We start from the raw sequence: 280,258 nt of genomic DNA, 5'->3' as shown, positions 1-280,258 counted from the left end.
GCCCACTCAGTGCGGGTCCCACGGCTTCCCTCCCAGAGGCTCTCGTGGGCTTCCTGCTGGGTCTCGAGCCCTGCCTGGCCCTTTCCCCCCGAGTCCCCATTCGCCCGGACCATGCTCCCCCACGGGGTCCCAGCCCGAACGTCCTTCCCTTCCCTGTGTCTCTGATGCCTTCAGAGTCCAGGTCAAGCCCTGTCTTTGCGATGCTGAGTTCCCTCAGTGCTACCCCCTTCCTGTCGGCCTGACCAGATTTCCTAGGGGGCAGGCGGGCCCTCCTCCTGGCTTCCTAGGAGCCTGGCGCCAGGACCCTGAGAATCTCAGAAGAAGATCTCTGCAGAGATCCAAGGTATGACTCCAGCCTGAAAGGGAGAGTAGGGACCTTACTTCCAATTTCGGGACCCTGCTTCTACAAGCCCTGCCTCCCACGAGAGGGTCCACAGCAGAACCTTACTGAGAGAGGAGACTCTGAAGTCACAGGATTGTTCACTGCTGTGACGGGAGGACCCTCCCTGACCCCGTGGAGGAGGGTGGGACCTGGACAGGTGCTCAGGCCTGGATCTCGGGGGCACCTGCTTCTGCTTCTCTGTGACCTGGTTGCACAGTGGGGGTTGCAACCTGTGGTGAAGCCGGGGCCTGAGGTTCTATTGCTGCAGGTCGAGATACACAGACAACCGAACAGAAACCTCAGGATGGACAGACGGAGGGACATGCGTGGGCTCATGGGGCCTCCTCACAAGGGACTGAAGCGCCCACCCACTGAGACCTGTGTGTGATTTTCAGGGTTTCAAGGATAAGCTTTCTTTCCCGAGCATTATCCAGTTAGCTAACAGAAAAACGAGCACACTTGTCACACTCACTCATACACACTCATCAACTGGGTGTTTTAATTTGAGACACAAAGGAAACAAATAAGGACTTTGCTGATGGACCCTGAACTTGATTTTCAAAAGGAAGAAATTTTGAAGGAATTGGGAAATTTCATTGAACTTTTTTTTAGTAAACTTTTAAAAAGGATTTTTAATTTATAAACATGGAGGTAGAGAAGAATCGGTTAGAGGATTTTGTTATAGATGCTACAAAAAGAAGTCAAGAAATAACAAAAATTTATCTCCCAGAGGGATGACATATTAATTTATAAAATAAAAATTGGTATAAATCACAAACTGGCAAAATGCAAAACGTTAAGCCTCCCAAAGATTCTATGCGGGTTGCCCAGGACAAACACCTCGGAGAGCACCTGTAAGAATCCATTCACCACCTGTGACCATCAGGGGCGCTGGTGACACTTTGTTCAAGATACAAGCAAGTGCATGAGCCAAAGAAGTGTGATTAGGGTGTGCACAGCATTGCTCCTCTGAGGCCTTACTTCTGTATAAGCTGGTTCCTTATACAGCTGGTTCCAGGCAATATCAACCAAAAACAGAACAGAATTCAGTGAGCAGAAAGGAACACTCAAGTTCATGGGTTTATTCAAAGTGCACTGTTTACTGGCTTTGAATGATGATTTTGCAAAGAGTTGAAGAAGTACAACATTTAGAAGAGAAAGGGATTTTCTGAAGGGAGTTTCAAAACAAATTTCAGTTTAAACAGGATGAAGGACACAGGCTACTTCAGTAACCCGTGAGAGCCTCCTGGACATGGGGTACCTAGGAGGAGCTGCTGGGGTCAGACTTCCCAGGGCACTGGGGGACCTCACACAGCAGAGGGGACAGAAAGCGAGGACAGCCGGATACTGACAGGGCAGCAGGGGGAGAGCAAGCGCCCACTGGGGGCCTCGGCCATTCCCGCAGAGCCGTCCCGGCGCTGACGTCGGGGCTGTGGCAGGGCAAGCCTTATGAAGACCACCCACCACAAGCTCTCGGGAAAGCTGGACTGTTGTCAGTGTCCGGCCCACCCCTGTCACTCCCCAGGGGCCATGAGCACCCTGGTTGCCTTGTCTCCCTGGCCACACGGACCTTTCAGACCTTTGAAGGCTGGAAGTCCAGCACCCGGACGGGACTCCACAGAGGGTACCTCCAGCCACCCCTTTGCTCCCGCCGTGGTCTCTGGACAAAGGTGAACTGGGCAGCAAGTGCTCTAATGTGGGAGGCGAGTGAAGGCAGGAGTGCAGCCAGGGCGGCGGGCAACTTTGTCCCTCAGGACCAGCAGAGCTGGGGAATCGGCACGTGGGGGCTAGGTCCCAAGGTCCTCGCAGAAAGCCGGTGACAGATCAGAGGCCAGGGGCTGCAGCAAGCCGGTGACAGATCAGAGGCTCAGGGACCAGCAGGTCCTGTTGACATCAGTGCCCCCACCCCCACTCACGAGTATCCACCTCTCAGATGGAGCCCTAACACCTGTCTAACTTCCCCACTGGCACGTGGACGGGGAACGTCGCTGCCCTGCCACCCACCGAGCTCAGAAGGGGCAGGACAGTGTGGTCTGTGGGTCCTGCCATGCATCTGCCAAGGGAAGACCCAGGCCTGGCTCCCCTCAGAGCCGAGAATCCACACCACACTTCCCAGGGCATCTGCTCCCGCAGCTCTGGGGCATGGCGGGCTCAGGGGGCGACCTGTGTCTCAGACAGGGTCGGACGTGGCCCACTCACACTTCAGAAACGGGGTGAAACATCCTCGTTCATAAATGAAGACCTTAGAGCATTAAAAAGAAAATACGTTCAGATTTTTTAAGCTAAACATATGTGGAGAGTAGTTGAAAGAAAGTTTTTTAGTATCCAAACTAAGATTAGCAACTCAAGCTAAACTCAGTTAATGCATACAAAGCCTCTAAACAGCTGAGTGTCAAGGGTGTCTAACACAAAAAGCACAGAGCAAACAAGGAACCAACGATTCCCAGGTGACCCGGACGAGACTGCTTCCTGGCCATGGATGCCCCCTCCAGACCCCGGCCCCACTGCCAGACTCCCTGAGTTCCCGCACCGTCGCCCTTGGTTCCCCTGCTAGAACCTCCGGAGAGGTGCTGGCCCTCCACCAGACCCAGGGGAGCTGGCCAGGCGCAGCCCATGGTGGGCACAGGTGAGGATGAGGGGCATGCAGGGTCCCTGAGAGGAGCCCAACCACAGCCTGTCCTGGAAGCTGTGAGCAGGCAGGAGCGCCTCTTCCTCCCGAGGCTGCTGCTCCCCTATCCGGAATCTATGCAGACAACACGCAGCCCTCAGACTCAGTCCCGCTGCTCCTCCAGGCTGGCCACGGGGGTCGGGGTCCTAGACAGCCTGGCCAGGGGTGAGGAGGACCCCAGCCCTGCCCAGGGGAGGCACTGGTAGGATACAGGCCAGTGCTCCTGGATGGGCTCTGAAGGCACCAGGCGTCCAGTGCAGGGACCTTCAGACCTTCAACTAAGACAGACGGGTCTGAACCCCCAGTGAGGCCCCAGGAGACGCTGGCCACATGCAGGAAGGAGGCGAGAGCAACAGCCCCACCCAGGGGGCAGCAGTGGGGGCAGGGCGGGACCTGCAGGTCACAGCCTTCAGTACTGACTGCCCAGGTGGCTCAGGGGGCCAGGGTGGGGGCAATTAGGGGGAGCGGGGTCATCACTCCCAGAGACCATGTTGGGGAAGTGTACCCCCAGCATCCTCTCTACCCCCGAAACCTGCTGCCCCCACCCCCAATCTCTGTGCCTGGAAATGCCTCATTTCAGCTCCAGCTCTCTGCACCCAGGCCCCCTGCTGCCCTCCTCTGACCGCCCTCCACGCACCCTGGACCAAGAGCCCCTGCTCTACCTGGGCTCCTGCCTCACCCAGGCCCTCCTGCTTTCCATGGAGAGTCCTCCCCTCCCACCCAGGGTGCAGGGGTCGTGGTGAGACGATGCTCAGAGAACCAGCAGCATCTCTATGTGGTGTGACCAGGAGCGTTCGTGGTGCAGGCAGCCTGCTTGGCCTGAACTCTCAGAGTGGTCGTGACCACGTGTGAACAAGAGGCAGCCTGCATGGTTCCCAGCCCCTGAGACTGGGGGTACTGGGTGCCGGGGCAGAGCCAGTTGTCACATCCTGCCCCCGACAGGACCTGCAAGGCTCAGGAGTGACCCTTCTTATGTGTCCAGTGACAGCGTGCCCCACAGTGTCCAGGTGGAAGAAGGGGTGAGCTTGAGAATAACCCAGCTGCAAACGCGAGGAATTGGCTTTTCACCTATTGCTTCAACTTTCAGAAAATTGCCCAAAGTTTTTGCAAACCATTTGCCCTTTTGTTGGCTTGGTGAAGGGAGCTGGCAGAATCACACGGTCCCTTGTTCAAGCCGCGTCACTGCTGATGTAGAGTCAGGGAGACACGTCACAGGAGGCGGCTCAGAACACTGGCAAGAAGAGGAGACAGAGGGAGCAGCTGTTTACACAGTGTCTTTGACTCCGTGACTTTCTGTCACATAATTGATTAAAATCACAAACGCAGTTTCCTACATGCCTGGCAGGGGGTTGTTCTCCGTGCCTGCGGGCAATAGGATCCCCAGCCAGGCCTGGGCTCTGAGAACGCTCCAGGCTGCTCCGTTTCATTGAAGAAGCTCAGGCCACTAAATTAAGTGGAAAAGTGTATACAGTCCCACATGAAAAAAAATCAGCTTTAGGGGTACTGTTGATATTGCCAAGGGATTCATCACGTTGGAAAGTCCAGCTCAGTTCCTTTAGACTGGGTGTGTGGTGGTGACAGCGTTTAAGGTTCATATCTTTTTCATCCAGAGCGTTCCACCGCAACTCCTGTCCTGTGGAAGTCTTTGATAAGGTCAGACTTCCCAGAGGATGAAATATTCACTATCAGGATGCTCTGAGTGTGGAGCAGAGCTGTACGGAGAAGAATGAAGTGGAGACCAGAGGTTAGGTCAGTGGCTTGAAGAAAAGGCATTTTTTCTTACTCTGAGCTCACTGTAACCTGAAAGGCCGCTGGTTCTAAAAGCAGAGGAAGAAACAGTTGTTTAGGGTTGGAAGAAGTTTCCCTGGTCCCTGCAGCCAGCCTCTGCAGTGGGAAGGCTGCCTCTCCTCTCTCACCAGAGGGGGGGCCCGGCTGCCCTGGGAGTGCTGCCCCCGGTAGACAGACCCGCCTGGGAGCCGTCTCGACAGCAGCCAAGGCCCTGCAGGCGGACGGAGGACAGAACGTGGCCGAGGGGAGCCAAGGGGGTCTTGGAGGGCCGTCTCTCTCTCTCCTTACCTGGGCACGGCCTGGGTGCTGCCCGCCCTGCCCCCGGGGCAGCTTCAGCTGGAGATCAAGCAAGGAAAAGTCTGTGAGGTTTCTATGGATGTTGACGCGTAAGTGGCAAGAGTCTCGACGGGTTGAACACGGGGTGTGCCAGGTCTGGGTTTCCACAAGACGCTGGGAGACAGGAAAGCCACGAGTGCCACTGAGCTCGGAAGGGAAAACCTCAGTCAGTTCAGGCCTCGGGAGTCTGAGCCAGGGCCGCTGCCTCCACGCCCGAGCGTTGAGCCGTTAATGACACCACACAGTAACATTACTGTCTACAGAATCCAGCCCCATGCCATCGCAGAGCCCCATGATGCCTTAGTGTGTCACTAAGTATCAGCGCAGACGGCCTACTACCCGAGTGCTGTAACACACGCGCACAGCCTCACCGGAGGCCAGAACACGCGCACAGCCTCACCGGAGGCCAGAACACGCGCACAGCCTCACCGGAGGCCAGAACACGCGCACAGCCTCACCGGAGGTCAGAACACGCGCACAGCCTCACCAGAGGCGTTACTGCACTACGACCTCCGAGGACGCCGCACGCTCCTGTCCTCCCACTCAGTTCAGTCCAGTTGCGCAGGCGTGTCCGACTCTCCGCGACCCCATGAGTCACAGCACGCCAGGCCTCCCTGTCCATCACCAACTCCCGGAGTTCACTCAACAGCCAAAGAGTGTTAGAGGAGATATTTATCTTGAACTACGTCATAACAACCAAACATTTTTAGTATTTTCCTGGATTTTTTTAAGTACCTAAAACCACTGCCGTATAAACATTTTCAATGATATACATAGTTGCACTGTTTGTAATACATTGTCGTTCCCTCCGTGCTCTTCCCAGATGGCTCAGTGGTAAAGAATCCACCTGCAATGCAGGAGATGCAGGTTCGATCCCTGGGTTGGGAAGATCCCTTGGAGAAGGAAATGGCAACTCATTCCAGTATTCTTGCCTGGAGAATCCCATGGACAGAGGAGCCTGGCAGGCTATAGTCCATGGGGTCACAAAGAGTCAAACATGACTGAACAACTAAACAACAGTTCCTCCCTTCTTGAAAAATAAATTAGTGAGAAAATAGTTTTATCCAAAACAAGCGTTGTTGGGTTTTTTTTTTTGTATCTAGTATGGGTTTTTCTGAAATACTTTTCTTGCATGTGAATGTATAATTTTAAAAGATTGATTTCTAAATTACTGAATTTAGGTAAATTCAACTTTTCTTATGGTTTCTTTATGATAAATGTGAAGTGAAAATTGAGCTCCTGCGTCCAGACTGGGCTCCGTCTAGCACAGCACTTGGATATCCGGACACGTGGCTGAAGTAAATAACCTCCTCACAGACACGCTGATGGGCTCTGTTCCGGATACACGTTCAACTAACTGATTTCCTACTTGCTTTCACCTTTTTACAGGTGGCGCCATTGGAAGGTAGGGTCCAGTCTTCTCTGAGGGGCACTCTGATCTCAGGTGTGTGGGGGAGGGTCAGACTAAACCTTCCGCCCCTTCTGTTTCAACCATGACTCAGACAGAAAAGTCTGCAGTGAGCAGCGAGCTGCTGAGGCCAAGCCCTCCCTCCCCACCCCCTGGGGCAGTGAGGACTTCGAGAGTTCAGTGATTAAAACACACGATTCTCTGTATCCACCTCATAACAACCGAGAAAATGCCACTTCTGGTAGATCAACATGACAAATGAGTAAGCCAGAAGATGGCGTTGAAGGTTTGCGATCACATTTTAAAACAAGGCCGGCGTGGTTCAACGTCTGAAAGTGCACGAGTGAGGGGAACGGTGAGACAGACATCTACCACCTGGCAGAGGACACGTGTGCGAAAGCTCTAGTCGGCCGTTTTTGTTCTTGGCAATCTCCATTCTGTTGCTGGTGAGCACGCTGGGGAAAGCAATCCACTGGTTAAAGCGCAAGGCAGCTGGGAGGCAGCCACGTCCACTTCGTTGGCTGGGGTAGCCGAGTGCTGAGCTCAGTTCCCGACAGGTAGAGGGGCCCAAAAATATCTGTTGGATGAACGAATCCATGAAAGAGGAAAGGAAGGAAAACCGCCGAGACCAGAGTTTTCTCTGAAAATGCCCTGTTGTTTACGCGCAGACTCTGATAGTGGAAAACTTGCTTGAGTGAATAAAAACATAGCATCCTGTTAATTTCTGAGAAAGTCGTTAGTTTGAGGAAAAGCTCACCCACTCTGTACCTCATGGCTGTTCTGCTCCAGGCTGAGCTTGGTTGTTCTTTCAGTGGGAGACAGTGGCCCAATGTTTAAAAGAAAAACTGAGAAATAAGTGAAATCAAAAGGTTTTCAAAAGTTGTGAGTTGACCTAGGGTGGTGGTGGTCTAAAATCATATAGAAACCAGTGATCTGACGGTTTACCTGAAATTGGTAACTACACAACATGCTGAAGCATTCAAGATGCTGTGGGGGGGGCGGGGGTTAGATCTTGGAACATTAAGTAAAATCCCTCTGTTTAAACATTGGTCTTATTCTGGCCATTTAAACCCCACACTTGTAAACTGTTTCTCCCACGTTGTGGTTAAAACTATGTCACCGAAAGGTGGGCCTGGACACTTCTAGCTCTTTCCTGCGGCCACAACTAAAGCTCTGGGGGTGCTGTCTCCGTTACCGAGGCTCTCCAGTTGAGCCGACCAGCAGGATGCGAGCATTTCAAGCGCAGACAGCGTGTGAGCGAAGTTTATAGCTCAAGGTATCTGGGCCATTTCCTTTTTTCTTTTCAATGAGTGTGATGTTCTCTAAACACGGCGGAGGGGCGGGGCTCTCGGTGACAGCCAAGGGTGCCCCCCACCCACCCACGGTCGGTCGACACGGACAGTCCTGCCTTTGGTTAGAGCTCTGCAAGCGCAGTCCCCTTCACACCAGATTCCCGCTCCTGCACGCCCCCACTTCCCGCCCTGACAGCGCCGCCGTGGCTGAGCTGCTGCTCAGCGGTCCCGGCGCGGAGGCGAGGTCCCCTCGCGCCTTGCCCTCGGCAGGAAACCGCCCGAGTGACGTTCCCCTGGCCCGTGCGCCCGACTCGAGGTGCGTCCCCAGCGCCGCCGGGTCCCGCGCCCGCGGCTCTCCGTCCGCAGCCCGCTACCCCATCCCGCGCACCCGGCTCTCTGCCCAGAGCCCCCAGACCAGCCCCGCGCGCCCAGCTGGGAGCCGACGCTCCGCCAGCCCGGTTCCGACCCGGCCCCGCGCGCCCCGCTCTGCGTCCGCAGCCCCTAGCCCAGCTCCGGCCCTGCGCCCCCGGGTCTCCGTCCACAGACCCCGCCGCACCCCGCGCGCCCGGCCCTGTGCCCGGAACCCCCAGACCAGCCCCGCTCGCCCAGCTCTGCGCCCGCAGCCCCCACCCGGCCAGGAGGCGCCCCGCGTAGGCCCCGCCCCGCGTAGGCCCCGCCCCAAGCGCGGCTTTTAAGCTTTATAAAGTTCCTCTTTCCTACCGCGGAGGCTTAGTTTCACTGCTTGGACTTGGGACTCACCGCTGCCCTCAGCTCGAGTCGGGGCGAGGTAAGACTTGGGTCGGGAAGGACCAGGGCTGCGAGGCGGGTACCCAGGAACCCGGAGAGAGGCCAGCCGTGCGGGGTCCACCTCGGGGCAGCGCAGGGCACCCCAGCGTCGGCTCCAGGAGGGAGCACGCCCCTCGAGGGAGCCCCGACGCCCACCCCATTTGCTCTTGGCTGGGGAGTCCCGCGGCCCCAGCGTCCGTGGGTTGCCCGAGCCCGGGCCCCGGGAGGCCACGCGCGGGACCGGGTGTGATAACGAGGTCGCCGGGCCATCAGCGGCCGAGGGGGTCGTCGAAGGGACCCACAGCGGGCGGCAGGCTTCACCGCGGGGGACAGACCCTTCCTCCCGAGGCTTTTCTGATGCTCCTCTCTCTTGAGGTGCTCAAACTCACCTCGGCCCTGAGCTCGCGGCTTCCCGACCGGTGGTGGAAGAGGAGGCGCTCCAAATTCAGGCCACTAGGGGCCCCGTGCTCCACGACCCCCGCCTTCCCGGCACCTTCCCGCCCCCGCTCCCCCCGCCTGCCTCCCCGCCCGGCTGATGCTCTGCGCGCGGGGATCCCCCACAACGAGGCTGCACTCGCCGCCTGAGGCCAGGTCCCTCTGTCGCATGTGGCTCCTGGGCCACCTGGTCGTGGCTACCTGTCTGGGGCTCCGGGGCATTCTTGGGGCAAAAGAGTGCGGGTTTCAGAGAGAGCCGCGGGGGAGCTGCTGCCGCCGCGCACCTGGAACGCCAGGCCGCAGCGGAGCCCGCATGCGGAACACGCGGGGCCACCGGGGAGTGGGAGCTCGAGAGAGGGCGCGGGCGGAAACTGTCCGAGGCAGGGGAAATGGACTGTCCACGGCTCGGGTCTGGGCAGGGGAGCGGAGTACGAGTGAGCAAACGGAGGGCCACGCGTGGTGGCGGCCGGATTTCGGGGGTGCGCGAAGATCGGAGCCCTGAGTCTGGGCAGCGCGCGGGCCGCGAGGGGAAACGCGAGTGGAGCGTCCAGAAGGTGTGGTCGCGGACGGGCTCAGGGAGGCGGCAGGACGGCGCGCCAAGGGCACGCACGAGCCGGGGCGGCGGCGAAGGGCCTTCTCTCGGTTCTTCGGCATCACAGACTCAGCGGCGCGCGCCTCGCAGCCTCCGAGACTCCGCGGCCTCGTGGTCATTGCCGGAGGGCCGCCTCCTCTCCCCGCAGCGCAGAGCGAGTGCCGGAGAGGAGCCTGGGTTGCGAAGAGACAGCGTCGGCGCGCGGGGCATGAACCTGGAGGGCGGCAGCCGAGGCGGCGAGTTCGGCATGAGCTCCGTGAGCTGCGGCAACGGGAAGCTCCGCCAGTGGCTCATCGACCAGATCGACAGCGGCAAGTACCCGGGGCTGGTGTGGGAGAACGAGGAGAAGAGCATCTTCCGCATCCCCTGGAAGCACGCGGGCAAGCAAGACTACAACCGCGAGGAGGACGCCGCGCTCTTCAAGGTGCCCGGGGCGGGGCTGGGAGGGGCCCGGGCCCGCGCACCGCCCGACCCGGCGACGGGAGCCGGTCCGCGCCGCGCGCTGGGCCTCGTGCGGGAGCGCGGGTGTCCCGCGGCTCCTCTGGCAGCTTCGCAGAGGGCGGACCCGGTGCCACGCCTGAGCGCGTGGGGCGCACGGTCCCCCGGAGTCAGGTGCCCGCCCGCGCTCCCGCCGGGAAGAGGGGTGGGCCACGGCTGCGCCTCTCTTACCCTGGGGCCCTCTGTCTGGCGCTTTGGACACCGCCTCGCCTCCGCGGGTCCACTATGTCTCCTCCTCGCGCGCGGGCAGCGTGTGCGCCGCGCCTCTCAGGGCTGGTCTCTGCGCCGCTCCCCGCGCTGTCCGCCCTCGGGCCCCGTTGTGGCCAGCGCTCTCCTTCGGGCTCTCTCTAGTCCCTCTGTCGCACTGCCTCTGTGTGACCCCCTCTTCCGAAACTCTCCCTGGAAAGTCCTCTCCGTCCCTCTCCCTCCCTCTTTCTCCTCTCTCTCCCTCTCAGGGTCTTCTTTGGGCCTCTCTCTGGGGGTTTCTCTTTGCCCCGTGTGTGTGTCCCTGTCCTGACCGTTTTCCCCTTGGGCAGTTTACCCAGCGGCCGGTGCTTTAGGGCCCAGCCCCACCACCTGTGGGCAGAGCGAGGACGGGGACTTCCTCAGGGAACTTGCCCGAAGAGTACCTCAGGCTCTCTGACGTCCAGAGGTGCCCTGTGGTGGCCCCTCAGCCCACAGCTCTGTCCTTGCTTCCAGCCTAACTGCTTCACTGGGTGGGTGGGCGGGCCTTTGCCGGGTCCTCCAATCTCTCCCTCTTTTATCAACACCTGGTGTCTCTCTGTCTCACAGTCCTGTGAATCTGAAGCCCCTGCCACCATTCTTTCCTTTAGAAATACAATTTCCAGATTCTTTTTTGAAAGACCTGCATTTTAACTTTTCCCCGCTTCTTTCCCACCAGGCTTGGGCACTGTTTAAAGGGAAGTTTCGAGAAGGCATAGACAAGCCAGACCCTCCCACCTGGAAGACACGCCTGCGGTGTGCTCTGAACAAGAGCAATGACTTCGAGGAACTGGTGGAGCGGAGCCAGCTGGACATTTCGGACCCCTACAAAGTGTACCGGATTGTCCCCGAGGGAGCCAAGAAAGGTGGGCTTCCCAGGTTGGGGCCGCCTGAACTCATGACTCCCGACGTTCACTGTCAGAGCCCCGTTTTTCCTTTGCTGCTTTTGTAGCCTCCCTGCCTTGGCCTCCCATTCAAGCCTAGCAGGCGGTCTTCCCAGCTTCTCTGGGTCACAAATTGAAGTTCTCGTGTGTTAGTGCAGGATAATTTCTCAGACTCCTGGTCTCTTCCTGTGTATGTGCATATGTGTGTGTTTTCTAGTTAGTTCTCCTAAGATATGGGCCAGATTTCCAAGCCAAAAATGGAAACGCTGTTTGAAGCTTTACTTATTCATCTGTCTCTCGTTATTAGCCATTTTGCGGAAGGGAAGGTTCATGGTCTACATATTGTTACCATTTGCAGTAAGAGAAGTGTCAACATTTAGACTTTGCCAAGGTCAACTGGACTGCCTGTTAAAACTAAGGTTCCCACTTTTCAAGATTCTGACCCAGAGCAGAGCCCAGTTTAACAAACCACAGGTGACCTCACTAGATGGACATCTGCTGGGGGAGCTCATGCCACGAGGCCCATCACCCTCGGGCTTCTCTGCTTGTGCCCCCTTTGTGGGACCTTGTAGGAACCAGTTTAATGGCCTGGACAAATAATTGCCCAAGGGAATTGCAGAAAAATGCCTTATTTGTCAACACTGTGCTATGCATTCTAGGAATTAGACTCTCAGGTATTTTTCTAAGATTTGGCATTTCATTCTGTCGGTTCCTTTTTCACACTGTGCATTTCCCTTTTCCCCAAACCCTCAGGAGCAAAGCAGCTGACCCTGGATGACCCGCAGATGCCCATGAGCCACCCATACAGCATGCCGGCTCCATACTCCTCACTGCCTGCTCAGGTATGGGAGGCGCAGGGCTTCGAGCAGGGGAGACTGGGCCTGTGAGAGGCACTTGGGCCAGACCCTACGTGGCGGGAGAGACCTGCAAACAGAAGCAAGCAGAACTCCGTTTTTGCTGTTTGTCAAACTGCCAAGCCACATCCCAGGTCACTGGATGAATGTTTCAGTTTCTACCTGGTGTTGCTGTTTGAAGAGAGGCAGAGGCGGGTGGGTGTATCTGCTTGCTGCCTAGATTTTCCACTGACTCTGAAATCTTCTGGGAAACAGACCTTTTGTGGAAGCCAAAGATTTTGGAAGCAGGGCTTTATCATGTGAAACCACAGGGCAGCTGACCCCATCGGACTTTTCCCGATGTGAATTCCAGCTCTGTTTTATTCACTTTGCTGGAAGGGAGGTAGAGCCCCCAGCAGGGCTCTTGGTTTAGCCATATGATGAGGCGTCACATAAAGCCTCACATAAAGTGTCGCTTTACAGCACTGTCTTGTTTGTGTTTTCGATTCTTTGTGGCGAGTTTCCGCCATGACTTTTCCAATGATAAGAGGATTTGGCTGCCCACCACACTAGTGGTCCCCGAGAAGTCTGGGGGGCTACCCCAGGCTGACCCCGAGCTGGCCACTCTCCACCCCAGCCCCCGTCTGATTCCTCCAGCAGGTTCACAACTACATGATCCCGCCCCACGACCGGGGCTGGAGGGAGTTCGTCCCAGACCAGCCGCACGCAGAGATCCCGTATCAGTGTCCCGTGACCTTCGGACCCCGTGGGCACCACTGGCAAGGCCCAGCCTGTGAAAATGGTAAGGGCAGTGTCTGTGGCCAGAGGGCCTGGCCCCTCCTGGCCTGGCCTCCGGGCAGTCCCATGGCTCTCTCCCTGCTCAGAGCTGCCAAGGAGGGCCCCACGTGCAGTAAAGGAGGGCATGGATCCCAGAGGAGGACTCGAGGTCCACGGTGCCCAGCCCGCTGTGTGCTTGGACAGACTCGGGGCTGCGTCATGGAACCAGGGGTCACGCCAGGCCCCAGGAAGCTGCCCTGCTTTTAACAGAATGTAAGCAGTGTGCCCACAGCTGCCCAGTGAGACTGAGGGCTGGGGCCTACCTCCAGGTCCCCTGACCCCAGAGCTCAGCCACACAGGACAGTGAACATCAGAATTCAGACTGGTCGACTTTATGTTTAGTCAGCTAACATGTTTCTCCCTCCTTGAATAATCTTAAATTTTACTTTTAATCTTGGGCAAGAAGTAGTTGATTTTGTTAGCATTCCCAGAGAAGGCTGGACTGGCCCTTAATCCTGACTGTCTCTGTCTATACATCTGTAAAGCTGGCATCCCACAGCTGTGGCCCAGCCCCCCTGCACCCACCTCAGCCCACAGGGACGCCAGGGGATTTTTGTGCTGGTAGATTTCTCTTAAGCAGTGGTGTGTCCAGGCAGTCGTTCCTGGGATTAGAGGTGATAGTAAGATGTGTAAATCCTGTGAAGAAAACACAGAAGGTCTCCACAGAAGAAGGCCTGGTAGGTGCTGCTCTTGGATGGACCCCGTGCTCCCAGAGGCCTTCCCCTGCCCTCAGAACGAGACCTCTCTCGGAAGCACTAGTTTGCTAAGTGCAGAGAGGATTTCACGCAGTGTGTTCAGTGCATCAAAGCAGAAGCTGTCAGGACCTGTGAGTTAGTTGTTTACATGGAAATCCTGAGACCCGTCAACACCTAGATCTTTTGAATGTTCCAGCATTATCGGCTCCTTTTCCCAGTCATGTCCAGCGGCTTGTGGAATTGAAGAAGTAGTCTATTATTTAAGATTGGTTTTGAGTGACATATTTTTTTTAATCGCAAAATTTGGTTTTATTAGCTTTTTAAGAGTTGGAAAAAGAAATGGCAACCCACTCCAGTGTTCTTGCCTGGAGAATCCGAGGGACGGGGGAGCCTGGTGGGCTTCCATCTATGGGGTCACACAGAGTCGGACACGACTGAAGTGACTTAGCAGCAGCAGCAAGAGTGATTTGCAGCAAAAGTTGGTTTTCCATATTGTGGTGGGAGAGTCAGCTGACGCTGGACAGGTTCCTGCAGTTCAGACTTGGGTCTGGTGCATCAGCTCCACTGAACTAGTGACCCTGGTGCAGAGGGTAGGCTGGTGGACAGATCTTGACACATAAGTGACATTACGTGATGCACCAGCCAACTGAGGTTCTGGCACACACTCTCTGTTAATATCTCACGAAACACAGCTGCTGTGCCGGCTGGAGATGTGGTTTCCTCTCCTCCTGAACCCAGGAGGAGCAACTAATGAACTGGGCCTGTCAACATGTAGGGTTTTGGTCTGGCTCTTGGAGGCTGGAACTCGTGTAGAGACCTGGGCTCAGCTCTGCTGCGAGCTCGCTGTGTGCCTGGGGTGAGTCACACAGCCTCTGGACTCAGTCACCCTGCCCATCAGCCGTGCAGCCTTCCAGTTATGAGACGAGTGACGCCTGGGGGTTGAGCCTGGAAAGTGACTAGGACAGTAGGTCTCAAACGTTCTCAGCAGACACACACACACACCGGTGACTGTGAAGAGCTGGAGGGGTTAATGACAAAAAAGAAGGGAGGGAAGGAAGGCAGAGAGGGAGAAAGAAGATTGCAGAGGCGACGCCAAGGTTCCTTCCAGCTGTGGAAGGCTCCGTCCTTCTTCAGCCTTGGTTTTTAAGTAGGACCTCAACTTCCTTGCCTCTCGGGAGCGGGTGTGTGCGGGGTGGGCAGTGTTGCTCTAGAGAGCCCAGGCTCTTCCCTCCCAGCCTGGTGCACCCCCGGGGCTGACTGGCCACCCTCAGGCAGAGGCAGCTTCCCTCTGCATCCGCGGGACTCTGTTAGATGGTATCTGATTTTTATTTGCAAATGCAGGTTGCCAGGTCACAGGAACCTTTTATGCTTGTGCCCCGCCTGAGTCCCAGGCCCCCGGGATCCCCATAGAGCCAAGCATAAGGTCTGCTGAAGCCTTGGCCCTCTCAGGTGAGTGGGGCCCTCTGGAGGCGGCATCTGCAAGGGTCCCCTCACTTTGGGTGGATTTGAGGGGTCCATGAGCACAGCTGGGGTCTGGAGTGGGTAGACGAGTTAGCATCCGGGACCGGCTTCCCAGCCAGACCCACTTCTCCAGGTGGATCTGAGCCATGTCAGCTCTGCAGGAATGTGCAGATGCCCCAGTTCCATTCGCCAAGGGCCCCCTTCAGCCAGCTTCTCACACCACACTGCAGGGGCTCCTCATCATCCTTGCAGGCTTAGCTGCAAACAAGTGGCCCGTTGGCTTCCCAGGACGCTAGTTCTGGGTTCTTTCTCCTCATCACGTACAGTGCCTTCGCAACCAGCATCTTGCTCTTCCGTTGAGCATTGTGTGTCTCACAAACAAATCCAGATCAGATCTGGTCTTTAGAGTTTCATCTCTAAAAGAGGTCTGGATCTCAGCCGTTTTAAGGAAAACACCTTGAGATGTACAAACCATGTGTGATATATGTATATTTATCTTTCAGATAATGTTTTGATTGTTTTAAAATGCGACTTGCATATGTTAAAAATGAATAGCTTATGCTTTGGAATTCTCACCCTGCTCTCTGCCCTTTTTGAAAATTAGCGACATGAAACATAAGCTGGATTCTCCAGGTTTCAGGAGAGCACAGCTGGGGCCCTTCCTTGCTCCCGGGAGAGCTGGGCTGGCTGAGGGCTCTTTCTGGTTCTGAGGTTCTGATGGAGGCTTGCTGCCTTTCTCAGATGCTCCTGGATGGTAGAGGGAACAGAGGTGTCTGAGTAGAAAGGCCTGTGTTGATTTTAGAAACTTTCAAACCCTTTTCTTAAGCACCTAAGACTTGAGTGTGTGCCTAAAGAGTAGGAAATAAACAGCTGTTTATATCCCTGTGACTTCGTGATTTCTGATGATGTTCATCGAAATGAAACCCTGAGTGGCCGACACCCACTCCTCGGGGTTCACAGCTGCAGGAGTGGCAGAGGCAGCTGGAGGCAGTAATGTGGGTTGTCTGAGTCTCAAAACCTACCCTTGAGGAATGAGAGGCTTTCGTGGGTTTCTTTGTGTGTGCTCAGTACAGATTACCCTCCTGGCTGTTTATCCAAGGTCGGCCACCCGCTCAGGCTTGAGCCCCACGCAGTTGCCCCTTGTATTTCAAGTCCGGGGCCCTCAGCAAACCAGGTTGGTCCTTTCAGTCCATTGGTCAGATTTTAGAGAGGGTTCCAAAATCAGCAAAATTTCAGAAATGAGCTCATACTGTTTAGTTTTGGAGAAAGCGAGACTCTAGAGCCATCCTCAGACTCAAACACAAACCGAGGTGCGTCTCAGCTGACTTTGCGCTTGGGCTGTTTCCTTCATGAAGTAATTTTATAATAAGAGTAGAACACGCACAGTGGGAAAAAAAGTTAAAAATCAGTAAAGCAAAAATGTGAAATAAAAACACCATAGTCCCACTCAGAGCTCACCAGTGTCAAGGCTTGTCCTTCCCCAAACTTCAGTGTGCTTCTATGTGTGTGAGTTTCTTTTCCTAAGTGACATCATACTGATGTTTTTAGTGTAGTTTTGGATGTGTGGACATATTTACCTTTTTTTTGAAAGACCATTGTACTTTTTTGCTAGTAAGAATTATTTAAGGTAGGGTTTACTTCTTCCAAAGTCAAAACTGATGGCCAAGCTTAAAATGAACTTGTTTGATGGCACGTGACTTGGTGCGTTAGACATAAATGCTGTCATCACCACTACTGAGCTCTCCCCCAGATTCCGTGTCCCACACAAGTGGAAAAATGCTAGCTTAGAGAGCATCACAGACTGACGCAGAAGTCCTCCACCATCGGGCGGGCTCAGGCTCAAAGAGGGTCACAGGCCTTGCAGTGTCTGCCCCCAGACCCCTTGGTACAGGCGTCCCACCAAGGATGCTCTTCTCAGGCAGTCGCCTGGCCCCCTGCTGAGTGCCAGCACTGGGCTCCCGGCACGGAGCCTGCACTGACCGCCAGCGCTGTGCTTGCAGACTGCCGGCTCCACATCTGCCTCTACTACCGGGAAGTCCTGGTCAAGGAGCTGACCACGTCCAGCCCCGAGGGCTGCCGGATCTCCCACGGCCACACCTATGACGCGAGCAGCCTGGACCAGGTCCTCTTTCCCTACCCGGAGGACAACAGCCAGAGGAAGAACATCGAAAAGCTGCTGAGCCACCTGGAGAGGGGCGTGGTCCTCTGGATGGCCCCCGACGGGCTTTATGCCAAGAGACTGTGCCAGAGCAGGATCTACTGGGACGGACCCCTGGCGATGTGCAGTGACCGGCCCAACAAGCTGGAGAGAGACCAGACCTGCAAGCTGTTTGACACGCAGCAGTTCCTATCAGGTGAGGTGGAGAGGCTCGGCCGGAATGGGGTGCCTGTGCGAGCCAGACCTGGGAGCGTGGAGCTGGTGATGGTTGGTGTGCCCCCCGCGAGGGTCATGGCAGCAAGTCGCTCAGCAGGGCTTCCTTCTCTGCGGCCCTGCGCCCACCAGGCCCGACCCCAGAGTAGGTCTCCCGTTGGTTCGCCTGTCACCCCATCTGCGGGGGCCTGTGAAGTGCGGGAGATTGTCTCGGGGCTGTGGTTCAGGCTGAGGTCTTAAAATTTTAGGATGTACCTACTCCTCACCAGCCAATAAGCTCCTGTTTTACTGTCACAAGTGGTCTCAGCAAGCATATCTGCTGATGTTTCAGCTCTTCTACAGTTCCTAGAAAAACTGTAAGGTTAGAGGTATGTTGTTAACGTTCGTGGTTGTGAGATGTGTCACCCTCAGCAGATGTCTCCCAGCAGGTGGGACCCCAGTGAGTGTGCTGAACTGATTTTGCAGAGGGGAAATTATGAGTTGTTTCTAGATTTCAAATCACATTTTCCAGAGTCACCAGGTTTTGTTTTCCCAGTATTGATTTCGTGGCAATTAAATCAGGCCTGGGCTGGCTTTTGTGAGTCCCGCAGCCGCCTTGTGGGGGAGTCCATCCCCAGTGTCTGTTCAGCTGTCCCCATCATCAGGCCTCTTCTGGACAGAGAGCTGGTTCTCCCTCATCCTCAGTTCTTTTTGTATAAGCGCCTCCTTCAGAAACAGCCAGTGTCTGGGCTTTTCTGGGCTTCCCTTTCCCCGAAGCTGCTTTTTGATTCAGTTCACCTGGAGCACAGAGCCCCTGCAGTCCACCAGCAGAGACCATGCTCAGCTCCGGAGTCCGTGGCTCACATTTGCTGAGGCTCTAGATTCTCTTTCGTTGCCCAAGCAAACATGTCCCTGGTGACTCACCCTCCCCCAGAGGCAAACCAGGAGGAGGAGGGAGAGCTAGCCTCTGGTCCCTGGCAGCAACCCCTGCCTGATCCAGGCCTCGAGACACATGGGGCTGTCCATCCTGGGCCCAGCGTGTGGACCGCCTGCCGCGGGGCTCAAGGAGGAGCTGGGAGTCTGAGGACTGTGGCCAAGTCCAAAAGAGCCTGGCTCTGGGTGTCCTCGAGGTGACAGGTCTTGGATTCAGAAGGTTCACTGTGGGTGGGAGGGGCTTCATCCTGCAGAAGGGGCCTTCGCTTCTTGGGGTGTCTCTGGCCCCGGAGCTGTAGGAAGGGAGCTCTGTTGGACATGGCTGTCAGTCTCTGGAACTGCGGGCCCCGTCATGGAGGGCTGTGTGCTTCTTCATGGGGGGCTATACGCCCCCTCATGTGGGGCTGTGTGTTCCCTCATGTGGGGCCACGTGTACCCCCATGTGGGGCTGTGTGTCCCTCACGCGGGACCGTGTGTCCCTCATGTCCTCATGTGGGGCCGTGTGTCCCTCATGTGGGGCCGTGTGTCCCTCATGTGGGGCCATGTGTCCCTCATGTGGGGCCATGTGTACCCCCATGCGGGGCCGTGTGTTCCCTCATGCGGGGCCGTGTGTCCCTCATGTGGGGCCGTGTGTCCCTCATGTGGGGCCGTGTGTCCCCTCATGTCCTCATGTGGGGCCGTGTGTCCCCTCATGTCCTCATGCGGGGCCGTGTGTCCCTCATGTGGGGCCGTGTGTCCCCTCATGTCCTCATGTGGGGCCGTGTGTCCCTCATGTGGGGCCGTGTGTCCCTCATGCGGGGCCGTGTGTCCCTCATGTGGGGCCGTGTGTCCCTCACGCGGGACTGTGTGTACCCTCATGTCCTCATGTGAGGCTGTGTGTCTCTCATGCGAGGCCGTGTGTCCCTCATGTGGGGCCGTGTGTACCCCCATGCGGGGCCGTGTGTCCCTCATGCGGGGCCGTGTGTCCCTCATGTGGGGCCGTGTGTCCCTCACGCGGGACCGTGTGTACCCTCATGTCCTCATGTGAGGCTGTGTGTCTCTCATGCGGGGCTGTGTGTCCCTCACGCGGGACTGTGTGTACCCTCATGTCCTCATGTGAGACTGTGTGTCTCTCATGCGAGGCCGTGTGTCCCTCATGCGGGACCGTGTGTACCCTCATGTCCTCATGTGAGGCTGTGTGTCTCTCATGCGGGGCCGTGTGTCCCTCATGAGGGGCCGTGTGTCCCCTCATGTCCTCATGCGGGGCCGTGTGTCCCTCATGTGGGGCCGTGTGTCCCTCATGTGGGGCCGTGTGTCCCCTCATGTCCTCATGCAGGGCCGTGTGTCCCTCATGTAGGGCCGTGTGTCCCCTCATGTCCTCATGGGGGGCTGTGTGTCCCCTCATGTGAGGCAGTGTGTCCCTCATGCGAGGCCGTGTGTCCCCACATAGGGGGCCGTGTGTCCCCACATAGGGGGCCGTGTGTCCCTCATGCGAGGCCGTGTGTCCCCTCATGTCCTCATGTGGGGCCGTGTGTCCCTCATGCGAGGCCGTGTGTCCCCTCATGTCCTCATGTGGGGCCATGTGTCCCTCATGCGGGGCTGTGTGTCCCCTCATGTCCTCATGGGGGGCCGTGTGTCCCTCATGTGGGGCCGTGTGTCCCTCATGTCCTCATGCGGGGCCGTGTGTCCCTCATGTGGGGCCGTGTGTCCCTCATGTCCTCATGCGGGGCCGTGTGTCCCCGCATAGGGGGCCGTGTGTCCCCTCATGTCCTCATGGGGGGCCGTGTGTCCCTCATGCGAGGCCGTGTGTCCCCTCATGTCCTCATGTGGGGCCGTGTGTCCCTCATGTTGTCTCCGACCAAGAGCTGCTTTGGTTTTGCTCTTTCCCTGTGACCCAGGGCTGTGCTCTGTGCTCCTGCAACCTCTTGTCTTGAAGTGTTTTCTGAGGTTCGAGGAGGAAACTGAACTAAAAGCGGCAGCTGTGCAGGCGGGCCCCTCCAGTCAGGGATTCCCGCGAACCTTCTGGAGCCGCGAGGCCTCTCAGCCAACTGTTTCAGAGAACTGAGCCAACGCAGAGGCGTGGGTGTCACCCCCGCCCCCTCGCAGTGTGGAAGCCTGGCACATGTTCTGCTGAAGTCAGTTAGGTTTGATTTGAATTCTGGAAGAAAAAAAAAGCAGGAAGTCAATGGTCCAGTGAGTTAGCTAGAAACTTTTCTTCGGTTGAAGAGAACAGTGGAAATCTTTGATATCTACCCATTCAGGATCTGCAACCTCCTGGGGACAGCCCCGCAGCCCGCGCGCACATCTGATAAGGCCGCCGCGGCTGTGCACACGCGGCCGCGCCCATGCGAGCCTCTCCTCTGAGGACTGACAGGCGCTCTGGGGGCGGGGCCGGGGCGCCGGGGACCGTGGGCGGGGCCGGGGCACGTGGCGGGGCGGGGCCAGGGCGCTGGCGGACGTGGGCGGGGCCGGGGAACGGGGGCGGGGCGGGGCCGGGGCGCCTGCGAGCGAGGGGCGGGGCCGGGGTACGTGGGCGGGGCCGGGGCGGGGCCGGGGGTACGTGGGCGGGGCCGGGGCCCATCCCACCCTCCCTTCTGCGGGAAGCAGCTGGATGGTTTCCAAGATAACGTTCTGTACTCTGCGGTGTTGGAGGTTGTGGGCAACACAGACCGTGGCTTAGAGGTCCTGGGTCAAATTAGAAAATTCTGATTTTTTTGGAAAAAGCAGATTCTCCTCTGTGTAAACGATTCTTTTGGCTCAACATAGCTCCATTTCCTTTTTGTCCTCCCCTACTCCTTTCTGAGACCTTTGCCTCCTTGTGGGTCCAAAGCTCCAAAACGAGCCCCCCTCTTGGGGTGCAGCCCCCTTGAGGTGAAGGCGATGCCCCGGGGAGACCCGTGGGAACACTGGTGTGCAACCCCGCGTCTGGTCCCGCCCTCACCGCTGTCGGGCCTCCACATCCGCGTGGGCGCCCGTCCGGGCCAGCGTCCAGCCTGCGGGTCTCTGAACTGCTTCCGTTGGTCTGCAGAGCTGCAGGCGTTCGCACACCACGGCCGGCCACTGCCGAGGTTCCAGGTGACTCTGTGCTTCGGGGAGGAGTTCCCAGACCCTCAGAGGCAGCGCAAGCTCATCACTGCCCACGTGAGTGTCTGGTCACCTTCGGGTGACTCAGAGCAGGGCCCCACTTAGAGGAGTTCAGATGGGGAATCAGTGCCCCGGGACCTGGGAGGAGCGGGAGGGAGGGCGTCCTGTGAGCAGTGCCTCCCTGCCCTGGACACCTGCCCATCACCACCTGGGGTGACCTCGGGTCTGCACTGCACCCGTCCCATCTGTTTTGTTTTCCAAGGAAATAGTCATATTCCCATTTCATAGGGATTTAAAAAGATGGGCCTAAAAGTTGTCCTTTAAAATTCTTGACATTTAATGTTACTTTAAAAATGCCTTCTAGCTGATCTTCCCTTAAGGGGAAGCTTTCCCCTTGACTTGAGCATTGTGTAAGCCCCCTCCAAAAGGCCCCCATCCTCTTTTATTTCTGGGTTATAATTTATTTAAATGTCAGGAGATGAGGGCCGTGTGTATTTGGTGGAGCAGAATCTCTTATGGCCTTTGGGCAGCTCAGGCCATGGTCACGCTTTCCAGCAGAGTACTAGCATGGGCTTACCTGCACCTAGTAAGCATCTTTCACAGGAAAGGAAGGAGGAAGGTTTAGAGAGATAACGTGTAGCATTTATTTGCCACAGAAAGCAGAGTTTTGAATACTTGGGATTTTCAAATTTGAAATTGAAGCCTCTGTGTGGCTGTGACCTGTGAAAGTTAATTAATAGGCCCAGGTGACAAATAGCAATAGGGAAAGTCACGCCAAACAATAATAGAATTCAGGTCACATCTTTTAAAAAAGATTTTAATTAAAATTAAAAAAAAAAAGGGCTCCCCTTGTGGCTCAGCTGGTAAAGAATCTGCCTAAAATTAAAAAAAACTTTTAATTTTATTTTAGAGTATAGCCAACTGACAATGTCGTGATAGTCTCAGGTGGACAGCAAAGGGACTTGGCCATATATATATATGTATCCACACAACCCCTGCTTCTTGATAAAATCAAAAAACAACTGACCAACCAACAGAAATATAGTCCCCATAAATCTTTAGAGTTTTCTTGTGAATTCTCTAACTGACTGACAGTTACTGATACAATAATGGATTCTCGTTAACAACTGTCCGAGGACTGAGTGGCCTTGGCGCCAGCACACAACACTTTGGAAGACGGTGCTGGGCCCTGCGTCTGAGTCTTGGGGCTGGCCCACACTGGCCTGGGTCAGCCGGGACCCTGGGTGCACCCAGGAGTCTTGCTCCTCTTATTATGGATTGGATTTGCTTCAGTGGCTCCAAGATGAGTTACACTTAAGCCATTATATGTTGCCTCCCATAAAGGATCAGTTGAGGAGCCCTGCCAGGATGAATGTGCTCTGCTTCTTACTGTGAGTTCAGAAAAAGCTGAGCGTCGAATGCCCCTTGGTGAATGCAATCCACCCTCAGACTGAAACTGCAGGGATCTGGGGTCACTCAGCTTCTCTTTTCCCATCGTCCCTGTTAGACGGCAGACGTGGAAAAATAAGTCCTTTGGTCCAACTTACCGGATTACCTTACACTTTAATGAGACTCAGGTTTGATCCCTGGGTCAGGAAGATCCCCTGGAGGAGGGCTTGGCAACCCACTCTGGTATTCTTGCCCGGAGAATCCCATGGACAGAAGAGCCCGGCTAGCTACAGAACATAGGGTCGCAAAGAGCTGGGCGCAGCGGCAGTGGCTGAGCACGCGCGCACCTTGAACTCACCTTTAATCTGGTCATCTTACCAGCGTGGTTCAGTTAGTTCTCGTTTAGTGTGAATTTCAAGCGGCAGTTGGTTCACACACAGCATTATTGCCTTTCTGTTCAACCGAAGCGTAGAATTCACTAGATCCTGTTTGCAGGTTGGTGTGTTCTCCAGCATGCTCCTCGCGTGACACATCTTCACGGCCACGGCGCCTAGCCGTGCGTGTGACCGTGTCCTCAGCTGTGGAGGGTTATTGCCAGATGGCGATGATGTCTTGTTCCAATCTTCACTGCAGGTTGAGCCTCTGCTAGCCAGACAGCTGTATTACTTTGCTCAGCAAAACAGCGGACACTTCCTGAGGGGCTACGACCTGCCCGAGCACGTCGGCGGCCCGGAGGACTTCCACAGGCCCCCGCGCCACTCCTCCATCCAGGAGTGAGAGCCCCGGGGCCCGAGATGGCGCGTGTGAACGCACGCGAGAAGAGCGGCTGAGCCCCTGCTCTTTCTCCGCGAAATGTGGCAACAGGGGCTTCAGTCCCACTCCTGAGGAGAACATTGGTAGAAAATCAACTTGACAGATGAGATTTTTCCAGAAGAAAGAATGCTTTTCGGGGTCTTCTGTGGACCCTGATGATAATGTGAAAACTCATCACCGTGTGGTTTACATTTACTGACTTGCTATCTCCAGTCTGATGTGGACTCTTTCTTGCATGAAGACTGAGAAACCTGTGCTTCATCGCTGACCGCTAGGATGGCATGAAGGTGCCCGAGTGCCAGTCTGTTTCTCAGGAAAGTAGAACCTACGTGTGAGGCCGTTCTGCCCAGAGGAGGAGTGCGCTGGCCGCTGTGGATGACGTGCCTCAGGACGCTGCCGGGGGGACAGACTCGGCTCCGGGGGTCCCCACCTTCTCGGGGTCCTTCCCTGGGTGGTCCGCCACCTCCTGTCTGCAATCCCTGTACCCCCAGGCCCAGAACCCAGCTGGTGTGACCCTGTGGTGTTTCTCTAGCCAAAAGCATTAGGGCCACCCTGAGTACCATGTTTTGTCACTTCGTACTGACTAGTTAAGATATTTTTTGTTTCTCTTTTTATCTCTCATGCTATAGAAATTATTGCTATAGCAAAAAGAGAAAGATTGACAGATCAACAACCCAGGATGTATTTTTGAAGCTTGGTGGACGTTTCCCCTCTTGTGCTGTTTGTTAGGAGACTGGCTACCATGGCAACACTAGAAGGAGGAGCCCTGCCTGTCCCGGGGGAGAGCCCTGCACGAGGGCAGGACGGGGCTCCGCGGATTGAGCAACTGCAGGCCCAGGGAGCTGTTTTTGCTGATTTTGTGTATTACACGCTTCCTCACGCCAGTGACAGTTTGACAGGGCCTTTTCCAAGCACAGCTTTTTATAGAATCACTAAGATATCTACTTACTTAAGTGAACCTGACCACGTATTTGTTGTTCCCTTTGGAAAAGGACAGATGTTGGGACCGTGGTGTAGCAGCTTATTTTTGTCCCACTAGGAAGTAATTGCCGTGACTTTTAGGCTCAGTGTGCTGAGAACTGATTATTCTCTTATTCTGTCTGTGTCTTTAAGTCATTCAGCAAACTTGCATTAGACAGATTGTAGCTTTTATCCTGTTCAGTAAGCAATGAAGCCTGGAAATGTCACTTCTTCTTCTTCTTTTTTTTTTTTGGAAGACGTTTTTAGGGATAAAATAATATATATTAACTACAGAAATGTTAGATAGTATAAAAAGGCAAAACCCAAAGCCAATCTTCCTTTTTTCCAATCCAAATTCTCCTCCTTAGAGGTGCCCACAGGAAGAATTTGATTCTTCCAACAGATTTTACTTTTCTGCAGATACACACAAACTTAAAAAAGTCTCAGGGGTCCTTCGTGCCCCAACACGTGCGGATTCACCTGCTCCTGGGGCACTCCTGCCAAGCCCATCTTGAGGCCCTCAGCGCAGTTTAAGCGGTTCATTAGCCATGCGGGGTGAACCCCTTCCTACAATAGATTGCACGCCGTGGGCTACAGTGACTTATGCATCTTATAGATGTGAGCATCTGGGGTACATTACCCCCAGGGGGCAGGAGACTGCGATGCCGCTGCGTGGCTGTGCCGCGTGTGGCCGGCACCCCGCCCTCCGAGCAGACGCGCAGCTCCCTTGTCTCCTTTTCCAGAATGAAGCTGCTCTGACTTGAGCTCCGTGTCTGGCAGATGCTGTTGGCTGGGGCCACACCCCGTCCACGTGCACAGCGCGTGTGAGCAGTGGCTTTCTGTGGTCTGGGGGACCCACAGCGGGGCGGCCGATGAACCATGAAGCAGTCCGGGTGAGGGACCCCAACGTGGGCTCAGCAGTTCATTCTAGTGTGTTGTTAGTGGAGGATGCTGTCAAGTTTAGGTCCTTGTTATTTGGAAGAGTTTTAGGTCCGTGGGGAAGTCTCGGGGGTGCCCCTGGCTTGTTTCTTGTCCCTGAGGTTTGGTCACACCACGGCTTCAGAAGATCCTCAGTCACCACGCAGAGACCCAGCCAGGCGCTCAGTTTGTGATGGAGAAACTGCTCCACATGGCCCAACAAGCCCACGACCGTGGGACCGCCTGAGTCCAGCTGTGCCCAGCGTGAGCAGAGAGGCATCCATGGGCTCAGCTGCGAACAGGCTCTCCTCCCAGGTCACTGTGAGCAAGCCCGGGTGCAGGTCTGACATGGGCTGCGTCCCCAGGGAAGGCTGCACCAGTGAAGGTCTTTTATTTCTGTGAATCACTTTATTAGTGAAAATCCAGACCCAGCATAAGCCCTTCCATTCTCCTGCGGTCACATCACCCTGGCAGATGCTGTTGGCCGGGGCCACACCCCGTCCACGTGCACAGCGCGTGTGAGCGGTGGCTTTCTGTGGTCTGGGGGACCCACAGCGGGGCGGCAGATGAACCGTGAAGCAGTCCGGGTGAGGGACCCCAACATGGGCTCAGCAGTTCATTCTAGTGTGTTGTTAGTGGAGGATGCTGTCAAGTTTAGGTCCTTGTTATTTGGAAGAGTCTTAGGTCCGTGGGGAAGGTCTTGGTGGTGCCTTCTGAACTGCTGAGCCCACGTTGGGGTCCCTCACCCGGACTGCTGCATGGTTCATCACATCACAGGCGAACCTCCTCTGAAGGTGCTGAGCTTCCATAAATTCAGCATCTTTGTTACCTGTCTCCCTAAACAGCTGTAGCTCACTGGTGTAGCTCATGTGGGCTGTCCTGCCGTGTGCATCATCTTGCAGCTCGCCTTTTGGGCCCCGACGGGGAGCAGGACACATGTCAATGTGCGGGGGTGGTCCGTCTAGCCCTGTTTACCGATGTGGAAGAGTGTGAGGGCCGATTCCTGGTTCCTCTGTTCACGGCTTTTAGGAAGGCAAGTGTGTGGAGCACGGCTGAAGTACAGGAGAGACGGCCAGCCTCCTCCAGGGCAAACTCGCCGTTAGCCTCTTGGGGAAAGGGCTTTGCAGGTGCGGAGGGCCTCCCACCACCCAACCTCCCTCCCGGGACTGTTCCAGGCTGAACAGTCCTTGGATAATTGTACATAATCTTGCCATCAATTTTGCTGTAAATTGCTTTTCAAAGCAGATTTCTTTTTCTGATATTTTAGAATCTTAATAAAGATTTTTTTAAAAAGCAGTCTTTTACGGGCTGTGTGTGTTACTAAACCCCCATCTTGACAGCTTTTTAAATACTTCCTCCTTCTGTTGCCTTTGGCAGCCTGTTTCCTTCCTGGTTGCTGTGAGCCTCCCAAAAATCAGATCTCACATGTTCAGCTTGTTTAAAAAAAAAAAAAAGCACACCCTGCCGCGCGCCCAGTGTAGAGCAGCGCCCCTGCCGCTCGCCCAGTGTAGAGCAGAGCCCAGTGTAGAGCAGCGCCCAGTGTAGAGCAGCGCCCCCGCCGCGCGCCCAGTGTAGAGCAGCGCCCAGTGTAGAGCAGCGCTCCCGCTGCGCGCCCGGTGTAGAGCAGCGCCCAGTGTAGAGCAGCGCCCCCGCCGCGCCCCCAGTGTAGAGCAGCGCCCAGTGTAGAGCAGCGCTCCCGCTGCGCGCCCGGTGTAGAGCAGCGCCCAGTGTAGAGCAGCGCCCAGTGTAGAGCAGCGCTCCTGCCGCGCGCCCGGTGTAGAGCAGCGCCCCCGCCGCGCGCCCGGTGTAGAGCAGCGCCCGGTGTAGAGCAGCGCCCCCGCCGCGCCCCCGGTGTAGAGCAGCGCCCCGCTTCGCTCCAGCCGTGAGGGTCTCAGGGCTGAGACCTTGTCGACGCCTCCTTCTGTCCCGTCGCTGTTGCTAACGGGAAGGGGATGTCTGTTCACCAGCATCCAGACTGTGGACAGTGACAAGTCGCATGCGGGGGGCGCAGATGAGACAGAACCCAACCCCAGGGCCGGCGCCCCTTCAGCCCCCAGCTCCTGCCCCCGGCTTGTGCTATTAAAACCCTTGCAGCTGAAGACTGTGTGACGCTCTCAGAAGTACGTGTCCTTTGTATCTGGGAATCCTAGAATGCTAGATCTGAATAATTTCGGATTTGCAAAGTGGTAACCAAATCAAAATAATGGGGAAATAAACTCTGCGGACTCTGTCTGCTCAGAAAGTGTGGGTGGACTTAGTCTCACAGCAAGTTTTATTCAAACCATCTGTCCGCGTGTTACATCTGAAAGAGGCTTTCAAGGGATTCTGTGCCCTTGAGCCTGGGCTCAGGTGATTCTCCGCATCTGTCAGGTACCACAAGTGTAAGCCTTTCTCCACCCACAGGGCAGATCTGGCTGTCCTGGGCTCAGTCTCCTCGACAAGCATTTTCTTTCACATGAAGCGTGCCTCTGCTGGGAGAATCATCGTCTTCCACCTCATCTCTCTGGAAAGAAGCTCCAGGGGTCTAGTGAGGTCACCTTTTTCCAGGAGATGCTGTCCCTGAGCTGACCCGGGCAACTGGGTCAGTGTTTTCTGAATTAGTTATGAGTCCTGGGCTGTTACAGGTACCTGGCGAGCCAGGAGCTCTTCAGTGACCCCATCCGCCAGGGGACAGCATGTGGCCCACGGCTGTCCGGGCAGACTTGCTCGAGGGTGGGGACCCTGGAGCTGTCAGCGGGCGTCTGGTCCAAAATATTATAAAGTTCATTTTATCCCAGTCCTTGAGCGAATGGTCAGAAGTTCGGAATCTGTGGACATCTTATGATCTTTGAAATAGATCATAAGATCTATTGTTGCTTCGCTTCTTTAGAAATTACCGTTCTCCACACCCACCCCCATCTGCCCCTGCCTTCCCATCAGGGGGCATGACGGTGGCTTCGCAGAGAATCGTCCCAGCAGATAAGGAATCTTTGCCTCCTGTGACCTCTCCTCCTGGTCAGGCTCCCACAGCGGCCCGGCGACTTGTCTCCTAGAAAGCCTCTCTGGGCCGCCCGGCGGCCGCCGCCGCCACCCAGGGCCCAGCTCCGACTGTGGCCCTTCTGGAGGTGTTTCTTGCCCCACTGTGTACACCCCCACACCACGCCTGGCTCACTCCTGGGCAGAGAGACAACACTGGTCCTTGGTGGGAAAAGGGAGGGCTCAAGGGAGCTGGGAGTTTAAGAAAGATCAACCGCCCCTTCAGCCCTCTGGACACTCACCTGGACCAGATAAAGATGCTCAGAGCCGAGGAAAGGGGCTGCGTGAGAAGAAATGTGTGTCCAGGCGTCAGCTTCTCCCGGGTGAAGGCCAGCTGTCCTCCTGGAAAGACACACCGCGGAGTAAACCTGAGAAGAGCGTGCTGGAGGAGCAGTCCGTGTTCCACGCCAGGGTGGGCTGAGCTGTGGGTGTGGGGGGTGTCTGAGCGGAGGCCACACTGAGGGCCAGCACCAAATTTAGTGCCAGCTCAAGTGAAGGGGTGCAATCCGAAGGGAACAGAGATCGAGCTCCCCTGGTGGAGTAAGAGCTAAAATGAAAACTGCACTGCTAAATGAAACACGACGTGGTTCTTAAAGACATTGGCCACGGCTTAGATTTGCGCCTGCTGTGTGTAGCACAACCCTGGTCACACTGGTTTCTGTGATGTAGGCACTGTTCATTAATTTTATTTCATAAAATGAAGTCCTTGAAGACAGGCGCTGGGCCTCGCCTACTGGTGCGTGCGGGGCCTGCCCTCAAGACTCAGAAGGCAGTGTCGGGCGCGTGGGTTAAGCGAAGGCCACGGCAGAAGGCGGCACCGAGGGCCCCCGCAGCACGTGTGGGGCAGAGATGCCCATCAGGGTCACGTGGTGGCCCTGGCTCCCAGGGCTCGGAGCACGGGCCCTTCTGGGGGGAAGTGGGAGGCCGCGGGGTCCCCACCCTCCTGCCGGGGTCCCTGCCCCGCCTCGGGCCTGCCTTCCTGCTGTTTCCCCTGGGAGACTGTCCTCTCAAAGCCATCTCCTCACCAGGGATGCTGTGTCCTGTGCTGAGCCCCACTCTGGCCCCTCTGTGTCTGAGTGACCGCTCCATGGGGACCTCCCTCCACCCCGCCCCCACCCTCTTGCTCCTGCAGGATCACTCTGCCTTTGGTTCTCCTATTTAGCTCACGTGAATGGCAAAAGGTAAGGCTGCTTAAAAACAGGAAGGAAAAGAACATTGATGTAGAATTTTAATTGCGGTACAACACACAAGTGAAATGTATGATTTTTAAGTGCACAGCTCAGGGGCACCAAGTCCATTCACCTAATGCTGTGCAGACATCCTCGTCATCCCCGAGCTCTTCATCTCTCAGACTGAAACGGTGCCAAGAATACTCACTCCCCTACCCCTCCCTCGGGCCCTGGAAACCACCATCCACTTTCAGTCTATGAATCAGAGGCTTCTAGGGACCTCATGAAAGTCAAATTATTCAGGACTTGTCCTTTGTGACGGGTTGATTTCATGAACGTAATGTCCTCAAGGTCCATCCATGCTGTGGCCTGTGTCGGGACTGCCCTTTTGAGGCTGTGTGATGTTCCTTTGGGGGAAGCACCACATGCTCGCCCAGCATCCTTGCACAGATGGGCATTTGGGTTGCCTTCACCTTTGGGCTGTAGTGAATAATGCTGCTCTCAATATGGGGACACAGTGCCTGTTTGCGGCCCTTCTTCTAACTCTCTGGGGCGCATGCGGACTTGTCAGGCCTCCTGGTCATTCACGTAGTGAGGACCCTCCGTGTGGTTTTCCACGGAGCTGCACTGCTTCTCAGTCCCACCACCACTGCACAAGTGCTCCAGTTCCTCCACATCCTCACCAACACTGGCTGGAACATTAAAAAAAAAATTCTATTCACTATGAAGCACTTCCTGAAGACCCACTGTGCTCCCGGCCTCTGCCTGGTCGGGGGACGCGAAGCCTCGAGAGTGCTGTCTGCGGTGGAGCAGGGTGTGGGCAGGCTCTCCCTGGCCGGCGGCAGGGTGGCCTTCAGGAAAGGAAGTGAAGAAACTGAGGCTCAGGAACCCGAAAGTTACCGTTGGGCTGGCCAAGAAGGTCCCTGGGGTCTCTGACAAATATTCAATTCGTATTATCATTTAAAATGTGACTTTTCAAAATACATTTAAAAGTACTTAAAAAAAGCAAACATTTAGGTTGACTCACTTTTCAAGTTTAAATGTCTGCTTTCAGTTCAGTTCAGTTCAGTTCAGTCGCTCAGTCGTGTCCGACTCTCCGCGACCCCATGAATCACAGCACGCCAGGCCTCCCTGTCCATCACCAACTCCCGGAGTACACTCAAACTCATGTCCACAGAGTCGGTGATGCCATCCAGCCATCTCATTCTCGGTCGTCCCCTTCTCCTCCCGCCCCCAACCTTTCCCAGCATCAGAGTCTTTTCCAGTGAGTCAACTCGTCGCATGAGGTGGCCAAAGTATTGCAGTTTCAGCTTTAGCATCAGTCCCTCCAATGAACATCCAGGATTGATCTCCTTTAGAATGGACTGGTTGGATCTCCTTGCAGTATAAGGGACTCTCAAGAGTCTTCTCCAACACCACAGTTCAAAAGCATCGATTCTTCGGCGATCAGCTTTCTTCACAGTCCAGCTCTCACATCCATACATGACCACAGGAAAAACCATTGCCTTGACTAGACGGACCTTGGTTGGCAAAGTAATGTCTCTGCTTTTTAATATACTATCAAGGTTGGTCATAACTTTCCTTCCAAGGAGCAAGCGTCTTTTAATTTCATGGCTGCAATCAGCATCTGCAGTGATTTTGGAGCCCAAAAAAACAAAGTCTGAAACTGTTTCCACTGTTTTTCCATCTATTTCCCATGAAGTGATGGGACCAGATGCCATGATCTTTGTTTTCTGAATGTTGAGCTTCAAGCCAACCTTTTCACTCTCCTCTTTCAGTTTCATCAAGAGGCTTTTGAGTTCCTCTTCACTTTCTGCCATAAGGGTAGTGTCATCTGCATATCTGAGGTTATTGATATTTCTCCCAGCAATCTTGATTCCAGCTTGTGCTTCTTCCAGCCCAGCGTTCCTCATGATGTACTCTGCATATAAGTTAAATAAGCAAGGTGACAATATACAACCTTGACGTACACCTTTTCCTATTTGGAACCAGTCTGTTGTTCCATGTCCAGTTCTAACTGTTGCTTCCTGACCTGCATACAGGTTTCTCAAGAGGCAGGTCAGGTGGTCTGGGATTCCCATCTCTTTCAGAATGTTCCAGAGTTTATTGTGATCCACACAGTCAAAGGCTTTGGCATAGTCAATGAAGCAGAAATAGATGTTTTTCTGAAACTCTCTTGCTTTCTCCATGATCCAGCGGATGTTGGCAATTTGATCTCTGGTGCCTCTGCCTTTTCTAAAACCTGCTTGAACATCTGGGAGTTCACGGTTTACATACTGCTGAAGCCTGGCTTGGAGAATTTTGAGCATGACTTTACTAGCGTGTGAGATGAGTGCAATTGTCCGGTAGTTTGAGCTTTAGCATCACTGTAAGCAATGACAGTTTGTAAAGTGGGTGTGATTGTTTTATTTCCATTTCCCAGTTTCCCCTGACACAACAATGGCTGCAAAGACGCCCTCCCCTGAAGCATCTGAAACGTGCCTCCAGGGAAGACACCAGGCTCCTCGGTCCTCAGCTTCCCAGGAACACGGCGTGGTTTTTGTCTCAGTGTTTGGCAAATCAGTGGATTATTTAATCAGTTAAATTAATTACATAAGTTAATTAAAAACAATTAATTTATTAATTGACTATTGGCTTCACGGGAAATATCAATATGCCCCATCTCAAACCCGGTACCTTTCGTTGGCAGTGAAATCTCCTCTTAATGAAAACGCTGTAATACGTCTCGGTTTCTTTTTCTGAAAAAGCTTCAAGGGTTCAGTTTGTAGAAATGGGTCTCGGCGGCTCCTAACAAAGCCTGCGTTCCCGGGGACCATGCACCTTGCACCCTGCACCCATAGGGGGTTCCGGGCCTGGGGGATCTCCAGCGCTCAGGTGGGGCAGGCCTGGAGGCTGGGGCCTCCCTGACTGCTGCCTCCCACTTGCCTGCATCCTGTGGGTTCCCCACACGGCTCCTCTCTCTAGATTGGGACTCGCCAGCGACTTCTCCCGGCCAGAGGACCAAGAAGGGAAGCCACAGGGCTCCCAGGTCCAGCAGCCCCGGCTGGGGCGGCCCCCGCCCCGGGGATTCACTCTGAGACCCCGCTGCCTGCGACCCCACTGCGAGGGCTGCTTTCCTCTTGGGAAACCAGCTGCAGCAGCAAAGTCAAGGTCCACGGACACTCGGGGCCCCGGTCAGCTTGTGCAGCGCCACACTTTTGGGGAAAAAGGCTCAGGTTTAGATGTGTCTTTTCTCCTGAAGGTGTGGGATGTGGGCAAAGGGCCAGACGCGGGCCCTTCTCGTCACCCCTACTCCTCCCTGCCTGTGACCGCTGTGGCCCTCGGGGCTCCGCGCTCCTTCCAGCTGGAGCCAGGACTCCGCCACCCCGCGGACCAAAGATTCTGCCAAGGGAGCTTCCCCACATGAGGGTCTAGGAGGGGTTGGGGAGGGCAGGGGTCTGCACTCTTCCACTAACACCGATGTCTTCTTGGGAAAGGGCCCTCAGGAGCCCCCCCTGGAAAGGCATCCAACCATTTCACATGGACGTTTAGAGACTAACAAGGCCTGTGGGGCAGAGAACGTAGTGGGCGCAAGGTGGGCCCCATGCACCCCGGTCCAGGCGCCTGCGGACGTGCCGGGCTGGGGGGGGGCGGGCAACAAATGCGGTCTCCCAGGGCGGCAAGGCCAGTGCTGTCTTTGAGGGATCCCCAGCGTCTTCCCCTGGCCGGGCGTCGGGGGGCGCTGGACCTGCGGGGCTCCGTGCAGTCCTGCTCCCGGACCCCACCCCCGGACCTCCAACCCCGGCCCCCTGGGCGCCCCCAGCCCCGCCGCCAGGCGAGAAGCACCCGCCTGTTCCTGGAAGTCCAGCAAAAGCCCCTGCTCCGCGATTAGAAAGCACCGCCGGGCAGCAGGCAAACCTCAGGTGGGGAAACACAGACCTTCCTCCTCTGACAGCCAGGCCCGGGGTCCCACCACCCCCCACCCCACCCTGTGGGGCTGCAAGGCCTGTGGGGAGGGCCCCGAGGGACTGGAGTGCTGGCCAGAGAGGGGGGTCTGAGGCAGGAAAGAGGGTGCTGCTGGGCCGCCCACTGGGCAGCGCTGGACACAGGGAGCCAGACGGGAACTGGAAACTCCAAGCTGCTCTCCCAGGTGTGTCTCCGCATGTCTCCCGGGGTCCCGCTGCGTCCTCGCAGGGGGAAGCTGATGGCCACGCAAGGTTTCCTGTGAGTCAGAAGCCCATGTGCCCTCTGCCCAGACAGCCCGGCTCTGCTGGCACCGCTGTGAGGGCCCAGGAGCAGGGCGGCCGGGGTACACGCGTGGCTGAGCACGAGCCGGCATCACTGGTCCAGCCTCCACCTCCTCCCATCTTGGGGCCAGGGCTCGGTCTGCTGTCTCCAGGGTCATTAAACAGAGCCATTATTGAAAATTTAATATCATAAATTATAATAAAAGAAAAATAGTAAATTCTCATTCTTTTCAAATTACCTGGCTACAGCTTGCAGCCATCTCTGCTCTGGAATTTAAGGGCCGTGTGTCTGTGCCGCGGGACACGGTGCAGCCCCAAGTCATTCTCCGCGTCTGTGAGCCCCGGGGGCACCCCCTCCAGCCCGGCTCAGAGAGAGGAAGGTGGAAGACGGGAACAGCCGTGGTGTCTCCCGAGGGCCCCGCGAGGGCGATGGGTCGAGCGGGGGTGCTCCAGGCCACAGACTGGCCTTGGCACGCCCGAGAGTGGCCACCCCGCCCTGGGCATCGCCGGCCTTTCTCCAGGGCCTTCTCCTGGCCGCAGAAATGCACAAGTCTCTCCCAGGGCAGGCTCACCAGCCCCCCAGGTGTTTCCTGGAGCCCCTCCCCAGGCACAGAAGAGACACCCCCCCCCGGCCTGTCACCCCAACTCTAGGAAGCAGGAGAGGGTGTGCCCCGGGCAGGGTGACTGCAGGGCCAGCAGTGGGCTCTGCCCAGAGTGCGTGCCACCTTCTCTCCTTGATGGCGTCTGCTTGGCCCTGGCCCCTGGCCACCTCACCACCTGGCGCCCACAGAGAGGAGGTGAGCCCCAGAGAGAAGGGGGGTGGGTGTGGATGGACACTGAGCCTCGTCCTCCGTCGGGGGCAGGCGGCGCTCCGGGGGGCTCCCCTGGAGGCTGGGTGGAGGGCTCACCCGGAGGGCAAGCGTGGACCAGGGCTCCGCCCTCGCGGGGTGGACCGCGCCTGGGTGACCTGTCTGGTGTTCCTCCACTTCCTGCTCCCGAGACGCTGACGGTCAAGGCCAGTTCTCCAGGTGCAGACAGAGCCCCTCGGAACAAGGAGGGACTATGGCAGCCCTGTTTCTAGAGGCCAAGGTTTTACTAAGTGTCTGAACTAATGTGTAGAGCCCCGTGTAGACAGAGGGGTTGGTTTCAGAGGGTGTGCATCTGGGGTCACAGGGGGTGTAATTTGTTTTCTACATCTTTATTCCAATGATGCTTTTCTAATGTGGACACCTTAAGTTCAGCTGCCTACCCACACCACCGGTATGTCATTATTAGTAATCCCAATTCTTGCTTAATTTCCATGCAAGATAGGGCTTGCCTGTAAAATGCCTTGACAGAGGCATCTTCTATATTTAGTGAAAGAGATGTTATCTCCAGATTACAGGGAAATGATTACATCAAGGTCCTCTGTTGATGAAATAAATAAACCACAAGAAAGAAACTGAGTCGCTGAGAACCAAAGTAAGTTGGCTCTCTTGCATATAAAGGTCCCTTTGCCCACAAGTGTCGTCCAAGTGAACGGGCCATGTGCCCTTCGTCATTCAGGAAACAGCGGCTGACAATCCTCTAGGTCCAGAGGAAGCCTGGACCACAAGCCGCTGGGGCCACGGGCCGTGTTTAGGGGGGAGGAGAAGCAGGTGTCCTTTGCCTTTAAGACCCGAGGTGGACATCCTTCCACTTTTCTGGGCATGGAGACGGCGATGCAGGGCGGGAAGCCTGGGTTCTACTTCTGAGGGATCTCCCAGACAGCCTCATGACCGCTTCAGGCTCAGTGCTCCCCGGGTGCGGAGCGAGGCGTGGGGGCCCTTAGGGGGTGACCTCCCCAGGTTCTGAGAAGGGTGCCACTTCCTCAGACGATCAGTCACTTCAAGTTGTTAAAAACATGTTGTCAGAAACCTCCCGTATGCCTTTTCTCTGATAATTAGTGATGTCGAGCATCTTTGCATGTGTTTTTGGCCACCTGTATGTCTTCTTGGGAGAAACGTCTATTTAGATCTGTTCATTTTTTGATTGGACTGTTTGTGTTTTTGACACAGAGCCATGTGAGCTGTTTGTGTATTTTGGAGATGAATCGTTGTCCACTTTGTTTGCGGATACTTTCCCCCATTCTGAGGGTTGTCTTTTCCTTGTGTTTGCTTTGGCACGTCCAGACGAGCTTGGGTACATGGCAGAGGATAAGGAGACGACACACCTGGGAAGACAAATAAATGTCAGAGGCAGGACGTGGGGAGCAGGCGAACGGAGTGACTTGCCCACGGCCTGCGGCCGCTGTTTGAACGAGCTGAGGCTCAGCGGACAGGCTCTGGCCTGTGTCCAAGGGTGGAGGCTCAACCCACAAGGGCACGTGAGCACAAGACCTTGCGCCTCTCCTGGCCGACACTAGGAGACCCCTCCTTTCCATTCTGAGTGTCGCCCCCTGCCCTCAAGCAGCCTTGAACCATGCTCTGCCCACAGGGCTTGCGTGCAGCTACCTCCTGGTGGCTGGGCCTCCTCCCGCCCGCCCTCTGTTCAGATGTGAGTGGACACACACCCGGCCCCAGAGAACTGATGGGTGGCGGGGGCTGAGACCAGAGAGGAGGGGCGGCGGCAGGGCCGGGGCTCGCCGGTCACCAGCTCTCGCGGCGCTTTCCCAGCCCGTGGCGTTTCTCTGGCTGCACAGAGTGCAGAAGGCAAGGACCCCGGCAATCAGCAGCAGCTCCAGTCGGGTTCCTGGAGCACAGAGGAGCCCCTCCTCTGCTGGCCAGCACACCGCTCGCTCCCTGAGCCCCTGGCGGGCCGCGCTGTGCAGATGGGGGTCCCTGGGTGCAGGCGTCCTCTGTCCACCGCGTCTTGGGGCTCCTAGCGCTGCGGGCTGCGTCTGACTGGACCCACGTCCTCAGGGACCGACGCGTGCTTCCACGCGACGGCCTGGCCTCCTGTCCCGGTTCTGCCTCTCCCGGGAAGGGGGAAACTCCAGAGGGGGAAGGTGACCAACCTCAAATGAGTTCCTTGCACAGCACCTCTGACACACACGCTCAGAATGGATATTTCATAACTGACATGAGAATTACCTTAATCACAGAACCAGCCAAGTGACAGTAAAGGGGGTGCGTTCAGTTCCCCCCGGGCCAGGCAGGAGCACCCAGGGACTCCCTCTCTGCCGGGTGTCTGTTCTCTGTGCCAGGGCGGGGCCTGCCTGCGAGGCCCCCGGCCTGCGGGGCAGCGAGGAGGAGCCGCAGCCAGAACGAGTGGTCAGAGCCGTGACTCATCTCACTCTGCAGCCGCGATCAGCGTTCACTTTCAGGGGAAAACGCCCAGGTCAAACGCAGGTCTTCAGTTATTGGAAACGCTGTGTGGTTCCCCGTCCCTGGCCTGAGTCACTGGCACGAGCCAAGTGTGTGAAGAGAGCCGCCCGCTCACTGGCCTCACTTGCTTTTGATTAAGATGAACTTTGTGTTAGAAACGGGACACAGCAGGTCTTTCTGAGGTTCTAGGGCCGCGTCTGGCTCAGGACCTGCAGAGGCAGTTTTGACCCAGAGGCTCCGGCGCGGGGGTCTGCCAGCTGCAGACGAGCCGCCTTGACCGGAGGGACGGGCACCGACCCGCCCTGCCTCCCGGCCTCGGGGCCTGCGGGCTGGCTCGGGCGCCCGGGCTCGAGACGCTGAGATGGAGCCAAACCCTACGCCGCTTGGACCCTGAGTGATACTTGGCTGCCTCCCCAGCTCAACCTCACTGGTGACCGTTGAGAATTCTCAGAAGAACCTGCAACACTGTGCCCTGGAGAGACTTCCAGAGGGGAGACGCGGCTCTGACACCAGCGCTTTATACACAGAATGTCAGCCCGACCGTCCTGACCGCTCTGACGTGACGGACCGGTGACCAAACACACAGCCACCCTGTGTGGCCATCACCACACAGCGCTCTCTTCCGAAACTCAGAGCGACGGCCCGCCGGCCTGCAGCCCTGGGCCCCACCCTCCGCCCTCTGCCCGCCTGGACCTGACCCCTCCAGGGACCTCCTGTGAGCAGAGCCACACGGCGTTTGTCTCACTGTGACTGCTTTATTGCACTGGGCGCCACGTTCTGAGTCCGTCCACGGTGTGGCCTGGGTCGGGATTTCCCTACTTTTGAAGGCTGACTGATACCGCGCTCTGCGGATGGACCACGTCGTCTGCTCTTCTGCGGACGGACGCGGGGCCTGCTCCCACCGCCGAGCTGCTGGGAACATGTGGGTGTGAATGGCTCCTGAGGCCTCGCACTCCTGTCCTTTGGGTGCATGCCCGCCGTGGAGTTGCTGGACCACGTGGTTTTCCTTGTTCAGGGTCTCGAGCAGCCGTCACGCTGCTGTCGACGGCGGCTGCATCGTGTTGCCCCCGGTCGTCCCAGTCCATGGGCTGCTGCAGAGCTGCCGCCTGTTTAGAAACGAGAAGCGTCTGCTCCACATGGTTCTGGGGGCTGAAGGCCAGGACAGTGGTGTGGGCAGGCGCTGTGCCCGGGAGGACCTTTCTGGCGCAGAGGTCTCGCGCTCCCGTGGGGGCGCGGGAGCTCTCAGGGTCCCTCTGACCAGGCCACCAGGCCCGAGCAATGAGCCTTGAGACCCAGCCCTCTCCCAGAGGCCCCTTGTCCTGCGGGGTTCATTCAGTTCAGTCACTCAGTCGTGTCCGACTCTCTGCGACCCCACGGACTGCAGCACACCAGGCCTCCCTGTCCATCAGCAACTCCTGGAGTTCACCCAAACCCATGTCCATTGAGTCGGTGATGCCATCTAGCCATCTCATCCTCTGTCATCCCCTTCTCCTGCCTTCAATCTTGCCCAGCATCAGGGTCTTTATTGGAAAACACCCTGAGGGGTAGGATTTCAGCAGATGAACTTGGGGACACAGGCATCCAGACAGTTCCCTGGGACCGAATCTTCTCTAAGTTAGACAGGCAGGGGCAGTGGAGCTGCAAATGGAGCTGGAAGGTAATTGTGGCGGAGCAGGAGCCCCAGGAGAGCCCGCCAGCTGATCAGCGTTTCTGGGGCCTCTTCAGATGTGTCCTTCTGAAGGATTGCACTCTGGCGGGAAGTAGGGAGGGTCACCCGCGTGCTGGGCGGCGTCCTCAATGGGGATGGGGGAAGCCCGGGAAGTGAAGTGCAGCTGCTTGAACCTGGCGAGACTGGGCAGGGGGACCACGCGCCTGGGGAACATGTGGGGGTTTCGGATTTTGGGGGCCTTTTTGGCCCAGAGGTAGATCTAGGGGAGTCAACTCAAGGGACCTGCTGATGGGAGTTCAGACCCTTCGTGGGTAATAATCACAGTAAACCTGCAGACCTGTGATTTGCGGGTGTCAGCGTACTGACTGCCTTCACAGCTCCATGAGGGAAGAACTGTAAGCCCCCACTTTACACAAGCGGAGACTCACCCGGCTCAGGCCGCTCGTCTGGCTCTGCACTGGGCTCTGTCTTCTGCGCTCGACACCCAGACGCTTGCCCCCAAGGGGAGCAGACACACAGTCCGGGGCGGGGTGGGGCGGGGCTGGAGGGAAAGCCCGGAATGTTCTGTCCATCTCTGCAGCGGCTTCTTGAGGGCCCGCTGGGTAGGGACCACGTCAGACAACACTGCCGAGGGCCCTGTGACCGCGGCTCCAGTCAGACTCTGTTTGTGGAAACTGACATTTCAAGTCTGATGACCATGGGCCCCCAGGATGGGGTGGGGGGTCTTGTGCCCTAATTTTTGTCTTAGATGTGTCTCTACCAGATACTGCAGCAGGGTCTGCATAGCACGGCCTGCGGGGCCAGGCCATTTGACTGGGTTTGAAGTTTTCACCAGCCTTTAAAAAAAATGTGAAACACTTCTTAGACCTCAGTGAATGGTATTTGACCTCATCAAACAATTTCCATTATCGACAGCAGCACCAGGAATTGCTCTGATGCCTTAAATGACCTTGTCTGCCGAAAGTGTAAATAAAACAACTGTTTCACTATCGACCATTCCCAGCACACAGCCAAGGGCTCCATGCCCGCAGCTTCTCCGGCGGTTCCCTGTGTTTGGCGGGGGGTGGGGGTCTTGCTCCATCTGTGATCCCGCCACTACTCTCACTCCCAGGATTAGTGTGAAATGACTCCCAGGCGTCACACCAAGAAATAAATGAGTTTTAAAAGTGCAAATGCCTTAGAAAACTTTTTATTTAACATATCAAGCAAATCAATTAAGGATTATATCGAAAGTCCATGATTTTGTATTGTTCAGATTCATCTGGGCTTACCTCAACATTTCCTGACAAAAATGTGGCAAAGATGTCTCTCTAATCTAGTTGACCTGAAATCAGATTCCAGTGCACATTTTCCTAAAAAAGAAAAAATGGTCAAAGAGAACATCATGCAACATTAGAAACACAGTGAAGTGTAATTTCCCTGGAGAGCCCTGCAGACGTGAAGGCCACTCTCTGCCAAGCTGCGTGGGGTCGGAAGGAAGCCCCAACATGGATGGCTGCCGCCTGCCCCCCAGAAGGTCGTGCCTACAGGTGATGCAGCTCAGACCAGAGTCGTCAGCGCTTTGTGCCCGGAGTCCAGGGCATGAGGCCCGTGTGACGCCCACAAGTGGGCTGGCAGGCGCCCCTGGCCCCGGGAGTCTGTTGCCTCCCGACTGCATTCCTGGAAAACTGGAAGACGGTGCCTACATCACATGACCAGAGAGCCTGCTGCATCAGCCCTGTTCGGGGGCTTCCTTGTGGGTGAAGGAAGGTCGCTCAGTCCTGTTTTGAGGAGGGAACATTCCAAAGCCCCCAGTTCCACCTTCATGCCGGCTGGGGTCTCCCACCCAGCGTCTGCACTGTGTCCACACCAGACACAGCACGGATATGGAGGGCGACCAGCCCCCCTCCGCCCAAGCATGAGCGTCCCAGGATGCAGGCTGGCCCCACGTCCAGGCTCAGGGAGAGCAGCCTCCTCGCTGTGGCATCCCGTCTCCACAGCAGGACTGGCCACCCTTCCATCCCGTCTGGATGTTTGGGATACAGGCAGGTTCAGAGCATCAGGAGGAGCCGGGGGTGGGGGGAGCTCCCCTGCTGCCTCACTGGGGGCAGTGCCATCCTCAAAGGGGCAACAGGGGGGCGTCAAGCCTGGCAGGCCTGGGGGGAGCTTGGGGGGAGCCTGGAGGGGAGCCTGGGGGGTCTGGTGGGGAGTCAGGGGGGTCTGGGGGGTAGGCTGGGCGTCCTGGGGGCACAGAACAGGTATGAGGGGAGTCCATGTGACAATGTTGTGCTGAGTGTTGAATGAACTTGAAATCAAAGATGAAACCACACAGCCCAGGAGAGGAAGCGGAGAGGCTTTAGAGAGAGTGAGGCTGCAGGGATGGAAAAGCAGCCTGCGGGGGGCGGAGCCACAGAAACCCATACACGCGGCTCTGCTTTTTCCTTCCCTGATGACAGCGGTGATTGTTTTGTTGTTTTTCTCGTTTTTTCAGACTTTGAAGTGATCCGTTAGGGGATTCATAAAAATCAGGGTAAATAAGCAGCCCAGCACATCCTCACCACCTGCCACTGGCCTCTGTGGTTTCAGAGCGGGTGTTATGACAGAGTCTGGAGCAAACACAGGTGAGGCGTGGAGCTTCGCCCGGAGCCCAGGCTTGGCCTTCCTGGAAGCTGTCGTGGGAACCGATCAGAGAAACTTCAGGAAAATGGTAGCAAGTGGCTCAGCCACGACGAGCACACCTGCCCTCGGCGAGTGCAGCCAGAATGAGTCGCAGAAGCAGACATGGGTGGGGAGGCGGCGCCCCTCGGGGACCCTGAGGCGGAGACCCCCGAGGCTGCAAGCACACAGCCCTCGTGGGCCCTGGGGTCGGGAGGCCCGGGCGCTGGACTCCAGCAGATCCAGCCCTCGAGGAGGCGACGGCAGGGGCCTCGCTCACCGCACACGCAGGGGCATCGGACCTCTGCAGTCTCAGCGCCAAGTCACGGTTTTAAAGGATGTATTTGAGGCCTGTCTCTGAACGCCTCCCCGATTCCGATCCTGTGTCCCCTCTGGGCTGGGGCTCCCCGTCCCTCCCTGGCCCATTCCCAGGACGCGGAGCCCGCCGGCCCCCTCCCCTGGCCCACCTGGAAGGATGCAGGGCAGGACGCCACCCATGGGGCAGGGGCACAGGGGGAGGGAAAGTTCTAGAGCAGCATGATGAGAGGGCTGCAGACTGAGTGCCAGGAGGGGCCCCGCTATCGTGCGGGCCGCAGCCGCCCGCCGGGGGTCCCGGGCTTCCGAGGCTCCTGCTGCCGCTGGGCAGGCATCCCCCCGGCCTGTCCGGAGCCGGGGCCGGGGGGCGCTCTGCTGTGTTGGGAAGATGGACGGCCGGTGAGGGGGGCAGTGACCCCTCAGAACCCACCTGGTGACTTTAGCACGGCACAGGACAGACACAAACAACGCCCCTCTCCTGAAGGTCCCGGGAGAGCGGGTGCCTCGGCGGAAACAGTGATGGAGCCGTGAGGTGCCTGGGCAGCGGAGCCGCGGCCCCGGCCTGACTCAGGGAGGAAGTCGTGTTTCCACTCAGCTCAAAACAAGTGGTTTCAGGACGGCTCGTGTGTCACCGGCATTTCCCTGTTGTGTTTATGAGACGAGGTGGGAATAGGCCCCGTGGTTACTCTAATCTTGTCTTTTACAAGAAACAAGAAGCCCCCAGTGGAACACTGGGAGGGGGCTGAGAAGCAGGAGGCGCTGGGGAAACCCGAGGAAGCCCGCGGGGAGGGGGCCCGCTCCGGGCTGGGACTGGGCTGAGCCCCCTGTCCAGCGGCACCTTCTTGAGACGGGCCGTGCCAACAGCCGACACAGGTCCACCCCAGGGCCAGGTTGGGCTGGGGGCCATGGGCTGGGGGCCGGGGGCGGGGGCCGGGGTCCTGGCCTCCTGCCCTCTGAAGCAAGGTTCACAGGAGGCTCCAGGATGAGCAGCCCGGGTGAGCTGCCTTTGAAGTGCCACGCCGGGTTCGTGTCTATATTTAAACCAGAGTGAACGACAATAAACCAGATGAAAGAGTTCACTGAAATCAGCCTCCTCGGCGGCGGTGACGCTGGGCAGCCAGGCCGTCTGGGCGAAGCACGCATTCCGCTCACCTGTTTGGGTGGTGATCGGGCAACAAAACAACGGGAGAAAAAAATCCCCACTTTTCACAAGGAGGCTTTACTGGAAAATCTTCTAATAAACAGAGTCGGAAGCATAGCAATCTCGAAACCGCCTCCTCTTTGCTCAGTGTTGTTTTCACGATCCGCTCTCTCCGTGGCCAGCGCCCTGAGGCCTGGGCACTGGGTCCCCTCCGGCGGACGGCGGTCACGCCCTGTACCCCAGGCTGCATCCCTGTCATCCGTCAGGGGCTGAACTGGTCCCCTCAAAATTCATGCGCTGCAGCCCTAACCCTGAACCTCGGGTCTGGAGATGGGCCTGTAAAGAAGTGCGGTGGGGTCCCTCGGGTGGGTCCTGACCCCACAGGGCTGGTGTCTCAGGCCTAGAGGCGGTGAGGACACAGGCAACACAGCACACACAGGGCGACGACCACCTGGGGGCATGGGCACGGGCGGCACGCCCAGGCCCAGGAGCGTGGCCTCAGGAGGGACACCCTGGGCCCGGCCGGCCGGCCTCCGGGACTGAGTGCGGACGACGTTCCTGGCTTCAGCCACCCCGTCTGTGGTACTGCTATTTGTGGCGGCCTTGGCAGACCCACACCATCTTTCTAGACACTTCTTTTTCTAAGAAAAAGGAAGCTTGGAAGTCAGCAAGTCCCCCTCACTTTACAGACGAGAAAAATGAGCCCCCAAACCTGTGATGCATCTGAGCTCAACCCACAACTACTGAGCAAGTTGACGGGCTCCCCCTACCAGGAGGCACGCCAGGGCAGCATGAGAACTGAGGCTGCCAGGGGCAAGTTCCAGACACACTTTAAAGGGAGACAACAGGATCTGCCAGTAGATCTGCTGTGGGCCAAGTCCCGAGACCTGGCTGCAGAGAGCCAAGGTCCTGGGCTCAGACAAGGTACCCAAGGTCCCGGCTGGGCCAGGGGTTCTGGGCGAAGCCAAGAGGGAGCGTGGGACTGGCGAGAGGCTCGCGGGTGGGGCGAGGTTCTGGGCCCAGACTTGGGCCCCGCAGATAGCATGCCCAGCCTGGTGCGGGAAGAGCTACAGGCCATTCCTCCGCCCCTGGGCTCCGTCATGAATCTTATGTCTGCAGGTTACAGACCCCATGACACGTTTTCCTACTTTTGGATTAGACAGGCTTTTAAATCAATTAAAAATAAGAAAAAACATCTTTGATATATATTCTTTCTCATTTTTAAAACATTCAGTGTTCCTCAATGTGTGTGTAGGTGATAATTTCCACCTAGCATCTTCCCCTTTGATTGAAAATCTTCCTTGAACATTTCTTATAACATAGGTCTTTGTTTGCTGGAAACGAATTGCCTCAGCTTTGCTTCATCTGAAAACACCTATACTTCACCCCCTCATTTTGAAGAGCTACGCTGACTTGGTAAAGAGTTTCAGACGGGCAACTTGTCTCAGCTCTAAAGATGTTTATCCACTGTCTTTGGCAAGGCGAGCCCTCCTATAGTTTCCACTCATTAAATCCACCTGTTTAGGCTGAAAATACATCTTCCGTGAGACAGCCATTCGTATACGTGAAGTATTACTCAACAGCATAGTAATGTAAAGACTCAGTGCCAAGGTGCCAGGTACTGTCACATGAAATCGGCATAATTCTCGCTTTCCAAGATGGTGTGGCAGGGGAACCCCCATGGAGCCAGCGAGGCCTGGCTGGTGAGGCTGAGCCAGGGGCTGTGGCCACCCTATCCATGGGGAACCACCATCCCAGCCTCTCTCAGCACCACGTGTCTTGCTGAGAAGTGGCCAGAGGCCAGCCAGGCCTTACCCAACTGGCTTGAAGCTGGAGAGGCTTAGAATGCGGGGAATTTATACTGGAAGCCTGAAAGTGAAAGTGAAGTCGCTCAGTCGTGTCCGACTCTTTGTGACCTTACGGACTGTAGTCTACCAGGCTCCTCCGTCCATGGAATTTTCCAGGCAAGAGTACTGGTGGGTTGCCATTTCCTTCTCCAGGGGATCTTCCCGACCCAGGGATTGAACCCAGGTCTCCCGCATTGCAGGCAGACCCTTCACCATGTGCGCCACCTGCGAAGAGCCACTGGAAGCCTGGCGAGTGCCTTTTGGGTTCACGGCCCTGGATTTAATGGAACGAGATCCCAGCAGGGAGAGGCATGAGGGAGGGGGAGCACTGGGGACAGGTGTTTGTAAACAGCACAAGTGCTCACGGCAGGGGCCCCGGACACCCCAGGACGTGGGTCAGCTAAGGCACCAGGTCTGAACACTTCTTCTAAAAAGTGGACTTCAGTGTGACCTCCTCCAGAGCCTCTGTGTCCACCGGGACCCCTGGTGCCTCCTGCACCCGCCCTGACCCCTGACCCAGGAGTTCTGCCCTGGACCCGCCCATCTTCCTGGCCAGTGGTATCCATCCTGCCGTGCCTTCTCGTGCTCACAGCCCTGGGGGTCCTGAGTGGTACATCCAGCCTCTTCAAACCCAAACAGAAACGTTGGGCTGCTGGGCGCGATGAGGGTGAATGCCGGTAAGTCAGACGAGCCTGACGGAGGAAGGCCCCCTGATCACGGGCCTGGCCGGGGTGCAGGGTCTGGGGGGCGGCGCGCAGGCCTTGCGGCCTGGGGTTTCTGCGTCTGGAGGTGGGCGAGGGTGGGGCTGGAGGAGAAGGGGCCGGTGCGGGACGCACACCTCTCTCGCGTCTCCAGCAGGCGAAGACGGCCCCGTCCTCCAACTCGCAGCTCCTCCGAGAGGAGCCCGCAGGCGCCGTCTCCGCAGGGCGGGCGGTCTCCCGCGTGGGCTCCGGCTCTGAGCTGAGCCCCGGGGCCGGGCTCGGGGCCGCCGCCTCACAGCCTCTCTGACGGCGGAGGTCCCGTCGGAGGGGCCCCGGTCGCGCACAGAACCACCTTGCTTTTGAAACGCAGCTCGCGCGTCCCTCCCCTCCACTTGGCTGCGCCGCCGCCGCGGCTCGCGCTGCCCACGCTCGGGTCTGCCTCTGTCCAGCCTACGACCGACCGCCGCTTCTGATCTGTTCCCGTTGGGACCGTTTTCCTCTTTCCGTTCAGCATCCCTTCCTCTTGGCGTCTTTCTGGAGCCGCGTCTCACGTTTCGGTGTGAATTTTTATTATTCAGCTGTTGATTGTTTCTAACTTCTGGCGATGGTTTCTTCTCTCTGACCAACGTCTTCAGAAACCGCCTCTAAAATTCACACGTGGAGGTGTTTTTTTTTTAACGTTACCTTCTCATCACTAATATCTAATACAGTTGTACTGTGGTTAGAGAATGTGACTTTGTTATTTCTCAACACTTGCTTTGTGGCTACTACATGGTTAATTCTCTATCCAATGATAGTAGGCGTCTAAAAATTTCTGCCACATTGCTTTCTAATTGTGCTTTTCAAGTTTTCTTTAAATTTTATAATTATTTTGCCTTCTTAATCCATGAATACTGAGAAGAATGTGTTTTAAAAAAAAAAACCTACCAATCTGACTGTGGATTTCAGCAGTTTTTCAATTATATTTCTTGAGATTATATCATTAAATGTACCCTAAGTTTAGAACTTAGGAACCTGGAATGTTAGGTCCATGAATCAAGGCAAATTGGAAGTGGTCAAACAGGAGATGGCAAGAGTGAATGTCGACATTCTAGGAATCAGTGAACTAAAATGGACTGGAATGGGTGAATTTAACTCAGATGACCATGATATCTACTACTGTGGGCAGGAATCCCTTAGAAGAAATGGAGTAGCCATCATGGTCAACAAAAGAGTCCGAAATGCAGTACTTGGATGCAGTCTCAAAAACAACAGAATGATCTCTGTTCGTTTCCAAGGCAAACCATTCAATATCACAGTAATCCAAGTCTATGCCCCAACTAGTAATGCTGAAGAAACTGAAGTTGAACGATTCTATGAAGACCTACAAGACCTTCTAGAACTAACACCCAAAAAAGATGTCCTTTTCCTTATAGGGAACTGGAATGCAAAAGTAGGAAGTCAAGAAAGACCTGGAGTAACAGGCAAATTTGGCCTTGGAGCACGGAATGAAGCAGGGCAAAGGCTAATAAAGTTTTGCCAAGAGAACTCAATGGTCATAGCAAACAGCCTCTTCCAACAACACAAGAGAAGACTCTACACATGGACATCAGCAGATGGTCAACACCGAAATCAGATTGATTATATTCTTTGCAGCCAAAGATGGAAAAGCTCTATACAGTTAGCAAAAACAAGACTGGGAGCTGACTGTGGCTCAGATCATGAACTCCTTATTGCCAAATTCAGACTTAAATTGAAGAAAGTAGGGAAAACCACTAGACCATTCAGATATGACCTAAATCAAATCCCTTATGATTATAGAGTGGAAGTGAGAAATAGATTTAAGGGACTAGATCTGATAGATAGAGTGCCTGATGAACTCTGGACGGAGGTTCGTGACATTGTACAGGAGACAGGGACCAAGACCATCCCCATGGAAAAGAAATGCAAAAAAGCAAAATGGCTGTCTGAGGAGGCCTTACAAATAGCTGTGAAAAGAAGAGAAGCCAAAAGCAAAGGAGAAAAGGAAAGATATAAGCATCTGAATGCAGAGTTCCAAAGAATAGCAAGGAGAGACAAGAAAGCCTTCCTCAGCGATCAATGCAAAGAAGTAGAGGAAAACAACAGAAGGGGAAAGACTAGAGATCTCTTTAAGAGAATTAGAGATACCAAGGGAACATTTCATGCAAAGATGAGCTCGATAAAGGACAGAAATGCTATGGACCTAACAGAAGCAGAAGATATTAAGAAGAGGTGGCAAGAATACACAGAAGAACTGTGCAAAAAAGATCTTCACGACCAAGATAATCACGATGGTGTAATCACTGACCTAGAGCCAGACATCTTGGAATGTGAAGTCAAGTGGGCCTTAGAAAGCATCACTACAAATAAAGCTAGTGGAGGTGATGGAATTCCAGTTGAGCTATTTCAAATCCTGAAAGATGATGCTGTGAAAGTGCTGCACTCAATGTGCCAGCAAATTTGGAAAACTTAGCAGTGGCCACAGGACTGGAAAAGGTCGGTTTTCATTCCAATCCCAAAGGAAGGCAATGCCAAAGATTGCTCAAACTACCACACAATTGCACTCATCTCACATGCTAGCAAAGTAATGTTCAAAATTCTCCAGGCCAGGCTTCAGCAATACGTGAACCGTGAACTTCCAGATGTTCAAGCTGGTTTTGAACCAGAGATCAAATTGCCAACGTTTGCTGGATCATGGAAAAAGCAAGAGAGTTCCAGAAAAACATCTATTTCTGCTTCATTGACTATGCCAAAGCCTTTGACTGTGTGGATCACAATAAACTCTGGAAAATTCTGAAAGAGATGGCAATACCAGACCACCTGACCTGCCTCTTGAGAAACCTGTATGCAGGTCAGGAAGCAACAGTCAGAACTGGACATGGAACAACAGACTGGTTCCAAATAGGAAAAGGAGTACGTCAAGGTTGTATATTGTCACCCTGCTTATTTAACTTCTATGCAGAGTACATCATGAGAAACGCTGGGCTGGAAGAAGCACAAGCTGGAATCAAGATTGCCGGGAGAAATATCAATAACCTCAGATATGCAGATGACACCACCCTTATGGCAGAAAGTAAAGAGGAACTAAAGAGCCTCTTGATGAAAGAGGGGAGTGAAAAAGTTGGCTTGAAGCTCAACATTCAGAAAACGAAGATCATGGGATCCAGTCCCATCACTTCATGGGAAATAGATGGAGAAACAGTGGAAACAGTGTCAGACTTTATTTTTTGGGGCTCCAAAATCACTGCAGATGCTGATTGCAGCCATGAAATTAAAAGACGCTTACTCCTTGGAAGGAAAGTTATGACCAGCCTAGATAGCATATTAAAAAGCAGAGAAATTACTTTGCCAACCAAGGTCCATCTAGCGAAGGCTATGGTTTTTCCAGTGGTCATGTATGGATGTGAGAGTTGGACTGTGAAGAAGGCTGGTCATCAAAGAATTGATGCTTTTGAACTGTGGTGCTGGAGAAGACTCTTGAGAGTCCCTTGGACTGCAAGGAGATCCAACCAGTCCATTCTAAAGGAGATCAGTCTTGGGTGTGCATTGGAAGGACTGATGCTAAAGCTGAAACTCCAATACTTTGGCCACCTCATGCGACGAGTTGACTCACTGGAAAAGACTCTGATGCTGGGAGGGATTGGGGGCAGGAGGAGAAGGGGACGACAGAGAATGAGATGGCTGGATGGCATCACCGACTCGATGGACATGAGTTTGAGTGAACTCCGGGAGTTGGTGATGGACAGGGAGGCCTGGTGTGCTGTGATTCATGGGGTTGCAAAGAGTCGGACATGACTGAGCTACTGAAATGAAGTTTCGAACTATTTTATCTTCCTTGAGAATTATTACTTTACCATTACATAGTACCTATTTTTATTCCTGAGCACATTGTGCTTTAGTCTCCTTTATTTGGTGTCAAATTATCATACTGCCTTCATCACATTTCCTGGCATACTGTTTCATTCTTCCCTTGGCCTGGCGTTCTTTTGCTCTCAATCTTTATCTTTTAGGACCCCTGCGTGTCTAGGCGCTCAGTCGTGTCTGACTCTCTGAAGTCCTGTGGACGGCAGCCGCCAGGCTCCTCTGTCCATGCGATTCTCCAGGCAAGAACACTGGAGTGGGTTGCCATGCCCTTCTTCAGGGGATCTTCCTGAGCCCAGAATTGACCCCGCGTTTCCTGTCTCCTGCACTGCAGGCAAATTCTTTACCTGGTGGGCCATCAGGGAAGCCCGCTTAGGATCCAGATATAACATGTTTAAAAATACCCTGTACATGGAATTCGCTATTGTTCCCCTCTGAGTCTCCAGTCTCTCCGACAGCACTGTGACGCTGTTTTAATTCGTTTAAGCATCTTTCCTGTCGTGCTCAGCTTCTGTCCGTCACTCTCCCTCAGATCGAGGCCGCTGTTTAATTCCTCACCAACGCACACTGACTTGAAAGTTCTCTATGTTTTTCTTTTAAAAAAGGGCAATTTTTCATTTTTAAATAATTTAAGACATGTTTGAAAAAATAGTATGAAGGATTCACATATTCCTTCTCTTCCCCCAACTTCTCCAAATATTAGTCACTGCACAATGATGCAAACCAGGAAATCCACAATGGAAAGATTGTTTTTAACGCATCTGCAGATCTTATTCCAGCATCACCAAGTGTCCATGGAGGTCCTTTTCCCGGCTCAGGACCATCCAGGACCACCCGTCTCAGGGCAGGGTCGTGCCTCCAGCCTGGGACAGTGCCTGGCCATCTTCCGTGACTCTGCACTCTGGACACGATTAGTGCGATACTTTGTGGACCGTCCCTTAGTCGTGCTTTTTCGTGTTTCTTTTTGATTAAATTTAAGTTATGAGTATTGCTTCTCTAACATTTTTGCCAGAAAGTATGTTAATGCTGCCAGTTGGCAAACTGGAGGTGTTTTGTTCCAAATACTGTGTTTATCACATACCGTTCTGGCCATACCTCCCAATTCAGTGGGACGAGGTCAGCCCCAGGCAGCCCACTGCCTCCCACAGCCCAGAGAAGCTGCTGGGGTGGCCTCTTGGGAGCTGGTCTGGAGAATTTAACTTGAGATGGTTTGGTACTACTCAGAAGGGCGGTTTATTCAAGTGTAAGATCCAGTGAGGTGTGCTTCCTTCTGGACATTAAACCATATTCTAAGTTGTTATTGCAGGAATCCAGTAACTTTGAGGAAGAATCTCCTTTAATGAGACCCGGGGACAAATCAGAGATGCTCCTTATACCTGTCTTACCAGAATTCATTTTGAGGCAGAAAATTTTGACGTTGTTCAGTATCTGATTAAATCTTAAAAATCATGCAGGCAACTTATAAGGGGAATTAGACCCAAAGAACAAAGACAGTGATTTTCCAAGGGTCTCAGGAGCAAGTCAAACAGAAATCAGCTTGGACCTCCTGCCTCTGGTTTGCACCGACTGTGAGAACAAGGCCACTGGCAGGGAAGTCAAACGTCTGGTGCTTAAGGCAGAACTGTTTGAGCCGCGTCTGTGCCCCCGGAGAACATCCGAGTACTAAGAGAGCAGGCCAGCTGATCTTGTAGCCTGCAGATGCGATTGTACTTTGAGGCTTCATTTATTTGGCATCTTTACTGAGCAACGACCAGCACTTGCCCACGGTTACAACCCCCTTCTGTTGCTTCCCTGCCTCGGAAGCACCTAGCAACCTCGAGAACTGCGTGTGCTGTCTGAGCCCGACCACTTGTTACGGATGAGCCAACGGATGCATCGAGAAGTGAAGCGCTTCCGGCTGCTGCAGAGCTGCAGTGGGGGCTGGACAGAGGGGCCACCCAGAGCCCGCACTGTCCTTCGCCCACCGGCTGCTGCAGAGCTGCAGTGGGGGCTGGACAGAGGGGCCACCTGGAGCCGCCTGCACCATCCTTCGCCCACCGGCTGCTGCAGAGCTGAAGTGGAGGCTGGACAGAGCGGCCACCCGGAGCCGCCCACACCGTCCTTCGCCCACCGGCTGCTGCAGAGCTGCAGTGGGGGCTGGACAGAGGGGCCACCTGGAGCCGCCTGCACCGTCCTTCGCCCACCGGCTGCTGCAGAGCTGAAGTGGAGGCTGGACAGAGGGGCCACCCGGAGCCGCCCACACCGTCCTTCGCCCACCGGCTGCTGCAGAGCTGCAGTGGGGGCTGGGCAGAGGGGCCACCCGCACCGTCCTTCGCCCACCGGCTGCTGCAGAGCTGAAGTGGAGGCTGGACAGAGGGGCCACCCAGAGCCCGCACTGTCCTTCACCCACCGGCTGCTGCAGAGCTGCAGTGGGGGCTGGGCAGAGGGGCCACCCGGAGCCCATACCTTCCTTCGCCCACCCACGCGGGCTTCCTCTGCTCTCCCCGATCACGGGCGCAGGGAGCATCCATCCACGGCTACCGCTCACCTAAAGCGAGCCTTCAAAGCCCGCAACCCTCCTCGAAGCACTCCCCTAGCTGTATCCTCCCAACTTTCTGTTTTCAGTTCATTTCCTTTCCATTCCGTTTCAAAGTATTTTCTAAATTCTCTGGTGATTTCCTCCTTGGGTTATTTAGAAGTGTGTTAACTTCCAAATATTTAGCTCTATTTTATTGACTTCTAATAAAAGTTAACACAGTTTATTGACTTCTTAATTCTCCATATGATGCACATATGTCTTTTGTTAGATCTGTCTGCAGCCCCGTGTAAGGTCAGTCTATCCTGGCGAATGTTCTATGGGCCTTAACAGCGTGTATCCTACAGGTGCTGAATGTAGAGTTTCATGAATGCATTCAGGTTAAGACAGGTGGTGGTATTACTCAGAACCTACATCTTTCCTGATTTTTTTTTTTGGTCCAGTTGTATCAATTGCTAAGGAGTTTAAAACTCTCCAAATGTGGTAGTATCAGAATTGCCCATTTCTCCCTTTCTCATTTTTTCTTCATAGTATTTCAATGTTCTATTTGTTCTATTACTGTCAGACACATGTAGAATCATCTTTTTGAATGTTTTATAATTATGAGAAGTCCTTCCTTGTCTCTTGTGACGTTTTTGTCTTAAAATCTACTTAATCTCATATTATCAGAGCCACCTCAGCCTTCTTTATGCTTAACTGTTTGCAAGGTGTACTGTTTCCATCCAGTTACTTTCAATCTAGGCTTCCCTGGTGGCTCAGCTGGTAAAGAATCCACCCACAATGCAGGAGACCTGGGTTCGATCTCTGGGTTGGGAAGATCCCCTGGAGAAGGGAAAGGCTCCCCACTCCAGTATTCTGGACTAGAGAATTCCATGGACTGTATAGGCCATGGGATCACAAAGAGTCGGACACGACTGAGCAACTTTCACTTCACTTTCAAGCTATCTGTGGTTTTAATTATGAAGTACGTCTTTTTTTCTGTCTTTAAATATAAAGTGAATCTTCTGTATATAGCATAATTTGGGTTTATATTGCTTAATATCCATTTTGACATCCTTTTTGCCCTTTTAATTGATGTTTAGCCTATTAATGTTTAATGCAACAATTGCTATGGTTTTGTTTGGGTAAACCACTCCATTGTTTTCTATTGTTTCAAACATTTAAAATATTATTTGAATATAAAATGTTATTTCAAATGTAACTGAATTTTTCAGTTTTCCTATTGCTTTTCAGCTGTACTTCTCTATATAATTGTCTCAGTGATTGCTGTGGGATCACAGTGCATCCCCTTTACACAGTCCGTCTGCAATTAATCGTGTAACTCGCAGAAGCCTCGCAACTGTATGTCCAACCTTGTTCTCTCAAGTTACATCTACAAATTCTATAAACCCACACGACAAAAATTGTTAGTTTTTACTCTAAACAATCAGATGTTATGTGCATGTCATATGTATTATAAGTCTTAACAGAAAAGCAAAAAAAAAAAAAAAAATCTTTGCATTTCCTAAGATGTAGTTATACGACGCACGCAGGTGTCTGTACAAATACAGAGGTGTATCCACCATCCCAGATGGCTGAGGAACTGAGGCCTCGTCAGAGGTCACCGCCTCTCAGTTTGAAGAACTTCCTTTAGCATTCCTTATGGTCCAGTTCTGCTGGCAACATGTCCTCTGAGTTTTACCTGGACATGCATTTTGCTTTCATTCTGGAAGAGCATTTTCACTTGATGTGGAATTCCGGTTGACTTCAGACACGGCCATCTCACTCTCCTGGGTCTGTGGGTTCTGACGTGAGGCCAGAGTGAGTCCAGAAGTTGCTTGCCTGGGACAGCTTGTTTCTCTGCTGCTGCTGCTGGATTTGTTCTGTATCTTGCTGCCTCTGCTCTCCTTCGAGAAGTCCAGTTACGCATGTCACACTATCTGACAACAGCTAACACTTTATCCCAAGTATTCTCCTCTTTACTCTACCTTTTAGATTAAACCCAGGGACCTGCAGACGTTGGGCTCGGTTGATTTTTCTCTTCTCTTGAAAATGTCCTGCATTCTCCTTGTTCATGTCTTAGGTGATTTGGGGGTTTTAATTCTCGATCAGTCCAGTCGCTCAGTCGTATCCGACTCTTTGCGACCCATGGACTGCAGCATACCAGCTTCCCTGTCCTTCACCAACTCCTGGAGATAAATTGCTAATAATCTGATCAGCAACCAACTGCAGCTGGTTGGTTAGACTTACATGCAAAGAATCTGTGCGAGTTTCTTGCCTGTAGCTTTAATCTCAGGCTGCATCTTCGTCTTTAGCTCAATCGGTCTACTTCACTCAGGCGTTCAGGGGTGTTGGCCAGCGAGTTAGGCAGCAGAATTTGGGGGTCTCATCTCTGGCTCCTCCTTTCCTAAAACCCCTCTTCTGTCTCCAGTAGGGGCGCTTTTCCCGACACAGTCTTCTAAGAGCAGAAACACATCAGCTCCCCGCTGGCAGCCCTTGCCTCCCTCCTCACCGTGCCAACTGCACCTGGTTCCCAGCTCCAGGCACCGCAATTGTGAGTGGACGCTGCCCACTCCGCCCACTCCTCAAGGCCTTCGGGTGGTTGCCTTATGGGTGATGGCCAGAGTTCTTGGTTGTCAACCCCGAGAGTCGTCCAAGAATTAGAGTTTCTAATTCTCCTTTCGAAAGACTAAGCTTTACTCTGATGGTAATTATTAGCCCCTAAAACACTAATACTCCTACGATGCATAAGGGAAATACCTGTATTTTCCTGTGTAAATTTGTCTCCTTTCATAGAGGTCATCTTTTTCTGAGAGTTACTTTCAGAATACACCCACAGCAATTTGGCAGGGAGGACTGCTCCACCTATTGGAATCTGTGGCAGGTGCCACTGCAGCGGCCATCAGCGCCCTCCTTATGCTGAGGCAAGGCCTCAGCTCTGATTCCTCGGGACTTGACCCAGGACAACGGGCCTTAACCAAGAGCCTCGGCCACACCTTCTTGCTTGGCAGCGCGTGCGGGCAAGCGGTGGGGCTCACAGTGCCTCGCGGCCCCTCGCTGGGCCGGACACCCCCTCACCCTCCAGACATCTTTTCAACTGCAAAAGGGTTCCCCATCAGCCACCTCTACTAGCTCAACTGATTGTTTTGTTGTTCAGTCGCTCAGTCATGTCCAGCTCTTTGCGACCCCATGACTGCAGCACGCTAGGCTTCCCTGTCCTTAACCATCTCCCAGAGCTTGCTCAAACTCATGTCCATCGAGTCGGTGATGCCATCCAACCATCTCATCCTGTGTCACCCTCTTCTCTTCCTGCCCTCAATGTTTCTCAGCATCAGGGTCTGTTCCAACCGATTACACTTTAGTATAACCAAGCTGGGCTACTCAGTGGCTATCTTTGCAAGTCTTTCCTGTTTAAAATTTCACTATGGAAAATTTCAACTGTATTAAAAGTTGTACCATTTATTAAATAAAAATTAAAAAAAAAATCATGAACTTCTGCATTCCAAAAAAAAAAAATTAAAAGTGAAAAGAATGATATATATATATATATGTCTCTCACTTTAAGCTTAGTGAGGAAGGCATATTGAAAGGTAAAATGGGCCTCTGGTGCCAGCTAGCCAAGCTGTGAGAACAAAGGAAAAGTTCTTAAAGGAAATGAAGAGTGCTGCTCCCCTGGACACACGGGTGATAGGAAAGTGCAACAGCCTCACTGCCGATATGGAGAAAGTGGAGAGAAGACGGGCCAGCCATGTCATCCCCTTCAGCTGACGCGTGACCCCGAGCAAGGCCCAGCTCCCTTCACTGTGAGGCCAAGGCAGGTGAGGAGGCTGCCAGAGAGCAGCGTGAGGCCGCAGAGGCTTCCCCTCGCCGGGAAGCCGCCGCCTCCGGGACAGGAGTGCTCCGTGAGGCCCTGGTGCTGAAGTGCAAGCAGGGGCCAGAGGACGGAGCCACGGCGGCCACGGGGTGCCATCAGCCGCCGTCCAGGGGAAGGAGTGCTGCCCAAGACCCTGGTGTGTGGAGAGGCCTGCGCCAGCGTCCAAGCTTCCAAGGGAGGCTGACGCTCTTGGTAGCGGCTCAGGCAGCTGGTGACCAAGTGAGGCCAGTGCTCACCTACCATCTGAAAATCCTAGGGCCCTTAGGAATTGTGTTAAATCTACTCTGCCTGTGCTCTGTAAATGAACAACAAAGTTGGGATGACAGCAGATCTATTTACTGCATAGCTTACAATTTAAAAAAATTTCCTGGTGACTCAGATGGTAGAGAATCTTGCAGAAGACCCAGGTTTGATCTCTGGGTCAGGAAGATCCCTCGGAGAAGGAACTAGCAACCCACTCCAGTGTTCTTGCCTGGAGAATCCCATGCACAGAGGAGCCTGGCGGGCTACAGTCCACGGGGTCACAGAGTCAGACACGACTGAGCAACTAACACTTTTTCTTTTTCACTATTTTAAGCCCACTGTTGAGACCTACCTCTCAGAAAACAAGATTCTTTCCTGATTACTGCTCGCTAACAGGCACCAGCTCACCCAAGAGCTCTGACCGATGATGAGGCTCACGCTGTTTTCACACCTGCTAACATAGCCAACCTGCAGCCCACAAAGTCCTGACTTTCAAGTCTTGTCATTTAAGAAACACATCTTACAAGGCTATAGCTGCCACCGACAGTTCTTCAATGGATCTGGGCAACCTTCTGGAGAGGAGTCGGCATTCCAGATGCTGCGAAGGACGTTGGTGATCTGTGCAGAGGTCAGAATGTCCACAGTAACAGGAGCTGCAGGAAGTGGATCCCAGCCCTCAGGGATGGCTTCTCAGGGCTCAAGATTCTTGTTCATGTATGACAAAAACCCACAGAATTCTCTAAAGAAATACCCTTCAATTTAAAAAAAAAAAAAGGAAGAAGAGACTTCAGTGGAGGAAGCAGCAGCAAGTGTGGTGGAACAGCACGGGGACTGCAGCCGCGCACGGAGTCTGAGCCCAGACTGAAGAGCACGGATCTCAGGATAAAGTCTGAGGAGCTGCTTCCCACGCACAAGCAAAGGAAGCGGTTGCCTGAGACAGAACTTACTCCCAGTGAAGATGCCGTGAACACTGTGGAAATTATAACAAGGGCTTAGGATAGTCTATAAACCTCAAAAGCTAACAGTGGCAGAGTTTGAGAGGACGGACTCCAATTTTGAAAGAAGTTCTACTGTGGGTAAAATTCCACCAAACAGCACTGCTACTGCAGAGCAGCCACTGGTAAAAGGCAGTTAATCCAGGAGGCAAAGTTCACCGACTTTCTCTTAAGGAACAGCCACAGCCACTACAACTTTCAGCGAACGCCACTCTGAGAGCCGGCAGCCGTCAACACAGAGGCGAGACCCTCCACCAGCAGAAAGACCGACTCACCGAGGCTTAGATGACGTTCGGTTAGCACCATTTCAGCAATAAAGCGTACTTTAACTGGTGTGCACACTCTTTACGTTTGCTATCGCAACTTACCGTGCCGTGTAAACCCACTCCGAAAGTTCACCAGTCTGTATGCTTGCCCCTTCTACTGCGGGGCCTGGGCTGAGCCCATGGTCGAGGCTGACCGTAGCAATTCTGCTCACCGTCCACGGCGTGTTCTTCACTCCCCTGTATTTGCTGTAGATTATGAGGCAGACAGATCCAGACTTCCAGGCTCACTTTCTAGCGAGAATTCGTCATCGTATCGAGACGCATTTCTGACCACGGATAAAAGGCACGTTCTGCACGCTCAGTCTGACTTGGAACCATCAGGCCCCGACATGGGGAGTGGGGGCGTCAAAACAGGAGGTTCACGGCTCCTTTTTCAATTTTTAAAAGTTGCCATAAATGCTCATGTCTGTGAGCAACAAATATGAAGCACACACATGTAAGCAGTTTGGTGTTATGATCAAACAAAACAAAAAAACAAAAAGTTAACCTGAACTTTCAGTTACAGATGGCAGATTGAAACCACACATTAACCTTACCTCTAACCAAAACCCTACGAAAGTGACAGAGCAGTGTGTGTGTACACACAGCATTCACACCCAGTGCATGCACAGTCCATCTTCTGCACACAACACAGATTTAATTATACAGACAAAGTTAAAGCAACAGTTAAACAAACACACAGGGGTTTAAAAGCTGCCAAGAATATGTGAGTGGAAACTGATGGGGTCAAACTCAGATCCTAAGCTGACAGCATGAGAACAAAGATGCAACCTAGTTCACAGAACTGAGCTCGAGGGTCAGGAGCTTGTGCTGTGGGCTCTCCCCACACGGGGACAGAGCCCGATGGTCCATAACGGCTGTTAAGAAAGAGGCAGCTGTCCCCCACCCCCACCAACCCACCACAGTGGAGCCGGTGCGTCCTTCTCAATGGTGAACACAGGAGCCTGTGTCGTACCAGGGCCAGAGCAGCGTGGACACCTGCGTGAAAGTCCTGCCAGAGAACTCACTAGGGACAGCTACTTCACTTGAGTATTAATACATGAGATACACTCAACTCTACGTATTTTAGGAGACTTGTCTTCATTAAAAGCTGGTGGAGACATGTTTTGACCCTCTTATTGCCGCTGGCCGAGCCTTTAAGCACAGGAGCGGGACAGAGGCAGCGCTGTCTGGAACCACGTCAGAGGACAAGGCAGTCTCTCCAGCTCACGCTCAAGAGAACCAGCGGCAGGGCGGGGTGGGGCCGGCGCGGGCACCACACCCTCAGCAGTGACGCCGGTCAAAGACAACGGGGTCGTTTCTGGAGTGCACCTTCATGGACGCCAAGGTCTCACAAACCCACACTGTTTCTGGGACTCTCCGAGCGCAGAAGGCCAGGTCGACGTGCAGCTGTGGCTGGGCCTCTGCGCACCTCGCTTCTCAGCACCTCTGTTTCCAAATTTGCTCCATGCTCCATGTCCTGCTCCACCTCTTGGCCTCCTCCTAACACCACTGCGTCCAGCGATCTCCTCAACTACTGAACTCTCTTCCGCAGCCCAAGCAGGTCTTCTCCAGGAGCTGCTTGCTCCGTGAGCCCGGCTTTGAGTCTGGAGTTCGTGTGCACCCACGCTCCACTCAGAGCCGGAAATGCTGAGTCTCTGCATCACCGCCACTGTCCCCGGGTGCTGTGCGTCTCTGAGCTGACACTCTCATCTGGCTCCCAGGGGCCTGGCAGGGTGGAGCTGCCGCCAAGGGACAGCTAGCAGGACACGGGTAATGGCATCCAACAACGATCAGAAGACAAGGTACACCGGGATTTAAGTATTTATTTTGGGTGTTAAAATCAGACATACAAAAAAATTACAGAGCAAATCAAAGTGCTGAAATAAGAATACTGATGAAATTATGTCTTGTATTAAAGACACATTCTTTATTGACTGAAAGGTCTTCATCATACACTGAAAACAAGGCAGATGTTCAGGACTGTGGTTCTGTTCTCTGAGTCACAGCCACAGTGGGTACAGGGGTGAACCTGTAGGAGAGCCCCACCTTCAGTGTATTTCTTCAGAAGTTTTGCTCAAGACAAAACCTTCCTTGACACCAAACGAACAAACACAAGACTGACTGACCCCAAATGATGGACACAGCACGTGGCCATGGAGGACCTCAGAGCTCCCTGTGCTAACACACTAACGCCAGCACTGAAAACGGGCCTGAGGCATTGGGGAAGAATCTAAAACCTGACTCAGTTTTCTGAAACAAATGGTTTGACAAAGGCAGGTCAGGGAAGCCGAGTCTGCAGGAGGACACGGCAGCCTGACCTGTTCTGGCGACAGCATCATCGGTGGTTCCCGTGCCTGGTGACACAGACCCCACCAGAGCAGAGACCCCGAGTCACTGGGCAGGACACTTGAGAGGCCAGAGAAGTGGTGCAGGTGGGCGGCAGGGCGCCCGGTTCTGGAGGAGACACTGACCGCAGCCCCTCCTGTGTGCGGAGGTCACAGGGGCAGGAGGCCCACGTCAGGTTCAGGGTGAGTCACACAGAAGAGGCCTGATGGCGTGAGTGCTGTGAACACAGAAGCCAGGCAACAGAGTTAACTCTGGAACGAGGCCCACAGGCAGCCTCCCCAACTTAACACCTTGGTAGGTGGACCGCACGCTTTTCTGAAAGTCCACTTGGGTTAGGAGCACTAGAGCCACAGGCATGAACGCTTTCACACGGCTGCACAGTTTAGGGCAGCTCCAGGTGCTCATGTGTGACTTTCTACTACCCCATGCGTCCCCTCCCAAGGTGTCCTGGAAGCTGCAGGACACCCAGGAAGACGCTCTGGGTCTGAGCTGCCCTGCCTTCTGTAGCCTTCACCACACAGCACGTCAGCTTTGAGATGCTCCCTAATTTTTAGAAAGGTATAATGTCATACTGTGAAAGTCCCTCAGTTATGTCCGACTCTTTGCAACCCCATGCACTGTACAGTCCATGGAATTCTCCAGGCCAGAATACTGGAGTGGGTAGCCTTTCCCTTCTCCAGGGGATCTTCCCAACCCAGGAATCGAACCCAGGTCTCCCGTGTTGCAGGTGGATTGTTTACCAGCTGAGTCATACAAGGCCTACGGTAATAACTATGGTAAAGCAAATACTTTTGGGCATTTTACATCAGGTCAGTTTGGTTGAAATGAAACAGACACCAACATCTTTCTAAACTCCCCAGTTGGGGAAAGAGGAGAGGCAGCCTCAGCCTCCATGCAGACACCTGTGGGCGCTCAGCAAAGCATCGCCTGGAGGCTTTACGTCTTCACGGCGGGAGGTGGGGCAGCCTGGAAGCAGGCCAGCTGCAGGTGCATGCCGCTCTTGACCCGGCTCAGCAGCTCCTCCAGCAGCCTGTGGGAGAGACACAGACAGTCACATGGCTCCTGCCCTGTGGTGCTTCTCCAGCCAGAAAAGTCACTTTTCTATGGGCTCTGAATTCCATGACAAAAGAAAGTCAACTAGAGAAGGTCCTCTAAGAGAACATCTTTACGTTTATACACAAAACCGTCCTTCTGTCCCTTCCCCTGGATTAACTGGACTCCTCCCTAAACAGACTGACGTTTGGGGTCTGAGCACTCCAGAGCTCTGACATGCATTCTCTGTGACTCTGATAACACAGCGCAGCATCTCCTGACCCCCGCGTCAGGACAGGCCCTCTTGTGCTGCCCATCTGCAGTCACCTTTGCCCTCACCCCACTCCTTGGCAATGACTGGTCTATTTTCCATTCTTCTCATTTTGCATTTCTGCCTTTAACAAGTACCGGAGAAGTGAACGGAAGGGGTGAAGCAGGAACCCACAGAGCTGGGGAGTCCAAGCTGCAGCAGGGACTGCAAATGGCCCCTCTGCTGGCCAGACACAACCGGATAGTTTCATGGCCATGAGGAGTCCGACAGCTCACTGGGCTCAGAAGAAGCAAACAAGAAACGAGCTTGCTGGTACTTGGGTCAAGGGATCACTTCCTGGTTTAACAATGCTCCCAGCAGACCTAAAACAGCCCTGTCTGGCCTTCATCACGGTGTCTGCTGCCCTCGACCGCCCCAAACCACTAGTCTTCTGAAGGGACACGTGAGCACTACTTGCACAGGGTGACGGTAAGCAAGGCTTTAAATCTCGCACTTAAATTATGTTAAAAGACCGCACAGGGTTTGAACATGCAGTCAGTGAGGAGGCGGGACGGGAAGGCAGGGCTGCCCAGCTCCTCTCAGACAGACCAGGTCACCCTGCCCTCCCAGCCCTGTCCATGCCTCCGGGGCTCCCCCGGCCCGTGTGGGTCCACCACGCTCCCCTGTGCCATCACAGCTGACCCCAAGGGCTGCATGCGGTCGGGGCTCCGTAACTGTCCACGACCCGTCCAGCAGCTGCAGGGTGGGGGACCTCGGTTGGGCTGGGGAAGAGCCCAGGCACGCTGACATCTGCCTGGCCTAGATTGTGTCTCAGGTCAGAGTTTCCTGTTACATGAGTAGTGAAGTTGAAGGTCAGGCTAAGACTATTGACACAGTACTAGTGGAACACGTGTTCGTCACGTGTACACGTTTACTCTTAATGCTTCGTATCACACGGAGTGCAGTGCACACTGCTGACCGTGAGAGACACAGCCTCTGAGTCCTGCACTGCACTGTGCTGTCCTCTTTTTATGCTTCTCTACGTATCACCTTCTTACAGATTTCAGACAATAATAGTTTCCTGAGTCAAAATAAACTTTCTTATAAAAGTTTAAGGAACTGGTACAGTTACCTAAAACATCATAAACCAGGTTCCACCTCCTCCTGCCACAGGGGAGATGGGCACAAGGCATACCCAACAGCCACTCAGTCCCAGCTCCCTCCAGGCCCCGCCTGAAGAGGAGGTGTCCGGGTGACAACATGCCACCCAAGAACAGCGTGAGACTCACTTTCTGTCCGCTCCGCTCGAGAGCTGAGGCAGGGCTTCCAGGGCCTGCTTGAAACTGGATCTGTAAGACATAGCATCCCAGACGGAGACACGCCGGCCCCACCGGGAACAGGGCCGTTAGAGAAAAGCGTGTCTTGTGTTCAAAGGAACCCACAGGCTGGTGAAGCAAGTAGAGCAGGGGGGAAAGCGAAAATGAAAGCAAGGGTGTGCAGAAGCCGGGCCAGAACTAAACCAGGAAATAAAACATGACTTGAAAAGCAAAGGAGAACCTGAATTTTACACAAGGTACTTCTAATAGCAGATGAGAGCCTGGTGTGGAGTTGTTAAATTTAAAAAGGTCTTTACTTTCAAAACAAAACTGAACTATACAGATAAAGCAGCTGCTAAGAAAGGAAGGGAGCTCGGCAAGAACAGGGGTGATCTTGTGCAAAATGATACAAAGGGGGCACTTCTGGAATTGACACCTGCCGGGCCTGATGTACAGCCAACTTCTTACAATAACTGAACATGTCTTAAGAGCACTTAGCTATTGTATCTAAAATTTGTACGATAATGGAGAGGTATGTGTGTATATATGCATAACTTGACATCATTTCATTTCTTGAAATATGGAAAAGGGGGAGAATTTAAAAAATGATTCGGTGTTTCTAAAGACGAAAGTGCCAGCAGAGCAACCTAATCCAGTAGTGACGCAGAGCAGACAGCGGCGGGAGCCATCAGAAAGGCTCCTGGTGAACAAGCTCACGTATCAGCAAGAAAAGGAAAAGTCTTCCCGACTGCATGGTGACAGTCAGGATGAGGGCCCGAGCATGCCATCCAAAGCTGGAGACAAACGGCAAGTGCAGCATGGGACATGTTTAAACAGCTTCCTTGTGGACCCGGCACTTCCAGGCGGCACTGCCAATGGGGTAAACAGTCTTGTGTAGGCAGAGCTGTTTCACTTCGCCTAATGATGTTTCAATGATAGGAAATCCTGACTTTCATTCAAAACAGCTAGAAATTATCATCAAATTTCCACTACAAAATTTTGCAGAGAAACCACAAGGCTTCCTCTTATGCTGATATTCACTAAGAGGCTGTGATGAGTAAACTGACTCAATTCTTATTTTCTCCTTTTCAAAAGAGTACATGATGCTGTGCGACAACACTGACAAGACTGAGGCTCATCCCCACCTTGAGGAAGTGCCTATGTGTCTTTGGCTCGGTGTTGCTTAGTGCGTTTAACACGACAACCGGTCAGACGCAAACACGAGATCGCTGAGTCACGAGTGTGCGTGCGGGACCACTACCCGAGCCAAGAGCCTCGTGGGGGCTCCCGGGGCGCGCAGGACGCAGCACGGAGCACCTCACCTGCTCTCCAGTGTCAGGTGGGCCGCCACAGTGTCCCGCAGGGTGCAGATTTCAAGCCTGGCCTGGGTGAGAAACGGACAGGTGACCACAGGGAACCATGTTGACTGTCCAGCAGAGAGAAGCAAGGGTGAGCCCCAGCCTGCTCCCTGCAGAGCAGACCACCACGGCCACAGCAGCAGCTCCTTACAGCAGACCTTCTAAATCAGCCCAAAGAGACTGGCTGTGACAACATTCCCTGTTCCTGCACAAGGGTTCGAGCTGTCAAGTCTGACTCTGTGGAGGCAGGGGTCTTGCTCTGAAAGGTAGACTGTGCCAGGGCCGTCCAGCCACTGGGCCTCACCACTCAACAGCAGCTCCGGCGGTCTCCTTGGGGAGGAGTGAGGTCTCACTGCCCCGAGGCTGACGGGGACGGAAGGACACAGGCTGCCTCACTGCCCCCATGCTGCCCTCCAGCACCGTGAGTCCCCTTGGCACTAAGTGCTGCAGGCTCAGTGCAGCGCGGTTAAAGCCACAGCTGACTTTTCTCTTTTGTTTTTTCTTTTCTTTTAAAAAACAAAACATGACAAGTTGGTCCCAGACAAACCACGTGGAAAAGGAAGAGCATATTTAGAGACACTCAGACCTCCAGACTTCCAAATGTACTGCAAAGATACAATACTTCAAACAGTGTGGCACTGGCACATGGGCTGACATGTAGATCAACAGGACAGGACTGAGTGCCAGAAACTAACCTTTACATTTACAATCAAATGACGTTCAACAAGGTGCCTGGGCCATTTGGTGGGGGAGAGGGTTTCTCTAACACATGGTGCTGGGACAGCAGGGCAACTGGATGTCCACACTCCAAGGGCTGAAGGTGAGTCTCTTCCTTAAAACAAAGACTAACTCAAAGCAGAGCCCAGACCACGTACATGGTAAAGCTATAAAACACTTGGGAGAAAACCAGAGTGGATCTTTGTGACGTTAGGCCTGCCTTCTTAGGAATGACAACAGAAGCACAGGTGACAAAAGAAAAAAGAAAACTTGGAATTTCTCAGGATTAAAACATCCTGTGCTACAAAGGACATCGTCACAGGCGTGATGATCACACAGAAGGAGACACGCTTGGCAGACAAGGGGATGGCCACGACCAGCCAGTCACACACTGCTGATGAGGATGCGGGGAACCTGGGATCTTCATACACTGCTGGTAGGAAAGCAGCTACAGCTACTCTGAAAGCAGCCTAGAGTTCATCCAGCGATTCCAGTCCCTGGTATATCCCCAAGAGAATGAGAACATGTGGCCACAGAGAGTCTACACACAAGTGTTCACAGAACCATTCTTCCTATCAATCAAAAAGTGCAAACCCTAATGTCCATCAAATGATGAGCAGACAGACAGGAGGCTGCATACCTATATGATGGAATGTCAGCCACAAAAAGGCACGATGCAGGCCACCACACAGATGGACCTGGAGCTGCCCAGGAGGCTGTTTAAGACACACGGCCCTTAGCAACACGGGCGTGCACACACAAACAAGGATGAACACCAGGGCTGGGTTTGAATTCACCAACAGAGGAAGGCTGAAACGTGCAGTCTAGAAAGCAGACATTTGGTCCCAATTCTCAGTGGGTTAGAAGCCTGAAACAGCTCATAATGAGAAAGTGTTCATGGGACTGTCTTTACTGTTTATATTCTGTTTATATTTATACGTATATGTAAAAACGGACCTACAAGGGGAATATCAAAGAGAAAAAATAAGGTAGAACTTTCAGCTCAGTATTTTAGGAGATGGATTAAATCACTATAAAACTAATAATCTTTGCTAAAAACTTTATTCAGACAAATTGATAAGATGCTTTAATTAACCTATGAATTATACCTATTGTAAGAGCTGTGATGATTCACACAAAACACACAGGCTGCTGGCCAGCAAACACTCCTCCTGGCCAGCTCTCGGGAAGGTCTGAGACTGGTGGCCGCTCAGCCCTTCACGTTAGGTCCTCTCCGTCACCTGCTGAGGAGGAGGTCACACACAGGCGGCCCCAGGGGCAGTGGGCAGAGGTTTTCAGAACAGAACTGACAGTGTCTCCAGCGGTCACAGGGCACTGGAGGCCAGGCGGGCGTGGAGGCTGGGCCTCCAGCTTATTCTGACGTCTCTTCCGGCCCCTTCCTGTCAGCCATGAGAGAAACTTGGCCATCAGCTAGATGGGCTGCAGAGAAGGTGTGGGGAGGGGGGGATTTCTGTTGTAATTCCAAGACCCCTCGGGCTTCCTCGGTGGCTCAGCTGCTAAAGAATCCACCTGCAACGTGGGAGCCCTGGGTTTGATCCCTGGGTTGGGAAGATCCACTGGAGAAGGGAAAGGCTACCCACTCCAGTATTCAGGCCTGGAGAATCCCACGGACTGTACAGTCCACGGGGTCACAGAGTCAGAGACAGCTGAGCGATTCTCACTCTCACTTTCAAGACCCTGAGGCCCGAAGCAGATACTGCAACTTCCGTTTAATTCATCTTCACACACGCAAGATGCCTGTTGTGAGTCTTCAGGTTTTTCTTTTTACGGACACATTTTCTTATTTTTATTATTACTCAGGTTTAAGTTCTTATCTGTAGGGGGTTGGCCTGATAGAAGGGCCTCAGCCAGTACTAGAAGCAACACTTCCGGGACTTTTAGAAACCCTCACAAGGTTCTTGCCATGAGGCCCATGGGTGGGGCTCAGGCCCCCACAAGTCTGCAGGCCTGGCTCCTGGCCACATGCAAACCCAGACCCATCTGACTTACCCAAGTTACATTTGTTACTGTAATTATGGAATTCCATGAAAAGCAACATAAACCAATGGAGTATGAGTAGAAAGAAATAGCTGTCATTTCCACAAACTGCACTGATTGCTCTGGAAAGACTATTTACAAGTAAGTTGCTAAAAATTTCCTGTTAAATTAAATGTAGCGAAGACATCTGTAAAATAAACAACAAAAATACCACAGAGCTGCAGAAGGGCACTGCACTCAGGCACACACGGTCACACTCTGAAGGGAGAGCAGCTGGGGACGCTGATGGCCTGGATGTGGTCCTGGGGACGGTGCACTCCGCCGCTGGCAGAGCCACTGAGAAAATAACACAGGGCCCGTGTGGGCCTCCTGGGACAACAGCTGACACACATCTCCGTGGTTCAAACAACTGTGTCCACATGCACAGCAGCGGCGTGGTACCTGCAAAGCACCGTTTCTGCTGAAGGACGAGACGCACTGCATGAGCCGGCTCAGCTCCTCAGAGACCGCCTCCACCACCCTGGACAGCACCCGGGGCACCAGGTCCTTGGAAACAGTGAACACCTGATGGAAGGTTGAAAACACGAAGAAATGGTGTGTTATGGAGACTTTCCTTGACCCGAATGTGTTAGAAACAAAGGGATGCACACAGCAAAACCACCCTCAGCCATGAATGGAAGGGAGACATGGCTGACACTCGAGCTGTGTTCACCAACGCTCGATGAAAGGTAACCTCTGAAAACAGATCGGCAGATAGAATTCTGACAGGTGCTGTTGATGATGACAAACGGAAACAGTTTTAAGGATTTTTTCCTCTTCTTACCCTTTTCACAAGAAGAAACATGATTTCTAAAGAGGAAATTGTAGAAATAAAATCATACTGGGTCAGGCTCTCCTTGGATCAAAACAACTGCTACTTCATACTGGGTACATAACTTTGTATTGCACAAGAGTTCCCAATTTTACTGTTTGCTGAATTAAAAATATGTTTCCTTTCATTTGACAAAAACACCATTTTCAAGTTTTGAATTGTGATAGTTTCAAACTAAGAATTACTATATTTGGTGAAACGTTACTATCCCGACTTCTATGTTAAACTAAATCATATTGTTTTTTTAGCTTTTCCATTTTTCATATTCAATCACTAGTATTAAACCTTCGGGTCAACCCAAACATAACCTGAGTGTTGAAGAAAATTCTGGGCAAGGTAAGATTGTTTGGAAACAGTAAACAGTAAATGTTATGTACAGAATTCCACTTTCAGCCACTGGGATGTGTGGAAAAGGGACCGGAAAAGCCTGTTTTTTTGTTTGTTTGTAAACAATGACAGTGGGCGCCCTCAGTAGGAGTCACCATCATCACTCAAAGGCCCACGCACCCTGCAGTGCCCTTGGCACCCCCTGCGACGGGCCGTCTCTACCACCTGAGGATCTAACGCCACACTGACCTTCCCAGAAGCTGACCTAAGAGAAGAGCGCTTTTATAAAGGTCTCTGATGTATAAAAAGTATCAAAGTTGAAAGTATGTCACTCATCATAAAAAGGTGTATATGGTAAATTCCTGCCTGAGCTAAACCGTGTAAAACCTTATTTCACGGAGAATGAGTACCTCACGAGGACCTGAGAAGGACGGACCCCACGGCCCACTCCCTGCGGAGGCTGCTGGACCCGGCTGCCTCGGCAAGCAGGCAGCACTGTGTCCTTGGCTCACGCTGTGGTTCAGCCTTCATCATCACGTGTCTCCAGGTCACCGAGGTGACCCAGGCAGCACGTGTGGGTGCAGAGGGTGGTGCAGACTCCACCCCGACACACCTGCATAGAGGCAGACACTCAGGAGGAGGCTTTCTGGCAGTGCTCACTGCCACAGCAGTCTTCTACCGAAAACCTCCCTGGTGGGCCCACCTCATCTGCTGGATGGCGGCCCACGGGCTGCAGCCGAGCCGGAACAGTGATGATGGGACACTAGCGGAAAGCTCCCCGGAGAGTGGGCCAGGCGTGACTGGCAGCACCGGAGTCCAGGAACCCTTGTCAGCTACGCGGGGGGCACCTCCTGCGCCGCAGGCTGAGCCTCTCCTCCAGCATGCCCCACGGCTGCCAGAGTAAGACGCCAACACTCACTGGTACACTGGTGAAGGCCAGGGCAGCGGGTGCCCAAGGTGGAGAAAACACCCTTTCACTCTCTTATCTCTTTACCTGCCAAATATCCATTAGTCTTAATTATGAGGAAAAAACCTACCACATTTCAGAAAAAAGACTCTCAGAGTTACAACACACACGTGTGTGCGCTGAAACCAGATACTGTGTTTTACTCAGACTAAAAATACATTCTGGAGGGCGAAGGTACCCTGAGAACCACTGAACTTACCCCTGCTCTCCTGTCCAGTTACCCATACCCGCTAGGAACAACTAGGATGGCTCACCTCTGCGTGCACGGCAATGATGTTCACCAACGCTTCTTTCAAGTAGTTTCTGACACCTGCAATCAGATGGGGAGGAAAGGCATTCAGTGGGGACACGAGTGCCTCGCACCTTCCAGGAGGCAGAGGGAGAGCACAGGCCCAGAGCTCCTGAGGGCAAATGGCCAGAGGGCTACGCTCATACAAGTTTTTAAAAAGGAGGAATTACCTGCGAGTTTTCTTTCATAGTTTTTCCATTTCCGTCACTGTTCTGTCCTCTAATCAGTCTACTTTAAAAGTGAAATTTAAAACTGCCCGTCAATGTTTTCATATACGTTCATATATATGCATGCAAACACAGATACACCAAAGACCAAAGGATATTCACCAGTTTATGAAACACCTTTTACACATCTACTGCAGCATCTGCTTCTGAATTTAAAGTCAAATGATGCAGAATAACTGTTTTGATTTTAGAAATACAAGCTCTGGGAGAAACTTCTGAAAAAAGACACATTCCACCCGATTCTGTAAGCAAGTTAGAGACTGGACAAATCCACGACTCGAGGATGGCAGGGCTGCCCTCCAGCGTGGGCACACGCTGGGGAGGGGCAGTCAGCAGGCGAGAGTGTGGGTCCAGCCCCGCCTCCTCCTCGTGAGCCAGGACCTACGGCAGGAGGACTGGGGACCACCCCCTCCCCCGTCTGCACCCTTGTGGGGTTGCAGTGAGGAGGCCCTGTGCTCACAGGGTTCCTAACAGCCCCAGTGCTACTTTGCAAGAAAAAGTATAAAACAAAATACTGCTCCAGTAACTCCAAAACAATTACTTTCACTTGGAAGAGAACAGTATTTCAGGATGCCTTGAGTTAACAGCACAAACTGAGAATTTCTTCTGTATGAAACAGAAAATTCCACTGTGTTGCAAAGTCACGTTCCCCACAATCTGCCCGAGCTGCTGATTAGTCAAGAGGGCTGAACCGCAGCCCCCATAAGGACCCAGCACGTGCAGGTTCTAAACACGCAGCTGCGTCAGTCTGTCGTGTTCCGGGCCACGTACGGATGCTCACAGCTTTTGAGGAGCCAATCTCATAAATATTTCTTTGGTTCTATTTTGCTGATGTAATAACTGAGAAAACAGATTGAAACATAATTAAATACAATCCAGAAGTAACCTGATTCTTCCTGAGAACAAGGACAGTTGCAGGGTAATGAGTCCTGTCTGGGAGAAAAGAGTCGTCCTAGCAAAGGTGAAAGGTGAAATGTGTGACCAGTGTGATGACCGACAGAGCTGTCTCCCCAAGAGGAGGCCCCTCCCAGGCCAGGCAGGGGCCTGTGGGTCTCAGCGCTGAGCTCTGGGCAACGCAACCACTGGGCTCGAGATTTCAGTCTTTAAACTGAACCGTGTGGAAGGCTAGTTTATGCACATCCAGAGGTAAACGCAGTTCCTGAGCCCGCCGCAGTGACCACACACACACATGCGTGTGCAAACACACACGGAGTCCTCGGGAGGCTGTGAGCCCGCCAGAACACTCTGCATGGGTTTGGGAAGGATGGTGCATGTCGCTCGCCCCAGGGAAGGGGTGCCTGGCTCCCAGGTGACATCGGGGCACTGGGCTGAGTGAACAAGAACGGGATGTCTGACCTGCGGGCCGCAGCCAGCCTGACCTCAGGCCTTCCTGGTGCCCGTGTGCTCAGCCTCCCCAGAGCTCCTGGATGGCCCTGACTGGTGGGCTGCCTGGGGCTGCAGCAGAGACGCCGCCCGCTCCACAAAGGGGTACCTCTCAGAGGACAGTGAGGTGGGGAGCTCTCCCCGGTGCGGCCGTGCCAGCATGCAGGCCCCCCAGCCAAGACCTGTCTAACGCCGTCTCCCTGCCGGACTGTCAGCTCCGTAGGCATGGGGCCTGTCCCCTTCACCACACCTCTGGAGCCTCAGACCCACCACACAGGCTGGGCGGCAGCTCAAGAACGTTTACGCGTAAGAAACAAAAAGGGCAAGGGCAGCATGTGCTCACTCACGACGACACCCCTAGGACTGAGCCCTCCTGGGCTGAAAGGTGAACGTGTGAGTGACCAAACAGGTGAGAGGAAGCGCACAGGCAGGTTCTGGGAGCACCCACCAGGAGCGTCGCCACCGGGAGTCTGCGTGAAGGCGACGCCTGCGAAGGCAAGTCCCTCCCCTTCCACAGGATTTAAGAAAACAAATACAGCCTTCTGAAATAAGTTTTCCGGATTCATTTGGAAAATACAATTTGAATAAAGAAAGAATAGCAGAATACAATACTGCTGAGGCTAAATACATCTGCTTTCAGTCTGATTTCTTCAGCTGTTTCCCTGAGCAAACGGCCTGCTCCAAAGCACAGAACATCAACATGGCCTGAGCGCTCACTATGCCGGGTATTTGGAAGACGCCCGCTTCCTAGAACCGAGAACGCGCGGGATGGGTGCTGGCTCTCGGGCCGGCCCAGCTGCAGCGGGCTGTGAGTGCCAACCTCACGGGCCTCGAGCCGGCGGCAGCGCAGGGAGGGCAGAGCAAGCGCCGCTCTGTTGTGAGGCAGCAGTCGGCGCTGCCTGTAAGAAGGCTCCTCTTAGACGGACGCCCACGACTTCCCATGTTCTTCAGACACAGAACGACAACAGCTTCTGAGTATTTACAGTCTTGCCTCCTCCCCTCTGGATGTGGAGTCAGAGTGTGTCAGGGTGCTTGACGAGAGAAGTGTCCCCACCCACACAGCACCAGTGCAGACTGGCGCCGAGCAGCGCGCCCCGCAGCCCAGCGGGAATTCCCCACGGAGAAGGCAGAGCCCAGCTCTTCTGGGCAGGAGTCCCGGGGCCCCCCGCAGGGTGGGCTTCTCAGACAGGGGCCTGGATCTCAGAACATGTCTGCCAACAATGAAGGCCTTGTTTTTCATACATCAAAGTGAAAAAGAAGTCTCTCTTCTAGCTGTATTTATTGGTTTCCTGTTTTAATCAAATAGGGAGGACACCAGTTTGGAATAACTAGCAGAATTTTTATTGAATGCCTATTACTATTACCTGTCAGACTCTGTTCCATGTGCTGGGGACAAGGGAGTGGCCTCAAGAACAAACTCACAAAAAACAAAGCCCCCTCACGCCCCTGGGGACATGGCCACCGTGCACAGGAGAAAGCTTTAGGCTGTCTCGGAAGCAGCCCTCAATAAAGCAGGCACCAGGAACAGAACTGCTTGCAGCAGTAAAACAGAGGGCTTCTGCTTGACGAGACCCCTCAGCACTGTCTGTGGAGGAATGGGCCCTGCCAGGTGGAAAGGAAGCAGAGCCCCTCTGTGCCTCCCTCAGGAACGACGCCCAGCGACAGCCTGAAACACGGGTGCACGGGGGCACGCAGTGGCTGAAGCTTCGTGTTTTCCTCGAAATACAGGAGACTGTTTTTCTCAATTAAAAAGTGTTATACAGGCAGACGCGCGTTCTCCTGTAATGATTTGGACAAATGGGAAACTGTCTATCAAATAAAAAGTGTTATACAGGCAGACTTGAGTCTTCCTATAATAATTTGGACAAATGGCTAGGCAGACCTCTCCAGAGAGTATCCACATGAAAGACCGGAATAGTGAAAACTTTGGATTGATCAAGCCTCTATTCTTGTCTTGAAAATATTAAAGGTACGCTGAAAAGACGACACAGAATTGTGAGTTTTCCTAATACCAAATGAAAGTCCAGTAGCTCCCCCTTTATCTTTCTCCCTAACGTGGTGTGCCTTCTAGATCTTTTCCTACGAATATGGTTTTCTCCTGCACAGTGCGTCTTGCACGCCTCCTCCCCTGGTGTCTGCGCACGCCTCCGTGCTGGAGTGCACACGCTGGCCATGTCTTCCCTGGCTGCTGAGGGCTCTTCAGCATGGCCATGTCCTATTCATTCTGAGTGTTTCATTCCTTCTCCTTACTCATAACTCCTCGGCAGTCCCGCTGCCTGTTTGTACACACCACCATAAACGCCACCACGAGGCCACTGGTCCACACGTTCTCATAGAATGACTTACTCAGACACCTTCCAGAAGTGAAATCGCTGAGTCAAAGGGTTTGATCCATTCTGCCAACTTGAAATTGAAAAGGCTACTCAAAATTAAACCCCCACTTCCTCAAGCTTTTTTACTTTCTTAACTTGGATTCTCTACTTACTATAATAAAAACCATAACATAACGCTTCTCAACCATGATGATGAAAAACTTTCCATCAAAACACTATGAGAAAAATTCAAGCAAACTGCAAAGGTCAAAGGAAATTTACTTTGTTATACAAGCTTACACGCAGACCAACAGAATACAGAGCGTCTGCGACAGGGGTGGACAGAGAGACACCGCATGGACGGAAGACAGCGGTGCCCCTGCACACACACACCCAGCCTCCTCCAAGGCATTTCCTGTTAAGTCCTCTATAGACAGACTGGACTCAGGCACCCTGCCTCTCGTCGTTCTGAAACACGGCACTCGGTCAGTAACAAACGTCGGACTCTGGAAACTCTGGAGAGACTGCCTACTTTATAAACCACATTTCCTGTTTTTAACCCTTGTGCCCTAAATCAGTTACCAGTCCTCGTCTACAGATAAAAATAGACTGAAAAATACTATAAATATCCCACAATGTACTTTTTTTTGGTCAAACTGAAACACTACATGAAAGAACTTGGGGTATTTCTTTTCAAGTAAACCATCTATTCAATTACAGAGTGAAGACACATTACTGAAATTACCGCCTGTTAAAGGCAACTAGAAACGGCATCAACACCGTCAGCTGGAAAGACTTGAAACTTCTGCAGCAAAATCACTTGTGCTGGAGCACAGAACAGCTTCAGGTCCAGGTCTTTATGTTTAATTCACTCTTTCTTGACATATCCGGGATATGTAAATGAATGCTTGGGGTCAAAAGAACACATTTCGAAGGTGGTATATGAATGAATAAATAGGTCTCTACAGTTTTCTATTTTCTTTCTCAGAATCCTTTTTTTTTTTGGCTTTAATTAATCCATCTCAGATCATCAACTCCTTATTGCCAAAATCAGACTTAAATTGAAGAAAGTAGGGAAAACCACTAGACCATTCAGATATGACCTAAATCAAATCCCTAATGATCATACAGTGTAAGTGAGAAATAGATTTAAGGCACTAGATCTGATAGATAGAGTGCCTGATGAACTCTGGACGGAGGTTTGTGACATTGTACAGGAGACAGGGAGCAAGAACATCCCCAGGAAAAAGAAATGCAAAAAAGCAAAATGGCTGTCTGAGGACACCTTACAAATAGCTGTGAAAAGAAGAGAAGCCAAAAGCAAAGGAGAAAAGGAAAGATATGAGCATCTGAATGCAGAGTTCCAAAGAATAGCAAGGAGAGACAGAAAAGCCTTCCTCAGGTATCAATGCAAAGAAATAGAGGAAAACAACATAATGGGAAAGACTAAAAATCTCTTCAAGAAAATCAGAGAGACCAAGGGAACATTTCATGCAAAGATGGGCTCGATAAAGGACAGAAATGCTGTGGACCTAACAGAAGCAGAAGATATTAAGACGAGGTGGCAAGAATACACAGAAGAACTGTACAAAAAAGATCTTCATGACCCAGATAATCACGATGGTGTGATCACTGACCTAGAACCAGACATCCTGGAATGTGAAGTCAAGTGGGCCTTAGGAAGCATCACTACGAACCAAGCTAGTGGAGGTGATGGTATTCCAGTTGAGCTATTTCAAATCCTGAAAGATGATGCTGTGAAAGTGCTGCACTCAATACGCCAGCAAATTTGGAAAACTCAGCAGTGGCCACAGGACTGGAAAAGGTCAGTTTTCATTCCAATCCCTAAGAACGGCAATGCCAAAGAATGCTCAAACTACTGCACAATTGCACTCGTCTCACACGCTAGCAAAGTAATGCTCAAAATTCTCCAAGCCAGGCTTTAACAAAATGTGAACTGTGAACTTCCAGATGTTCAAGCAGATGTTCCATCTGCCTTTCAGAAAAGGCAGAGGAACCAGAGATCAAATTACCAACATCTGCGGGACCATCATAAAAGCAAGAGAGTTCCAGAAAAACATCTATTTCTGCTTTATTGACTATGTCAAAGCCTTTGACTGTGTGGGTCACAATAAACTCTGGAAAATTCTGAAAGAGATGGCAATACCAGACCACCTGACCTGCCTCTTGAGAAACCTGTATGCAGGTCAGGAAGCAACAGTCAGAACTGGACATGGAACAACAGACTGGTTCCAAATAGGAAAAGGAGTACGACAAGGCTGTATATTGTCACCCTGCTTATTTAACTTATATGCAGAGTACATCATGAGAACGCTGGGCTGGAAGAAGCACAAGCTGGAATCAAGATTGCTGGGAGAAATATCAATAACCTCAGATATGCAGATACTACCACCCTTATGGTAGAAAGTGAAGAAGAACTTAAGAGCCTCCTGATGAAAGTCAAAGAGAAGAGTGAAAAAGTTGGCTTAAAGCTCAACATTCAGAAAACAAAGATCATGGGATCCAGTCCCATCACTTCACGGCAAATAGAGAAACAGTGGAAACAGTGGCAGATTTTATTTTCTTAGGCTCCAAATCACTGCAGATGGTGACTGCAGCCATGAAATAAAGACTCTTACTCCTTGGAAGGAAAGTTATGACCAACCTAGACAGCATATTAAAAAGCAGAGACATTACTTTGTCAACAAATGTCTGTCTAGTCAAGGCTATGGTTTCTCCAGTAGTCATGTATGGATGGGAGAGTTGGACTATAAAGAAAGCTGAGCACTGAAGATTTGATGTTTTTAAACTGTGGTGTTAAGAAGACTCTTGAGAGTCCCTTGGACTGCAAGGAGATCCAATCAGTCCATCCTAAAAGAAATCAGTCCTGAATGTTCATTGGAAGGACTGATGCTGAAGCTGAAACTCCAATACTTTGGCCACCCGATGCGAAGATCTGACTCATTGGAAAAGACCCTGATGCTGGGAAGGATTGAAGGCAGGATGAGAATGGGACAATAGAGGATGAGATGGTTGGATGGCATCACTGACTCAATGGACATGAGTTTGAGTGAACTCCGGGAGTTGGTGATGGACAGGGAGGCCTGGTGTGCTGAAGTCCATGGGGTTGCAAAGAGTCGGACACGACTGAACAACTGGACTGAACATATCTCCTAGTTTTTAAATATGAATAGGAAAACTTGTCCTATGAAAACAGAAAATATCACCATCCATGAAAGTAACAGTAAATTTATTTCATGGCTTATTTTTTCCATTTCTAAGAGGATTTATATTCTTAAGAGTTTAGCTTTCATAAACTTCAGAGACAAACTTTACCTTTGAAGATTCCAATACAGGCAAGGGAGTCACAATCTCTCCGATTTCAAAGTCAGAATCTGATGTGTAAAATAGTCTGTGAACTTATTCTAACCTAAAATATTATAGAACACGATACATTTTGGATGAAATATCAGTTTCAAGATTCAACACTGATACTGAATTTTAGACTTAAAGGTATAAAAATTTAATTAATATAACATTAACAAAAATCAGTTTTATTTGTTTCAATTTCTTCTTTTGGCAGGAAAAAATGTTTTCATTAGAAGGCAACTTCAATTAGAAAAGTAAAAATGAATGAATCAGTTGAGATGAGGTGGACGAACCTAGAGCCTGTCACACAGAGTGAAGTAAAATAAAAACAGATATTGTACATTAACGCATAAATACGGAATCTAGAAAACTGGTACAGATGAGTCTATCTGCAGGGCAGGAATAGAGACGCAGACGTGGAGAACAGCCTGTGGGCACAGCGGGGGAAGGGCAGGGTGGGACGGACCGAGAGAGTAGCACTGACATATCTACACAAGCACGTGTGAAACAGCCGGGGGAAGCTGCTGTGCAACCCAGGGTGCTCAGCTTGGTGCTCCGTGACAGCCTAGAGGGGTGGGTGGGATTGGGGTGGGAGGGAGGTGCAAGCGGGAAGGGATACATGTATATTTATGGCTGATTCACGTTGTTGCATGGCAGAAACCAACAACATTGTAAAGCAATTATCCTTCAGTTAAAAATTAAAAATATAAAGATGACAAAAAAATAAAACTCATTCTATGTACGCAGTTGATTTTGTTTCACACTGTGAGGTGTTACAGTTTTATATATACTTGATAAAGGTCTGTAGAATCTTCAGATTTCACAATCTCTAGGAGCCCCACCCCAGCTCTCAACAAGAATGACCTCAAATGAAATCAAACTAATAAATGCTTGTGAGGGAAGCCAGACTGCAGACCACGGCTCTGGAGCCTGACAGCCTGGTTCAGGACGGCAGCCCCATCATCTAAACCACGACTGTGGCCGAGGACGCACATGTGTGGCCACTGCAGGTGGCCTGGCCCTGAGCAGCTCTGCTTCCAATGCTGGAGCTGGCATGGTGAGCAGATCACGCAGTGCCCACTCTCAGGACCGGGTTCCACCCACAGTGTAAGAAGCAAGGTCCAGCTAGGCTAAGTTTCTGCTATTAAACCAAAGAAAAGGCCTTGGAATAAAAAATAGAGGAGTTGTAATAAAATCAAAGTCAGAAAAAACATGAAAGCCAAGAGTTAACCTGGAGCTTCGTCTTCATTTATATCAGAAGGGATCTCTGAAGCTGGCGTATGAAGTGTAACTGTGAGGAGGGGCTGCAGGCCTGGCTGGTTGCAGTGGAGACCTTGACCTTGTGGCTATCAGAGCTGAGAGGGTGCAAAGCACCATGGCAAGATGTGAGCTTGGAAATAGCGCCAATGGTCGTACTTGCTAATTGTGATGTTCTGCTGTCAAGGTTTCTAAGTTGGCCCTTCTTCTCCAATTAAGTAGAACTCGCACTGAGAAAACCATGTACACCCTATGTTTCCTGCACACACGTGTACCAGCATCCCGATAGAGATATGGCAGCCTGCTCCCCGCAGGCGCTCCTGCACCTCGTCCCTGTGGGCCCAGGACTGGGAGGTCACCCTGCCTGCCCGCGCCTCCCCACACTCCCCAGAAGAGGGAACGCACAGCAGCATGCTGCCCTCCAGGCTCTCTTCAACGTCACGGCCTGGCCTCGGGTGGGACGGGTCTCCCTGCCTGAACGAGCACATCACACTCACGTGCCCACTCCAAGCTGTGGGCACCGACTGGTCTCCGGCTTCCGGTTACTTCAGACAGAGCTGCAGTGGAGACGCTGTCTGCTGGAGCAGAGACACTCGCCTTGGGGACACTTGGGAGGGAGTGGGCCAGCGCCAAGTGCATGGCTGCCTCTGCTGGCTCTGCCAGCCTTCTCCCGGGGAGCGCAGAGCGACCCTGCCTCCGAAACACCCACGTCAGCAGCAGTCTGTGTGCCATCTAGGTGGATATGGACCCGTGACTGTGTCCAAAAGGAGCACTCGCTCTAGCAAAAAAAAAAAAAAGGATTTCCACACCTATTTTCCTTAGCATAAGATGAAAAAGCCACAGCACAAAGGAAAACAGAAAAAAGCCTAAGAATATACACCAATGTTTCTTTTCACTAATACAACCCAACCGTGCAATGTGAGAAGGCGGGTGCCTTTCATTTCCATCACAGCTGAGTCCCTGAAAGCGTCTTTGTGGTCTCACAAAGCCCACCATCACCGCTCCTTCAACACACAAACCTGCTCAGAGTGACATGCACTTCATGAACATCTCAGATCCTTACCGCTGTAATCACAGGCTGTCACACCATTTGCAATCAGAAATGAAGGCAACTGCAAAGCTGAAAACTGCATTTTCACATATATCAGGCTTGTGAATATACTTTGGCTGTCACTTAAACACTTTATTAGTATGAGATATTAACAGAAAATTGAAGTAAAATGATCCAAAAGAAAACTCTTACTCAAGTGCCTTCCTGCACAACATCAAGGTTTTATTCGCAGTCTCTTCCCTTTGCTCCTGTGGAGGACACCTGCCCTGCAGGTGTGGTGCCCTGTCACCAACACCTGGTCCCCAACCGACTGCGGGGCAAGCTGTCCCGCTGCCCCACGTGAGTGGTGGAGACGGGGGCTGCCAGCGTTCCAGCTCACTGAGGAGCTGAGACATGGAGCAGCCCTGCTCCCGTCAGCCACGTGTCCTCGGCTTTAGGGAGGGAGGCCGGCCTGGAAGTCTCCTTTCTATCGCGGGCTCCCAGGAAATTCTTGAGACGCTGCTTTAAAACACACAGTCACAAGTTTTCCACCAGAATGTGCAGATTCTAAAGGGTCATCAAAATGGCTAACTGTTAAGCTATACTCATAATAGTCAGGGGTTGGCTTTCCTGGCTCATTATTAAGAGCAGATGGTCACGAAAGTTCACCTGGTGTTGGGAGAGACGCAGAGAGCCGGCATTTCTGGTCCAACTGTGACAGGTCGGAGGGGGTGAAACATCCAAGGACTGCACCGTGGTTTGGTGTTCTCTCAAAACCCGGCACGTGTGCGCGCTCTGCTGGAACCAGTGAACTTGGCAGTTTCCGAGTGTGCAGTACCCTCAGGTAATAGCACTCCCAGGCGCACAAGACTCCGGGCCAGGCTGCAAAGGCCGGTCTTGTGGAGTAGGAAGGGCCGGAAATGCCAAGTGAGGGTGAAGAGGCGTCCCTGAGCACGCCTCACGAGAGACCTGAGCGTGGGGAGCCTTGAAGCCGAGCTAGCAGAGGCTTGGGGCTGTTCTCCCCCAGCCCGCGGTGGGAAAGGCTCACAGATGCACAACTTAAATGACACAACACACTCTGGGGTTCAGAGCAAACCCTCCAGAAACAGTCACTGCTGTTCCAGCACAGAGAGCAGCTCTGCCTCGAAGACAGCAATGGGGGGCCCTGACTGACCCACCCCGCTCCAGAAACCAAAGGGAAATGTGAAGTCCGAAACAGAAGCTTCGGGAAGGGAGGTGAGAGAACGCAGGCAGTGGAAGTGAATACAGAAGTATGAAAAACGTTCTGTTCTTAACATCTCTCTACCCTTTCCACACCGAGTCTTCAGACCTGTCTATCCATGGCTGTTCTATAACTTCTCTTGCTCCCTTTGAAATCAAAAGGTCTGCACCATGGTTGGAGGTAAGGGTGTCTTGGGAGGCGGAAGTGGTGTGCTGACAAGGCTCCCTCGTCAGAGAGCTGACAACTACATAATGGCATGAGCACTGACTGGCAGGAAGGAGAGGAGGCCACGCACACACACTCACACCCCGAGGACCACGCTCGGGGACCTGCCGGAGCACAAAGCTTCCTGGGTTTCCTTTAGACACGGTCTGTCCTCAGTTTCACTACTTGACTTCAGTCCTTTAGACTCTGTTAACCACTAACTTATTAAAACACTTCTGATGGTGACCTAATTGTTAAGAGGTCAAAATCCAACAACTGGAATCATCTGAACCTTTCTGCTGTGGTGCATGCTTTAAACAAATGGGAAAGTGAGCGTTTGCCACCGTTTTCAGGTTAAATTTGAGGTTGTCTTCTTACCACGCTACTGCCGCAGCCCATGCCCCCAAGTCCAGGGGCACTGCAGCACTCCAGGGAGACCCGCAGCCGACGCCAAGCACAGAGACCAGCGCCGAGCAGCACTGGGAGGACGGGCACACGCTTCTGGTTCTGAGGAGGAATCTGAGTGGAGACAGCGTGGCTGCAACAGCTAGGCCAGACTTGCTCAATGACGGTCCAGGGCTCCTGGGCCAAGCCGCAGTGTCCGCCCCGTGGACCCGTGGGGGTGTCCGCCTGCTCGCGGGCTGGGCTTGTGGACAAACGCAGGGGCTGGTGCCACTGTCGGCTCAGCACGCTGGGCCACGGCCTCCACCAGACTCCAGGTTGTGCGCTGAGCTGGAGAGCAGAGCTGGGGCAGACCCTTTGGCGCCCTTTCAAACTCCTCACCCAGAACCGTCTGTGGACAAACACCTGTAAGTTCAGAGCGCACTGAGCTCACAGCAGCCAAGGTCACAGGAGGGAACGAGCAGCTGGGAAGCAGAAAGGAGCCCAAAGGGCAGGACGTACACAAGGGCTCCCGCTATCTCCCACGGCACACACACATTTCAGAAAAACACTCTTGGTCATAATTAGACAAAGTCAGGTGAAGTGAGTGAAAAAACCTCCGACACTGTTCACAGGACCTAGAAACGGAAGTTCTGCAGACTCACAACTGAGACGTCCACGCAGTTTCCCGAACACCAGAGGGGACACAGCCTGGCAGGACCTGACAGGCAGGAACATGTGGTTAAGGAATGGGCCGGCTGCTGCGACTGAACAGAAGCGATGGTACCACGGGGACGTAAGAAACCACAGGGAGCACAGCGCTCGTCCAATCGTGCAGGACGTCTGGGTGCGGCTTAATGAGAGCAAAAGGGGCTGCAAAAGGCAAGCGGGGGTCGAGGGAGCACAGACACAAAGGTGGAAAGAGAAGACACATTTGACCGAGGGGAGATTTTTCCGTATTTCGCATCATTTCATTCCCGACTGACGGCTGGCTGCATGTCCGGGAAGAGAAGGCACTCAGTGGGTGTGGCCCCTGGACACGGAAAGCAGGCAGGGCCCAGAGCCCCTGTGGAAAGACTCCCAGCCAGAGAGGGAACAGTGTGATTACTAAAACAGCAGCACTATGATAATGAATTGAAACTCAATTAAATATGCTCAAGTTGAGTTAGAAAAATATGCTCAAGCCATGATAATTAGAAAGCATCTTCATTACCTTTTAAAAAAAAATGATGAGGGAACCAACTCATTCTGAAAAAGAGAGAGTAAAATCAAGTTTTACCCTGCCTTTCCTAAATGAAGTGGACTTCAGAGTAACCGAATCGTTGATGAAATTTTTTATTTTTTAATTTCATGCTCCAGCTACCAATCATTAGTTTGCAATCTCTAAGGAAATAAGGCCAATACTTTGGCCACCTGATGAGAAGAGATGACTCACTAGAAAAGACCCTGATGCTGGGAAAGACTGAAGGCAGGAGGAGAGGGGATGACAGAGGAAGAGATGGCTGGATGGCATCACCGACTTGATGGACATGAGCTTGAGCAAACTCCAGCAGATGGTGAAGGACAGGGAAGTCTGGTGTGCCACAGTCCATGGGGTCGCAAAGAGTCGGACACAACTTAGCCAGTGAACACCAGCCAGGAAATAAAAGCTCACGGCAACAATTACCGATGGTGCTGAGACTATTAGATGAAAAGTTTGACAGTTATGAAGGGTGGAGCGAGCTGGTAACTCTTGAATCCAGTTTTCAATCTGAACATCACAAACGGAGACAATCAAACATAACGGACATCCTGGTGACAAAATCCGAATTAAAATCAAGTCTGAAAATGATAAAGCTTCATTAATCATAAGTTCGGAAACACACGGAGCAGAGAACCATGCCGCTGACACGAGGAGGAAACAACATGAAAACTCCAGAAAATGAGAGTATCTACAGAACCATCTGATTTATTCAACAAATAAGCTGAAGAAAGGGCCGTCAGTCAGTTCAATCACTCAGTCATGTCCGACTCTCTGCGACCCCATGGACTGCAGCATGCCAGGCTTCCCTGTCCATCACTAACTCGCGGAGCTTGCTCAGACTCACGTCCATCAAGTGGGTGATGCCATCCAACCACCTCAACCTTTGAGACCCCCTTCTCTTCCTGCCTTCAATCTTTCCCAGCATCAGGGTGTTTTCCAGTGAGTCAGGTCTTTGCATCAGGTGGCCAAAGTATTAAGAGTTTCAGCTTCAGCATCAGTCCTTCCAAGGAATATTCAGGACTGATTTCCTTTAGGACTGAAAAGGCCCTAGAGAAGGGGAAAATACTTCAGAGACACGTGAGTAAAAGCAACACACAGACCTTGGCAGGAGCCCTGATGTGACCGAACTGCCTAAACAACTTTTCTGAGAGTGGACACTGACTGTGCTCCGGAGTCTCAGTTCAGACTGCTTGCGGCAAAACAGGCTGGTAATCAGGAGGTGAGCTGTCAGGACAAGGAACGCGGCTTTATTCAGAAAGCTGGCAAACCGAGAGGAGGGTGGGCTCATGCCCCAAAGAACCTTCTTGTCTGAGTCAGGATTCAGGCTCCTTCTACACTGAGAGGGGAGGGAGTAAAGCCAGACACTCCCTGCTCCTGCCAGCCTCCAGAGGACATGCGTGAATCTCTCCCTCCCCGTAGCCATTCACAGGGGGCCTGGTCAGGAGGCTTCCTGTGAGCTAAACCAAAGCATTTTATTAGCTCGATGCTCATGACCTGGGAGGCAAAATTCCCAGAGAGGAGCCACGTACAATCTAAGCTTACAGGCATCATCCCTTTAGTGATTAACCTGTAACAGAATACAAAAGGTTCTTTCCTACTGCAACTGGATATTTGATAAAATTAATGGATTGTTACATTTCTTTCTAGATATGGTAATAGCCTTGAGACTGTGTCTTCAAAGACATCATCCTTATCTGATCCATGTGCGGATGAAATGACCCTTCATCCAGAGAGGGCGGGGGACTGGCCGTGAGCACAGGGCTGCTGAAGCCGCCACGAAGTCAGCTCTGCGCTTCCCTGTTCTGCTGTGATCAACCTCTAGGAATGTCCAAAATAAGTTCAAACAATGGCCTTTTGCACAACAGCACATTAATTTACCCTGGTGCCAAGCAGCTATCAGTTTAAGACACAATAAATACTTCAACAGATAATACATGCAATGATGAAAGTATGTAGGCCATAGGTCATCTCAAGGTTAACAGATTTCACATTGAATACCATCAGAGCCAACACTTAGCTTTATTGAAAATGTTTGGCAGACACTCTGCAACCAAATGTCCAAAGCACTGTACAGTTTTACAGCACTGGCAGTGATGCAGTAAAGTGCTTATAAAAAAGGAAAAATGGCTGGGAAAAAAGTAAAGTTAAATAATGAAAGTGAGATTTAAAAAGAGGACTGACTAGGGTCATCCTCCTTTGAAAAATGTAAAACTGCTTTTCTCCTATATATAGATGAAATACAAATTTATTAAAATTTTCCTGACAGTATTTTTTAAATGAAATTAAGAAAAAACAGTTCAAGGAATTGATAAAACTACTCTGAGTTCAGCACCAGGAAAGACCACTGAGTTGGATGTCTCTTCAAAGGTGGAATTCGCTCGACTGGGATCTCTTTTGGTCAAAAGCAGAATCAGTAAGGTGGCAGACTGGTCTGTGACCAGGGCGCAGGAAACCTGTGGGATGCTCAAGAGAGCGGCAGGTCAGTGGGGATTACCACTCGGGCTCCACACTAGAGACAAGAACAGATGTGCACAGGGTCTCACAAATAGTGCCAGGAAAGTGATGCTCACAAAGGCACCCTCAGAATTCTGCAAGGCTCGGGCTTCAGAGTAAATCTGGAAAGGTGAAATGACACTCAGAGACCTTTGGGTTACCCCTGTTTTGTAATAATCTAATTACTTCTAAATGAATAGCTCACATGGTGTTTTTGGTAACTGTTTTCTTATTTAATCAACCAAAATTCTCTTCTTCAACATTAACAAAATTAAAAGATAATTCAATCTGATATTCTGTTGAAAACACCTATTAGGGTAAAAACCAAACTGTAAATCAGTATTTTACTTGACGTGTTTTCCGTGTCACCTCCGGCTTGAGTAATTTATGCCAAGGTGTTTCTCACTAACCAACTGATGGAGGAAACGTACCAGGGAAGGTTTTCTCTACACTGGCACCTAGGAGGGCTATGGCACAGAGATGGGGACGGCCTCAACCCCTGGGAGACCTGGAGACAATGGGGAGAGCCAGAGGGGAGGGAGAGGTTGTGGGTATGCAGGGGAAGACACTGCTGAGTCCTGTCTAGTTCCACACACGCTGTGAACTGACCCCTGAATGGCTGGCTGGGGTATTTTATCAGAAATAGGAACTAATATTTGGATGCTGAAATAACTCCTCTTCTTTATTAATGGGACCAAACAAACTTTTCTTTGCTAAACTCAGCTCTTACCTTTTGCCCGCACACCTGGAGCCAGGCCTGGCTGGAGACTGGGTTTAAAGAGCACGGTGTCTCCCAGCACTGCTGGGCTCTGAGTGGGGCTTCCCCGCGGGAGGGAGGAGAGCCTTCGTCCCCCTCTGGGGGGACAGCAGCGCACGGGCTCTGTCCCCTTCTTCTCCGCTCCCCGCCCTGCCCGTAGGAGGCGGCGAGAGGGCAGAGCAGCTACTTGCAGGAGGAGCTGGCGAGCGCTGGGCTCGCTCGGACCCCGCAGTCCCCACATCACCGCGGCCCCCGTGGTGGGGACCTGCTGGGGCCTGTGTCTTATCCTGTGATCGGTGTGAGGTCGGGAGAGAGGACTGTCCTTCACCGGTTCCTAGGGCCCAGAGATTCTAATGGTGTTTTCTGCCTTTCCTTCGTGCTGGTGGAGGCAGCGATGGATGACAGTCCCTCCTCCCCGCCCCTCTGACGCGGGACACGACTACTCCTCTCTTAGGAGGATCCAAGGAGCTGTCCCAGCACTCAGTAAACCTCCCCACACGCTCTAGGAAAGGACTCTCCCTAGGGGTGTGCACGGTTTAACTAGGAGTGAGATGGGTGTTTTCATGGAGGTGCTGATCTGATGAGACAAACGGCAGGCAGCCTGCCCACCACCCCAGTGTTCCTCACTTGAGATAAGTGCAATTAGCTCACTGGAATACAAGGATCTGGTTAAATCACAAAAGAGTATTAGAAGAAAAGTGTGGGGGGGGGGGTTAAGAGACAAACAATAGTCAATCAAGATACTCGTCACACGGCAGTGGAAATGCATTTACAGGCAGGAAGAGGCAATCACCCAGGAGGAAGAGCGCCGACTGCGGGCTGGTCTCAGCCTCCGCACGCTGGATCCACAGGGACTGAGGGAAGTGCCCTGCGACCCACACGAGCCGGCTGCCCTCCCTGCCCACCTGGCCCCCCACACTCACAGCATCCACCACACAGATGTCTTCCCTCCCCCGATACTTCCAACGAGTACAGTTAATAGGAAAGCATTTTGAGGTAAAAATCAGTTAAGTACTTATTAAAAAATGGTTGATTTTAAATTAATCTATTACCTTTACGAATATATGTAAACATACATGTTCTAGATAGAAAACAGATATTTAAGTGAAAATTTAAAGAAAGATTACTTTTCTTATTTAATATGTTTTTAAGATTTAAACTTTCAAGTGTACTTGTAAATGAGATTATTCTTAACTGAGCTAAAACCTATCAAATGCAAATACTCAGAGCTCTTAATAACTGAGGATAACAGAAAAATAACACAGTCAGTTAAATGACTCAGAACTAACCAGAATAATCTTTCCTGATATATATATATAATTAAACAGGTGATCAACTGGATTTTTAAAAAAAATTACTACAGTGTCAGAAACTAAATTTGTTTCTAACTATAGCAAACACAGATACCTGTGTGATTTTCAAAATTCAGCTCTGAAATGAAAAATGAAATTGGAGATGAAAATTCTAAAGATAATACTAAGGTAACTGAAATTCTTTTGGAGGACTAAAGTCAAAATACTGTGGCTGCTCAGCTTGGTCTCAAAACTTCAGTCAACTTTAAAGAAACGAAAAGTCACTCTATGACTATGAGAGATTGAGCTTCAGCTGGGGATCCAGTCAAAACTACACTGAGAACTGAACTAGATACAGCTTAGAAAAGTGAAAGCACCACCAACGGTTTCTAAGAGGTTTTGGCACCAGAGGAATGGCACACGAGTGGCGGACGGCGCAGCGGTGTGCGCACATGCCCAGAGGAGGCTTGCCTGGAAGAAAGCAGCAGGGCCTCCAAGCCACACGGCCAGCCGCACCTCAGTGTGCAAAGAACTCCTGGTCACTGCAACGTCACTCTGCACCCACACTCACACTGTGGGCTGGGAAGACGTGAGGGGCAGAGAAGGACCCCAGACCTGGACTCCGAGTCAGTCCACACCTGGCAGCAGGGAGACCCGAAGAGCCTGGTGAGGCCTGCCCCACACCCTTGCCCTCGAGTCCTCACAAGGACTGAGCAAGATGCACCGCAACTGTCCCTGGACAGCAGGCCATATTGTGCACAGAGACGCCACACAGAAATGCTCGCACATCAGGTATCCCTTGATACTCATGTTTAAATCAAACGCAATTACTTGCGACTGAGGGACTGCACATGGCTTCCACAGGGCACAAGTGCTAAAATGCTCACCTCAATTAAACAAATGCCAACATCCACTGTGTACTATTTATTAAAATGTGAACAAGAAGATTAATGGAAACGAGAACATCACACGATTTACTTTCCTATCAAAAAACTGAGAAAAATCACTGCTGAACCACAGAGCAAATACACGAGAGATAAACTGAGGCACGACCCACGTTTGCTCAGACTGTGAACTATGAATTCCCACTGCACAACTGGAGATGGTGGGGAGGTGGGGCCTGGGGACCAGGAGAGGCCCTGGCTGCCCAGAGGCAGCGTGGGAGGAGCCAGGAGCAAGATGAGCAGGGGCAGTGCCCATAGCGAAGGTCTCAGCCTGGGGAGAGGGGAGGCCTGAAGGGTTGTAAGCAGGGGGTGACAGATGGGCTTTGCCAACAGGCGAGGGGCTGGGGACAGGAAAACAGTGTGGCCCTGTGGTGACACAGGGCGCCCTGCAGGAACTGGGCACGGTGGGGACGGAACTAGGGCTTTAGGAGCGGCACCCTGGGGCCGATCCGAGGGGTGAGGAGGGTGCAGGAGAGTCCTGAGGGAGACATCTGTCCACGGAGGAGGGAGGTCTGAAGCTCAGAGCAGAGGTCAGGCCTCAGAGTGGATGCTGGAGGCACCAGTCAGCTTGCTCGAGTGGATGAAATCTCGGCGTTTGAATAAAGACTGGCAACCCCAGGGCAAGCCGGTGTCCAGGGCCGCTCCCAGCACAGGGGCCACAGGGGAAGGAGGCTGGGGGTGCACACTACAGGGGGAGGGCAGCTAGGCGCGAGGGGCCTCTCTCCCAGCAGTGGGACCAGCCTCGGAGCGCTCCACAGAGCACCAAGGCCAGCACGGCCACGGACCCCAGGATGGCTGGAGACGTGAGAAACACTAGAGGGCACAGGGGCCTCAGGCAGAATCTCCGAGGCGCTGTCCAGACAGGTGGGTCACGCTGGGCTGTAAAGCGGAACGTGTGGAGCTGTGAGCAGTCACAGCGACAGGAGCTCAGGGGGTTCAGAGCCTGAGGTCCTGGACACCCCTCCCCCACCCTCCGGAGGGAACAAGGCTTTGTCTTAAGACAGCTGAAATTTAGAAAATTATAATAAGTTGGCTTAAAGCTCAACATACAGAAAACTAAGATCATGGCATCCGGTCTCACCATTTCATGGCAAATCGATGGAGAAACAATGGAAACAGTGGCTGACTTTATTTTTTGGGGCTCCAAAATCACTGCGGATGCTGATCGCAGCCATGAAATTAAAAGATGCTTACTCCTTGGAAGGAAAGCTATGATCAACCTAGACAGCATATTAAAAAGCAGACATTACTTTGCCAATAAGGTCCGTCTAGTCAAGGCTATGGCTTTTCCAGTGGTCATGTACGGATGTGAGAGTTGGACTGTGAAGAAAGCTGAGTGCCGAAGAATTGATGCTTTTGAACTGTGGTGCTGGAGAAGACTCTTGAGAGTCCCTTGGACTGCAAGGAGATCCAACCAGTCCATTCTAAAGGAGATCAATCCTGAGTGTTCATTGGAAGGACTGATGCTAAAGTTGAAACTCCAATACTTTGGCCACCTCACGCGATGAGCTGACTCATTGGAAAAGACTCTGATACTGGGAGGGATTGGGGGCAGGAGGAGAAGGGGACGACAGAGGATGAGATGGCTGGATGGCATCACCGACTCGATGGACATGAGTTTGGGTGAACTCCGGGAGTTGGTGATGGGCAGGGAGGCCTGGCGTGCTGTGATTCATGGGGTCACAGGGAGTCGGACACGACTGAGCGACTGAACTGAGTATTAAGAGGTAAGTGTACACGGGGCACATGCATTACAGGCACACAAATGACTGGACTCCAAGGAGCTGAAACACTCAGCACGCGCGTGAGTGTGCACGTGTACACGCGTGAGTGTGCACGTGTACATGCGTGCGCAGGGCCTGCTGTGTAACCACTCCTTTATCTGTGAACCGGGCACTGGTTAACTGTTGGTACAAGAGTTTGGTACAGCAGGGCCCAAATTTTGTTTGTGAATTTGCAAACTCCCGATAAACCTTCATGGTGGCACATGTCACCTGAACTGATAAGGATCTTGATATCACTCCTAATCTAATTTCAACCATTTCCCTGCTGGAATCGCTACTGGGATGTAACGTGAAATGTGGCATTGCACTATATTACCTTCCTAAAGCTCCCAAATGTTGAAATTCCCAAAGTCACCTAGCCCAAGAGTTTTGAAAAAGACTGCAGATCGAAAGCTTCAGAGGCTAGTGACAGACGACCTTGAGACCAATGATCCACGCAGGGAGTTAGGTTTGCTCAGGCGAAGTCAGGAACTCAGCTTACACAGAAGGTGTGTGTCATCAACGGCCCTGGATAACTGACCACTACCGCTGAGCTCATGGACTGGGCTGTAAGAAGTGCCACCAATGTAAACGGCAGTGCTGGAAACGATGGACAGGATACTCCCTTGTAGGTAATTATCTTGCACATAAAACATGCGTAATTCCCATAGGTTCCATCTAAAACACCACACCCAGCCTCCAGTGGCCACATCACATATGCAGAGTGGACGCTGGAGTCTTGACACTTAAGCAGACACCTGAGAACAAAGGACTCATGACCATATGGGCAAAGGGAAGACCCTGCAGGGAGGATGTGGGAAGGCTTCTCTGTGTGCTGCGGGCAGCTGGTGAGGCCACGCGGTAGAGTGTACGGTCAGTACTGACCGCATTGCAGATTTTACTGTAAGACACTGCAACAATTTTAAGCAAGTTTCTGACAGGATCTGACACACTGTTACACGATGTATTTGGGATGTGAGCGGTCATCCAGTCTGGACACAGAAAAGAATGTATGCATGAACAAACCTAACTCCCAGGGTGGATAACTGGTCTCAAGGTCGTCTGCCAACAGCCTCGGGAACTTCCGATCTGCAATCTTTTTCAAAACTCTTGGGCTAGGTGACTTTGGGAATTTCAACATTTGGGAGCTTTAGGAAGGAGCATTTAGGAAGGTAATGAATGGCCTTAGGGGAGAAAGATCAACTATGACCAGTTTTAGGCAGATGGCTCAAACATCAACATCTCTAATGATGGATGGTGACTTCAGGAATTGAATACCTAAAACCACATAAACATTACTCATTTAATGATTCTGAGTCTCAGTTTATACTTCTGGCACCACTGGATCACTACCCCTAATATGAACAACTTGATGCTACTGAACTGTGGTGTTGGAGAAGACTCTTGAGAGGCCCTCAGATGGCAAGGAGATCCAACCAGTCAGTCCTAAAGGAAATGAACCCTGGATATTCATTGGAAGGACTGAAGCTGAAGCTCCAATACTCTGGCCACCTGATGCAAAGAGCCGACTCACTAGAAAAGACCCTGACGCTGGGAAAGACTGAGGGCAGGAGAGGAGGGCGACAGAGGATGAGACGGTTGGAGGCATCACCGACTCAATGGACACGAGTCTGAGCAAACTCTAGAACACAGTGAGGGACAGGGAAGCCTGGTGTGCTACAGTCCACAGGGTCGCAAAGAGTCTGATACAACTTAGTGACTGAACAACAATATGAACAGTAGCAACAAAAGCAAAGCACACTGAAAGAATAAAGGATGCTGTCACCACTAATAAAAGCGTCACACAACGAGAATGACAGGATGTCACAATGAGGTGATGAACTAATAAAGGTAACTCAACTTTCCAGCAGGTCACTGTGCCGCCAAATGTGCCCCAAAGAGCTGCTGTCTAATTAGAACAGAACCATTTTCATACCGGGCGACACCGACATATTAGTAGGTAGCCTGGCTTTATGTATTTCATGGCACTTCAAACAAAGAAACAAGTATCTGATCAATCAAAAATGTATTTCTTTCAATGAGCAAGTTATTTCTAAAACACACATTACCAAGTGATCTAAGTGACATTTATTTGACGTCGCAACGATAATACTGGAACTGTCTGCCATCTTTCTGCAGTTGAATTTTCTCTGCTAAATTATGATGCTCTTACTCCCATACCTTCTCTTTGAATCTTTCACATCTTTGGCAACTATAACTTGGTCTTCTGTAGAAGTGATCAAATGCCTTAAGTAAATTTTTTGATGAAGGTCACAAGGTCATTGCATAAAACTGCACTCAGTCTACTGCTTCTACGCAGGTAAGAACCCCAGGAAGCAAGTGTGTTGCTGAGATGATCACACACTCTCAGGTGTAATTAATTATCCTATGGAATTTAAGATTATCTCTAAGCCATTTTAAGCACTAATATTTTAAAGTCTCCTAAACTCCAATCAAAAAGTGGGTTTAAGCTAATAAATATTTAAAAATCAAGTCAATCCCTTAGTAAATATAAAAAAATGGGAACAAAAAGAAAAGCATCTTAAGCATGTATCAAGAAAAGCAAATCCATATTCACGTCTCAGGATGACCGGTAACTTGAAACCACCCACCTGTCGGGGGCAGGCAGTCCCTCCAGTCGAAGTAGCCAGCGTAAATGCCAGGTTCCAAGGAGCCCACGATGGGGTCTGCCTTCAGCTCAATGTAGCTTTCAAACAGCCTCTGGTCCAGATCTTTGAGTGAGGCCATGCTCACCTGTGAGTACAGTGAGAGCACACCAGTGAGGCCATGCTTGCTCATGCACACAAGTGGAGCACGCACGGCGTCTGCTCGTGGGTGAAGAAAACAGTGAAACAATGTAAGTAAACGCCGAGGAGGTCTGAACAGTACTTACCAGCTTTCCCACAAAAAGGCATGACTTTCACTTCGCTGCTGGTGATAAAGAGCACTCTAGCATGGCAGGTGCCCTGCTTCCCCACTGTCTACACAGGGCTCTGAAGCTCCCTCAAAACAGTTACAGAAACATAAATTCATGGTTTTATTTTAATGTTTCCAACTTAAATTTTCTAGTTTACTATTTAAAAAGCTATTTTAGTAAGAACACTTTGTAAAAATTGAACTTCTGAGAAAGAAAAAAATAACAGAAACAAGGCCCTGTTATTCCCCTTTCACAGATGACAGAAGAGCATTTTTAGCTGAGCCAGCGCTGCAGAAAGAAACCCACCAAACTATAGTCACAGCCATTCTGGAGCGGCGGGCAGGGTGCAAACTGCTGGGCAGGACAGGCTCAAGAGGCTCAAGGATGGACTGTGAAAGACTCCAAGACGAGGAACAGAGCCACTGTTTTGTAGTAACTGTAAATGGAGGGTAACCTTTGACAGTTGTATTAAGAAAACAACAAAATTTTAACCAGAATAAATACAGCAAAAAAATTTATATACAATTAAGCTAAAAATAATCAAATATGTAAAATATATTGCCTATGGTTCAAGTGACTCAAAAATCTTTAGAACTGTTTGCTGTAAAGGAGCTTCCCTGGATTTAAAAATAAAATAACCTGTCCTTTCTCTACCTCCATGCTGAAATATTGGAGAGAGATTTACGGGCATCATAGAAAACCTCACTCAAGAAATGAATGCCAAACTAAAAGACTCCACATGCCGCAACTAAGACGTGGCCTGGCCAAATAAGCAATGAATTAAAAATATATATATACATGTATAAAAAAGAGAGTCTTCCCTGCCTGGCCTGTGAATGTCTCAGGAGATAGGAGAGGTTAGGGTGGGGGCCCCATCCCATCCATTTCTCTCTAGGTATTCAGCTTTAAAAAAAATAATAATTTAATGCCATACTTTAATGGCTACTATAATATTCTTGGGCAGATAAAAAACCTGCAACTGTCCAAACTGTAAATTAGATCATTCTTTTAAAAAGAATGGCAGAGAGTAAAACAATTTTTTATATATGTAAGGATCATTCCTTGGATTTATGTAGTTACAGCTACTGCAATAAAATTATAAGCCAAAGTTTATTGACCATATAGCTCTGGTTTTCCCTTCTCAAAGGGCTCAGAGACTGGCCTGCAACCTCTGAGCCCCTTTAAAGAGACCGTTCTAGCCAGTGAGCATATGAGAAAGTGTTAACCTGCCAAGCAGGGAAAGACATGCAAAAGAAAACACCACAAGGGGATGTTTTAATCGGCAGTGATGGCCAAATGTGAGGGCGCAGATTCTGAACAGCAACCCAGCAGGCAGTCTGCCGGGAGGGAGCCTCTGCAGCGGCAGTTCACTTCCAGGAATTTACTTTGAGGAAGGGAGGAGGGTGACGCGGCCAGCATCCCCTCTCAGTGACAGCCACAAAAACCACCTGAAGGTTCCCAGCAGGAAAAAGTGAAAACAAGAATTTTACAATGGCACATCCAACAGTAACAAATACTATAAAGCCATAAAACTTCACATTTATAAAAATGGAAAAGTGCTCACAACAGAATAGCCAATAGAAAGAGATATAATCATTATAAACTGAAATTCAGAAAATTGTTTCATATTTTAATGACATATATAGACACAGGTCTATGTAAGATACTAATATATTCTAAAATAAGACAATGTTTATCTTTGATGGATTACAGGTGATTAAAAAAGACTCTTTTAGATTTTTCAGTATTTCTCCTTTTAAAAAATGATTAGGTCTTACTTGAAAAAAGAAAAAATGTTTATTTTTGGCTGTGCTGGGTTTCTGCCATTGCACAGGTCGTCTCTGGCTGCGCTGCAAGGACTTCTCACTGTGGCTCCTTGTGTTGTACAGCGTGGGCTCCAGAGCGTTTGGGCCTCAGCAGTTGTGGCGCATGAGCTTAGCTGCCCTGCAGCGTGTGGAATGTTCCAGATGAGGGATTGAACCTGGGTCCCTGCATTGGCAAGTGGGTTCTTAACCACTGGACCACCAGGGAAGTCCAGAGGTCTTATTTTTATAACAAGAAAAAGAAAAAGGACAATGAAAAGCATTTCCAACACTTGTGAGACTGGGAGGCGCTGGCACCACATGTGGAAACGCAGAGGCACGCAGGGCTCCACAGCATAGCCCAACAAAGGCCTCCAATGGGGCTCATTCGGAAGGAAGTGTCTCACAGCAAAAGAGGATTTGGAAATGCTGACAAGTTTCAAGTTTATCATTTAATGCTGTTTTATAAAGTTCAAAAAGATATACATTTAACCAACCAGCATCAGATCCTATTCCTCCGGTGTCTTCGCACAGAAACAATTTTGTCCTTTACTTTAGCACATGTATGGTGCCAGACCAGCAGGCACTGTGGACTCAGCCTGAGGAAACGTGAATGGAGGCCTGCTGTGCCAAGCTCCCTCTCTCTGAGCATCTTTCTGCATGAAAAACGGGGCTCATAATACTTCCCTTAATTACTTCAGAGAGCTATTTTCATCAAACAAAACTGTAAAAAAATCATTCTAGTTTCAAAGGATGAAAAGTGAAAAAGTGAGTTATTCGCTCAGTTCTGTCGAACTCTGCAAGTCCATGGACTGTGGCTCACCAGGCTCTTCTGTCCATGGGATTCTTCTGGCAAGGATACTGGAGAGGGTTGCCATTCCCTTCTTCAGAGGATCTTCCCAATCCAGGTATCCAGCCTGTATCCCCTGCATTGCAGGCAGATTCTTTACTGTCTGAGCCACCAGGGAAGCAAGCCCCAAAGAATGAATGATCATTAAATTTTAATGAACTCCTAACAAGCATGATTATTTATGTAAAAACTAATTCTACTCTTGCAGATGAAGAGCAAGCTAAAGGGAACTAAAAAGGTCAGTGAAACGCATGGTGAAACAGAATACAGAAGGAACTGTGCCTGGAGAAACTTTGGCCAAGTCCCTGAGCATGGCTCAGGGGACACCTGTGAGAGGTGGGGTCCGAGGGGAAAGGATGCCCAGCAGCAGCTCTGAGGCGGTCTTCCCTCTGACAGCAGAGCAGAACATGGGAGACCAGTGTTCAGCGGATCTGAATGCCCCAGACTGCTTTGGGATCTGGGCCTTCAGAGTTATGTTACCTGAGAAAGGACCCATGAAAAACAGGGACAGCTAGCAGCTTTTTTACCTTAATGCAAGAAATATATTTTACTTCATTGTCATCGTGAAATTAACAAATTCACTTATAAAAAACAGAAACAACACAAAGATCATAAATCTAGTTTCCTTTAATGCTCAGTTGAATGCTTTCAAAATATTCAATTCCAAATTCTGAGTTCCACAAATAGCACCCCACAGATCCTCAAATCGCCTTGGTTTTAGAACACAAGAGCCTGGACAAAGACTTGGAAGGACATAAGAGCCCACCTGCATGTCAATTTCATTCTGCTTCTTACTGACACAAATTGAATCTAACAGAAAATCCCCACTTATAAGAAATGCTCAAAATTCTCCAAGCCAGGCTTCAATAATACAGTGAACAGTGAACTTCCAGATGTTCAAGCTGGTTTTAGAAAAGGCAGAGGAACCAGAGATCAAATTGCCAACTTCCGCTGGATCATTGAAAAAGCAAGAGAGTTCCAAAAAAAAAAAAAACCAAAAACTATTTCTGCTTTATTGACTATGCCAAAGCCTTTGACTGTGTGGATCACAATAAACTCTGGAAAATTCTGAAAGAGATGGCAATACCAGACCACCTGACCTGCCTCTTGAGAAATCTGTATGCAGGTCAGGAAGCAACAGTTAGAAATGAACATGGAACAACAGACTGGTTCCAAATAGGGAAAGGAGTATGTCAAGGCTGTATATTGTCAACGTGCTTATTTAATTTATATGCAGAGTACATCATGAGAAAGGCTGGGCTGGATGAAGCACACGCTGGAATCAAGATTGCTGGGAGAAATATCAATAACCTCAGATATGCAGATACCACCACCCTTATCACACAAAGTGAAGAAGAACTAAAGATCCTCTTGATGAAAGTGAAAGAGGAGAGTAAAAAAGTTGGCTTAAAGCTCAAGATTCAGAAAACGAAGATCATGGCATCTGGTCCCATCACTTCATGGCAAATAGATGGGGAAACAGAGGCTGACTTTATTTTGGGGGGCTCCAAAATCACTGTAGATGGTGACTGCAGCCATGAAATAAAGACTTACTCCTCGGAAGGAAAGTTATGACCAACCTAGACAGCATATTAAAAACCAGAGACATTACTTTGTCAACAAATGTCCGTCTAGTCAAGGCTATGGTTTTTCCAGTGGTCATGTATGGATGTGAGAGTTGGACTATAAAGAAAGCTGAGCACTGAAGAATTGACTCTTTTGAACTGTGGTGCTGGAGAAGACTCTTAAGAGTCCCTTGGACTGCAAGGAGATCCAACCAGTCCATCCTAAAGGAGATCAATCCTGAGTGTTCATTGAAAGGACTGATGTTGAAGCTGAAACTCCAATACTTTGGCAACCTGATGCAAATGGAAGGACTGATGTTAAAGCTGAAACTCCAATATTCTGGTCACCTGATGCAAAGAGCTGACACATTTGAAAAGACCCTGATGCTTGAAAAGATTGAAGACGGGAGGAGAAGGGGACAACAGAGGATGAGATGGTTGGATGGCATCACCAACTCAATGGACACGAGTCTGAGTAAACTCCGAGAGTTGGTAATGGACAGGGAGGCCTGGCATGCTGCAGTTCATGGGGTTGCAAAGAGTCAGAGATGACTGAGCGACTGAACTGAAATCTTTCTCTGCTTTTATATGCAATTCCTTATCATTTCATATATTTTTTAAATGATAAAAGACTTCTCCAATAATAATGTTAGTGTCATTATTATTACAGAATAAAAACAAAATGCCCACTTTCTACAAATACTAACTTTTTACTGCAAGAGAACACCTTGCAATTCTCGACCAAATATTTCTGGAAATAAACTCAACATTTGGCCCTTAAGTCTTAAGTCACAACATTTCTCATCAGGATGATTAATCTTTACGAAAAGTCAGGAAAACAAGACACAGCCACCCACTGTGACATTTTCAATCTTTAAAAAAAAAAATCCCAATCAAGTTCATGAACTAGAACCATCATTTGTAAAAAGTATGCAATCCATCAAGAGCACTTTTTGATTGAAAGATTAACAAGATCACTATCTTATTCTTTGCATTAAGAAAACTGTACTGACATTAAAAAAAAGTGGTTCTAGCTTGCTTTACTTAGAAATCTGATAAACCTTTGCCCACGAACCAAGCAACCTTTAATAATAACAAGATTACTTCATCTTTTTCTTTTCTGATTACTTGAAAAATATAAACACCAAAGTGCAACATCATAAAAAAAAAAAAACCACTCCAATGATTTACTGATGCAGGACTGGAGAGGGAGGGGGTGAGTTTTTCAGGAAAGACAAAGCACCTAGAGCTGTGCCTGCGTGTGCGTGTGTGTGCACACGTGTGTGCGTGTACCGCAACTGTGCAAATGCTTCAGCAGGCACACAGAAGCTCCGCTGGGGTCCCCGGGGCAGGAGAGAGGAAGGAGAGGCGATTGTGCAGGCTCGGGCTTTGCTGTTGGCCAGTGACAGCTCTAATCTGAAAGGAGCCGCATCTGAGATGCTTCTGGAAGCCTTTCTCAGCTTTCCTTCCCTCAGTTTTGGGAAGCTTGGGTGGGTAATATGCCAGCTCTAGCCCTGCAAGGACTTTGTTCCAGAGAAAGAGAAGAGCATTAACTCCAGGTGAGCTGTGAGAAGAGACCAGGAGGTGAGGGTGGAGGAGCAGGGGCGGGGCGAGCGGGGTGGGAGGAGCAGGGGGTGGCACCGGGAAAACTGCTGAAACTAAGCGGGTGCCAAGACCAGTGACCCTTCACAAGTCATTACCTGTGTTATTTTTTCTATTCCCTGGAAGTTGTGTTTTTCAAAATGTTCTGCTATGCTTAGGAAGGTGTGACGTTCTAGGTAGCAGCAATTACTTAGGACTATCAGAAGTCGCTGTTCCTAAAACCAAAACAAATTTTTAAAAATTACATTTACAGTAACAAACTGAAAGTCTAACAGGTAACATCTGCCACTTGCTAATTACAGTCTCTTGGTGTTTCACATCAAGATTCAGCACTTTGCTTATCTTGGTTCCTTTCCCAGTAACAGAGAAACATAATACAAATCTGTAATTCTACTAATCTCTATGACCTAATACACTGAAGAGTCAAATCATGTTTAACTCAAATTCCTTTGGAAATCTAACAGCTGAATGGAAAGCAGACGGACGGAGCACAGGAAACCAGTGAGATGGGGTTAGGTGCTGTTCTTAGAAAAGGGGCTCTACTTTGCTGTTTACGTGTTTTGCACCCAAAATACCTAAAAAAATGGATATTAAAAATAACTACCAAAAACCATTGAAACTCTTGGAAAGTAACTTCTAAATTTTTCATAACTTGGAAGAAAACTGTAATGGCACCTACAGACGGGCTCCCTCAGCCACGAGGCCATCGCAGCCCTTCTCAGGGAAGTCTCCCTCTCGGGGCGAGCAAGGGGACAGAACCGGCGCCCACCCAGTCAGCCCCAGAGAGGGCCACGCTACACCCCCAAGGCCTCTGGCTGCTCACGGTCATTTCACATCAAAGGGACCAGACCCCCAGGCTGACGAATCAATCCCGTTCGTAGAGTTCAGAAGAACTGGCCTGTAAGGAAAGTTCTAGGAACAGCTCTGTCCCACCTCCTCAGGGGGAGGGTTTCGCCAGAACAAGTGTGACTAATACGAGGCCTCGGTTTAGATCAGACTGAACTCAGGGCGGAGACCCCCCAGGACACACTCCCGCCGTATCGGGCTTGCTGTGGTACACGTATCAGTGACTGCGGTCAGCGGTCGAAAGGTGGGTGCGCAGACCACAGGGCCACACTGGCTGGGCCCACATCGCCCAAGAATCCCATTCAGTGTCTTCACAGTGTGTAAACTGCTAGGTCTTTATTTAAAAGTTTATTTAGTTCTGGCAGAGTGTGATCTACTTGTTGTCTTTTGTGGTCGTCAATAAATATAATTAAAAGGCCCAGAATTATTACAGTGCTTTTAAAGCAATGAAATGGCCTGAATGACTCTATGGATGAGAAGTGGAGGCTAAAATAAGGAAAATGGGCTGTCATCTACCCTCCTCCACGCTCCACATTCAAACCTCGTGAGATGGGCACTGTGAGACTGGGGGTGACAGGCAAGGCTGGGGGAGGCCAGACCCCTGCCCACGCCCCGTGCCGCCATCATGTGGCCCTTGTGAGGCACTTGGCACGCGAATCCTTGGCAGCCAGTCTGATCTCAGCTGGTCTCCCAGGCCCACAGTCCATCCTTGCTCGCCTTCCCTGGGGAGCCCGCTGCCAAGCACCCTCCCCCCACCCCGCCTGCCAGTGGCCTGCTCCATCTCCTCTGCCCTGTTCTGTGGCCTGTCCGCGGCGGGATCTGCAGACCGAGGACTCCACGGCCTCAGGCACCGTGCTGGCCCTCCGCAGCATCTCTGTGATGCAGGCATCAGGCCACCCTCCATGGTGCCCAAAGCCCTTCAGTCAGTGAACAGCAGCCAGAAGAGAACCAGCGATGAGCCCCCCTTTCTTCCCCCACTGCCCTCTGCTGGGAACCAGAACAAGAGCCCACAAAGACCCGAATCCCCAGGGCCAAATCTAATGCAGCTTCCTGCAGTGGAGAAAAGCACAGGGACTGAGCTGGGCACCACATATGGGACAATCTCAGGAGAGGGGACAGGAGACAGTGTGATGCACTCTGGGTTCTGGCTGAGAGCAGGCAGACGGAGGCTAAGGCGTGGTTCAAGGTGGGGTCCAGGCTCTGAGGAGAACTGGCCCAGCGTGGGGTGTCAGCTCAAGAAGGAAGATGCACGTGGCAGCCGCCTCCGCGCTAGAAAGACTGTTGTGTGCGAACGGGGCCTGTCTCACAGACTGGGCGAGGGGCAGCCCCCCCTCCACAGAGAAGGACGCTGCCTCTCCAGCCTTCTCTTCGTGTTCACGGCGGGAGCGTGGCCTGAGCTCACTGGACGGTCTCCACTCACCCCTGACCAGTGCAGGCCGTGCCCCGCAGCCGTCCACATGCCCCCACAAGCCCTGGCTTCCGTCTGACCTGCAGGCACTCCAGCAGTCTGCTTTTCTGTCTGGATTTCTTCCTCTCTGATGCTTCCTTCTCTGGAGCTCCCAGGCGCTATCTTCAGGCCTCCCCTTGGATCTTGAAGCCCAATATGGTTTCTGGATACGTGGTCTCCTCTCTATCCTCACCCCATCCCAGGCCTCACAGCACTGACCCACAAGTCTGTTCCTGGACTTCTCTCCTGGGGGCCAGCTGCCCACTAGACATCCCACACCTGGACACCGCACAGGTGTCCACCAACACATCTGGTCCCAAACTGACATTTTAATGTTTCTGTAGACCTGTTTTCTTCCTGAATTCTGTGAACAGTACTATTATCTGCCTAGTCACACAAGTAATTAAACCTACAACAGTGTTTTTAAAAAAATTACTTTGATTACACTTTTCCTAATAAAACAAATCCTTATTTAGGGATTGATACTTACAATAACTGTAGAAATGATATATGGCAAAAATTTAGGTCACGTTTCCTTTCTTGAGAGAAACATACACACCCATCCTTCAAGCTAATGACAAACTGAAGAGGGTTACAACTAATTTTTAAGATAATTGGAGTTTGAATTTTAACAGCTAAATTAACATACAGAACAAAGCATGTGTGTTAATCACTCCTAAACACACGCATGTGTTTAAAATACACATGAGTTTATAGGAAAGGTGATTTCGTTTTGCCATGGAATTTTGAGTTTAAATAAAATGCTAATAGGGAACTTACCAAAAAAAACCCACAAAAACAAAGAGCAGAGCTTCTCTGATTCAAGAGGAAAGCAGGGACATGGTGCCTGTCCTCTGCCTCCTTTCCAGCACTAGAGCATTTTCATGACATGATGCAGAGAGCAGATGGAAATACTTATGCTGTAATTTCAGCTAATAAGTGTGGAATACAGAATTATATCTTTACTAACACTTTCCAAAAATAAAGCACCAAAGTAAGAGTAGAATGCTACAGCAATAATGCGGTAACAAAGAAATCTTAGGCTGAGTTATGAAACAGTCATTATGCAGTTTTCAAATGACATGCTTTATTTTCTATCATCTCTTTATGATCTTACTTACAGAAGTCAAACTGAAGTCTTCATGGATACTTCCAAACAAATCAGGAGAAGAAACATCAACGGACAGACTGAAGAGAGAAGTAAGAGAACAGTTACAGTTAAAGCATTAAAATAAAAAACATTAACGTTATATGTCAATTATACCTCAGTAAAAAATTCCATAAAACCTATGTAAATTTGACTTTAAGATCTTTTGGTCAAAAATCATGTAACTTTCTGCTTTTTAATATTTAACACCTAACAGCTCAAAGTAGAAACTGTCAACTATCTGTTAACGTGGCCCATATAAAATGTGTTTGTGGGGTAGTCCCAATAATTTAATTTCTAGGTATAGACTCTCATAATTGAAATGTTTTTGCCCATCACAATCTGGAGGGAGCTTGTTCAAGCTCATGTTCACAGTAAATGACTAACAGGAGAGCTGAGTTAGGAAATTAGTTACTAACCCACAAGTGACCAGATACACAGAACTGCAGGGGAAAAGACACCAAAGAGCTACCAGTAAATTTACAGACACGGCAGGTGACAAGTAACACCTCAGCAGAATCTCTCTCTTTAGATCTAATCAACTGATTTCAGAATTTATATGGAAGGCGAAAAAGATATCAAATAATATTTTAAAACAGAAAAGCAAAAAAAGGATAGCAATCTGAAAAAAATGTTAAAATAATGATAATTAAAACAATAAAAACTGATAGGAAACATCTGTGAATGAACAGAGCAAAAAAAGTTAGAAATACCTTCACTACTAGAATTCAATGACGTGTGGAACAAAAATCGTAACAAAACAAGACTTATTTAATTAAAAAAAAAAATCAGGAAACTGCTAACAATATAAATTCCTGGTAAATGAATATGCTAAACATATAAATCAAAGACAAACCAGAATTGAATATTTATTAGGCCTCAGAGGAATAAATGTCTTATACAGTGAGAGGCAAAAACCAGGCAAATATGGGAAAATCTCCAGCTGTCAGTTATATTACAGCTTTAATGAAGAGGCATTTATTTCAGTATTATTTGTGTGCAAGCAGAAACCTCAGGTGCAGTAAGTCCCATGTGCCAGATATTCAGAAAGACGAGGTACCAACAGCCCCAGAGAGCAGTACGATGATGGAATGATCTCTCGGATCTGGAAACGTCCGGACTCAGGTGTGCGCTCTGGGCTCAGGTAACTCAGCCGGCTGGGGCATCACCCCACCCACACTGCGGGCCTCTAAGAGCAGCTGGGATAACGCCCAATACAGAGCCGCATGGTTGCCAACGACGAGGAGTCGTGCATTTTCACTCTATTATGACAAACCCTGCTCCTCTGGACAGTTAGGAAGTTAGTCATGTACTCAGTTTGCTCAAAGTGCCTCTAGTAAAGCTGAGAGAAGTTCAGAAGACGAAGAAACTGCGGAAAGAATACAGGCCGAATACAGAAACGTGTAATTCACACGCACACTCGCTCTCTTACTGTAAGTCTCAGGATACAAGACCAAACACAGAATAGGAGGCTGTATTTTCAGCCGGCACAGATGCTCCAGCAAGGCTGCTCTCAGCTCCACTTACTGTGCAGTGTCTACATCGGCATCAGGCTTGGTGCTCAGCTGTTCCAGACAGGATATAAACACCTAGTCAAAAATGGAACATTTCAGTGACAGGGACCCTCAGATGCTCATCAGTTTGGACAGCAAAGAAATTTTCCATAAATAATCAGAAATACAGTGCATACTTTGCAAGTGGTATATATGTATATTTACCTTGTGAGGGATAAACTGTGCATCCCATACACAGAGCACATCTGCACAGGCACATATAAGAACGCAAGCACTGGGAGTCCATGTCCCCGTGTATAGCGCTAAGTGATTAAGAAACCTTGCAGCACCTCTGTTTTGATCCCACTGCTAAGTTCTTGAATATATATTTTATTTCCTTCCTCTCACTCACTCATGTGTTCAGCTGTGTTTATGTGCCCACAAGGCACTGGCCCCAGAGAACGCGGGGCTCTAGATAAAATGTAAACCAGTCATGTCATGTAATCTGTGCTCCAGCAGAGCACAGATTACAGATATATACACAGAGCACAGATATATACACACATACATGTACAAAGTACCACGAGAACACAGAAAGGGCAGCATAATAAAAATGAATTACTGGGGGAGGTACTGCTAAGTAAGCTGCAACTATTCTTACCGTGAACTTACCTACCATAAACTATTACGTACTCAAACAAAATGAAAAAGGATACATATAATTGTCAGGATCTGCTCTACACTGATTATAAACAGGAGGGAGACCGACAGTCTGCACTGTCTCAGGTCTCCACTGCTTCTACAAAGTACCTGCATGATATTGATGCTCAGTTGGCAAACCTCCTCCTGGGTTTTAGGGTGCTGGAAGACCTGTAAGAAGGAAGGAGAATTTTTGTACTTAGCTAAGAAAACTTTCTGTCCATGGAGCTTGATGTGAACAGTGAACACGTGGACAAGGGCTTCCAGGTGGGTAGCCTGATCCTGAAAGGGGACGCAGAGAGCCGGCCTCGGGCCAAGTGACAGGGTGGTAGTTCTAGTGCTGCAATGACCCAGACCCGTGGGCTGGGCCCCCCATGCCCAGGAGCTGCTCCCCGACACTCACGCTGGCCTCCCCGGGCTTGCACTCCAGGACACCACGCAACGACTGCAGGGACAGCACCACGCACCGCTCAAACTGGCAGGGCTGTGGAAACAGAGCAGACAGGCCTGGGCATGTGGCCCCGACACCCAGCTCCCCAGGCCAGCGGGAAGGACAGGGCCACACGTGGTGAACCTGCCACCTGGGCCAGCAGAGTCTGCACCGGGTGTTGACAGACAGTGACTCCCAGCAGTGGAGAGGACGTCTAACTCAACTAGAACACAAGTGAGGTAAAGCGAGAACTCTTCTCCAACATTCTACTCTTCTGGAAGAGGGCAGGGGCCAGGATGAAGCAGAGCTGTAACACATTCCGGGAGAAGCGTGAGCTCCAGGCCTCGCTTGTCTCTGGACCCATCAACACAAGGTGTTGGCAACCATGACCGGTGGAGGGCTGCCAACTGTCATTTAGCACCGTCTCTACAGTCACTTTCTCCGTCCATCAAGTCAGAAAATGAAACTTGAAAATATCTCGTTTGAGATGAGTCTGAACAAGCCCTAGCTGCTCCTACGGGTTCCCTCTGAGCGAGTCCACTTCAGGGGACAGCAGCACGCATTCTTGTTACTTGTACATTCTGGAGTGGAATCAAAACTGTCACTTTTTACAAAAAAAAAAAAAAAAAAAAGGCACAGAAATGAAACAGTGGATTGTAAAGTAGAGTAAATGCAATGGAGAGAAGGACTGGGCCCTCGGAGGAAGACAGATGGAGGGGTCTGTCTCGGCAGGAGAAGCCTGGGGGACAGCGAGACCTGAAGGACAGGGGCGGCCCCCATGGACAGAGTCGGAGGGGCCAGTGGGAGGCGGCAGAGGCTGTGGGGACAGCCCCCTGCAGAACCTGCAGGCAGAACTCTCCTCCCTACATGCTTCGGTTATTAACAACTTGGGGGGAAACTGAACAGGAAAAGGAGACATCATATACAAACAGAAGAAACAAAAGTTTACACTTTCTCACAAGAAGGAATCCAGGCATAAGAAAAGTTAACAGTACCTCAACTTGATGCCATTTTAATACTGCACTTTGGAGCCGCCAGAGGGCACCAGAGAGAACGTGCAAAGTCCAAGAAAAAAGAAAGGTCGGGGGTGGATACAGAATGGCACAAAGCACTGAAAAGCCTCATGGATCAGACCTGTGAACCCGCCTGCCTGCCCCGTAAGGCAGGAAAACCTAAGACGTTACCATAACAGCACTGGGAGCCCAACCCCAAATCTCAACGGCGGGCAGCTCAATGCTGCTTCCCTGTGCAGTCACTCTGCTCTCCTGCACTAGGGTCAGGATCAGAAAGTGTCCTGCACTAGGGTCAGGGTCGGCTGCTACTGCTTTTTTTCTGAAAAGAAAGAAAAGGCGCTGTCTCTGCATTGTGTCAGGGAATCACCTGAGTTAGGGCATTATACGTTGTCATGGTATCACTCCAGTTATTCTGAAAGAAGAAAATTCTCAGAATTATCCAAACTGAAAGAAGGCAGAAAACATTTTCAGCACTTGTAGAAAACAGGATGCTCTCCAGCGAGTGTTTCAGGCACAGGCATGGGGCAAAGCTTGTGTGCAGGGAAAGCAAAACAGCCTCATGTCAAACAAATGGGATCAGTACTGCGAAACGCTAAGACAACAAAGTCCTGTGTGAAACAGCCTTTGAAACAACTGAGTCTCCGTTCAGACTTGAGAACTCCAGACGTGCTACAGGCCAGCACTCATGACTGGACCCTGCATGTGGCTCCAAGCCTGGATTTATCTTCCGTCCTGGGAAGTCTGTGCCCTGGGCTGATAGCTGCTCAGCTCCGGCAGGCTGATGGGGTGAGCACCCTTCTTCAACAACGGTCATGAGACACACTGGCTGGCGCCAAATCACCGTAGTGGTTTAGATCTCTGGCTTGTGTGTCACGAGACATGAAATTAGCGATTCTACGGTCACAGTTTCTTACCACAGTATAGTTAAACTTGACTAGAAACAAGTCTCTAAAGTAACCATCTCAGAGGACCTTCCAGGGGATTCATCTTCTACAAACGACTTCAGACGTGGCCATCTCTGCACACACTGCGGACCCAGATGTGCAGCCACCACACCCTACACGTGTGTACAAGGAATACCGACCAGCGGAAGGACCTGAAGCCAATACCTATTTTATGACTAACTTGTTCGATTTCTGTCAGGCTTTTTTTTTTTTAAATGAAAATAAATCCCTGAAAGCAGATGCTGTGTTTCCTCAAAATGAACATATCTTTTTCTTTGTACAAGATGATCTGAGGCCGGAACCAAGACCCAGGGTGAGGCTGGCGCTATCTGCTCTGCCCTGGCTTGTGTCATTTGGGGCAGGTATTCAGGGGGGCTGGTCTTGATGTGTCTGTGGCCTGCCAACCAGGCTCGCAGTGATAACTAGGGAGGACAGGAGTATAGGAAGAGCTCTGATAATAGTAAGGCTTCATGTAAATGTAGGGTACTTTTATTAAGTGGTAATAAATTAAAATCCTCTGTGTATATATATAAAGCTTTGTGGGTTACAGCTTTTTTCTATAGCGTCTTGTTTAATTCTAACCAACAATACAGTGAACAAACATTTTGCTGCTTCTTTAATAGAAGCAGAGAGGTTAAGTAGCCTCAGAAGATGAGTGGTGCTGAGACAGCTGAGGAGAGCCAGGTCAGATGCTGAAGCCGTGCAGTGCTGCCTCCTCACCACACCCAACACAAGCACAGCGCCAGCCAGACGCACACTGTGGCTGAAGTATATTAGTTTCCAGGAACCACAATATGGAAAGTGAAAGAAAAACAAATTTTAATTTATAACATGCAATATATCAAAGTATTATTTCAACATGTAGGCAACATAAAAAGTTGAGATATTTTTCTTTCAAGTTGTGGAGTCTGAAGCTATGTGTCAAGTGGCCGTAGTTTGAACAGTACAGGTTGGTTCCATACCTCCTCCTCGTAAATATTTAGTTATAGGAGAGTTTGTATTTAAACACAAATAATTGTGAAAAATAAACCAAATAAATTAAAACAAAATTTTAAAAAAATCCTTTAAAATATAATTGTAACAGAGTTATTAAAAATAAATCTCCTAATTTCAGCATGATTTAATTTACAAAAATTCAGAAGTGAGCATTCGTATTCCACACACACACTTGCATATCTTTGTGTTAAAAGAGAATCTTGAAAAGAAGGAAAGAATTGCAACCTGTCAAAAATTCCCCAACTGTCAGAGAAAGACTGTGGACAAGCACACAAACAAATTCAAGGACATGAAGAGACGTGACAGGGGACGGCTGCTCCTCAACAGTCTGAGCCCCACTGCCCTGCAAGTGTGGGCAAGGCAGGCCATTTTATTCTACTACGGCAAGACAAGTTGCTGGACAAGCAATGTGATCGGCTGAAAAACTAGATTTTTCCCCCAGCATCTGTTGCAGATAGTGGTGGGCATGTGGATAAATTCTGGCCAATTAGATGTAAACAGAGCTGTCACTTGTGGCTCCTGGGAAAATGCTGGACTTCCCTGTGGACAGGAATAAGGCCTGATGTGATGGCTGGAACTGCAGTTGCCATCCTGTGACCATGAGGTATCCTGAGAAAGAAGCCACACTAAGGATCACAAAGCAGAGTTCAGAGGAGCCCTGGACCCTGCCTGCACTGCATGCTGCGGCTGCCACACCAGTCCCACCTCTTCAGTGGGAGAGAAAAAGGACATGCCCCTTTGGTTAAGCCACTGCATGTTTAACCTTGCCTTGACTGTGTGGATCACAATAAACTGTGGAACATTCTGAAAGAGATGGGAATCCCAGACCACCTGACCTGCCTCTTGAGAAACCTGTATGCAGGTCAGGAAGCAACAGTTAGAACCGGTCATGGAACAACAGACTGGTTCCAAATAGGAAAAGGAGTGCGTCAAGGTTGTATATTGTCACCTTGCTTATTTAACTTATATGCAGAGTACATCATGAGGAACGCTGGGCTGGAAGAAGCACAAGCTGGAATCAAGATTGCTGGGAGAAATATCAATAACCTCAGATATGCAGATGACACTACCCTTATGGCAGAAAGTGAAGAGGAACTCAAAAGCCTCTTGATGAAAGTGAAAGAGGAGAGTGAAAAGGTTGGCTTGAAGCTCAACATTCAGAAAACAAAGATCATGGCATCTGGTCCCATCACTTCATGGGAAATAGATGGAAAAACAGTGGAAACAGTGTCAGACTTTGTTTTTTTGGGCTCCAAAATCACTGCAGATGCTGATTGCAGCCATGAAATTAAAAGACGCTTGCTCCTTGGAAGGAAAGTTATGACCAACCTTGATAGTATATTAAAAAGCAGAGACATTACTTTGCCGACCAAGGTCCGTCTAGTCAAGGCAATGGTTTTTCCCGTGGTCATGTATGGATGTGAGAGTTGGACTGTGAAGAAAGCTGATCGCCGAAGAATCGATGCTTTTGAACTGTGGTGTTGGAGAAGACTCTTGAGAGTCCCTTATACTGCAAGGAGATCCAACCAGTCCATTCTAAAGGAGATCAATCCTGGATGTTCATTGGAGGGACTGATGCTAAAGCTGAAACTCCAATACTTTGGCCACCTCATGAGACGAGTTGACTCACTGGAAAAGACTCTGATGCTGGGAAAGGTTGGGGGCGGGAGGAGAAGGGGACGACGGAGAATGAGATGGCTGGATGGCATCACCGACTCTGTGGACATGAGTTTGAGTGTACTCCGGGAGTTGGTGATGGACAGGGAGGCCTGGCGTGCTGTGATTCATGGGGTCGCGGAGAGTCGGACACGACTGAGCGACTGAACTGAACTGAACTGAAAACCCACCTATAGGGCTGCTGTGGGATCCATGAGACAGACTTGAAAACACACAACTCAGGAATCCTGACCTTATTTTCAAGGGGACTCTGAAAAACCTCAAAGTCCCATCTGAAAAGATGATAGCTCCAGAGTGAAAGACTACAGTTTTAACTGCCCACCTGACCTTTCCCTGTATCTGGAGAAATTCTATTGTCCTCTGTTTTGCCTTAGGGTCGAGCAACAACATTTTGTTTTTTTCTATCCTGCTGTTCTGAAAAATTCAAGTTGCTGGGAAGCTTAGAATTACATTAAAAATGTTAACACAAAAACCAGAAGTTACAGGAAGAATGATCACTCTAAAGGTGATCCACTGCTTTTACTAATTTTTAAGCATATGTGGTTAGTATTAACCAAAAATGACTATGAGAAGGAAAACTTGAAGACGTTTGCTTTTCGATTTCCAGAAAATTTTTAGGGTTGCAATAGTGCACTCGCTCATTATCATCATAATAAATCAATTATTCTGAATGTAACAGACACTAACGACTAATCATCTAGAGGAATTCAAACTTACTAGAGACGTCAGGCCTTCGCTGTCGACAACCCAATCTTCCTTTTCAGCCAGTCTCTTTATGTCTACAGGGAACACAAGCACACAAGCACGTCTTACTATAGTTCTCTGACTGAACTTTAGAGACATAAAAATCCATAAAGGTTATGGTTTTTAATCATTTTATATAAGTTCACAAAAAATTAGTGAAAACAGGGATAGGCTTCCTTGGTGGATCAGACGGTAAAGAATTCACCTGCCAATATAGGAGACCTGGGTTCGATCCCTGAGTTGGGAAGGAACTTCTGGAGAAGGAAATGGCTACCCACTCTAGTGTTCGTGCCTGGAAAATTCCATGGACAGAGGAGCCTGGTGGGCTACAGCCCATGGGGTCACAAAGAATCAGACATGACTGAGTGACTAACACACACCTAATTCTGGAAGACACAAGGATTTAAATGTGTTCCGTTAGTTCCGTCGCTCAGTTGTGTCCAACTCTTTGCAACCCCGCGGACTGCAGCCCACCAGGCTACTCCATCCATGGGATTCTCCAGGCAAGAATACTGGGGTGGGTTACCGTCTCCTTCTCCAGGGGACCTTCCTGACACATGGATCGAACCCGGGTCTCCCGCATTGGAGGCAGACGCTTTAACCTCCACTGGATTTTTCTAATAAAACCTTAATGTAAATAAAACTGTCTACTATGCAGCCTAATCTGAAGAATGCCAGGCCAGGTTCACTGACAACTTCACACTTACTCAGCACTCCTGATAATATTCAACAGGTACAGTATAAGACACAAGGCATTTCCCCCGAGATTTCTAATAACCAGTGTGGACTCTCTCTGTCCAGCACATTCCCAACAACAACAGCGTGATGCCCATGGCGGGAGGAACAGCCCTGGCTCGGCCCCTCACCTGGGCCAGGGGCAGACGAGTCGGCCTACAACACAATTTTCTAATAACCAGCATGGACTCTCTCTGTCCTGCATGCTCTCTACAACAATAGCATGATGCCCACGGCGGGAGAAACAGATCTGGGCACGTTTAAGGGCCCAGCCCCTCACCTGGGCCAGGGGCCAGTTTTATACATACATAGCCGGCCTATGACAAAGTCCTGAGGAAAGACACCAACGGCCTGTACCATTCATAACAATGCCTTTGATTGTTTCTGAAATATGTAATACCCAAAAGGCTGCTTTGTAAAGATAAGCTTTCTTGTTTATGACTATATGCAAAAATCCTGAAAACTCTAGAAGTATTAAGAAAATGAGCATCACCTGTAACTTCTGCTGCAAAGAGAAACTTAAGTCTTTCTTCTAACTTAATGCTGATGTTTCTAAATCAAAAATTTTAAATATACATGTATACTTTCCAAATTGAAATCATACTTTATACACATTTTATAGTCTACTTTTTCCACTTGACATTTTCCATATGGATGTTCTTACATCCTCAAGTATTTTTCAAGAGTATCCATTTAATTTCTGCATGGCCCAGCATCTCAAAATAAACAGGATTTGAAAAGTATTCAAGAAAGAAAAAAAAAAAAACTACACTGAACAGCGACAGGTGATCTGAAATATTCAGATTTCTATGAGAGCATCTTTCTTGTTTCTGAGGATCTAGAAACTGGAAAGAGGTGGTGTGTGTGGATAACTGGTTGAGCCAGTGTCGTGAGTTTTCTCGACACACCTTCGGCTGTGTGCTGCAGCGTGACCACCACACAGCGCACTCGGAGACCCAAGATGAGGTCCTGGACGGTCTGCAGCAGGTCATTAGGGATCTCGAGGGCGGCCAGCGACTCATACGTCAGCCTGTGGAGCAAACACAGCGAGACAAAGGTGAGCACAGGGGGCCTGGAGTGGTCGTTAACATCGTTCTGGCATCCCACCACGCTTCATGGTGGCACTTACAAGCTACCGCTGTATGCTGAAAACGAGGACTGTACAATCCATGACAAGGATTGTGACATCACAGTGACACTGATTAAACAATGACAAAAGTGACACTCTCTTCAGATCCAAGCACCAGGAAGGCTTAGGAGCTGAGTTATCAGATGACACACAGCAAACAGTGGACACAAAAGGACAGAGCAAAGTTCTTTGCTGAGTGTATCTTTTTTTTCCCTAAAAAGACAAAAACATTTCCCCCTTCTCCAGAGACCACGCCCACATTTACCTGAGAGTCTGGATGACGTGAGCCAGCCACTGTCCGGAGAGCTCAGCCTTCCCCTCCCAGCCTCCGTGCTGCCGCCCTCCGCCCTCCGCCGCGCCAAGTGGGAGCAAGGCCCCGCGGACAAGCTTCACGAGACACTGCATGACTTCCTGGATCATTTTCTACACGTTAATGAATAAGTAGAACTGCATTAAAAGGCATCAAACTTGGCTGAATCAACCGGGGGAGGCAGTCTGCACGAGACAAATGTCTGGAATGCACACCAGGCCTTCCAGTCACTTTGTTTAAGGAAACCCTACCTCGAGAAAGAGTCTACATGCTTCCCCTTAACTTACCTTAAAATCGTTTTGTCTTTGCCTTACATTCTTTGATCTCTCAATGTGGCCTGACTTCTCAGCAGTCTGAAAAACAAAAATTAAAAAAACGAAAAACCTGTTAGTTGTCTCCAGAAGTAATTCATAAAAGTACGCTGTATGTAAAGAGAGCGTGAGACACGGTTACAACTTGACTAAAAGGGGTGTAAGCAGCAGCCCAAGTCTCTGGTTAAGGGATGACTGATTAGAAAACCCTCCTTATTCCAGTAAGAAGCTATTTATCTTCCTTAAAGCTCTGTATGTTGTCACCCTGCTTGTTTAACTTATATGCAGAGTACATCATGAGGAATGCTGGGCTGGAAGAAGCACAAGCTGGAATCAAGATTGCCAGGAGAAGTATCAATAACCTCAGATATGCAGATGACACCACCCTATGGAAGAAAGTGAAGAGGAACTCAAAGGCCTCTTGATGAAAGTGAAAGAGGAGAGTGAAAAGGTTGACTTGAAGCTCAACATTCAGAAGACGAAGATCATGGCATCTGGTCCCATCACTTCATGGGAAATAGATGGGGAAACAGTGGAAACAGTGTCAGACTTTATTTTGGGGGGCTCCAAAATCACTGCGGATGCTGATTGAAGCCATGAAATTAAAAGACGCTTACTCCTTGGGAGGAAAGTTATGACCAACCTAAACAGCATATTAAAAAGCAGAGACATTAGTTTGCCAACAAAGGTCCGTCTAGTCAAGGCTATGGTTTTTCCCGTGGTCATGTATGGATGTGAGAGTTGGACTAGAAAGAAAGCTGAGCGCCAAAGAATTGATGCTTTTGAACTGTGGTGCTGGAGAAGACTCTTGAAAGTCCCTTGGACTGTAAGGAGACCCAACCAGTCCATTCTAAAGGAGATCCGTCCTGGGTGTTCATTGGAAGGACTGATGCTAAAGCTGAAACTCCAATACTTTGGCCACCTCATGCGACGAGTTGACTCATTGGAAAAGACCCTGATGCTGGGAGGGATTGGGGGCGGGAGGAGAAGGGGACGACAGAGAATGAGATGGCTGGATGGCATCACCGACTCTGTGGACATGAGTTTGAGTGAACTCCAGGAGTTGGTGATGGACAGGGAGGCCTGGTGTGCTGTGATTCATGGGGTCCCAGAGAGTCGGACACGACTGAGCGCCTGAAGTATGAAGCTGAAGCTATCCTTTCTGTAGGGGAATTTCACATGCCATTCTCATCCACAGCTTTCTGCGGTTACCCCTACAGGCATGCAGCCCACATGCCGCTGCAGCGCTGCTTCCCAGGAGTGGGTGTGGAAACGAGAGCAGCTGTGGCTCTGGGTGGTCTGGTCGTCTGCAGACCCCGGCCCACCGCCCCCTCCTGCAGTATGTGCACTCAGTCGTATCCGACTCTCCGTGACCCCGTGGACTGCAGCCCCCTAGGTTCCTCTGTCCATGGGTTCCTCCAGGCAAGAACACTGGAGTGGGTTACCATGCCCTCCTCCAGGGGATCATCCTGACCCAGGGATTGAACTTGCGTCTCTGCTATCTTCTGCACTGGCAGGCGAGTTCTTTACTAATGCACCACTTGGGAAACCTGTCCCCACACTCCCCCCACAGTATTCAAGACTATAAGCATGAATGGTGGCATTTTATTTTTTTAAAAATCACACATCAGCACTCTTCTTCAAGGGGTTTTAGTCCAGTTTGGAGGGAGTGTATTCTAGAACTGACTGTAGAGTCATGTCTTCCCTCTGATTTCTCTTTCTCCTTAGAGCAATGTGTAGCAGACCACTTTACACTGATTAAGAGAGAAATCTGTTCAAGTGAATTTCAGTTAACTTTTTATTATCAAATTTTCTTACAACCAAATATTATTCTATGGAATGTCCTAGTAGGACAAACTTAGGACACTTTCCAAAGGAACAAGTCATCATGAAACGGCATACTGTAAAAAAACTCACCACCATAATCTTAGAAGGTACTGGTGTATTTAGGTGGAGAACTTTAGGTTAGGAATAACTGCACTCTAAGTGACTACGATATTGACACCAAGGTAATTTTAAAATACTGCAGGTAACACCACTTTTTGGGCCTAAGCTTAAGAAACTGTGGAGAGCCCTCTACATGATCCACACCGCTGACCCGAAGGAGGACGACAAGGGTAAGCACGCTGGTGTTTCCAAGTCAGACAGCCTGACGGGCACGGCCAGCACACACAGACACACACCCCTCTGTGGCAGGTAGTCACACTTCTTGTGCAACTTTTACTGTTTTTTTCTTCTTTTCAAAAGAATGAAGAATCATTGTCTCTTGGCCAACAACACTGAAAACTCTGTGCACCAGGATTTACAGAAACGGACGCTTTTCCCCTTTATTTTTGAGACACTGGAGAAGTGACTGCAGTGATGCACAGCTGTGGTCAGGTGTGACCAGAGGCGCTCACGGTGGAGTCTGACCAGCGGGAAGGGCAGAGGCGCAGGGCGAGGTGTCCCTTCCCTGGGGCCCCTGCTGAGGCTGCATCACGCAGACACAGCTGATGAACTCACTGCAGACTGAACTCGGCCTCAGCCCCTCTCTCTGGGGCGGCACTGAGAGTCCCTACCCTCTAAACCCACGGCTGGTCCTCTGGACGAGCCTGGCCTCAGCCCCTCTCTCTGGGGCGGCACTAAGAGTCCCCACCCTCTAAACCCACGGCTGGTCCTCTGGACGAGCCTGGCCTCAGCCCCTCTCTCTGGGGCGGCACTAAGAGTCCCCACCCTCTAAACCCACGGCTGGTCCTCTGGACGAGCCTGGCCTCAGCCCCTCTCTCTGGGGCGGCACTGAGAGTTCCCACCCTCTAAACCCACGGCTGGTCCTCTGGACGAGCCTGGCCTCAGCGGGGAGACGAGACACTCACTAACATGCCGCACACTTAGGAAGTCACAATATCAAAAGTGAAGATCAAATACATACTTCTCATTACAAGTCACAAGATCACAGCTCCAAACTCACATTTCCAGTCCAAATCTTTCCTCGCAGAAAGATCTCCTTCCCAAATCTGAATTTCAGACTGCCTCCCTGGTGTCTGCAGAAGGCCTGAGCAGGACAGAGTGAAAGGGTGGCTCTCGGGCCTGGAGTCTGCTGGCCTGCGGCTGGGAACCACAGGGTCTCCAGCACGCTAACTGTGGACCTTGGGGCTACTAACTCCACAGTCCTGGGAGATAGTTTCTTGGAATAAATCCATTCTCTCTATATATATGCTGCTGAAAACAGAGCCAACGTCCTAGTTAGTTGTTTTTCTGAGCCCCGACCTTAAGACCTGGCTCACTGTGCTGTGGAGGAAGGGGAGGGACTCTGGAAGAAGGCGTATTTGTCTCCGTGAAGGGTTGGCCCACATAAAACCAAGCATCCTGACTGCCAGACGGCGTTTTTCTTGTTTTATCTGCCACAGCACTAAATGCCTGTCCAATGGGAAGATTACTTCAAAGTCCTTTGTCCTGTGAAATAGCTTTGAATCAAAGGAAAGAGTAAAAAAATCAACTGTTAAAAACATCATACTAAAATTAAGGCTAAACTTTTCCACAACAGCTTTGCCCACCAAACAGGGCTAGTGCATGCATGAAAACGCCAACTGGACAGAGGAACTGTTCAGACTCCGAGGGCGTCTCCAGTCACGTAAAGAAGTGAGCAGGTGGAGTGAGTGGGTGGGGGAACCAGTTGTACGGCCTTCCTCTTCCAATTGTTAAAACAATTTGTTACTTATTGTTTTTATTTGATAAAGAGTGGAATACCTCCAACATGCTGAATTATGTGCAGTTTGCCCTGCTTTTAAGAAGAAAATTTTGAAACAGGAAGAACATTTTAATTTACATTCTATGAGTTATACAACTTTTTAAAACGCTGATTCCTAATATTTAAAAAACTGAATACTTTAAAAGTTTTCACCTGAAAATACACTATATTTAAAATATATCTAAAGGTGAGCTCTTACCCTACTATTAACCATTTCACGAGCTAAAACCCTTAACTCTTTCCTGCACACACAGACCAAAACCACTTTGTGGTAAGGCCAACGGTTAGACTGCACTGTTTGATTCACATATGTCACTTCACATGGCTGTGACCAGTCTGAAGAACTATTTGTCAAACTGTTGGAAACTCCATCTAAATCTTTTAACGGATGAACTCTAAATAAAACAAAAACAGTTTTACAACAAGAAAAGAAATTCAATTAAGTTGTAACTAAATATTTCAGAGCTTTCTTGTATGAGATTAAATACCTGGAATTCTTCCCAACATTCATCTAATTAAGTCTCTGGTTTTTACTAACGACATGACAGTACCCTCTCCTAACTCCTCCCTTCCTTCCACTGTCCTCTGGGGTCTTACTAGCTTTCCAGTAGAGGGTAACTTAATTTAAAAACACATCCAAATCTGTAGAGTAAATTACACTTAACTACTAATATTACTATAAACTTTTAAAAGAAGTTTATGACTATAAATAGGTAGAACCTCCACAGGCAAATCCAACTCATACAACTAATTACAGTGATTTTTTTTTCAGGGCTAATATTCCTGAGCTCATTTATTTTTCATCTGCAATTAAATAATTCATCTAGACATTTACCACAACTAGGTACAACCTGTAAGGCAGGAAAATATAGTCCCTTTTCACTACGTTATTCCAGATCGAAAGCTCTCAAAAGACTCAGGATGAGATAACTACTGTCCCCGTGGAGGGGAGAGCAACTCCAGAAACTGACGCAACTGGAAGGAAACACTCTCTGCTGGAAACAGCAACGCGATCCAGGCGGCTCCCAGGGCACGGCTCCCTTAGGTATGTGAGCCCCTGCCTCAACGCCCTCCCGCACACCTCTGGTCAACACTATTGCCTCACTTCTTACAGCTATGAGACGCCTACTGTGTGCCAGGCCAATGACACTTCAAATACTGGAAAGAATGCTTTCTCCAACTAGTAAGAGCAGCATCTTATTTATCTGCCAGATACTGTCATAAGCATTTCACATACCGTTAACTGCCACATCACAGCTAGTCAGCGACACACACTGGGTGTTCAAATGCTGACACTCTGCAAAAGAAGTTATGAACACACCTGTCCAGGCACTGGTGTGGAGGCACCTCCTCTTTCCAGTCTCAAGAGGGACCTGCTTTGGGGGGCGGGTAAGAGGGTGAGGGTACGACATGGCAGGAGGAACGCTGCCTCCCACAGAGGCTGCCACCCTCATGGCCGTGATGAACGAAGATGCAGGCTGGTGGGGCCCCGAGTGCAGTGGAGTGCTGACAAAACCTGATTCAGGACACCTGAAAGCACGCTCCTCCTTGGACAGCAACAAGCAGGTCTGCATTTGTGAAGGTCAAACTCTGTACATGCTGTATGGAAGTCTGACCTCTGCACAGTTAACTTTCAACAGAGCTTTTTTATAACCACTGATAAAAGGCCTCGGAGTCTACACCCTGGGACCTGGGGGCCTGTCACAGGTGAACAGAAGGGAGACAGCAGAGCCGCTTCTTTATGTCCCTAACTTCTGCACTACCAACTATCTATGATCAGGACACTGAGCACATGTGCAGCTTCTGAGAACATCAAGGTTTAAACAACTTCTCAGGTGGATCACACAGGGGCCAGAAGAAAGGATCTTTAAGTTCTGTCCAACCGGGAAGTTCCCTCTCACTTCAGACCCAGGTGCAAGATGCAAACGTTTTCTCCTTGTTTTATCATTTGCTTCCTGTCAACTGCACAACAGTCTCACCCCCAACATGGCCTGACTGGCACTGTCCTCATTCCAGAGTCTTGTTCTTTGAGCGGCCGTCTCCCCAAACCCTCAGCCCCTTCCTGGGAGACACTCACTACTCTCTCTCTAGAGTCGAGGGCCCAAGGCCAGAACAGGGAAGTCACTTGGTCAAGGCCACACAGCTAGTAGTGTTAGGGCTGTAGAGAGTTTTCAACTAATCTTAAAATATCTGACAATAGAGGCTCTGGGCTTCTGAGGTTTTAAAAAAGTCACTTCAAAATCTAAAATGATTAAGACTAGAAACTCACAATGATTGAGCTACATCTATAGTCAAATCTGTACACATACCTCGCTGAAAAGGCTTCCATTAACATATGAAATCCAGAGTTTCCAGAAGTTGGGCAGCTGACTTAAAACAAGCTTGGTCAATTTTTCAACAAATGCCACCTGATGGGGAGTTTTGCATCTCCACGCTAAAGGGGAAAAGAAGGTAACAGTATTAAAATACTTTCGAATCAAGAGTGAAAATCTCTTTGAACACACTGCTGTACCCACAACTAACTTCACACCTGGGCAGTGGTGCAGCCAGGAGCCCAGGGTACCTCATGGCTGGTCAGTGGGGAGGGGCAGGGGTCCAGGAGCCCCACAGACAGGCAGGGAGAAGTCCTCCTGACCAGCCCAGTCCTTTCAGCAAGGGCTCCAGAAGGAAGGCGGCTGCTCCAGCCAATTAACCACAGGCCTTGCAAGAACAACTTATTTGCAAGTAACTGATAAAGTCTCACACTCTTTAAAGGGAGACAACAAAACCCAGACACTCAACACTGAACATTCCCAGTGTCTGAGAAACAATGAAACATGATTAGCCAGGATGAAAGGCAGGGGAAAGAGAATCAGAACTAGAAAACTGGGAGAAAACTAGTTAAGAGTAACTGCTGCTGCTGCTAAGTTGCTTCAGTCATGTCTGACTCTATGTGACCCCACAGACGGCAGCCCACCGGGCTCCCGTCCCTGGGATTCTCCAGGCAAGAACACTGGAGTGGGGTGCCATCGCCTTCTCTGTAAGAGTAACTAGTTAAGAGTAAATGACAGAGATGGAATTAACCCACAAGGACAATGTTCAAGTAAAGGAAAACACGAAAATGATGAGGAAAGAAGGGAAGAAATTCAAAAGAACCAAATAGAACTTCTAGAGATGAAAAAACAATGTGAAATGTTTAGGTTAGCCACTGAAGATAAAACATCAGAGAAGCTGAAGGCAGAGTAATCAACTCTATAGTGAAGCCAAGTGGAAAGACGGGTGAGGATCAGACCTCTGCAGTCTACGGATAACCCAATGGCTCAACACACATGCCACTGGGGTCCAGAAAAGGAAGCAGAGAGTCTGACAATGTGATTGCCCAGAATCTCCCAAATTTGATGAAAACTTTCAGAATTCGATAAAGTAGATGCAAGCTGACAAAACCCAGCCAGGATAAATTTGAACTACTAGACATGGATCATGGCAAACTAAGATCATGGCATTTGGTCCCATCACTTCATGGGAAATAGATGGGGAAACAATGGAAAGAGTGACAGACTTTATTTTGGGGGGATCCAAAATCACTGCAGATGGTGACTGCAGTCGTGAAATTAAAACCAAGCTTGCTCCTTGGAAGAAAAGTTATGACCAACCTAGATAGTATATTAAAAAGAAGAGACTTCACTGGAAAAGGTCCATCTAGTCAAAGCTATGGTTTTTCCAGTGGTCATGTACAGATGTGAGAGTTGGACTATAAAGAAAGCTGAGTGCCAAAGAATTGATGTTTTGAACTGTGATGTTGGAGAAGACTCTTGAGCGGACCCTAGGACTGCAAGGAGATCTAACCAGTCCATCCTAAAGGAAATCAGTCCTGAATATTCATTGGAAGGACTGACGCTAAAGCTGAAACTCCAATTCTTTGGCCACCTGATGTGAAGAACTGACTCACTGGAAAAGACCCTGATGCTGGGAAAGATTGAAGGCGGGAGGAGAAGGGGACGACAGAGGATGAGATGGCTGGATGGCATCACCGACTTGATGGACATGAGTTTGAGTGAACTCCAGGAGTTGGTGATGGACAGGGAAGCCTGGTGGGCTGCAGTCCATAGGGTCAAAAAGAGCCAGACACGACTGAGTGACTGAACTGAACTGACTCGAGATGGAGATGATATAATTGAGTCAGCCTCAAGTGTCACTTCTGAGTTAAGCCTGTTAGAGGGCCGGCTGGCGGCAGGGCAGCACAGAGCAGCAGGCAGAGGTGCACCCAGGGTTCAGGGACACCACGCCACCCTAGTCAGGGAAGGTGTGCTCTGACACTCAGTAGTCTGACTGTGGCTCAGACCCTGGTGGCCTCTGCTCACAGGGCTACACGGTACACACTGGACAGAAGCAGGCAGCAATGCCTTCCCAGTGTTTACTCCAGTGTCCGGTGGGAACAGGGCAAGAAGGGGGAGCACTGACAGTTACAGGGAGAACCGCTCACTTAGCACAAAAGAATCACCTGATTTTCAGTTGTGCTTACGATGGACATTCATTCATATTATTAATAAATCTCTACTCCAATACTTGAAAGAATAATATGAAATACTTTGAAATCACCTTCAGAGGTATTTGAAACTAATAAGAAGTAAGTGTTTCTATTACCTTATTTGCATTCCTTATATGGATTATTGAGGTTGTAAGTAATCAGTGACTAATAGCATCTGCTATATGAATGTACTATAACCAATGGGTTTTGTGTCTCCCATATGTGAACGAACAACAGATAAATGTCAACCTCGGGAAAAATGTAACACAGTTACAATCTGAGATGCCTTACCCCAGGAAAGATGACTACCAATTTATGATTAATATTAAGTCAGCAACTCTTTTCAAACCAAATTTCAAAATTTGGTAAAAAGTTGTGTACTATTTTTCTGTACTGCCTACAGAAATTAACTTTTGTTGCAACATTCATCCTGAAGAAGTTCTCAAGAGAATTTTTTCTGTGGCATATTTTGAAAAACTCAAGCACAGAAACATGAGTGACAAGGACCTATGCCCAATGGTTTCTTAAAAAATCAAATGGCATTTCTTTAATGTGCAATGTAAAACACATTGTGATTATCTAAGTTTAATTTCTGGGCTGTTACTTAACAAGTAGAAAGCATGATGGCTGGTAACAGCAGCAGCAACACAAGTAATTTTCCAGGAGAAAAATGGCAGCTATACAAACACAAATCTGAAAGAAGCAGATGGAGACACGCACCATCACCCCGACCAGGCTGGAAGCTGCTACCCCTCTTCAGCGACGCCGTCTGCCCGAGGTGACCGGGCACGGAGGCACACACCTCGGCGTCAAGGTCCTGCAAGGCGCCATGAAGGCCCGGGGGCCCTGAAAAGAGAGGTGGTGTTTCCTTGGACTCCTGGAAATTAGTAGGTGATTTAATGGACCGAAATTTAGACCTTGCTGTAAATTTCCATCTTTTAAATAAGACATCAACTGAAGTAGAACTAGAAATATTTTGTCTAAATAGCTTTTAAAAGTCACTCTCACCATACAGATTTGGAAGATTAAATCTGTTACTCTGGCTTAGTACAGACAGAAAACTTTTGTATCATTTCAGAATTAATGTCCGGCAAAACAGAGGTGGGGGGTCATAAACATAAAAACCAGGATGAAAAATCATTTTTTGAAAAGCAACTTGGCACTGGGAAAGGAAGGTATTGGGTCTAGTGGAGCAGACTTGCAGCATAAACCTCTGCCTGCCCCCTAAGCCTCTGAATTCCACGATTTCTTTCTCTGGGCCGTGGGGCCTGGCTTCCCATTTCTCTTCCCGCTGCCAGCTGCCCGGCCTGGGTCCTTCCCAGAAGCTAACGCGTCACCGACGGGACGCGAGTGAATGCTGCACTGCTCCAACAGTAAGTCAGACGTTCAAGTGCTGGTGTGCTCATCGCTAGTCTCCATCTTAATTTGGAAGCTAATTCTGTCTCTTCAAATTAGGTTAAGAAACAAATGTACAATCGTGTAAAATCCTGCTGAGCTGCATCTAGTACGAAAACGGCTTAAATAAACTGGCACTGCTTTCCCGCCAACAGCAGCAGTTTCTAACGGGATGCACTGTGAATCGGATTCACAGCACCCTGACTATCATCTCGGTATCTTCTCCTGGAGAAAGGACAAAAACGAAAGGACCACCAGACCCCACTGCGCAAGAGAGAAGGCTGTTGCCACTACAGCCACAAGCTGGTACTATTCCCCGGGCCCTCTCTCCTGGATCTACTTTCCTCTGTATATCCTCTATGGCTTACCAATCTCATAGCAAGAGAATGAAATCCTAGTACAAGAGTCTGAAAGCATGGCCTCTTCTAAAGCCACTGAAGCAATGGCGAGCAGGGAGGGCACAGCCACGCAGGACCTGGGGTGGGGAAACACGACCAGCACGGCCCACCTGGACTTGCCTTTTCTCTTTAAACCAACAACGTGATCAACAGAGTGGGAAACATTCAGGAGAGAAACTACTTAAATCTCCAAAAAATAAACTTTAGAAACTTCCTAATATATGTCCTCGTTACAACAACTTTAAAATAAAACTTACACATTTTATTAAGATATCTAACATATGTATAACAACATATTTACTGTCTTTTTAAGCACAGAGCTGTTTTTGTAGCTTTGCAGAAGACTTGAGGAATCTGTAGCAAGTCTCCTAGTGGAGGCTACACCCAACGTGCTGCCCAGGAGCCACCTGAGCCTATGTTACGGAAACACTGGAATTAAATTTAGCAACCCCACTGATTACCTACGTAAAGGGCCCAGTTGTATTTTTTAAATATCAAGAAAAAATACAGTTTAGTTATACTGCATAAATTCACAAAACTGCACACAAATTTGAAATGTAATTTACTCAAGTATTTTGATGAGCTTGAGTTGAAAAACACAGCCTTTTTATATTTTAAGACAACTGGGTAAACAAACATTTTTATTTCAGCAAGTAATTAACCTAGTAATCTGCTCAATGTCTGAAATATTTAAAAGAGGAGCTATGTAGCACAGCCTCTATGCTTAGCATTTTCCCTCTATAACAGATCCATACTGTGACCGTTCAGATTAAACCTTTCAGGTGTGACGTATCAATCTACGCTTTCAAAGAGAGCCTGAGCCACACAGAAGAGTATTTTCTGTCGTGTGACTGTGTACAAGAAGCTCCTGCTTCTATCTGTTCAAGAAATGCTGGTCTGCCTCTACCCCACCATGTTGCTGGGAAGCCCTAATGACCAGACTGATGCTCCCTGCAGTTACTAGATAGAGCCAGCATGTATTTTAAGACTTAAATTTGTTTTCAGAACAAAGGAAAAAATGCCTTTGAAGGCTACCTTTAAAAATCCTGTTTGAGAATGTCAGTAGGGGGTTAAACCAAAGGCTTTTCCTGACAGGAAACCTGAAGATTTAGTCTCATTTTGGCCCTATTTCATAGGAATTTTAAGAGACAAATGACACTTCTTATAAGGCGGTAAAAGTTTTGGAAGAGAAGCCAAACAATTAACTAGCCCAGGCTGGAAGAAAACAGACTCGTCCACAGGCATTTACACTTTAAAGATGAATTCTTTAATGCTGATCTTTACTCTTGCTCTTTCCCCATCTTTGTCTCCCCTTAAAAAGCCAAAAGTTCGCACGTGGGTTACAGAGGCAGGCCAACGAGGAGCGGCAACGCGTTCCTGGGTGACTCGCTGGCCTTGCTGAGGGGCAGTGGTCACCTCCTGTCTGAGTCCTGGTGTGCACCATCAGACACCACTCACCAGGCTGGTCTGTGCTATGACCATAAAACTGGCATCCAGAGAAGGTGCTGCTGCAGTGCTCACAAGAATAGCACCCTGGTACCTACCTCTGCGGACAAAGATTCATAGGCAAAACAACCTGTCCTGGAAAAGCGTGGCTTTTACAGAGGACTCAGCTCAGCTATGTCTGACTCTGCGCCCCAATGGACTGCAGCACGCCAGGTTTCCCTGTCTCTGAAAATCTACCACCATCTTTGCTCATCAGCTTTTCTTGAAGACCACAAGAGAAATACAATTGGCATTTTTAACACAAACCACGTAAAACTTTTAAAAAATTATATTAGGTTCCTTAAATTGATGCATAAAAACCAGCTTTACCTACAAAGACATCTTCTCCTGCCTGAAGTGTTCACAGTCTATCTTTTAAAACTGTAGTTTCACGTCACAAACACTGTCTCAGGTCGTAACCCTTCTGCCTGGGGCAGGTGAATCAACTTCTCTTCTTTGGTGTTCAAGTCCAAGTGCTGATGTCACGACAGAACTCACAACCCCTTCTTTAGATTCAGAACCCAACAAGCCTTCATTTTGAAAACAGGTTCCTGAGAAGACCTGAATGAAAGTGACGAAGCTTCACAAGAAGTGAGAAGAGGCGCAGGCGCTGCCATCACCACGCCATCAGCTCGTCGTGTCCGGAGACCCACCTGACGGAGCATTAGCTTCAGCAACAGAACAGAGAGGTCCGTAGAGCTGTGTGCCCGACTCGGAGAAGCTGAGCAGTCATGTGGCTCCTCTGAGGCGGTTGCCTCACATGCAAAATGCAGACCCATCATGTCTGAACCAGACAGTTTCCCAGGTTGCTACCAGACACACAAGGTTGTAATTACGAAAGGATGCCAAGAGAAAGTCCAAATGACATTTAGGAATCCTGCCCCGTACTGACCTCATTTCTGTTACACATAACTAGGATATCTGTAAACCGGAGTCCATCAGAACAACTGGTTGTGAATTAACAACAACAACAAAAAAAAAAACAGTTATTCTCAGCAAACTTTTAACTAAGGCCAATATTTTATATAAACAACCCCCCCCCACACACAATAACCTCAGATATGCAGAGGTTATGCATATAACCTTATGGCAGAAAGTGAAGAAGAACTAAAGACCCTCTTGACGAAAAGTGAAAGAGGAGAGTGAAAAAGGTGGCTTAAAGCTCAACATTCCGAAAACAAAGATCATGGCATCCGGTCCCAACACTTCATGGCAAATAGATGGGGAAAGAGTGGAAATAGTGGCTGACTTTTTCTGGGCTCCAAAATCACTGTGGATGGTGACTGCAGCCATGAAATTGAAAGACGCTTGCTCCTTGGAAGAAAAGTTATGACCAACCCAGACAGCATATTAAAAACCAAAGACATTACTTTGCCAACAAAGGTCTGTCTAGTCAAGGCTATGATTTTTCCAGTGGTCATGTATGGATGTGAGAGTTGAACTATAAGGAAAGTTGAGCACTGAAGAATTGATGCCTTTGAACTGTGGTGCTGGAGAAGACTCTTGAGAGTCCCTTGGACTGCAAGGAAAGGCAACCAGTCAATCCTAAAGATCAGTCCTGGGTGTTCATTGGAGGGACTGATGCTGAAGTTGAAACTCCAATACTTTGGCCACCTGATGCAGAGAGCTGACTCATTTGAAAAGACCCTGATGCTGGGAAAGATTGGGGGCAGGAGGAGAAGGGGACGACAGAGGATGAGATGGCTGGATGGCATCACCAACACAGCGGACATGGGTTTGAGTGAACTCCGGGAGTTGGTGATGGACAGGGAGGCCTGGCGTGCTGCGGTTCATGGGGTCGCGGAGAGTCGGACACGACTGAGCGACTGGACTGAAGCACGCACACATGCTTTCACTACATCATCCCGGCACCTGCACACAGCAGACAGGCGCACAGTGCGTAGCTACTGTGTCCAGGGACACACACACACTGATGACGGCAACCAGAAAGCGTCCAGGGGCCAACTGGCCACAGTGGACGCTAGGTCACCAATGGCTACTTCTTGTAAGAAATCCAAGTTCCGTCTCCATCTGCATGATGCCTTTGCACTGACCATTGATTAAAAAGTCACAGTATCTATGTACTTCAAGAGCTACTGGACATATTAAACTGCTCTTGATAACTGAATGCTTGATATCAAGAAAGTATTGATGACACTTCAGGTAATGATAATAGCTTTCAAGAAGTTCAAGTGATACAGTTTTCACAAAGCATGTTTATCTTTGAAAATGACACAGTGAAATAACTATAGATGAAATGAAGTGACCTGCTTCAAAAATAACTCAGGGTGAGGGAGGGGCTGTCGGTGAAGTGAGACTGGCTGCGAGCAGGTTGCTGCCTGACCTGGGCGGACACAGAAGGGCTGCGAGCAGGTCGCTGTCTGACCTGGGCGGACACAGAAGGGCTGCGAGCAGGTCGCTGTCTGACCTGGGCGGACACAGAAGGGCTGCGAGCAGGTCGCTGTCTGACCTGGGCGGACACAGAAGAGGCCAGGGGACCCCGCCACTCAGTGTGCCTAAGTATGCCTGGAGTTCTCCAAAACAATAAACTCTTTCTGCTATGAGCTCAGAGAATACACCAGCTTTGCAGTTAAAGAGCATGGACTGGTTAGGACTGTCTATACTGTTTATACTAGCTGTGTTTGCTGACAACAGGTGGGTATGGCTCAGGATGTTCTTCTGAACGTCAAAGGACGGTTAAAATCATCATCTATAAACACCTGGCTAATGGATTTAGGAAACTTACACTGTATTGTCATGGAATTTGTGGAGTAAGTTCAAAGAGCTATAAACTGTTACGTTGCACTTTTCAATCAGAAAGACCAACTCATGGAAATAACTTTACGTAAACCTCATCACTAACAAGTGGAGAAGGCAATGGCACCCCACTCCAGTACTCTTGCCTGGAAAATCCCATGGACGGAGGAACCTCGTAGGTTACAGTCCATGGGGTCGCTAAGAGTCAAACACAACTGAGCGACTTCACTTTCACACATTGGAGAAGAAAACGGCAACTCGCTCCAGTGTTCTTGCCTGGAGAATCCCAGGGACGGCGGAGCCTGGTGGGCTGCCGTCTATGGGGTTGCACAGAGTCGGACACGACTGAAGAGACTCAGCAGCAGCAGCGTCACTAACAAGAGGCTCTAGTCAATGCGCACTCCTTCAACTACGCCGCCAGCAAGGAGCAACCTCTACAACAGGCTTGGTCAGATTAAACAAAACGGCAGGTCCCCAGGCACACAGAAGCAAGTGTCCTTTTCCCTAGAGATGCTGACTTCCAGCAGTGCTGGGGGAGTGAGTTTAGCTAAATGAAAAGGCAGGGCCCCAGTCACACAGAAGCGAGTGTCCTTTTCCCTGGAGACACTGCCTCTCGGCAGTGCTGGGTAAGTAGGTTTAGCGTACGAAGGATCCAGATGACAAGGAAGGACTCCACCAGGTAAGGGTGCGCTCCATTTACCTCCAAGAAGGACCCAGACTTTAGTGATGGGATATTGAGTATCAGAGCTTTCAGGTATGGATGTAATGCTAAGCATGAAATTTCCTGTGTGGTCTTTATAAATTAGGCACATTTTCCAGAAATTTGAATATTTTCAAAACTAAATCATGCAGTTGGATTGTTTCTTACAAGCCTGAGCAGGGAAGCCTTCTGACGGACCACAGCCCTGTCTGTACTCTGGGCCACCCTTCCGCAGCCCTTCCCTGGAAAATCACACTCCTCCTTGAGGCTCAGTGGCAACAGCACCTCTTCCAGGAACTTTCCAGGGCCTCCGGTTAACCAGGCTGAGGCAGAGTTCTGTAGTCCCCACTTCAGAAAACCTCTCACAATTATACTTACGTGACAAATAAAACACCTATGTGACCTTTTAAACCACTTCTCTCTCGCTAGAGGACAAGCTCCAAGAGGCTGGAGACCACACGGGTCGCTAAGCACACCACTTCAGTCCCGAGCACGCATCCACCACTCTGCCTGCCAGCCCTGCTGCACCAGAGTCCCCTGGAAGCTTTAAAACCACTGATGTGTGGACACCACACGGGAGAGTCTAACACAATGGCAGGGGAGGAAGGAGGCTGGGGAGAGACAGTCTCTGGAAACACTGGGGGACTGTGTCGGGCAGCCCCGGGCGAGAGCAGACTCCGAGCACAAGGAGCTGAGGCCTCCAGAAACCTGCACCGGCCTCAGACTGCATGCTGTTTGATATTTTCATGCGCTAAAACCATAGAATAATCAATGACACAGCAGGAGTTTGGATATGGCATCAGGAAAGAGATATTTGGGTTTTCCTAAACATGTGATGGACAGGGAGGCCTGGCGTGCTGTGATTCATGGGGTCGCAGAGAGTCGGACACGACTGAGCGACTGAACTGAACTGAACTGAACTGAAACATTAAGAATAGGAAAAAAACTGAGTCACAGCTAGAGAACACTCAAATTCAAGCCAGGTAACCCACAACAGACTGTCAACAAGTGCCGCGGCCTCCCTTCTGCGCCAGCCCCGCTCCCACGCCACCTCACTCTCCTCCCAAACCCAGCATCACCGAGAGGAGAGGGCAGGGCCCACGTCTGCGCCCCTGGACTTGGCTCAGGGCCTGGTTTGCAGAAGAGCTCAACAGGCAGCTGATGGAGTGACGAGTGCACGTTCCTACTGAAGGACACAGGTTCCATCCCTACACGCCGTGTCACTTCTGCTGGAGTGCCTGTCCCCTGCCCAAAGCTCTGTCCACACGGCCAGTCCCCCAGAGACAGGTGTGATGCGAGGCTCACCCTACGTCTGCTCAGTCCCTGGCTCAGGGAGGACGCTAACAGTGGGCGTGGGGGTGGGGGTGGGGAGGGTGGCACAGGTACGAGGAGCATGAGTCCCTCCTCAGTCAAGTGCCCCCCAGAGCGTGTCTAGTGACCGAGGAGGACGCCTTGCCTTTGAGGTCCCGCACGCAGCCCTCCCGGCAGCTGTGCATTAGCTGGAGGATCCACCGGTGCTGGGCCCCGATGCACTGCCACGCAGGGTCACCAGGCGCATGGAGGTCGGACAGGTACCTGAAACGGCAAGGCAATGGCTGACCGAGTCAGCTTCTGCTGCACAGCCATAAGGTCAAAACGAAAGCTAGCATATCTTAAAGTCACAGCTTTTAAAGATACCTAAAACTTTGTCAACTAGTAAAGCATTCGTCAATACTTACTCTTTAATATTCAGTTCTAAATGAAACATATTCAAATTTCTTTGCATGAAATTAACAATAAAAGTACATTTTAAAATGCTAGGGCTTTACAAAAAGACAACCAAGGTGACAAGAGATAGTGTGCAGTGGCCCCGATCAGAGTGCTCCTGCTTAGTCCTTGGTCACACAGGAAACGCCAGCAGAGCCTCTGCCAGAGGACTTTCTTCCCTGGTCTGAAACAATGGCCACCAGATGGCAGTGTGACTCTGCTTTCTATATGCTCCAAACAGGGCAGCTGAAACTTCAGACCACCACATTACACAGAGGTTTGGTGACAGCAAACACTGACCTGTAAGTCTCAACTCTAATTCATGAAAAGATATTCTTAAAAAAAAAAATAGAGTATAGATGGGCATTTTTCTTAGTTTTAAAATAGGTTGAAAAATATTTAAAGTCTTCTTTGTCTGTGAAAATTTCCAGACAACTGAAGTAGATTTCTGCTGAAAAATTGACAATTATTCAAAACTTAGCCCTCATGAAATATGTAAATATAACAACTTAAAGCAAATTAAATCAACTGCAAACGCTGGACTTGCCATCTTAAAATTACTCCAAACCGTAAGTTGTCTATTGTCTAGGGGCTAAAGTTTCGTTTAAGAATAAACTGTAACTAATGGTGACAAGCGTGACCTATCGCAGGGACACAGCTGGGCTTCCCCCAGGTCCTCCAGCACCGAGCACCTCCTTACTCAGTCTTCTCAACCAGCGGTTAATCAGAGGAGAAGCCAGTCAGTGATAAACAAAACCCGGCATTCGGGAACAAGCCCCTCCCCGCTCCAGGATCGGGGCGGTGGCTTTCCAGGAGGGGGCGCGATCCTTGCGAAGTTGTCCTGGGTGGGCCCTGGCCTCACTCACAGGGGCCTGGAGCCTGTGGACCGGCGCCTCAGACAGGAGAGGCTGTGTGTGCCCCCAAGGCTCCTGCAGCACCTCCTCCTGACACCTGGGCTCGCACAGCACCCTCAGAGCCACACCAGCAGTAAACACAGCACCCCCCCCCCGCCTTCCTCTGTGACACACGCACGGAGCAGCACAGCTAGGAGATCAAGACGCCCCTCGGATCAGCACCCCCTCAAATTGTAAGGCTCTTCAGTCCTTCCAAAACTTGAGAATAACCCTCTTTCTACCATCTTGTTAGTGGGTATTACACAAGAGAGTTTTATAAAGAAAGATAGATTTGTGGTCTCAGAAACTCTACAGTGTTTCAGTTCAAAATTACGACTTGTGTTGAGGCGTCCCCTGGTTAAATGACTTAATCCAGTAACTTTCTTTTCTTTTAGGATGTAGATTAAAAACATGTAGTTTCATCTCAAAAATCTTGGCTTAGAATATGATACGGATTATTGCTACGTCCTTTTAAACTTCGTTACCAAAGAATACTTTTTAAAAAGGCTTTTTAGTGGGAAAAAGGTAAGTAATGTTAATTATGATGAGCATAGACTCAAAATTTTAAAATTTAAGAGCTAGAGCTGTTAGGCATACTTGGACATGATTTTTAACAATGACCAAGGAGAGAATCACACTGATATGCAAAGAAGTATTGCTATGGGGTACTCTGCTTCTTGATCAAGCTGCTAGCAGCAGCAGAGCAGGGAGAGAGGAAGGTGTGAGAATGCCTCGAACTAGAGTCAGCACAGCAACAGGGGGTGAGCCAACACGCTCATGCCCTGCACAGCTTCCAATAGGTGGGAGCTAGGACATGCAGTTGTGCTGATGATAAAGTCGAGGGCCTCCACCCCCGCTTGGTGCTCACAGGATGGCTCATCATAGATTCCAAACTCCAACAGATATTTGGCCTGGTTGTGATATTTTTCCTATTCTTTAATAATCCTTAATTTAAAAAGGATGATAAATTGCTCCATGGAGTCTCAAAGTGTCAACATTAAAGATTAAAAAGTAAATAAATTACTTGACATTTTCAGTGACATTCTTGTTCTTCTCCTTTTGAAAGGACAGGGAATAAAGCATGAAATAGGCCATTAAAAGAACCTTTTTTAATATCACTATCGTTTAAATGGTATCCAGTAGGCTAACCAGTCACGGGAACTGTGCATGAGTTATCTACACAACAGTAATTCGCTACATAAAGAAATCCTGCACTCGATAAGGTTTAACATCATTTTCCTACCAGGAGATGTAACAGAATAACTGTAATTATTAGTGAAGCAGCGTGACAGAACACAGACAAGACACTAAACAGCTTCGTATCCTAGATGACAGATTAACCTTCCTGGAACTCTATTACTTTACATGTTTAAAAAAAAAAAAAACAGCTGGATAATCACACAGTTAATTAGCATTAAATTTCTAAGATTCTACAAGCCAGAAAGATTCCTCAGTGTGCGCTTTCTTCTGGGGACACTAAGGGAAAAGCACAGACAGGCTGTGAAGGCACAGCCAGAGGCCCCCACCTGTACAGCAAGTGTGACCCAGGTGCCGCAAGGCGACTGTGTGGCGTGTTGGGGGGCAGCTGGCATCCCAGCTCCCCAAGCCTGCCCACTTCCCAAACTCCCTCCCTCCTGAGCAACACAGTTCCCACCACGCTGTGGGGCCCACATTTCTGTTGCCACTGCCGTCCTGTCCAAATTAGCGTTCCCACTTCCTTTCCAAGTCTGGAAGCTTTCAGAGCCCTTGGCTGCTGAGCCCCACCCCACCTGCAGCACTGGAGCCCTGGGGGACAGTGCCACCCTGGAGGCCTGGAGCAGCCCCCTAGCCGGGCTGGATCCTGTGGACAGGAGAGGGGCAACGAGGCTGCTTCCCTTCACCCAAACTGGCAGGACCCTCCTGCCTTTAAAGGGTGACCGCGCCCCAATCTCTGAGTACACACAGGAACCTGGTGTCCTACATGGGTCCCCAAACTTCTGCTGCTTGTCTTCCCTTCTGCTGTCTCAGCACTCTCCCAGTTTCCCCGAATCTCTGTAAGAGCGACAGGACGTGTCCAGCATCACCCAGATACACGTGATTCGTCAAAACTCTAGCAGAAGGTTTACCTTATATAACGTTTCTGGTCATGTAAAGTCGATGGTGTCTCAAGCAACTTCTCCAGAAGTAATTCTCTTAAAGCTTCAATCCGTGTTTCTACTTCAGCATAATCTGATTAAAAAGGAAAGATTACATGATTTACAGAATGAACATTTAAAATCAAAGTATGGAAAGCAGACTGGCTGTGTGGGGCGGAGGGGCTGATTGAGAAGAGGCAGGAGGGGAACTTCCCCAGCGATGAAAACATTCTCTCCAGGGTTCGCATTACAGGGTGTGTGTACCTGTCAAACTCACTGGTCTGCAGTGTGCGAGCCTGTGCGCAAGCGTACACACACTGTGCATGTAAATTTATCACAATAAAAATAAACTTTTCTGGGTCCTTAAGGATTTCTTTACAGATTTAACCAAGTCCTGTGATCATTCTCCCAGTTAATAAGGCATTTTAGACTTATTTTCTGTAACTCTACCACAGAGATAATTTCAAAACTTGCTTAAAGTAGGGTTAGAATTCATAAATATATTATTAGTCTTTCTAAAGAGGGAAGAATAAAATGTAGATTTCCATTTCTGCAAAATATCTGTAACGATTCTTTCCAGTAAAAAAGGCCTAAGCAGCATCACAATTATCAAGCATCCAAGAATGTCCGCCCACCCTGCAGTTCCCTCTCCGGGTCAGAAAGAAACTCCACTATGTTCCTTCTGAAGCACCCGTCTTACACTTGAAAAGGGCACCACATAAACAAAAGCTAAAATGTACACTAACATTCTTTGCAAAATACATTCCACAATTTTCCTACAAAAGCAAAGCAGAAAATCTTAAAGTAATAAATCTTACATTTCTTGAAAACTTGCACCTCTGTTTTTCCAAAAAGTGACTTGGCCTTTTCATAATCATTAATAACCACATCATAATCACCCTTTAAAATAAAGAAACATTTTGGAGATTGTCAGTAAAGTTTAATTAATTTGGTTAAGATAAAAAACATCTTAACAACTCTTTAAAATGTAAGACATTTATGGCCTTAGGTACATAAATAGGCACTGTACCTTTTGGATGTTCCTTTCAATATTTAGAGGGAGGTTGAAAAGAAACTTGAATCGCTGGAGCACATTGAGTGCATTTCTAGTGGAATCTGCCTTGTCCTTTCGACCTAAGACTTCTTGAAATAATGTATCTGCAGTGTTACTTGCTCCTATTTTAAAAGGAGAAAAAGAAATTTAGATAAAAACTAATTTTAGTCAGAAAATGTGCAAATGGACAAAAGAAACAAAATGTTAGACCGCTATTATACTTGACACTGCAACTCAGCAGACTTTTCTAAAAGTCAATTACATTGGAGTTTTCTTTTTTTTTTGTTTGCTAAAACACAATTTCCATCTTGCTTGCTAAGTCTTTTCATATGTGTATACCAATTAATGGTATCCAATTAAGAATAACCATACTAACCAGGCCCAAATAAATTCTCTAATGTGAATCTACATTTATTTCAGCTTCTTTTAAGTTTTACAGCATTATGGACCCTAAGGTTATTTCATTAATTCAGACAATAGGTTAAAACACACACATATACATGATGTGTGCACACACAAGTACAGTAGTTAAATTCTCTGGATTCAGTATCCACATATTCATAGTAATTATAAAAAAGGAAAAGTTTTTCAGAAGTTATTCAAAATAAGTATTTTAGACCTAACCCTATTTCTATGTAAAATTATCTATGCAGCAGGCAGAAAAACTATATAAGCAATATAAAATATCAAATTTTAACACACCATCATTAATGAATATTTCTTAAGTCAGCTTAATATTTCTTAAAATGATACAGAAACTGGGCATTTTATATTTACATATATATATACATTTTTTCCCCTTAAAAGCCTCAAATTATATGAATCACTAACAAAAGTTTATCTAAAACAAAATTTACTGTATATAAAAATACTTAAGCTTTTTCAACTTGTGAATTATTTTTAAATAGTCACAAGGAAAGGGGAGGAAAAGGATAAACTCTTTGGCTGTTTGATCACTGCTCATATAACGTTCCTACACTATCTGGTCTAGTGACTATACTTTAAGCAAAGATGAAAAAAATGACCTCAGTCTCGCTGGGTGGCTAGCACGCCGCATTCTCTAGTCCACACTGTGGGTGGCCTGAGTGTGTTAAAAGTCGTCTTTGTAACATAACTGTTTTATCTAAATAATGTTTAAATTCTGTTGAAATCTTAAAGGCCTGATATAAAGACTTTGTTTTGTCAGTATAGCTATTTTCACCACATGTTATTTGACGCAGAATACTAAATTTCTACCATGAGAAAAATATACATATTCCCGTATTGCCACCAAATAATGATGAGTAAATGAATATTGGAAATCTGATTAAGGTTAAAAGTGTTTTTCTTGGAATGATTATTAAGTGTTTATCATCTAGAAACAGACTTCATGAATTGAGGCTTCATAAATGACCAGATTTGTGAGTGAGGATTAACTGTTTTTAAAGGCTGATTACTTAGGTGTATGCTGTGAAAATGCTCAAGCACTTTCTCTACAATGAAGGAGTACAAAACATCAAAATTAGATTTTTTTTTCATCTTAAAGACAATAAAACAATACTAACTAATAACTTTAAACACTCCTAAAAAGCATGAAAACAAGTACAGGTAGGAAACCCACTTAAAATTAAATAATATAAATATTTAACACAGAAATCACAGAGGCAGAAATTATAAGTTATCAAATTATAATTATACAGAAATAGATATAAAATTTTAATTTATACACAAATTTTAAGTTATGAAATTATTATTTTAATTTATAAAACACTTTGTCCATAAATTATTATCCTGTTGTGAACTTTACTGCATTCACAATAAAACTTTGGGAGCTCGTAACTGATAACTGGATGATGACACACAGTAAGAAAATAATGAAAGCAGTGAAGCCAAGACCCGGGCGAGCGGATAGAAACCAGCAGCAGCTCACCAGCCACACTCTGTGGGGCGACCCAGAAGACAAGCACAGGCTGGCTCCCGGAGCGGCCCCACCGCGCAGCCACGGCCGCCCCACCGCGCAGCGGCCGCCCCTCCGCGCAGCAGCAGCGGCCCCACCGCGCAGCCGCGGCCGCCCCACCGCGCAGCAGCGGCCCCACGCCCGTGCGGACTGAAGGCCGTCCTTCCCCCTCACAGGGACGGTGCGTCCTGCTCTCGGGGACGGACACCCCAGCACGGACAGCAAGCACAGAGGCCTCAGCTGGGCGGGCAGGGCAGGGACATGTCCCTCGGCCTAAGACAGGGCGACAGGCCTGGGCCTGGAGGGCTCCCCGTGCAGGCAGCCAGAGGGAGACACTGCACGGCTCCGGCTCCTGAGGGCAGGCGGACAGAGGCCGGGGGGTGTGGACGGGCAGCCTCAGGAACAGAGCGAACGCCACTGCACGGCAGCCGGGTGGAGAAAACCTCACGCCCTCTCACCACAGACCACGTGCAGCACTCCCTGTGGCGACAGCACTGGGGTGACCCATGGCATCACACACGGTCATCCAGCCATCACGCTGCGTGCCCTCAACTTACACAGGATCTGTGTCCACTGCTTCTCAACAGAGCAGGAGGAAGAGATGGGGAGACGGGTCACTGCAGCACTGCCCCCGGATCTTAGGTCCTCAATGATGGGAAAGCCTGAGCCTGCACCAGGAACTGTCACCCACAGAAAACACCGTGTGGTTCTGAGGCGCCTGGTCACTTCGAGACTGTCTATCAAAGCAGACACGCGCTCTCTGTGGTGCTGGGACCGGGCAGAGAGCGCAGCCCAGGCGTCTCTTCCTTGTAGGAGCAAGGGCTCCCCCCAGGCCCATGACACTTTACCCCCAGAACAGGAAAGCTAACAAAATGTAAGGTAACTTTTCAACATACAGTTAAACTCATAGCAAAACTCTGACACAAAGAGACTGAACAATCTGCCATGTGTCTTGTTTCTCCTAACAAACTCCAGCGATGGACAGACAGGCAGACATCACAGGGTGACACTCGGTGACAAGGCCACTTCTGAGTCACCCAGAGCTTGTCTCCAGCCCGCCTGAGGCTGAGCCCCCACCAGCCTCACGTCCCCAGTCACGTGTCTCCCTGGCTCCTCTTCTGTCTCCACCAAGCTTCCTTCCAGTCCCTTCTCAAGAAACGGCAGAATGCTTAAGTTCACAATGTGACTGCTTTATTTAAAATCCTTCTGGGGCTCACCAGTAGCCTCAGAATAGACAAACTCCACGACACTGCATAGAAAGCTCCTCACAAGCAGACCCCTCGACCTAGAGCCTCACCCCTCATTTCCTGCTTACTGAACCACAGTAGCTCCCCTGCCCAGGGACGTGCGCAGGCCCACGGAGGGCAGGGCAGCGCAGGGCCACATGCAGGACTGCATCAGGGATCAGGCAGCTGAGCCAAGCAAACAATCCTAACAATCAATTGGAAGATGATTTCTAAAGATTTTTATTGAAATGTTAAAAACTTGCTGTTGGTTATAAACCACTGAGAAATTTTTTTTTTTAAAAAGAAAAAAAAACAGTAAAACTAATTTTTATTTAGTACGCTATTAATATAAAACATTAGAAACACTGAAAATTCAAGTGCTTACTTTCTTTGTAAAATAACATTATCAAGATACCCTGCCTTCTCTTCTTGTCGTAAACTCTTCAGCGCATATCAGGCGCCCTTTCTGTGCTCCGACAAATGGTCACCCTTGTGTCCACACCTGTCCGCTGTGTTCCAAGCATCCCAGGTGAGTCCCTCTCATACCCTCCTGGTTTCCATGGGGATGCACACCCTCACCGAGCTCCTCGGGGCTCTCACGTGGTGACAGCACCCCACTGCACCCTGCCTATACCCCGGCTGACGGGTTCCAAGCCCTGCTGTCCCTGTGCTGGTGCGCGGTTGTCTCTGCGGACCACGTCCTCCCACGAGTGTCTCTCTGGGAGACGTGGAGGCCACACACAGGCACGCTCTGCATCTGAGCGTGACTCTACCACGAGGGCAGCTGGGCGTCGTGACTGGTGAGCGACGGGTAGGTGGAGAGCCAGAAACCAGGCGAGCACTGACGCAACGTGGTGACAACACTGGGCACTGGGAGCCACCTGCTCCAACGCAGCAGAGCCCATGTGCAGCTTACAGCAGACTCAGAGCCAGATCTCCAGACTGCACTCCAACGCAGCAGAGCCTGTGTGCAGCTTACAGCAGACTCGGAGCCAGATCTCCAGACTGCACTCCAACGCAGCAGAGCCTGTGTGCAGCTTACAGCAGACTCAGAGCCAGATCTCCAGACCCAAACGCCACGCACGACGGAGTGACGCAGGGAATGCATGTCGTCTTTCTGAGCCTCGGCTTCCTCATCAATAAAATGGAGAGAACAGAACAAGGTTCCCAGAGTAACTGCAGGGCTGAGCACCTGTAGGGTGCAGAAGCAGTGCCTGGCCGGGCCGAGGGGCCAAGGTCTGGCCGTCACAGCTGCGACCACGGTGCCTGGGCCACACTGTCCCTCCCTGCAACCGGCACTATCTAACCCGCAGCATCGGGCACATGGGGCTACTTCAAATGAAATTAAAATTAAAAACTACATTCCTCAGTGACACTAGCCACGTTTTAAGTACTCGACAGCTACACCTCCACCGCCACAGAAGCTGCTGGCTGTACACTCCTGGAACAGGCAACACACACAGAGGAATGTGGATTCTATAGAAATCAACAGTCATCACTGCATCACTGCTTTGAAATTAAGAAGGAATCATTAAATACCAAAGCAAATATGAGAAATGTATCAGTGAGAACATGTTTTCAAGCATTTCAATGAAAGGTTTCAAAACTGGTAAATTCTGAACAAAATGGACTAAATTTCTTATGACCAATGTCACCCTTCAGAAACTTAAACTGAAAAGGATTTCCCAAATCTTAAGAAGTTTCATTTAAAATAACTCAGGAAAAGCACATGTAAGTTAGTATGTAATCACACACCAGACTGTGCCCACACTCCTGTATAATATCTGCACAGCTCCTCAAGAGCAGTGATCAGGTCCCACTTTCTGGGCAGGGACCTGCTGGAGGGCAGCAGTCACATGCCTCCCAGCTCTGCACTGGACGCTGGATGCAGCATGACACTGGACACAATCAGCCCTACCAATGTTGGCCAAGTTTACCTGAACTACAAACTTATCCTGTGAGAGCAAGCATCAACATACAGCTAACAGAAAAATATTTCTAGGAAAAAGGGACTGTTACAAAGGAACATATTCTACAAAAAATGTTTATCCCAGGAAGTCCTGAATCTCAAAGGACTTCTCAAAGAAGTGACATTCATGTTAAACCTATTTACTCAAAAAAGAGCAAACTTTCAGTAGAAATTTAAAAGGACACATTTCCAGAATAAGTTTGTGGTTATAAAGGAATAAAAGTAAAACAATTTCCCTTACAAATTTTACTACCACAAGTCTCAAGGGAGAATTACCTAAACTATTGAAAAGAAAAAAGTTATGTTATAACACTACGCTGGGCTTCACCATGAAACAGATCTTAATTTTTTCCAACCTTAACAAATATCCATTTTCTTCTACTGATAACAATGAGATACTTACTAAACCAGCTTGTTCTCACAAATCACCTTTTCAAAGTTACTATCATCATTTTTTTTTTTTAACAGATATCATGGTTTGATGGCAATTTCCCCAAGGAAACTAACATCCCCAAGTAGAAAACAGCCTTCCAACCCCTTAAAATGTCTGACTATATTAATACAGAAACAGCTTTAGTAAATGCTTATTTGGGCTGAATTCAGACTATATTCATTTGAACAAAGCTGGTGACTAGATATTCAGACAAGAAAAAGAAATGAGGCAAAATCTCAAGGCAAAGTGATAATAACACAAAAAAAATCCAGAAAGAAAAATATTCGAAGTGTTGTAAAACTCATAAATTTTGAGATGAAATCGAAGTACTCAAATTTTACTACCCAGGAAAGCCTGTATCAAATTAAAACTTCTTTCCAGAAAACACTTATTATGAGAGATCCCAAGGTTTATGAACAGATTATTACAAAAAAGCCCAGAAACTTCTGCTGATGGGACTAAATTAAGATAGAAGTGCAAAACTGACTTGTTATCACAGTCCTACATTATAGAATCACTAAAGGGCCGATGTTGGGGGTCTTCAATATTTTCGTTATTCTCGACTCCACTTCCTGGTGAAGCTGTATGCTCTACATGCTTATACTTGACAACTAGGAAAGTCCCCTGGACATCACTGCTCCTTGTCAAGGGTTTCACTATATTTGTGAAGACAACAGTTTACTTTCAAGCCACTAATATTATAACAGGGACTGATTTATCTGCTGAGTTTCTTCTAAATCTGTAGGGGAAAGAGCTGGAAGTTCATATGTCAGCAGAAAGAAGGGGAGGTGATAGAGCCTTGGATTCCATGTATCAGTTTCTCTTAGCCTACAATTCTTACAAACTGTCTCAGAGTTAGAAACACTCAAGAATGCAGCTGTCTTAAATTTGTTTTGGAAAAAGGCATGGCATAAACAAACAGACAGCTCGGTATCTGTGCTTCTAGCAGCCGATGTTATTTGTGTTAACACTAGCAGATGCTTGAAGATGCTCTTCTATGTTCTTGGTCAATGATGATCTTGGCTACTGCCACAGCAATTTTTTACCTTTGATGATGTCATTTATGTACTGGCCTCCATTATGGTAGCAAATTTTACTTTATAAGAAGCATTCTGGCTTGCTCTCAAATGATGATTTCTCATTAATAAAATGCAAACAGAAAGAAAACATTCATTTTCAATATTTTTACTCTCCTTTATGTTCATTAAATCACTGCTATTTAGAAATAAATACCAAAATACAACTTAACTGCCTTGTTCCGTGAACCAGGTCCAAGAACTATATCAAAGCTTGTTACAAAGTCCATAAATAAATTTGGGTAGTAATAAAACTTACTGTTCAGAACATTCTCCAGTTTCTGTGTCATGGATCCTTCTACTTTTTCCGTTCCATCCGCTTCTAGTTTTTGATGGATAGCTAGAAAAAAGCACCAAGTTAAAATGTAGGCTATTTTAATGGGTGGGAAAATGGTACATCAAAAAGGACATTTTTAAACGGCTCAAAACATGGTTCTATTTTCACTGCTAGAAAGAAGAACAAACACACAAAAGCTCTGCAATGTAACCAGCAGACAGCAGTCCAAGTCACAGCAGATTAGTGCTTTGAAAATAGTCCATAATGCACGAACTTAGTCATCTGATCACGAAGGCAGAGCAGTAAAGATGACTGGATTAAAAAAAGAAAAACGAGGCTTAAATGACTAACGTGCTTGGTATTTGGCCACAGGAAACTCTTTCTTATTTCTCAGTTTCACCATCTACAAAATAGAAATAATACTATTTGATATCTATCAACTTCAAAATATTTAATTTCAGCCGTGGGACGTAAAGTGGCAAAAAAACGTATTTTTCATGTTCGACTCAGTCTATAATTATCTCCCTGGAGGTTCGCAAGAAATATCTAGTAACATCTGCCAACACGTCAATTTGTGGATGTGCAAATTACATTAGAGATTTTTTGCTAGTATTTATATATGTCTGAATGATTCTGGCGGTGGCAGCGCGGGCGCAGGAGGGCCTAGAGGAGCCACTCCACGTTCAAGGTCAGGAGGGGCGGCCCTGAGGAGATACCCCTCGTCCAAGGTAAGGTGCAGCGGCTGCGCTTTCTTGGAGCAGCTGTGAAGAGATATCCCAAGCCCAAGGTAAGAGAAACCCAACTAAGACGGTAGGTATTGCGAGGGGGCATCAGAGGGCAGACACACTGAAATCATAATGACAGGAAACTCGTCGATCTCATCACATGCACCACAGCCGAATGTGGTCCACTGGAGAAGGGAAAGGCAAACCACTTCAGTTTACTTGCCTTGAGAACCCCAGGAACAGTATCAAAGGGCAAAATGATAGGCTACTGAATGAGGAATTCCCCAGGTCGGTTGGTGCCCAGTATGCTACTGGAGATCAGCGGAGAAATAACTCTAGAAGGAACGAAGGGATGGAGCAAAAGCAAAACCAATACCCAGTTGTGGATGTGACCGGTGATAGAAGCAAGGTCCGGTGCTGTAAAGAGCAATATTGCATAGGAACCTGGAATGTTAAGGTCCATGAATCAAGGCAAATTGGAAGTGGTCAAACAGGAGATGGCAAGAGTGAACATAGACATTCTAGGAATCAGTGAATTAAAATGGACTGGAATGGGTGAATTTAACTCAGATGACCATTATATCTACTACTGTGGGCAGGAGTCCCTTAGAAGAAATGGAGTAGCCATCATGGTCAACAAAAGAGTCCGAAATGCAGTACTTGGATGCAATCTTAAAAACGAAAGAATGATTTCTGTTCGTTTCCAAGGCAAACCATTCAATATTACAGTAATCCAGGCCTATGCCCCAACCAGTAACGCTGAAGAGGCCGAAGTTGAATGGTTCTATGAAGACCTACAAGACCTTTTAGAACTAACACCCAAAAAAGATGTCCTTTTCATTATAGGGGACTGGAATGCAAAAGTAGGAAGTCAAGAAACACCTGGAGTAACAGGCAAATTTGGCCTTGGAGCACGGAATGAAGCAGGGCAAAGGCTAATAGAGTTTTGCCAAGAGAATGCACTGGTCATAGCAAACAGCCTCTTCCAACAACACAAGAGAAGACTCTACACATGGACATCACCAGATGGTCAACACCGAAATTAGACTGATTATATTCTTTGCAGCCAAAGATGGAGAAGCTGTATACAGTTAGCAAAAACAAGACCAGGAGCTGACTGTGGCTCAGATCATGAACTCCTTATTGCCAAATTCAGACTTAAATTGAAGAAAGTAGGGAAAACCACTAGACCATTCAGATATGACCTAAATCAAATCCCTTATTATACAGTGGAAGTGAGAAATTGATTTAAGGGACTAGATCTGATAGATAGAGTGCCTGATGAACTCTGGACAGAGGTTCGTGACACTGTACAGGAGACAGGGACCAAGACCATCCCCATGGAAAAGAAATGCAAAAAAGCAAAATGGCTGTCTGAGGAGGCCTTACAAATAGCTGTGAAAAGAAGAGAAGCCAAAAGCAAAGGAGAAAAGGAAAGATATAAGCATCTGAATGCAGAGTTCCAAAAATAGCAAGGAGAGATAAGAAAGCCTTCCTCAGCAATCAATGCAAAGAAATAGAGGAAAACAACAGAATAGGAAAAACAAGAGATCTCTTCAAGACAATTAGAGATTCCAAGGGAACATTTCATGCAAAGATGGGCTCGATAAAGGACAGAAATGCTATGGATCTAACAGAAGCGGAAGATATTAAGAACAGGTGGCAAGAATACACACAAGAACCGTACAAAAAAGATCTTCATGCCCAAGATAGTCACGATAACGTGATCACTGACCTAGAGCCAGACATCTTGGAATGTGAAGTCAAGTGGGCCTTAGAAAGCATCACTACGAACAAAGCTAGTGGAGGTGATGGAATTCCAGTTGAGCTATTTCAAATCCTGAAAGATGATGCTGTGAAAGTGCTGCACTCAATATGCCAGCAAATTTGGAAAACTCAGCAGTGGCCCCAGGACTGGAAAAGGTCAATCTTCATTCCAATCTCAAAGAAAGGCAATGCCAAAGAATGCTCAAACCACCGCACAATTGCACTCATCTCACACGCTAGTAAAGTCATGCTCAAAATTCTCCAAGCCAGGCTTCAACAATATGTGAACCGTGAACTCCCAGATGTTCAAGCAGGTTTTAGAAAAGGCAGAGGCACCAGAGATCAAATTGCCAACATCCGCTGGATCATGGAGAAAGCAAGAGAATTCCAGAAAAACATCTATTTCTGCTTTATCGACTATGCCAAAGCCTTTGACTGTGTCGATCACAATAAACTGTGGAACATTCTGAAAGAGATGGGAATCCCAGACCACCTGACCTGCCTCTTGAGAAACGTGTATGCAGGTCAGGAAGCAACAGTTAGAACTGGACATGGAAAAACAGACTGGTTCCAAATAAGAAAAGGAGTACGTTAAGGCTGTATATTGTCACCCTGCTTATTTAACTTATATGCAGAGTACATCATGAGGAACGCTGGGCTGGAAGAAGCACAAGCTGGAATCAAGATTTCCGGGAGAAATATCAATAACCTCAGATATGCAGATGACACTATCCTTATGGCAGAAAGTGAAGAGGAACTAAAAAGCCTCTTGATGAAAGTGAAAGAGGAGAGTGAAAAGGTTGGCTTGAAGCTCAACATTCAGAAAACAAAGATCATGGCATCTGGTCCCATCACTTCATGGGAAATAGATGGAAAAACAGTGGATACAGTGTCAGACTTTATTTTTTGGGGCTCCAAAATCACTGCGGATGCTGATTGCGGCCATGAAATAAAGACTGTTACTCCTTGGAAGGAAAGTTATGACCAAACGTGATAGTATATTAAAAGGCAGAGACGTTATTTTGCCAACAAAGGTCCGTCTAGTCAGGGCTATGGTTTTTCCCGTGGTCATATGTGGATGTAAGAGTTGAACTGTGAAGAAAGCTGATTGCCGAAGAATTGATGCTTTTGAACTGTGGTGTTGGAGAAGACTCTTGAGAATCCCTTGGACTGCAAGGAGATCCAACCAGTCCATTCTAAAGGAGATCGATCCTGGGTGTTCATTGGAAGGACTGATGCTAAAGCTGAAACTCCAATACTTTGGCCTCCTCGTGCGACGAGTTGACTCACTGGAAAGACTCTGATGCTGGGAAAGGTTGGGGGCGGGAGGAGAAGGGGACGACAGAGAATGAGATGGCTGGATGGCATCACTAACTCTGTGGACATGAGTTTGAGTGAACTCCGGTAGTTGGTGATGGACAGGGAGGCCTGGCGTGCTGTGATTCATGGGGTTGCGGAAAGTCGGACACGACTGAGCGACTGAACTGAACTGAATGATTCTGATAAAGTATCAGGAAATCATTAATTTATATGTAAAAACTTTTACCTACTGATGAGAGGAAGTTTTAAAAGCAAATCAGGTTTCCTCAGGTGAATCATTAAGAAAATTTATAACGTAAATCTCCAAAATACAATTTCAAATTCAAAACTCTGACACAGTTAAAGTAATAAAAATAGCAAGGTAAACATTACTGAGACATGGCCTTAAGCAGAGCACCATAATAAGTTTCTCACACACGATGTGTATCCAATAAGAAGCCAGTGACGAGGTTCTACCATCATTTCTATTTCTCAGATGGGGAAACCATGGCTCGGTGAAATTAAATAAGTTGACCGAGGTCATACAGCCAACCCCCAAATTTGGGCCGAGGCAGTGTGACCCTGGACCAAAGCTTCACCCCATCCGACTCACACTGCGTGGGCAGCTGGGCCTAAGCCCTCAGCCTGCTTCCACGCCTGTAACCTGGGAACACAGAGCTGTGCGCGTGGGAACAGCGTTCAGTGACAAAGAGGAGACGCCTCTCCACAGGAGCAGCTGTGCACACAGCCCCAGTATCACGGCCTGCTGGCCCTCTGCAAGCTCAGGCCTGGCGTCAACGGGGGAGCCCCAGCAGACACCCGCGGGCTACCTACCTGAGAGGGCGTCCTGTGCCTCAAAGAAAGTGCTGAGCCCCCCTTTCACGTGCGCCAGGCTGCCCTCGCTCTTCTTGTTCGCATGTCTCTTCAGGTGGCTGATCGCCGTCTTGAGTTGTTCGAAACTGAAGTGAAACGAAGAAACCACGAGAGACAACGCGTTACCGGTAAAATACTGATGCCCACAGTGGAGACACAGGCTAATACAACGTGTAAGCAGATGAGATCACGCTTTCAAATTCCTACCCAGATCTAAACCTGTGCACAATACAAACGCCAAAGTCACAGCAGCTGTACAACAGCTTTGTACAGCCCTCATGTGTCAGACCCGAAGTAAGTACACACGTAGATATGCCTACACTTGACCCAAATCAACACATGGATTTGCCAGGTAAGGAGTTCTGAAGAGTATCTCCTGGATGCAGAGGCCTGGACCACACAGGGGTGGGTGGCAGGACCCCCTGGACGTTCACACCGTGCACGTCACAGCCAGGCCCCACTATTAACAGTGATTTCACAGGAATCACGGGGGTCGGCTCAAAATTTACATAAGTGAACAGACCATACTACTTCATCTTTATAACTCAAGCAGAGAAAAATGGGCTGGTCTCTGTATTTCAGAAGTTTTATTTCCACTCAAGCTAAGAAAAGCTGGCTATGAATTGGTGACTATATTCTTGAGTGCCAGGATGGTACTAAACAGAGACCAGAGAGCAATCCTGACTTACAGTAACAGAAAAGCATCTCTATAACGTGACATCAGAACCATCTTCCCCAGAGAAAAACTTCAGACATTTGCTCTAAAAATTTACCAGGCCAAATTTACTCTAAGTATATACCAACTTTTCTTGTTTTCTATGATGGTTTTGATCCCAATAGGTGAAGGAAGAATTTCTTCTAAGGTGTATTTTAACAAGTTGGGGTGCTTCAAGGATACAAATTTTAAACAATAAACCATTTCACCAAACATTTCTACTATACAAGTGCTTTAGCTAGTCTTGCATAAGAGTCACAGGTCTACTGTTGCCCAGAGGGTAGGTAAACTCTTAAGCAGTATAAACAGAGGAGCACTGTAACTGGATATTATGACCCTTGTTTATTTTTTGGCTAATTTTAAGTCAAGTCTTTAAAAAATGATAAACAAATCATCTTCCTTTGCTCTCTGGTCAGGAAGGAGGTGTTTTCCTTGTTTCAGACCAGTACTTGAGAACTGTTCCCTGAGCAGGGAGGGGGTCACACGCAGACACAGGACAACAGCTGAGACTCAAGTTTTACTGGGTGGCACAAACAACGAAACATACAGAAACATCCAGGTAGAAGGAAATAGGGCTCCTTGAACTAATGATCCCACTTTATAAATAAGGAGCCAGATACTCTGATGTGTTCACAAGCACCTGAGGTCAAGAGGGCTGCTAAACCCGCACTACCACGTCTGATGAGCTGCACCCCAAGAAGCCGCACGACACTCGTCCGCACCCTCACCTGGTGTTGGAGTGGTTCTCGATTAGGTACCAGGCAGCTGAAAAGTTCTCACTTGTAAAGTCAGCACTCATTCCAGGGAAGAGCATTTCTAAGTCCTTCTGGGGAAATTTACCTCTGAGGGAGGAAGAAGGCTTAAGATGTGTTTAGAGTGCTATTGCTACAAAGATGCAACCAACAGTAATAAACACGGACACAAATCATTACAATGATGCATGAGACATTACGGAGTCTAAGTCTGTACATAGGAAAAATACACTTCCTACACCGTATACACTTTAACTGTATATATAAACTTTGTATAAGGTAGAAAATTAGTTAAAATACAGAAATTGTATCAATAAAAGAATATAAAACTTAAAGAGGCTGAGTTGATACTTCATGAAATCTATCCAAATATGAAATCATTTCCTATCCAATAGACAAAATTTGGGTACACTGACATTAAAAACAGTAAATCAACCTGTTAAAATGCTTTCTGTTAAAGACCTATGTGAGAGCTGGCTTAAGACACACTGATGCTGACGACAGTTGCTGACCCAGACAGATCTATATGGCACTCATGCTTCTATGCACACGTCTAGATCAAGTTCAAGGAAAGCTGATGCTGATGGACAGTCCCTTATCTGCAGCCCCTCTACAGCTAGGAGGAAATCTGTGCCACCACGGCTGGAGGAGAGCCAGGCTCCTCACGGCTCGGTGATGCTTCTGGGTCCTGACTCAACCAATCGTGGCACCCACCATCCCTGGACTTCGCATATTATCAGAAATAAATATCTTCCTTGCTTACACCACAATGCATTTTTGTTTTCTCTTACTTACAGCTGAAGGCACCCTGAATCTACCCCAAAATACGATCTGTTACACAAACACCTCAAAAAGAACGTGAAACAGGAGACCCAGAGAAAGCTCACGAGTGACGCCGCTGGAAGCAGTGAGCCCTGCGGGGAGCACACCCGTAGAGGCAGGGGCGGCTCGCTGGAGGTTCAGGTTCACAGAGTTTCCCAACAACCTTGAGGAAACGCGTTTACCTCCCTAAGGCTCCATTTATTCATGAAGATAATGAGATCACAGTATCTTCCTCCTAAGAAAATGCTGAGGATTAAAGTAGATAATGCATGTGGAAGGCTTAACAGTTTTTGACACTTAATAAATGCTCAAAAATGTTACTTTGTTACTTTTATTCTTTACATTTGGTTCTCTATATTTAATAGATTCTTTCATTAAGAACCATTTTATCTGATTCTCCTCACAACATGATGAGCTATATAATCCCATTCTACAGTCAAGAAACAACCCCAATACTTCTATTGTCAAATAAAGAACCAGAGAATCTTATGAAAAATGTCTATATATACAGCTGTAAGTGTAGAAAAACAGCAAGTGAGGGAGAGGTTCAGAATGCAGAGCACCGCTAGCGGTCTTGGTCACAGCATGAGAAGAGCAGAAGCATGTGTCAGAGGGGCATGATGTCTGGAGACGTAAACCTCTGTCCAGAATAACTGGGTCTCAAGGTCTGACCCTCTAAGTGACGTCACAGATTAACAGCAAGGCACATTCTAAGTGGCTGACTAAATCCACACTTTGAACTCACTAACCAGACAGGGCGAGGAACGCAGAGCCTAGTGTGTAACACGTGAAGTGATGCCGCTAAGGAACCGACAGCTCAGTAGCTGACAACCTTCGTGCCCCAACAGTGCACACCCCCCATTAGACGGCAGTGTGAACTCAGACTGCACCTTCCGAAGGGTTTAGCCATGAGGACCCAGGTACAGCGGTCAGGTGCTGAACTACAGGAATGTCCTCAACTCAGCGGCATTCATTTTCAAAGAGGAGATGGACCTGACGGCTCCAGTCAGCATCTACAAAAGTCCTTCTGAGAAAAGTTCCCTGCCTTCGCAGAGAGGGCTGGCTGAGCGGCACGGCTGAGCCCATGCCCGTGCGCTCCAGCTCCCGACTGCAGGCAGAAAGGTGGGGGGAGCGGGGGAGTGCGGCTCCCCTGACGGTGTCACATGCGGTCTGCACAGCTCTCACTCCAGCGCCCGGGTTACCCTGTGCGTTAAATGTCATCAGCCTGTTGGGGGTTGCGTGTTTTTTCCCTTTTTTGGGCTCACACAGTTTCTGCATGCAGGCACTGTACCATAGTCCACAAGTCTCTTTTTAAAAAACTTCTAAAAGGTAATCTTTTCCAAGGCGCTTCCCTTCCACACTCATACTAAGACCTACTTTGTCACCTTTCCTTGTTTTCTAACTGGAGCAGGAAAACTGGTCACCTTTTCTTTCTACTGGAAGGCAGCCTGATGAGGAGCTCGCCAGACTGCGCGGCTTATAAAGCCTCTGTGGACACAACCCAGAGGCCAGTGGGGCATCAACGCACTGCTCGAGACACCTCTTCCCAGGTAGAAACTCCCAACAAAAGGTGGATCATACAAACACAGGGTGTGGCATAGGGGAGAAGCTCCACTGTAATGCCCGTACTCCCACATACGTCAGCCAGTCCAGTCGCTCAGTCGTGTCCAACTCTTCGTGACCCCATGAACCGCAGCACGCCAGGCCTCCCTGTCCATCACCAACTCCTTGAGCTCACTCAGACTCATGTCCATTGAGTCGGTGATGCCATCCAACCATCTTATCCTCTGTCGCCCCCTTCTCCTCCTGCCCTCAATCTTTCCCAGCATCAGGGTCTTTTCCAATGAGTCAGTTCTTCGCATCAGGTGGCCAAAGTACTGGAGTTTCAGCTTCAGCATCAGTCCTTCCAATGAATATTTAGGACTGATTTCCTTTAGGATGGACTGCTTCAATCTCCTTGCAGTCCACAGGACTCTCAAGAGTCTTCTCCAGCACCACAGTTCAAAAGCATCAATTCTTCAGTGCTCAGCTTTCTTTATAGTCCAACTCTCACATCCATACATGACTACTGGAAAAACCATAGCTTTGACTAGACGGATCTTTGTTGGCAAAATAATGTCTGCTTTTTAATATGCTGTCTAGGTTGGTCATAGCTTTTCTTCCAAGGAGTAAGAGTCTTTTAATTTCATGGCTACAGTCACCATCTGCAGTGATTTTGGAGCCCAAAATAATAATAATAAACTGTCACTGTTTCCCCATCTATTTGCCATGAAGTGATGGGACTGGATGCCATAATCTTAGTTTTCTGAATGCTGAGGTTTAAGCCAACTTTTTCACTCTCCTCTGTCACTTTCATCAAGAGGCTCTTTAGCTCTTCTTCGCTTTCTGCCATAAGGGTGGTGTCATTTGCATATCTGAGGTTATTGATATTTCTCCCGGCAATCTTGAGTCCAGATTATGCTTCATCCATGTATGTGCCATCTCCAAAAGCTTCACTTACAAATAACTCCTATTAGGTAGAGAGGACTTTTTAGAAATAAAACCTAGGGAAGGCTTTTACTTATTAATATGAACCTGTTTTTATCTTCTGTTTCAGTTTAGTTTGTCTCCATCATAATTTAAGCAGTGCAAAAAATGCCCATTTGTGACAATAAGTATAATAAATTAGAAAAACAGACTTTTTAGGAGCAAATCCTAGTCTCAGTTCAAAGTAAAGTAATTTTTTTCCAAGTAATTAGTAACATTTTTATAAGTTTCAAGGCACTGCGTGTACAAAACATCAGTTAAAAGCCTAAGACCATGAAGGCCTTTAGCAGCCAAAAGAGGCCCATAAACACCAACTGATAGGCCTGTGAGCAGAAAGACAGCAGCACCCTGACGCGCACACAGGAAGAAGCGCCCCTTGCTGCCTCTCACTGGTGGGTCACACTCAGCGGCACTGCAGGGCGCCCCCGGTTCCATCCTGCGCATGTGACTATAGGACAAGAAACTCCGTAAACATTCACACTGTCAGACAGGAGCTGACTCCTCTCCCACAGGCGACCTCAGCACTTCAGTCTGGGAATAAATCAGGACCACATCACTTAACAAGTAGTTCTAATTCTTCAAACCTTCTCAATTAATATATTTCAACAAGCAAGTAATTAAATCCTGTTATTCCTTCTCTGATGACATTTTTTAAAAAATTAAAAATAGGTTGTCTCCCATTTATAAAAGAAGCCCCAAATGACATTAATAAACAGAAATAAAAGACAGAGTAAGAGGAAATGCTCCCAGGGCCTCTAACCTGAGTACAACACCATTCTCTACAGGGACCAAAGGTTTTATCTAAAAAATATGAAGTGAGTCAGGGAAATAAAATCCATACCCATATTTTAACATCTGTTTTTCCTTTCCCATCCTCTTTTTCTAAAATAGGGCTTACTCCTTTTGAGGCCAGACTTCAATAAAACAAATGCAGTTTTCCTGACAATTATCTTTAAAAGCTAAGAAGGAACCTGAAAAGCACTTTTCTGGCCAAAACTACTCTCTTCTCTTGGTTTCGATACAGTTTCCTACTTTCACCTTCCATTTTCCTGCTTTCTGGAATCTCTGTTCATTCTTCCTTTTGATCAGAATGCTTGTGAAAGACTTCACAGGGGCCGTCCTTCCGCTGTGCGGAGGCCTGCCAGGGCCCCACGCCATCCAGGCGCGCCTGCTCTCTGCTGTCACAGAAGCCTAAGTGGGGGCTGACAGAGGCCGGGGGGGCCCGGACCAGAAACACCCGTCAGGGGAGAGTGCACCTGGACCGCCGGGCAGAGACGGGACCGGTGCGGCACCATCCACTCCCACTGCCCACTCCGCCTGTCCCCTGGAATGTCCCTCTCAACGGGTTTAACAGTTCACTCGTTTTCCCATTAATTAATGAATTAAATAAAAGCTTGGACATGTCTGCATTTTGCATTTGTATGACAGTCAGTCAAGCTTCTACCTTTTCCAAAACTATCCTTTAGTTATTCTATGGCTGAGCAAATTATTATTGAAACTTTCAAGGAACCGCTTGGAAGAAATATTATAGTAAATTTTATCAGCATTTGAGCACTTCTTGACTGTACATATTACTATTTTAAGACTTGAATACAATTTATCACCCTGAAATCCTAAATCATTAAAAGATTCTTCTGGGCAGCAGAGCACTGACTAATATGCTGTGAGTGTACACCCGCCCCCCCCGGCCCCGCCCACACAACACACGCCCCAACAGAGGCCCCTGCCTGCAGCCTCCAAGTCACCCTGCAGGCAGTGGGAGGGCCCGGAGCCAAGTGAGAGAAGGGCTTGGACCCAACTAACTCCTTCAGAGGAGAAAGAAAAACCATTTCCAAAGAGTCGGCACTTTCAGAGCCTTCTGGCTGGTCACCGTTACATAAGGATTATCCTGAAACCTATTCAGAAAGAGGGCTCTACTGGATGGGAGGGGGTTTGGGGGAGAACGGATGCATGTATACATATGGCTGAGTCCTTTCACTGTTCACCTGAAATTACCACAACATTGTTAACTGCCTATACCTCAGTACAAAATAAAGTTTAAGGTTTGAAAAAATAAAATGAAGGAAGAGGGCAGTGAGAGAGCGCTCAAGCCCTCTTCATGGTTAGTGGCAGCAGCAGTGACAAGACAATCAAGCGGTGAGAGGACATGAAGAGGCAGAGACTGAGCTGCGGGTGGATCACAAGACAAACTAAAACTCAAGGAGATCATTTCATGATGGTGGAAGTCGCTCAGTCGTGTCCGACTCTTCATGACCCCACGGACTACACAGTCCATGGAATTCTCCAGGTCAGAATACTGGAGTGGGTAGCCTTTCCCTTCTCCAGGGGATCTTCTCAACCCAGGGATCAAACCCCGTCTCCCGCATTGAAGGCAGATTCTTTACCAGCTGAGCCACAAGGGAAGTTCATTTTATGACCGGAAGTAACCAATTTAATCCTAACTTTGATAGTTCCATCTAAGGCTCAAACAAAAGTCACAATGTATTCCTATACTCCTGTGCAATCTTTTCAAAAGAACAACCCAGAGGGCCCTTCCACTCCACACTGCATGTGGTGGACCTTAGAAAGCAGCAGAATCCAGGGGCTGAAGCAGGCCACCAGGAGGATTTACCCTCAACCACAAGGTCCCCTTGCGCAGGAAACCCTGTTCAAATAAAAACCCAGCAATTACCTTTCTTTCCTGGATGTTCTTAATCCTTAAACTCTTAATTTATCAGGCACTGAAACTCTTAAAACAGCTCCAGAATGACCCATGCTGGCCAAAGAGCTTCACAGCTGTGACCCAAAACAGTCCATGCTCACTAAAACCTGTCTTTTAAAAACCTCAGGCCTTTTTCAAAACAGGACAGCCTTCTAGACACATATGTGCTGGCGCCCTCTCAGCTGGCACAAATCCCAGCAGGGGAAAAGCAGCCTGCTGGTGGCTTACTGGTGGTCTTCAAGTGTAGGCTTGAAGGTTAAATACATAAAGGTTAGTGGACAACCTTCCCCATCCCTAGAGAAACCGAAAGAAGCTACGGCTAACGGGTGAGCACTGCTCTGTCACCTGCAGAGGTGTCTCTGAAGCAACACTCAGCAGCACTATCACAAGCAGTTGCTACGGCCGAGAGACAATCAGACAGGACTGTGCGCAGGGAGCTCGAGTGGGAAGACGCAGGACAGAGGCGCTGACACGGGAGCTGTGAGCACCGCACCTGGGATTAACAACCGGGGATTCTGGATCTGGGCCAAGACATTTTGGAAGATACCATTTACTTGCCATAATTCTGGCAAAGTCAGTTTGAATTAAATATGAATTACAGGAAGAGAATGTAAACAAAATGACCAGACTACACTGGGTCTGCTGCTGCTAAGTCACTTCAGTCGTGTCCAACTCTGTGTGACCCCATAGATGGCAGCCCACCAGGCTCTGCCATCCCTGGGGTTCTCCAGGCAAGAGTACTGGAGTGGGTTGCCATTTCCTTCTCCAATGCATGAAAGTGGAAAGTGAAAGTGAAGTCGCTCAGTCGTGTCTGACTCTTCGCAACCCCATGGACTGCAGCCCACCAGGCTCCTCCGTCCATGGGATTTTCCAGGCAAGCGTACTGGAGTGGGTTGCCATTGCCTTCTCCACACTGGGTCTAAGTACTGTCAAATATTTCCTGAAACATCAAGCACACGGAAAATTCTATTTTAATCTCAAATACCATCTAAATATTTAAACTTACCAGCTCCACACAACACACAACTCACGGATCATTAGAAATATTAATTATTAAACATTTCAAAATACTTTTTCCTTCACAAAATGAAAACCCCAAAACTAAAGAGGTTGGTAGGTTTTGCCAACACTTTAATTGGAACCCTCGCTCCAGCGGCTCCAGGAACGATACTGACTCCCAAAGACAGAGGCTTCTTCAGTTGCGCTGCCCTGTCACGCTTCTGGAGCCTGAACACACGAGACGCTTCAGCACACGGAGAGCGAGACACCCGAGGCGAGGCGGCACTTACTTTTGCACCTCGATGCCCAAGGGGTTGGCAGGACGCAGGGACAAGGGAGGCAGCCCTCTACTCCTGTCGGTGCGCATGTCATAGTAGTTCATCTCGTCAACCCACACGGCGGACTGATCCAAAATGCCTATCAAAGCAAGGAGCACAGACTCAACAGGATACACACTCCCCAGGCACTGTCTAAATCTTACTTGACTGCTGGACTGTTTTAAGACCTAACACAAAATCCACACGAAAGTAATTTTTTAAAGATCTGACGGCACAAAAGTTTTAATTTTTTTCTTAATTAAAAGCACTAAAAATCCATAAAAAGGCAAAAATAACACCTCTTCATTGTACTGTACATTATTCAATACAGAAGATAAATTAACATCCGAGAAAAAGTTCTGCTAAAACAAATGTATTTTACAAATAATAATCAGTACAGTTAATTTAGTACATCAACAAAGTGTCCAACAATTCCTTATATAAAGAAACCAGTCAAACACCTTCCAAGGAATGCACAGCTTGTGTGATGGAAATGACGGAGACATTCAGGAAAAACAAAACGTCATCTCTGAAAGCAGCGCCTTCTCTCACGTGACTGAGCCCTTCTTCACTCCCTCTGGCACCGCGCTTCCCAGGGTCCCCTCTCAGACCCAGGGGCTGGGCAGGGAGCTGGGCGAAGCGGAGTGCAGGGAGGGGCCCAGGCCCCCTGAAGGGAGGGCTCTGGGCCCAGGCAGCCTCCAGTGGCAGGACTCCTTGTGAGCCCTCTGTTTCAATCAGCACCACACTTATGCCAGGACACAAGGAGGCTGCCAGAGGGAAGGTGCAGGTCCAGGCACTCCGAAGTGCGGTTCCAAAAGCCTTCCCTGAACCTACGTGCTAAGTCCTGGGCAGAGCGTTTTAGAATAAAGTCAATACTTGATAATAAGTTCTCTTTATCTGCTGTATAAACATGATACAAGATGGTACTAGATTCTGTCAAAATGTTTTGACAAAATCAAAAAGGTTCCTCCAGAAAACTGAAAACAAGCTCCTACTTTGTAATTTCACAGTTCAGTTTTCAAAGACATTAAACAAAATTAAGCAAAAATAAGATATTGTGCATATAAATATTTAAATTATATTTAATATTAAATGTATATATTTGCATACATATTTGTATACCTATGTACAGGGCTTCCCTGGTGGCTCAGATAGTAAAGAATCCGCCTGCAATGTGGGAGACCTGGGTTCAATCTCTGGGTTGGTAAGATACCCTGGAGGAGGGCATGGCAACTCCAGTATTCCTGTCTGGAAAATTTCATGGACAGAGGAGCCTGGTGGGCTACATCCATTGGGTCACAAAGACTTGGACACGACTGAGCAACTAAGCACAGTACAGCAAGTACCTATATGTAAATCACATTTTGAATTTTCCCTTAAATCTCTCAAACTTTTATTAAAATTTAAAAATCATTTATGTATTAAAAACTTTAACGATATAATGGTAAAGAAAGGTTTTATGCCCTAAGACAGAAAACAATATTTGCAAAAGCCTCTGGTTTTCTGTATGAGAGAAGTATGGCCTGGGTTTAATTATGCCTGTGACAGCTCCACACTATATAAGTATTTATCTATTGACCATGTGCCAGCCACTACAAGGCCACAAAGACAAAGCAGGGGAGATGCTGGCACATGGAGAGCTGGAAGAAGAGTGAAAATGATCATTTGTGGAGCACGTACTCCGACTCCACGAGAGGGGTTTCGCTAAGCACGTCCCTGGATGTCCTAACTTGTCAGTCCTCTGGCGTAGGTGACCCTGGGACTTGACTCCCACCCACGGCTGGGGGCTGTGTGTATGATCAGTCGTGTCTCTTTGCGACCCCGTGGACTGCAGCCCGCCAGGCTCCTCTGTCCATGGGACTCTCCAGGCAAGTACACTGGAGAATTGCCATTTCTCCTCCAGGGATCATCCTGACCCAGGGATCATCCTGACCCAGGGATCATCCTCCTCCAGGGATCATCCTGACCCAGGGATCATCCTCCTCCAGGGATCATCCTGACCCAGGGATCATCCTCCTCCAGGGATCATCCTGACCCAGGGATCATCCTCCTCCAGGGATCATCCTGACCCAGGGGCTGAACCTGTGTCTCCTGCATCTTTCGCACTGGCAGTCAGGTTAGGCACTGCCGTGCCACAGCCGGGGCTGCCCCCACACTATCCAGAGTCCTGTCTCACACCAAGCCCGCCCCAGGCGAGGAAGTGCAGCTGAGTGCCCAGAGAGAGCACAGAGCAGCCTGGGGCACAAGCAGCGGGTGTTCCTAGTCTGGAGGCGAGAGGCACACTGCTGCCGTCAACGTCCTGTCTAGGCCAGGAACGCAGGAAGGGAAGAAAAATGAAACATTATTTAGATGATATCACCGGCTAATTTGTATCACAGAAAGAAATGCCATTATTGTATTCAAGATCAAGAAACTAAAACTGGCATTTTGACATGTTAAATGAGCAGACTTCATAAAGAACTTAAAACAACATTTCTTCTAAGGATTATCATCCTGAGGGTTTACTGTTAGCTCAGTAAACTGCTTTTTCAAAAGTAATACAAATTTTAACCAATATCCTATTCCTAAAGAAATAACCAAACTGAATCTGAGAGTAAGTAAAATTTATACTAATTTACCAATTGTCAATTTTAAAAGACAAAACCCAATTTCCATTTATTCTTGAGAGAAAAGTCACAAGAGACGATACCTATTTTCTCAGGTTTGAGCAGCTTGAAAGACACTGTGGAGGTTCCTCTGCCACCCGACTTGGTTGTGACGATAATGTCTCCTTTGTCATCCTTGGCCTGTCCCACTCGACACACTATTTTACTTGCAGACATCCACTCTGCTGTCAGGAGGCAATTATGCCCACAAATGGTCAGACCTGAAAGCAAAAGCACACGCTGTAACAGAGTCCCAAACAATGGCCGTTTCCATGAGAAGACAACGCTGCCAGTGTCACGGGGCTGCCTTCGTGAACTGAAGAGCAGACACAGAAGTAACATATCCTGGTTCATTAGTTATTCCCATGTTTTAATATATCTAATATTATCTGCAAATAAACTATGGTCTCTACTGAATTCTGTCTAATCTGTTTTTTCTCTAATATTTCCTTTAGATTACATTTAATTTTCTTCAAACACCCGTGGAATAAGGAACTAATAACCATAACAACGGCTAGACATTCCAGATTACTTAACTATAAGAATCTTAAACTGCTTTCATAGGAATTAGAAAGGAAATTATTGCTATTTTTAGAAGCCTAAGTTATTGCTATAAAGTTCTAAAGTGTATTATTAATAAATACGTACATCATTCTCTAAAAAAAAAAATTACCATTTTCCTAACAACAGTCTGCACATACTTTTCCTGCTGTTTAGTGACACATAATACTATGTGAACTAAAGCAAACTTCAAGTTAAGCACAGCCTGGACTCGGCTGAGTCAGTGTGTATTCTTAGGCATTACTGGATTACCAGTGCATTTTTCATGCCTGCATATCACTCCTGCAGTGGTGCTGGTCCATGCTGCCTCAGAGTTCTTCTAAGGATCCTGTCGCTGCACTACACTCTGCTCCAAAAGCTCAGCCCGCGCCTGGCATCTCTGCCCACCCCACGTGAACTGTGGGGCAGTGAACACACAGGGAAGACCTGGTCCCAGCAGGACACCAACATCCCCCAACACACTTTTCTGCAGCACACACACCAATGTGGTAAACATTCGGGGAGGAAAGAGACCAAAGTGTATGTGGCAAACACAAGTGCCTTTTCTTCTCATCATTTAACTTCTGATACTGCTTAGCAGTCAAGTTTGGCAAATATAATATTTTTTAAAAATCAGATACCAGGAACACCTCAACTTATGCCAAATTCAGTTTAAAAAAATGTAGCGAGGGATTCAAGCCATCTTGTTACAACTTAAAGCACTATTTAGTAAGAATGCTATATTAACCATAAAAGAATAAAAACAATTCCATTTTATTTACTGAAATAATTACCGAAAATAATTATAAATTATAATAATTTATTGAAATAATATCCAACCCTGAATATTGACTGGAAGTACTGATGCTGCAGCTCCAATACTTTGGCCATCTGATGTGAACAGTCGACTCATTAGAAAAGTCCCTGATCCTGGGAGGATTGAGGGCAGGAGGAGAAGAGGGCAGCAGAGGATGAGACGGTTGGATGGCATCACCGACTCGATGGATAGGAGCTTAAGCAAACTCTGGGAGACAGTGAAGGACAGGGGAGCCTGGTATGCTGCAGTCCATGGGGTTGCAGAGTCAGATAAGACTAAGTGAATAATAATTGAAATAATTAATTTCAGAGATTTTCCTACAAGATCTATTATTTATTCATGTAAGAAATTTAGTTTTTCTATTGCTAGCACTTAAAAGTTCCTTTAGAATTAAGTTTTCTATTTTTTTTAATGTGATGACATTTACATATTTTAAAATGCAATCATAACTCAAAATTATTTTTCAAAATGGGAGTGTTTATTAGTTTTCCTGATACTTAATTTTTATTATGAGCAACTTAAGAAGTTGTAAGCACCCCTGCAACACCTTTCCATCTCCAAGACAAGCCTGAAAAACACTTCAGTACATATTTCCTCAAATACCTTTTATGCACACATTCATCAGACTATGTATTTAAATAAAAGAAAAATGTTTTAATGTATGAACTGTTTAATTACAGATGCTGGATATTTTGATATCACTGTAGGTCAATACATAAGTTGATATTTTTAAATTTTATAATATCAAGATTTTGTGATTTAAATAACTTCAGAAAGGAAATAACCCAATGATAAATATCAGGACTCAATACATTAAAGTTCCTAATATAAGTTCACTGCTGGGGAGCTAGCTTACAATTAAAACTGAGAAATGGGAGATTTCAGATATACAGACACAAAGTTGTAAAAACACACCCAGATAAGCAAACACATATGACAGCCACAATGGTCCAAGTTTGAAGGAAAGGAACCAGAGTAATAGTTTGCTCATCCCATTGTAGCGGTTATCAAGGTTCCTCAGATTTAATATGCCCTGTATTTTAACTAAAAAAAAAAAAAATCATCATCATATAATTTAAAATAGATTTAAACAGGTCATTTTAAACATTATGGAAATTAAATAAAACCATAAGATCTATTTCCTAAGCATGTTCAGCTAAGAAATTTACTTCATGAAATAAAACATTTTTTAAAATACCTTGTAGAATTCCAAATAAAGTGTTTTTAAAGTGTTTTACTTGGCGAGTATAGATGTCATCAGAGTTAAAAATGTTTAAATTATTTAGCAGGTTAAATCTGCTTTATAAAAAAAAGGTTTCTTGGCAATACCTGGACAAGCTGAAAGCTGAACTAGCAGGTTTATAAAAGTCCAGAACACTTAGCCCAGCAGTATTCACACTCCTGAAGCTAGCATGAAATCAGCATCCACACAGGTCTGTAACAATCCCACGTGGGGGCTCAGGGACCACCAGTTAAACTGCGGGACAGAACTTCCATCTAGACAGTCATTTCCAAGAATTCTAGGGATGTTCCCACTTTTTATAAAGAACAATCTGGAATGAGCTTTGTCCAGAACCAAGACATAAAATAAGACTACCTTCATAAGGGTAATAAACTTAAGTTTTATTTACTTAACAATCACCAACTATAGCTAAAGAAAACGACATAAAATGAGACATATTTCAGTAACACTAGTGAGAAGAACAAGTTGGGAAGGGCAAGACTCAATAACTAAACTTGGTACCCAACTCCAGTCAACTCCCTCCTCTGCAAGGGATTTCTGGGTGGCCAGAAAACGCTGTCCAGCAGCAGCGACACGGCGAGAGAAACAAGCGCCAAGTCACACTCTCCAGTTTACCCACGTTGCTGTGCAATTGCTGAGTCTAGTCTGACTCTGCGACCCGGTGGACTGCAGCACGCCAGGCTCCCGTCTTTCACCATCTCCCGGAGCTTGCTCAAACCCGTGTCCACTGACTCGGTGATGCCATCCAGCCATCTCATCCTCTGTCGTCCCCTTCTCCTGCTGCCCTCAGTCTTTCCCAGCATCAGGGTCTTTTTCCACTGAGTCAGCTCTTTGCATCAGACGACCAAAGTACTGGAGCTTCAGCATCAGTCCTTCCAAGGGATATTCAGGGTTGGTTTCCTTTAGGACTGACTGGTTTGATCTCCTTGCTGTCCAATGGACTCTCAAGTCTTCTCTAGCAACACAATTTGAAAGCATCGATGCTTTGGTGTTCAACCTTCTTTACAGTCCAACTCTCACGTCCATGCAGGACTGCTGGAAGAAATGCACTTCTGAGTACACAGACTTTTGTCGGCAAAGTGATGTCCCCAGTTTTCAATATGCTGTCTAGGTTTGTCACAGCTCTCCTTTCAAGGAGCAAGCGTCTTTTAATTTCATAGGTGCAGTCACTGTCTGCAGTGATTTTGGAGCCCAAGAAAATAAAATCTGCCACGGCTTCCACTTTTCCCCTTCTGTTTGAGATGAAGTGATGGGATTGGATGCCATGATCCTAGTTTTTTGAATCTTGACTTTCAAGCCAGATTTTCCACTCTCTTTCACCCTCATCAAGAGGCTCTGGTTCCTTCATAAATTAAGAAACGAGTCAACAGAATGTCTGAATCCAAATACATTAACGTGGGAAATCAGAAAACATATTCAGAAGCACAGACTGAGGCGCGTCCCTTCCTCGCCCCGAATGTATCTGCACACCCTCACAGAGTCAGTTCACAGCTGACCACACAATGACACTGACGGTGAGCTCCCTACCCGCGGGTGTAAGTTTACAGACAGCCTGTGGCTGTAATTCTGGAGCCTTGGTGCGCCCCACCCTGAAGGGCATCTTCGTGCAGACAGGTGGCCCGCAGGTTCCTGGTGTGGCCAGGCAGAGAGCACAGGATCCTCTAGGTGGAGGGAATTTAGATGTGGTTCCAAGAGCAGTAGGACCAGAAGAGGCTGAGCTGACCCAAACCTGAAGAGGACACAGACCGCGAGGCAGGGAGAGGGAAGCAGAGCTGGGCAGCCACGCTGGCAATCCAGGCAGAAGCCAACACTGAGCAAATAAGACGGCGCCCCACTGCCGGGGTTTGTCTCAGGAACAGGAGAAAGACAACACAGACAAGAGTTGATAATGATTTTAACAAAAAAACCCAGAAAATCAAATAATTCCTTCATTTCCATCCAGATAGTCCTGCACAGACCTCAGGGGTGTTTCCCTATCACCTTCACTATTTCCAAACAGTGAACCGGCACCGTGCCTCGCTGCCAACATAAAGATGCCTTTACTGTGAACACACGGCATCGGCCCTGCCCTTACCTATGAGGTCAGCTGGCCCAGTCCCCAGGTTTTCTCCTCTAATCGTGACCTTCGTCCACGGGATGCCTTCATTTGGAGAGATGCCTGTCACAAGAGGGGGCTGTCGGGATCGAGACATTGTGCTTGTTGAAGAAACGAGGTCGAGCTACAGAAGTGACCTATTAAAAGAAAAAGAAGAGTTACTGCCAACTGAGACCAGCATCCACTAGAAATGCCAGAGGCACACAGGCAGCACCAAATCCAGCCGTCTTCTTCACACACTGGTTCTGGATTTCAGCTGCTGGTTAGCCCACTGGCCACATCTGAACACGAGTGACCCAGGACACGAGCTTGTGCGGGGAGGGAAAGCAGGCATGTGGACTTCCACGTCAGGAAAGACAGACTGAGGCCTCCTGAGCTCCACACAGCACCTCTGCACCCCAGGCACATGCTGGAAGCTCCTCAAAGAGGACGTTCTGACCTAAACAGATTCATAAAAGTTAAAGAACGTCTCCGTTCTCGTAGGTATATGGAATTTCATTTTGTTTTCGTATTAGACTTAGCATAGCAACGTTTAAATGTGTTCAGATCAATACACACATTTTCAACATGCAGGCAGGAGCAGCGACTTGCCGACTGTCCCAGTGTGGGGCAGCAGATGTGAAGCTCCTGAGGTCAGATGCTCTGCTCTCTAGTCCTCGCTCTCCGACAGGCTAATTTCACTCCGTCTTCAGATACAGACACAGCAGTCACTAACAGAGCCCTCCACAGGGCCACAACTATGATCAAAAAGATAACGCCAGCGAAGCAGAGAGCCTCGTGCACAGTACCTGTGTCCACGCTAGGTTGCGCAGTCATGTCCAACTCTTTACGACCCCGTGGACTGTAGCCCACCAGCTCCTCTGTCCACGGGATCCTCCAGGCAAGAACACTGGAGTGGGCTGCCATAGCCTCCTCCAGGGCATCTTCCTGACCCAGGGATCGAACCTGGTCTGTCTCCTGCATTGGCAGGCGGGCTCTTCACCACTAGCGCCACCTCGGAAGCCCAGTAAATGAAGAGAACTCTTCAAGTGCTGAGACTCTATATGTCCCAGAAGACGAGGGGAGGGTGGGCTCAGAGGAAAAGCACTGAGCACTCGCTGGCTGCCTGTCTTTTTATGGGGTAATAAGTTAGACTGTGGCCCCTGCCTTTACCCTGCCATCAGCCAGGTGAGAAGTTCAGTCTCTGATGTGACCCAACAGAAAGGACCAGGACTCGGGGACATCAGGCACGGGGTTAGGAGGGTGCCAACCCTCTAGCCTAACTCCACCCTATCCAGGCAACAACAGCCACTCTGGAGAAGCTAAGGGGCTCTGAGAAGAGGGAACCAAAGACTCCAACACGGAAGGTCCTCCCGAGAAGAAGGCCTCGTGCAGCCACATCACCCAGAGAAGAGCCAGACACAGACCAACTCTGCCCACGCACAGACGAGACGAACAGCTGTCAAAGCCTTGTCCTAAAATACTCACGGACAGACAGAAGCTGTAAGGTGGCCAGGGAAGGGAGGTGAAAGGTCTGAAAAAAGACCCAGAGGAAACAGAGATGAGGCTGGAGGTGTGGGCTGAAGTGTCCCCCAAACTTGTGTTGAAGCCTGTCTCTCTGGATCTCACTGTGCACACTGTCCGCTGAACCCACGGTAGGCAAGGCGCGAGCTAAGCAGCTGGAAGACGATGTAAGGAGCCGTAGGAACTGCTGACACGTTTCTTCTCTCCTGGCTGATGCAGCAGCCATAAAATAACTCCAAGGGCTTTCCAGGTGGCGCTGGTATATGCTTACAGAACGAAAGCAGCCTGTGGCCAAGCGAGCACCTCGTGACGCGCACGTGCGGTGTGCAGTGCTGTAGGGATCTCAGCTGTTCATGATCGTTGTTTACAAAGCGTGGGGCAAGCGGGAGAGGCCACGGGGGGAGAGCCTAACCGCGCCATCTTGGCTAACCTGCTCTTTCTCTACCACGTCCTGGCGCAGGGCCTCAGAAAGTGATTGTCTAAGAGCTGGGGCTCTGAAGACTGCCCTCTTTAAAGTGAGGTAGACGAGGTCACTAGGGCGGGCTCTGACCCCACGGGACCGGCATCCTCACGAGAAGAGGAGTGAGGTTTCAGACGCACACAGAGGAGGCCCACAAGAGGACACGGGGAGAGGCGGCGCCTCCAGGTCCAGTAGGAGCCTCCAGAGAAGCCAGTCCTGTGACACCCTGATCTCAGACTGCTCACCTCCAGATCAGGAGAAAATAATGTCTGCTGTTTCAGCCCACTGTACTTTGTTATGGCAGCCCCAGCAAATTAACACGTGGATAACAGAAAAAAAAAAACCCACCGCCCTTCAAAAGTACTGTCAACTCTGACCCCAAATAAGTATCTGCAGAAGGAGAAAACTCTTACGCTTAAAAGAACAAGATGCCATGAAAAGGAGTCAATCCAAGAATAAAAGCTCTTGAAACCTTCAAGAGGCAAAAGAAACAAGATTTATACCGTTCTGTTAATGTAGGAACTGACTGTTGGTTTAACCAAAGTGGTAATAAGGCTGCAAACAGGCAGGTGTGTTTCTGGGAAAAGGGGGCGGGAGATTTAAGGTTCATCCAGAAGTGACCATCAAGACACTGAACGACCAGCCACGGAGTCTGGAGACACGGGGGTGGGGCTGGCAGAGCGTTCGGCGAGTCTGGGGTGTGGAGGACAACAGGGAGGTGACGGGCCTCTGCCCCCGGGTTCTGGTGGGAGACGCAAAATCCAGGGAGTGTCTTCACTCTCCACAAGCCCTAGTACCACCCGTACGTGTTCCTCAGGATAGCCCAGGATTGGGGCTGCCAAACCAGAGAGAGCAGCCCTGTGAGTAGAGGGCTGGGGTCTGAGCCAGGTGCCGTCAGCTTGTCTCCTCTGGAAAAAGCGAGGGAGCTGGAGAATGGGTTCAATCACACCTGTGTCACTCATTTAACACAATTAAAGCAGCAAAAGGCGTAGGACCAGAGGACGTTACCATTCATCCAATAAACCAAATAAGCAACCCGAGGTTATCTTGAACTCCCTCCCCGTCGCAGCCCGTGAATCAAACGGTCAGAATTCCCCTGCAGAGTGCTGGGTCGACTGCTTCTCTCCCTAGATGCCAAAGCCAGCCAGCTCCTACCTGGTTACACTGTCCCTACCAGCCCTCCCCTGCAATCTAACCTCAGCAAGCACCGGAGTCAATTCTCCAGATTACAGGTCTAACCATCACTCCTGATTCAAAAACAGCCTCCATGACACCCACTGCTCAGTGGTCTCCAGTGCCCACCACACCCTCAGCATTTATTAACACCTGCCGCAACCAGACTTGTCTGCCCTGCCCGGCACCCTCATCCTCTCCGACACCCATCTGACACTAACCACGCGAGCCCACTCACTTCTTACTGAGTTCTTTTATGTCTTCCTGATTTCACTTACCTTATTTCAACTAAATGGAACGTCTTTCCAAGTTTGTGAAATCCTTACCGGTATTTCAAAGTCAAGCTTAAATGTTACTGTCTCGCTGTGTCATCTACCCACTACGCCAATTATCTTGCTGTTCCCACTGTTCACTGAACCCAGGGTAGGCAAGGTGCGCGGGGAAGCTGTAGGAAGACTCGAGAAGCTGTAGGAACTGCAGACACGTTTGTTGTCTCCTGACTGGTTGTGCTCGCTTCGGCAGCACATATACTATTCTCTCCTGACTGGTGCAGCAGCCATAACGTAGCCACAAGGGATTTGCAGGTGGAGCTTATATGCTTACAGAACAAAAGGAGCCTGTGGTCCAGCGTACATGCGCAGTGCTACGAGTGATCTCAGCTGCTGCATAACCACGCATTTACAAAACGAGAGGGGAGAGCCAGGGCTGTGCAGCGACAGAGCCTGACCACCGCCCTCTTCGCTGACTGGCTCTCTCCCTCAGGTCACTTTCTCTAAGAAGTCTCCCGGATCCCTCCTTCCACAACACTTCATCCCGCTGTGAAACAGAACTGAAATTAAAATACCTCTGGACTCGGAAAAAAAAAAGCATGTGTGTGCACACATACACACACAAGACAAAAACAGCTAGGACAGACAACTCAGTTTACTACCAATTTTCTAAATCCATTTTGAAGGCATTCACAGAGGACCATAATCTTACTTCTGACAACCTCCAAGTCTGTCCAAGTAAAACAAAGTGGTATCTGGTAAGGACAGGTAATTATCTGGGCCACAATGGACAGTCATGAATCACAAGCACAAAATCTGTTTTCTTATTTATGACTGAAAACGTACAGCTCTACTCCAGACACACACATCAAAGGCAGCTGAAAATCCAGTGTTCATTACGTTGGTTCATATGCAAAAATTAAATGGCATTCCCTTACCATGAAGCATCATCTACACATCTACAAGCAGGGACAAACCATTACCTCAGGAAGATCTGTAAGGCATTTAAATTACAAATATAAGAGTATCTACTTTCTACATTCCAACATCCACAATGCACATGACAGTACCCACATACACTCCCTAATTATCTATGGACTGAATCCTGGAAGATGTCTCTTTTCAACCCACCTCCAACTAGAAACATCTTGCATTACAGATAATGTTTTAATATTTAAAATCAGAAATATATGAAATATATTACTATCATTCTCAAGAAAGACTAAGCCTCAAGAACACAGAATTTAGTTTATGAACATTTTCAGTTTCATAACTCATGCTAAATTAACAAGGATATTTTTAAAGGGAAACTTTCATCTACAGTTGTCATTAAGTGCCTATGGATTTTCCTCACAAGGATTTTACAAACGCGATAAAGCAATAGTCTGAAATTCTGTCATAAGATCTTTCTTATATAAATACACTGAGCAGAGGTTAACAAAAGTCTGACTTCGCTGTCATAAGCCTCATTTTTAAATTAAAACAATATCCAGCCTTTACAATATACAGCCATACAAGAGTGAAAGAGGTAAGGAATAAAAAGTGAACCTATCTAAAATTATATACCACGAGCTAATTTTATCTTTTGAAAGCAGAATGACAGAGGCAGGACGCAGAGCAGCTACTGTTACTCATGTAAGGAAACTTTTACAGATGCAGAACAAGCCATTTTTAAGGCAATACCCTTACCCAAGCACACTGATTATTTAAATAAAGGATTCAGTGATACAAACAGACAAATGATGAAGGCCAACAGCACTGGAGCAGAACTTCACACACACACAAAGGCAGAGGAGCCACAGATCATTACACGCTGGCTCTTAGCCTTAGCTCCACACTTGAAACCTGTCAGGTACCAATCAGGGTTATAGGTTTGCTAAAAAGGAATCATACAAAAATCTGCTATGTTGGTAAACATAATGTAGTTTCTAAACATCTTTAGTTTCACAACTCATGCCAAATTAACAAGGGTATTTTTAAAGGAAAGCTTTCATCTATAGTGGTCATTAAGACTCTATGCGACCCCGTGGACTGTAGCCTACCAGGCTTCTCCGTCCATGGGATTCTCCAGGCAAGAATACTGGAGTGGATTACCGTTTCCTTCTCCAGGGGATCTTCCCGACCCAGGGATCGAACCCGGGTCTCCCGCATTGGAGGCAGAAGCTTTAACCTCTGAGCCACCAGGGAAGCCCAGAAAGAAAATAATCCCATTTCAAATCACACCAAAAGGAATAAAATACTTAGGAAAAAACTTAACCAAGGAGGTGAAAGGCCAATACTCTGAAAACTATGAAGCATTCATGAAGGAAACTGAAGATGATACGGAGAAATGGAAAGATATCCCATGTTCACGGACTGAATGAAATAATTTTATCAAAATGTCTGTACTACCCACAACAATATACAGATTTAAAGCCATTCCTATCAAATTCCTATCCATGATATTTTTCACAGAACTAGAACAAACAATCCTAAAATGTGCATGGAACCACAAAAGACTTCATATAGGCAAAGCACTCTTCAGAAAGCACAGAGATGGAGGAATCACGCTCCAACTTGAGACTGTACTACAAAGCGAAAATACTGGCATAAAAACAGATACATCAACGGAACAGAACAGTGCGCCCGGAAATACACAGTTATTCACGACACAGGAGGCAGACTACACAAGGAGGGAAACCGCCACTTCAGTAAATGGTGTTGAGAAAACTGGACAGCTACAGGCAAACAAACAAAATTACATTTTCTCACACCATAAACAGAAATTCAAAATGGACTAAAGACCTCTGTGTAAGAAAACACAAGAATGGCACTCTTTCACATTGATTTTAGCAGTGTTTTTTGTCTCTTCTCAGCAAGGGAAACGAAAGCAAAAATAAATACACGGAGCTACATCAAACCAAAAAGCTCTGGCACAGCAAAGGAAACCATCATCAAAACAAACATGTAACCTACTGAACATAAGATGTTTGCAAATAATACATCTAATAGGGGTTAATATACAAAATATACTCATACAACTCAATATCAAACAAACCACCTGAATAAAAACTGGGGACAGGCCTCAGAGGCATTTTCCCAAAGAAGACACGCAGATGTGAAGAGGCACATGCAAAGATGCTCAGCACCAGCAACAGAAGCACAGATCAAAGCCGCAACAAGATGTCACCTCACATCTGTCAAAGCGGCTATCCCAAACAGAGGAGAAATTCAGTGTTGGCCGGGACTCGAAGAACCCTCGTGCACTGGGTCGGTGGGAATGTAAGCTGGTGCTGCCACTACGGAAAACAGTATAGAGATTCCTCAAAAAAAAAAAAAAAACTAAAAATGACTACCATATGATTCAGAAAGTCCACCCTGGGTATATATCTGAAGTAAACAAAAACAATAATTCAAAAAGATACACGCACCCTGCCAAAGTTTATGGCAGCTTTATTTATAATAGCCAAGATATGGAAACAATCCAACTGTCCATCAACAGATGATCAGACATACAAGATGTGGGGTGTGTGGGTGTGTGTACATATACACACACGTACACACACAGACACACACACATTCACACACAATAGAACACTACTCAGCTATTACACAGAATAAAGTCTGCCATTTGCCAACAACATGGATGGACCCACACGGTATCATGCTTAGTGAAAAAAGTCAGACAAACAAAGACAAATACTGTATCTTTTCACTTATATGTGCATGCTAAGGTACTTTAGTAGTGTCCGACTCTTTACCACCCCATGGACTGTAGTCCACCAGGCTCCTCCGTCCATGGGATTCTCCAGGCAAGAATACTGGAGTGGGCTGCCATGCCCTTTTCCAGGGTATCTTCCCAACCCAGGAATCGAACCCACATCTCTTATGTCTCCTGTACTGGCACACGAGATCTTTACCAGTCTCTCCACCTGGGAAACCCTGACTTATAAATAGGATTTAACAAAGAACGCAGATGAGTGAAAACAACAAAACAGAAACAGACTCACAGATACGGACATCAAACCAGCGGTTACCAGCAGTGAGGGGGGATGGGGAGGAAGAGGTACGAACTGCTACAAATAAATCACAAGGATGCAACGTACAGAACAGGAAATACGGAACTATTTTACAATAATGCTATATGGAGCATAATCTATAAACACGGAATCACTGCGCTGTACACCTCAAACTAACACAACAGCTCAGCTCAGTCGTGTCCGACTCTGCGACCCCATGGCCTGCAGCACGCCAGGCCTCCCTGTCCTTCACCAACTCCCGGAGTTCACTCAAACTCATGTTCATTGAGTCGGTGATGCCATCCAACCGTCTCATCCTCTGTCATCCCCATCTCCTCCCACCTTCAATCTTTCCCAGAATCACGGTCTTTTCAAATGAGTCAGTTCTTCACATCAGGTGGCCAAAGTATTAGTTTCAGCTTCAGCATCAGTCCTTCCAAAGAATATTCAGGGCTCATCTCCTTTAGGATGGACTGCTTCGATCTCCTTGCAGTCCAAGGGACTCTCAAGAGTCTTCTACAACACCACAGTTCAAAAGCATCAATTCTTCGGCGATCAGCTTTCTTTCTAGTCCAACTCTCACATCCATACATGACCACTGGAAAAACCATAGCCTTGACTAGATGGAACTTTGTTGGTAAAGTAATGTTTCTGCTTTTCAATATACTATCCAGGTTGGTCATAACTTTCCTTTCAAGGAGTAAGCGTCTTTTAATTTCATGGCTGCAATCACCATCCGCAGTGATTTTGGAGCCCAAAAAAATAAAATCTGACACTGTCTCCACTGTTTTTTCATCTATTTCCCATGAAGTGATGGGACCAGATGCCATGATCTTTGTTTTCTGAATGTTGAGCTTCAAGCCAACCTTTTCACTCTCCTCTTTCACTTTCATCAAGAGGCTCTTTAGTTCTTCGCTTTCTGCCATAAGGATGGTGTCATCTGCATATCTGAGGTTACTGATATTTCTCCCAGCAATCTTGATTCCAGCTTGCGCTTCACCTAGCCCAGAGTTTTTCATGATGTACTCTGCATGTAAGTTAAATAAGCAGGGTGATAACGTACAGCCTTGACATACTCCTTTCCCTATTTGGAAACGGTCTGTTGTTCCATGTCCAGTTCTAACTGTTGCTTCCTGACCTGCATACAGATTTCTCAAGAGGCAACTAATACAATACTATAAGTCAATTATTTGTTGTTTAGTTGTTGAGTCATGTCTGACTCGTTTGTGACCCCATGGACTGTAGCCTGCCAGGGATTTACCAGCCAAGAAAAGTTGAGTGGTCTGCTATTTCCTTCTCCAGGGGATCTTCCCAACCTATGTCTCCTGCATCGGCAGGCAGGTTCTTTACCACTGAGCCACCAGGGAAGCCCAAGTCAATTATATTCAACTTAAAAAATTTGAAAATTTTAAAAAGCAATAATTCTGACATGTCTTGGGACTCATGTTAATTTACCAACAAGTTTCCAACTACCTGAAGCTGAGCGGGAATGAACGGGACTAAGAGGACCCTTGTGGGAGTCAGAAACAGTCCTCTCATTCTTCTTACGCTGGTACTGAGAGGGTCAGACACAGTCCTCTCATTCTTCTTACGCTGGTACTGAGGGTCAGACACAGTCCTCTCATTCTTCTTACGCTGGTGCTGAGAGGGTCAGACACAGTCCTCTCATTCTTCTTACGCTGGTGCTGAGAGGGTCAGACACAGTCCTCTCATTCTTCTTACGCTGGTGCTGAGAGGGTCAGACACAGTCCTCTCATTCTTCTTACGCTGGTGCTGAGAGGGTCAGACACAGTCCTCTCATTCTTCTTACGCTGGTGCTGAGAGGGTCAGACACAGTCCTCTCATTCTTCTTACGCTGGTGCTGAGGGTCAGACACAGTCCTCTCATTCTTCTTACGCTGGTGCTGAGAGGGTCAGACACAGTCCTCTCATTCTTCTTACGCTGGTGCTGAGAGGGTCAGACACAGTCCTCTCATTCTTCTTACGCTGGTACTGAGAGGGTCAGACACAGTCCTCTCATTCTTCTTACGCTGGTGCTGAGAGGGTCAGACACAGTCCTCTCATTCTTCTTACGCTGGTGCTGAGAGGGTCAGACACAGTCCTCTCATTCTTCTTACGCTGGTGCTGAGAGGGTCAGACACAGTCCTCTCATTCTTCTTACGCTGGTGCTGAGAGGGTCAGACACAGTCCTCTCATTCTTCTTACGCTGGTGCTGAGAGGGTCAGACACAGTCCTCTCATTCTTCTTACGCTGGTGCTGAGAGGGTCAGACACAGTCCTCTCATTCTTCTTACGCTGGTACTGAGAGGGTCAGACACAGTCCTCTCATTCTTCTTACGCTGGTGCTGAGAGGGTCAGACACAGTCCTCTCATTCTTCTTACGCTGGTGCTGAGAGGGTCAGACACAGTCCTCTCATTTCTCCTTACGCTGGTACTGAGAGGGTCAGACACAGTCCTCTCATTCTTCTTACGCTGGTGCTGAGAGGGTCAGACACAGTCCTCTCATTTCTCCTTACGCTGGTACTGAGAGGGTCAGACACAGTCCTCTCATTCTTCTTACGCTGGTGCTGAGAGGGTCAGACACAGTCCTCTCATTTCTCCTTACGCTGGTACTGAGAGGGTCAGACACAGTCCTCTCATTCTTCTTACGCTGGTGCTGAGAGGGTCAGACACAGTCCTCTCATTTCTCCTTACGCTGGTACTGAGAGGGTCAGACACAGTCCTCTCATTCTCCTTACGCTGGTGCTGAGAGGGTCAGACACAGTCCTCTCATTCTTCTTACGCTGGTGCTGAGAGGGTCAGACACAGTCCTCTCATTTCTCCTTACGCTGGTGCTGAGAGGGTCAGACACAGTCCTCTCATTCTTCTTACGCTGGTGCTGAGAGGGTCAGACACAGTCCTCTCATTTCTCCTTACGCTGGTACTGAGAGGGTCAGACACAGTCCTCTCATTCTTCTTACGCTGGTGCTGAGAGGGTCAGACACAGTCCTCTCATTTCTCCTTACGCTGGTACTGAGAGGGTCAGACACAGTCCTCTCATTCTTCTTACGCTGGTGCTGAGAGGGTCAGACACAGTCCTCTCATTCTTCTTACGCTGGTGCTGAGAGGGTCAGACACAGTCCTCTCATTCTTCTTACGCTGGTGCTGAGAGGGTCAGACACAGTCCTCTCATTCTTCTTACGCTGGTGCTGAGAGGGTCAGACACAGTCCTCTCATTCTTCTTACGCTGGTGCTGAGAGGGTCAGACACAGTCCTCTCATTTCTCCTTACGTTGGTATTGAGAGGGTCAGACACAGTCCTCTCATTTCTTCTTACACTGGTACTGAGAGGGTTACACTGAAATACACACACACTTAAGAGTGGTTTTGTTTTTTCAGTAATGGGATAAAAAAGTCACTATCTATGAATTGCTGGTCTAGTTTTTAGCGAATTACATTTAGTGGAACAATAAAAACGACACTGAAACACTTCTGGATATAAGGAAGCACTGTAATACTACCTTCTACCAATGATTTATTCTGTGGATACAATGAACATTAGAACCTAAGGGCTTTCCTGCTTCTCAGCATTATTTCTCTGAAATAAAGAACTGGAAGAAGCTGAAATAAATTCTAAACTCGGTGCCTTTTTTTTTTTGTAATGTGAGATACTGGTTTACCACAGAGTTATCATTTTGTGGCAAATAAATTCCTTCTTACCTATAAGAACAAAGGACATCACACAAGGACAATAAGGGTATCTTCAAAAAGGTTTCAGACTGTCATTTAATCTTTTCAGATAAGTAATAGATCACATGGTAATCTAGATATATTTTAATAAACCAAAAATATTTCAAGCTATAGGTTTCTGAACGAAGCTTTAAAAACTGAACATCTACTGATAGTCTGGAGATCTGGGCGCTAAGCTCAGTTCTGACGCTGACAACTAAAAGTCCTTGGTTACTTTTATGTGCTATCAGTTTTCTCATCTGTACCTAAAGCGGTTAGATGAGATTACTCTTAAGGTCACTTTTTAGCTCTTGATTCTATAAAAGTCTTACTAACTAGGACAAAGGTTTTAAATTCCATTACTAATGTAAGACTATAAAAACTGGCCTTCCTAGCTTTTAACAATTAAACTATAATAAAAGCATGCTGTTATTCATTTAAAAATTCTTATACTTATTATAAAACATTTCTATATATCAGAAGAATCTGAATTTTTAAGATCTTATATTTCAATGTTCGGGTATTTGATAGCCTAATTATCCCTTTCATTTCTGAAAGTTATATTGCAAAGACTCGAAAGTTATCTTTGCAATATAACTTTACTGTCTAGGCTGCAAAGCTTTTACAGATACTTCCAGAAATAAACTATTAAAAGTGAACCATTATAATGGGCTTCCCTGGTGTCTCAGACAGCAAAGAACCCACCTGCTATTGCAGGAGTCATAAGAGATGCGAGATGCAGGTACAATCCTTGGGTTGGGGAGATTCCCTGGAGAAAGAAGTAACAATTCACTCCAGTATTCTTGCCTGGAGAATTCCAGGGACAGAGGAGCCTGGCAGGCTACAGTCCATGGGGTCGCAAAAGAGTAGGACACAACTTAGCAACTGAACAACAGCAACAAACCATAATAACAGTCACCACAGATTAAAATATACAATTATTTATTTTTAAATACAAACCACAGGTATTTTTCATTTCCCCAGTTTCATTAAATGAGAAACAGAGAGAGATGAACAGACAGAGGGAAGCAAGGAGGGGGGTGAACATTTAGGTAAAAAGAGAGAATTTAACTATGGCTTAGAAATTCTCATTTAATTAATAAACCAAAGGAAAATGTGGAAAAGATACTAGAAACAAGCAGGATATATCATTTCTGTGTAATGGCACAATAAAAAAAAATACAGATCTTATCACTTTCTGTGTTAAAGATCTGTTCTGCACTTTTTATCTTTCATTTAAGGTCTATAAAAATGCCCACAAGGTCAAGGAATTTTAAAGCGTTAAAAGTTTTTAAAACAATCTTCACAAACAGCTTTGAAAATATTCACCAATTACTTGAGTATAACTCAAAAATCAGAAAGTAAACAGCTTCACAAAGCCTAAACTTTAACTCTGAAATGGTTATGCATTATTAATTTTAAGACACTACTTTTGAAAACAACTGTTTAATTGTCCTATATTACAGCCTGCAGAGAATCAGAATATATTCAAGGCCAAAAGAGACTGCAGGAGCCAGACTTTATGGGACTTGCCCAGGTCTTGTGTTTCTGTGTTCTTTTCAAAACACCAGCAATAGAATTCAGGATTAAGCAAATAAAATAAATTAACAAAGCATTTTATCACCAAATCTAGTAGGAAATTATTCATTACTGATGGAAATAGAGTTGTGGGAATTTACTGAGTATACAAAAACAAAGGCTGCCAAGTCAGCGCTTATTGCCTAAGTTATTAACAAACATTCAAAGTCAAAGAATACGAACCTCCCCTCTTTACAAGATTTTAACTCACTGTGCTAGCCTTTTATGATCTCTTCTTCCTCTTCTTAAAATTAATAAAGCAATGAGAATTATTTTCTAAATGGAATACTGGAAAACAAGGGAATTTGGTTTACATAAATTACCCATAAAAACATCTTGGTCCACATCAACTTGACTGTTTCTTTGATTCCCTGTGTGAATAAGCGGTGCTGGGCCCCAGCTCTGCCCACCGCGGGTCAACGCCAGCTTTGGGGTGCCCTGGAGCCTGCACCCAGCCCTGTCAGCCACGGGCCCCACCCACCGGTGGGATGGCATCAGCTCAAGGACCCCCAGGACCCTGCAGAAGATACTCAGGAGCCTGCTCTACCCACCAGTGACCCCACTGTGCCGTGTCTCCGCCCATGTCTATAAATACAAATCTACGCTAGTTTCAGGCTCCTTAGTATTCCACTGTATGGATACATAATCAAAGTGGCATTCAGATGGCTTCTGATTTTTTGCTCTTGGACCATGACAAAAACACTTGACCACAAAAGATTTTTGCACATTTACCCAGCTACTGATATTTCCTTTCAAAACATTCAAAGAGGAATTGCTGCCAAAGGGTGTAACATGAACACCAAACTGGCCTGCATGCCATCAGCACATCCTCCCACCAGCAATGGCAGGCGTCAGCAACCTGTCTAATCTGCAGCTATCTGACAGGCAAATGAAAATCAATAGTTTCAACTTACACTGCGTGTGGTCCCATGTTCATCACCTTTGCACCTTTTTATCAGGTTTAATTTCCTTAATTATAAAACCTCTAATGAGAATGTTCACTCTCTGTCCACACTGTCCCAATCTTCCCTCTTACTGCTGTTTCTTCACGTTGCTCATGGTGCGCTTGAGGGCTTCCCAGGTGGTGCAGTGATAAAGAATCCACCTGCCAAGCAGGAGACGCAGGTTCGATCAATCCCTAGGTCAGGAAGATCCCCTGGAGAAGGGAATGGCAACCCACTCCAGTATTCTTGCCTGGGAAATCCCACGGACAGAGGAGCTACATACAGTCCATGAGGCTGAAAAAGAGTCAGATATGACTTGGCAACTAAACAATAACAACAGTGCTCTTGGCCCTCCAGAAATTTTTAGTCTTTTAACAGCAAGCCTACTGACCTTTTCTTTGCTACTCTACAGTCATGCATTCAAAGTCAAGTCCTGGTATTTTAATGCCGTTTTACCTTTAAGATTATTTAACTCATCTGGAATCCATTTTGGAGTACTGAGAATAGCTGGCTGACCATAATACCATCTCACCAAATAACCCAGTTTCCTCCACCGATCTGAAATGCCACTTTTATCACGGATAAAAGTTCTCATTTTGAGTCTGTTTCTGGTGTATCTTTCACCCTACTGATCTAATTTGCACTGATGACATAACTTTACATTATAATCAATTGTCTGATAGTATGATTAATCTTTTACAAGTTATCTTAGCCACAGCACACAGATACTGATCAGGATGAATTCTAATATATTTTATTTCATTAATTCGGATGGGAAGTATCACCACCCTGAAACACTTCATTATTTTTTCATCTGTGTCTACTGACTAAAGTGTAAGTTCCAGTAGAGAAGGATTTTGTCTGTCCCATATACTGCTGTACACCCAGAATGCAGAACAGAGTCTCATACAATGAATGCTTAACACACACTTGTTAAATGAACAAATGTATCAATTACACAGAATTTCCAGCCATTTTCAGAACAGTTAAAATATCTACAACATTGTATCTTCCCACATACTCATTTTTTTTTCATGACTATCAAGAAACTATTCAGCTCTGTTACAGGAAAAGTTCATGTAATTAACCTGAAACCAACTTATTGAGTCTCTCTCAATTGAAATCATTTCCCAAAAGATCTTTTGTTTTCTCTACAGAAAATCTTATTGCCTTCAAATACTGTAACAACTTTGGCTCTTACTCATCAATATTTGCATCATTTATTTCAATTGCTTTACTGCATCTGCTGTAATGTCCCAAACAGTGCCAACCATAGTATTCGCAAGCAGACCGACCGTAGCAGGCAGGCCTCAAGAGCATCGCTTCTCCACCTGTCTTACCTTATCACCCCAGGAGAAGCCTGTTTACTTAGGTCTTTCTCCTAGTCACCCCAGAGAAATTCTAACATCACAAATACACTGTAAAACCTGCATTATGTACTGTATGTATGTTTATCTGCACATCATACACAAAGATTTAAGATTTTTTGGTCCCTTCAAGAGCCGATTCTCAGTTACTGCGCCTGTTGAGAATACATGCTCTAGCATTTTGCCACTAAGATGTCTGCTACTGATACTATGTGGTTATGCTGCAAAGAATGTTTATTCTCATTTACTGAAAGTCAGTTTTTTAAATTAGAAACTAATTTTATCAAATATTTTTTCAGCATCAAGATCATTTTTTTACTTATTAATACAGTGAACTGAACTAATTTCCCTATTAATGAATTATGTATGTTCTAAGAATAAGCATACTTGGTTCAGTTTTGCTAGTCCTTTAGGTATTCCTGGATTTGATTTGCTAATTTAGGAGTTTTGCATCTTCAGTCTCGTTTACAGTTAGTCAGGAACTGCCTGCTCTTTTATTCCACTGCCTGTCTGCGGTATTATCAGGAAGCCTGAAGCAGTTTACAAGTGTCACTGAGAACTTGCTGTTTCCAGGGTGCTGTGCTGACTTACCGAGAGAATCGGAAGTTTTTCATATTTGTCATCTTATACCTAGCATAGGAATTTTCCATTCCTTGTAGGTTTCTGTTCAGTTCAGTCGCTCAGTCATGTCCGACTCTCCGCATCACCATGAATAGGCCTCCCTGTCCATCACCAACTCCCGGAGTTCACTTAAACTCATGTCCACAGAGTTGGTGATGCCATCCAGCCATCTCATTCTCTGTCGTCCCTGTCTCCTCCCGCCCCCAACCTTTCCCAGCATCAGAATCTTTTCCAGTGAGTCAACTCGTCGCATGAGGTAGCCAAAGTATTGCAGTTTCAGCTTTAGCATCAGTCCTTCCAATGAACACCCAAGACTGATCTCTGGCCTATAAAACCATCTCATTCTAGGTACCACATTGGGTATGATTATTGGGTGTGATTTGGGTATGATTATTGGGTGTGATTTGGGTATTATTTGGGTATGATTAGTTCCTTCATGATTATGAAAGTCAAAGTCGCTCAGTCGTGTCTGACTCTTTGCGACCCCATGAACTACACAGTCCATGAAATTCTCCAGACCAGAATATTGGAGTGGGTAGCCTTTCCCTTCTCCAGGGGATCTTTCCAACCCAGGGATGGAACCCAGGTCTCCTGCATTTCAGGCAGATTCTTTACCAGTTGAGTCACAAGGGAAGCCCTAACCCTAACCGTGATTATGGGTCTGTAGTTTATAAATCTTAATGATTCTGGGTCTACAGTTTATAAATCTTAAGATAATTTTAGTGTATTTTTCAGAAAGTCAGTTATTTTGTTCTGATTTTCAAGTTGAATATCATACTTTCTCCCATAGCTATGATTTTATTATGTTTTTCATTGCCTTGAGTATCTGTAAACATCTCTTCATGGCTAGACTCATCAATACTTTGTTTTAATGACCTTTTATAACAACAGTGCTGATGTAAACTATACACCCTATCTTCTTTTTCAGAAGCAATGTTACTAATTCATTTCTGACAACTTCAACGTGTTAATTCCTCTTCCTTGTATTTTGTTTTTCTGTCTGGACTGCACACTTAGTTAATTTGTTCTAATCCAATATAATTCTTACTCTTGATCCCCACAGGTAAGGCTTTTTTCCTCTGGCTTACTTCAAGATGTTCTCATTGTGATTCTCTGCGGTTTGAAAGTAACATGGTCAGATGCACATTTTCTAGCACTGATCCTGCATGGTCTTCTCCAAGCTTCCTGGATCTGCGGGTTTTTGTCTAGTGTTACTACTGGAAGAGTCTCAGCCACTAGTGTTTCACGTCATTCCAGAGAGGCCCTCATGCACGCGAGACTCACCCACCTGCTACCTAGACCCCACCCCCTGTGTTCATCCCTCCACCCCTCCACCCTGTCCCCTGAACTGTACACTGAATAAGAAAACAACAACAAAAATCCTTTAAAGTGGTTTCTAACAGTCGTTCCTCATGAGGTCACAGTGAGAAACAGGCCAACAGTAGCTGGAGATAATCCACAGTGGTTTTCTCACTGTTTTGGTCGCAAGACCCCTTAAACTCTTTTTAAAAAAGAGAGAGGGTATCCCCCCAAAGGGCCTTTGGTTTATGTAAGTGATAGCAATTAATATTTACTTTATTAGAAATCAAAACCTGTAGGGTGCTTCAGGGCTGCCCAGGTGGTGCCAGTGGTAAAGAATCTGCCTGCCAGTGCAGAAGACTAAGAGACATGGGTTCAGTCCCCAGGTTGGGGAGATCCCCTGGAGAAGGAAATGGCAAGCCATTCCAGTGTTCTTGCATGCAGAATGCCATGGACATAGGCGCCTGGTGGGCTGCAGTCCACGGGACCACAGAGAGTCGGACATGATGGAGCACACATACAACATAGGGTGCGTAAGCGGCTTCTTTACATCTGGTGTGAAAAGCTGTAAAAATGCTTATCCTTGAAAAAGTTCATAACGTCTACACTCTAACTCCTTTTCTTTAAGCTCTCTGATTGGTCCAACTTTGCCAACAAAGGTCCGTCTAGTCAAAGCTATGGTTTTTCCAGTGGTCATGTATGGATGTGACAGTTGGACTAGAAAGCTGAGCACTGAAGAATTGATGCTTTTGAACTGTGGTGTTGGAGAAGAAAGACTCTTGAGAGTCCATTGGACAGCAAGGAGATCCAACCAGTCCATCCTAAAGGAATCAGTCCTGAATATTCATTGGAAGGACTGAAGCTGAAACTCCAATACTTTGGCCAAGCTGATGTGAAGAACTGACTCACTGGAAAAGAACCTGATGCTGGGAAAGATTGAAGGCGGGAGGAGAAGGGGACGACAGAGGATGAGATGGTTGGATGGCATCACCGACTCAATGGACATGAGTCTGAGTAAACTCTGGGAGTTGGTGATGGACAGGGAGGCCTGGCAAGCTGCAGTCCATGGGGCCACAGAGTCGGACATGACTGAGCAACTGAACTGAAATGATTGGTCTCAAAGTGATGCCACGAATTAGCTGACAGGGTGATAGTCTAAATATTCTGAAAAGAATGCAAGACCAAAAGAACACTTAAAGTGGCTAAAGAAAAAGAGAGAGAGGCAGGCACACACACACCCACATATTTAGCTATATATCTGTTATTTCAGAATATTTACTGCCAGAAACTTTTTCTATAAATTTTAAATTATATATATATATATACATATTACATGTACTTATATATTGTAACTTTTATAATACATATATTTAGCAACTAAATACATAAACGTAGCAACAACCAAAAATACCTATACACACATATATATGGATGTACGTGTATACACACACACATAACATAATAAGTAAAGTTTCCATGGGACAGCTTCCTGACCAGATGTTTAGAGAAGCTGGAGCCTGCATAGCAAGCAACCTTCCTGGACAAGACCCTGTTGTGAAGAATGCAAAACCTGCCCAGCTGGTAGCAGCTCAGCATAGAGAGCCTCCAGCTGAGCCTCTAGGGAAGCCCCAGAGAGCCTCCAGGAACAGGTAAGCCTGGTCCTGACCTTGGAGGCCTGGGACCCCCAGGAGTGATGCCAGGCAAGCACCACTGTCCCACCTGGCCCCTGGGGCCACAGCTGACCTGCAGGTCCAGATGCAGGAAACAGGCCAGCCATCTCAGCCAGCTGTGTTTGAAGAGTATCCGCTTCCTCAAAGAGGGCCTAGAAAGTCCTAGAAAAGGGCCCCAAAGCTGGCAAGAAGTGACTGACTCTAGTTTCCTGCAATCAATTGAACGGAAATTCAAGCTCTGAGCTAGTAATTTATATGAGCACTTTCAACTTTTGCAAATAAAAAAATATAATTCCGTTTTAAAAAAATTAATAATTAGATAATCTATACACTGATAAATGTGTTACTATATAGTTTATATATATACTGATTTAAGGATGTACAGAAAAAGTTTAGCATTCTAAAATGCTGAACAGTTTGATTAGCAATGGTAAGACATCAAAGATTAGCTTGTCCACAGTCACAGGTAGACAGCAGCAGAGCTGAGATTCAAAACCAGGCCTCAGGACTCTGCTATTTGATTCTCCGTGTGATATTTTAAAATTTTCATTACTGAAATTTTAAACATGCGTAAAAGAAGAGAGCCCAGTGTAAGGAACCTCCACGTTCCCATTGTATCCGTTTCCAACCACATCTCCTCAACATATGTTTATGCTGTGTTCAGTGAGCACTTTAAAGCAAGTCCCACATACACCGTCTCACCCATAAACACTTCAGTGTGTGACTCTGTAATGGGCCACACTAACTGTGCTTAAGAATTCCTGGGAGCGTTAGGTTACCACTATCACCACAAACATAGAACCCCTCAAAAAAGGACACAAAGATGAAATACAGGATGGCAGCACTTAAAAAAAAAAAAAGCTTCTGACATGGCTAACTTCTAAAATTTTCTGATTGTGGCCCAGGTGGTAAAGAATCTGCCTGCAATGCGGGAGACTTGGATTTGATCCTGGGTTGGAAAGATCCCCTAGAGAAGGGAATGGCTACCTGCTCCAGTATTATGGCCTAGAGAACCCCACGGACTGTGTAGTCCATGGGGTCACAAAGAATCGGACACGAATGAGCGCCTTTCATTTTCAAGGCCAGGATGGAAAGTGGGCAAGGGACAGGAGGGAGGCTTTCCCTCTCAGATCATTTACGGAAGCTCAGGGTTAACATCAGCAGGAAAAGCAGACCAACCAGACACCTACATGAGCTCCTCTGGCAAGTGTCAGTGGCCTAGCCTTTCCCTCCTAACAGGCATCAGCAACACTAACTCCATCCCAGCAAAACTGCTGGTTAGAGGAAGAAGTCAAAAGTGGAAAACCCACTACCATCAACAGTCTACGTGTGCTCACCTAAATCACAAGACACTTAACCTGCACGAGAATGTTCAGGAACGCAGTTGAGAAACTGCTAAATTATGTACAATGAAAAAATTAGGGAAAAAAGACATTGTCCTAAATTTCTATTACTGCATAAAAACAAAGTTTCATTTGTCCCATGGTGACATGAGCTCAGCACAAGTGCTTCCATATGGGGCCTGTTGACTTGACTTGTGGAATCTTAACTATGAGTAAGTGAATATGACTGTTAACGAATATAACTACAGTAAACGGGCATGCCAAAATCAATGCAGATTTTCAAAAAAGGTCAAGGAATCAACTGTCAGTTTAAAGTGGTCGCTTTTATTGAAATTGTTAAACATGACAGAATGTCAGTTAACTCCCAGATTCCTTTACATGAGCAGAGCTGGATTAATTTGACCAAACTTATACATAAAAGCTTTCCCAATTTCTAAAAATGCATCAACTTTTTCACTTATCTTAAAGCTTCTGCTTTAACTGCCTAGCTCTACCTCAAAAGAAACTTCCCCAAGGCCACAAATCTTGACACAGTGAAAGCAAAATCCCACCGCACTCAGCAGCGCCATCATTTCTGATCCTGGGGATCAAACGGGGAGACGCCTCCGGAGGAGGCTGCAGCCCAGCTGTGAAGGATGAAGCTGCTGCCGCGGAGCCGGCTTAGGAGGGACTCTGGGCACAGTCCCGGCATCTGAAGTAACGTAAACAGTCGTGCTCCCTCCCATCCAGCCTGTTAGCAGCCTCTCGGCTGAGGGAGACCACACACTCGGACCACACAGCGCCAGCTCAACTCGCACGCAACGTCCACCAGCTGTCACTGGGGGGGAGGGGAGGGGAGACGGGCGGGGCGGGCGGAGGAGGGGAGGGGAGGAGAAGGGAGGGGAGGAGAGGGGAGGGGAGGGGAGGGGAGGGGGGAGGGGAGGGAGGGGGAGGGGAGGAGAGGGGAGGGGGGCGGGGGGAGGAGAGGGGAGGGGGGGCGGGGGAGGAGAGGGGAGGGGGGCGGGGGGAGGGGCGGGGGCCGTCCACCAGTGTCATTCCGGAGGGAGGGAGGGGAGAGGGGCGGGGGCGGAGCGCAGCCGCCGTGAAGTGCGGTTTCCTGAGAAAACAAGCCGCCAGGCCCAGAGTGGCCTTGACCTGCACTCCCCCAACCAATTTAGTAGCTGATGAAGGATTAACAAAGCATCCATTTAACATCAATTAACCTCCTGTCCATCACAGGTCAAAAGAGAAAATTACCATTATAAAAACCTTTCATTAAGATAAAGACAGATACCTTTTCTTATAATCTATAATACATACTTAAATAAGGGGACCTTCTTTTAGATTTATATTACCGTTGATTTTAACCTGCCTGCCTCTTTTCCTTGAATGAAGCACACAACACCAATGTGAAGAGTTTCTGCAACAGAGGTCAGAAAATTTTAATTCTATACTTTTTCCATATTTCACTGTGGCACAATCTTTTCCAAAAGACTTACTGGCAGAATTAAAGACAGTAAATGGTTTTCTACGTGACTTCAGACTAAATATACACAGAAAATAACTAGTGGTGGCATTAGGGGGGAAAGAGAGAATGTAAGCCCCAAAACAGGACTCAGTTCAGTTCAGTTCAGTCCAGTTCAGCCGCTCAGTCGTGTCCGACCCTCCGCGACCCCATGAATCACAGCACGCCAGGCCTCCCTGTCCATCACCAACTCCCGGAGTACACTCAAACTCATGACCACAGAGTCGTTGATGCCATCCAGCCATCTCATTCTCCGTCGTCCCCTTCTCCTCCCGCGCCCAACCTTTCCCAGCATCAGAGTCTTTTCCAGTGAGTCAACTCGTCGCATGAGGTGGCCAAAGTATTGCAGTTTCAGCTTTAGCATCAGTCCCTCCAATGAACATCCAGGACTGATCTCCTTTAGAATGGACTGGTTGGACCTCCTTGCAGTACAAGGGACTCTCAAGAGTCTTCTCCAAAAATAGGATTAAAAGGATCTAAATAAATTTTAAAGGATTAAATCAATTTTTTAAAAACTAGTATGGAAGAATTTTTATCTGAATAGCAGACAAGAAATGTGAACAAAACAAGCTATCAGGTGATCTTTCCCAGTCAGGTACTGAAACAAAGAAGGAGGCAGGCACAAACTTTAGAAGAGTCACAGCTGAGGACACGACATAAACATCTGGTCCCATCACTTCATGGCAAAGAGATGGAGAAAAATGGAAATAGTGACAGATTTCATTTTCATGGGCCCCAAAATCACTGCAGACTGTGACTGCACCCATGAAATTAAAAGATGCCTGATCCTTGGAAGAAAAACTGAAAAACCTAGACAGTGCTTTAAAAAGCAGAGACATCACTTTGCGGATGAAAGTCCACATAGTCAGAGCTATGGTTTTTCCAGTAGTCCAATACGGACGCGAGAACTGGACCATGAAGACGGCTGAGTGCTGAAGAACTGATGCCTTTGAACTGTGGAGTTGGAGAAGACTCTTCAGAGGACAACAAGGAGATCAAACCAGTCAATCCTAAAGGAAATAAACCCTGAATATTCATTGGAAGGACTGATGCTGAAGCTCCTCCAGTGATGTGGCCACCTGATGCGAAGAGCCAACTCACTGGTAAAGACCCTGATGCTGGAAAAGATTGAGGGCAGGAGAAGAAGGGGACGACAGAGGATGAGATGGTTGGATGGTATTGACGACTCAATGGACATGAGTGTGAGCAAACTCTGGGAGATACTGAAGGACAGGGAGGGCTGGCATGTTGGAGTCCATGGGGTCAAAACAACAACAATAATACAGCAAAAGTTCACATTATATACCCCCTGCCAAATCACAGCACTTTACAAGTGGATAAGGTCCTAAACAATTCACAGAAGCTTACAGATGAAACTAAAGGCCAACCTTGCCAAAAACAGACCTGGCAAGAGGCAGAGGGCCAGCTCTTCAGGGCTGCAGGACTCCTGAGAACTACCCACGGGCAGGCACACCCCAGGCTGAGCCGAGGACCTACACTGTGCGGCTTACATTCTAACCAACAAAGATCCAGGCTTCCTGAGCCCCACGGTCCACCATCCTTTCCATACTGACACCAAGCTGTAAGGGGGAAAATGCAAGAAGGCAGCACTAACACCAGAGCCAAAACTTAATGCAAACTGTATAGCCCACCCCAGTCTTAAATGCCACCAACACTATTAAAGGATGTTAATGATGCTTTTGAACAAACCCAGTACAATTTTCCAGGAAAAATAACAACAACACAAAAACAGCCTTTTTAAGTCAGTTCCAAACTCCTCTGCCTGAACTCCAGGCATTCCATGATCTAAAATGCACTCACACCTTAGTCCTGGGCCTTTGTTCCTAGTAAGTCAGCCAGACATTCACTTCTCTCCAGAGGGCCACATTCTCCCCCATTAAGGTCTGATCTCCATGAAGCCTTCCCAGTTCCTCCAACCCCAAAACATCCTCTCCCGTCTCCGAATTCCTATTGTATTTACACTGAGTATTGCAGCTTAGTTCTTGGCTATTTAATGGAGAAGATAAAAACATCCCCTTCTGAATCCAGACCACTTTTATTTCTAATATGTGTCAGGCATATGTTAAAATTGGGAGACACAAAAATGTCTGGCAAGAGCTTCTTTTGACAAACGTGTAAATAGCTACAACCCCTAAGATAACACAGGACAGGACAAGTGCTAAGTGGTTACAGGATCCACTGAGTTGGAAACTTTCAAAGCAGGAAACTCTGAGATAATCTAGTTTTCTATATTCTCAGGAACAAGGAAACTGAGGCCCCAAAAGACTGCTAAACAGCTCAGCCCATGCTACAAAGCAGCGGGTGGCAGCACACGGACCAGGAGGTGGAGCTTCAACTCTGTACTTTCCAAACTGAAGTCTAAGGGTGCCTGCAGGTGTGTCCACAGCTCCAAGGTGCGTAATTTCTCCAAAGTCACTGTAAGTTTGTGTGTTTGTATCAATAATCCTTTTAAGTTAACATAACAGTGTGGAGAATCACAGGACTGAAACTCAATACTTCCACCATGCGGTCTCACCAGGCACTCCAGGGGACCCAGGAACACCTTCCTGGGAATCTGAGAACAAGCAAGGCCCTAGCACACTGCTCAGCAGAGTTATCAGCGTTACTTCCCATTCCAGTCAATCTAAAATCCTCTCTGCTCAAAACTGGCCTAAAACTCACCCATTCAGCAAACGTGTAAGCGCCACTCTGTGGAGGTGCTGAGCTAGGAATCCTGGCTAGATGAGGTGAGCAAACCAGAGAAAGGGTGAAAAGTAAGGGAGACGCTAACTGCACACGCAACACTTCCTACGTTGCCTAAGCGTGCCAGGCCTAACACTAGAAATCGTTCTGTATGTATTAAAGACGTATTAAAGGACTGCCTGTGCAAAAATGTTAATTATTAATTTCATTTCCCAATAGGTTTTATCATAACAGGCTCTCAAATTTTCGTGGAATGAAAATTTAACTTGTCAGGTTAATAATCATCTTTTAGAGAGGTAATTGGCAAAGCGATATTCGATTTAGGAAATTAAATACCTGAAAAGAAGAAAACATCATTTTCTGAAACTTCCAAGCATTGTTCCATGTTACACTGGGGGATTCTCTGTTTAAAACCACAAAATTTTTACTTAACCAGACAGAAAAGATTTCAGTACTAAGCATACATCACCCTCTTTCTATTGCCTCCCTTTGGGTCAGCAACTTTTAACATAGAGGTTCCTTAGGAAGCTTTCTGTTTCCAATTCCAGTGCCCTGACACCAAGCCTGCCTAGAAAATAATCAATACATTATTATGCATTGGAAAAGCAATCCACATAACCTCAGGTAGAATTAGTTTTTCAAAACAGTACACCCAAATGAACTCGTTAAGGTTTAAATACTTTTTAAAAAGTTTTCCTTATAAGTTTACTCAGATTAAAAAAAAAAAAAGACACGTTTCCTCATACATATTAGTAGGAGCAGTCTTCAGCGATACAAGAAAAGCTTACTTCCATTCAAAGCTGTTTATTGGGAGAAAACACAAGAGTTCGGGCCCCAGGGCCTCACTGCAGGCTGTCACTGGCAGATAGACACTGGGTAATTACATGATTTCAGGCTGCTCACACAAGCACTCTGAGCTTCCGTCTCCCCGTCTGTACAACGCCGACGATACCGTCAACCCAGAGAAACACTGACGGGCACCGAGGAAGTCCCAGTATAGACCGCCAGTGACGCAACGGAAGGAAACAAGCAAAACCTGCCTCTGGGATTCGCTCTTCACCAATACTCAAACTTGACAGAGTGACAGGTAAGCAGGTGCGCCTAGGGGGAGGAGAGGCCAACTGCACCGCACCCCCGAGCGTCAGCCCGCTCCGGGGGCGCTAGCAGAGGAGGGGCCGGACTCCGGGACGCCCGCAGCTGCCCAGGAAGCTGGGCCGGGGCTCCAGAACCCTCTCGGTCCCCGGGTCAGCGGGGCTGGGGCTCCGCGAGGCCCGCAGCTGCCCAGGAAGCTGGGCCGGGGCTCCAGGACCCTCTCGGTCCCCGGGTCAGCGGGGCTGGGGCTCCGCGAGGCCCGCAGCTGCCCAGGAAGCTGGGCCCGGGCTCCAGGACCCTCTCGGTTCCCTGGTAGGCGGGGCTGGGGCTCCGGGACGCCCGCAGCTGCACTCCAGCGGTCCGGGCTGCAGAGCGCCGCGGGCCTGACGGCAGTTGCCGCACCCCCGCCCTCGCCCACCGCCCTCGCCCTCTCCAAGGCCGGGCCCTCCAGCTACCTGCAGGCCCGCGCGGATGGGGCCCCGAGCCGCGGCCCGCACGCTCACTTCCGCCGTCGGAGCGCCGAGGGCGTCGATCGGCCGCGCGCCGAGCGCCGAGCGCCCGAAGACCGGGCCTCGGGAGCGGGGCGGCGGCAGGAGTCGGGAGGCGGGTGGGAGCCGAGGACCCGGCCGCGACCCTGGTCCCTCAGAAGCCGCGGGCCGACCCGCGTCTGCACAGCAGCATCACGCAGCCCGCGAGGCCGCGGCACTAGCGGCCAGGGGCCCTGAGCGCGGACACTCGGGCTCGGCCGCCGGCCCCGGATTCGGAAAGACGGCCGTTGAGCGCCCGGCCGGAGGAAGCCGGCGGCCTGACGAGGAGCTGCAGCCCCGGGTCGGCCGGAAGTGACGCGCCGCCCGGGAGGCGGGGCCGGAAGTGATGCGCCACCCGGAGGCGGGGCCGGAAGGGGCGCGCTCTTCCGGCCGCGGGCGCGGCTGGCGTCGCGTGTTGCCCGGTCCTTCTCTCCGAGCGGCTGTGCTGCCGCTCCCGCGGGCGCCCCGGCGGATGGCCGGCTGTCGCCCCGGGGCCTGGGGGAGTCGCGGCGCTGCCCGCGGTGGAACGGCGCGCCGCGTCCGCCCCGCGCTGCACCCGGGGCCCCGGGCCTCCCTTCCCGGAGCTGAGGCGGCAGCTGGGGGCTGGCGGTTTCCTCAGAGCCGGGACGGGCCCGCGTTCGTGTCCGCGTCCGCCTCCCGTGACGGCAGGGCTCGAGCTGCGCTGAGCGTCGCTCGCGGTGTCTGCGGCGCCCGAGAGCCCCGGGTGGCCCTGCGTCAGGCCTCGCAGCGGGAAGGCGCTGTGACGGAGGGGCCGGCACCGCAGGACGCGCTGCCCCGCCCCGCGTCGCGCCCCCCGGAGCCGCCGTCCCCCTGCGACGCTGGAGCGGCCTGTGGCCCCGGCCGGAAACCGCGCCCTGCAGCGCTGGGTGCGGTGCTGTGGGCCGCGGGGCTCCTGTGACCCTCATACCGCACTGCTGCGCTGTCTCCAGTAGGGCCCTGGCTTCCGCGGCAGCGAAGGATGCGCTGCCAGGGCGTTGGAAGGGCCCCTCAATCCTAAGGCCTCTCCTCTGGGCTCCTCATACAGACGACAGAGAAACGACCCTTCTCATTAGGGGAAGACCGGGGCAGGGAGGGATACTTCTGGATTCAGGGGGCTTCCTGGGCATCTTTTCTGTGCCTGGTGATTCCAGCAAATGGGTGAAGCGGCACCCCTGGCCTAGCAGACATGGGAGCAGGAGCTCAGACCCCACAGGACAAAGGTCTATCTCATCGTCAAGCAAGCAGCCTAGACCGGCTGGTGGAAGGTGAGGGAAATCCAGAATGAGTGGTTAAGGAGGAAGATAAATCTGTGGCCCCAGGACCAACTGCAGCAGAAGCCCGTAGCCCCACCTGTCAGCACTCCTGGTGTGGGTGTGACATCAGTGAGGAACCCAAGGCAGCCCCGCCTGAGCACAGCGGCGCAGCAGCGCTCCCCGGAGCCCGTGCGCACCCCTCTGCGGCTCCTCTGCTCTCACACCTGTCCCTGTGCCTCGGGACTTTCCCCTGGACCCATGGCGGGCTGGAAGCAGGCTGCAGGGAAAGACCAGCTGCCTGGCTCCCCGGGCGGCTGGGAAGTGGATCCAGCATGTCCAGAGCTCCCCTCCTGGCTGGGGCCCGGTACCCAGGGGACCCCCTTCACCCACACCTCTTCTTGTTTCCTCCCCTTTCCCACGACTTCCCCACCCCCTCCTGGTGTTTCCTGCCCTCACTTCCCAAATTAAATACTAGCCTGGAAACCATATCTCAGGGTCAGCTTCTGGGGAATCCAACCAAGGTAGTCATTATCACAGGAAAAAAAGGAACCTATACTTATTACTTATTGGGCTTCCCTTGTGGCTCAGCTGGTAAAGAATCTGCCTACAATGCGGGAGACCTGGGTTCGATCCCGGGGTTGGGAAGATCCCCTGGAGAGGGAAAGGCTACCCACTTCAGTATTCTGGCCTGGAGAATTCATGGCCTGTACAGTCCATGGGGTCGCAAAGAGTTGGACACGACTGAGCGACTTTCATTTCATACTTATTACAAGTTCACCTTAGAGAAATACATCCTGAGAAAAAGGTAATAATTTGGAACAAACGCTCTGAGTTGTGGGACTTGATGTGACTCAGTTTTTCTCCCCCTCACCTTGGAGGGAGTGTTCCCTCCCGTGTGCAGTAACTCGGCTGCCCCAGGATCACTGCCCTTAAACACAGGCAGCTGGTGGCACTGCCTCATGGAGAAACTGAACCTGTTCCTTGTTTCTCCTGTCTCCAAGATGCGTCATTCCCAAGTCAGGCGATCCTGCCATTAAGCTGGTTTGAATGACTCTTGAGGACTCGGGTCTCTCCTGGATCAAAAAAAGACAAGCAATACTGTATCCCTGAGACAACAATCAGAAGGAGAGTCTTTTACTAATGTAAAAATGATTGGTAGTGTTTCCCTTCTTTTTTCTTAAACTTCTGGTCCACATTCTGGAGCCAGCTGGCAAATGTTAGTGCCATACATGCAGAAGCTGGCCGGAAATGAAAGCATTAAACCCCAAATTGCTGTAGTAGCTGTTGAAGCAATTAAATACCATTGTATAGCTTGTGTTTTCAATTCTGCGTCAGATTTCATTCGACCTGGAGAGGAAAAAATAATTCTGAAGCATGGAATTCCTTTGGTTTCAGTCAGGAAACACTGATGTCACAGTTTGCTATTCTATAGGGTTTTTTTTAAACATAAAGAACACCTGAAGTGTTTCCTGCTACATGCATGTCAGTTCGTAATGGACCGTAGTCAGAACAGTTTCTAATCCTCAGGCCAGTTGTAATCTGCCATATCTAGTGATCCTTTTACCAAAGACTGACCGTTGTTTGTTCTGTTAATGCACAGCTTAACAAAGCTCCTTGCTGACAGATTCCTGTCTGTATTGTAGATACCACAGAGCCTTACACAGCAGGTGTTCAGTTTATCAGGCCAGCTGCCTTGTAATAGCACTAACCACAACCTAAATAAGTGTTGAATAGAAAACTGAAAATATCATGACAATAACGTTATGATAGCGGCAGAGTTGGAGTGAAGGTCTGTTTCAAAATATGCCTAAGGCTCACTTAGAAGCAACAATGATAAGCCAAGTGTATGTGTAAATCTTGACGATGTGTGACCTGTGGAGATGTTTTATCGGGTACCACCCAAGTTTGTCATTCTTTGCTGGAACCCTTTATGGTTTAAGACAACAAAGATGATTTGAAATCCTCCAAGGTTGTAACAGTCATGAGGCTGTTTTAGCGATTCTTGGGTTGGGGCTACTGGTTAAGGAGTCTTGCTGCCCTGTACTCATAGCAAATGCCTTTGTGGGGGCTTGATCTATCTGACTCCAGCTTCAAAGCTCTGTAGCACAAAGGCCTCAAACTAAATGTCTCTAGTTTTTCTGCAAAGCAGAGCCCTTGTATTTTTCTGCTTACCTTGTATTTGCATATTTTGTTAAGAAAAACTGTAAATAAAGCTTGGTCCACACAAGGAAATGGTGTAACTCCACGGCTGCCACCCAGCACAAAGGCGCAGCTGTGTTTATTTCGGGCTCTCTCCTGGGTGTCTGTAGGTGGTCTGGAAGAGAACAGAGGAGTTGTGGGAAGTCACTGACTGCTGGGGGGACCAGAGGTGTGCAGCCCTGCTAGGTGCTCCTGCTGCCGGGGGTCTCCGACTAGGGATTTAGACCTCCTTATGCGCTAACTGGAGGACTTCACTGAATATAAGGTTGCATTTTAATTCGTTTTAAATCGCTAGGCAGTCGGAGGTGGTTGGGGGCTTTTGTTGTTTTGTTGTAGGTTTGTGTGTGTGTGTGTGTTTTGTCTTCAGACTTTTCACTTGAAGATCCTGTGTACTTTGCTTCTGTCAGTGGCCACGGAAAATGGTGCCATGTTCCCGGTTGATTCCACTGATGTGATCCTACCCTGATGGACTGGGACTCGGAGCCGCTGGCTGGCCGGGTGGCCCTTCTCTGCTGTGCAGGAATGTCACCATTTCTCAGGCACGGAGGGGTGTTGCCAGCCTCTCGGCTGTCATGTAGGGTCCCGGTCCTCTGGACACCCCATGAAGGCTTCCCGCTTCTCAGGAGTTTCAGGAATGCCTTGCGTGCACACATAGCCGGGCCTCAGATCTTATTCCTTTGATTTTTATCTGAGTCTTCATTGCTCGGCTAACATCTTGTTTGTCACAGTCGATTAGAGATTTTAAACTCCCTGAAGGCAGTTTTCTCATACTGTCTTTGGTAGGTTTCGCCTACATTGTGAACTAAGCTGTCTCCTCTTGGGTAGTGAACGTGAACGAGGGGGCTCGTCCCGGCCCCGGGCCCCCTCCCGCTGGGAGCTCTGTCCTCTGCAAGCAGCTGCTGCTTTCAGGGCCCAGTGTCAGCCGGCCCCCAGCAGTGCGGAGCTCCCTCTGCCCTTTGCGTGGCACAGAGGGGCAAGTACACAAAAAATTAAAAGCCAAGGTAATGTCCAATCCACTCTTCAGACAACAACCTATACCTTTGTTCTTTCTGACGACCCTTATAACAAAATAACATAAAGTGTAGGCAATTGATTTGAGTAAGAACTTATTTTTGTGCGCTTCCCTGGTAGCTCAGCTGGTAAAGAATCTGCCTGCAATGCAGGAGACCCCAGTTCGATTACTGGATGGGGAAGAGCCACTGGAGAAAGGGAAGGCTGCCCACTCCAGTCTTCTGGCCTGGAGAACTCCATGGACTGTGTGGTAGCTGGGGTCACAAAGAGTCGGACGTGACTGAGCGACTTTCACTTGCACTCTATTTTTGTGCTCCTGGTGGAGCTTGAGCAGTGACACACTAAAAGAAGCAAATGCCCACAGTCCCTGAAAAACCAGGAATCGACTATATTGCTATTGGTTTAAATGTAGATATAGATAGTGGCCTTCCCTGGTGGCTCACATGGTAAAGAATCCACCTCCAATGCAGGAGACCTGGCTTCAGTCCCTAGGTTGGGAAGACGTTCTGGAAAAGGGAATGCAACCCACTCCAGTGTACTTGCCTGGAGAATCCCATGGACGGAGGAGCCTTGTGGGCTACAGTCCACAGGCTCGCGGAGTCAGACCCGACAGACACTAACACTTTCTCTTTCACGGACAGGAAGGTAGATAGGGACATAGATTAATTACCCTGAGAGTCCAAAATCCACATTCTGAGCTTGGCCTTATGTGAACCCTGATCAGAGACATTCTCTGACCCCTTGAGAGTTCTGGTCATCTCATTTTTAAAACAAGGTGGGGGGTTGGAGACATTGAAAAGTCCTCTAAGCTCTCAAATCTCATGACGCTTCTTCCCAACAGGCAGCTATACCACAGTGAATTTTGGCTGAACTACAGGCCTTCCTCTGGCAACTCCATCTGACCATACGTATAGGACAGGATATAGAAGGAGTTAGTGGAGTTTTTCCGAATAACTCTATATACCAATGATAGTGGGTCACATTAATTGTTCTTGGTATTCAATTAAAGGAATTTTTTGTTCCTTAAATTTGCCGCCTATGAGGCAGTCCACTTTAAAACAGAACGCCTAGGTTACTTTCTCTGAACTTGAAGGCAATCGTTGATCCTGTTCTGTTTGTGTGACTTTTGCCCCTCTGTCCTGAATCACATCACCCCTCGGAGCTCCCCGCAGCCCTATGAACTGATCGCATTGCTTCTGCCCCCCTGGCCCGGTGCTAGGAGGAACGCAACAATAGGGTAGCTGTGAAGGGAAATAGTAAGGGGAGAACAGCGTAATGTGACATGTGGGGCGATTGCCAGCCTTGTGTGTTTACTGAATTCCTACCTTTCCACAAAGTAGTTCCTTCTAAGCTCGGCCTCGTGTTTTTGGACCCCAGATGTATGGGGTAGCACTGATCCACACTGTTACACTTTGCATACACGTATCGTGCTGTGTGCCGTCCCACTATCAGAGGTGCTCAAATGCGCAGACACACTGACAAATTTCCCCCGTGCATATGCTGTCTTTCTAATATTCAAGAGCTCCCTAACACATTTGATAATTTGTGAAGACTATGTCTCTAACGCTGCAATTATATTTTATCCTAGAAATTTATATGCCCTGTTTGCTGATTTCAGGCTGTGGAAGGAGACTTCAGTGGCTGCTGGGAGTCCTTTCACATCACTTGAGCTTCGCATGTGTTTAAATGTCATTCTCACTGCTGTTAAGTGGCCTTGTGTTTGTAAGCATGTATTTCAGAACACATTTAGAAGGAGGTTTTTGTTCTTTGGGAGAATAATTTTTGAACCGGAATTTATAAAACATATTTTCCTTGGTTACAATGCTGGCTTGGTCTGAAGTGCTAATTCTCTTTCACTGTCTAACAGAAGAGCAACCAGCCATGGTGTGACAAGACACAATATGGATTAATAGCTAGAAAAAAATTAAACACCATCCAATGTCATAGAACTTTGCATAAACATGCTGCTAACTGCTGTTGCTGTAGTTTAGTCACTAAGTCATGTCCAACTCTTTGCGACCCCATGGACTGTAGCCCAACAGGTTCCTCTGTCCATACGATTCCCCAGACAGCAATACTGGAATGGATTGCCATTTCCTTCCCTAGGAGATCTTCCCTGCCTAGGGATCAAACCCACATCTCCTGCATCGGCAGGCAGATTCTTTATCGATGAGCCACCTAGGAAGCCCGGTTAGTGACTGACTTTAAATTTGGCAGCAATTTTTCTAGTAATGTAATTTCAGACAAGATATAGAGTGGAACATCATCCAAATAAAGGGTGCAGTGCATTGCTGTACAGCCCTGTCTGTCCCTCCCCCCAACCCCGGGGTGTTGGCATACTTCAAGAGAAATGGAGACAAATTAACTCTTAAAGAATTGAGAATGTCTTCCTGAATGAGACCAGGCAGTGTCATCCATCAAACAGAGGCAAGCCTTTTGAATTTTTAGTTTATCTCCTATACTTACAGAATTTTCACATGGCTTTCCTTTCTTGGTTTACACACCATCACACTCTTTCCTTTAAAGATGTCTAATTTCCAGATTCACCAAATTGTATACATTAAAAATGTGTGATTTTTGTGTTCAATTCTACTTCAATAGAGCTGGTAGTAATTTTTTTTAATGTCTAAGATATCTATGTTTAACTGCTGCTAGAGGCAGTTGAATTCTATAAAGCACTTTCAAAAGTTTATTTTCTGCGCGAAACTAATCGTCCGACCAGTAATGCAGAGACTCTCTCTATGCGAGCACTGGCAGCCACCCGAGCTGACTTTTCAGACCAGCAAGTATCGCAGCGCCTCGCAGTCTGGGTGCTGCTCCCCCTCCTGCACGTCCTTCCCCGGCTTCTGTGAATTAAGCTTATCTGCCATTAAAGACATCATAATTATGATTTTTTCAATATTCACTTTTAAAAAGTAAAATAAGAAAAATATATTTTGGATTGGTGGGAGGTGAGGATGATAAATGAAAAATCCCGTTTTCCGTCTTTGTGTTTTTTGTGTGCAGGTCCTGTTTCATAAATATTTACAATTCAGGCCAAAACAAATTGATTGCCTGAGAGAATCTTTTGGGGGAAGACGTTTAACAAATAAGAAAATAGCAACTAAGCACTGAAGAATCTGACTCTCCTGCTTGTTTTTCAAGCATACTCTAACATACTTAAATCAGCAAATTTTGAATGGAAGCAAGAAAGGACTGGGGTATTGGTGAGGTTTGAGTTGATGGTTATGTAAGCCATCTTAGGGGTAGAAATAACCCTGATAAACTTGAACCTTTGGATTTTTTAATGTAACCTTATTCGTGTAGGAAGCAATGTATATATCCACATTATCTGCACACACATTCACATTGTTGTGATCTCTATGGAAACAGAAATATAGGTCTTTGGTATTCATATGAGAATACATTTGCAATTAAATATACATTATTACCACTACTTTTGGAAAAGGACAATAACAAATCATTCAAACGTGCTTTGAAACTATATGCCCATCCTGATTAGGAATCTAATAACTGCATGTTAAAACAGTTTTAAATTACTATAAATGTTATATGTTTCATGACCTTTTATGAACCTAAATTATTTAGAACACTGGCCTTGCTTATAAAATATAGGTTGCAAGTAACTCTTTTGTGGAATCAAAGCTATCTCCTTTACCCAGTAAGATTTCATGTTGTCTTAGCATATAAACAGCAACAGCAAATTGACTTTTATAACCTTTAGGAACCTTACATTTTTTAAAGTGGAAATTAAAATAGTTCTCTTTGTAGAAGCATTTTAATGAACTGTATTCTACGAAGACTAAGCAAGCAGCTGAATTGAAAATGAAAAAATTAAAAATGAAACATTTTAGTAACTCTGGCATATGAATTTAGGCTGACTTAGCTTTTTAACATACCTGTAAGGTTTATGATAAAATTAATATTGCCAATAATATTAAGAATTAATTATAGTCACAACTGCTGAGAAACAGTCCAAACCCTCCTTCACGTACAGCCTCTGTGGGAGTCTGGGGTGTAAACGTCCCTGCCCGGTGTTGAGTCCTCTTCAGGCCATTGTAAACCTAATTGCAGGGAGCTCCTCAAGGCCATTCCGGGGGTGCTGGCCTGGAGGGCAGGCCTTGAACCTGCCAGTGAAGGGAGCAGCAGGTGTCAGCTTCTTACCCCTTTTGCATAAACAATTCGTCTTGGATTCACAGGGGTTGATTATATCCTGTGCCTTTTGATTTCCTGAAAATCACACTTTCATAGTGAAGGGAAAAATTGTTAGGAAACCAGAAAAGGCAGCCGCAGCAGGCAGGCAGACGAGGACCCTCAGCTGACAAGCGAGGATGGGGGTCGGATGGAAAGGGAATGGGGGTCCACATATGGGGCCCTCCCTCCTGCACACCCCTGCTTCCTTTTCCATTTCTCAATGGAGCAAGCGCTTCTGAGAAAATTAGGAGTCGCAAGTGACTGCAGGGGCTTTGGCTTTCACCTTTAGGCCACCGTGTTTATGCACACACACACACGTACACACGCACACCCACACGTGTGCACACACCTACAGTACATGTATGCACACGCATAAGCACACCCACACGTGTGCACACACCTACAGTACACGTATGCACACGCATAAGCACACCCACACGTGTGCACACAACTACAGTACACGTATGCACACGCATAAGCACACCCACACGTGTGCACACACCTACAGTACACGTATGCACACGCATAAGCACACCCACACGTGTGCACACACCTACAGTACACGTATGCACACGCATAAGCACACCCACACGTGTGCACACACCTACAGTACACGTATGCACACGCATAAGCACACTCACACGTGTGCACACACCTACAGTACACGTATGCACACGCATAAGCACACTCACATGTGTGCACACATGCGTGTGTACACAGCCACACGTGTATGTTCACAAGCACACGCACCCATATCCAGACACACACCCACAGCATGAAAAGCCCAGTGTGGAGGGGTCGGTGGCCGAGAAAACCACGGGACAGTGTGGGGCTGCCCTGGGAGGCCCAGTCCCACGCGTGCCGGCATGAGGGCTGGGGTGCCGTGGGGGCTGCTGGCGTTGGATGTTCAGATTCCACTGTCGTAGCCCGGTTTAACCCTCCTGCCTCATCCTGTCTCATTAATCACAGTTCAGATATTTATTTTCCTTGCATCTCTTTCATCTTTTCTGAGAATTGAGGCCTTCGGCAGAATTCTGTGTGTGTGAAAAGAATGCTGACAGCAGTGTTCTAATTTTTAAAACATTCTCCGATCGACACCCTTCTCTTTTGCGGCCTACCTCCTCATCACAGGAAGGTTGTAAACCGTGCTTTGCTTTCAACAGCTCCTGAGAGCGTCGGAGGACGTGTAACTGGAGAACCGTGTTTGGGAGGGTCTGGGCTTCGTCTCTTCGTCTTGAAGTGAGTGGACAGTCCACACTGGCAGAGCCTTGGCCTGAAGTCTGTTGGGTACCTTGTTCTCTTAATTATGCACTGCATTTTGCCTCTCTTGACAGAAAAGTGTTCAGAAGAACCAGCTTATTTTCTCAAGAAAAAGAAATCAGGACCAACCTGGTTTATTTTGTCTTGTGCTTTGGATAAGCTAATCAAAATCAGGTGAATTGTCAGTTGTGTACAGTTGGATGTCAGACGCAGAAAACGGCACACAGATCCAACAGTCCCATACTCCAGCAGTGTGCCTGCTCCTCGTTTGCTGTCCGAGTTGTTACATTCCGAGAGGAAGAGCAGACGAGATGCTCATGCTCAGGCTTTCAGTTTTCTGCTCTGCGCGACCCTCTTGGCCGCCTGTGCACCCACAGCCCACACGGCAGGTACCAGCTGCCCCATCATAGAAACCCTCAGCCCAGGCTGGGAGTTTTATCAGGAGTAGTTTAGACGTTTTCAGAATTAATGTCTGCTGGGCAGTTCCTAAATTCGGCTGTGAACTATGTCAACGCACAAGTTGTAAAGTGTGCTCAGCGTCTCACAGCCCGACCACAGGGCAGTGCTGGTCATAAGCAGGGGTTTGGTTCTCGTTTCTCCTGTGAAGTACATTTCATTTTTAAAATATTTTGCCATTTCACATATAGGGAAGAACTCATCAGCCATGCTAAAATTTATTGTTAACTCCAGCAAAGTGGAAACGCTAGTGGGAAATATTAGAAGCATGTAATTTAGTTTTGAGACTTTGTACAAGTAGTGAAGCATTACCTTCCCCCGTGTCTGTTCTGACTTAACGGCAGAAGGCGAGTCTCCTAATGGACTGCCTCCGATGGCATTTATTTTCTGTAAAGGTCTAATTTAACCCAACCAGACAGACATGAGAAGAGACCACTACTAGAAAAAATGATACGAATGTGGATAATGTGATTTCTTTTTACGATTTTATTAAAACAAGTGAAATGGAAAGAAAAAATCCTAAAAATTTATCTGAATTTACCAAGTTAGTGAAGTTCTGCCAGCCTGTTTTCTAAGCCATTCAGAAGGTCAAAAGAGCTACACTGGATAAAACATTTGGCACGGCCGTCCAGGGTCAAGTGTCTTCTTTATTTAAACTGTAATATTTTCCTATTTTTCATGCTTGGTTCCATTACTATGTCTGTATTTTTAATAAACATAGACTTACTTTCCTTTAATACCTTTTCTTAAAGCACATACTTTAATGTGCTTTTTAAACAAGCAAGCCTCAGAGAATTATTGTGAACCTCAATTACATATGTTGAAAAATACTTTTGTAGTTTATGAAGAGCTGTGTAAACATGAAGTGTTACCGTTATTACAGGCACAGCATTTCTTATAGAGTGACTTTCAAATACATAATCAGTAGCACATGAAAAACCATAATTATGTTATTCAGCTCACATCTGTATATTCAAAATCAGTACTTCAGCAATATTTGCATAGTCCAAGCAGAAATTTTTCCTCTTTCAGCACCTTTAATTTTAAGACAAAATATATATGGAAAAGGAATGCTGTTTAAGAACTATAGTGAAGCTTTAGGTCTCTGATTTCTCGGTGTGTGCTGGAGTTGCTCTCTCTGTGACGAGCTGTTCATACCGCAAAGGGCTGTTTAAACTGCCGGGAGCTGCTAACGTTAAAAAGGACTGAGAACGCTGAAGAGCTGCTGATACTGACCAGCCGGAGCTGTCGTCAAAGGGTGAAAAAAAGGAATTACAGTGAAGCTTTAATAAGTTTAATCACCTGAGCAGCCAGACACCTTTATGTATTTATTTTCATGTGAAGATATGTGCCACTGTCATTGATTGTTTTTGACAGTTTAGCACTATTTTTCAATTTTTTAAAAAGTAACTCAGAATAGCAATCCTAACTCAGCCCAATTGATTGTTTGATTAAAACGAACAGATGAAAATTTTTATTTCCCAAATCAGTGGCCCAAACTAATTAGCACAGATATGTTTGAAGATTTTACTTTCAGATCGCAGCCTTGGCAGTTTTGCTCCATGGAAAGGTCTTATTAATGTCCCGTTTGAGGTGAACTGACATGTGACTAGTGTGCCCATCAATTACACCAGTGGCAGAAATATGTACAGACCATGGGAAGGCAGCTCTCCCGACTAAGAAAGTGGCCTAGACCAGCCCTGCATAAGACGCAAAACTGAAAATGTTTTTACCCTCAACTGGCATTCTTTCAGGGAGTCAAATTAAAGTACTTGTCTTTGGTAACTAATTTACTTAACATGTGCATTTGTTTTTAACTATTCTAAATTATGATTTAAAAATACTTCATGCAAAATGTATCAGATGTTAAAAATTCACTCTCTGTATACACTCATTTCAGAAATGAAAGATGCACACATTCAGGATGAAATGGAAAGTCAGTTTTAAGGTGTAAATTCTCTAAGCCATGTGTAAAATTCAATTTTTGCCAAAATTGTGTTTTTATACAACTTCATTGAAGTAGATTCCCCTTTGAATATTAGGCAATACAAAATTTACAGCAGTGGTAGATTATTAGAACAACATGGGATAACATCTTGATAAAATTAAAAATTCCACTGTTAGCCTTCATATTCCTAAAGAGAAATGCCCATGCCAGCCAGGCTGTGATCTTTAAGAAACTCCAGGGCTGCCATGAAGCCTTCTTACATTCATGAGTCCAACAGAGGATTTGAGCCAAAGCATCTTATGAAGATTCAGACATGGACAGTCAATTGTTGAATTTTACCAAAGAGTTCTGAATTTTACCTCCTATATATTGTTCATTTTCTGGTAACTGAGTCCATCACTAGGTTTTCTTTCTTTTTTAAAGGAGAAAGCCAACTTGTCTGTTTAGTTTCCTGAAAAAAACAGGCATTTCTGACGGTTTACATTTAGCTGCAATTTATAAACGCTGTCCTGCAAAGCCAAATGGGGTACAGTCATCTTTTGCTGACGGGGGCTGGCTTTTCTTCTCATTGTCCCAGTTTGAAATGGAAACACTGAACTGCTGAGAAAATGCCATGAAAATATAACCTACTGCATTCCAGGAAAATAAATAAGCAAGGCCACCCAAATTTTCAATTAGAGCTTGTGCAGAATGCAGGAAGTGGCAGGAGATCCGTCCTGGCGCCCCAGGCAAGGTCGCGGACACGGTGCAGGCAGGAGGCTGGAAGGGGCTGCAGGGCCGTGTGGAGATGGCCCGCCTCCAAGGAAAACTGCAGCCCACTGGGGGCGCTGAGACTGGGGCTGCCGGCGGCCTCCCACCCTGCCCGGGAGCTGCCAGGCTGCACAGCTCATGGGGGTAGTGGCGGGGGAACACTTGAAAGTTCTGCTGCGTTCTGTGTTAAATCCCAAGCGTCCTGAACATTCTCACTGTCTTTCACGTATGGAGTAGTAGCCGCTGGAAATAGAAATGCTGCAGATACTTGGTGAAAATTAGAACATGTTTGTGAGTCACAGTGTCAGGCAGGTGGGCGGCCTCCCCGTGGTGGCACAGCCTGCAGCCTGTGGGTGTATCATGAGCCGGGGATCTGGGGCCCTTCCTGCCCCAAAGCGAGGGCTGGCTTCTCCTGAGGACAGGTGCCTGAGGAGTAGGCAGTGACGCTGCAGAACTTCTTTCCTTAAGTGTGTTTCTGAGATGCTCAGTCACTGGCTCAAAGGTAGGAGAGCTGGAAGATAGCAGACTCTTCAGGGCTGTGTGTCTGTACCTGACTCTGGGTCCCCTCACTGGCTTTATCTTTCACTTCTCAGGTTTCACAACTCAGGGTTCATTTAGAGTTTTGCCGCTCATCATGTTGAAGTTAGTTAAAGAAAAAGGGTTGTTTTCCAGCCACACAATGTTGGTTGAGCTCACAAAGCAGCCCTGTTATTTTGATGGGTTTTATCTGTGCTGTGCGTCTGAAGTGAAGTGAAGTGAATTGAAGTCGCTCAGTCGTGTCCGACTCTTTGCGACCCCATGGACTGTGGCCCACCAGGCTCCTCCATCCATGGGATTCTCCAGGCAAGAATACTGGAGTGGGTTGCCATTTCCTCCTCCAAACTTGTATTTAATTTCAGTCCACACTAAAGCCTTGGGTCACCTTCACACTACCTTGATGGAAAGTGAATCTACACATTGGATTTACTCTTACGACAAGGGGTGAAATAACTGAGTCATTACTGCGGACTGCTGCTGCTGCTGCTAAGTTGCTTCAGTCGTGTCCGACTCTGTGTGACCCCAGAGACGGAGGCCCACCAGGCTCCCCTGTCCCTGGGATTCTCCAGGCAAGAACACTGGAGTGGGTTGCCATTTCCTTCTCCAATGTGTGAAAGTGAAAAGTGAAAGTGAAGTCGCTCAGTCGTGTCCGACCCTTAGCGACCCCACAGACTGCAGCCTACCAGGCTCCTCCATCCACGGGATTTTCCAGGGAAGAGCACTGGAGTGGGGTGCCATTGCCTTCTCCGTTACTGCGGATTACAATTGTTAAGACAAGGAGGGAACTCACAGGTGGATCAGGGCTGGTGGAAGACTGCCCGTCTCTGCAGATGAGGATAAAGTGTGAAGTCCAAAGGATGCTTTGTCATTGTTGAAGCAAGGATACCGAGCACTTATCGTGAATACAGGAGAGCTTTTAAACACCAATTATTCATCACCTGACAAACACAGAGTCAAGGGGACCTGAGCACTGGCTATTTTTCTTCCTGGAGAGTTCCTTCTGGTTGGAAACATTTTCTTGGCAAATCAGCTATTTTGTTAGGTTCGAAAGGCTATCGTTTCCTTTTCACAGCAAAGTCACGAATGTCCAGTTCACACAGTGCTGCAGCATTTCCTGTACACTAATTGAAAGCTTATGGTTTGAGGGTGTGCTCTTTACCCAGTTTTCCTGCACAAAATAAGAAACAGGGAAAAAAGAAACCTCTTTCCATTTGCAATAGTCTCTTTCTCTATGTGTGTATATATGCCTTCACATTTAGGAAGTCAAGCAGCTTCCAGCCCTGGGGAGATCTGGGGTCCTGCCCTGTGGTGAGGGAGCTTCCCTCGGGGGTCCCCACGAGCCGGGCACCCCAGGCCCCCGAGTGCCGCCTCCTTAGCTCTTCTCCCTCTTCTCTCCTGTCTTTGCCGTGACCAAGGCCATCAAAGCTGCTCCCAGGAGGTCATCTAAGGAACCCCCACTGAAGTGTGCGATTTGTCAGGTTGAACTCATTTATTCAGCAAGTGTTCTCATGCGCCATACTTGGTGAGAAATACAGAAATGACATTGCTGTTTGCCCTTTGGATAAGACACTGAGACAGATAACCAGTGGCAAGTCTTCTGGCTCGACTCAAGACCACGTGGACTCAGCCTCTGATTTTATGCATGAAGAAGTTGAGGCCTAGAACCCGACAGCCAGTATAGTGACTGTTTTCAGTAAAACTCCACAGGAGCCTGCTGGGCTCGTGTCTTTCTGAGTTGCTTCGGTGGCTTGTCTTTCTCACAGGTCATGGCGGATGACAGTCTTCCCTTCCCTGCGATGGTCTCCCCATCCCCCTGGGCTCGGTCTTGCCCAGGCTTGTTTCCCCAGGGGAGCTGCGGCAGCAGTGGAGGAATGGCCATCACCAGCTTTGTCCCCTTCTTCCCCTCTTGGAGGACGTCTGCCTTGTTCTGAATGAAGACAGCTTCGCCAGTCCGGGTCCTGGGAGAAGGACTGGGTGGAGAAGAGCCTCAGCCAGGATGGGGACCCCAAGAGCCAGAGAGAAGCGCCGCTGTCATCAGCTCCGAGGGTCTGGGATTGTTACGGCAGCAAAGCCCCGCTCAGGCAACGTGGTGTTGCTGTGAAGGCAGACGAGGGCCCATCCTTCTGCACTGCTTCACCGTGATCGGGATTCTGTACGTCACTGTCCCAGTTTTTCGCACTAAGTTCAAAAGTGGGCTTGTGGAGGGCAGAGGCCCACGCACCCGGCTTCAGGGCCCTCATCTGACCAAATGTCAGAAGCATCAGCTACGTGCCATGAGAGGAGGGTCTTTAGAAGAAAGGAGGCAGAAGGGCTTTCTGTCTTTGGTACCTTCAGGTTGCCTCCACCAGTGCCATGTGTCCCGCCGGCAAAAGCCAGAGAAGGTTGCCATGACAGGCAGAGGATGGTCTGTCTCTAAGATAGCAGGAGAGCCCGCACAGAGAGCCCTTGGGGGTCCAGAAGGCCCTCTTGGAGGAGGCGGCCTTTCTGCTGGGCTCTGAGGAATGAGCAGGAGCTCAGCATTCTGAGCTCATGGGTTCACCGTGCTGAGATGCCACAGGAGGAAGGCCTGGAATTCTTCCAGCATGAACCTTTAACTCAAAGAATCTGTATTTACTACATCAGGGCAAGTGTTCGTTTGTTTAGATGGGAGACAAGGTACTGAAATGCAGTCTCTCTCTCCCAGCAATTGCTGACAGTTTGGCTCGAGTCCTGCATTCGCAAGGCTCCTCTGCTCTCACTCCCGTGTCTCCACCCAGGGCCGGGCGCTCAGCATGCGGTGGTGTCTGGCTAAGCCGCAATCCTGAACCTGGGCGCTCAGTGAAGAGCAACCAGTCCAACTTGCCGGCCTTCCTTATGTCAACGTAATGCAGGAAGTTGTCACACTTTAAGAAGCGAAGGAAATCCAGGCCTGTGCTTAACATGTAGAAAAAAATCAGAGACATCAAGCTTTGCCCAACATTTATGACGACTTTTCCTGAGCAGTCACCCGTCAGCCATCTTTCCATGAAGATCATAATTCACAGCTAAGCTGTATATATTTTTATTTTATATGGAACTGTGTGTGCCTTTACAATTTCATCAGTGACTAAAATTAAAAAAAAAAAAACCCTGGAAAAAAGCAATGTCTGATTGTTCTTAGAAATTTACTGACACACCATGGCTTTATTTCAGCTCAGTGTTTTAAAATAATGTTCCCCAAAATCTGAATTTCTTGTCCTGTCTCAGCTCCTGGAGGCACTGAGTATGTCCCTGAGTCCAGAGATAGAGGCTTGGCATGCAGGGCAGGGGGTCCTTGGAGGAACGTGCTTGTCCGAGTGCATCTCTCTGCTGGTTAGTGGGCAGCTGGTAGGAACTGCCGGGTTTGGGTCGACATGGAAAGAACCACAAAGACTGTCTAACAATACAGATTTCCAAGAGGCAACAAATTTCTTAGCAGAAAAATGACCAGACCAGAGTGATTTACGTAAATAAAATAGTCGCCATGTAAATCAGAGTGTATTGCTGCCCTCCTCATTGGAGGCAGTAAGGATAAACATGCAGAGATGGAAATGGGCTTTGGGACTCGAGATGCGTGTGAAGCCCTGGTTCCGCCTGGCGGTGCTCTGGGCACATGAACCCTTCCGATCGTCAGCCGTGGAGACCATGTCTTCTGTTTCCAGCATCATGGTGTCTGGCACAAAGCAGTTGCTCCCTCTTTCCCATCTAAGTAATTACTCACCACGTACGTGGTAAATATGAAATACTCATCAAGTTCCTTCTTGCTGGAAAGGTGGGCTCAGGGCGCTGCCCAGGACTTCCCTTTTCCTGCCCTTCAACCTCCCTCCCCCGCCTCCCACTGAAAGACAAACCCAAACCAGAGCCTGCTTAGAGGTCATGGCAGAGGGCCACCTCCAGGGGAGCAGGCCACTCTGGATTTAAATTTGTCACCATTTTCCTTAGAGGGAGTGAGGGGGAAAATGAATTTAATTTAGTATAAAAAATAAACATTTCTGGGTACTGGAAACGTTTGTGGGGTTTAAGAGCTGTTATCATTAATCAGTCAAGCGTGTTTACCCAGAGTCCTGACGGCTGTGAAACTGAGCCGCTCGCCTGAGCCCGTCAACAGAGACGCCCCTGCAGCTGGGATGGAGGGACACACGTGTCTGCAGCCACCACCCTGTGCCCACCGACTTGGGATGGGGCCGGCTGCGGAGTGCATTCTAGGGCTGGAAGTAGGGTGGAGAGGGGCTGGGAGAGCGGACCGGAGCATTGCAGACCCCCTGCATTGCGGCCAAAGCCTGTTCTTGAGGTTGTGTTTGAATAGTTTCCCCGCTGCAGTTTTCAGAGGCAGCGTCTCCTGTGGGCTCTCTTTCCTGGGTGTGAAGTTGTGGGAGTTATCTCCGTCAGCTGATCCTCTCACAGAGAAGGAAGCACGGCTCTCGTGGGGGTGGGACAAAAGTGCTCAGGTGCAGACTCGCAGCATCTGTGGTCCGACAGGTGGGAGGTCTGCGATGGGAGCACAGCTGGGACCTTGTCCTGTGACTGTGCTCCTTCTGTCTACAGAAGGAACTTTCTTAAGAAACTAAGGCACAAAGTAAGCCCAGAGCAGAACATGTGAAACCTTAAAAATGAGCAGGTTTCCTGTTGAGAACAGGATTTGCCTCTAATAGGCATTGATGTATTAGTGGGTATTAGTATAATCATTAAGAGTGAATTCGGTGCCAAGGGTGGTGATGGAGACGCCTGGAGGGACCATCAGGAATCCTGCTCAAAGGTGTTGTGTGGATGAAGGCTAAGCCGGAGTGGCCGGGCAAGGGGGGAGCTAGAGACACAGATGTGATCTTGAGAGCAAGGATCCTGAGGACAATCGTCAGCATGGAGCAGCTGGGGAAATGGAGGCGCCAGGAGAGGTGCAGGAGGGCCCGTTGGGCTGGAGGGTGATGGAGCTTTAAGCAGAGGCATGCTGATGCTGCCCCAGCGGTCGGTCCAGTGGAGTGTGGTACGTGGAGGTCTTGGAGACTGGGGTAGGAGGGGCTTCCATGAGGTCAGAAGTGGCCTGTGTATGCTTCGCGGGAGAAGGAGTAGAGGAGGTGCAGGGGCCCCTGGGGACAGCACCCTGGTTCCATCACTCATGTCGTCCCATCTGGGGTGTGCAAGCTCCGATCTTCAAACCCTCAGCCTTCAGCTGGCACTTCTGTAGGGACCATTGTGTCCTCAGCATTTCCCAATCTTTCCAAGAAGATTTGAGAAGCAGCAGTGATAGTTCAGGCGCTTAAGGAGTGAAGTCGCTGGACACGTTCATCCAAATGGCACAGAAACTGGCTCAAAGAGGTTTGCAGATGTCGTTTGGAAGTTGAGGGACCCTGTGTTCTAAAGCTAGTCTATAGATCATGCTCTTCAAGTAACAGAAGGTTTTCCTGCCCTTTTAAATGACCACACGTCCTTAATTTTTCCAGTGGTCATGTGTGGATGTGAGAGTTGGACTATAAAGAAAGCTGGCGCCGAAGAATTGATGCTTTTGAACTGTGGTGCTGGAGAAGACTCTTGAGAGTCCCTTGGACTGCAAGGAGATCCAACCAGTCCATCCTAAAGAAATCAGTCCTGAATATTCATTGGAAGGACTGACGCTGAAGCTGAAACTCCAATCCTTTGGCCACCTGATGTGAAGAACTGACTCATTGGAGAAGACCCTGATGCTGGGAAAGATTGAGGGCAGGAAGAGAAGGGGACGACAGAGGATGAGATGGTTGGATGGCATCACTGACGCAATGGACATGAGTTTGAGTAAACTCTGGAAGTTGGTGATGGACAGGGAGGCCTGGTGTGCTGCAGTCCATGGGGTCTCAAAGAGTCAGACACGACTGAGCTGAACTGAACTGAATGTCCTTAATATATAAAATAAATAAGACATCTGTGATAGCAACGAAGAACAGTCAGGCAGCTCATATCATTTTGGAAATCATTATAAATGCTTCTTAATCTAAACGAGTCTTCTTCCTGTTATGGACTGAATCATGTTCCCCACAAATTCATGTTGAAACCTCACCCCAGTGTGGTGGTATTTGGAGATGGACATTTCAGGAGGTAATTAAGGTTAGAGGAGGTCCCGGTAGGGCCCTAATTCCCAAGGACAGCTGTCCATATACAGACACACACTGCGAGACATGACCTCCAACAAGTCCAGGAGAGAGGAGGCCTCAGAAGGAAGCAGGAGGCCTGGTCTCAGGTTCCAGCCTCAGAACTGAGGGCGTGAGTGTGGGTTGTTGAAACAGCCCCGTCCGGGGCATTTTCTTGCAGCCCTGCTGTCGGGGCCTCTGCTGGCTTCTTAGCGAGACGCCAGCTCTGCTGCTGCGACATCTCTCGCGTGTTCGCTCTCCACCAGTCACCCTGGGGCCGCGTCTCAGGCACTTAGCTCTTTCCCAGACCATTGGAATTGCCTCCGTGTTTGTCCCCACTCCTTCACTTGCCTCTGGGACCAGAGTCAGGAGGAGAGCAGGAGTGGGAGGCCCGCCTGGTGCCGGGGCCATGGAGCCGAGGTGGGGATGGTCACAGGCCCAGGCCCTGGACACAGGGGGTTCAGGGGGATGCCCAGCACAGTCCCGGACGGCTCCACGCACCATTGACTCCTTCGTTGTTTGGTTCACTAAACAGGCCACGTCATGAGCGCTTGGCACCCAAACCTGGTGGTGGCTGAACAAGAAGAGACCCTTGACCAGGATGAGGATACGTTCTGCTGGTGGACGCCCCCCAACACAGCACCTGGTGAGACAATGCGAGGTGGGAAGGTGCCTGCGGGTTGAGAAGGTGATGCAGCGGGGTGGGGGGCGTGTGGGGGGCGGGTGTGAGGGGTGTGGGGGGCATCTGTGTGAGGGATGTGAGGGGTGTGGGGGGCATGTGTGTGTGGGGGGTGTGAGGGGTGTGGGGGGCGTCTGTGTGAGGGGTGTGAGGGGTGTGTGTGGGGGGTCAGGTTTGAAGGGTTAGGTGTGAGGGGTCCAGTGTGAGGGGTGGGCGTGTTGTGGGGGGTGTGAGGGGTGTGGGGCCGTCTGTGTGAGGGATGTGAGGGGTGTGTGTGGGGGTTGTGAGGGGTCAGGTGTGAGGGGTCCGGTGTGAGGAGTGGGCGTGTGTGGGGGGTGTGAGGGGGCAGGTGTGAGGGGTGGGTGTGTTGGGGGGGTGTGAGGGGTGTGGGGGCGTCTGTGTGAGGGATGTGAGGGGTGTGGGGGGCGTGTGTGTGTGGGGGTGTGAGGGGTCAGGTGTGAGGGGTCTGGTGTGAGGGGTGGGCGTGTGGGGGTGTGAGGGGCGGGTGTGAGGGGTGGGCGTGTGGGGGTGGTGAGGGGTCAGGTGTGAGGGGTCAGGTGTGAGGGGTCAGGTGTGAGGGGTCTGGTGTGAGGGGTGGGTGTGTGGGGGTTGTGAGGGGTCAGGTGTGAGGGGTCAGGTGTGAGGGGTGGGCCTGTGTGGGGGATGTCTGTGTGAGGGGCGGGTGGGGGCGGGAGCAGAGCCCTGGCCGTCGCTGGGTGACTCAGTGTCTCGCTGGCCTTGGGGGCTGTGTTTCCTTCTGTTTACGGTGGGCAGCAGGTGGAGGTTCATGACCTGGGGGATCAGAGGGGCCCAGACCCCCTTAGGAAGCAGGAAGGGCATTGAAGGAGCTCTGGGTGTGGCCAGAGGAAGGCAGGGATGCGTTGGATCAGGGCCAGTCCAGCTGATCACAAGATGGAAAGTGGCACAAGCTAGTGTACGTCGAAGGGAGAAGGGGGCAAGGGTGAGGAGGAGGCCGGGCCAGCTGGAGCGGCCGGGCTCAGGAGCCGGCGCTGACGGACGGCAGCGTCTCCTCCAGCTCTGCTCAGAGGGCCGGGCTGTGGGAGGGGGCTTCGTCCCAGGGTGGTCTGGACGGAGGGACTTGGCACTTAAACAACGGTGCCAAAGAAACTGAAGTCAGGCAGGTTGATTCCTCCAGGTCCATTCTTCTTTCTCAGGATTGCTTTGGCTATTCGAGGTTTTTTGTATTTCCATACAAATTGTGAAATTATTTATTCTAGTTCTCTGAAAAATACCGTTGGTAGCTTGATAGGGATTGCATTGAATCTATAGATTGCTTTGTGTAGTATACTCATTTTCACTATACTGATTTTGATTTGAGAGAATAGCACTGAAACATGTATATTATCATATGTGAAACAGATCGCCAGTCCAGGTTTGATGAATGAGACAGGGAGCTCAGGGCCAGTGCACTGGGATGACCCTGAGGGATGGGATGGGGAGGGAGGTGGGAGGGGGGTCAGGATGGGGAACACATGTACACCCATGGTGGATACATGTCAATGTATGGCAAAAGTTACCACAATATTGTAAAGTAATTCAGTTCAGTTCAGTTCAGTCGCTCAGTCATGTCCGACTCTGTGACCCCATGAATCACAGCACGCCAGGCCTCCCTGTCCATCACCCACTCCCGGAGTTCACTCAAACTCATGTCCATCGAGTCAGTGATGCCATCCAGCCATCTCATTCTCTGTCGTCCCTGTCTCCTCCCGCCCCCAATCCCTCCCAGCATCAGAGTCTTTTCCAGTGAGTCAAGTCGTCGCATGAGGTGGCCAAAGTATTGGAGTTTCAGCTTTAGCATCAGTCCTTCCAATGAACACCCAGGATTGATCCCCTTTAGAATGGACTGGTTGGATCTCCTTGCAGTCCAAGGGACTCTCAAGAGTCTTCTCCAGCACCACAGTTCAAAAGCATCTAAGTATTAACATTAAAATTATAACATTAAGGACTACTTTAAAGAATGATTAAGCAAATGCTGCACTAGAGTTTGCCACAAAGTACAACCCCACCCCTATATTTCCAGTGCAGTGAGGAGAAGGTCCTTTTGTCTTGGAGGGTCAGGCATTAGCCATGGGGACTTGTCTGGGGACTTGAAAGTCCACCTCAAGTTCTGTTTGTGGAGTTCTGAGACACCCTGCTCCCTGGCTCTGAAGGAGCTGCCAGCAGAGGGAGTCCAAGTGTTCTGGGAGGACACGCCACAGCCCTGAGCAGACCTTCCTCTCAGCAGTATCTGTCACTATGACTGCTGTCTGCTAGGTGGTGGACTTGGTGGTAATGCAAAACGCTGAAGCTGGAGAAGTGTAATTTCTCTTTATTTGAATACTTCTCTGGAAAAGCACGTCTGTTAACAAAGTTCCAGTATTTTTCAAAGTTTGCAAAGACACATCCCTCCCGAATGTCTGTCCGTCCGTTCCGTCCGTTCCGTCCGTCCTGTCGCTCAGTCGCGTCCGACTCTCTGCGACCCCGTGGACTGTAGCCCACCAGGCTTCTCCGTCCATGGGATTCTCCAGGCAAGAATACTGGAGTGGGTTACCGTTTCCTTCTCCAGGGGATCTTCCCGACCCAGGGATCAAACCCGGGTCTCCCGCATTGGAGGCAGACGCTTTAACCTCTGAGCCACCAGGGAAGCCCCCTAATGTCTGTAGAGATATAAAAATGGGATCCAAGTCCAAAGTGAAACAATGACATATTCTGAAATAACCCCTCTGCTGTGTTATGTTCTTAACTGGCCTTACTGGGAAATGAAAATGTAAGCTTCAACTGCTATTTCTTTGTGGAACTGAAACCTAGGAGTCCCCCTTCCCCTTCTGAGCAGCCGCTCCCTGCCTTTAAACAGTCAGGAAGCTCCCGGCCCTGAGTGTTCGTTGGAAGGACTGATGCTGAAACTGACGCTCCAATCTTTTGGCCACCTGATGTGAAGAGTTGACTCATTGGAAAAGACTCTGATGCTGGGAGGGATTGGGGGCAGGAGGAGATGGGGACGACAGAGAATGAGATGGCTGTATGGCATCACTGACTCGATGGACATGAGTTTGAGTGAACTCCGGGAGTTGGTGATGGACAGGGAGGCCTGGCGTGCTTCAGTCCATGGGGTTACAAAGAGTCAGGCACGTCTGAGCAACTTAACAGAGGTTCCCAGCCAGGGAATGAGCTTTCCCCGCGACGTTTTTCTGTGGTTCCTTGTTATGGTGTGCAGAATGCTCTGCGGCTCTGTTTACCTCTGCCTGCCGTTCCCAGGCCTTTGTGGTTTCCTCTACAGCTGTGGGTCTTTCTCCTGTGAAACCACAGGTCAGTCCGGAGCCACAGAACTGATCCTTACATAGCCACTGTACTACAGGGTTTTCAGAGCCACAGCTGGCTCCGTACCTACGTCCAGATCATGGATGGTGACCATCTGATGCTCAGATAACCACTGTTTCCCCAGTGGCCCGGGCCAGCCTTTCTCAGCTGTGCTGCCTGTTGGTGGGCACCCCCTCAGATGGAGCCCTCTCTGACTGGAGACCCTGTGGGAATGAGGGAGCCATGGCCCCAGCGCTAGCCCCCATCCTTGTCTCTGCAACAGGAAACTGCCCTTCGCAGGGTCTCAGACTGAGGTCATCACCAGAAACCCACAAGGGCTATGCCCCACCCTCAGTTTCCGATTCAGTGTGTCTGTGAAGGGTCGTTAAGGAAAATGATTATTCTGATGCTTGTTAAATACGGTAAGGCTTCATTCAAGAGGGCACTTCTGCTGAGCCGGTTCCCAGCCGGATCTCCGCAGAACTCAGCTCCATCCGCACAGCCAGCTCAGCACCCTCTGCCCGCCTCCCCCGCCTCCCCGTCTCTCTCTCAGCCCGCACTGCACCCAAGTCTTTTCTCAGGCTCTGCCCTGGGGAAAAGTCAACACTGCTGCTGCTGCTGCTTCTAAGTCGCTTCAGTCGTGTCCGACTCTGTGCGACCCCATAGATGGCAGCCCACCAGGCTCCCCTGTCCCTGGGATTCTCCAGGCAAGAACACTGGAGTGGGTTGCCATAGGACACAGAAAACTCAGTACCACTCAGATGCAAGATAAGTAGAGAGCAAGAGTGACACGAAGATCTGAGAAACACAGCGGTGCTTGAAGGGCCGAGGGTGGAGCTGCACCGCTGGAGCAGGCGTTCACTCTTCCGTCCAAGGGAGAAAAAGGGAGAACGGGTGCTCTAAATTCTGCAGAAGACTCTCCGTTGCCCCCTTTCCCGTGGTGGATTCACACCCCAAGCCCTGCACTTGGGCTCAGACTCACCTCACAGCCTAACTCCTAAGCGGTGACTTCTGATGAGCTGAACGCCCCTCGACCCTGCACCGCCTTCGACAGCAACGCCGCGGCCTCCTTCTGAAACTCGCCCTGCTCCCTGCCTCTGACACAGGCTCCGCAGGCCCTGCACCCCGGCCTTCCTCGCGCTGCTCACTTCCTGAGGTGCGGCTCTTCTGTCGCTTTGTTTGATAAATGAAAGTTGCTCCCTCTACCCCATGTTACACTTATTTGGGCTACTCATTCTAGAACGTAAGCTAAAAAGCAACCATTTAAAAATAAATTTCCTTGATTCATACTATTTTCATTGGTGTGGGGATAGAAATATGATTGGAACACCCAGAAAATTTATACCTGACCCCAGACCTGCGGGACTTGTAACATTGCAGGTATGGAGTGACTAACGTGTCAGCTGGTGTGATTTGTCACTTTTGAAACGTGTGTAAATAGTGATCTGTTTGACACCTAGTAAACTTCAAAGAAGATAGTCTATCGTGCAATCCTGTGTAAGAGAATATGGTGCTGAGCATGTAATCATGAGAACGATGGGGAAATTGAAACTCCAGAATAAGATTTAGATGCCTGAATAAACATCATATGGTTCTTCTGAGATGTATCTGATATGATAAGTGAATGCATCTTCAATAGTTATTTTTATATGAGAAGATTGGAAAGCATATTTTAGCAAAACACTGCCAAGCAGGGTGTCATTTTTGGGCCAGAGGTGCCTAGAGTTGAATAAGGCATCAAAATACGGGTGTTTTAAAGACTAGAGGGAACAGTCTCAACCTGGAGCCGAAAGAAGAACTTGCCCCTGTGGCCTTATGAGTGTCGACTGAACCCTTCAAGTGTAGACTGAGAGGTTATTGCTCTATTGGAACGTGTTTGATTCCAAGGATCTGCTCCAATATTAAATGCTTGCTCATGGTAAGTAGAAGCGGCCCATCTTCCCTAGCAATAGCTGATCTGCGTGGGCAGAGGGCTGCTCTCCCCGCGGGCGCAGCCACCGGTCAGCCGCTGGGCTGTGCCCGCCTCCCCCACCCGCCTCTCTTCACGCTCAGATGTTTGCACCAGGAACTGTGCGCGTCCCTCTTCGTAAACATCATGCTTTTCTCTTTAGCTCATGACTGAGCTCCTCGGCCAAGCGCTTTATGGTCGTTCAGGAGTGGGAATGTCACATAAAATGGAAAGGGTTGTGAAAACAGGCAGTTCTCATCTCTCCCAAGACTCCGAGATCTCTGGACAACCTCCCAGGTGGGGAGCGCCAGGGCATATTCCGATTTTATAGCATGAGGCTCAGGATATTGAGTGAAACACAGTTATGACATGATTGGAAATGAAATGCTTTTCTGAAAGCCTTTAAATGTCCAGCGGCTCTAAGATAAGTTTTACTGCGTTCATGATGACTCTGTTCGCTCCCTCTCCTCCCGTGTGGGCCTGTGGCAGGGTGGAACAAAGAGCTGCGTTCATACATTCAAAGCTATTGTCATTTTTCTTGTCAAAGATGGCATTGTCGGAGGCAGAGTGTATAAAATTTCCTTCCTGCTGAGTAGACCACGTGGAAAAATGCTTATTTTATTTTTTCTTATAGGAATAAAATTGCAGTCTTTCAACAGGACAAGCTGGTTATGCCATCTGGCACATAATTTCCATGTTTAAATTAAGCTGAGAAATCAATTCAGTGTTGAAAGATATTATCCGTTTAACATTTTTTCACCTCCAAGCAATTTGAGAAAGTAGGGCAAAAATAAGTTGTTTTCCTTGCTAAGTATGTGAGTGATATAGGTCTTGAATATTTTCTTCCACACAGAGGGAAATTATAATTTATAAGTGGATCACAGTGACCCTTGGGATTTCTCCTCCTTCAGTTCTGCCAAAGCTCTACTGTGTTCCTGGAGCCCAGCAGGGGGTTCTGGTGGCTGTGGGCAGGAGGAGTGGCAGTTCCAAGGAGTGGATATGTAATTATCCAATTAGTGCATGGACCTGTCCTGGGACTTGTTCATTTTGTTCAGACTTTTCTTAGGAAAGCAGTTTGTGAGTCCAGGTTGTTGTCAGTAGTAAAGCTCAATAAGCAAAGTATAACACGCAAATTAGGGCTGTTAGTGAAGCTGAGTGACTAACAGGTGGTGGAAACTCAAAACAAATGGGGTGAAACAGTCACTTTCTGCTGGGGATCCAGGTTCTGGTCAGGATCTCCCGATCTCATTGCCCGGCACCTGAGAGTTTCCCGCCAACCTCTGAAGCCCCAGGACCTTTGCCCATGCCCTGAGCAGTGGGTCGGGCAGCCCAGACATTCGCCACAAACTGCCAGCAGAAAGGAGGTTTGAAAATGAAGGCCTAGATTCATGTCGTAGATGGGGAAAAGGTAACAACTGGTTAGATTTCTGCTTTCATTTCTTTGATTTTAAAAAGTCAATTTAAAAATAATAGTTATCATTTTGCAATTTACATAAAGAGCAATTTTTTTTTTTAATTAAGAAAGAAAGAGTGGGAAGTTCGCATTAATGGAGGAGGAAGAGTTACACAGTTTTAATCTTCTGGGGTCACCATGTCCTTAGACTCTGATGCCCACCTGTCTGTCGTGGTCAGAGCTCACTTGTCCACTTCTGGAGGCACCAGGAGAACAGAAGATTTGAGTGTTTTCACACCAAACAGAGCTCATGGAGCTGCTGAAGCAGGCAGATGGAGTTTTTTCAGATAGTTAGATTCTAGTTCTAGTTCAGCAATTCAGTTCACTCCATGAACCGCAGCACGCCAGGCCTCCCTGTCCATCACCGACTCCCAGAGTCCACCCAAACTCATGTCCGTTGAGTCAGTGATGCCATCCAACCATCTCATCCTCTGTCGTCCCCTTCTCCTCCTGCCCTCAATCTTTCCCAGCCTCAGGGTCTTTTCAAATGAGTCAGCTCTTCGCATCAGGTGGTCAAAGTACCAGAGTTTCAGCTTCAGCATCAGTCCTTCCAATGAATATTCAGGACTGATCTCCTTTAGAATGGACTGGTAGGATCTCCTTGCAGTCCAAGGGACTCTCAAGAATCTTCTCCAACACCACAGTTCAAAAGCATGAATTCTTCGGCGATCAGCTTTCTTTATAGTCCAACTCTCACATCCATACGTGACCACGGGAAAAACCATAGCCTTGACTAGACGGACCATTGTTGACAAAGTAATGTCTCTGCTTTTTAATATGCTGTCTAGGTTGGTCATAACTTTCCTTCCAAGGAGTAAGCGTCTTTTGATTTCATGGCTACAATTACCATCTGCAGTGATTTTGGAGCCCAGAAAATAATGTCTGTCACTGTTTCTATTGTTTCCCCATCTGTTTGCCATGAAGTGATGGGACCAGATGCCATGATCTTTGTTTTCTGAATGTTGAGCTTTAAGCCAACTTTTTCACTCTCCTCTTTCACTTTCATCAAGAGGCTCTTTAGTTCTTCACTTTCTGCCATAAGGGTGGTGTTATCTGCATATCTGAGGTTATTGATATTTCTCCCAGCAATCTTGATTCCAGCTTGTGCTTCTTCCAGCCCAGCGTTCCTCATGATGTACTCTGCATATAAGTTAAATAAGCAGGGTGACAATATACAGCCTTGACATACTACTCCTTTTCTTATTTGGAACCAGTCTGTTGTTCCATGTCCAGTTCTAACTGTTGCTTCCTGACCTGCATACAGGTTTCTCAAGAGGCAGGTCAGGTGGTCTGGTATTCCCATCTCTTTCAGAATTTTCCTCGGTTTATTGTGATCCACACAGTCAAAGGCTTTGGCATAGTCAATGAAGCAGAAATAGATGTTTTTTTCTGGAACTTTCTTGCTTTTTCGATGATCCAGTGGATGTTGGCAATTTGATCTCTGGTTCCTCTGACTTTTCTAAAACCAGACTGAACATCTGGAAGTTCACAGTTCACGTCTTGCTGAAGCCTGGCAATAGATTCAGTCAATTTAGAAAGTAGATACTGAAAATTTTGCCACGGGAGCTGTGCACAGTAATAGTAACAGTCAAGACGGCAGTGGCCCAGCTTCCTGCGCCCACGACGTCCTATGACCGAGGCTGTGACTGAGCAGCAGGGCACGCAGACCCCGGCGCGCCAGTGTGACCTGCAGGGCCGTGGCGCCTGTGCTCGGAAAGCTCTCTCGCTTGTTTTCTAGATTTAAAATTGTAGAAAATTTCTTGCATTTATAAAAACAAGGGCAGCATGTCTGGGAGCCTGGCCGGGGGCATTCTCGGGCGATTGTCCATGCGCGGCTGAGCTTGAGACATGAAGACCGAGGAGCCCCTTCCCGACTGTGGCTGCCGGTGAGGACTCGGGCTGCGTCCCTTTCCTCCAGACCCAGGCTGTACTTTTCTCCTAGACACTGTCGTGGGGACTGGGCACCATCCTCCTGAGATGGAGAGATGGAGACAGGAGACGAGGAGAGACGTGAAGACGGAGAGACGGAGACACTGAGAGGCACAGAGCTGGAGAGAGACGGGGAGACGGGGAGACGGGGGGCCCGACGAGACGCGAGAGGAGACACGGCGCCCCGGCAGGGCGGTCTCGGCCCAGCTCTCTGGCTGGGAGGCTCCAGCTGAGTCACGGCCTCAGGGGCGCGCACAGAGCGGCTTGGGAAAGGGCGCCTCTGGTCGCCGCCTTAGCTTTCGGATGGTTGTTGCAGTGCATCGAGTCCCACCATGGAAAGAGGGAAGCTGGGATGGACCCAGGAAAGCACAGAGCCCCCGCTGCCTGGGGCTGTGGGGCCAGACTGCCTGCCTTTCCTCGTCTGGCCCCTTGACTCCAGGAGCCACCAGGGGGCTTCTCCAATTTTTCTGTTTGTTCAAGAAATTAATTTAAAAGTAAATTAAGTTGACTATTAAGTTCAGACTCATCTGGTTCACCTCTGGGCTCTGCTTCACACCCAGCAACATCTCCCAGTTTGCTGACTGCTTTGGCAACTCCTGCCAAACCCTCCCAGTTACAAAAAGTGATCGAAATGATTGACCTCATTTTCAAGGCTGGGAAAAGGCGTGAGTGAGAAACTAATAAAATTCAGACTCTCATACAGCTTGAACTTCCTACCTCTGCAATATGAAATGCACGTTTTATACACAATTTCCATGGCCATTTACAGGTGTTAGATCAGAAGCAGGAGTCAGGGCAGATGGGACAATTGAATGAAACAGCCACGTGGTTCAAGCAGAGTGTGTTTCCTTTTTATACTATCTAGGCATCTGCAAAGTTTCATGCAAATCAATCTTAATTTACCACGTGTTTTGGCTCTTTCATAAAATATTCTGACTATGGTATTTCTACATTTTAGCTGTAAAATTCTCCATAACTGGGGGCACTTATTACATTTTTAATATGTGAAACGATTCAGTTAGTACAAGAATTCGGGAGAAGTGCTTATGCCAGGTAGAGAAATCAGCTTCTCACCAGTTCCCAGGAGACTGCTAACACCTGTGTGTTGTACGGAGTGGGGCGGGGGGCAGTGTTGGAAGGCAGTACCCCTTGTCACTACCTGCTTTTTTCCTGCCACGAGCGGGGTTGCCTGTGGCCCAGTCCTGCAGATAGACAGGCTGTCACACTGAGTGAGCACTTTGCAAGTGCTCTCAGGTAAGTTTGGGCTGAACCCAGGGGTCGTGTGGGTCACCGAGCTGGGACTTGGCGGTCCTGAAATCCACCGGTTCACGTTCATTTTAGAGGATGGTGAGGAGAGAATACCACAGTTTAGGGTTTGAAGAGAATCGAGTATGAAGGTTGGAGGTTGTTCCCAGACAGGGCTTGATTAGGCCAGTACAGTAAGTGTCAAGTTAGGAGAACACAGCAAAGCCTGGCACCTGGGGTCACTTAGGGAGAGTCTGAGGCTTCCCAGGGGGCACCAGTAGCAGAGAACCCGCCCCCAAAGGCAGGAGGCATAACAGACGTGGGTTTGATCCCTGGGTCAGGAAGATGTCCTGGAGGAGGGCATGACAGCCCACTCCAGTATTCTTGCCTGGAGAATCCCACAGACAGAGGAACCTGGCGGGCTACAGTCCTGGGGTTCTAAGAGTCGGACACGACTGAGCGGCTGGGGACACGCACACACACAGGAAGAGTCTACACTCAGAGGCTCTTCAGCTGTAGCTAGAAGAACTGGGGGCCAGGGATCCCCCAGAAGACCCCTCAGGGAGCTCTTGAGCATGTGTGTGTGTGCCCTTGTTTTCACAGGGGGACCCGAGCTACAGACCACCTGCCTGTCTCACGCAGGCAGGAGTGCATGGTCCCGCTCCCGGAGGGAGGTTGAGCATCCCAGGCTTTCTGCTCTTGTGCTGACCTGTGACGAGGGCTGGTCAGGGCTGGGGAATCTGGATTTAGCATGCTCAAACTCATTTCTTTTCCACATTCCAAGAGGATTTCTTCCCTGAAACAGAGGGGGCACAGGAAAGCAAGTTCCAGTGTTTTTATTCAAACATAAGCCCTAATATCCTTTCTGGGCGCTCCCCAAAAGGACCGTTGTTTTTAAAAGGAAAATATCAGTTAAGACGAACCATGTCACTCTGGGACCTTTATAAAGCCAGTGGGCCTCTCTGCCGGACCACACTCGATGCAGAGATCACAATCTATCCCTTTCTTGAAAATCTCCAAAGTGTTTTTGAAACAGTTAGTAACAATAAACGAGAGAAGGGAAGCCAGGTGGCCGGCCGGGAGGTGCCCACAGCGGCTGCTCCGTGAGGCAGGGGTCCTAGCTGCGTGTTCTGAGCCGCGGCGTTCTGTCCCTTGCGGAACACGTGTTTCTGTTTTCGCTCTGGCGGCCGCGGCAGCCAGGTTAGCTTCATGCCGCAGCGTGGGCTCTCGGAGGAGGCGGCGCTGGCTGGCCAGCTGCTGTCTCACCTGTGGGAGCAAGGAGCAAATGCCTCTGGGACTTGGAAGCATGGAATCATTTGGAATGCACCCCACATTTGCGGTGAATCATTGTCACTTCTGTTTATAAACTACCCGATTAAAAAAAAAACGAACAATAAAACCTCGGCTTTTCTCGAGGGTAGAAACAGTGACAAGTGGAGAGGCTCCCTCAGCCCTGTCCTGACCCTGATCCTGACCCTGATCCTGATCCTGGCCACCGCTACTGTGCTGTTGGCTGTGGTCACCTTGAGAAGAGGCAGGGCCGGGCCCCGTGTTGCTCGCGGACACTGGGTGCTCCTGGCTCGCTGTCTGGCAGGACTGCCCTGGGCAGGGAAGTACCTGTCCCGTGGATGCCTCTGGGGACCCTGGGAGGAACCTCTTGGCATCCTCGATCTCCAGATGGAGAGGGGGAGCCCGCTGAAGGGGTGCCAGGCGGGACCTTGGGCGGTGGAGGAAGCCACGCAAATCACCGTTTAATCTTCATGCTGGGACGGCACTGAGGTTACATGGCTGAACCTGCAGAGCAAGGGCTGGCCCTGTGTTGCCAGCGGGAGCTGTCTGGGCCAGGGCTCCTGTCCTGGGGGCCTGTCGCGTTGCTCAGGGCTCCTGGTCACCATGCAGGCCTCAGCTCTCCCATCCTGACCCTAACCGCCATCATCATTCCTTAGTGACCACGCACCACTGAAAGCGCCAGGAGTTCGATCTCTCACCAGGAGACGCAGCAGAAGCGAGGAGAAAGCAATACGGTGTGGAAAGTGCCTGAGAGAGGTGGCTGCTGACTGCCGGTGGGCCTGCTCCCGGCACTGGGCTCCAGCTCTGGGGGGCCAGCCCTGGAGTTATCGGGGGGGGGGATTGGCAACATCTGCTGACGTCAGATGCTCACCTGATTCAGCAGGTGGGCAAAGCGGGGTGTGAGCGCTAACAAGTGTCCCCAGCTCTATGATCCTGGCACGGCTGTGAGCCTCAGAGGCCACCCAACGGCCTTGGTGTCAGACACCCCGGCCTCCCCGAAGGCCCTCGTGCTTCTACCTGAAGCGGGTGAGCTTGGGCGGCTCCCTTCTATCCGCTCACTTGAGAACACTCCCTGCTGTCTGCTGAGTTCTGGGCTCTCTTCCCGGTGCTGGAGACGCAGCAGGAACAAAATGGAACTCCTTGTGGGTGCAGGGCTTACACTCCGGCAGGGAGCATGGGCAACACCCGTGAAGAATGTGAAGACTTCCGACGTGACAGGGACTGTGAAGAAGTAAGCGCTGAGGACTTCAAGCCAAAGGGAGCAGAGACAAAACCGTGAGTGTGTGACAAAGGGTCAGCCCAACACGAGGGTGTGATGTCCGTAAACGTTTGTGCACCCAACACAGGACTGCCAGACAGGCAGAGCAGGCGTTGACAGGGGTGCGGACCAGGGCGCAGGCATCCAGCCCTAAGACGGGTGCGGTCTGAGGGCCTCCTGTGGAGATGGTGACTGCTCCGTGATGTATACGTGACACTTTCTGAGAGAACAGAACCTGAATCTTCTCACCAAAGAAGAAGACAAGGAGTAGGCCTGGGAGACAGGGGCGCTGGGGAGGGGCTCACATAAAGTGATGGCGCTGAGAGAAGACGCAGAGACCTGGACATGGGCGCCAGGCTGGAGCTGTCTGTGTGGAAGGGCCAGCAGAGGCAGAGGTGCCCAGGCAGGAGTGCCCGTGTGGGTTTGGGATGACCAGGAGGCAGAGTGGCCAGTCTAGAGTCCTGCCTCTGAGAGCTGTGCGGAGGCCATTTGCTCTTGGCTTGCAGCTGTCCTCAGGACGCTAGGTCTGAAGGCTATGCTTCAATTGAATCTAATTAAAATTGCAAATCACAACATCTATTTTAATTTCTTCAAGTGCTTAAGAGAGAAAATATTAACTTTACTATTTTAACGGCTGGAATCTTCTATAAGTGGTTTGTGGGCTGTCAGAAACAACTCTCCATTAATAAAACATTATTTGGTTATAATATAAATTAAGGAAATCGCTTTAAAAGTATAACACAAAGTTTTTGAGTCTGGAGTGAATGTTGGCCTCCTCAGTGTTGTCGTTTGGGAAGCTGGACACATATTCTGGTGAGTGGCCATTCCTTGAAATGAGTACTTTACATTTCCTATTTGGGGCTGTTTTCAAATATTGGAAAATTAAACTAAAACCCCATTTGTGGCCATTGCTTGGGGTATGTGAATTTGGTTTTTAGAAACTTGCACATCATTCTTAGCGATCCCTGTAATTCTGAAGGGTCACCTGTTAGGGTCTGATGGCAAAGCGGGGAGATGGGCAGCTTCAGCATCAGACAAGGCCCGGCTCAGCACAACTCTTATTCCCCAAGAGCAGGGTGCTGGTGATGAAACAGAGGAGGCGGGTTATTGTGGAACTGCTGTGAGAGCAAGTCCTACGGAGTTACTGTAGATACACAGATACTAACATATTTAGTTTAGTTCAGTTCAGTCGCTCAGTTGTGTCCGACTCTTTGCGACCCCATGAATCACAGCACGCCAGGCCTCCCTGTCCATCACCAACTCCTGGATTAACTGTGCTTTTTGTGGGCAACAAAAGTCATTTTCTAAATTGAAATTGCCCTTGATATTTTGACATGGGTTTGACTTCAGTAAAGGTATTCCACATCAAGCTAAAACAACCTGATGGAAAGAATGCGTGGATAATTGGGGAATAAAAAGAAAGTGAGTCCCTGGGTGCCAGCGCCAAAGTGAGAGGGGAGTGGAGTGCAGTGGGTCTGCTCTTTTCCTATGTCCCCCTCCCTCCTGGCTGGAAGCAGTGCCCCTCCTCCTGCTGTTTTCTAGTCTCTCAGAGAATCTTCTAGTGGTACCGGTCCTGGCTTTGTCCCTCTATTCCTGGGGGCAGTCCACTGAGACTTAAAATTGATGTACCCTGGCCAAGCACAGACCCGAAGGCCCCTCCCACAGGCTCCAGAGCCTGCCTCTGCCTGGGGACCAGGGCCCGGCTCTCGGCCAGGCGGGCGGGCGTCCTCCAGGACCCAGCACTTCCACCATACCGCCTGCTCCCTCAAGGACTGTTTCCTGTGGATATCCAGTCCCCCAGACTTTATATTAGACTGCCACTGTAAGAAGAACTAGTTCTAAAAGATGGTCTTGTGACACTTTTGGCTTCCTTTATTCAATGAACACTTTTTGGATGATATGATGCCAATAATTTCATGACGAAGGGGAAAAACCAGGCTTCCAGGCTCTGCCATTGGCTGAGTGATCTGTAACGAGGGAAAGCAGTTATTTTTAAAGAAAAATGCTAGAATATGGCAAGGGAAATAAGAGCAAGGAGAAGTTAAGTGCCACTAAGGTCTAATAATTTCAGAAGTAATATGTTCCTTCCTAGGACTTATTTAATGACAGCATCAAAGCCAGATGCCTGTTTCCTTGGTTTTCCTGATGCACCAAATTAGAAAGCGTCCAGGAGAGTTTTTAGTGGGAAAGTACTGTACTCATAAGTCACTTTTTCACCTCACATCAGAGCTCCAGCAGTGTTTAAATGTGTCACCGGCTTACGAAGCTTCACTGATGGAGAACGTGCTTTTATGTGGGAGGAGATTTAACCCTGGGAAAGTGGGTCAATTCCCATAATTCTACCCTTATGTTTGAAGTTCTGGCTGAAGGGCATTAAATGCTGCCATCAATTAGAATTCATTTGACAAGATGTCGGACAGTCAAGCTAAGTTCTTGATTTATTTATTTTTTTATTTTTTTTAAGTAATTAATTTATTTTTTATTGGAGGCAAATCATTTTACAATACCATATTGGTTGGTTTTGCCATACATTGACATGAATTCGCCCCGGGTCTACATAAGTTCCCCCTCCTGAACCCCCTCCCACCTCCCTCCTCCCTCCTCCCTTTATCCTCCCTGTGGGTCATCCCCACACGCCAGCCCCGAGCATCCTATAACATGCATCGACCCTGAACTAGTGATTCGTTTCACATGTGACAACATACGTGTTTCAATGCCATTCTCCGAAATAAAATTGTGATTTGCAAAGAGCGACCTAGTGAAGCATTTGCTTCCACGTCAGCACCCAGCACCCAGGACCCAGATGAGGGAGGAAGGGCGGTACAGCCTCAGGCTTGCCCAGTGGGAAGTGCTTGGCAGCTTTAACACGGGTCGCTGGCCTTTTGCCTTCATTAATTAATTCCTTATCTAAATAGTAGTTGGGCTGTTCTTATGACTCCCTCATTTAATTCTGAGTGAAGGGTCGCGGAGAGTCGGCCACGACTGAGCGGCTGAACTGAACTGAACTCCTTTTTCCCTTGAACACTTGCTTCAGCATTTCTCCTCCTTCGTCTGAAGCAAGCTCTCCCTCTGTGCCTCCCCAGCAGACGCTTCCAGGAAGGGGCTGGCCCTTCTCTGCAGCCTCCTTCTTCCTCTAGACCCTGCCTGCGTGCGTTTCAGAGAACCTCCTGGAATCTCTCCTTCCAGGTGCGCCTCGCTCACCCTGTCTCCAGCATCCACGCCGTTGGAGCTGACACCTTGGACGCCTTCTTGACAACCAGGCCGCCTGTCTTCCTCCCTGACCTCCTGTTTCTGAACTCAGCTGGGTCCCCTGCCCAGCAAAGCCGATCTGCGACGGGGTTGTGCTGAAGGAAAGCCCAGGTTACTGAAGGCTCCCAGCAAGGAGAACAGGCAGCTCAGACTCGGAAGACCAGAACGTGGTGGCGGTTGTCAGGGGAGGGATTCTAACAACAGGAGGAGGGAGAGGGTTCGGGAAGTGCCATCAGCTTGTGGACACCCTCCAGGTTGGTGGGTGGTGGGTGACAGGGTGGTGTTTTGGGAGGCCACATGCTCAACCTTCTGGTCCTAACCTCAGCCAAGATCCACCTCGTTGTGCACGTGAGCTGGAGAGATGACCAAAGGCAGAGCCAAATTCTTCTTGGATTTGGGAGCCTGGATTTGCTCGTGTGGAGGGAGCTACTCCCTGAGACCTCGGAACTCCACCCATAGACAGTAGAAGGGTGTTCATGGGAGTCGTGTCAACTGTAGATGAGCCTGAGGCTATGAAGTTTTGGTACCATGTCCAAAGGGCCTGCTGGGCCGGGTGAGTGGCAGGGATATTCCCATGCACCCAAAGCCTCAGTTTGGTTGGTGTGAGTGTTATTTAGATTCTGTGCAGTTAATACAGACCTCTTTCTTCTCATGGCGACTCAGTTTCTAAACGTTGTTCTCAGCTCATGAAAGTTAAACTACGTCCTGTATACAATTAAGTTTTCCTTTTAAATGCATTTTATCGTATGATAAATCGTTGAAAATGTATGCTTCACTTGTGAACTAGATGCCAATGATCATTCAAGACATTTAATGCTGAATCCATACGTCCAGCCCCACTGCAGAGCTTATGTTCCACACTTTGCTGATTGTCCTAAACTTTCTAAAATAAGCCTGTATTACTTTTAGAGATGCAGAATAATTCTATATAAAATACATATTTATATAGCTTGGAGTGGGTAACTGTTCCCTCTTCCAGGGGATCTTCCCCACCCAGAGATGGAACCCAGGTCTCCCACATTGCAGGTGAATTCTTTACCAGCTGAGCCTCAAGAGAAGCCCAAGAATACTGGAGTGGGTAGCCTATCCCTTCTCCAGGGACTCTTCCTGACCCAGAAATCAATGGGGGAATCTGCATTGCAGGCAGATTCTCTGAGCTACCAGGAAAGCCCCTATTTTATACATATTATATATACATAATACATACATTTGCTCTGGTGAGCCTTCCTGAATTCTATACCCATCTGCTGGAAATTCAGCAGCAATGTTTTTTGGTTGTTGTTGATTTTTTTAGGCATCAGCGACGAGCTTGCAGGATCTTAGCTCCCACCAGGGATTGAGCCTGGTTGGCTCACTGATTGGCAGTGAGCGTGCAGCATCCTAGCCACTGGACCACCAGGAAAGTCCCTCCGACCCACCTCCATAATGTCACAGGGTGATCATTCTAAAACACAGACTCGCCAAAGACACCTCTGCCACTTGGACGAAAGTCGCACTCCTCAGCATGCCCAGGGACTCCATCGCCTGACTCTGGCCAAGGTATGGTCATCCCCCGTCCACTCCCAGAGGTCCTGCTCCAGCCTGCTGGGCGGTGGCAGTCACCCTCTCCTGCCTGGCTAACTCAACCGTCCTCCATGTCCGCCCACCACCAGCCACCCACACGTCTTTCCAGACTGAACATAACCTCCTACTCTGAGTTGTTCGATCTACCCATTTTCCACCGCAAATTCCCTATGGTTTTATCGCCTGTACTGGGATGAACTTGGAGCCTTTGTCAGTTCCCTCTGTGTTTCCAGGCCTGTTTGCATAGCTAGCAGAGATCATTCGGATCAGGGCCCTGTTCTGGGACTGCAGAGCTGGGGTCTTCCTGTTTATTTCAGGCCATCCCAGCAGCTGTGCTGAGGAGCGGACTGGCAGGGACTAGATCTCTCAGCCTCATGATTAGGCCTTGACTGTGCAGGAGTAGGCTTTAAGTAAGCAAAGCAACAGCACACTGAGAAACTGGCCACCTGGGGGCTTTCCCGAGAGCCGTTCTGGGTGCTCAAGAAGAACAAACGCCTCCAGACTCGGGCTTGGATCAAAGGAGTTAGTTTTTCAACTGGTGCTTTGCTGTGTAGATGCAGCTGGTGTTAGGCCTTTGCATGAGATTGTATTTGACTTATTCTGACGTCTAAATCTACTTTTTGACAAGGAAACCTAAAAGAAAAAAATCAGCCTTGCGTTTTGGAATGAAAACCATGGGAGAATCCTTGTGGGATGGGGCTGTATTCAGCTCGTGTCTTCCACAGGAATCAGAACTGTGTCTTCAAAGGAAGAAGGAGTTCTGGGGGGCAGTGGAGCCAAGTTTCTGTCACGCTGTTACACAGTGGGAACGGGGACAGAGAAGAAAGGAGTGTCTCAGAGCACAGGGGCGACCCGCCATGACCCTCTTCCTGTGGCCTAATTGTAGCTGCTTTGTGGAGAGCCAGTCATATAACAGATACGTTGAAAGAGTCTTAAACTGGAACACTCTGCGTGGAGCACGAGGCCTGCAGCGAACTGACAATCCCACCCGGAGCCTGGCTTCCCTCTGCTGTGGCACCCTAGTCCTAAGAAGCCTACTGTACAAAGCATTACAGTCTGGCAATGTTGTAAAGAACGGTGGTTGTATTGTCTATTTTAGAATCATCTTTCCCTTTTTTGCCATCACCAAGCTGCTGCCCCAGCATTTGCAAAGCAGCTGTTTCATGGCTAAATGGACCCCAGCTCCAGCAGCTACCAGCTCACTAGTGATACACCCCAAATATCTCCGTGATAAGTCCTCATGTTTAGGTATGTTCTGTCATGAATCACACCCAGAGAATCTGGGGAAGAGAAATGGGGGAAAGAACACAAATGTCCAAACTTTTTGTTTGTTTCAATGTCACATGTAAGGTTACTGCCTAGAGGCACATTCAATTCTCTTGAGCAAAAGCCTTCATTCAAAAATGTCAATATCATTTAACAGAAAAAGCAGTATAATTACTCTATTCAATAAACAGCTAACAATACACAGACATTTTCAGCTAAAAGAGGACTTACCAGAGTGTACCTTTTAGCAATTTCGTAGTTAATTAGTAAAAAAAAAAAAAATCTTTTAACAACATCTGGCGAACAGTCTCTAATTTCTGAAGTTTTGGAATGAAAATCCACTGCACAGATTCATTGCTGTGAACAGTCTGCCAGTTGTTTACCTTATGCCAATCTCATTCCCTACCAGGAAAATATATTTCAAATGTGTTTCAGTATTAAAAACCGAAGCATAGCAAAAAGCAATTTCAGATTTCTGGGCGTGACATTAATGCCATGCAGTTCACCAGTCACCTCCCATGGGTTAAGACACCGTCATGGCCTTGGTCATAGAGGCGGCCGTGTTGGACAGAAAAAGGACGAATGGCTGTCCCTTCCCTGCCGCCTCCTCTACGCCGGCCGAGCCCCGGAGCCGGAGGTGGAGGCGGGGCTGGGCGCCCACTTTGCCTCGCGGTCCTCTGCGCGGTCGTCTCCTCCGTGAGAGCGGGGTCGGCGGGGCGACCTCAGGACAAGGGCTGGTGGGTCAGCATCCACGGTGGCGCCGGCCTTGCCAGGCTCGGGTGCTGCCGCCCGAAGCTCCTGGCCGGCAGCGGGCAGCGCCGACAGCCTGAAGTACTTATGCTGTTCTGCAGTTTAATGACTTGCCAAGGCCCGTCTCTTTTAAAATTTTTAAGAAGGTTTTATGGCTGAGTTAATTTACATGCCTGGTTTACCCAGACAATATCGGGCTACATTTTGCTTTGAAATGCATGACATTAGTCACTGACATGTATCGGGGTCAAAACTCGATCTTGTTAGAGTGACACCTTGAATTGATTAGAGCTCTTTCTTCTAAGAAACACACAGTGTGTACACATTCCCAGCCTGCATCCTCAAGGAAGCCACTTGAATTTTCCAGGATAAAGTGTAGCTTCAGTTTATCGGTGAGAAAATAAAGATGAAGGAGCCAATTTGATCAGAAAGGCGGTCCTCACTGGGAGGTGCTGTTTCATGGTGACAAGGTCGGGCTCTAAGTTTAAGGACGGGCTGATGACGGGCTGACCGCCCACCAGCTTTGAGGACTGGATGGGCCACCCGTCCTTCCAGGGACCTGGCTTCCCCATCTCAAGTGGAGCTAAAGTTCAGTTCATTTTTGTATCTTCTGTAACCAAAGACTCAGAGTTGCAATGGGTTCATAGCTATAGGATTTCTATGAAAACCTTTTAAAAAAAAGCCCAGTTTAGACCTTGTACTGGGAAAAGTCTCCTAAGAAAGCAGACCTGAATGTGTACGTCTGAGGGTGGGATCTGCAGCCACCTGCCCTGGGAGATGAGACCCACCCCGGGGAAGGGGGGCTGTCACTGCGAGGCTCTGAGTGGGCTCTGCAAAGTGGATTTGGGGAGGAATTGTCGCAGGTCTTGTAAGGAAAGAGAACGTGGGACCTGAGGTTGTTCTCAGGGAAGGAAACCCAGGGAAAGGACAAAGCTGCTCAGTGGGAACCCCATTATCCTCCCTTCTGGCCATGTGCAGCTATGATCCTCATCCACGTGCCTGGGGTTCTGTGTGGACAGCCCAGTGTCACCGGCATGGGTCTGGTTGAACTACAGTGCAGCTGGGGAGAAGGGCTGGCCCGTGGGGTTTTGGGAGGGTTGCACCAAGGGCTTCCTTCCATCCAGGCGACGAGTGAGCTGGCGAGGACCGTCTGACCAGAACCCGGCAGGTCACTGTCGCTGCGGGGGCGTGCCTCACTGCACTAATTAAGGTCTCTTCTGATCACCTGATCTGTCCTGAGCTGAGACATGTGAAATAAAGGTTTCTGAGAATCATGGACTTCTTACAGTATGTTTCTTCTTACAGTAATTATTGATTTGATTTATGAATGTAGGTACTATATTATTTGGTTTATAGAATTTAATGCATTTACTTTCTTTGCTTGACTTAATACTTTTGCTCTAAAATCAGCCTTAAATAATATTAAAAACAAAGTTTTTGGTTTGTATTTGCCTAATATCTTTCACCATCATTTATTTTAATGGTTAAATTACTTGCTTGCTCAGCTGCTTGTCGTATCCAACTCTTTTGCAACCCATGGACCTAGTAGTCGCCAGGCTCCTCTGTCCATGGGGATTCTCCAGGCAGGAACACTAGAATGGGTTGCCACGCCCTCCTTCTGGGGGTCTTTTTGACCTGATCGAACCTATGTCTCCTGCTTGGCAGGCGGACTCTTTACCACTGCACTATGTGGGAAGCTCTATGGTTAGATTATATATGACATAATGTTGGGTTTTGCTTTGTGGTACAACTTCTAAGTCTGCTTCTATTATTAAGTATGTTTTGCCTGTTTGCATTTGTTAATCTGATTCTTATACCAATTGCTATGTGCTATGATTATTAACATTATACCTTTTATCTACATTAAAATTTTTCATAATATGGCTTTATTTTATTTCCTTTTTCACTATTTCTTCTGATAACTGGATGGTTTAAATTTTTGTTCTAATGATCAACTTTATAAGTTTCCATTTCTTTAGACAATATCCTTTGACTTCCTTCTATTATCATTATTATGATTTTCCCTTCTCACCTTCTTTTTATTGCCCTATCATGCAATTTTATTTATTTTATTTTTATGTTATCTCATATCTTTAAATATTATTACCTGATTCATCAGCTCCAAGTGGCCTAACAGTCTGTCCACAGTAAAAGACGAGGATGAACCAGCAAATTTACGCTTTATTTACACTTCCTTCTTTTTTTCCTCTCACACCGCTTGTAGCATTATTTCCACGGACAAGATTCATAAAATTTACTGTTTTTGACCCATATTTAAACTCCTGCTCCTGCAGTTTGATGGATTCAGTGCTCACTGCTAGCTTTTGGCCAAAGTCCATCCTTCAGTGCTTTCCTTAGTTCAGGGTCGTGGGAACTGAGTTCCTTCATATTCTGTGCTTTTGCTGTTGACTTTTTATGTGAGAATTCAGTTGATGTGACGTTCTCAGGCCTTCTCCTATGTCACTGAGCCATCACAGGCATTGTCACCTATCTCCTGAGTCACTTCTGACTTTGGGAGAAGTTGAGGCCGGCCTGCAGTTTCTTCACAGAGAGATTCATCTAACGTGTGCTTCTTGTCCATTTACTTCGGATTCTCAATGGTTCTTTCTCAGAAGTCCAGCTACTTCACTGCGGCTGTTTCTTAATGTTGATCATTCTCCATGAGCTTTTTTGGGGGACTTCTCAATTGTTAAACTCAAAGCTAATTGTATTACTTCTAAGCACTCCTGAAATATATATATTTTAAAATTATAAAATAATTTAAATAAACAAAAAAATATAGAGAATAATAGAAAAAACTCTCCGTAACTACCCCACACTACCAAATCTTAAGCTTTATACCTTTTATAAACCAAGATTTGTAGGAAAAGTGTGAAAATAGTCCTCTATCATGGATCTGTTGCTACAGTTAAATTAGTGTATTAAAGTGAGTCTGAACTTGTTAGCCTTGAAATCCATTGGCTTCATTTTTAGACTGTATAAAACGGTAGCATTCCTCGGGATCTTTAATAGGCGTTGATAAGATATTTGTGACTTCATCTCCTTAACGATGGCTTTGTGATCATCATATGATCTGTCATATGAAGGGACTCTGGTTGAAAGACAGTTACGGAGAGACCAGACTTTGCCATCATCATGGAAGCCTTCGTGCCAACGTCTAGATGTCACTTCAGATACAGGATGTGTTGAAAGCATGGTCCTTGCCTTCAAGAAGCAAGTAAGTGGCGCATACATCCATGAGCAGGCAATGGTGCAGACCAGCCTGCGGTGAGGCCATGATGGAAGCAGAGGGCAGACGCTCGTGCAGAGACCTGTGCCTCCATGTGTGGGAGCAACGAAACATTCCACTCCTCCCCACAAAAGCTGCCCCACAGCGATCCCTGGAAACTGGGCACAGCATGCCTCCCCCAGCACAGGGAAGCTCAGGTTGCCAGTGGAATTAAGGCGGTTAACTGGTGACCTTGAGGTAGGGGGACGATCTTGGCTTATCTAGGGGGACCCAGGGTCACCAGAAGTGTCCTTAGAAGTAGGCTTGGTGGCAGGAAAAGTGAGTCGGGGCAGATGTGACCACAGAAGTTCAGAGAGATGGGACACGGCCGCTCTGAGCAGGGGGAAGTGTCCTGAGCCTGGGACGCGGTCCTCCAAGAGCTGAAAAGAAGATGGAGTTTCTGACAGAAGCCCAGCAGGGCCTACAGACCCATCAAACGAGTGATGTTAGCCCTAGCCCGAGGAGCCTGAGTCAACTCCATCCCCACCGATGGTGAGAGAACCACGCTGACACCAGCCCCATCGGTGGTCCCACTTGCCAAAGCAGCAAGGAGACTGGAGCAGCATGTCTGGAGGGAGAGTGGACGCTACAGGAGAGTGTCTGGGGTGGGGGCTTCCCGCTGGTAACACAGGTGGCCGTGGGCTGGAGCCGGATCTGGAAGGACCTCAAGTACTGGGCCCGGTCAAGACTCAGTGACACATTTGTGCAGCCGTGAAACTCTTGGTTTTGTCTTTTACAAGGAGAAGTGGTGCTTCCAAGCAGAGCAGAGCCTGGCGGTCCTTGGGAAGGGCAGAGGCGTGTTTCGGTTTCAATGGCGTTTGCAGAGGCTCTCTGCTCTGCTGGAATTCCCAGGATGGAGACTGTACGCCAGCTTGTAGGGCGGGGGTGTGGGGCAGGGGGCTGCCCACACTGCTTGCTCGGGAGGCCCCCGATCACCAGCTGGCTGGTCCACCCTGGCCCCTTTATCACGTGTCCACGTGAGGGCGGCTCTTCCCAAAGCTGACTCCTTGTTGCTCTGCTGACAGTCGCTGCCTTGGGTCGCCTCTGTCTCTGGGTCCTGTTGTTGGTGTAGAAAACCAACTGCATGGTTAGCCGAGCTGATGGAGGAGGAACTGGACGTGAAGACAGCAGGATGTGGGAGCGGGGCTGGGTTAGCGCTCTGCTCTCTTCTTCGTCTACTGCCCCAGCTCAGGGCCAGCCCGTGAGCCCCTAACTTCTGCGACCCAGCGTAAGTTGGGAAGTCTCTGGGTAAGTACAGCGATTTAACTGTGAATACCTGTGTGGAAAACCTGCCACACAGCCCAACACGTCCCTGGGCTAATTTACGAAGTCCTTTTGCTGGAGTTCCTCCCAGCTGATTGGATTTTTCCTGGGGTCTCCGTGGCACCGGAGCATGGAGGCCAGGGCATTATTATACTGTTAAATTATCTTACTATATTATACCAGGCCTTGAAACTTGACGGAACGTACCTGCTCTGTTTTGTACTTCCCTGAGATAGGCGGCCCCTTTGCCCCCCTGCCTTGACTGGAAAGCCAGTCAGTCCACCTCCGAATTTTCCAGGGTCTTATCCATATCTGGGTGATGTGATGAGATTTATTTGTAATTTTGCACTTGGAGTTGATGCTGAGATAAGACCTTGGGGAAGCTGGGGCAGGGTGAGTATAAATTGCACTTGGGATGAACTCACACTTGGGGGCCAGTAGGGGGCATGCTCTAGGGTGGGAGAGCGTCCTTCCGAAAGTCCTGTCCACCTGGGATCTCAGAATGTGATGCTGTTTGGAACAGGGTCTTTGCAGGTGTTAGCAGTTAGGATGTGGTCGTACTTGAGCAGGGAGGAGGCCGGGTGGCCAGCTCCAGAATCGCGGGAGAAGGAACACACTGGTGCCGTCTGAAGTCATCCAGTGAGTGCTTGTTCTTGCGGCCGTGCGTTTCCTCAAGTCCGCGTCTCTGAAGTGGCAGGAAGCAGCGAGAGAAAGGGGAGCTCACCATGCTTTTTCTGGCCTGGGTGGCGTGTGCCCCCCGAGAGCCGGTGACAGGCGACATGAAGTGTGAGGGGTGAGATAGTCCAGATGGTCACTGGGGCCGCATACCGTCTGGCTGACTGCAGTCCAGGCAGCTGGGCAGGGAGCCACAGGCCAGCCTTCCGGCCCGCCCGCCCCGGGAGCTCCCGAGATGGTCATCGAAGAAAAACAAGTTCCTTGTGGCATTTAAGCCTCTAATTTTCCTTTCATTGCTTTCTGACGCTGACCGCCTTGATCAAGGTTTGCCCTGGGGATTCACAAACCTGAGCTTGCACTCAGGTCAGTGTTTACTCTGGGCAAAACACAGCTTCCTGTTTCAGAGAAGAAAGATTTAAAAAGGATTTTAAATGGACTCCCAAGACTCCTTGAATAGCAAACAGCTTTTAAAAGACAACGCTTTAATGGGGGTATGGGTAACCAGTTCAAAAACAAAAGGATTGAATATCCCTTTAAATGTATATGGGCTTAAAATGCAAGAAGGGAACAGATTTGGCAACGTTTCTTCTGGATTTTACCGAATTCAAAATGCTTGAAAAATTTCTCCACGTGTGACCAAACACAACTGCAAAAAATTTATAAATGACCCAGAGAGACAGCAAAAGTGATCGTGGAAATCCAAGGAGCTCGTGGGTGGCTTTGCCTGAGAGGAAAGGTCCTATCTCCTGGGGCCCCCTCCGGGTGGGGAGGGGGACGCCTAGTGGGGGCTCTCATCCCGGCGGAGCCATCTGGGGCTCTCATTCAGACAGTGGACAGCGGGTCTTCATGTAAACAGTGGATTCTGTGAATCAGAATCAGTGCGTTCACTCGACAGAAGGTGAGCAAAGCCTGGTGCCGAGCCCATCCAGCAGAGAGCCTCACCTTGACCTGCTTAGTGAAGTGGTGCTAAGGAGGCCCGGACACTCACTGTGCTTTGTAAGCCCAGGAACCTCCTGCTGGGTGGAATCCACCTGGTCGGCGGCAGGCTGGTCCTGCCTGTCCATAGGCCTCTGGGCGTGCAGCCACCTCTCCTGGGCAACCTGGGTCTTGACCTCATGTGTTACCACACTGGTTTCAGGGCAGAGGAGAATGCAGACCCAGTCAGTTCTGCAAAGCCCCAGCCTCTGCCGAGCGCAGAAGGGAGGCGAGAGGCCCTCCCAGAGCTCCAGGGAAGGGGAAGGTGGGGCCTGGTGGTCTCCATTTGGGCCCCAGAAGCAGACGCTGGGATGAGGGTTGAGGACCCCCGGGGAGTGTTTAGGGGCGACCCCAGAGCTGGGGCAGAACCGCAGAAGAGGTGAGACCAGCCGTGGACGCCACCAGGATTCCCCGGGTGCGGCACAGACGGCCTGAAGCCGGTCTACCCCATCTCGGAGGCAGCAGCCATGCCCAGCCTCCCCCTCGCAGGTCAGGCGGGACCAGTGGGAAAGCGGTGGGTTCTGGCAGCAGCTTCTTGGCAGATGCCGAGGACCAGTCGGGACCTCTGTGAGGTCTGCTGTTGTGATCACTGGGTGAAGGTGCGGGTAGCAAGTGCCGGAGTTCAGAGGAGGGGAGAACTTCATGGGACACCGTGAGGGGCGACCTTTACAGGCAGTCGGGAAGGTTGCAGGCTGGGGCTCCTCTTGAGAGCCTGAGCTGGTGAAGGAAGTTTGATGAGCCGCATGAGGGCCCAGGCCCTCGTGGACTGTATTGATGGGGGGAACTTTGAGCAGAGATGCACGAGGAAGGGCTGGGTGTGGAGACCCCCCTGTGTGTCCCCCAACACCACCCTCACGAGCCTGTACGTGAACACTGGCTCCCATGACTGTGACGGGAGCACTGGCTGAGAAAACGGATGGTTGGTGCTTCCTGGCAGGAGCTGCAGGAGCAGTCATGTCTTCCTGGTAGGAGCTGCAGGAGCAGTCATGTTAAACCACTGAAGCTGACATTGAAAGTGAACGTGTTAGTCGCCCAGTCATGTCCGACTCTTTCCTGCCAACTGAGCTATCAGGGAAGCCCCAGCTGGCGTCAGGCAATTAATAAATTGTAATGTTGCCCATTTACAATCTAATCAGGTGATGTAGCCCAGCTTTGTGTAACGGAGCCCATCAGAGGTGAAAGGCGAATGTGCTTTCACTCTCAGTGGCTTTGTGATTTTTATTCTAAACTGAGATTAGAATCAAAGAAAGTGAAAAGTGTGAAAGTGTTAGTCGCTCAAGCCCTACACATGGTGCTCAGTTGTGTCCGACTCTTTGTGACCCCATGGACTGTAGCCCACCAGGCTCCTCTGTCCATGGGATTCTCCAGGCAGGAATACTGGAGTGGGTTGCCATTCTGTTCTCCAGGGGATCTTCCCAACTGAGGGATCGAACCCGGGTCTCCCTCACTGCAAGCAGATTCTTTACCATCTGAGCCACCAGGGAAGCTAGGTACCAACTGTGTGTCCCTGGTAGCTCAGCTGGTAAAGAATCCACCTGCAATGCAGGAGACCCCAGTTTGATTCCTGTGTCGGGAAGATCCCCTGGAGAAGGGATAGGCTACCCACTCCAGTATTCTTGGGCTTCCCTGATGGCTCAGTTGGTAAAGAATCCGCCTGCAATGTGGAAGACCTGGTTTCAACCCCTGGGTTGGGAAGGTCCCCTGGAGGAGGGCATGGCAACCCACTATAGTATTCTGGTCTGGAGAAGCCCCAAGGACAGAGGAGCCTGGTGGGCTATGGTCCATGGGGTTGCAAAGAGTTGGACACGACTGAGCACCATGTGTAGGGCTTGTCTCTTCATCAGAAGCATCAAATTAGCATTGTCTGCCAGCCTCCCGGGGAAGGTTTGGGGCAGTGAGCAGTGGGGTGCCCAGGAGCCACCTTCCAAAGACTTGGGGACCACGTCTCCTCTGTTGGGTGCCCAGTGTGACCGGCACCCTGGGTCCACGTCCCAGGAGTGTCTGGGGCAGGGGCCTCGGTGCTGTGAGTGGAACTGTCCTCTGTCAAGCCTTGTGCCTTTCAGGAACTTGGCGCCTAAATGCCCGAAAGAGCTTCCCCGGGACGGTGACGCTGGTGCGGGGTCGAGACTCAGGACGCGTGTGGAGAAGTGAGGTGATGGAGAGCAGGCCTGAGAGGCACCGGGCCTGCCTGGAGGGTCGCTGACCGACCCAGGCCTTCAGGAGCCGCTCACCTTCCAGAACCGCGGTCCCTGGGGGCAGGGTCCATCCCAGCTTTTGTTCAAGTTTCTTTTCTCTGATGAGGGTTCAGAGAGACTCTGGCCCTGCCCTTCCTAACCAACCTCTTTCTGTAGATCGATATGTACGCTCATGCCTTTAGTTTTTATTGGGCAGTAATTCTGCAACCCATATGTAATTCATTAGCATGTAAAATGCTCTGCTATTTGAGCCAAAATAATATCCAGGCTGTCTGAAAAGTCTGGCAACAGAGGATAAACTTATTTCAAATAGTTTATTAGTTACATTTTCAAATAATATACTTAATATGTTTCCCCTCAACCTCCAGACACCTTTTAGGTAAAGTAACTAAATTTAAAATAAGAGGTTTGATCTTTAGCCTGAAAAAATACAATAAATATACTATTTCCCCCATGTTTCCAGAATATTTGGAGTGTACTTATTGCAATTTTGTTTCAGATTAACAATAGGATCATTGCTTTAGATTTAGAGGTACTTCATCTGAAAAGCTGTCTGGAGGCTGAAGAAAAACATGTTGAAGATATCTTTTTTATAATGTAAATAACATGTTTAAAAGTAAGATTTTCATGCATTTGCGGAATTTTTGTACATCGTGTAATTGATAAGCGTCTGGGGAGGTTTATTTTAATTCTTTGTTATGGATTAGTTAAAAGAGACCAAGTGCTTTGACATTTATTTTCAAGTGTCTACTCTTAATACGTTCAGAAATAAAACATAAAGATTGAGGTTTTGGCTTGATCCAAATTTTACACTCCGCAAAAAATATTTTAAAAGGAGAAAATAATAAATTTGAAGTAGGAAATAGGGCAAAGTGCCCGGCATTCTCCATCAACAACGTGTCTGTGTTCGAGCTCCACAGGCTCTATAAACCCTTACGGGGTCTTCATGGGTGGGGTCTGCAGGGGCGGAATGAGAGTTCTTTCAGCTCATGCTCACAGGCCGAGCCTTCACGTCTGAGCAAAGACATCTTGGTGGGAGATGGGGGCGGACTGTTTCACCGTCAACCTGGGTCAGGTGACCTTGGGATCCCTGGGGCACTTGGAGTGGAAACCAAATCTGTTTTGTTCCCAGAGGTGTTCGCATCCAAGTTCAAGGTTGACAGGAGAAGCTCAGACTCACTCTCTGCACCGAGACATGGGTCAGGCGAGACCTGCGCCCGGGAGCCTCTTCGGATGAGTTTGTGTGTAAATCCATCCCAGGGACCCAGGACCAGGGGGCGCTGTGCTCACAGGGTTCATGGTCATCAGCCACAGACCTGAAACGGCCGTGGTTGGCAAACTTGAAATCCCAGCACAGAGTAGGAATGAGAGAAATTCGGTACAAATGGTAAGAGCCCATTAAGATATTCTAGAAGAAATCTGCTTCCAAAACAAACTGGGTTTGTTAATGTAAACCCTGATCACGGACCGAGCCCTCCCCAGCACCCTCCGAGGCCTGGAGCAGAGCTGGGCAGACCTGGGTTCGTGGTGTAGCCACACCTCTTTGCAGCGTCTTGACCTTACTGGCTTGAAATGTAATATATTTTATGCTCCACTTTTCTTCTAGTTCTGTCTGCATATGCCTCGGGGGGAAATGCTTGCATGTCCCCATGACCTTTTAATAAATCACTGCTGTTTTTCTCTGCACCTGGCATTGCTGCCTGTGGATTGAGGTTCTCTTTGGCGGCACATTGGAGACCTGCCTCGCTCGGGGGTGGAGGGGCCATGACAACAGTGGAACTTTTCGTTTAAGGGGCCAGTCCATGCAGACCCAGAACTGGTGGTCATCAAACACAGGGCCTGACTCTCTCAAGGCGCAAGGGGACTGACTCTCACGGTGATGCAGAGCTCGACAGCCTCATGAGGACGGCCGGCGTTATGTACTGTGTGACGTGTGACTGAGTGGAGCCCCATCTTCTGGGGTTACGGAGGTGAGAGCCCACTGTGGCCGCTGGACCCCCCTCCTTCCCCATCATACAGATAGGCCTACGTGACCAGCACAGACTCTCAAAGTACAGTTTACATACTCAGCCGCCGGCAGAGTCGTTCACGAGCCATAACAGGCAACCATCGATCTTGGACGAGGCCCTCTCTGGTGAGGCTGCTGAGTGTCACTGGGACCCCAAGCCGTGGCGGCTGTGGGTGGTGGGAGTGGACCGTCTACTTGTGAGAGAAGGAGAACCAGGCAGGGAAGGTGGCATTTGAACTTGGCCTTGAAACGGACAGGGCTGCCGTGTTTCCAAAGCTGAAGAGTGGGAGAGGCCTTGCTACAGGTAAGCGTGGCCTGTGGGTGCGGCCGGCGTCTGGGTGGGGCGGGGTGGAGGGGGCCACAGAAGGAGGGGGTGCGGAGCGGGCAGACCCCGTGGTGGCCCCGAGGCCCTGCCACAGCGCCTGTGTCGTCCCTCTCCCCAGGCCATCCTCCAGAGCGTGACGCTCTGTGCTGGAGCCGTGTAGTTATTTGTGTGGAACTGCAGTCAGAACTTGCTGTTTCCCAAACTTGCGTTTCTAATAATTTCGGCGGTTTGCTCCCGCCTCCTCTCTCTGGGCCCGGCAGTCGCTTGGTGTGGGCTGTGTCTCCTGCACCAGCCGTCCCTGCCGGCCCGGTGTCTGCTGCGGCTGCGTCAGCGAAGCCGCCCCACCCAGGCCACGCTGAGTCCCTGGCCGATAGACACGCCCAGCACTGTCCTTCAGTCCTCGCGTCTCGGTGATCCCCCAGGAACGACCAGGCGCGGTCCACGTACGCTTCCCAGAAGGGGCTGTGTCCAAGTGCCAGTGCAAGGTGCCAGGAAGGCGCCTCGCAGACACGAGCAGGTGGCGGCCCCGCGGCCTCCGTGGCACCCGCGTCTCACCTGCAGGAAGCTCAGGCGACGGCCCCAGGTCCTGCTGCAGTGCTCGCTGCCCCAGCCTGTTCCCAGGAGACGTGGGAGCGGCGACGGGCAGAGTCACAGCTGGGCAGGAATGTCGCAGTAAATCCAGCAAGTGTTCCCAGGAAGGCCTGAAAGAAGCAGGTCTGGAATCGATTTGTAGCTTTTCCTGACTCCACTCTGCCTGACTTCTTTGACGGGCACTTTAACAGAAGATCTGCCCTGGTGGGACGGGCTCCCCGGGGGCTGTGAGCCCACAGAGAAATCTGGGTGTCTCTGGGCTCCAGGCCCAACCAGGCTGAAATCAAGACCACTGTCTGTGTCTGCGATAAGACTTTCCCTCTTCACAACTGTGCTCGGCGATCACGCAGGGCCGGGACCTGTTCTCTCTCTGAGGGACACGGGCCTGCTATCCCACCCCTGACGCCCAAGGGATTTATGAGCAGACACCTGCGCGGCCACGCTGCTCCATCCAAACAGCGAGACCATTTCTCCTTCCCCTTTTGTTCGGGCTAAATGCCGATCCTCTCCTGTCCAGCTGTCGGCGTGCACTCGAACTAGCTTTTCTCGTGTGTGTCTTCTTTCGTTTAACACCGGAAATTGAAGTGCTTCAGGCCTTTCGTCCTCACATAAAAGCTTGGCTCCTTTTTCTCTCAATATTGGAAAAGTCAAGGTGCCATGTGGGTTGCCCACACATGGGGTGGGGCTGGAAGGGGGTCCAGGGCCCTGTCAGTCGCCTCCCCTCCCTCCCCTCCCTCCCCTCCCCTCCCCTCCCTTACCCACCTCTCCGCTCCCCTCCCTCTTGCCTAGGACTTCTTTGTCCACCTTCAAGGTCTTTAAAGTGAAAGTTGGTCAGTTATGTCCGACTTTTTGCAAACCCCATGGACTATACCATCCATGGAATTCTCCAGGGCAGAATACTGGAGTGGATAGCCGTTCCCTTCTCCAGGGGATCTTCCCGACCCAAGAACTGAACCAGGATCTCCTGCATTATAGGTGGATTCTTTACCAGTGGAGCTACCAGGGAAGCCCCGAGGTCCACAAAGGCCCCGTAAACTCCCATCCATTCCCCACTCTCCTTCAGTTCAGTTCAGGTCAGTTCAGTCGCTCAGTCGTGTCCGACTCTCCGCGACGCCATGAATCACAGCACGCCAGGCCTCCCTGTCCATCACCAACTCCTGGAATTCACTCAGACTCACGTCCACAGAGTCGGTGATGCCATCCAGCCATCTCATTCTCTGTTGTCCCCTTCTCCCGCCCCCAATCCCTCCCAGCATCAGAGTCTTTTCCAGTGAGTCATCTCTTTGCATGAGGTGGCCAAAGTATTGGAGTTTCAGCTTTAGCATCAGTCCTTCCAATGAACACCCAGGACTGATCTCCTCTAGGATGGACTGGTTGGATCTCCTTGCAGTCCAAGGGACTCTCAAGAGTCTTCTCCAGCACCACAGTTCAAAGGCATCAATTCTTCGGCACTCAGCCTTCTTCACAGTCCAACTCTCACATCCATACATGACCACGGGAAAAACCATAACCTTGACTAGACGGACCTTGGTTGGCAAAGTAATGTCTCTGCTTTTTAATACACTATCAAGGTTGGTCATAGCTTTCCTTCCAAGGAGTAAGTGTCTTTTAATTTCATGGCTGCAATCAGCATCTGCAGTGATGGAGGTGTCTAATTCCAGAATTACTCACTAGTGGGGACTGGGTTAGCAGTCTTCTGTGAGGACTGACTGACAGGGAAGCTCCTGGAACCACGGCTGCCTCGGGGGTCGGGGGCACTGCACACAGACCTCAGCAGGCTGCTGTGTGGTGAAGATTGAGGCCCAGTTTCCTTCTGATTTAACGGGAACAGGTCAAAGGGCCCCTGAACAGTACACAACACCCAGTTCAAAGTTGATCTTAGAAGACTCTGACAGGACGAAGAAGACGTGGATGTTGTGGGACAGGGTCTTTCATCCTGACCCTGTCTCGATTTTGATTAGCTGTGGATGTGAGACCAAAGAGAGGCGTCCCCCATGAGCGGAAGTTCCGAGGGATGACAGACATCCTCTGTCTCAGTACGATCAGCTCCCCAAACCCTAGAACCAGGCTCACCATTTCTTACCCTTCTGCCCTAACTGCTGTATTACTATAAATTGTACTATAAATTGTGGCCTTGTGAAAAGGAGGGCACAGTAATTTTATACTAGGCAAGCCCACTAACAACATAAAGCTACCAAGCCATTGATCAGCCGATCAGTACTGAGTTCCCTGAAGTCTGTGTTGAGAGGTCTGATAACTTACCTGAAACCAGGGTGAAACAGGAAGAAACTGCAGAAGTAACAGAAGCTCATGGAAGGCAAGAAGAATTCTAAAATAACAGTTGTGAGGAAACTTAGAAACAGTCCTCTCCAAACTCCTGTCCTACAAACACAGCCTCCCTACGTCTTGCCTTGCCAGCGATCCTGCAGTCTCTGCTGAAAGATTTTCAGTGTTCAAACCTGCGACCTAGTGGCGCGGCTGTTCTGCCTGTCCTGAGGGTCAGCAACCTTCTTTATCCTTGGCCAGAGTACATCATGAGAAATGCTGGGCTGGGTGAAGCTCAAGCTGGAATCAGGATTGCTGGGAGAAATATCAATAACCTCAGATATGCAGATGACACCACCCTTATGGCAGAAAATTAAGAATAACTAAAGAGTCTCCTGATAAAAGTGAAACAGGAGAATGAAAAAGTTGGCTTAAAACTCAACATTCAGAAAACTAAGATCATGGCATCTAGTCCCATCACTTCATGGCAAATAGATGGGGAAACAGTGATAGACTTTATTTTGGGGGACTCCAAAATCATTGCAGATGGTGAGTGCAGCCGTGAAATTAAAAAACACTTGCTCCTTGGAAGAAAAGTTATGACCAACCTAGACAGCATATTCGGAGAAGGCAATGGCAAGCCACTCCAGTTCTCTTGCCTGGAGAATCCCACGGATGGAGGAGCCTGGTGGGCTGCAATCTGTGGGGTCGCTAATGGTCGGACACGACTGAGCGACTTTACTTTCACTTTTCACTTTCACACATTGGAGAAGGAAGTGGCAACCCACTCCAGTGTTCTTGCCTGGAGAATCCCAGGGAAGGGGGAGCCTGGTGGGCTTCCATCTATGGGGTCACACAGAGTCGGACACGACTGAAGTGACTTAGCAGCAGCAGCAGCAGACAGCATATTAAAAAGCAGACATTATTTTGCCAACAGAGATCCGTCTAGTCAAAGCTGTGGTTTTTCCAGTAGTCATGTATGGATGTGAGAGTTGGACTATAAAGAAAGCTGATTGACGAAGAATTGATGCTTTTGAACTGTGGTGTTGGAGAAGACTCTTGAGAGTCCCTTGGACAGCAAGGAGATCCAACCAGTCCATCCGAAAAGAAATCAGTCCTGAATATTTGCTGGAAAGACTGATCCTGAAGCTGAAACTCCAATCCTTTGGCCACCTGATGTGAAGAACTGACTCACTGGAAAAGACCCTGATGCTGGGAAAGATTGAAGGCAGGAGGAGAAGGGGACGACAGAGGATGAGATGGTTGGATGACATCACCGACTCAATGGACATGAGTTTGAGTAAACTCCAGGAGTTGGTGATGGACAGGGAGGCCTGGTGTGCTGTAGTCCATGGGGTTGCAGAGTTGGACACGATTGAGTGACTGAACTGAACTGAACTGAATTGAACAGAGGGTGGTTTGCTCATCAGATGGGGGGAGAGGGGTTGGAAATCAGGCCTGGGTTATGCCTGGGTTACACCTCCCCTGACAGGAGAGGGTGCTGGGGACTCAGAGAAAAGCAATGTCCTCGGTCACTGAGAACAGCGACAGTGCGGGGCCCATTCCACCCGCCCCTTCACCTACCCCATGAAGTCAGCTCTGCTGTAGTTGATCTGAACCAGAGTCAGCAATCCTAATACTCAAGTTTAGGATCCTATTTCTTACACAGGGCTTAGAGTAGAGGGGAAACTGAGAAGTGTTTTATTCTGCCTACTGTCTAATGGGACTTGAGCTCTAAAAGGAGAAGTTGCACAAAACAGGAGAAAGGGCTTCTTTTTCCAAGGGAAGCAGCATGGCTAAGTGGTTAACAGACTCAAACCTCCTTCAGAATGCTCTTGGCAATGAAATAGCCCTGGGTGCGTATCCAAAGCCAGAGAAACAGCTAGTGCTGGTTGCTAATTCTAGGGGGTCCCTGTGCCCACGAGGGGTCTTTTAAGCAGACCTTCTGTGAGAAGTCTGTTCCGGGCTTCACACATTTTCATCAGCTTTGGTTATCATCCTGCTCAGTTGCTCAGCCATGTCTGATTGTTTGCGACCCCACGGACTAGCTCTCCAGGCTACCCTGTCCGTGGGATTTCCCAGGCAAGAATACTGGAGTGGGTTGCCATTTCCTTCTCCAGGGGATCTTCCCTACCTAAGGATGGAACCTGTGTCTCCAGCACCTCCTGCATTGCAGGAAGATTCTTTCCTGCTGAGCCACCAGGGTCATCAATGTAGCTTTAAATCCTGGTCTTCATGGGAGAAGTGTGCTCCCCTGCCCGGTCAGTACGGAAGCCTGTGAGTGTGTGCTCTCCCGTAGACTGTCAGCCTGTTACAGACAACATCCTCCTCCTTCTCACCCACAATGTGGGGTGGTGGTGGAGCCATGTGCATCCTATCCCTCTGGGATTGGGTTTCTGTGCTATAGATCTGAAAATAGTTTATGCCCGTGATCTGGGGAATGCCTCCAATTTCACCACCTAGTGATGTGACGCATTTATGGTAGAGAGGCTTAGAACGGGACAGAACTGGCAGTTACAAGCTGGGTGAGCGGGAGTTTGCTTTGAGCCTTCTCTTCCGAGCAGTGGGCACAGGGCGTCTTGGTTATACAGTGTGTTCACCAGAATTTTCTTTAGAGTATCTCAGGGCCTTAGAACCCAGTTATATTCTGCTTAGGAAAGGTGATTTTCTTTTTAAAATGACAGTTAGAAATAATTTTGCTGCTTTTAGCAAAATTTAAAGGAATTAATTATATCGGTTTTTCATACGCATTATAAGGCCCCATTATTCATGGAATTCTCCAGGCAAAAAACTGGAGTGGGTTGCTATCCTCTTCTCCAGGAGATCATCCTGACCCAGAGAGCAAACCAGGGTCTCTTGCACTGTAGGTAAATTGTTTACCATCTGAGCTGCCAGGGAAACCCAAATACATATATACCTGTGACTCTTTATTATGTTCATAGGAAGCACTTAAGTGTTCAGAATCAGCGTGAATCTGTGACGTGCAGTCTGGTCTGAGCTGTGTCATGGGAAGGGATGATGAGCTCTGAGTTTAGTCTAGTCAGTGGACTCGCCCACAAACCAGCAGCGGCTTTGGTTGATGCCTTCTTAGCACTGGACATTCCTGAGTGATTTTTGTGACGGTGGCCTCACCCTGTTCCTGGGCTTGGCTGCTCTGCTGGGGAGGGTCCGTGTGGGGTCGGGTAGGGGGTGGGAGCCCAGGATGACCATGGGGTTGCCAGGCTGAGGGGCCCCTCTCCAGCCCTTTCTGCCTCCTTCTGGTCTACCTACTTGTCTGTTGGGGAGCAGGGGTGTCCTGGCCTCCGTCTGGGGAGCCCCAGATGCTGTCAGACCCCAGTCCTCTGGTGCAGAGAGCAAAAATGAGAGAGGAAGCCTGGGAGGTTACACCTTTACATTTTGTTGGGAAATTAAACAATGGTTTCTTCACAGGTGTGATGGCACATAGGGCTTTGTACCATGTTTGTGTGAGATACATTCACAATATTCCTGGGAGGTCTTTGGGAAACATCACATCCACACGTCGTGGGTCCAGAAGAAGAGGCCAGTGTCCACTGTGCAGACGGAGCTGTGGCCCTGGTCACTGGCAGACCTCCCCACGGCCCCCGGGCTGCCTGCAGACGGGACGTGCCCATCACTGCCTCCTGTTTCCAGGTCCCCATGTGGACTTAGGTCTGAGATGCAGAAGCAGGTACGAGCAGGCTGGTGAGAGACGAGCCACAACTAGACATCCCCGAGCAAAAACAGGAGCCCCTAGCTGCGTGGAGGCCCTCAGGACCTCTCGGGGTCGTCGGTGAACTCTGTTGGGGGCTTTACCGGGGTCGCCAGAGGCCAGAACACCACGTCTGCCACCGGGAGACGCTCTCCCTTCACACACCCTTCGGCTGGGCTTCTGGTTTGTAGCACCGCCCGCCTTGGAGCCTACTGTCAACGTGGCTGCTTCTGTCATGACGCCTTTCTCTTTGTCCCCAGTCTCTGCATCCTCAGCAGAGTGTGTTTCGCTGCATTGAAACTCCAGCTGCTTCCTCAGGTACACACCAGTATGTCCAAGGGCCACAGAGGACTCATCGACCTCATCACAGCCCATGGAGCCTGAAGGGTGACTGGCTGTTTTCCGAGGAAAGAGTTCCTGCAGCACAGCCCCTCCCCTCCCATAGCCCTCAGAACTAGACTCCACCATCTAGCATCCCAGGCCCGGGGAGAAAAGCATCCTCTGATTGTTACTACTTTTCTTTCGGTGGTAGGGATGGTTAAGCTAGCTTCTTACCAAATGTAAAATAAATTAATTGATAAAAATACTTAGGAAGAGTTTCTCTTTGACTTTTTGACAAAAGTGAAAACAAAGACACAAAAGCACAGAAATATTTGTTTAAAAGAGAACCCACAGGAAATGAGAGAAGCTAATATTCTTTGTAGGCTGGAAACATATGAGAAACGAGGCTGTTTTATTTAAGAGGGGACAGGCTGGATCAGTCCTGTGGGCAGTGCTACATAATAAAGAAGGCCAGGGGACCCACCCAGCATTATTTTCTATATTAAAGTGTGTGCATTTTGCCACAAGCAAGAGGAACTGATGGTCGTGAGTAGGGAAACACGCTTTAAATGTGGCAGCACACACATAAACATGCACACCCCCACACCCCCATATATATATACATATACATGCTCACACATGTGCACACATACATACACACATGCACACACACTCACACACACACACACTACTCATGTATATACACACACACGCACACGCACACACATGCACACACATGCACACACATATGCTCACATACATACACATACACACATGCACACACATACTCATGTATATACACACATACACGTATGCACACACATGCACACACACATATATACATGCTCACACATATGCACACATACATACACATACACACATGCACACACATGCACATAAACACACATATACATACACACACTCACACTCACACATACACACACAGTTTCCCCTGGCAGCCCTGAAATGCCCTGATCTCCTTTGGGATGCCCCTGGAGGCACCACCTGGCCCCTTCCTCCCCGTTGATAGGTGCTGACTGAGGTCCCTGGTGCAGAGCGCAAGAACGGGCTCCTAAGCCTGGTCCGCTCTGTCAACCTTCAGAAAACAAAGCTTTCTGTCCAAATGCAGATTTAGTGTAAAATTCCCTCTTCACTGCATGTTGCACATATACAAAACTTTGTATTTTTCAAAGGACATAATTTATTATCCATATCTTATTTATACATTAAAATATTTTATTAAAAACTTAAAGTTTAGTAAACCCAATGTGCATCCTATAACTCAAAATTTGATTTATTTACACATAAACTGATTAAAAGTTTCTTTGCCTTAGGCAGTACACAGTTATGTTTTTAAATCTCCTTAAAACAGAATCAAGTACTTGCTGTGAACTTACCCAGGACACACAAATAACAGTAAAACAACTGGAATCCTCCTAAATATAGGCATTCATCTCCTCCAAAAGGAATTCTTGATGTATTTCTTCTTTGTTTTAAAAGCAGCAGAGAAATTCAGAGTAATGTGTATTAAATAGAGCATTCACTTCTGAAAGTTTCTTAAACTTTCTGCAAGGTTGGAGATGATGCTTTTAAAAAATGGACGGAGAAGGCAATGGCAAGCCACTCCAGTACTATTGCCTAGAAAATCCCATGGATGGAGGAGCCTGGTAGGCTGCAGTCCGTGGGGTCGCTAGGGGTCGACACGACTGAGCGACTTTACTTTCACTTTTCCCTTTCACACATTGGAGAAGGAAATGGCAACCCACTCCAGTGTTCTTGCCTGGAGAATCCCAGGGACGGGGGAGCCTGGTGGGCTTCCGTCTATGGGGTCACACTGAGTCGGACACGACTGAAGTGACTCAGCAGCAGCAGCAGCAAAGGCCTACTGACACTGCTAACCATAGACTCTGAAGCACTAGTCCTAGGATTATGCCGTTTTATTAGCAAATCAGAAATAATTGTAATGTTTACAAAGCTGGAGTGCTAAACATCACATGATGAAGGCCATAGAAAATGGGTTTGTAAATTTTATTTTCTTTCAATGTTCATTCAAATTTTGAAAAACTTCAACCCTTAAGGTTAAAACAATTCAGTAAATATTAAAGTTTCAATTTTAAAACCACTTAAAAATTGAGAAATTAGATACTGCTAAATAACTAAAAATAGCTTTCACACGGGAGTTTTAAGCCTTCAATCCAGTTCAGTCACTCAGTCATGTCCACTTTTTCGACCATGACTTATCTAACGTAAGGTACCATTATTTACTCATGTTTTGATTTTTTATATTTCTTCTTTTTTAATCAGTAGTCTTCACACATGGTTTTAGTAAAATCTTCATCTCTCGAGGGTCTTATTCTTTTAAATAGTGAAGAAGGAGCTTTCCAAGTTTATGTTCTTGTTAGGATTGAAATGAAATTCTTTAAGATTCAGCATTGTCCTTGTCAAAGATAAAAAGTAAAGGCGGCATTTTGGGGTGAGGTTTTGATAAGTGTTTCAGGACTAACTCAAAGCTTCATAACTTCTAGGGAAAAGATAGGAAACTTCCATCTTATATCAGTTAACGGTGCTGTGCAACGTCTCGGGAAGGCAGGCCGTGCTGGCAGGGGGCGGTGGTGGGCAGAGCCCAGTACCCCAGAGCCCGGGTCCTCCCAGAGCTGGGAGACCCCGTGTGCCCGCCCTGCGGAGCCCCAATCACTGACAGAGGGGGTGTCGAGGTCTGAAGACGTTTCTGACTGTGAATTGTTTTAGGTCTTTTAAGAATGGCTTTAACTAGTTTAAAAGACTCGTTTGGTTCCATTTACATGGTGTCCTCACTGGACGAAAGGGGTAGGGTAGGGGTGGGAGTCTGGAGGGGGTTTGGGGATGTCAGCGGGGTCCGGGGTTAGGGTGGGGTGAGGATGGGGTGAGGTGGGATGGGGTGGGCAGGGGTTAGGGTGGGGTGGAGTGGGAGGTGGGGTGAGGGGTGTGGGGGGGGGCGTGTGTGCGGGGTGTGTGGGGTGTGTGTATGGTGTGTGTGTGTAGGGTGTGTGTGTGGGGTGTCTGTGTGTGTGGTGTGTGTGTGTGGGGTGTGTGTGAGGGGTGTGTGCAGTGTGTGTGTGGGGTGTGTGCGGGGTGTGTGCAGTGTGTGTGTGGTGTGTGTGGTGTGTCTGTGTGTGTGGTGTGTGCGGTGTATGTGTGGTGTGTGTGTGGTGTGTCTGTGTGTGTCTGTGTGTGTGGTGTGTGCGGTGTGTCTGTGTGTGTGTGCAGTGTGTGTGTGGGGTGTGTGTGTGTGTGTGTGGTGTCTGTGTGTGTGGTGTGTGCGGTTGTGTGGGGTGTGTGTATGGGGTATGTGTGTGCAGTGTGTGTGTGGGGTGTGTGTGTGTGGTGTCTGTGTGTGTGGTGTCTGTGTGGTGTGTGTATGGTGTATGTGGCGTGTTTGTGTGGTGTGTGTGTGCAGTGTGTGTGTGTGCGGTGTGTGTGGTGTGTGTGTGTGCGCGGTGTGTGTGTGTGGCGTGTGCGGTTGTGTGGGGTGTGTGTGGTGTGTCTGTGTGTGTGTGCGGTGTGTGTGTGGTGTGTCTGTGTGTGTGCGCGGTGTGTGTGCGGGGTGTGTGTGTGTGTGTGGCGTGTGTGGTTGTGTGGGGTGTGTGTGGTGTGTCTGTGTGTGTGCGGTGTGTGTGTGTGTGGTGTGTCTGTGTGTGTGTGCGATGTGTGTGGGGTGTGTGTGGTGTGTGTGTGTGCGCGGTGTGTGTGTGTGGCGTGTGCGGTTGTGTAGGGTGTGTGTGGTGTGTCTGTGTGTGTGTGCGTTGTGTGTGTGTGTGGTGTGTCTGTGTGTGTGCGCGGTGTGTGTGCGGGGTGTGTGTGTGTGTGGCGTGTGCGGTTGTGTGGGGTGTGTGTGGTGTGTCTGTGTTTGTGTGCAGTGTGTGTGTGTGTGTGGTGTGTCTGTGTGTGTGTGGTGTGTCTGTGTGTGTGTGCAGGGTGTGTGTGTGTGTGTGTGTGTGCGGTGTGTGTGTGTGGTGTGTCTGTGTGTGTGTGCGGTGTGTGTGTGTGGTGTGTGTGTGTGGTGTGTCTGTGTGTGTGTGTGGTGTGTGTGCGGGGTGTGTGTGTGTGTGTGTGTGGTGTGTGTGTCTGTGCGGTGTGTGTCTGTGCGGTGTATGTGTGTGTGGCATGTGCGGTTGTGTGGTGTGTGTGTGTGGTGTGTCTGTGTGTGTGTCTGTGTGTGTGTGCGGTGTGTGTGCGGGGTGTGTGTGTGTGTGTGTGTGCGGTGTGTGTGTGTGGTGTGTCTGTGTGTGTGTGCGGTGTGTGTGTGTGATGTGTCTGTGTGTGTGTGCGGGGGGTGTGTGTGTGTGTGTGCGATGTGTGTCTGTGCGGTGTATGTGTGTGTGGCGTGTGCGGTTGTGTGGGGTGTGTGTGTGGTGTGTCTGTGTGTGTGTCTGTGTGTGTGTGCGGTGTGTGTGCGCGGTGTGTGTGTGTGGCGTGTGCGGTTGTGTGGGGTGTGTGTGGTGTGTCTGTGTGTGTGTGCGGTGTGTGTGTGTGGTGTGTCTGTGTGTGTGCAGGGTGTGTGTGTGTGTGTGCGGTGTGTGTGTGTGGTGTGTCTGTGTGTGTGTGCGGTGTGTGTGTGGTGTCTGTGTGTGTGTGGTGTGTCTGTGTGTGTGTGCGGTTGTGTGGGGTGTGTGTGGTGTGTGTGGTGTGTCTGTGTGTGTGTGTGTGTGCGGTGTGTGTGTGTGTGTGGTGTGTCTGTGTGTGTGTGCGGTGTGTGTGGGGTGTGCGGTTGTGTGGGGTGTGTGTGGTGTGTCTGTGTGTGTGTGCGGTGTGTGTGTGTGGCGTGTGCGGTTGTGTGGGGTGTGTGTGGTGTGTCTGTGTGTGTGTGCGGTGTGTGTGTGTGGTGTGTCTGTGTGTGTGCAGGGTGTGTGTGTGTGTGTGCGGTGTGTGTGTGTGGTGTGTCTGTGTGTGTGTGCGGTGTGTGTGTGGTGTCTGTGTGTGTGTGGTGTGTCTGTGTGTGTTTGCGGTTGTGTGGGGTGTGTGTGGTGTGTGTGGTGTGTCTGTGTGTGTGTGTGTGTGCGGTGTGTGTGTGTGTGTGGTGTGTCTGTGTGTGTGTGCGGTGTGTGTGTGTGGTGTGTGCGGTTGTGTGGGGTGTGTGTGGTGTGTCTGTGTGTGTGTGTGTGGTGTGTCTGTGTGTGTGTGCGGTGTGTCTGTGCGGTGTGTGTGTGTGTGTGCGGTGTGTGTGTGTGGGGTGTGTGTGTGTGTGTGCGCGGTGTGTGTGTGTGGTGTGTGCGGTTGTGTGGGGTGTGTGTGGTGTGTCTGTGTCTGTGTGCGGTGTGTGTGCGGTGTGTGTGTGTGTGGTGTGTCTGTGTGTGTGTGCGGTGTGTGTGTGTGTGGGGGGTGTGTGTGTGCGTGCGCGGTGTGTGTGTGTGGTGTGTGCGGTTGTGTGGGGTGTGTGTGGTGTGTCTGTGTGTGTGTGTGTGGTGTGTCTGTGTGTGTGCGGTGTGTCTGTGCGGTGTGTGTGTGTGTGTGGTGTGTCTGTGTGTGTGTGCGGTGTGTCTGTGCGGTGTGTGTGTGTGTGTGCGGTGTGTGTGGTGTGTCTGTGTGTGTGTGCGGTGTGTGTGTGTGTGGCGTGTGCGGTTGTGTGGGGTGTGTGTGGTGTGTCTGTGTGTGTGTGCGGTGTGTGTGTGGGGGGTGTGTGTGTGTGGGGTGTGTGTGTGCGCGGTGTGTGTGTGTGGCATGTGCGGTTGTGTGGGGTGTGTGTGGTGTGTCTGTGTGTGTGTGCGGTGTGTGTGTGTGGTGTGTCTGTGTGTGTGCGCGGTGTGTGTGCGGGGTGTGTGTGTGTGTGTGGCGTGTGCGGTTGTGTGGGGTGTGTGTGGTGTGTCTGTGTTTGTGTGCGGTGTGTGTGTGTGTGTGTGCGCGGTGCGGTGTGTGTGTGTGTGGCGTGTGCGGTTGTGTGGGGTGTGTGTGGTGTGTCTGTGTCTGTGTGCGGTGTGTGTGCGGTGTGTGTGTGTGTGGTGTGTCTGTGTGTGTGTGCGGTGTGTGTGCGGTGTGTGTGTGTGGCGTGTGCGCGGTGTGTGTGTGTGGTGTGTGCGGTTGTGTGGGGTGTGTGTGGTGTGTCTGTGTGTGTGTGTGGTGTGTCTGTGTGTGTGTGTGGTGTGTCTGTGCGGTGTGTGTGTGTGTGTGGTGTGTCTGTGTGTGTGTGCGGTGTGTGTGTGCGGTGTGTGTGTGTGTGTGCGGTGTGTGTGGTGTGTCTGTGTGTGTGTGCGGTGTGTGTGTGTGTGGCGTGTGCGGTTGTGTGGGGTGTGTGTGGTGTGTCTGTGTGTGTGTGCGGTATGTGTGTGGGGGGTGTGTGTGTGTGGGGTGTGTGTGTGCGCGGTGTGTGTGTGTGGCATGTGCGGTTGTGTGGGGTGTGTGTGGTGTGTCTGTGTGTGTGTGCGGTGTGTGTGTGTGGTGTGTCTGTGTGTGTGCGCGGTGTGTGTGCGGGGTGTGTGTGTGTGTGTGGCGTGTGCGGTTGTGTGGGGTGTGTGGGGTGTGTCTGTGTTTGTGTGCGGTGTGTGTGTGTGTGTGCGGTGTGTGTGTGTGTGTGCGCGGTGCGGTGTGTGTGTGTGTGGTGTGTGCGGTTGTGTGGGGTGTGTGTATCGGGGGTTGGGGGACCGGGCTTCCCCGGGGTGGGAGCGGCGGTTGGCTGGATGCGGAGGGGAGCAGTTTGTGGGGAGGAAACGTCCTCTGGTTGTGGAGAAGGATTTACAAACCTGAAACACGACAAGTCGTTAGTTCTACCCTTTAAGTGAATGGATTACGTGGCGTAAGGGTTGTGTCTTCACAAAACTGTTGCTCGAAACGTGTGGCGTTTAAAAAACCGTAGCGTGGGACGCGTCTCCGGCGAGTGTTTATCGGGTACAAGCACCTCCGCGACTGACTCTCCCGTCGGGGCCTGCGGTCCGCGCGGCCGCGCCTCGGCCGCTCGCGCTCTCCAGGCTCCGCGCTGCGACGCCAGGACTCACCGACGGACGGACCGACTGACTGACCAACGGACGGACCGACTGACCGACGGACGGACCGACGGACTGACGGACTGACGGACTGACCGACTGACCGACGGACGGACGGACCGACGGACGGACTGACTGACCGACGGAATGACCGACGGACTGACCGACGGACTGACGGACTGACTAACGGACTGATGGACTGACCGACGGACTGACTGACTGACGGACCGACTGATCGACTGACGGACTGAGGGACGGACTGATGGACCGACTGATTGATTGACAGACGGACTGACTGACCGACCGACTGACGGACAGACTGGTGGACGGACTGACGGATTGACTGACTGACGGACTGACAGAGTGACGGACCGACTGATTGACGGATGGACTGACGGACTGACTGACGGACTGACGGACGGACTGACGGACCGGCTGGAAACCGAGGGGACTTCCCGCTCCTCCGAGACTTGTGTGCGGCGCTCGCACATCCGAGGGAGGGTGGAGAAACGGTTTTATTGTCTCGCGTTTGCTGAGCCCGCTTTGGAAGCAGATGTTTGAACCTTTTGTTCAATTATTAGGGTTTGGACGTCTGCATAAAACATTACTTATATTTTAAAGTTTTAATAAAATTAGTTTTTATTAAAATATTTAATTAAAATCATAAGAATTTCCAAAATTGGAATTTTATGTGTAATAAATGATATAGCAGGCACTCAGATTCATATATATTTCATGAATATATGTCTAACTACACTGCCTGACTTTTTAACTCAGCATTTTTTTAAACTCAGAAAACTGGTGATATGTGTTTTTCAGACATAGGAAAATTTTTAGAGAAATGTGTTTTGAATCACAGGAAGAAAAACTCCACATTGATTAACTTTATACTCTTTCTTTATGAAGAAAAATCTTTCACTTCACTGGATCCTTCCACGGTCAATGACTGGGAACATATTAGCCTGTTTGTTTTCTCTTCCTCTTCAGAATAAACACCTTAAAGACATCAAAACACGATGTCACCCGTCTGGTTCTCCTGAACGGAGTTCCGTCTGCAGGGATGTCCAGCCCTCGGTGTCCTGGAGATGAGCGTGAAGCAGTAAAGCTTGCCTTGACGGTTTCTACTCTGCAGTTTTCCCGCTGCCGCATCCTTTCCTTTCGCGTCTCACTGCCCCGCCGGCAGCAAATGCGCATAAAGGGCTTGGACCCCCACAGCTGCAGTGGAAGGGCTGCAGACCTGCAGGAGCGGCCTCCCTCCCACTGCGATGAGTCTCTGCTGTCCCTGGCTCTGGCTGCGGTGGCCCTGCCTTCCCTGTCTCTCCTGAGGCTCATTTCTTTGTGTTGACCCTGTCAGCTCTCGAATATGCAGAGAATCTCCCATGTACAAGGAGAATCTTGGCGTCTTAGAACTGGCAGAGGGCTCCGAGGTCGTCTGGCCCATCCCAACCCTGTAATACAAGTGCTCTCGTCAGACTCACCCCGAGTGGAGGATACGGTCTTATTTTTTCCGGGAACAAGCAGCCACTACCTGCTTTCGACTGCTGTACAGCTCACATGCCACAGCTTGCCCTGCCTCACATAGGGGCCTCCCTACATGCCCAAGGCTGCCTGTCACCCCCAGGTCACCCGACCCCCCACCGAAGCCAGGGCAGCTCGCTGCCTCAGACCCCGGCTGTGTCACTCAGACCTGAGGGAGGGCCACAAGGGAAGACCCTTGCTCTCCATCCAGGTGCAAACCTGGGCTGCCTGAGTGGTGGTCTCCACTTAATCATGTAATTTGTGTTATAGTATAATACACGATACTAACCCTCCTGCTCACTTCAGAACTGTGAGCACAAATGCATCCGTGTACTTTTATCAGTAACAACTGCCTTAGAAGATTTCTTTTTCACAATCAAAAGGCACCTCCCTAGCAGTTACAGGCTTGGTGACTGCTCTGTGGTTACACAGAGAATTTTGCTTGGTTTGCGTCTGTCCTCTGGGCTCGTGTAACTTACACAGCAAGGAGACTTGGAATCACACTGTAATGATGCAGAGATGGCGAAATAAAATGTTAAAGCCGTGCACAATTTAGACACTTACATGAAGACCATCTTACTACTGTTCAGCCTCACATCCCTTCCTCCTTCTAGTGTGCCCTCAGGCCCCTTGAAGTGACCTGAGCGTAAATCGTGGCCTGATTGAATCGGTGTGATAAAAGAGAGAGAAGGCTTGTGTGCGCGTGGGTGCACACGCACACACACGTTTCCCGGATGCTGAGGCTGGTGGAGCCAGCAGCGCGCCGGACTGACAGTGTCGGAGGACAAGCCGAGCAGGGAGGTGCTGGTCTGAGAGTGACTCCGGGGCTGACCTGCCGAGGTTCCCCGAGCCCCTGGAGGCCTCTGGCTGCCGCGCCTCCGGTGTCAGAGAACCTGTGCTCAGCACGCGAAGGACAGGCACCCTGACGCGCGAAGGTTGGAACGAGGGGCGTCCTGGAGAAGTAGAGGTGGTCTAATTATGTAAACAAGTTTACGTATATATTTGTAGTCACTTTTGACGTTAACACCAAAATAAACCCATGAACACAGAAGTGAGTTTCCTCACAGGATATTTACACACTGTTTCTGCTGCAGATCGTGAAACAGTGATAGCGTGTAACCGCATATAATCATACATAATGTCACTTGCAGAGCTGAACCCAGATGGTGGGGTGTCCATCTGTTGTATTTATTTACCAATTCTACACACCACAATTTGCTGTAATTTACCCTAATTTCAGAAATTATATGATATGCATAATTTTCTCTGAGGAAAGACAACTGAATTTGTTTTTAGAGTTGCCAGATGTCCAGCTTTGAACTAGGCCGCCTGGTGCTTGAGCTTTTACCCTGTGAACAAACTGGGTCTAGTCTGCTCTCAGCTCCCTGACAGGTTCTGGGTGAGACGCCTCCATGGGTCCAGGCCCAGGGTATCTCGGGCCCTAGGGGCATGGGGACGCTGCCCCGCCACATCCCCGCCGGGAGACAGGCAGCCTCAGAGGAGAAACATGTTTTCAGTCTCAGGCTGTGGTTCAGCGGAGAAAGTTTACTTGATTCTGGTCTATTGCAATGCTGCTTTTAGGGTAAAGAATGGCTGATAGCTTTATTTAAAAAAAAAAAAGGCTGGTGGCCAAACAACAAATCTTTCTTCTTTTTTGCCAGCGTTTAAAGTGTTTTTCTTTAATTTAAAAATATTAATGTTCTTTTCAGTATTTCCTTGTAAAAATAAAATGTCTGGCAGTGCTTAGTTAAACATATGCACACTCATTTACACAGCAGTTCTGCTTCTGGGCTTATACACTGAAGAAATCACACCTCGCTTTGCAGGGCAGGAGTCCAGGAGGCCTGGGTGTGCATCGAGGGGCCTGCAGGGTGACTGTGCGAGGGGCACAGTGCCGGTTACACTCGAGGAAGAGTGTGAGTCACAGCACCTTGATGTGCTTGTGCGTGCTCAGTCGCTCAGTCATGTCAGCTCTGTGTGACCCCGTGGCCTGCAGCCCCCCAGGCTCTTCTGTCCATGGGATTTTCCAGGCAAGAAAACTGGAGTGGGTTGTCATGCCCTGCTCCAGGGGATCTTCCCGACCCAGGGATGGAACCCACGTCTCTTACGTCTTCTGAGTTGGCAGGCGTGTTCTTCGCGACTAGCGCCACATGGGAATGGTGGTTCGTGTGGTAGTTCTCTTGATTATTGAAGAACTTCCATACTGTTTTCATAGCGACTGCACCATTTCTCATTCCTATCAGCACTGCACAAGGATTTAAATTTCTCCACGTCCTCACCAGTGCTTGTTGGCTTTTATTTTTTGATAATGGCCACCTTGATGGGTGTGAGATGGTAGCTCCTTGACATTTGATTTGAATTTCCTTGATGTTTGGTTACATGGAAAAGTTTTGTATAACTTTGGAGATTCTTATGCTTTCTTTGAAGAAATGTCTATTCAGGTTGTTAGCCCATTTCAAAATCAGTCACTCTTTTTTTTGCTATTGAGTTTTTCTTCTGTATTTTGGGAGGTCAGCCCCTTGTGAGATATGTGGTCCCCCTACCCCATTCTGTAGGTTGCCTTTTCATTTTGTTTTGTGTGCAGAAGCTTTTAGTTTGACGTAGTCCCATTTGTGAACCTTTGCTTTTATTGCTTTTGCTTTTACGTCAAATCATTGCCAAGGCCAATGTCATGAAGCTTTCCCTCTATGTTTTCTTCTAGAAGTTTCATAGTTTTAGGTCTTAAGTCTTTAATCTAGTTTGAGTTGATTTGTGTGTGTGTGGTATGATAAGAGTGCAATTTGATTCTTTTGCGTGTGGTTATCCAGTTTTCCTAGCACTAGGGACAGTCTCTTTCTCCTTGAATATTTTTGATGCCTTTGTTGAAGGTCTGTTGCCCTTATGTGTGTGGACTTATTTCCGGCCACTCTCTATTCTGTCCCATTGATCTATGTATCCGTCTCCTGCCAGTACCAAGCTGCTGTGATCCCTGTACCTTTGTAATACGTTTTGAAGTCAGGAAGTGTGATGTCCCCAAAATCGTTCTTTCTTAGGATTGGTTGGGCAATCCATGATCCTTTCTGATTCCACATGAATCGTGCAGTTTAGTTCTCTAGAAAAGGTCCGGGGGTTTTGACAGTGACTGAATTGACCCTGTGGGTCTCTGGGTGGCGTGGGCATGTTGGCAATATTAACTTTTCCAACCCAAGGTCACAGGGTGTGTTTCATTTCTTTGTGTCTCTTTAATGTTTTCATCAACGCTTTACAGTTTTCAATATCCAGGTCTTTTATCTCCTTAGTATACTCCTGAGTATTTTATTCTTTTTGGTGCTATTATAAATGGGATTGTTTTCCTAATTTGCTTTTCAGAAAGTTTGTGGTTGGTGTATAGAAATGGAACTGATTTTTAAATGTTGATTTTGTATCCTGCAACCTTACTGAATTCATATATTATTTCTAACATATTTTTAGTGGAATCTTTAAGGTTTTCTGTATATGAGGTAATGTGATTTACAAAGAGGGACAATTTTACGTCTTTCTTTCCAGTCTGAATGCCTTGTATATCTTTTTTTTTAGCTCGTGGCTCTGGCTAGAACCTCCAATATTTTGTTGACTAAAAGTATTGAGATTGGGCATCCTTGTCTCATTCCTGGCCTTAGAGGAAAAGCTTAGTTTCCTGAGTATGATGTTAGCTGTGAGTACTCCTTTACGGTTTTCATTATATTGTGGTGCTTTTCTTCTATTCCTACTTTTTGACAGTTTTTATTCATGAAAGGGTGTTGAATTTCAGCAAATCCTTTTTTTCTTTTATTGGGAAGATTATGTGATCTTTTTCCTTTATTGTGCTGATGTTGTGTGTCACATTACTTGATTTTTGTATGTTGAGCCATCTCTGCATCCCAGGGGTAGCTTCCAGTTGGTCATGGTGCTTGATCCTTTGAGTGTGCTGTTGAATTCTCATTTTGCTAGTATTCTGCTGAGGATTTTTGCATGTATTTATCAGGAATATTGGCCTGTAATTTTCTTTGCTTGTGATGTTTCTGTCTGACTTTAATATCAGGGCCCATAAAATGAGTTTGGAAGCATTCATTCCTTTTCAGTTTGAGGGGGGAGTTTGAGAAGAATTGGCATTAATTCTTTAAATGTTTGGTAGAATTCACCAGAAGCCACCTGGTTGTGGGTTTGTGATGGTCGGGAGATTTTGTTTATTGAGTCGATCTCCTTACTAGTTAAAGACTCGTTTGGAGTTTGCATTTCTTCATGATGCAGTCTTGAATGGTCGTGTGTTTCTAGAAACTTAGCCATTTCTTCTAGTTTTTGGTGCATAAGTGTTTGTAAGAGTCTCTCATGGCCCTTTGTAGTTCTGTGGCATCAGTTGTAATGTCTCTTTTTACATATCTGGTTTTATTTATTTGACTTTTCTGTCTTTTTTTTCCGGTTAGTCTAGCTAAGAGTTTGTCAGCTTCTCAGTTTCATTGATCTTTTTCCTATTGTTTTCCTATTTTTATCTAATTTATTTCTTTGCTACCTTTTTCCTTCTGTTCACTTTGTTCTTTGTGCCTGGCTCCTGGAGGTATAAAGTTCACACACTTGCTCAAAAGGGGAGAGGGCGGGAGTAAGCTCCCCTGCAGTTTGCTTGTCTTCTGTTCTGAGATGATCAGTTCAGTTCAGTTCAGTTCAGTCACTCAGTCGTGTCCGACTCTCCGTGACCCCATGAAACACAGCACGCCAGGCCTCCCTGTCCATCACCAACTCCCGGAGTACACTCAAACTCATGTCCACAGAGTCGGTGATGCCATCCAGCCATCTCATTCTCCGTCGTCCCCTTCTCCTCCCGCCCCCAACCTTTCCCAGCATCAGAGTCTTTTCCAGTGAGTCAACTCGTCGCATGAGGTGGCCAAAGTATTGCAGTTTCAGCTTCAGCATCAGTCCCTCCAATGAACATCCAGGATTGATCCCCTTTAGAATGGACTGGTTGGATCTCCTTGCAGTATAAGGGACTCTCAAGAGTCTTCTCCAACACCACAGTTCAAAAGCATCGATTCTTCGGCGATCAGCTTTCTTCACAGTCCAGCTCTCACATCCATACATGACCACGGGAAAAACCATTGCCTTGACTAAGCAGACCTTGGTTGGCAAAGTAATGTCTCTGCTTTTTAATATACTATCAAGGTTGGTCATAACTTTCCTTCCAAGGAGTAAGCGTCTTTTAATTTCATGGCTGCAATCAGCATCTGCAGTGATTTTGGAGCCCCAAAAAATAAAGTCTGACACTGTTTCCACTGTTTTTCCATCTGTTTCCCATGAAGTGATGGGACCAGATGCCATGATCTTTGTTTTCTGAATGTTGAGCTTCAAGCCAACCTTTTCACTCTCCTCAGCACTAAAACACTTGATTCACTTATTGGGCTTCTTTTGAGGAGAGACGAGAAGAGGGAGGTTAGGATTAGTTGCTGAATTGGATGCTTTATTCCAGAACCGAGTGTTTCTTTTATTGGTCGCCAGATTTTAAAATTTATAGGATTAAATTATTCTGTAGATGGTTTTTTATGTTGTGGTAATAACATAGAACATGAGACCCACCCTTGTAACAAAACTATAAGTGTGCAGTTATGCCAGCTCTAAGCTCACAAGTGGACAGCCAACCTCTAGAGATTGTTCGCCTGTGTGACTGAAACTTTGTACCTGTTGAATCGCAGTTCACGGTCTCCCGTCCTCCAGCCCCTGGAAACCACCACTTAACTCTCTGCTTCTGTCATCTTGACTAGCTTAGATTCCTCCTTTATGTGGAGTCGTGTGTGTTTATTCTTCTCTGACTGACTTATTTCACTGAACATAAAATCCCTAAAATTCATCCATGTAGTTGCAAGTGGCAAGATTTCCTTCTTATTGGCCAAATAACATTCCAGTTTTAGGCATCTACCACGTTTTCTTTGTCCATTCGTTTGCTGATGGACATTTAGGTTGAAGGGAATTTTTGTGCAGGTGTAGCGTTGGGAGATCTTGCAATGTCGTTTCCATTCACTAACTTGGCACCAGATGCGAGCCGTCCACCAGCGCTGAGGATGGAGCTGGAGTAGCCACCGCTGGTGAACGGAGAGGTTCAGAGCCGTGTCCACACGGGGCAGCACTGTGGGATTCCAGCTTCCAGAGGACAACAGGCCTGCTTCTTGTTTAGGCCTGGGACCTGCTATTTGACTCGTTGCTTGAGCAACTGTCAAACCCCCGACTCCTGAGACCCCTCGTGCACTACAGTCGTAAATCCTGCTGACTACCGTGGGCCCCTGCTTCCTCTAGTGCTTTACTTCATGCTTTGCAGGTCGGATCTAATACTTTATAGTCTGCCTGACATTTTCATCTCGTCAGAGAGGAGGAGGAGGACTTCAGTTTGTGCTATATCTGCCATCTTGACCCCAAGAATCAGTCTCACAGACGTAAACTGCCTGGCGTGATGAGACAGAACTGGGTCTGGGAAATAATACATGTTAATTGGTATATTATACTCATAAATATTCATGCACAAAATAAAGCTTAGAGAGTAAAGGAAACATGCAGATGAACATACACGACAGAAAAATGGAGCGCCGAAGAAAGCTGAGCGCCGAAGAATTGATGCTTTTGATCTGTGGTGCTGGAGAAGACTCTTGAGAGTCCCTTGGACTGCAAGGAGATTGAAGCAGTCCATCCTAAAGGAGATCAGTCCTGGGTGTTCATTGGAAGGACTGACGCTAAAGCTGAAACTCCAATACTTTGGCCACCTGATGCGACGACTTGACTCACTGGAAAAGACTCTGATGCTGGGAGGGATTGGGGGCAGGAGGAGAAGGGGACGACAGAGGATGAGATGGCTGGATGGCATCACCGACTCGATGGACATGAGTTTGAGTGAACTCCGGGAGTTGGTGATGGACAGGGAGGCCTGGCATGCTGTGATTCATGGGGTCGCAGAGAATCGGACATGACTGAGCGACTGAACTGAACTGAACCTTAAGTCTGGCCATGAAGCCTGGAACAGAACCAGAGTACTGAGGAGGAAAAACAAGTCAAAAGAAATTGTTTTTTAGGCAAAAGGAAAACATTCTCCACAGCCCAAGTGGAGTGGATTTGCACCATCCAAGCATGGAGCATGCCAGGGAAAGGGAGGAGTCCTCATGAAACCACCTAAGGTTTTGCAAAAAGCCAGATGTTCTTTATGGAAATATTTACCTGCTGTAACTGTGCCTTTTGGATACACTTCCGCTCTTTGTTGGAAGAAATGGTACCTAAATGTGGTGAATAAAGATCGTACCACACCCTTCCTAGAAAAAGCACTTCTGTGATTTATGGGTGGGCTTTAAAAGGATGTTCATAAGCATCTCACAAATTTTAGAAGGACACATGCATCTTATTTTGGTTTTTAAGCTTTTCCGACTTTAATTTGACCATTGCTTGAGAGCTGGGAATGTTCATAAGAAAATTAGTGACTAAAAATCTCAGTGCTACAGAATAACATTATGAAGGAGTCAGAGCAGACAGTTAACATGTATTGAACACTGCATGTTAAAGTCCTGAGAGCAAGTTTGTTTACACCTTTGTTTAACGGGATGTACACAGGCACGGGGTCTTCCCCAGTGGCTCAGCAGTAAAGAATCCGCCGGCAATGCAGGAAATGCAGGAGACACAGGTTCATTCCCTGGGTCGGGAAATCATCTGGAGGAGGAAATGGCAACCCACTCCAGTACTCTTGCCTGGAGAATCCCATGGACAGAGGAGTCTGGCGGGCTGCAGTCCCTGGGGTAGCAAAGAGTCAGACATGACTGAGCGACTAACACTTTCACTTAGTAGCATCTGTCGCACCTTTTCAGGTTGCCCAGTTTCTGCACTTTATTACCCTAAACATCTGGGAAGAGAATTCGAATAAGGGGCAACGTTTCTCTCCCTGCTTCTTTATGCTGAGGGGCAAAACAGGTTTGCGATGAATGGCATCCTAGTTTCATGTTATTCTCATTAGTAAGTCAGCAAAAGTTTCTCTGAGAAGGTGTCAGAAACACACTATGATTTTGATCCAACAAATTTCCAAGCAAATGCAGGAGACAAATAGTTGCTACTTATTGCCCAAATTCCTGCAGAATTTATTTGTGCCAAGCCCAAAGCCCAGCAATCTTCCAGGCCCCCTCCATTGTCAGTGTCTTTCCCTACCACTGGCCACTGTCTGGCTCTCTGGAAAAATGTGATTCTTGGTGCTGAGTTCTCAGGATGAGATGAGTCTGAACTGCTTAGTGCTGACTGGCTTCCCGATGTCTTGTTGGCACACGTTGGGGAACTAACACGCCGGCACTCATCTCCTGCGACCATTTTTTAAAATCTGTAGTCATGAGATCTACAGACTGGGTCCAGCATAAACTGGTAACCACCCACTTTGGTAGCCAAGAAGTTTATGGATACCTCTGTGGTTTTAAATTTAGAGAAAGGACAGGCCTAACTTGTGGGACATTTTCTGCACCATCTGAAGACATCGGGTTGTACTGCATTATTTCCCTTAAATAGTCTGCAACTTCCCCAGTCAAATCACACTATCAAGTTCATAATGTTCTACATTTGCCTAAATTCTTAAAACCAAGGACGTGTCTATTTGGGAAGCCCCGTGAAGACTTGGGCTACTCCACACAGGAATGCTTCTGTTTGCACACATCTCATTGTTATTTTGAAAAACAGTCGTCATGTGATTTTGACCACCACATTGGCAGAATATCTTGGGATTGTTAATGAACATTAAATGGAAATGAACATTAAATCTTGTAGGCTCCCATGGATTTTGAGTTGGAAGGGTGTGAAGGTCAACACAGTTCATGGTGGGATGCTGGACACGAACTGCTGTGTGTGCCTTTTGTTCTACATTGATCTTGAATCAGGAGGGGAGAACCTTTGGGCTAGGTCAAGATTCAGGCTCCTTGGTAGAGAAGCGGTTGTGGTCTCAGAGAAGGAGATGCATTAAAAAATGCACAGAACATTTGGTTAGGAGGGACTTCAAAACACCCATCTGTGTGACTTGGAATAAATGAAATCAAACAATGGTTTGCATGGAAATGTCTCCCTCTTCCAAAGCTGCAGCCGCTTGAACCAAGCCTAATAGTGCAATGGAGGGAAGATATTTTCAGTTCGTGCTGCTTCAGTTCTCCACGCTGCTCAGAAACTTGTCAAAGTGGCTACTTCTTAGCCCATGAGCCAGGATAGTGAAATTGTTCTCGGGTAACCCATGCCAAGAGTTTCAAGCAAAGCATATTAGTCATATTTTTTAAAAGATTGTTGTGAAGTGCTTCCAAGTGGGGAAGATTTGAAGTCTTATAACCAAACCCAGGTGTGCTCTTATATAACCATTTTTTTATTACTGTGAAGGGAAATAAGAATCACTGAAATTCATAGTTGACCATAAACCTCTAATTTTAGTCTTTATGTAATTATCTTGCTTTCCAATATTTTGCAAGAAGTATTAAATATCAGCGAAGCAGACTTTGATGGAGCTGATCTTTTCCCTTTGACCCTGCATACCTTCTGTCTATAACCAGTGATGAAATGACCATATTTCAGGGTCTGCGGGAGGTGGCTCTGCATGGCTATGAGGAGGCTCTAGACACTAAACCGTCTTTCTGCTGGCTGGTCCATCTCACAGCTCATCTTGCACCTTCTATCTCTCTTTATTGAGGGAGGTCCGAGGCTCAGATTCCCCAAGATTCAGGCAAAGTCTGTCTTCACCTTGGCTTGGGTCTCCACCTTTAGAAGACGAAATGGAAGATGTCCATCTAGAGTCATGTCTGAGCATCTGTGCGGCCAGTGATACAGATTATCATCACACCCAGGAGGCTTGACAAGATCTGTTTCGCTTATGAGGCATTCATGTTTATTGCTGGGTCTCCCCAGTGGCTCAGCAGTAAGGACTCTGCCTGCCATGCAGGAGATGTATGTTCAATCCCTGGCTCAGGAAGATTCCTGGAGGAGGGCATGGCAACCCACTCTAGCATTCTTGCCTGGAGAATCCCATGGGCAGAGGAGCCTGGAGGCTGCAGTCCATGGGGCTGCAGGGTCAAACATGATTGGAGTGACTGAGGACACACTCACACATGCTTATTGTCAATGTCTGAATGCTCACTTTCAGGTAAAATGCCCTTTAAAGATGTGACTTGGAGTATAATAATATTCTTATTCTTATGTGCTTTATGTGTTGATACTGTAGGACTCAGTGGGGCAAAAATGCATGTTTATAACTGCAAACTGCTTTAATAATTAATGGCTATTGTGTGCAGCCCAGCTTGGCCCCTCTCAAGTCCAGCTTCTATGAACAGTAACTATCATTTATGCCTGTGTCTCTCTCACTTGGTTCTGAACCTGGGGACGTGTTGACTTCTTAATGAAGACTTATAGAGCAAATGTGTCTCATGGCCCAACCCCAACTCCATGGGCTGAGATCCTGGGGGTTTCCTGACCTGTGACTTCAGTTTTGTTCCCCTTATACTACAGGACTTGTGTCCACAAAACAAATTGCATTTGCCTGAGCTCACTTTAGGTGGCATCTGTTCCTTGAACCTATGCTCTATGCCGGAAACCAAGTGCCTTGTATTAATATTTCATGGAGCAACTTTAGGTTCTTCAGGAGCTGTATCTACTCAACGGTGATGTGAATGATGATTTCTGGTAAAGTGAAAAGGACTAAAACCTGGAAAGGGAAGTAATACTCCCAAGGTCACAAAAGGGAGCCTGGAAAAGGAGTTGGAAAGGGGGCCTGGAGAGAGGTGTCTGTGACCCTGGTCTCTGGCTGTGCGAGTCTGCAGAGAGTTCAGGGCCCTGGACTGGAGGCGCTGGAGGGGCTCAGAGCCTGAGGATCAAGGGAACAGGCTCGGGGGTTATTTAGATGTCATAGCTCACTCTCTTTCATTTCACTTTCGGTTCAGGCCAGTCACTCAGTCGTGTCCGACTCTCTGCGATCCTGTGGACCGCAGCACACCAGGCCTCCCTGTCCATCACCAACTCCCGGAGTTCACTCAAACTCATGTCCATCGAGTTGGTGATGCCATCCAACCATCTCATCCTCTGTCGTCCCCTTCTCCTCCCACCTTCAATCTTTCCCAGCATCAGGGTCTTTTCCAGTGAGGCAGCTCTTCCCATCAGGTGGCCAAAGTATTGGAGTTCCCGCTTCAGCATCAGTCCTTCTAACGAATATTCAGGGCTGATTTCCTTCAGGATTGACTGGTTTGATCTCCTTGCAGTCCAAGAGATTTCTTAACTTGGTTATAACTATTAAGGTTTTGGAGAAGACCAAAAAATAGCACACCCCCTCCCCCCACTTCTGTGTTTGGAACAGAGTACGAGATAAGGCCCAGGAGACACTGGGGTGGAAATCAAAGTTCTAGGTGTGCAGCTGATGGGGCGGCCGGGCCATAGGCGTCAGCTTGGCCGTCACGGCCTAGACAGGGAGCACCTTCTCTGTGTGGGTGGCTGGATGGTGGCCACGGGCCCAGGAGGTCCAGGAGAACCTGACGGCTGGTGGATGGCCAAGCTAGCTCTTTCTCTGCTGCTCAGCTGTTCCCCGGACTCCCTGATCCGAGCACCAGCGCGCAGGAGTGAAGGAGGCAGGATGTGGCACGTTGACACCCGCCCCGCCCTGCCAGGGGCTTAGGAAACCCACGTGTCCGGCCCACCCTCCACACGTGACACTTCTGCAGGTGAGACCCAGGCATGAGAGCTTCTAAAGGCTGTGCCCGGAGCCCGGCGTCCAGCCAGGGCTGCCGTGGACTCTCGCAGGGGACGTGGGGCCGAGGGGGCAGCCCCACCCGGCGCCTCCCAGAGAGACCAGTGGATCGGGGGCTCCGTCTCTGTCGTGGGCGCTGCTGTCTTCCTCTGTGCTCTTCAGGTCTTCTCCTTAACTGTGTCAGTGTGTTTTTATTTTGAGATGGTTGTAGATTTACAGGCAGTTGTAAGAAATAATGCAGAAAGAGCCACGCACTCTCACCCCAGTTCCCCCTGGGGTGGAGGGGGGACATCTGCAATGGGCTCAGGTGCCACCCCCAGACTCGCCCACTGGCACTGCCCAGTTCTGGGTCGGCACTGAGACGCAACGTGAGCGCAGGGTCCTGAGACACAGGGGCAAGAGCTGTGTTGGGGGGATTAGCCCCGGGACCTCTGTGGGTCTCAGACATGCAGCGGACACCCAGCCGCCTGGCCTGAACTCTGTGGCCTCCATCTCTGTAACTACTGCTGAGGAGTGTTCCCTGCTGTGTATGTACCACTGTTTGGCTAATAATACACCCATTAAAGGACATCTAGCTGGTTTCCAATGAAAGAAACATCTGTTAGATGTTTCAGAACAAGACCCCAGGTGGACCCCAAGAGCCTGCGTGATGGCCTCAACGTGCCTCCATCGTGATCCTTTCTTCTCTCCCAAGTCCGCAACGTGACATTGCTCTGCTCCTACTGGCATCGCTGGCCACTGTAAAGGAAGAATCTTTTTCTAAAATCAGAGGCAAAACTCTCCCCGACCTCAGGATAATCACTCATTTTCTCTTTGCTCCGTTTTCCCTTCTATATATGGAGCGAGTGTTTCTGCTTCGTGTGCCGAAAAGGTTAACGGCATCACTTCTGTTTACACGGCTGGGGAGACAAGTGTGATAAAGACAGCGCAGACACCAGGTGTGGACTGGGGCCCCAGGGCTCGAGACCAGCTCCCCCACCCGCGGCCCACGCCCTTCCTAGGATCGCTGAGCTCCCAGAGCCCCGCTTTTCCAGGCCTCAGCGCAGTGCAGACCACTTAGTTCAAGTTGGCAGGTGCCCCGACTGCTCATTATCAGCTACTTAAGCAGGAATGAGCTGAACCTGCAGAGGACTGGACTTGAAACTCAATTAAGATGTGACCTGGAGACGTGGCTTGATAAAGCTCAGCAGAACCACTCGCACGTCCTCTCCAGGCTTAGAGTTTGCCTTTTCCGTAGACCCTGTGTTTCATTTGTCTTATTTGGATTCATCCAAGTACCCGGAAGGAATGCTGGTGCGTTTAGGACCATCATGCTAGAAGTCCTGGAAATTAAGACTCAGTGGAATTCTAACCAGGCCCCAGTCTGGATGGGGACAGACCCCTCAGGCTGCAGGACCACCGTCTGGGCATCTGGGTCCATGAGCCACAGCCTGAAGGGGACGTGGAGCCCTTCTCCTGGCCCCCAGCCTGAAGCTGAGCACCTCTGCCCTGGGCATGGGTTCTGAGGAGCCTGGTTTCTAGATCCCCTCAGCGACAGTTATGACCAGCTGGGCACAGGGAACTCATTTCAGGGGCTTGGAAAGAGAGCCCCATCCACATCTGTGTCTCTTCTGGGAGCATGCAGCGACAGGAAACAACACGCAGCTGTAGAAGCGAGAGCTGGAGGGGAGGGAGGCTGGAAGCGCACGTCCCAGAGGAGGCTGTGTGGCCCCGGTGTGTCCCTGAGGCCGAGCCTGTGTGAGCTCAGCCATGGTCAGTGGACACTCAGTGGACACACTCTCTCAGGTCGCCAGATCCCGCAGTCTGATGGGGACCAAGCTCCTTTGCACAGATCAGTGAGGACGGTGCGACCCCAGGCCCCCGGGAAGCTGAGCAGAGGGAAGTGACATGACCGTGTGAGAGCTGGTTCCCACTCGTGGGTGCCATCAGGCACAGCTGCATTGCAGAGCAGAGGCCTGCAAAGTCTGGGCGCTGTGACCGCCCGGCCTGAGCGAGTTTCATCTTTGATTCTGTAGCCCAGACATCTTCTGAGGCTTGTAGGAGTCTGGAAACAATGACTTGTCTGTGAATGAAGCTTGTTCCCAAGAAACCACTCACTCCAAGCATGGATGAGTGCTAGACCTTCCTTCCTTCATAAAAATTGATCATCCATCACATCACACAGGTAAGAGTCAGAAAAAAGTAGCATTTCCAACGGCACTATCTGGGCACAATGCAACAAAGCTAAAAATGGTTAACCAAGACCAGAGCAAAAATGTCCTTTTAAAAAATTTGCTTTCAAATTTTAAAACATGAAAATTTCGAAACCTTCTATTAAACAATTCAGGTAGAAAAGTCAATATGAACGGAAATTACTTAATTTTAAACGAATGAATGAAAGTGAAAGTCCTGCAGATCAGTATCTGTATCTCCGTTCACATTGGTGACGGGGAAAGACCAGGTCCTTTGTGCGTTAGTCACTCAGTCGTGTCCGACGCTTAGCGACCCCATGGACTGTAGCCCACCAGGCTCCTCTGTCCATGGAATTCTCCAGGCAAGAGTACAGGAGTGGGCGGCCATTTCCTTCTCCAAGGCCCTTTTGAGCCACTTAAAAAAAAATCCTACATTCTTGGCCTGAACTGGTCACATGAACCTGCCTGTGGGTGGGGACCTGTCACCCAGAGATGCTGGACTTGGGGAGTCAAGCAGGCACCCCCGCCTGCTCACACATCCCATTTTTGTTCAGCAGGTGATGTAACTTCTCACAGAGGTTTGTGGTATTTAAGAATAACGGCTCCAGAACAACATTGTCTGAGCTACTCGAGCTTTGCTACTTTCTAACTGTGTGCCTGGGTCAGTTATTGAGCATCTCTGAGTTATCTCATTTATATCAATAAAATGAGAACGCTAATGAAACTTACTAGGAATGATTGTTGTGAGGACGGTGCTCACGAATGTAGCCAGACTCTTGCGTTTTCAGCATCTGCAAGTGTTGTTCCTTAAGGTGCTTTTCTGGACGGATGCCTACTAGCTGGTAGATGCAAGACCTGGAGTAGAGTTTGAAAGTTTGTTGTTCGAAGGTGGGCTGTTCTTTTTTTACTTGTTGCTGGAAAACCTTCCCAACCCACGTCCTCCATCCCAGCCTTCCTTCCTTCTTTCTTTGCCACACAGGGAAGTGAGGCCTTAGGCAAGTGACAGCTATGACACACCTGTTCTGATGTTCGTCAGCACCAGGCAGTGACACTGGACAGATCTGAAGGTCTTTAGTTTTCGTGGGATTTCAGAGAGATTGATCTCCATGGTTCCCATTATTTTTAAGTGGATTAGCTCAAAGTTCACTGGTGCTCAAGAAGATGTTTTAATCGGGATTTACATGGAATTCATTCTGCATTTCCCCTGTTCACATCCCTCCTGAGACTCTGTTACTGACAGACGTTTGTGCTCTGGGGTCTGAATAAGACCCTTATCAAAGGGGCTAAGCTCTGTTCTCACCACCATGTAAGGCAGGAATAATCTCCCTTTACTAACTGCCTTGAGATCTGCAGGTGTAGAGTTTCCTCTGAAGGGTTTTGTGGGGGTATGTACACATGATCAATGTTCCAGTGGATATTCTTGCCTAATCCTAGGGTTTTACGGTTGCTATTAGTTATGCGTGTTATGAAACTTACAAAGTCTTTCATTCATTGCAGAGTCCCAGGATGATTCTCACATGGAGGAATACTTCTGACCAGTAAACCTGAAGGAGCCCCTGCTAAGGCAAGAATTCAGGAGAAGTAACTTCTTGTGGTTGGCTTTTTGTTTTCTTGGATCTAGACCCAACTGGGGACATCATCTCCCTGTGGCCTGTACGTTGGTCTCTGTACACGCAGCCTAGGTGTTTGAGGGTGTGCAGCAGCCCCAAAGCTGTGTTTATTCCAAGTTTAACCAACACTCTGTAAAACTGCAAGGAAACAGCAAATGTACATAAAGTAACATTGAAGGTACATATACAATCCGTAAAAAGGAGTGGGAGCTGTAGATAGAAGGGTAAGAGCAACATAGAGAACGGCCCAATGTTTATGCCAAATGAGACACAGTAAGATTTAGACATTTTAATAGATACACCAAAACAGCAATGCTAATTTCATGAGCAGTTTCAGGAGGTGGAACAGAAGTATTATGGAGCCGAGGGGACAGGCACGTACCGGGGCCAACTAGAGGCCCCAGGTGGACTCGGTGTTCACGGAGCCCAGGGCCATCCTAGGGCTGCTGGTGGGACTCCGAGCAGCTGGAGGCTCTGACTGCTGAACTTCTGGTCCTGCTGAGTGCTTTATAAATCTTATAATAGCAACAGTTTTGTTTCCTTTTAAACAGCAGGTTTGAATACTGCAGCTTCATTTCAAAGGGCCCTATAGGCGGGTGGAAACAAACAAACAAAAACATAGCTTTTTCGCTTATTTAATTAACACTTTCATACTCCCGAGACTTAAGTGTTGTTGCCGATTCTGTGGGCAGTGAAGGCAGTCAGGTTTGAGGGCTCCCGCCGTGTCCCGCAGCACAGCTGCCTGAACCACCCCGTCAGTGGCATCGGTTTTGCTCAGGAATGCCGCCTGGCCCCGAGGTCTCGACCTGCTCCTCTGCGGCAGGTTCTAAAACCACGGAGGCCTGAAGCTTCTGGCTGCTTCACCTCAGGGAGCTTTCACGGCAACCTCGTCACAAGGGGACGCGTCTTCACTCTGGGAGCTCGGTTGTTTGGGGAAGGGGCAGGTTTTACGCGGAGACAAATCCCATTTCAACGCGTTCACGGCCCTTTTGTTTAGCGGAGCGTTGTGATCATCCTCACGACCACTTGGCAGGCCGCAGCCTCCTGCAGACCTGCGCCTGGAGCTCAGAGGGGACACGCCGCGGAGGAAAGGCCCGGCCCCGTCCGAGAGCAGCGGCCGGAGATCAAGGGCCCGGCGACCACGTGGCCGGTCCGCGAGCCGGGCGGAGGGGCGGCGGCCGCCCGTCGCAGTGGTGCCTTTGCGGTGCAGCTTGGAGGTCACCTGGGCCTCTGGAGAAGGAGCGAGAGGGCGTTCCCGGTGCAGACAGGAGCCCGGAGCAGGAGCAGCGGCCGCCGCATGCAGGCCGGGGGCTCCGCGCGGTGCGCTGCTGCCGGGCCGTGCTGACCGCCGGGCGCCTGCAGGCGTCTGCTCCGCGGGTGCGTCCTGCCCCGCAGCCGCAGCAGCCCCTCGGGCAGAAACGGCCCTCTGTTCCTGAGCCGGAGCCGCTCCCCTGGACGCTGGGCTCGCAGCGAGATTGCATCTGTTGCTCTCGCTGCGCTGGGTGAGTGAATGTGGAAGCGGGAAGTCACCGTCGGAGCCCTGGTGGTTTGACCCACGGGCTGAAATGACCTCCCTCTTTTCCCTCTGTGAGGTCAGAATCGGGTCTGTGGGATTCTACACACTTCTCTGCACTTCTAGGATCCGTGTCCCTGCCTTGCTCAGCTCATGAGCATTATGTGAACGTAGGGAAGTGAGTTTGGATCCTTGAGCGGTTTCCCAGACTCCCGCTGTAGGGACCACTTGGGGCCTTGATAGGCAGAAGAACTTGAGGGCTGGCCCCTCGAAATCCTGATCCGGGGGGAGGGGAGGGCTGTGGGCTCTTTATTATGTTTTCAACAAATTTCCGAGCAATTTCTATGGTGAGGCTGGTGAGGGAAACACATGTACTAAGCACTTTACGAATGTTAGGCATCAAACAAACGCTTTCTTCTATAGCGTGCCAGGCACGTGGGATGCTGGTGGCGATGAAGATGTTTGTAGAAAAACTGGCATAAAAACTCACCATTAGTAAGGGAATGACCTGGCCTCGAATCAAAGCTTTGGGTTCCCTTACATATAGAGTGAATGACAGACTTAAACATGATAAGATCTGCTGCTGCTGCTGCTAAGTCACTTCAGTCCTGTCCGACTCTGTGCGACCCCATAGACAGAAGCCCATCAGGCTCCCCCGTCCCTGGGATTCTCCAGGCAAGAACACTGGAGTGGGTTGCCATTTTGTGACATCAGGGCTTCAGAAATTAACTTTGTTTTTGCTGGACGCCATTTTTCAAAGTTACACTACTTCCAATAGCTATAGATTTTAATGTGGTAGTGATTAAAAATAGTTGTTCAGAGCAAATCAAGCTAAGTTCACTTTGTTGAAACTGAAACTTTATGAGCTCAGAAATAGCTAAGTTAAAATAGCTTTTTCTTTTTTTTGCAAAGAAGCCTATATATTGTTTAAAAAGTTAGAAGATGTAAATTAAAGGTATGTGTTTGTGTCTTTTTAAAATTAAACAAACCAAAATAAATAAATAAAGCAAATCAACACACAAAAGTAGACCAGAGAATTATTTTATGGCAATCCAATTACTTTCTCACTAGTTATTTCCTACAAACCAGCTCTATTTGCTAAACAATACTAGTTATTATAGTTTACCCTAATTCATAATTTTGTAAGAACCAGATTGAAATTTGACCCTGATTACTCACTGGAAAGCTGTTTGCTGATCAGATTGGTATCATAAGGAGCTCCAGAAAAACTAAAATGCATTTTTCAAAATCTTCTATACAAACACAGTTAATTATAAATCACTCAGCACAGACCACACAGAACCTGTGTAGTAACCAGTGCTATTATACTTGAATATATTAAGACAATGTCTAGAATTTAAAAAGTAATTCTTTACCATTTTTACATTACATTCTATGATGTAAGCAAGGGTTGGTCAGTCATGTCTGACTCTTCGCGACCCCATGGACTGTAGCCCTCTAGGCTCCTCTGTCCATGAAATTTTCCAGGCAAGAATACTGAAATGGGTTGTCATTTCCTTCTCCAGGGGATCTTCCCGACCCAGGGATCAAACCCAAGTCTCTGGCATTGCAGGCAGATTCTTTACTGTCTGAGTCACTAGTTCAGTTCATTTCAGTCGCTCAGTCATGTCCGACTCTTTGCGACGCCATGGACTCCAGCACACCAGGCCTCCCTGTCCATCACCAACTCCTGAAGCTTACTCAGACTCATGTCCATCAAGTCGGTGATGCCATCCAACCATCTCATCCTTTGTCATCCCCTTTTCCTCCTGCCTTCAGTCTTTCCCAGCATCAGGGTCTTTTCCAATGAGTCAGTTCTTCGCATCAGGTACCCAAAGTATTGGAGTTTCAGCTTCAGCATCAGTCCTTCCAATGAATATTCAGGACTGATTTCCTTTTGGATGGACTGGTTTGATCTCCTTGCTGTCCAAGGGACTCTCGAGAGTCTTCTCCAACAGCACAGGTCAAAAGCATCAATTCGTTATCACTCAGCTTTCTTTATAGTCCAAATGTCACATCCCTACATGAGTACTGGAAAAATCATAGCTTTGACGAGACAGACCTTTTTTGGCAAGGTAATGCCTCTGCTTTTTAATATGCTCTCTAGGTTGGTCATAGCTTTTCTTCCAAGGAGCAAGCATCTTTTAATTCATGGTTGCAGAAACCATCTGCAGTGATTTTGGAGCCCAGGAATATAAAATCTGTCACTGTTTCCATTGCTTCCACATCTGTTTGCCATGAAGTGATGGGACCAGATGCCGTGATCTTCTTTTTTGAATGTTGAGCTTTAAGCCAGCTTTTTCACTCTCCTCTTTCACTTTCATCAAGAGACTCTTTAGTTCTTCTTCGATTTCTGCCATAAGGGTGGTGTCATCTGCATATCTGAAGTTATTGATATTTCTCCCAACAATCTTGATTCCAGTTTGTGCTTCATCCAGTCCAGCGTTTCTCATGATGTTCTCTGCATATAAGTTAAATAAGCAGGGGGACAGTATACAGACTTGACATACTTCCTTCCTGATTTGGAACCAGTCTTTTTCTGTGTCCAGTTCTAACTGTGGCTTCTTGACCTGCATACAGATTTCTCAGGAGGCAGGTCAGGTGGTCTGGTGTTCCCATCTCTTTCAGAATTTTCCAGAGTTTGTTGTGGTCCACTCAGTCAAAGGCTTTGGCATAGTCAATAAAGCAGAAGTAGGTGTTTTTCTGGAACTCTCTTGCTTTTTCTCGATGATCCAGTGGATGTTGGCAATTTGATGTCTGGTTCCTCTGCCTTTTCTAAATTCAGCTTGAACATCTGGAGATTCACGGTTCATGTATTGCTGAAGCCTCGCTTGGAGAATTTTGAGCATTACTTTACTAACGTGTGAGATGAGTACAATTGTGTGGTAGTTTGAGCATTCTTTGTCATTGCCTTACTTTGCGATTGGAATGAAAACTGACCTTTTCTAGTCCTGTGGCCACTGCTGTTTTCCAAATTTGCTGTCATATTGAGCGCAGCACTTTCACAGCATCATCTTTTAGGATTTGAAATAGCTCAACTGGAATTCCATCACCTCCACTAGCTTTATTCGTTGTGATGCTTCCTAAGGCCCACTTGACTTCACATCCCAGTATCGGGGACCAGCCTCGATATGACCCAGGGTATCCTCGGGATGAACGGCGTCGGCGTCGGAGAGAGAGAGAGAGAAAAAGAGAGAGACAGGGGCTGATGATTCCTTGGTTTACGCTGGAAACCAATAAAACCCCAGCACGGGGCTTGCTCTGTTTACGTAGGCTGCAGGCGCCCTCTCGAATCACTGGAGGCACCCCACCAGGGTACCCCCTCGAGTGGGTCTTAGAAGCCCAGGCAGATAAGTAAACTCAGAGGGCCCAGCGCTCCAAGGATCTCAACCAGAAAAAGGAGAATAGAGAAAAGGATGGAAAAAGAGAAAGAACGACACGGGGAGACCAAGCTTCAGTGAGCAAGGCCCAAAACTTTATTTTCCAGTGCTGCTTTTATACCCTAAGTTATGCGCATAAGAAACAGAGAAAGGGAGGTATAGAGTCACGCCAAAATCGCGTGGGGTCAGCAGTCTTGACCTTTATCAGGATCAGGGCATATTTTTGTGTATCTCGTGATAAAAGTTTTAGGTGGTTTACATCCTCTTCTGGCCAGGGGGCCTGCTAACAGTTTATGGCCCTCTCTCCTAACAATAGGTTAGTTAGCAGGTAAAAGGCTTATATTTTTTTAAGGTGACTTTCCTAGAGTCAGGTGCTAGACACATAACAAAGTTACATTCCTATAAGGCACCGGTGTAGTGAGCTGCAAGAAAGGAATTTATTAACTTAAGATCTGATGTGGTTAAATCAAAGGCTACTACTTATATTCTCTATATGTGATTAATATATTTCCAAGGATACAATAGGTAGAGGAAACTGCAGCAAGCATTGATTCAACAATGAAATCTTTTTTAGTACTACTCTAATGATTTTAACTTTTTCAACAGATTCCTGTATTTTAGAATATTAGGCTTTTTGTCCTTGCATGGCTGGGAGGCTATAAACAGTCACACTCATAGTTGTAAGAGCCCGGACAAACTTGTCATGCAAGTTAGAAAGCTATCAGAGGGGCTTGGATTGGAACACTCCTATTAAGCCGAGGAGAACTTTTAAACTACAGCTCTGAATTAATGTTTTCAGAGAAAGGTGGTTGGGGGGAAGCCCCCGTAAGTATTAGAGGACTTGGTAAGAGGTGTAAGATAGTAAGGCAGTCAGACTCCGGTTTTCTTTGGGGTAGATGCTCAGGTAAGTCCAGGGGGTTCCTCGAGCCCTGATTAGCCTTTGCCCGTCAGGCCTCTTCCCCAATTGACCTTTGCCATGGGTAGGATTTCCCTCGCTGGCTCCCGGCATCCCAGGATATCTGGCTCTAGGTGAGTGATCATACCATCGTGATTATCTGGGTCATGAAGATCTTTTTTGTACAGTTTTTCTGTGTATTCTTGCCACCTCTTCTTAACATCTTCTGCTTCTGTTAGGTCCATACCATTTCTGTCCTTTATCAAGCCCATCTTTGCATGAAATGTTCCCTTGGTATCCCTAATTTTCTTGAAGAGATCTCTAGTCTTTCCCATTCTATTGTTTTTCTCTATTTCTTTTCATTGATCACTGAGGAAGGCTTTCTTATCTCTCCTTGCTTGCTATTCTTTGGACCTCTGCATTCAGATGGGTATATTTTTCTTTTTCTTCTTTGAGAAAAGGAGTCACCAGAGAAGCCCCATTTTATGATGCATTCACTTTAACTCATTATATTTGTTTCTCTCTGATTAGTTCAACATAGAACAGTTTTACTAACCTCTAAAGTAAGAGAAGTTGCTTCCAACATGAACTATATTTCAGTCACATGTGCTGGGGTGTTGGATTTTCTAGCTTGCTTGGGGTAGGCTGTGATTATAATCCTCATGGTGGATTTGTGTGTATCGGTTCTGTGCATTTATGCATTTATTCATTCTAGAGCGATGATGTAATAGGTTCCTAGCTGGGTGGTTGGAATAGAGACCAGCAGGTCGCTGACCCTGCCTTCCAGGAGCTCCGCCTCCAGCAGGGAGGCGGGTATGACGCTCACAGTCATTCCCTGGTATCTCAGGAGGTCAGAGGAAATCATTCCCTCCTCTAGGAAAGCAAGGGGCAGGGGACTTTTTGGACGAAGATGCTTTCAAGACCTGTCAGTTGACCAGGTGGAAAACTTGAACCTGAGGGTGGGGAAGAGGGCTGGAAATCCAGGCTGGGGTGCTGGCCAAGTCCCACCACATGGCGTGTTTTTTCTTTCTTCTTTTGTGATTCGTTATTATTGCCACTTAACCAAATTTTATTTTCCCTTGTGGAAGTCTCTGTTTATCTTATGTGGCATATGGGTTTCATAATACTTAAAAATCCCCAGGATTATTTAAACATCACTGTCCACGATTCTAGCATTAGTGAAGTACGACATTGTAATTGAAATAATTTCTCTTGAGAGTTACTCCTACTAATTGGAGCTTTTCATTTATTCCAAATCTTTCAATCTGATTTAGAGTTCTAATAGTGTGAGTTAAAACTTAAAAAGACAGGTTTTTGCCATACCATGGTGAATTTTAGGTGGAGATGTTATTCTGGAATAAAGATTATTTTGGTTAAGGCATGTTACATTTTTGGTGAGATGTCCAACTAAAAGGTATTTCCACACAAAAATTAGAATTTGAAAAAGTCTAGCAAATTAAAGGGCTTCACAGGTGGCACTAGTGGCGAAGAATCCACCTGCCAGTGAGGGGATGCAAGAGACCAAGAAACTTAGATTCGATCCTGGGTGTGGAAGATCCACTGAGAAGGAAACGGCAACCCACTGCAGTGTTCTTGCCGGAGAATCCCATGGACAGAGGAGCCTGGTGGGCTGCAGTCCATGGGGCCACAGAGAGTTGGATGAGACTAAGCACAAACCTTTCAAAGTCAGAACTTTAATTTTCAGTGTACCCCCACTCAGTGTTTTGGACTATTATCTATGGCAGTTTATTTTAGCACTAGGAGAAATGAATTTTGGACCACTGATAATGTTCACTGGCAGAATACTCACAAGAAGTAAATTCTAGTTAAATAGTTTTGCTGCTAGTCAGTCCATTTTTGGAAAATGTGACCCAATTTCATTGCTCTACAGGAGAGCAGCCTGAGGTGTCCCCCTCAGGGGGCTGTCGCCAGGGGTCTGCCTCTGGCAGGTGGCATTGAGTGGCATCCCTCTCCTCGTCTTGCTCACCATGTTTAGCTGCAAACGTGGGGCTTTATGTTCAGGAACATATGTTGAGTCACAGATCAAGCCCCTCAGCTGACGTTTTTCCACCGCCACTGACCTCCCAGCCACGCAGGAAATCCCTGGGTAAGCAAGCTCCCGCCCGGCCCCGCTGTTTAGTCTGCGCCGCGCCGAGCAGGGCTCGCTTACTCCGTTGATTGGCAAGCCCAGCACTAGGAAAACAAATGCACCAGGGGTCCCACAGAAGCTCGCTGCCCTCTGTCTTCCCGGACTGCAGATGCCTTCAGATCTGTTTGGACTGAAGCTTGACAAGAGCGTCACAGGAAGCCCACCCTCCTCCCAGAGCGCTGCAACGGGGACAGGTTCTCACAGCTGCAGCTTCCAGGCTGCAAGGACCCGTGCTATCCACGGCCTGGGAACTTTGAGTCTCATCAAAGAAGGAAATAGCTCAAGTGGTTTGTTTTCACTGAAGATGAAGTTAATTGTTTGACTGAATCTGCAGTTCTAATGATACCATGATTAAGACGGGCAGAAACAGTAGGCAAGTCACGACACATGTGAGTGTGAAGATGGGGAAAATCAAGAAAAAGAAATCAAATTTCACTTTTTTAAAAAACACAAGCAATAAAAGAAAAAAAATGGGTAAACCAGACTCATTGAAACCATAACCTTTTGTGCTTGCCAAGGACACTGTCACACAAAGAGATGAACAGACAACCCACAAATGGGGGCAAAATGTTTGCAAGTCATCATCTGACAAGAGACATGCATTTAGAATATGAGAATTTTTAATATTTAGAATTAGAATTTAGAGATCTTGCAGTTCAATGAAGAAAAGATAATGCAGTGCAAAGCGGGTGAAGAATCTGGATGGCTCTTCAAGAGTGGTCCACACCCGATCACATGATGAAAATATGATGGTGGTGAGCCATCGGGGCCCCACATCAAAACCCCGGTGAGACACCATGTCCCCCCCCAGGGTGGTCAAACAACCAAGACGGACCACAGCGAGTGCGGTGAGGACGTGAGGATGTGCACACTCGGATGTGGCAGGTGGGGATGCAGAACGCTGTTGCCACTTTGAAAGGTGGTTTGACAGTTTCTCAAAAAGTTAAGCGTAAAATTACCAAATGACTCAGCAATTCCAGTCTTAGGTAGATACCTGAGAGACTGAAACCATATACCCACACAAACACTTGCAAATTATTGCTGTCTCATTAAAAAGTTTTCCCGTTTTACTTTTTATTTACTGTGTTCCAGCTTTGTTGAGCGGAGAAGGCAATGGCAAGCCACTCCAGTACTATTGCCTAGAAAATCCCATGGATGGAGAAGCCTGGTAGGCTGCAGTCCGTGGGGTCGCTAGGGGTCGGACGCGACTGAGCGACTTCACTTTCACTTTTCACTTTCCACTTTCACACATTGGAGAAGGAAATGGCAACCCACTCCAGTGTTCTTGCCTGGAGAATCCCAGGGACGGGGGAGCCTGGTGGGCTGCCGTCTATGGGGTCACACAGAGTCAGACACGACTGAAGTGACTTAGCAGCAGCAGCAGCTTTGTTGAGACGTGATTGACACAGAGCTTCGCATAGGTTAAGGTGTCGGGCATAATGATTGGATACTTGTACATTTGTGAAGTGATCACTGTGGTGTCTAGTTAGCACCCGTTACTGTACATAGTTGCATCTTCCCTTGTGATGAGAACGTGTGAGACCTACTCCCTTGGCGACTTTCAGATGCGCAGTGAGCACAGTGCTGTCAGCTGTGGCCGTGCTGTGGCGTCGCGTCCCCAGGACTCGTCTACCTGGCGACTGGGGGTCTGCCCCTTCTGATGCCCTTGGTCCACGTGCCCGCCCCCGCCTCTGGGAACCATCAGTCTGTTTTCATTTCTGAGGGCTCAGCTTTTTTAGATTGCACGTGTGAGGAAGATCATGCAGTGTTTGTCTCTCTCTGCGTTATGTTGCTTAACATGATGCGCTCACGCCACGGCCCATCCACGCTGTCACAAATTTCTTCCTTTTTATATCAGAATAGTATTTCCTTACATATTCACACACACACACCCCATTTGCTCTGTCCATTCATCTGTCACTGTGTTCGTTTGCTTCTGTATCCTGGCCTTCGTGAGTAGTGCTATAGTGAACACAAGGGTACAGATGTTTATTCAAGAGGGTGATTTCACTCCCTTTTGGGACATAGACCCAGAAGAATAATCACTGCATCATTTGATAGTTATTTTTAACTTTTTGACAAATCTCCGCGTGTAATTGGCTGCACCAATTTGCATTCCCTCCAACGTGCACAAGGGTTCCCCTTCCTCCACCTCTTCACCAGCATTTGCTATCACGCATCTTTTTGTAAAACAGTCATTCTGAGCTGTGTGAGGTGATACCTCACTGGGGTTTTAAGTTTCACTTTTCCAGTGGTGAGTGATATTGAGCGTTTTTTCCTGTGTCTGTTGGCCACTTGTGTTTCTTCTTTGGAAGAATGTCCTTCGTCTTTTTTTTCATTATTTCATTTTATTTTGCTCTTGTGTGAGTTCCTCGTATATTCTGAATAGTAACAGCTGTTAACTGTGTGGTCTGCAAGCGTTTTACCCCATTCATTAGGTTGTCTTTTCCTTTTCTTGATAATCACAGCTTCTGAGCTAGATGTCATCCCACGTGCTTGTTCTTGACTCTGTTGCTTCTGCTTCAGGAGTCATGTCCTGGAAATTATTGCCAAGATCCATGTTAGGGAGCTTTCAGTTCAGTTCAGTTCAGTCGCTCAGTCATGTCCGACTCTTTGCGACCCCATGGATCACAGCACGCCAGGCCTCCACCTCTATGTTTTCTTCTAGGAGTTTCATGGTTTCAGGTCTCATGTTTAAGCCTTTAACCATTTTGAGTGAATTTTTGTGAGTAGTATAAGTTAGGAGTCTAGTTTCATTTTTTGCCTATGAGTATCCATTTCCCCAGCACTGTTCACTGAGGAGACTGTTTTTTCCCTGTCATGTATCTTGGCTCCTTTGTCAAATACTAGCTAACTGAATTTGCAGTTTCATTGCTGGACTCTTGATTCTGCATCTTGGTTTTCATGTTTGTTTCGTCGCTGTTCTGGGAATGGCGCCTTGCACTGTTTTGGTTTGGCGCCTGTTTTGTTTGGTGCCCTGCAATCAGAAAGTGTGACCCCTCCAACCTGGTCCTTCTTCGTCAGGACTGCTTTGACTGTTTGGAGTCTTCGGTGATTCCATGAAAATTTTAGGATCGTTTATTTCTTCTACTTCTGTTAAAAATGTGGTTGCAATCTTGATGGTGTTGGATAGTATGGACATTTTAACTATATTAATTCTTCCAATCTGTGAACATGGATAGCTTTCCATTTGTGTGTATCTTCTTCAATTTCTTCTATTATGTTTGCATGTTGACAAAATACCCTTAATTATATTTCCATTTCCTTATTGTAAGTTTACCCAAGGGCACTGAATGGAAAATATGGATTTACAGGTCACATCAGCCTCAAGTTTGCAGACATTCACTTTCATGAAAGCACGGGGATTCTCCTGGATGTGGAAGGTTAGATCCCACCCTCACAAACTGATGAGCCTGACACGTGGTCCCAGCAGTGGACATGTGTCTGACACCGAGATCTTTTGGAAGGATGCGCCTTTTTCATAGTTAAAAGGTGGCCTTCTGTAATAGGGCTTCCCTGATAGCTCAGTTGGTAAAGAATCCGCCTGCAATGCAGGAGACCCAAGTTCAATTCCTGGATCAGGAAGATCTGCTGGAGAAGGGATAAGCTACCCACTCCAGTATTCTTGGGCTTCCCTTGTGACTCAGCTGGTAAAGAATCTGCCTGCAATGTGGGAGACCTGGCTTTGATCCCTGGGTTGGGAAGATCCCCTGGAGAAGGGAAAGGCTACCCACGCTGGCCTAGAGAATTCCATGGTCTGTATAGTCCATGGAGTCACAAAGAGTCGGACATGACTGAGCAACTTTCACTTTCACTTTTAAAAGGTGGCCTTCTGTATAAAATTCCAAGTGAGGAAAACATCTTTAAAAAGTTAAGCATGGGCAGAATCCAGTCATTGAAAGTCTGTGTTCTGGATTTCTGAATTTGCTCAGCACTCGAGCACAGCACGGGTCTGTGTTCTGTTGGTGAGCCCTGAGCTTTCTGATTGCAAACAGACCCTGCTCTCCTCCCGTTTCACTGAATGATGCCTCCTGTGCTGCTCTGAAAGACAAGACGTGGAGGAAAACGCACTTAGGCTTTTTGGCATCTCCGGCCATTGACTGTCAGAGGTTGAAACACAAATAGTTTTTCTAAGAGAAAAGAAGCATTGGTTTTACTCCAGCATTTTTTATTATGTGATGAGTGGACTGTCCTCTCATCCACACGAGTGAGGCCCCGGCTTCCTGGAAGCAGCAGCTCCCAGAGCGCCTCGGACGGCGCTGGAGATAGGCGTGCAGACGGAGAGACGGTGCTCTCAGGCTCTTCTGTGTTTGGTTCCGGAAACTTGGAGGCTTGGTTGTCAGAGCGGCAGATGTTTTTCAAAGACTTGAAGGGGAAGAAGGTATTAGATTCCATGCCCGCGCCCATCATGAATCACCTGCCAAGAGGGGCATCTGAACAGAGTGCCTGGGGCAGGGCTGCACTGAGGCCTACAGGGAGTCCCTCGGAGATGACTGTCTTCGGAACAAAGTGAGTGCTGGCTCTGAGTTTAGCCCTCAGGTGCGGTTATATCATCAAAGAGGGAAGCCCATCTCGTGGGTCCCTGAGCGTGGCTGGGCGAGTCTGTCTCCCGGGCCCCCGCTTCACCCTGACCTTAGCCTGGAGCATCGTGAACGCTCGCTGTGTACCTGGGCTCTGCAGTTTCCCAGAAGATCACCAGGCTGAAAGCCCCCCAGGGTCCTCGGATCCGACCTCCACTTGGATCAGCTATAGTTTTCCGAAGAGGCAGACCACATCATGATGCTGGGAGGGATGGGCTGAAGGGACCTGAGCGGCAGCGGCTGTGGGCCGGGCCTCAAGAAGCCGGCGAGCAGGGGTGTGCCCCGCAGTGGGTGCCAGCCGCACGGACCTCACCTGCCTCCTCTCCCATCCCCAGCGTCCTGCCTTTGGCTGTCCTGAGCGTTGGTGGGGCTGCGAGCTGCACGCCGACCCAGGCTCCTGTGTCAGCGTCCTAACCGCCAGCGCCTCAGAGATGGGAATTCGGGAGGCGACATATTTAAAATGAGGCTGTTGGGGTGGTCATCCCAGCTCAGCCCAGGATGAAAGCCACCAGATTTCAGAGACTGTGACGGAGGAAGGCCAGCTGGTGCCTGATTTCATTCAGAAGAACAGGCAAGAGCCAGCCTGAAACCAGTCAGTTTATATACTATTTGTGTTCTCATTAAAGGTGATTGTGTTTAAGTGCCCGCCAACCCAGGTGGCTCAGATGGTAAAGAATCTGCCTGCAGAGCAGGAGACACAGGTTGGATCCTGGGTCGGGGAGATCCCCTGGAGAAGAGAATGGCAACCCACTCCAGTCTTCTTGCCTAGAGAATCCCGTGGATGGAGGAGCCTGGCAGGCTATCCATGGGGTCACAAAAGAGTTGGACACGACTGAGATCAATGTAACAACCCTAAGTGCCAGGCCAGGAAGACACGGGAGTTGAAAAGAGAACCAGCTCAGTTCAGTCTATTTTATTTTGAATTCTTTTGCTCGTAATTTAACCAAAAGGCAC

At 48.9% G+C, this 280,258-nt stretch overlaps 2 protein-coding genes and 1 long non-coding RNA gene across 11 annotated transcripts; 2 read left to right on the top strand and 1 right to left on the bottom strand.

The window, feature by feature from the left end:
* Window positions 1-8,608: 8,608 nt before the first annotated feature.
* IRF4 (interferon regulatory factor 4) lies at window positions 8,609-26,838 on the top strand. 3 transcript variants are annotated; one of them, XM_055406824.2, is made up of 9 exons: window positions 8,609-8,661; window positions 9,836-10,111; window positions 11,087-11,273; window positions 12,045-12,133; window positions 12,785-12,926; window positions 14,998-15,105; window positions 17,118-17,471; window positions 21,408-21,520; window positions 23,486-26,838. In XM_055406824.2, exons 2-9 carry the CDS (start codon window positions 9,896-9,898, stop codon window positions 23,627-23,629), a joined length of 1,353 nt encoding a protein of 450 aa, XP_055262799.2. In that variant the 5' UTR covers window positions 8,609-8,661; window positions 9,836-9,895; the 3' UTR covers window positions 23,630-26,838. The 3 variants fall into 3 exon arrangements, with proteins under 3 accessions (XP_055262799.2, XP_055262801.1, XP_055262800.1); XM_055406826.2 differs by having other exon boundaries at window positions 12,782-12,926; XM_055406825.2 differs by having other exon boundaries at window positions 9,755-10,111; window positions 12,782-12,926.
* Window positions 26,839-59,153: 32,315 nt separating this feature from the next.
* Window positions 59,154-185,900, bottom strand: EXOC2 (exocyst complex component 2). Of its 5 annotated transcripts, none has more exons than XR_008683338.2 (29): window positions 185,538-185,897; window positions 159,833-159,990; window positions 155,203-155,379; window positions 152,487-152,613; window positions 145,125-145,238; window positions 143,643-143,767; window positions 139,000-139,080; window positions 132,077-132,222; window positions 131,865-131,946; window positions 131,038-131,140; window positions 127,750-127,868; window positions 120,279-120,404; window positions 117,361-117,485; window positions 111,301-111,366; window positions 110,969-111,126; window positions 110,483-110,604; window positions 108,813-108,874; window positions 103,439-103,519; window positions 103,147-103,206; window positions 102,371-102,432; window positions 100,818-100,884; window positions 97,502-97,618; window positions 91,280-91,421; window positions 68,756-68,811; window positions 66,778-66,900; window positions 63,586-63,647; window positions 62,237-62,296; window positions 60,507-60,695; window positions 59,154-59,882 (listed from the first exon to the last, which is right to left on the bottom strand). XR_008683338.2 is itself a non-coding variant. In XM_055407084.2 (29 exons), exons 2-28 carry the CDS (start codon window positions 159,948-159,950, stop codon window positions 60,602-60,604), a joined length of 2,775 nt encoding a protein of 924 aa, XP_055263059.1. In that variant the 5' UTR covers window positions 159,951-159,990; window positions 185,538-185,896; the 3' UTR covers window positions 59,154-59,882; window positions 60,568-60,601. The 5 variants fall into 5 exon arrangements, 4 of the variants coding, with proteins under 4 accessions (XP_055263059.1, XP_055263062.1, XP_088687197.1 ...); XM_055407084.2 differs by having other exon boundaries at window positions 60,568-60,695; window positions 185,538-185,896; XM_055407087.2 differs by lacking the exon at window positions 120,279-120,404 and having other exon boundaries at window positions 60,568-60,695; window positions 185,538-185,895.
* On the top strand, window positions 184,943-227,041 carry LOC148774235 (uncharacterized). Of its 3 annotated transcripts, XR_016036011.1 has the most exons (4): window positions 184,943-185,077; window positions 205,848-205,958; window positions 221,598-221,914; window positions 222,955-227,041. It is a non-coding gene; the product is annotated as an uncharacterized LOC148774235 (long non-coding RNA). The 3 variants fall into 3 exon arrangements; XR_016036010.1 differs by lacking the exon at window positions 221,598-221,914; XR_016036009.1 differs by lacking the exon at window positions 222,955-227,041 and having other exon boundaries at window positions 221,598-222,932.
* The last annotated feature ends 53,217 nt before the right edge of the window (window positions 227,042-280,258 follow it).

Source organism: Moschus berezovskii, chromosome 23 (genome assembly GCF_049115385.1).
Source record: "Moschus berezovskii isolate FMDL1 chromosome 23, NW_MosBer_1.0, whole genome shotgun sequence".
In the NCBI taxonomy this organism is placed as follows: domain Eukaryota; kingdom Metazoa; phylum Chordata; class Mammalia; order Artiodactyla; family Moschidae; genus Moschus; species Moschus berezovskii.
This window is presented reverse-complemented; position numbering and strand designations above follow the sequence as displayed.

What these genes read in the sequence shown, in the direction of transcription:
- EXOC2 (XM_055407084.2), bottom strand. Translation starts at nt 159,950, where the DNA reads ATGTCTCGATCCCGACAGCCCCCTCTTGTGACAGGCATCTCTCCAAAT. An exon ending in AAAGACAAAACGATTTTAAG is followed by an intron (nt 111,127 to 111,300) that starts GTAAGTTAAGGG and finishes ATTAACGTGTAG; the next exon opens with AAAATGATCCAGGAAGTCAT. An exon ending in TGAGCATCAATATCATGCAG is followed by an intron (nt 102,433 to 103,146) that starts GTACTTTGTAGA and finishes ATTTTTGACTAG; the next exon opens with GTGTTTATATCCTGTCTGGA.
- IRF4 (XM_055406826.2), top strand. Translation starts at nt 9,896, where the DNA reads ATGAACCTGGAGGGCGGCAGCCGAGGCGGCGAGTTCGGCATGAGCTCC. An exon ending in CCCCGAGGGAGCCAAGAAAG is followed by an intron (nt 11,274 to 12,044) that starts GTGGGCTTCCCA and finishes CCAAACCCTCAG; the next exon opens with GAGCAAAGCAGCTGACCCTG. An exon ending in GCAAGCTCATCACTGCCCAC is followed by an intron (nt 21,521 to 23,485) that starts GTGAGTGTCTGG and finishes TCTTCACTGCAG; the next exon opens with GTTGAGCCTCTGCTAGCCAG.